This window comes from Solea solea, chromosome 9 (assembly GCF_958295425.1).
Source record: "Solea solea chromosome 9, fSolSol10.1, whole genome shotgun sequence".
NCBI lineage: Eukaryota > Metazoa > Chordata > Actinopteri > Pleuronectiformes > Soleidae > Solea > Solea solea.
This window is the reverse complement of record NC_081142.1, coordinates 5,471,413-5,733,502: the sequence shown is the minus strand read 5'-3', so window position 1 is coordinate 5,733,502 and position 262,090 is coordinate 5,471,413. Positions and strand designations below refer to the sequence as shown.

The window sequence follows — 262,090 nt, the reverse complement described above, 5'->3', positions numbered from 1 at the left end:
ACTTTAAGATATGCACATTTATGTCGTATCTGCTTCTGTCACCATTGTTGTTTGTGCGCTCTCGTCAAGCAGTGTTGTTAGCTGATGAGGTTTCCATGGACACAGATGTTTTGGTGTATTAATTATTTAGTACGTGAAAGTTAAGGCCACAGTCACATAACACAATATGTATGCTTTGACTACTCTAGTGACATGGTGAACTTTGTGAAAGCATGACCCTTGGCTAAAGGTTATGTTTTAAAAGGAACATGCAGATATGTGTGATACTGTAAATGGATTTTCCTTTTAATACATGTTTAAACGTTTGGTTGAAATGTGTGATACAATGGAACGGTTTTAATGGAAACCAGCTTACAGTGAACATGTCAGCTTCGTCTTTATGGACACAGTAGGTGGGTTCAGTTTCAGTAACAGCATATCAGGGATGACGTTTACAAGACATGTGACTGAAATGTTGAGAGACTTAAAACATTAACATTATTAAAACATTCCTCCAAGAGAAGGCGGAGAAGCAAATGTTACTACAACAATAGATGTGAGCTTTGAATGTGTGATAATACTTTTTATCACCATAGTGGACATGCAGGCGTGGAAGGTATGACTCAGGTCAGAGGTTTAGGTGAAAATGAATGAAGTCTATGTGCAAAACTGCAGAGAACAACAAAAGAGGACTCCGCTGCTCACCTCTTCCTTTCCCCAACTGACTGTACACACGGTCACTTCCTGCTTTTAAATAAGCCAGCCGGTCTATTTCTGGTAAGCAGAGATGTTTCTCCAGTCAGTGTCTGCAGAAGAGTATTTAGTGATGCATTATAGAATTTAGCAGAGGCTGTGCAGAGGGATGCAGCAGTGTTGTGCTGTTTTCCCCTCACAACGCTGACCTTTTTCATCTCAGGCCATGTTGAATCCCTCAGGGCTAACTGCTAAAAGACAATGTAAATGTTTTTGATCGATAGCATAAATTTTCCCTTAAGTGACAACTGGCGAGAATTTGACTGGCTGGTTCATTCATTTTAACAGAAGTTGTAAATGAATTGCATTAAGGAACTATAGTGGAATCAGTGTGTTTACATGCATGTTAAAAGTCCGATTTTAGTTGGTTAAGTAGATAGGTTAGTCCGACTAAAATCGAGCTAGTCTCAGTCAGACTAACATACCTGGATAATGTGAATCATAGTCCGATTACTCCTACATGTATATGCTGGAACTACTCGGTGCCAGACTGAATGTATATGCTTAGTCAGACTGGTCTTGGACTTGGGGGTCTGCACAGAATTGACTCCCCGGTCTTTGACCCAGAAGTAGAAGGAGACAGAGTAAACTGCAGTGCTGCTGTCGGAAAAGAACAAACAACATGATGGCGTTGGCAAGAATGAAAGCTACGGAGATGACCCACTTTCAGACTTTTCACAATTAACATGTACAACATACAGAACCACAGCACGATTCATCTCACCGTTCGCTGTTGATTAAACTGATTAACTCTCTCTGTCGTTTCCTCTTTCTTTGTCGGTTCAAACATAGGGTTTATGTGGGCAAAGCTGTTCACCAAAGTAAGTTTGTTCCTCAAATTGCAAGTCTGGGCTGCTGTAGAAACATGTTGGCTCATGATCGAGGCCTCCATCATGCGTTCCCCCTTTTTTGAAAAAGGCTTGTTGTAAGGCTCGGGTCATACTTTTCGCGATCTCTTCTATCCACGGCGAGCTAGTTTGCATTTTTGTATGCTTCTTCATGTCCACTTTTCTGTTCACACTAAAGGAAGGGCCACATTGATATAGAGCCGTGAACAGTTTGGTTCAGTACAGTTTGTATTTTTTTGCGTTTCCTTGGGCAATAGTACCAAAATAACCATTTTTGGGGAACCCTTCCCTTGGGGCACCAGATCAATGGTACGGTAAGCTAGACCGGCTCCACCCACGACAGTCAGCTGATTGAGCGACAAACATCGCTCCCCTGCGATCGTTGTTTCTTCAATGCCTGCAGTCTATTCTCATACAAAGCTTGATGTCTTGTGGAGACAGACACAAAAAACACGAGCTGCTGGATGTCCTCCATTGTTGTCCTGTTGGGTTGCATTCGATGTCATTGTTTGTTATCTTCGCAACGTCACGCTACATATCTTGCTGATGCGGTCATCGAGCACAGCCCACATCCCACCTACCAAGTAAAGGTACTGTTCTCAGCGGAAACGCAAACCTGACCCAAGACCTTAACATTCCAAACCGTATCGTACCTTGATGGAAACACAGCTATAGTATTCTAGGGATGCACACTCCATCTTCCATTCCATTCCAGTAGTGGTGTTTTCTGTCGTTGTACTCTTTCAGTGATGGGTTGAGCATGTGTGGGTACTGGAGGTTAGTCCTTGTGTAATCTCTGTCTACGATTATCTCTTTTTTGCTGGCTCTTTTGAACGAAACGAGCAAAACAACGATGGACAGGAACATGTTTTGCATCAGGGAGTGAGGAAATGGACAGATGATTGAATTAAGTCGCGCGGACACTAGCAACCACTGAGGACACGCACCCAAAATATACAATTTCAAAAAGGATTCTACATTTATGCAAATATCCAATGATTTGAATGTTACACACTGGACTTCACTGCAAACCTAGCGAGTATTTATCTTTCTCTCTTCTGTTTCTTCTTCTTCTCTCCATCTCTTTATCTGATTGAGTGAGTCGCTGTGTTTCACACACATGAAGGGAGACATCCTCTTGTTTGGAGCACTAACTTTTATTTCACTACGACATCTGTCATGAACGTCCGCTGCGCCTGAAACAAAGATTCAATCAGAGCTCTAACAACATGTCAATTCACAATTCCGCGCACATCTCCCCCTCTCTCTCTATCTCTCTCTATCTCTCTCTCCCTTTACAGCCGTACCATCCATGCACGTGCACATGGTGATACAGACATGTACATACAACACGGATGCTACCCGGACTATTAAACTCCAAGCTGCCCGACACGCCACTCTCTCCAAACTAAGCGCACAGGCATGAGCGGCCGGTTTCAAGTTGCCCTCTCTGTGAATTGATTCTACTATGAGCCTACACGAACCTCTCCTCTCAGGCGCGGGGGGGGGGGGGGGGCGGCGGGGAACAGCACGTGCGTCCGCCGCCCGGGTCCAAATATGACTGTGTGTCACACAGTGTACAATGACCTATAATTCAACTTCATGATCCTTGTGAAAAACAATAAAGCGACGCGGTGTTTTTCAAGGTAATCCGCGTTGTCCTCATGGCGGTGTCACCCCCGCGTCGCAAAGTGGAACATTCCACAATTTATTCCAGGGAAAGACTGACAGTTTTTTGGGTCATGAAGCAGCTGTTCAAGTCAGCGGCCGGTCCCCCCTCTGCTGGAATAAGAAATTAGTCCATTTTAAAGTAAATAACTAAAGCCTCTGGCCGATAAGAAGGAATTATAGAATGATGTGCAGGCTCAATTTAACGGAGAGAGAGCCCCCCAAACAGTTAAATCCAATAAATATGACTTTTCTCCCCCTCCTCCCTCCCTCCCTCCATCAAATCATTAAACACATTGGTGTTAGCCCAAGTGTTATCAACATATAGGAAGATGCCGTGCTATAAGCAACTTAACCCGATTATTAAGGAATTCAATTTGCTATGTGGCTGCAGCAATAAGAACAGTAGGTTTTCAAAGTGTTAAAAAAAAAAAAATACATTATCACCAATTAACGCCATTACCAATTATAATATCATGCTTATATTACTGTCATCACTGGTTCCATTTGTGTCAATTATCATTCTGCTTCGACGGAGTCTGACAGTAACTGTATGGAAAGGAAAACAATGTATCACAGTGACACGAGATCTGTGCGTGCTTCAAAAGTAATTCTTCTGCTCGCCGAGTTATTAGACGTCTTTACACAAAATTAATAAAACGTCTGTTTGCCACGGTTTAGTCACTTATCTTTTTGACCTTTCACAGCAGGTTCTATGTAAGGTTTTGTGTGTAATTAATTTCTCACACGTTCAACAAATGCCACGTAACACCTTAAATCTATAAGTTGAACATACTGTAGCTTTGAAAGGACTGCGCTCACAGGCGTTTAGGTAACATCTTAGTATTATGCCAACATATAATTAAGCTTTGTGAACCATAGGACATGTTGCATCACAGTGAATCCTGAACCATGTGTGTGAATGTCTTCTGTTCTCCTTGTTGTGGAACTAATGCTCTACAGTATGTGGTTCGTAAGTTTTACTGCCAGACTTGAACTGTGTTGAGATGTCAAGGAGGAATTCACCTCGCATTTGTTAAAGATTTTGATTTATAATCACTGAATTCTGCATCAGCGAGAGAGTCAGCGCAGTTAAATGAAACTTAATCTATAATCTTTGGGTACTGAAATGCCTTAAAATATGTCATTTTCATTGTGCTAAACGCATCTACAATGTGACTGCTCCAGGAATGGGTGCTGAAGAATGATTTGATTCTTAAATTGGATCTTGAATTAAATATTAATATTATAATAATATTAAATATTCAAATTGATAGACTAAATGACTTATTAAAAATAGTTAAACAAATGAATTAGTGAGTTATTTAAGTTGAAATAAAGGGATAGGCTTACACATCTTTCAGTGGCATGAGACATTTACAAAAAACTAACAAACCTACACACACACAGATGGAACATTATATGATGTATGTGATGGAAGAACAGACACATTTTATTTGAACAGTTATCATTTCCTTAATGTTATTGCTTCTCAAAACACCCTGATGTTAACCCAAACATTCATAATGCATCAGTTATTTATTTTATTTATTTCGTTTTTGAATGAAGTCATATGGGGCATTTTTTAAACATACACTTTTACTTTTGTAAAACAACACACAAAACATAAGGCTTCTCACTTATAACCAATAGTCATAACAATTATTTAATCAATACTGAGATTATGATTATTTATGGGTAACTGTTATTTCAATGTTGCACTACATTGCCGTTTTGGAAGCTCTCGTCTACAGATAAACTGTGTGTTTGTTGTTCTTATGTTAGTCAAATTCTGTGATCATTGGCATTTAGATTGAAAGTTGGCCTTTTATATTATCAATTGTGTGTGTAAATGCTGGTCTTGAATAAACCTGGTTCAATACAGTAGACCTTTTTTGCAGAGTAATATTAATTATGATTCCACTCCAGGGTTAAGAGTCAGGGTCGTGCCATTGTTCAAGTGTGGGGGTGGGTCGCTCTAAATTCTTGACACTTGAATTCCCTCACATCTTGTAGAGTTTATTTCTTCTCTACTTTCTTCATCTACTCTTCTGGACCTGTCCACCTCATCCATTTCTCTCTCTACCTCCACGAACGCTCCCTGCACTCCTCTCCATGTGTTGCTTTACCTCCTCTTCCTCCATTACCCCCTCTCTTTCCTGTCTGCCCAAAGTCACCAGTCATCCACCAGCATGCGTTCCTCCTCTGGTCATAATGGAGATCATATGTTGAAGCCAGCGCTGAAACCCAACACGGGACATCCACATCAAATAAAACCTGCTGTCAGCAGCGGGGCCTGTCTCTGCCAAGAGGAGTGAAACCATATATGCGTCGGCCTCACCAACACACTATAAAATGGGAGCCCAAAAGTCCAACAGACATACAGATAGACAGGCCACACCCCTCCGGGAGACATTCCAGTCTCCCCCTGCGAAACTACAGTTTCGGTCGCATATTGATCGAGAGGTTTTTTTAGCCTTTCTCACCTGCAAAGGCTTGTCGCTGTCGATCACTGCGATGCCGAGTGTGCTGACTGTCGAGTGGTTTGTGTTTGCATGATAATTCAGCGTAGGTCATCATAAAATCTTTGCAATTAGGTCATCACTGTGGCTTTCTCTCTGTCATCTGATACTCATGTTTATTGCATTACCCCGGTTGTCTGAGTACATGGATCTGCAATACTGCACATGCCGCCTAACCTGGGGCACTTTGTTGACTTGTGAAACGTGTTCGTACCTTTCGGGTAAACGAAAAATGGCTCGTTTCAAATGTGTTTCAAACATGACTGCCTTGACCTACATGGGCTGATTATAACCTTGATTTGGACATGACAATGGATTTTCAGACTCTGCACTTGTCTGCAGAAAGTGGGACAGGCCACCCTGGACAGCGGAGACTCAGACCAGTCAAAGCAGTCACATGTAGCCTTATTCAAAGAAGTTTGACCTTTTTTCTTTAAAGTGTACATTAAACCCCAACTCAACATGCAGGAGTTTTAGTATTGATTTATGACCATATTTGGGAAGGCATCCTGTCTAAACTTCCTCCATGAACTACATATTGATTTAAAACACAAAGAAAACCCTTTTAAGGTCCCAGCAATGCTGCAACACAGCTTTGGACAGCTGTGGATAAGGAAGGGCAAGTTGTCTTCCAAACAGGAAAGGTCAGGGTTCGATCCACCAGGTAATTGGCCTCCTTTGTGTTTCCTTGTATTCTGTGTTCACATGTGGATATAGAAGCTATAACCTGGCCCTTAACCCCAAATCCCTCCTAGTGGCTGTATAGGCAGTGTGTGAATATACACAATAGATGTGTGGGAGAATAAACGCTGCACACATATGTGCTGTGTGTATGTTTGTGAGTGGGTGAATGGCAAACTGTAGCATAAAGTGCTTTGAGTGGTCATGAAGGCTAGAGAAGCCCTATATAAATACAGACCATTGTGTTTATTTTGGGTGTAAAATATAATTGAAGCATGTTTATGCTTCTGTAAACTAACTCTAATGACTTGACTTCCATATAAGAGTAGGACCGTGAAGGTCCAGTAACAGTATATGGTCATGCTTGGTGTGGGGACTTCCTGTGTAGTGTTACACACATGTGGCCTCTGGTCAACCACCCCGTGTATAAGGTGTCTGCAGTTTCACCATTTCTCAGCTTATGTGTTGTGCTTCCAGCCCCCACGTGTAAGCAGTGGAGACAGGGATCCAGAGTAAGAGCAGGAAGATGGATGGAGGACTGGCAGTGATGGTACCGCTGCAGGGTGAAGGTGGAAGCTGGAGTGTCCTGTTGTTCGTCAAGTAGCAGAGAGGTCAGATGCTATCGTTGGAGGAGGTGTCTGTTCTATTGGTGCCGTTTTGTGGCCGGCTGAGCGCTGGCGCACAGCAGCTAGTTTGCGTTAAGGATAAACAGTGACCCTGAGGTTGTTATCCACTCGCAGGCTGAGCAAGAGCAGCGTGGACTACTGGAGGCTGATTGTAGCCTCTCCGCTTGTTTTACACCTCAAGAGGATTCTAATTGAGCTAAATCTCATTATTTATGGCCAGCTATGGAGACGGTAATCAGAGTGGCTGGTGTGTCTTTAAACAGATCAGTCAGGAGCTGTGTCTGTTCATGTGTGCATGTGCCCAGCATAAACCCGCACACACACACACACACACACACACACACACACACACAGATTCAGTCTCCAGGTTGCTCACTCGAGGAGACTTTGCAGTGGGAGGAGAAATATTCTGTAGTCATTAAAAGCTCCTGCACACTCATCATAACTGCACTGTACATGAAAGAGAGTATGCGTTAATGTAGAGGTATGACATAAAAGGCTTTTTAGCCGCCAACACAACACCTGCATGAATAATCAACACTGTCATTTAATTACAAAATGCTTGTTTTCACAAAACAATAGTTTAAGACATTTTCTTCTCATGTTTTATTTCCTCTGCCTTAATGAATCCTGCTGATGTAGATCCAGAATATATTAATCGCAGGCACCGACCTAGACCAGCACTTTCCCATGTTATTAAAAGGCAGCGATCGTTGATATGAAGATGTGAAGTTTCATTGGTGGCTGATATGAGGATATTGAACAGCGTCAGAGGGCATGAGCTGGCCCTGTGTGAACGCACCGTGCTGAGGGTTCTGCAGCACCACAGAGAGACAATAGGGAGGAGAAACTCCAAGAGCGATTCACATAAATGTCATGCTTTCTGGGCTGCTCATAAAAAAAGAAACAGGGCTCATGATAAAAGCTGTATTAGAGGAGAAAAGGAAAGGAAAATTAAGCAGGAAGGGAAGAAAAAGAAAGACACGGAAGGGGGAGAAAGAGACAGGAGTGTGTTAATATATTTTAGACAAAAGGCAGAAAAGATACCACAGAAATGGAGAAAAAGATGGTTTGTGTGAGGTGATGTAGAGCTGAATGAAAGAGCGAGAGAAAGAGAGAAGAAGAGAGAAAGATTGTGTTTGAGGAATATGGAAACCTTTCAACCATATGCATCGCTATGTCTGCAATATACATGCAAATGCAGATGTTTTTTCCTCAATGCCACATTACCCTGTATGACGCCAAGCTCCAGCCATCAACACACAGAGAAGCACACAACACTGCACATTTATATTTCAGCATTTTCCCTCCGTTAGTCTGCCCCACAATTTAATGCTCTGCAAACTCCAATCTGCATTCATGAGTGTAGTAAGGCAACATCGCGTCTTCATGTGATCAGAAATTATGACGATAATTGTCATCTTAAAATTAGAATTTTAAGTCAAAGAGAAAATAAACTGGGGTCTGGAAGTGGCTTTAATTTTAATTAAAAAAATAAAAATAAAAATTGTTTGTGAAGATCAGACAACTGGATGGGATAGAATCCATGCATCTGGTGCAGATGTTCTATTTACTGGGTCATATTCAGGTGTATGCTGTTTATTCATTGAAGCCTGTTTCACTATAGTCAAAAAACTCACCAACACCCACTAACATCTGGCTTTTGTCTGCAGAGGGAATGGATACAATCGACATTCAGTCCTGGGTCAAACGGCTGCAATAGTCAGGTTTTTATTGGCTGTGGCTCCAATCAGCAGCGATGGAAACATGACACCCGGGTGAACACACGACTACTTTCTTCCCCCACTTTATTTTGACAATGTGCACATGGACACACAGTGCACCTTTCATCTAAAATCATTCCATTACTGTTTGATTTGGAAAGAGGGACTGACGTAGAACTGGTGCTCTCTTCTGTTTGGTTTCCCCTTCGTCAACAGTTTCTGATGTGTTGTTTTCAGCCACGTTTATTTGTGTCATTGAAAGTAACAGAAAAAAAACAGAAAGGTCAACATTATAACAGCAATAGAAAAAGAGTTCAAGAAAGTTCAAGAAAGAAATATGTCTAAAAGAAACTTTCAGGGTTTCCGTATACTTACTTAAAACATGGAAGGATATGTCAGAAAATAGTTTCATGTCTGAAATCTGGATGTCGTTACAGAGTGTTTGTTCTATGTCTAGCCAGGTGAGGTCTGAGTGATTGGGCTATACTGGAGATGTGGTGCATGTAAGCCACCTTGTTATTTGGGTTTTTGGAGTTTGGTCAGTTTGATCCTGGGTGCTTTATTTTTCCAGGAGAATTTGGCGATTATTGAGTTTAGAGAGTTAAACCAGGTGAGAGTGGGTCTGGTTGGAATCATTGAAAATACATCATTTATGTCAGGAAGTATTGATAATGGGATTCACTCAGCAGTGGACATCAACTTCTCTTGTTTTAAACATAGCTGCAATGAAAATTCAATAGACATGTTCTTTATGTCCTGGCTGTAAGGCTTGTAACACAGTGGTCTCCCATATGAAGCATGTGTAGATGCATGTAGGCTACTGTATCAGACAGGTGTGTACCTGTTCTAGTTCTGGCAAACGTGCAAATTAAGATAAATCGTGGAGTACAAAAAAAAAATCCATTCAGTTTGACCATGATTTTTGTTCATTTTACACCAAAGAATCACGCCATAGTGTGTAAACTACTCCAATCTTTGTGAGTTTCCACACTGACAGAACATCCAGTGTGCCATAATATTTTTAATTAAGTGTATAATCACTTTAAAATAAAAATGGGTTTTGTGTTCATAGCCTAATTTCATATTAGTATATTGTACTAAAGGCAAGGGTCTTGCCATGTTTCTACAGCAGCTCGAATGGACAGACCAGCCAGAGAATGTTTTGTGTTTTAACTACGCAAATAAAGAAGAACATGAACCCATTACATAAACTATCGAAAACGTGAAACAAAGAATGAAAGAGCACAGAGAATGGGAGAGCGAAGTCTCACAAAAATCCATCATGTATTTTTTTCCCCCTCAATTCCTTACAGATAAAAATGAGTTTCCAAGATCCTCTGTTGCTTTACTTTGTGTTTCCATGAACAAAGCAAATTAACTTTCTGTATGTTCATGAAAGCGGTTGACATTGTAAGGACATGAGTACGGCAGTGTGTGATATACTGCAGCTTATATAAAGGTATAATGATAGAATTGAGAGTGTGTGTGTGTGTGTGTGTGTGTTAGCATGACTCTATAAACACAAGGGTGTTAGAACAGGAGTTTAAAAGGGCAGAGAGGTGTGGAAGCAGGGGACTCTAGCTGTAAATGCATTAAGCCTATATGTGTGTGGTGTGTGTGTGTGTGGTCTAAAAGGGTGAGTCAACAGATCCGCTGATATTATCTGTGAGTGAGCATCTCATTTCTTATGTGTGGTAACCTGCATGTTCTGTTGTCTGCATTTGTACTTGCAGTTGTGTAACAGGCAGCAGAGATTTATTCTGTAGCGCGTCTCTCTTCTCCTGCAGTCATCAGAAAGAGTGGAGGCCTGGTATTCTACCTCTCCTAGCCTGTGGTTTGTTCACATACCGTCTCAGTCAAGTGGGTAGGAATGTGTCTGTCTGTCTGTACTTGTATTTGTTACCTCTTTAGGACATTTTCTGGCATAAACACTGACTTTGTCAGGACCACTAGCCCACACAGAGACCAAAACCTGGTCCTAATAAGGTAGAACATGTCATTTCTGAGGAAAATGGGACCAATACTTGAATTGTGGTGAAGTTAAAGTTACTGTTAGGGGTGAACTAGTTATGGTTAAGGTCAGGGATAACATTGCGGTGACCTAAAAAAAATAGCTGTGCAAAAGTGTGTGTGTGTGTGTGTGTGTGTATGTGTGTGTGTGTACCAGGTATTACTAATGTTGTGGGGACCTAAACCTGTTTACACAGTCACATTATGGGGACTTGTCCTCCTTGTGGGGACAAAAAGCAAGTCCCCATAACGTAAATTACTACATTTTAAGGTGAAGATATGTTTCATGGTTAGGTTGAGGTTAGGGTTAGGGTTAGGGTTAGGGTTAGGATTAGGATTAGGCCAGTAGTAATTGTGGTTAAGGTTAGAGTAAGTCTCCAAGAAATGAATGTAAGTCAATGCAATGTCCCCTCAAGTCATGAATGTCGAACGTGTGTGTGTGTGTGTGTGTGTGTGTGTGTGTGTGTGTGTGTGTGTGAGTACGAGTGTGTCTTGTGTTCTCATGTGTCATTGTGTGTCTTTTACGAGTTGTGTGCATTGAAATGTGTTGGTACATCTGTGTGCATGTGTGTGTGTGTCTGTATGCACATCTGTGCGAGTGTGAGAGAGGAAGAGAGAGAAAGATTTGGTGTGTTTGTATGTAGGAAGAGGGGGTGGGGGTTGAAGAGGCCCTGTAAGGGAGAACACAGAAAACCTGAATGTAGTTAAGTGGCCTTTTCCCTGCAGCAAACAGCACATGACACACGTGAATTGAAAAGCACATCGTGGAGACATGATAAACATTTTAATCAAAGTGTGAGGTAGGGGGCTGAATGTTAATATCATCATCAAAATATTGTAAACAGATGCCTGAGAAGGTGAAGCAGACAAACACGACCCTGTGAGGAGTTGTGTGCTGTAGTCAAATTAAAGCATATACACACACACACACACACACACACACTTTCTACTATTGGGTCTATTAATGAATTTCAGCTCCTGGACGAGGCACAACACGTGGTTTATATTACAGCAGCTTGGCTTGATCCCTCAGCTGATATAATCACAATGTGATGAGAGGTTGTGATGACACACGAACAGAGAACATTTGGTGCCTCTTCAAAATATATCACTGTTGCGATAACCCCGTTACCATGATGTTATGAGGACTTTGCAGGGCAGTCATGGCAAAAGTGCTTAGTAGCATGTACTCATGATCAATTATACAGCGTGATTTAAGTACGACAAATACATTAAAAAGTATTTGTGTCATAATGGTGCTGTTTTTTTTTGTTTGAATTATTCTACATCAATGGGAAATGAAGTCTTTAGTATTAAAAGCAGACAATGCTGCAATATGTGATGTTCAAGAAAACTCCAGGAGTTGTTACATCACCTGAGACAAATGTGCCCCGGGCACAGGAGCCAGCTGGGTCCCTTGACCTGGATTTATTATTTGGCACTGTTTTCAAATGTATTATTGCTTGAGGACTAAACGTAACTCAATCAAAAATTGTGAAGTTAGTCCTTACACTTAACCCCACTCCTCTAACTCTAGATGTGTACATACTACGCCTTCATGAAAGCACACACAATGGAGGGGTACAGGGTTAAGTGCTAAAGGGTGAAATGGTATTAAGCCAGAAACTGCATTTGATGTCTTTTGCCATCAAAGCAATGGATAAGAAATAAACTAAGCACCAAGATGATGCAGCAGCTACTCCAGAAAAAGGCCAGTGATTCAGTTTAAACTGCCTTTTTCTGGAGTAAAATTTAGTGTTAATGTTCAGCTAAAGCTTGAAATAACAGAAGGAACCCATGTGGCAGATACACAAGACAGGGTGAGGGTAGTGTGGCAAGCAGAGAGTCAGGGAAGGTAAAAAAGGGGACAGGTTAAGTCCTGGCACCACAGACTAAAATCTAATTCATGCAAAAAAAAACGTACTATCAAGTTGGCTTGAGCATTAGAAATATAGTGCATATGAGGTGGGAACTCTGCTGGTTGAAAAGAACTTTGAATGGAGGTTTATGGGAAAATGACCCTATTTATTCACTCTATTTACATCAGTCTCTCACACACACACACACAGAGAAAGAGACAAGAAAAAGAACAAATTGTGGACCAACTTGAACAGTTAGAACCATCACTGACACGCAGGTGGACGATGACATTTAAGTCACAAATGAATCTGGGGTGAATTTTTGGGTCCACAGTCCATGGTCATTATAATCCGTCCATGTCTGTGACAAAAGGTCAACTGTGATTAAAAGCCAGAGACTGAAGTTCTGGTGATTTAAATGCTTCATCGTCAAAGATTTAAACAATGTCAATGTAGACGGAAGCTGTGAAACAAGCTGCTGATGATATTTACGATTAAATAAATGCAGCACACAATATAGAAATGTCTTTTCTAAAACAAACACACACTGAAATCTTTTTATTAAGCTTAAATGGTTTGTACATTTCCCATCAGTCCCTGTGTTGCAGTCAGTGCTGGTGGTAAAAATGAAATTTAAATTGTATGCAGCTTTTCTGGTGTATTTGATTAGTAAGAGCTCTGAATATAATTTGCTTTAAAAACACAAAGAATTGGAGGTTTGCATTAATCGTCAACAATCAGCCGATCTCGGTGATTCCACTGAGTGACCGAATTCTCCAAGAGTTGAATGTGAAAAATAGCCACGTGTGATGAGTAAAACACTCTCTGCAATTTTCGCTCTCTTGCGTATGTGTATATATAGTGAACATAATTATTGTACAAATGTGTTGCACCCAGTAATTATACACACACAAACACACTTACACACACACACACACAAACAAATCAGCTTGCTGTCTCTGTAATGGGTAATATATAGCAGATTTCACAGGCTGTTATTAAACTGTCAGTGGACAAACTCCTGAGATCTTGATAACATCACAGATTTGCATATTTTCCCATTCTACATTCTTGTAGCCTTCAGAGAGCGTCGATCACTCACGCACACATTTAGGTCGGATTCAAAGATTATCATAGGTAAGGAGTCTTAGTGTCACAGTGTGTGTAGTTTAGTAACAACGCGCGCGACGACAATCCTGCAGAAAAGCTAACACTTCTCATCGCGAGAGTGGAGTGGCAGCAGGTCACGTGGAGCATGATGTCAAATCTGTAATTCACTCTCATGCATGGTTTTCCATTACTGATAAAAATTCATTTAGTTTTTTATTCTTAGTGTCTGAAATCCCCGCTTTGCTGTTTCAAGACTTAAATACAGCGAATGAAAAATGACTTTTCATAGTCAAGTACAGTAAGGATTATTGAATAGATGTTTAAATGCTTTGAAAGACTTTTACTGCAGGAGTGTTCTAATAGGTGACTTTAACTTTAATATCAAAGTCAAGTGTGGTGTAAAAAAAAAGACAGAGCAGTGCCCTTAACACATTGACCTGTCTGTCATTGTAAGACTCACTATTGGCTGCACTGGGAGAAATCCCTCCCACGTTGGTCGCCTGCTAAAACATCCATAACAAATTTGGCGTAAACTCGGTAGATACCACTTCAAGCACACACACACACACACACACACACTGGGGTGAAAGTAATACCCTGTGTAAAGCCGTGCCACAGGGTGATAAATAAATTGACAAAATGGTAGTTGGATTATTTAGCTTTAAGGTAGCAGCACTTCTGCTGCTCTACTGTGATCTATACACTGGCATGTAAAGTGATAGTCAGCACTGATGTTTTTTTTTAAATGATACCTACTACCTAAAGGAAGGTTTTGCAAAGGGCAAAGGTAACATGTTGGACAGGTGAAATGACAGAGGGAGGGGCATCGCGTTTGGAGGCCAAAAGTATATCTGTGGATTCACTGTATTGTTACATCTTGGTGGAAGTCATCCCACAGATGGTAGCTTTGCATCATTGGCTCGTCAGCCAAGTAAATCCACCAGATGTCTGATGAAGTAACTGTTAAGAAAAGTTTCTTTAATGCCTGAACATCAATTCATTATCTATCCTACTTATCGCATGAAGGTCGTTGGCAGAGCTGAAGCCGTTTCTGGCTGACATTGGGTGAGAGGTGGTTTCTCCCTGGACAGGTCATCAGCTCATAGCAAGGGCAGCGTATACTGAACCCAGTTCAGACCTGGTGTTAACATCTGTGCTGAGTTATCATGTGCAGACTGTGCCAAGTACAGGTCTGAACACTCCCATTACCCCTGATACTTACTCTATATTAGAGTGTAATTTTTTTTTTTTTTGTAATTTTCTTACTATATTTTATTTTATTTTATTTTATTTTAAAGTAGAGCGCGCCCTCCTCTGATCTGACCATCGATACTTTCACTCTAACAGGTGAATATACTGTACCTTCATTTATCTGTAGCCTCTGCCACTATAGCAACTCTGATCATCTTTTACTTAAGCTTAAAATCAGCGTGAGTGGCGCTTTGATTCACTCATAGTTCTCCCTTCTCTTTCCGTCTCCCCCTGTCACTCGTGCAGACGCATCTGTACAGTCAGGCTCATTAAAAACATCATTTTTGTTCTTTTGAACAGACATGACATCAGTGTGTATTTGAACACAGGGTGGATTAATGAGATCTGAGCTCATGTGGTCCAGGACAGTGCCAGGTGTGAACAGTCACACAAAGTGCTATCCACACACTGAGGACAGATGTTGATGATATCAGATCTGAATGAGGCCTTACAGAGACACTGACATTCAAACTTAACATCAATTTAGAGTCTCCAATTAACTTGACCCAAATCTGCATGTGTCTGGACTGCGGGAGGAAGCTATACCTGGAGAAAACCCACACAGACATGAGTAAAACAAAGAAAGGTTCATGCTGTGAGGTGTGAGGCGCCGCTGTTCACTATAATAATCGCACTGCAAATGGTTGAAAATGAGCTTCTGAGTATATCTGCTCTGCCCTCCTCCACACACACACACACACACACACACACACACACACACACACGCACACGCATATACAGAGTTGCATACAGTATGTGACTAAAAAGGACAGTTATATACTTCCATCTGTGTCTCTCTCCTCTCTTTGAGCTCATCCTAAGCTGCCCCTCTGTCTAATTCCAGCCTGCATCTCAGCGCTGGAGCAAAAAAAAGGGAAAACACTGAGGCACAAAAACACAAGATTAGGTCAGAGTTGGTTTCATAACTACACCACGACCTCTTTACTCAGTCTCCCTTTCTCTTCCTGCCTGTCTTGCTCTTTTCTGTGTCCACATCCCCCTGCTCTCCACTTTGTGCAGACCAATCTGTCGTCTATTTGGCTGTAGTCTTGTTTTTTCCAGTCGTCTCCCGCTCCACCTTTTTCTTTTTTTTTTATTTGCTCTTCATACTCTTTCTTTTGGCCACATAAGATCCCACAGCACCTCTAAACTTCACAAGCCCCGTACTTATACAGTTTCCCTCTTTTTTGTTTTTCTTCAACCTGCTCACACACAATTTATTTTCATTGTTCCATGCTGCTAACATCTCAGTGACTGACTCACAGCAGTCAGGTGACTAAACATTTCATAACAGCATCTAAAGCCAAGTCGTAATATAGGTGACTTCCCGCAACCATAAAAAAGAGATTGATGATAATAGCATTGCAGTTCTTTATCCAGGACAGTACTTCCACTGGTTTAACACAGCTAACAGGGTTAGCCATAGATTTGTCATTTGGTTTTTAAATCGTGTCTCTTACTTTTTTTTTAATGTTTCTCAAATCTAAATTCCTTAGTCTGAGTAGGATCAGTGTTTGTGGAGTAACAGTGAGGTGGTTGAGTTGAATGGTAACATGGTGACTTTGGTTAAATGTATATTTTTTTAGGATTTGACACTTGGTGCAAATGTCTTTGGTAGTTTCAGACAATTGCTGTTGGCATCCATTAAGCACCGTTGCCCTTCATGACAGTAGATTACACTGTAGCCACTGCAGCTGTGTCATGAGGAGCGCTAATAATCAATCAATTAGTTCATCTTTTAATCAGCAATTAATCAGCCATTTCTTTACATATCCACATTTGTAAACACAGAAAAAAGTACGTTAAGATGGAGATGTGTGTGTTTATATGTCCAGACCTTGATGTTATACAAACTTGAAACGTGACTTAACTTACTTTTTAATGCTTCTTATATTTTATATAAATATATTATATTAATATAATATGAAATAACAATATTTCAAGACTCAGCTCTTTGTTTCAGGCTTTAGGAAGTTGAGTAAATGAAGTACAAACTGTATCATCTATTCTTAAATGTAATGAACTTGAAAAATCATGTTGACACTTAAAGTTTACATAACTCAGTCAAGATTTGACTAAGTTCAAGTTAGCTAACAATTGTTTTTGTCCAGTCTAGTTTAAAGGTTCATTTGTGAACATGTGACGACATTTTAATGTGGCCTGAAATCATATAGAACCATCACATAGGCAACAGACTGTTAGAACAGCTCATTACAGCTCAATACAATATCTCATTGATTAAATGTTTATAAGCATATTTACATAGATTAGGTGAGTCAACCACAAAACAAAGTTTCCTCATTCTCTACAGAGTTGTTATGGTTTAAATATCAATATCGTGGCCTCTGGCTCTAATATAAAACAGATTGATTTCAAAATGTTTGGATTCAATCTGTCACAACTCCCTCAAAATCATGTAACTGATAAATCACCACATCACAGTTCTCACGCCAGTGTGTGGATTACTTTTTGTGTCCAGATGTCCAGATGAAACAATATTTTGACAGCAGCTGTTTTGCGAGACACACCTAAACTGAATTTTAAATTAAATGAGATGTTTTATTTCTGAGGATTACTTTGTGTTGTCTTTGGTTATTTATATCGTTCTCCAGTCCAGATTCAGTGACCTGCACGACGAAGAATCATGTCTGTCGCAGAATATATTTAGATTTTCAACCTTCTGAACCAACCGCCGTGTTTCCCTGAGAGTGGATGACAGATGAAACCATGAGTGCAGTCTAAACTTGAATAAAACAGGTTAACTGCATTCTATATCTGGCCAAAGAACAGTATGTACACTATTAAGCATTTTACAGTAAAAGAGAAACAAACCGCTGTTCACTGTGTAACAATATCTTTGTCATGTAAATGCTGTAGGACATGCTAGAAGATGGATGAGTAATACAGAGAAGTGAAGCAATAGACAGTGTATATTACATATTATCATGAGCATATGTGGAGTTTCTCAATAAAGACCATCTGCATTGCATCATGTGTGTTGGAAAGTTGACGGCACTGTATATTTTACTGTCGAGGAATTTGCGTGTGTATGTTTTTTTAAAACCTTAATCTTTGCTTTAGGAATGGATCTCAAATGATTTATCAGCCATAAAATTCATCGATCACAGCTTTTCAGACACACGTTTTCTAACTGAAGAGTAGAAAACAAACGGCAATCCTGCCGGGCAGGAATATTCTGTAATCTGCTGTGGTGATTTAATTACTCAAGAAAGAATGTGATTAATCAAATCAATTATATTGCACCATGAAACATAAATCATGTTTAACCCAAGCTCATTATCAACCTCGGGGTGGACGGACGCGTGTGTGTGTGTGCGCGCACGTGTGTGTGTGCATGTGTGTGTGCACGTGTGTATATCTCTGCAAACATATATATATATATATATATATATATATATATATATGTACGGTTTAGTGTGACAGCGAGAAAATGTGGATTTATCCTTCAACAGCAACCATTTTATGTGCAGAGGGTGTCAGCCACTGTTTGTGTGTGTGTGTGTGCGTGTGCATGTGTGTGTGTGCGCATGTGTGCATGTTGGCAAGTACAGCAAGTGCTCACTAGAGACGAGCTGGAGAGGAGAAAGAGAGGGATAAGCATTTGCAGGCTGCAATTATGGTTAATTTTCCAACAGCAGCAAAATTAAAGCCCCCAAAACAAAACAAAGAGGGCAAATTTACTCCCTGGACGAGACTGTCACTGATGCACGAGAGAGAGACAGAGAGAGAGACAGAGAGGGAGGGGGGGGGGGGGAGTTAAATATACACAGCTTCAGGCAGCACCTATAATACAAATATTTACAATCGATGTTCGTTATGTTGTTGTGTCAGTTCGGTTCATATAAAGACCCATCTCTTTCCTGTGGGCCCTGAAGAGGAGAATCATTATTTCGTTGCTATGGTACCATGATGGTCATAACCACAAACAACCAAATTCTCCTTTTTGTATAATAAGAGCAAGAGTCTGATCAAATAAACGTTGCTAAAACACATAGAATTCACACATTTAAATAAATAAAATATACATTCCTGTTTGATGTTGTTGTTGTTGTTGTGAGTGAACTCTACATGTTTATATGAGGACATGTAGGATTATTTCTAGTGGCCTATGACCTTTGTTATAAACTCTATGAATCTATTTTGTATGCTAACACAGAAGTCATCGCCAACATCATGTTTGACTTTTGCTGACGATTTTAATGTTACCCTAGGATATGGTTTAGTATCATTTCTCTTATTTTCAGACACCGTTGATTTGTTTTTTTCCAGACCAAGGCTTATACAGGAGGCTGCGCTGATTTACTGAAGTTAATCAGTAAACTAATAAAACCTGACTTTTCAGTAAGGCTGAAAAATATATTGATCATTGGAGCTCCGTATGGGCCGTATGCTAATCCAGAAGTTTGTAGTTAATAGTTAATTCTCCTCAGCGCTGCAGCTCCAGTCTTAAGTTCTCAGGAGTGAGCGCTTACAAAGAAGAATGGTAGAGGATGAAAACTGTTGCTGTGACTCATCCTGTTCTCAGACTCACCAGAGCTAGTATGCATATGAATGAGAAGTGAGCTACCATGACAACTCCAGATGATACGACTCTGTCTCGCAGCACATATACCTTTCTCTCTTGTTTAGTGGCCACACTGTGTTGTTGCGGGGGAAGACAGCATTTTGAAATGTGATCTGTGTTGGCGATCTCACGCCAGTGTTTCCAGCGAAATGTCCCTTTAATGCCGTTATTATGGGTCACCATTGGATTTTTTGTTTTGGCAATGCTATAATGACCATACAGCTTAATTATTAGTCAATCACTTTGTGGGAGCATGTCCAGAAAATACAGAAAATAATATTTTTTTTCTTTTTTCCACACAAAGAGGAAAACAGCTTGTACAGGTTTAAGTTGTCATGGATGTCATGTGATCTAACCTTACATGTAAACAATAGCAAAATGATAACAATAGCGCTCTTAAACCTGGAGTGGAACCCTAATGTTATTCGTAAAAACATAAGGTCTATAACACCATGTTTATTCAAGACATCAGGTTTAAACACTTGTTTTTTATGGAGCTTTTCCACTACACTGTCCCGGCACACCTTGCCTCGGCTCGGCACGGCACGAGTGACCAGTGACTTGTAAAGCAGTTGTTTTCGATGTTCTGGTTCTGGATGATCTGGTGCCAAACCCAGCTGTCACATCATTCCAATCCAAATGCCAATGATCACAGAGTTCGACAGACATGAAAACAACAAAGCTCAACAAAGCCCTAAGACGTGTGTGTGTGTGTGTGTGTAAGAGAGAGAGGGAGAGAGCAAGGTGATGGCAAGTACAGTGCAATACAGAGGTTAATTAAAACACTGCGCAACTTCTTTCCTTTCCTTTCCTTTCCTTTCCTTTCCTTTCCTTTCCTTGTGCTCAGGGTCACTTTTGTAGCTGGTGTTGTTTCCAGTGACATCAGAACAACTATCATTAAAAAGCAGCCAGCATGTATAGCCTTCAGCATAGTAATCCCATCAAAAGGAAACAGGGTAGCAACCTCTGTCTAATCCTTCATTAGCCTGGCTCCTCCCCTCACATCCCAGCTCCCCTTGTCCTCCTCCACCACCAAGCACCACTAATTAGCCGAGTCGCCAGCGGTAGCAATAGTTCATATGAGCTATTACGACTCGCGTTAGAGTTCAAAACACTGTTGGAACCGTGGTATGACTCCTTTACTCGGTAACACATATTCCACAATCTAAACTAAATATCTTCTACACAGCTCTAAACAATACAGGCATAATGTATATGACAAATTACATCAATTATTGTAATTCGTTTGTCAATTATTTGATTTCCAAAGTAAGGACAGATATTTTGAACTGCTTGGAGGGAAACATAACATATAGTTCAGGTATCAGTTAATTATGAAATAATGATTTCCCTTTGTTAAAGGGGCTTTTCCCTCTCTCTCTCTCTCTCTCTCTCTCTCTCTCGCTCTCCTCTAATGCCAAATGGCTGCTCATTAAGTGAACTGTGTTTCTCTTTCTCGCTATAATATCAGGTCTGGGCCTAAAGTGCCTTGAGATAATGTTTGTTTTGATTTGGTGCAAAAATGTATTCGATTGGACAGTTGTTAAAAATGTGTGCTTTTATATTTCTAATGAGTAAATTGCTCATGTTTAGCCATACTGGCACCAGGGAGTACATTACTACCTAACCTACAGTATTGGTTTACCTTTTTTAGTCCAGTTAAAAACAAGAAGATTTCAATGAAATGTTATGCTTGTCTGAATAGATATGAATAGATAGGAATAGTCACAAGAGAATGAATCCAATGGTTGCTTCAAGCACCACCGTGATTATTCTGCCTCTGTCTGGTCATTGAGAACAGAAACAATGTGACTTTATTTTTAGGCTTCATCTGAATATGTGCAGTGTTGCTGTTGCCTCTGCCTGCATGACACTAGAGCTAAACACTGCTCTACTGAGAAACACAGGGAGAGATTGATTTGTGCAGCTGATGGACTTAATCGGCCTCAAATTTGAGTTGGTTTGAATGTAACAAAAACGTGTTTATATTCAAAAGTTATGTACTACAGTTCAAGTTGTTGCGTCCATTGAATTTTGAATCAAATATGGAATGTGATTAAATATTTAATACACTATCTCCATCCATCCATCTTCTACCCCTTTATCCTCCACATGAGGATAAAGGGCCCATCACAGGGACACACAGAGACAAACTCACACTCACAGTCAATTTAGAGTGTCCAATTTACCTAATCCCCAAATCTGCATGGTTTTGGACTGTGGGAGAAAACCGGAGAACCCAGAGAAAACACAGACACACACAAACACACACAGAGAGAACATGCAAACTACCATGTAGAAAGGCCCTTGTTCCCACCGGGTCACGAAACCCAGGTCTTCTTGCAGCAAAGACAAGAGTGCTAAGCACTACACCAACTTTGTGGCCCCCAATAAAGAAAAGTAAGGAAAGGAAAGCATCTTTATTTGTCATTATACAACAACAACAACTGGTATTGCACAACGAAATGTCGAGGTCAGATGGGGGGTTGATCAAATCTGCTGCGACTGAGCGCACCGCCACAAGGGACCAACCTGACCGGAGAACCCGGTGGAAACCCACACAGACATGGGGAGAACATGCAAACTCCACACAGAAAGGTCCCAGACTAGGAATTGAACCCAGCACCTTCTTGCTGTGAGGCAACAGAACTAACCACTGCGTCACCATCCCATCCTAAAGTTTAATATGTTGTTGCAGAATTCATAACCAAGAGTACACACAGTTCATCAGGGCCACAGCCAGTCTGCAGCAGTGGTGATTGCTCTAAGACAGCAAGGGAAGCTCAGCTTCCTCTAAAATGTGGCCAAATATTAAAATATAAAAATTGTATTTACATTTCCATACTAAACTACCGTCCGTTTATCACGGATTACATTAAATTACATTACATTACATTACATGTCATTTAGCAGACGCTTTTATCCAAAGCAACTTTGGTGATTGGATAAAAGGAGGCTCAGCTTCTCTGGGAGTCAATGGAGCATGTGGGTGGGCGTGGACGCTGAGCTTCTGCATGATGATTGGAGGAACTGTCTAAAAGGCGGAACCAATTTTTGACTGACAGCATTGCAGAAACAAACACATAGCTGGTCGTCGTGTGCAGCGGCATAGCCCATTTTCATTTGTGTACATACACTGTAAATGAAAAACAATATTATTATAGTATTATAGAATTTATGTAAGCAACCGCCACTGGTCTGCAGTTAATGTACACACACACACGCACAAACCACACATGGATAGTCACACACACAGACAATGGCAACGGAACAGGTTGGACGTGTAGCGCTTTGTAAGTTAAGCAAATGAAAGTTAACGTCCGTGTAGATCTTGTGAGAGGGACTCAAAGTGACAGCTCTGTCATTAACACGGTCAGAGTCATGCCTGCATAGGAGATACTCTATTGTGCAGCAGTTTGAATTATATTTTCATCTGAATTCATGAATTCAAACTTTTCATTGATGCTTCTTTGTGTTTTCAGTCTTACTGGTTTGCAGCCGTCTGTCTCTCTTTACTAGTGCAATGTTGCTTTTGCTTCCGGCTGTTTTAACATAAAATGAATCATTTCCTGTGTGGGATCTTGAGCTGCACCAAGCAACACAAGATCTTAAAACCCCTAACCTAACACTGCAAAATACATAGAGTTATCTGAGGTTTGTAATTGTTTAGTTGTGTTGAGTGTCACTTGGATGCCTGGTTGCATTCGTTTTTGGTTTTGAAGCTGCAGTATGTAACCTTTGGTGATTATTGTTGATGTTATTATTCCGTCTGACTTTGGTCTAAGTGAACTGAATAGATGTAACATTATTTGTATGCTTTGTCTTTCATCTGGAATCAGGAGATAGATAGATAGATAGATAGATAGATAGATAGATAGATAGATAGATAGATACAGTAGATACAGTAGATACAGTAGATAGATAGATAGATAGATAGATAGATACAGTAGATAGGTAGATAGATAGATACAGTAGATACAGTAGATAGATAGATAGATAGATAGATAGATAGATAGATAGATAGATAGATAGATAGATAGATAGATACAGTAGATAGGTAGATAGATAGATACAGTAGATAGGTAGATAGATAGATACAGTAGATAGGTAGGTAGATAGATAGATAGATAGATAGATAGATAGATAGATAGATAGATAGATAGATAGATAGATAGATAGATAAAGCAGTTCTATTTTAGTGTACTGAATCATTACAATCTATATCACATTTACTGTATCGGACGTTGCACTCAGTCTGTTGACGTCACATTTTAGTATCAGCTCAGCTCACTTGGAACCTCTTCAGATCAGGTACTAGAAAAGCACGAGGTACCATGTAGTGGGAAAGCGCCAATAGAAACACATCACAATGATATGCTGGCAGAGGTCTTACCATCATCTTGGCAGCATGAGTAGACATAGCCTTTCACCCTGCAGATGTTCAGGCTATAAATTACAACTTAGGTAACATACACTTGGATGATCACATCCCTAATAAATCTGTCTCTGTGTGTCTTCCCCTGTGTGTCTCTTTGGCTTTGTCAGGCTGAAGCCAGCTGATCTGTTCAATCACCCAGGAGCACTGAGGCAGGACCCTATTCACTCCATTTCAGCCCCCCATACACCATTTGTCCTTTTCCTCTCACCCTGTCTTCTCTCTGGTCATAGTTGGTCAGCCATTGTTGGCCTAACACTGACATGTGAAAGATCAGTCTTCAAACATGGATAGTGCAATTTCTCTCTAATCTAGATACATCATGCACGGACGGACTTCCCATTTATTTACAAAAGTAAACACACTCAGTTGTGCAACTGTCACTAAAGCAGTTGCAGTCTTGTTTGTTCTAAGACTTTTTCTATCCTATTGCTTTTTTTATTTGACAGTTAGATTGGGCCAACAGCCACAGTCTGTCTGCTCTGCTACGACATCACATTATTGATGAATCCTACAGTTTCCGAACTTCAGTACATGTCATTATCACATGAGGCATTTGACAGACAGAGAGACAGACAGACAGACAGACACATGCAGATACAGGTCACGTACAAGGGGAGTGAGGGTTAAGTAGCAAACAAAACAAAAAAAACAACGACATTATAACATGTTCCCTATTGTTTCAACCACTGACCCGTGAAAGCTGAGAAGTGACTGATGTCTGACTATATTGTGTTGTGGCCCCTCATCTCCACTCAGTGTGGTCGGGAAATGTAGGGGAAGAGGGCAATTATTTCTGATTTATCTACATGGACAAATCCTGGCATACTGAGCCACGCTCCAAAGTCTAGTCTAGGCTTTGTCCTCATTATTAATACTCTCCATACTGTTGGCATACTTCAAGCTTTGCCAAAACATCCAGTTTGTCACTGGGGTTATATAGCGCATGAGTGATTTTTATGGTTTTCAGTCATGCAAATGAGTTCATGGGTGACTAGTTCATTAAAGGCCTGACTTTGTCTTAGAATTAAACATAATTGACCATTGTGGATCAGATGTAATGATGAAATTGATATACTGTGTGGCAGGTGTGTTGGTGCATAAGACAGAAGGAGTATACTCTAAACTGAAAGTAACACTACACTGGATTTATGTCACATCCTCAACTCATTATTATCCTCAGCTCATCTCTTCCTTTCCCAAGCAAGTCAGGAAACTACGGTGGCCTTTACATGGGAGAGGATGTCATTCTTTCTCGCTTGCAAGTAAGCTTCTGCGTCATAATACTCAATGTGCTGTAGAAATTTGGTGGCACAAGATGGTGGAGTCTGAAAAGCAAAACCCTATAAAGGGCTTATTCTTATACTTTTCTAAGAAATGATATACAAACATACTTAAGCAGAGTATTCTCAATTTCTGCTGATAAATCTTCCTAAATGTTCACAACAGAACTTTAAGTGGCCAAAGAGCACATTTACCATATTGATTCACCGGGTCGGGTCCATGGATTCACACCACTAACCCAGGCGATGTTTGTTACCTGTTCTCAATGTAGCTCACAGGGGAAAATCATGGCAAATGTGGACCGTTTTCCTCGTTTTATATTGTACACGTTATTAATTTTTAGGCCTCTTTCACACTAAAATTAGAGTGTATGTCTGGGATTCTTAAATCTAGGCTGTCAAACTCATTTTAGTTCAAGGGGCCACATACAGCGCAATTTGATCTCAGGTAAAATAATACCTAATAATAATAAAACCAGTAAAATAATAGCATTATAACATATAAACAACAAGTACTCCACATGTTTTCCCTTTGTTTTACATTTAATTAAGTAACTTTTTACAAAACACATTATGAACCACCTGATATTTCTTGAGAAGTATAGGTGCAATTTCAACACTATTTTGCCTAAGTTTACCATATTACAACTTACAGATCACAGTGGAACAACAAAGGCACAAAACATTTAGTCACAGGTATCTGGAACTGACAAATATAGTATTTCACAATATGATTAGTGTAGGAGCCAGTATTGGGTTAATCATAATGTGAAACTTTCACAAATTCATCCTGCGGGCCGGATTGGACCCTCTGATGAGCCAGATCTGGCCTGCGGGCCATACGTTTGACACCCTTGGTTTAGATGATCTGATTGATGAAACAGATGATATTGAGCCGTATCATTGGCAAAAATAGAGCAGGTGAAGATGAAATGAGCCTGTTCACCCTCTTATGTTCACACCAATACTGATAAAAACCTGGATGCATTGCAGAGTCTTTTGACCCAGGAGAGAATGTCAATTGAAAAATGTATGAAAAACTAATTTGAATCTGCCTTGAAACTGTTAGTGGTTTGTTTTTGGTAGTTTGTCTATAATAATAAATAAGAAAAATGCATGTACTAACATGAGATGACGCACATTGTGCAACAACAAACCATCAATCAATCACCTCAGACAGCTTTATTTGTAGGCTTTTCATCATCAACAACAACAACAACACAAAACTTTTAAGTTTTTTAGCAACTATTTTCATTGTGGTGTAGATGCAAAGTGTCAAGGAAACTAGTTTGGTCTGAACACTTAATGAATAAAAGATGAGATCATTTGACGTCAGATTTAACTTGTGAATAGGGAAAACAGTGTCTTTTAAACACTGGCAGAATGTAGATCACTATGGTGTTTGGAGGATCATAGAGGATCATGGAGGTAGAGATGACTTATGTTGCTACATTATTATTAAGTTATTATTAAAATTAATAATCTCTCATTAATACATTCATATGTGCTGTATATTCTACACAGTAGCTAAAAAAATGACACTTCAGAAACACCCATGACATCTCGTAAGTTTAGAGATTCAGACACAGGGTTTATTGGCAGAAAATGAATATACCATAACCATAAATTAAGTAATATAATTGCTTTGATATAAAAAAGTCACCTTAGAATAAGCATTTTATACAGTATGTACTTTAAGCAAGGACTTTGCTTTACACAGGCCACCATCTTGTGCCTCTATGTTTCTACGGCAGCTGGTTGGTTTGGATAATCCAGCCAGAGTGTGCATTTCGCATTATGAAGCCGATGCTTACTATGAAATTTAATTTCTGGTATGTTCAGGCCACTCTGACTTTTCATGTTATAAACAAGAAGATCATCTTGCCTCTTCTCCATCATGCTTTGCTTCACCCATCCCCCACCACAGCAGTAAACTGACATGGCCTGTCAGTTTACTGCCCATTCTATTAATTCCCAGGCAGGCAGTTTGTCAGCCAACCAACCAGTGAGCCAGGCAGGCAGCCAGGAAGGAGGCATTCTTCATGAGTGGGCCGCGTTGGCCTGTCACTGGCATAGGTATCTTGTAGCTGTGACTCTGCCTCCCTCATAGCCAACATTGTGGCTCTGATATTTCTCCTTTTATTCTAGTTAAATGCTGATTAGTCATACACTTACACTGATCCAAACCCTGCCATCGTCCCACATCATATGATTCAGTTACCGTATGAACAGCGATGATTACCGTGAGGCAACAAACAAACCAGACCACTATAGAGATTGCCCAGAGAAGTGGGAGCATGTGACACCATCAACCCTACCACTGCACATGCTGCTGGTGCAGTTTACAGTGAGTTCAAAAGAATAAAACTAGAACCCATCCTGCAATGTGCTCACAGTATAGCAGTGATGTCTGTCAACATCCCACCCATGGGTATTATGTAGTCATTACTAATGTATTGTATGAGTATTCAATACTCTTGCATCAAACCGCACCCATCCAAGAAATTGGCCTTCATTTTGATGTCAGCTACACACAAAAGGTTTCGTGACTGCGCTGCTCTGCGGTAACAGAATCTGTCCATAGACCTGTAGTCACCTGCTAAAATTCTCTTAGTTAGTTGCCGCTAACGTAGGTGTTTCATGTCCACGACCAGATCTAGCCACGATAACACAACCACAGTTGAAAACAGTACCACCCACACATGTGGAGACTAGATTTTTCACAGCATTGATTAAACAGGAATAACTGGGTAATCCTGGATTACAGACATCTAAATTGTCTGACAGAAAACACCATAGGATGTGACAGAAACACAGAAAATAACAGTGAAAGCATACGTATAAAATACCTCAGACCTTTTCACCTCATGTGCACAGGTGAAAAGGTAAGAAGAGTTTTAACTTCTCTCTTAGCGCTATGTGCCCCACCGGCATTGAAAAGTGCAAGCAGGTGACATTTTGTTTTTTTACAAGGAACCAAAAGTTCCTGCAGACAGTTATTTGCTTGTATTTAAATTCCGTGTCTGCACTGTAACTAACCCAGCTCTGTGTTTGTGCACAGTATTTTGTTAAACTGCAACTAAAATGATGATGATGTAGCTTCTCTAAATGTTTGTGCTTTGTACCAAAGGGCTTATGTGTATTATTCTCTACAAACACTGACGAGCTGCAACGTTCACCTGCTTTGTGTGTGTGTGTGTTAGTGTGTGTGTGTGTGTGTGTGTGTGTGTTCTTGAATGGGTATCTTTGTGAGGACCAAAGAACTTAGTGAGTGAGGACATTTTGGCTGGTCTTCATGTTCTGTCAACCTTAAAATGGCTTTTTGAGGGTTAAGAATTGGGGGTTACAGTTAGAATTGACTTTAGGTTAGGGTAAGGGGTTAAGGATGCAGTATGTGTTTGAGTGTCCTCACTATGATTGCTGTGCAAACACACACTCAGATTTGACAAGGTGCTTGGTGGCACATTTTCCCATTTAATGCAGAATCTACGCAGGCTTTCATGGGGAATCTGATCATTTAGTTTGCTCATATCAGATCAAACATTAGTGTAATAGTGTAATAATACTGTTAAGTCAGCTGTGGGTGCAACAAAAACTTCGGGAGAGCATCTTCTTAGGTCCCCAGAGTGCACACTTTATAGGATGCAGGAACACAACAAAGGACACATGAACAGAATAAAACATTTATATGAATATAAATTAGATCATTAACACCCTTTCATTTTTTTTCAATTGACCAGAAAAAAAAACCTTCAAAACAGATCTTGTAAAAAAAAAGAAGCCTCTTCTTATGTTTCCCTCTCTTTAAATGAAATGTCCTTATATGAGATTAAAAAGAAATTAATAAATCTCTTTTTACAATAGCTACAACAAGCTGTTCCACAATATTACAGCACTTTAAGCCCTACACCCACAAGTTCCTGTACTATCACAAAACAATAAGCAGGACATTTGTGGGGAGTTCAAATAATTCCACAGGACTCCATTTACATCCTAGTCCCCGAAGAGGAAACGTACTTATGTTTTTCAAAGCATCCTAGTTCCTGAGAAAAGTTCCTGCAGTGGTAATGCAGTCTATCCTCAGCCTCAGGAGTACAGGCCTTGGTGGCATAATAGTGACACATTAACACAAGTCCATAAAATCAGTTTTAAGAGGTGGTTTAAGAGGTGAGGCTGGTTGAGCTAACAAGCACTTCAGGCAGGTTTTTACATAAGTCTGAAGGCACAAAATCGTCATTAATACTCCGTCACTCAACACTTTTGATAATTGTCACTTGACAAAACCCGACATTGCACAACCTTGTTGTCTTATTTTTGGGTAAAAGGATTCCGTCATCGTTGTGTAATTCAGTTGCCAGTTTACATTTCATCATATTTATTGGTACTGTTGACTTATTTATTCGTATATCTGGGGCTCAGTGAAGGGGCCACACAGTTGGTGTAGTGGTTAGCAATCAAAGACCTGGGTTCAGACCTGGTTGGAGCAAGGGCCTTTCTGCATGACTGCATGTTCTCCTCGTGTGTGCATGGGTTTTCTCCAGGTTGGTTCTGCGGTTTCCTCCCACAGTCCAGAAACATGCAGAATGACCGTAGGTGTGAGAGTGGATGGTTGCGACTGGCGACCTGTCCACGGTGTACCCCACCTTTCACCCTATGTCATCTGGGATTGGCCTCATGGATGGATTTGATGGGAGGTAGGAGGTGGTCATTGCATCCACTGAACCAGTGGAGACATATAGTCTAACATATGACGCTCAAATGTCCACATGGAGACAGTGAGGACAGTAATGATCAACACTTCTTTTTCTTTCTTTTTCTTGCTAGACACATTTGCAAGTGTCATGTGACGGTGGATACGTTGGACTTTAACCAGTAGAAGAGTACTTGAAGATGTTACTTGGGAGATAATTATGTGTAATTATACATATTAACACATATTACAAAGTAATCATTGGCATTGTTGCACTTGTATGTATGCAACATATGTGGTACATATATATATTGCTTCATGAATGGCCAATTCACAGTAAAAATAAAAGAGAAAATCATTCAAAGTACATGATGCCACAGACGGCGAATGATTCATATCAATAAGTTCAGGCCTCGTGGGACACATTATTTATAAAGTAGACTCCTATGACTCACTAATGCCTGCAAGTTAAAGTCTTTTTAAGACATCCAATGCCAGCGATGACCACAGTGTTCATTGTGCTACTTAATCATCAGTGGACTGAAAGGAGCTGCAAGGTGCCGTGACACGCACACGCACACACACATACACACACACAGACACACACACACACACACACACACAGTAATACTGAGACACTCAAACACAAGCAGAGGCAAAGATGCAGAGCTGAATATCGGTTCTATTTAAGTCAGGATTCTGCGTCACTGTGGAAGAGGCTGTTTACAGAGGGTGTGTGTGTGTGTGTGCATGTGTGTGCGTGTCTGTAAATGCACAAATGTGTGTGTGTTCCTTTGAGCGACTGCTCTTTTTTTTTCTTTTTAGCAATAAATATGCACAGCGCATCTACAGTTTGTACTTAGGCAAAATAGATGGCACTGCTGGTGAGCAAAACATCTATCATTTCTGGCTCTGATTAATAGTTATCCTGGGGATGGTTGCTCTGCAGAAAGAGAGAGAGAGAGGGAGAGAGAGAGAGAGAGGGAGAGAGAGAGAGGGAGAGAGTGCAAATGACTGAAAAAAGGGGGAGATAGAAGAACTCCTGCCCTAGAGTCTGAAACTGTTAAACAGAGAGCTCAGATTTTTTTTGATGTCTCCTGTTATGTTGCAATTGTGTGTTAAAAAGTATTTACGAAAAAAATCCATCAAGAGGGTGGTGCCATTCTTGGTAAAGTGATGAGTCACAAACCCCAGTGTTGCTAGCCTAACGGGAGGATTCCTTTCCCCAACTTTCCCTTCCATTCTCTCGATCGAGCAGTTCTTAGTGATTAGTTTTGAATTAACCTTGCACGCTCTGTTGTTGTCATAGATTAATGTGCGGTCATAGTCTCACGTTGGTGATCATGTTGGCTGAAACGTAAGCTTCACTGTGCTTTTTATCGATGATGAAATGGCCAACGCACAAAAACGACAACTAGATGAAAATATATACACTACGTCGAGGGTAAAGTGACGGATCTGTTTGAGTAATGCCTACTGTGAAATCTCAGCAATCTTATAAGATCTTTATTAAACACACTGTGCAACACTGATCTAATAAAGTTGGCTGATGCATACAGACTCTGTGATGTTAACATCTCTTGAATAGTGAGCTACAATGCAAGTCCTCAGCTGTGACCCAAGTTAGCGACATCATTAGCGTGTGTCAGTGGTAAACAGCAGAAGAAGATGAATCACACTCTTGTTGTGTATACATTTTCACTGGCTTCTTCGTAGACTGACGCTCTCAAAGAATGTTCACAAGATAGCTGTGGTCACACCAACGACATGTCTTTGAATGTCTCTCACAGTCGTGTGATGGCGCTTTGCCATTAGACGGTTCTAGCGCGACTCGGCTCAGCACAGTTTGGGACCAGGCACGTCAATTCATTATTATAGTACCATTAAAACTGCTGTCAGTGATGTCATCTTCTGGTTAACTTTTGGCTAATTGTTATTTGAAGGAAATGAAAACTGTTGAATAGGCAGGAACTGGTGGAGAGTTATTCATCACATTAAGTGCACATTTAGTGAAGAAAGCATTTTTACTGATTTAACTGCTTAACCTCATGTGCACAGAGGACGGCCTCTCTGTGGAGTTCAGGCTCCTGATTGAATGAAGTGTAATGGGATACGAGACACGTTTCTCTTAAGCTGCTTTCAGACATCCACTGAAATACACACATTTTCTGGAGATTGTCTAGAGGGAATGTGTGAACACAAATCTGCAGACGTCCCTCCATATATTCTCTGGAGATTCTCCTACCAGCTCCCTAATCTAATCTCTGCATAATGTTCAAGTGAGCTCAAGTGAGAACTCAGCAGAGGAATAATCCACAGCAGAGTGGGTGGCTTCAGTCTTGTATCCAGGTGCCACCGCCTTACCCGGATCCTCTGGAGATTCTCCTGCTGTTGTGAGCACTTTCTCTTCCAGACAACATCCTGCTGCATTCATACTGAATGTGAACAGCAACAGCTCATCTGGACAACGCTGGGAGTTCATCTCTGTAAATGGCTTGAGAGAAAGAAACTCTGATTTGCAGCATGAAAATTTGAACATATCCGATCTCTCCAGCCACCTCGGAAACACGTTTTGCTCCATTAAAGCCTGACAGCTATTATACTTATATACTTATATAATATAAAGTGGCCACGTGATGCTCTTATCACCTGTTGTCAACAAAGTTTATGGTTTATCGAGGGCATATCACTTATGACCAACGTTTTCATTTTTCTTGTTTGATATATCTTGTTTTTCTCTCTCATTTCAGCATTGAAAGATTTAACTTTAACATTCTGTTGGCGACAGTTTGAATATTTGAATAATTTTCCCACACATGATCTTTCCGTGTGTATGGTTACACGCAAACAAAGGGCACAAGGCAAATAATGTAAATAACTTTCTTGGCTGTCTCTATAACACAAGTCACTGTAATTTGGACTCTCTCTCTCGTGTGTGTGTGTGTGTGTGTGTGTGTGTACAGGACTGTGTCTGTGCTATGCTAATAAGAAGCCACGTGGATATGTAGGTCACGTCAACCTATTTTCTGCAAGACACCGCTTTCTGTGTTACATACACGTGTATTTAAACACGCAGGCGGACACACACACACACACACACACACATATGGAACATCCTTGCTCACTTCTTAAAACCCAGTTTTTAGTTTGAGCCCCTTTGAGTGAAGCTGAGGTGGAGGGAATAAGAGTGAGAGGAAGGGATGCAACATTCCTGACACACACGCTCACACATTAGACACGTGTGTACAGTCATTAGTGTGTTTTCTCTCATGTAACAAAAGAAAAGCCAAAGGTGACGATGATGAGGCTCCACCTTGATGGCATTCCCTGGGCATCTATTAGCATGGTTTTTGATTTTACACCCTGAGACAAGTGTCGAGCTTGTACATATTTAAATCATAGTGAATTCAACATTCTTACAGTGCAGTGAAAAGAATGAGTCTGTCTGTCCAGATCTTAATTGTACGGAGAATGGGAGGAGAGGAGCGAAAACCAAACAAAACCTCCTTATCCCACTCTCCTGACAACGTAGGCAGCTCTAAATTCATCATCCCACGGTGGATATTCTGGGAGCTCAAAAAAATTAGGCAAACTGCATGCAGAAGTGTCTCCTGCTCTTCTTCTCTCTCCTCTTCCCTCCCTGCCATTCAGCTGGTGTAGGTGTTGAAAAAAAATTAAGAATGACTGCTCACTTTTAGTGTGTTATTATTTGTATGAATGAGCTCTTTGCCGCCACAACCCCCGTTTCGGATCACAATCCGGTCCACCTGCCAACCTCCCTCCAAACACACCTCCAACAATCACGTCAGATTTCCTGTCCCTTCATTGACCCACTATTTGCATCACATGCAATTTAGCCAAGTTAGTCAAATGTACACGTGGAAAACAAATCTATTGGAATAATAGTAGCTGACAACATAACAGTCCCATGCTATTGTCTCCTTCAGTCCGTCACTGCATCCTTCATTTTTGGACTTCTGTACTGTCGTCGTCAATTTGAGATGTTTGAAGATAAAACGTCTTTGTGTGGCAAAATCTGAATTTGCAGGATGCAGCCCTTGCATAGAGACACTTCTGTAATAAAACAAAGATTTTATTGTCTGTTAAAGTTGTAGTTTTCCCTCTCTTCCCTGTGCGACTGTTTAATGAGTAAAGGCGTGTGTTATGAAGCCCAGGTTGTGAATGATGTTCATAATGGCACCAGTTCGCTCTTGTAGGGCACAGACAACCATCTCTCCATGATTCCCTGGTGTGACAACCCCCATTATCCGTCTGCTTAAACCCCATCCCCCCCGCCGTGCACACACACACACACACACAGAGGGAGTCCTCGGGGCAGTGGGAGGTCACAGTACTGGCTGGCAGTGGTGTGCGAGGGAGTGTGGGAGACATGCTGCAGAGACAAACTACTGAGATGCCAAATGTATGCACGCGCTAGTGTGGGCAAGCGTGCTGGCAAGCGTGCCCCTGTGCATGTTTTGGAATAGAGAATTAAAAAAATGTGACAGAGCAGGGGGGAAGTGTGGGGTGGGAGGAGGAGGAGGAGGAGGAGGATGAGGAGGAGGAGGACGACAAGTGACTTGGCACGGAATGTTTTTACGGATTCCACCGAGACATGGCGTGGTGGCTGCCTCCGCGCTGATGATGCAATTTCCTCGGCTGCCTGCCAGTTGCAGGTGGCTCTTGTTCCTCCGCCTCTGCCAGGCTTGGTCTTATCAGAGTGTAACTGTGGTTCACCATGGGCCTGCGGGTCCAGCTTAGGGAATCACGGTATTGCAAAGTGTGTTACGGAAACATCCAGCCACCACTCTCACTTCTCACTCTGGGTCAACGGTGGCGTGTTAGCTTCCTCAGCACACACAGGGTAATTTGACTCGCCATCCAAGGAAAGGAAAGCCAATACATTGCGGTATGGCAGGGTGGAGTAGCAGTGCACAAGAGATAATGGAAGAAGAGAGTGAGCATGCAAAAGATGTAACCACATGTTTCAACGTGGCTCTGTCAGGCTAAGCCTAGTTGTTAGTGGTCCCATTAAAACTAAGCAGGAAGCCACGATGGAAAAATAATGTGGATCTGCTGGTGGTGACATTACAGCCATGTTCCTCTGTTATGTATCAGTACGTACATTTACATGATATTAGAAAATAAAAATCCTGTGTTAAAATACATGTTAGACTGATTGAAATTGTACATCATCAAATTTCTCAAAGTTGGACTAATACACCCAGATAACGCAATTAAGATACACTGCATGTCTAGCTTAAGTCGGACTTGTTGGATCCATGCTGGCTAGCTCAGCTCAAACCCAGAAATAATGGAAGAAAACAGAAACGGCTGGCGGAGTAGAGGCAGACACACTTCATTCAATAAATCCACTCCCCCACTAGTGTTTGAGTACTTGGACAAGGACAGTTGTCCAATTGAACGGCAGAGCTTGACTTGACTTTGCATGGAAATGTGGGGGAATTTCCTCTGGTGAGGGAAATTGCATGTCTTTCCTATTTCTCGATACATCTTTCATTTTGTGATAAACTTACTTCAAAAAAAAAAAGAATCATTTTTTATCTCCTTAACCGCTCTTTAAAGTCGACATTACTGATTCTGTCAAACATCCAAACCAAATAACCGTCCAACTCCTTCTCTGTTTCTCAGTGTCTCACTTCCTACATGTGCCATTCCTTCCTTTTCCGTGTCCAAACAGTATGGGATCACTGCTGTGAAATTTGGTCAGCAAGCTTCTCTCTTCCAAGAATTTCAGAGGATAGGGACCATCACCCACAGCCCCAAATATGTGTAGCCTTCCTGTGTGTGAGAGAACACGGGCAGGCGTGTGTTCATGCATGTGCGTGTTAATGCTGCGGTGGGGCTGTGCCACTTCCCACAGAAAGAAAACACATAAGAGCATTAACACCCCCCACCCTCTCTTTTCTCTCCCTCCCTCTGTTGCTGCACTTCTCCCCAGCCTCACTCACCTCCTCCCCTCACTTCTACTGGCTCTTAAAGGCGACATAGAATGCTTGTATCACACATATATGTTAGTTATGGAGGTCTACTTACATATATTAACTTGTTTTCATGATTAAAAACCTCCTAATCGCTGCAAACGAGCCGATCAAAATATCTCCTCACTGACGCTCTCGTCAGCCGCGCTGTTTCAGACCAAACAGTTGCTGTGATTGGCCAGCCAACGAGAGCTTTCCTACTGTCCTGTGATTGGCCAGGTACCTGGAAGTGACGTAATAGATAGGCCAGCTCTCAGATACACAGCTCCCCCTCTGGCACGGTGGATGCTCTGCATCTCAGCAGCTACAACGAGACTAGTTCTTCTTCTTCTTCTGCGGTTGAATGTACGCAACCGGATGTGCCCGGACTAGTGCCCGCACCGGGAGGCGCTACGGTGGTGAGGATTTCTGATGACGACATCAAATTAAGGAAGTGTCGAACCGCTTCGCAGAGCCCAGGAAAACAATACAACACTATTTTCTCAGCAGTGGCTGAACTGTTTGTTCTGAAACTTTAGGGTTTCATAAACGAGGTAATGACGCAGATACACACTCAAACGCAGCGTTAATTGGAGCTTCCGGTCTATGTCACCTTCAAAGGTACAAAGACGCAGCGATCAGGTAGAGAATGAAAATGAAGAAAGAAAAATACTTGCTACACTTAACAGCTCTTTCCCCACCTAACCATATTTTATTTGATCTGAAAAGCTAGAGGAAAACACATTGTTTATGAACTGTACATGTGGCTAAAGCTGGGCCATGCAATGTATTTTTTTTTTTTTTTATAAGCAATAAGTCCATAATAACATTTCAGTATAATGTAAATCAAGTGATCGCAGATTGAACTAGACTTGTGCACTTCCCCTGGAAGCTCTGTTTCCTGTAGTGGGAAAATCTGGCATGTAATGAGAGAAATTGATCTTTAACAGGGTTAAAAGAGGTTAAAAGAGAGACAGATCTCCTGGTGGCTGTTCTGCAAAGCAGCTGCAAGAACATGCAAATCCCTTTTATGGAAAGGTAGCTATTCCAGCATTGGTCACAACTGCCTATGCTGCAAAGCAACCGAAAAAACTAAATAATAAAGAGAGTGTAATAGAGAGTCAGGCAATACACAATAAAACATTTCAGTATGAACACAGTATTTTTAGAGATTGAAATATTGTTTCTCGTGAAATTGAATCAGTTTTATTTGTAAAGCACAAATTAACAAATCACAGTTTCCCTTGGTAGGCTTTGCCATCTGTGCATTATCCCGTCTGTTACCAATCTTGTCATCGCAACTATGGACCGATGATCTGTCCAGGGTGTGACCCTGACTTTACGGCACAGCATCCCCACGACCCTCATGTGGATGGATTGATTCATGGATGGATGGATATCACAGAGAGCAGAGAAATAGAGCTTTGCGCCCATATACTTGTCATTACGGTAGCCCTCAGGACTTCTGCAGAATGACTGTCCAATCACAGACAACATTCACCAGCGCATCACATGTTTGTGGCGCCTGCTTCTCAATACCATATTCCTAAACGGTGGCATAACTGCCAGATATTGAAAGTGAAAGTTAATTTGTGAAAAAGGGGCAGAAAGAAGCACTCACTCATTGAACATTTTTTTAACAATTCTACAGACATAAAATCTAAATAAATCCAGACGGCCTGATAATCATGATGGTCATAAGAGGGTTAGACAACATCCTTCAAATATGGGACTACTCCTCGAAAACATCCTTTTAATGGGGTAAAAAAAGAAAAAATTTTAAGGAAAAGCCACAAAACTAGGATCGTTCTTTCAGGATTAACAGATGTGCAATAGATAAAAAAAAAAAGACAATAAGGACCAGGACACAGTTTCTGCATCTGCATGTGGGCACAGGTCTGTCACGTATGTTTCGTCATTCGCCCATTTCTGCGCAGACTCTACGTGAACACCATGTGGACCATATGCAACGACTGTGCATGACTAATGTAGCACAAAAATTTCAAGTCCAGATGGCAGTGTGCACTTGTTTTGGTCAAAAAAGACAATAAAGAAGCCGGTAACCATGGAAACTTGGTTAAAGTTGTACAAGTAAATCTGCTGCTACCCACACACGTACAACTCGGTGCTCAAAGAAAACAAGGACATACAAATGAGGGCAAAATCCTGGAGAGAAATTGCTACTACTGGAATGGAATGTGAGATCGAGTACGCATACGATGGAGCGCTAGACTGACACGGACCCTCATTTAAGCGTGAATGGAACAGTGGGTGTGAACGCACATGCGGAAATGTGACGCAGGCTAACTTCACTGTATGTGATGACGTATCACATACAATCATCGTCTACCACTTTATCCTCCACATGAGGGTCGAGGAGGGGGCTGGTGCCAATTACAGCTGACATAGAGCGAATGGCGGGGTCCAGTTTGCCAGTCCATCACAGGGACACATAGAGACAAACAACCATTCACTCTCACACTCACACCTACGGTCAGTTTCAAGTGTCCAAATCTGCAGAGAAAACCCCCTCAAACACATGCAAGAACATGCAAACTGCATGTAGAAAGACCTTTGTTCTGCCCGGGGTCGCTAACCCGGCTCTTGATGTATCACAGTACACAGTACTGCGTCTGTCTACGATCAGCTGGTGGGGGGGGTTTCAGGCCAGAGAGGCTCCTTCCCAAAATATTAGCATTTTTTTAATTACTACAGAATGAAACGCTTGTTCGAGCAATCCTACCTACTACAGCTTTAAGGTCTATTCACTGTTTCTGTGTGAGCGGAGGCACGAGGGTCTGTGTGATGTAAATGTTGTCATCTGCCCAAGTCTGAGGGTCTGTCCTCACAATAAGTTCATTGAAACGTGAACCGCACACACCCTCAGGACGCGTGTGTGGAACTTTCTCTGATGTTGACCATGTCTTTTGTCACTGCAGCTCCGACACAGTGTGATGCAAAACCATTTTAGAACCAAAGATTTGATCGCGTTTCTCTGTCAACAGTGCATATTTGCACGATGTATGTGGAGCGGTAAGCCTGTGTCGATACACACATGAGCAGCTGCTTGTGATTAGCACGGCATGTTGGTTGATTCCCGAGTATAGTTGCTGCATGGACAGTGCAAAGAATGATTGTTGTTTGAAAGCGTGTGTACAATAAGATTTCTCCAGATTCGCTCTCTTAATCAAACCAGCTCCGGTGGATCATCTCACTTTTGCCTGAAACAACAAATCAGACTTTTTTATTTTTTTTTTACACAGTGGTGTTTTGTATCTAAATGCCTTGCAAGGCCTCATCTATCCTGGGCTGAAGGTCCCATTGATGGTACGGTGGCTTTAGCTGCTGGTAAAGCTGGAGTAATGACATATAAGTTAAAAAGAAAAATGGGCAAATGTAACACAGATGCGTTCCAGCCATTAAGGCTTTTTGTGCTGTCAGACGCAATATGTAGTATAGTGTTTTTAAAGTTTGCAATGACTTTGAACATTTTTACGAGGCAGCCAAGACAGATATAGGCGATGGATTTTATTATTATTTCTTTCATGTGTGCCTGCAACCTGTATATCTGCAGAGGAGGGGCACATCGGCGAGTGCCAACGCTTTCCTTCCTACTTTGTCTCTAATTATGGGAGCAGTGAGGAGCTCCGAGTCTTCCTTCATCACAGCAGAGGCCCACAATAGCCGCTGGGTGTCAGATGCATGAAGCGGAGAGTGAAGGGGGTGTGGGGAGCGTTCGGAAAACAGCACAGACGAACCTGGTGACCAAGTGGAATGATGCAAATCAAAGCAGACACACAGACAGGCAGGCAGGCGGACAGACATAACAGCTGGTAGGTAGGCCCACAGACAGACACAGCAGATCAACATAAAAGCATACAAACAGGTTCATATTTGGGGAAACCGAAAGCTTAGTTACATAAACAAGGGTTTTCAGCTTCAGAAATGTTTACCCAGGCTGTTCTGTTTACCCATACGTACAATGCCCTTTGATGCTATGTGTAGTTTTTGTACCTAACAATGTACCTAACAATAATGAAGTGACGAAACAAAGTCCTGTAGCATTAGCATATATGGTTTGTATTTAGTCATCTTAAATTAGTAATAGTTGGGGGAAAAAACTGTTGAGATGCTGTATTTTGGGGGATAATGACGCCTGTAACGTATGAGGTGCTAAATATTTAGTTTCACCCATTTAGATTTAGATTTAATATGTAGACTTAACATTTAGGTGTAACATTTAATATTTAGATTTAACTAATGTGGTAAATGTGGTAAAAGGTTACGCTGAAATATCCACAGCACTTTTTAAAACATTGTTTGAAGCTGTTAGACTTTGTCTTCTACTACTTCTATTATTCTCTCTCTCTATGGGATGGAGGCTCTCTTGTTCTTGGCCCCTCCCTCAAACAGATAACCCAAGGAAAACTCAGGCAGTTGTTACCAAAGCCTGGTTACCGACCTTTCCACCACAGGTCCAGGTACATGCAGCCTCATTGTCAGTCTCCCTCTCTCGGTCTATTAGCTGCCCAGTGATTCTTCAAAGTCTCACCTCTAGGGCCAGATTTCCCCACAGCTCAAAGCAAAACCTATAGGCGGTGAAGAAGTTCAGTTCTCTTACAAAACACTTGATTTACGTTATGCTGAAAAGGTTTTATGGAATTATTGTCGAGTAAGACTAAAATATGTTGCCACCGCCAGCTTTAGGGCGTAAAGAGGGTAAAGAGGCATCTGAGCAAAACCAGCCTCCCCTCAGGAATCCTGTTGACCACAATGTATGTGAAAGGGCAATTTCTCTTCTATGAGTCAGTCATGTCAAGGAGGAGAAGCAGAAGAAAGACAAAGTGAGAAGGAAGAAGAGGTGAATGAAGAGGCCAGCACCAGTCAGGGCTGACTCACGGAGGCTGCAGAACTTCAGTGCTGTCTTGTGTTTGGCTGAGCTGCTGTTGTGTGTTTCCTTTCCTCCTCCAAACATTACCAACAAATGCACACATGCGGCCTCTGGGGACGCCTCATGAGGCAGGTGCAGAGGAATGGACTGAGGAAAGGCGTCCATTCACTTTTGCGATGAATTATTCAATCTGTGATTAATTATAATTTGGCCTCACAAAGGCAGGGGCTGGGGGAATTCCTCTGTTGGTCTGGTCTGCAGCTTATTGTGTTTTTCCTTCCCGTGCAGACCGATGTTCAGGGTGGAGCTGAGACCAAACAGGGCTAGAGGATGCCTGTGAACCTTCACTGCTCATGCCGTTGCATAACATGAAGGGATGGCACGCTCTCTGCAGACTGGAGCAGAACAATTACAGTTTTACACACATTTCATTGTCAAAGAAAAACTATTTAATCTAATCCTGTCTAATCCATAGAGTTTGTTTAGTGTTTCCTTGGCTTTGAGTAAAGAAGACATTGAGCAGGAAGGAACGTGCTTTAGTTTATTTTAAGATTCCTTCGGAAATTGATTTGGGTTGTCGGAATAATAATCGTGTGAGATGCTTTCATATCTGAATCCTTTGTTAATCTGACTCAGTGTAAATAAGCACGTGTGGAGGATATCCTTCTACAAGGTATGCTCCTTGAATTAGATTATCATTGCAGTTATTGCATATCAGCACTATTATTACTTTTAACCTTTGACATCAAACTTGTATTACATTATCTGATGGATTAACCTGTGGCATGAAACCAATCTAAGTGTCTTTGTTAATGGGAGGCCCAGTGGACTGGTGGTTAGCACTTATGCCTCACAGCAAGAACAGTTTTCATCCCAATTCCTTTATGGAGCGCATGCACATTATGCCCTGTGTGTTTCTGTGGGTTGTTTCTGGGTATACAGAGCTTTTTCAATGATTATAAAATAAAAGCCTGGACTGTCTTCTCATTCTGGTGTGCATTCAGGATGTTTTAATTAGCCAAAATTACAGATCCAATCGGCCAGATCAGACCGCTCAAGAAGTACATTTGTGAACGGTCGTAATGCTTGTTGAATGAGTCATCAGATCAGATCACAGAAACCACATTCAGAGGTGGTTTGAGGATGCGTTTGTCCACATTCGTGAGCTGCATGAACACAATCCATCTTCAGGACAGATTAGAGACTGCTTCCCCAGCTGACGTTGTCCATTTACTGTAAAGAGTGCTCATATTTTAATTGATGTTCAACAGTTTGAACTTTTTTTTGAAGAATTCCAGCTCCTCTTGTCTCTCTCTTTCACTGTCACTCATGCACACACGCACACACACACACATCTGTTTATTGAAAACATAACTTTGTTCGTGCAAACAGTCATGACATCAGTGTGTATTTGAATAAAGGGCGGGGTCAGCAGATCCACTCATATGTGGTCACAGGAGATCCAGGATATGTTTTAATGTGAACAGTCGCACTTGATCAGATCAGTAAGAACAAAATGTCAATACCAGGTCTGAATGGGGTCTAAGACTGTACATGGACTGTTTATAATATAATATGAAATGCTTGAATTTTGGGATGTAGCAGGAGGATTTGAAGGGGGCCTGCGTCACATCAAGTTCCTGTTCTGTGCCTCCTTTTAACAGCATCACCATCATATATTGATCTCTTTAATCAGGATGGGAATATACAATGTTGAATGTTAAAGGTCAAAAGCATGTCCTGTGTTTAGGGCCTCGTAAACAAAAAACACCAGTGTAACTTACTTTCCTGCAGCTAATCATATATGCTATTATTACGAACTGGTCACATTCACCAGCGCCCTGCAGCTGTTTTTTGTTTAATTGGAGTCTGAGGTGTGAGACTGGCAGGGAAAGTGGGTTGCCCTAAGGTCGCTGGAGTGTCAGAGTTGGAATGAGTAATAATAACCAATTCCCTCTTAGCGAACAAGAAATAAGCTAAAATGATCTCATAAGGACTGTGGCTTTGTACGGGATGTTAAACATGCAGTCTTAGCTCTGCTGCTTCTGCAAGGCGAGCGCTCTGTGTGTGCAGAGCAGTGAGTATGACTTGGCACTGGAGACTGCTGCTTAAGCCTCCCCCGTGATAACGCCCAAGAACGCCCTTGATTAACTCATCGCTTCTGGTTCCACATTCAACCTCTTCATTTTGGACTGTTTTAATAATCAAACAATCAAAGGTTGTGTGTCCTTTACTGCTCAGAAAGCTGACGGAGTCAAGCAAACCTCGCAGCTGTGTGCTCTGACCAGAATACAACAAGGATTATCATTCAGTTCAAACTGAAATAATAGTGAATAAAAACAGAAGGTGAAGAACAGTGATTATTATGAGACAAACACCCAAATAAAAAAAAAATAGCTGTATTTAAAAACCCATTCCTCATACTAGTTGGGCAGTACAGCCTGAATATACTGTATTTCATCGTTTCAGTTTAACAACAAGCATAAGGGTGTGTCCATGACCTGTGACCTTTACATTGAAGAAAAGACTATATGGGGTGCAACCAGTGGTATCGCCTCCTGGTGGCTCTTCATGAATTGTTACTCTTGGTTTGACTCCCCCTGCAAACCTCAAGACTGTGTCCACATGTTATATACAATCTATGGACCTGTATAAACGTTCCATCAAGATCAGAGTGTAATATGGGATGTCCACTGACCAATAGCAGTGAGTAAAAAAGAAAAACTATACGTCACTTCACCTGAACCCTTGTTACAGTCCCTCATGTCCTGTGCAGGGCTTTGTAGCAGGGGTTCAGGCAAAGAATGACCCTTAGAGGGAAGGTCACAAGGTTTATGCTCACCAAATTATTTAAATACAATACTGAATTAAGTTCTGGATTATTAGAAAGCAAAGAAGGAAGTGATTTTCCACAACAAGCATTCCTTTTTGAGTGAATCACCACATGCTACTCTCCCTCCACAAAGAAAAACACCACAACAGGAAGCAGAGAGGATTTTACTCCAATGTGTGTGTTACAGTTAGTTAAACAAAGTATAAGGTCATGAAACCCTACTGTGCGAGTGCACATGGTTGCTTAAGGTTTCCAGTTGTTTAACATCTGTATCTGCTTTGTTTATATAGGGCAAATGTGATCGTGGAAACAATGCCAGCACAGAAGAAAATAATCTCATTACATTATCTGTGTACTTAAAGCCATGGTCTGTCATTCACATAGAATTAATAAAGTTGAAAAATAGTCGGAAACAAGTCGGAAGAAGTAAAAACTCCACCAGTGACGGTGTTAGGGTGGTTACTATTTATTCATCTATTACTTTGATCCCGCTCTCATTCCGTTGTTTAATTGATGAAATCAAAAAATATTGAGCGCTGTCCCAAGTTGCAAAAATGTGAGGTTTGCCACAAACACTCATAGTTAATGTCTAATCTAAACATTATGCAAACAGCCATGAAATGAATGTGTGTCGTAGCTTTGCACCAAAAATGATACAGAAGGAGAAGGAGATTAAATTAGCATGTTCACTGTTGCAACTGTTTGACCTGGTAGTGAATGCACGTTAACCGCAAAAATCCATTTCAACCCAGGTTTAAACACTGGCAATGGGATACTATAATAACAAGCAATCTTTTATTTTGAACCACAAGGAATGAATGGCTGCTGTACACATCTGTCACTCACTACTATCTGCATGCATAGTGTCCGTGCGCTTGCAGTGCAGTGCGTGACTGGAGTTCAAAACACACTGCTGAAGTAGACCATAGCCAGAAGTTAGCGAGCGAATCATGAAAAAGACAAATACTAATACGGACAATAACATCCTGTGTTTGGGGGCATAACTTTGACAAGAGGGAAGACAGGAGGTTTTTTTTTTTTTTTTATAGTGTACTTTGCTATTTCTCCAGACTTAGTGACTGTCATGATATGGTGAGTGGAAAAAAGTGTCCATCTGTAACCTGTACCTGTAAAACCGCTAACACTCATAACATGAGATTGCAAAGCTGATCCATTCACCTTCCAGACTTTGCTGTAAATGACATGCCACCTCCTACCCTGACTCAACATAATACTACCGGCTGTTTTTCACAGCTGTGAACACATATTATTTCCCATTTCTGTCCTCAAAATGCATACAGGGTGGACAGGTAAGCTTGGTTACGTACAGTACGATATGCAATTTTGAGCAGTACGCAATAATGTGAGACCAAAATAACCCGTCTCTACCATCCCATTATTTGGGTGCCAAGCACTGTGGTCCAGCTCAGAACTAGACACAATACAATGCGTTGATTTATCGTCACAGAGTCATCACAGCGGTGTGTTTCTGTGCAGCCTACATACAGCCTTCTCTTAAACAAAGCTTGTCATCTTCTTGTGATAAGCCGACACTGAGGAAATGCAAGTCGGATAAGACCAAACGTGGCGAGCTGAACTGCACTAATCTAGTGGAAATGAGGCTTAACTGTACCCAAATGGGGCAGCTGTAGACAGAAGCTCATGTGTCCCTGCATTGTATTATGAAAAATATATATATATTTTTTTTATCCAAACAGAAACACCATTTGGGCTCATATAACCAATATGCTGCTTTGTGAAAACAATCATGTCATAGTCTCTCTTGCTCTTCTTGTGTTTGGAGAATGTTTGGTCTCTTTGCTTTGTCTTTCCTTCGTCCCCTTGGCTTGGCTCATTCTGTCTCAGTTTCTGTGACTGTATACAATATAATGTAAGGCTTTATTTTTTTTAAATAAAAACTAGTAGGAAGTTAACTTGCTTAAAAAAAAAAAGAAGCTTTCTACGCTGTGCACTGGGTTTATGTGCCTGCTCAACAGCTCCCTCTCAATTTTTGGTGTATTTCTGTAGCAGCTCAGAGCACCTCATACAGGCCTGGCATATGAACTACAGCAGCTAGTCATTTTGGGGATTTCATGTGGATGAAGACATTTCTTGAAACAATACAAGGTACTATCCATTTGCGATCGTACCAAGTACCTGGTGCTTTTTTTGGTACTTGCTGTGGTCTGGTTCCAATAGTCACTAGTTTGTGTCGCAAATAGAACAACATTACGGCAGTTATGGCAACCTCACTCGCGTCGGAGGTACTGGAGTAATGGAAAATGATGTGCCTGATACCAAACCAAATAGAGTCAAGTCAAGTAGAGCTGAGTAGTGCTAGAACTGTATAATGGAAAAGGAACTAAAATGTCCGCTCTGCAGACATGTCGTTCTGGCCAATTTCAGAATCTCCTAAAAAAGGGGAAACAATCATAAACCCCTGGTGTGCTAGAAACAGGCTTAACGCCATGACAACAGAGAAGTGATGTCTAGCAGTTTTTGTATACATCCAACATGGTGGCCACCGAGGAGTAGTGAAGAGCATTAAACCGTGCGCTAAATTTAAATTTATTTCCATTTTTATTTTATTGCTGCACAGTTGCACAGTGGGGCTTGTTGTTGTAAAGTCATTTCACTGGGGGTGTACTTGTACATCCACATGTGACAAATAAATAACTTGGATCTTGAATCTTAAACAAACTTACTAGATGACCATTGCTCCAACTACAACAAGTACGTTTTTGATACTGTATGTCTTCTGGATCACTGGTCTGAGTGGTTGAAGGTCTATACTATTGCGTACGGAGGTGTTATTATCGACGTCCATTGGTCACGTGGACTCATGCTCAAGATTGAGATGCAGTTTGGTGTTAGCCAGACTCCAGAGTATACCCAGAATTTGTGACTCCCAGGGAACCGTGACCAACACCCTTTGCCAGTGGTTGGTCTGCCCTCCGGTGCCCATGTGAAGTCGCAAATGTGACGGAAACAAAAGAGATGGAGGAAGACGAAATTGACTGTGGATCTCAGTGACGGTGTTGTACTGATTACTGTTGTGCGTCTTTTTTGTCAATCCATCTTTCAGTTAATCTTTCAATACAATACATTGAGTGCTGTCTCAAATTGTAAAAGCTGAGGTTTGCTACAAACATTCATTGCTAAAAGCTAATTGCTAATATAAATGTGAGTCATTTTGGCCAACCCACTGTATAAGAACAATAGGTAAGTTTTTAGAGCGTTAGTGAGGTTAGGGTCAGGTTTAAAAACAAGACAGGGCTAGGCTGGAAGTTACAGACAATGACATAAAAAATGTTGCATGGTGTATAAGTCAAAGCCATGTCAATCACACCAAAGTACAAAGCTTTAACCACTAAGCAAACTGCTGTTGGAAATCCTATTGAAACGACTTTATGACAACACACCCAAGGTACCAGATTGCTGTTATTTATACTACCGCTAGGGGGCGCCTATTTTAAACACGTACCTATGGGTGGTAATTCCTGCATACGAGCCATAGGTACATTTCGTGGGAGGACATGAATACTCATGGATACACATTATGGCCTTGGGCCAATAGGAGCCAAAGCCAATGTAAACCCAGTCTAGTATAAACCCAGTAATTTGACCCAGGAGTGAATTCTGATGGAACACGTTCCCACTGGTAAAAAAAAGAAAAGAAAGGGAAGTATGTGTCAGTACCTCATACATCCACACTTTGAAAAAAAACTATCCCTTTAATATCAAAATAACACTTACTGCTATGTCAAAAAAAACACAGTACAATGTAACCTAATGGGGACAAATTCCAGATAACAGAATGTAACATAGTGTCCTCAGTGTCTCAAAACAAGATAGATTCAAACTCTCTACACATCGATATACACAAGACTCCCAAAAGGAGCAGAGTCTCTACCCACAATGCCTTTCCCCATTTCCCTACTTATATCCTCATGTTTCTGAGGTCAGTAAACAAGAAGCGTGTGTGTATGTGTGTTCCCCTTTAAGGAGCCCCCTCCGTTTGGACAGCGGAGGGAGGAGGAGCAGACCTGTGGAACAGCGGCTGAGGAGGGGAGGGGGAAAAAAAATCCAAGAGCGGACGGTTTCAAGTCGCCCCAATAGAAACTGTGCCTGATTTGTGGCCAATGTTGAGATGTAAAAAAAAAAAAAAAAAAGAGAGAGAGGGAGAGAGGAGAGAAAGAGAGGAAGGGAGGGCAGAGAGAAGGAGGAGGAGGAGGGGAAGAAGGAGGGGGAGGGAGTGAGGGAGGGAGGGGAGGAGGAGGAGGAGGAGGGGGGCAGGAAAAACACTAAAGGGGTAGCTATGGAGATGGAGCGTTTTCCTGGCTGCCTTCTTTGACAGGTGTTGAGTGGGGCAAAAGTCTTAAAACAGAATCCAGCATGTACGCCAAAGGTAAAGGAGCTGTCGTCCCTTCCGATAGCCAAGCGAGAGAAAAGTAAGTGAACCGTGCGCTTTTATTGTAGGAGTTTACCTGCTTATCATGCAGCCGAGGGGGCAGAGGAGGGGAGTCAACTTTCTAAACTAGCTACTGTAATTTAAAAGGAGAGTACAGTAACCAAAGTGCGCTCCTGTTACCCCCTCCTCCTCCTCTCTGACCCACCTTAGAGGTGCCTCTCTTAAACTTTTGTTTCTATCATTTAATGTCATTTGTGCACATGATATTTACTGATACTGTGCGTTTATGCAAACACTTCAGTGGCTCGCGGGAGAGCGACAATGTGTTTTAATATTGTGTGTGTGTGTGTGTGTGTGTGAGAGATACAGTGTGGAGTAAATTGCGCGCTCCTGCCGGGCAAGGAGAAAGAGACACGCGTGTTTTCATTTCATTTCATTTCATTTCGGGTGAAACATGTTTCCTGCGCGGAGACTCGTCTCAGTGCAGACCGCGGGCTGCTCTTCTCGTCTCCGGTAAACTTTAGGGAGATGAAGCCGCTGGAAGAGGCTTGTAAACTGATGATGATGATGGTGGTGGTGGTGGTGGTGGTGGTGGTTCTCTGGTGTTAGACACAGACCAGCGGCAGCAGCAGCTCTTTACTCGGGATGTTCGCTGTTTTATTTCCGAGCCGCGATCAGACCTGACGGTGAAGGGAAAAGTTTTGTACCGTGCAGTTGGCAGTTCTCCTGCAGCGCTGGTAAACTTTGGACGAACACGAAGCTGCAGCCTCCGTATTTACAAAAACGTCAGAAATGACTGAATGGATGTTAACTGCGTATTTCTGAATAAGACGTCTTTATTTGTCTTTATTTGTTGCAAAATCGCCTTTGATCGCGTTTGATTTTCCCAACAATATTACTATGCATTATCAATACTATTATTAAAACCATTAAAAATGATTTTGCAGCACAGCATGTTAGATCAGTACCGGCCTTTATCATCATCATCAGCAGCTATTTTTAAGCATGAAACGGTGTGAGGTTAGAGGAGTGAGCAGGAATCCCTGCTGAGATGAAACTGTAATCTCAAGACACTGTCAGGTCCAGGAAGGCAGTTCTGCTGCTACACATTTATCTGTTATAACACACACACACACACACACACACACAAAAGGAAGATTGTTGTGTTTTGTTTTTAATTTTTCATCTGATACAGCCTCTTAGACATGTGCCTTGCTCATTTGCTCAGGTCTCGAATGGGACTTTGTACATGTTGTGTGGAATGAGCGTTTCATTTCCCTCCCAATTCTCTTCAGTTTATTGGAAGATTGAGCAGATTTCTCTACGTGTGTGTGTGTGTTTGAGGTGGACGAGTGAATCCTAAATGAAAACAGTCCCATGTGGTTTTTAGGAACAGCAGGCAGAGTGACCTTTGAACCGGCATATGATGCTTTAATATTGCATGTTGACAACAAGGACTTGCATCGTGGCTGCTCTTTACTCTCGTGTGTTTTGAACACATTGTGGGAATGGATTTTTTAATTATTATTTCATTTTATTTTATTTCAGACTGTTGTGGGGAAGTGTGGATTCTGTTCTGTGTGTTTCAAATGGTAGTTGTAAGAGGGTTAATATTAATAAATGGAGTTAATTAACTCCTAAGTCTTTTGTGGAGTGGAAATGAGCAACATTGTCCATGCTCTTTTTTTTGCATGTTTCATATTCATGACCTCCTCCAGTCCTTTATCGAAAGCTCTAAAGTAAATATCCTTTTCTATAAACCTGTCTGAATACATTTAGTTTAGCCGGTTTGTATGTGTGTGTCTGTCACAGGATTGTCGTCACAGACATAATGGACACTGTTTGCCCTCGTCCCTCACCTGTCTTGTCTCCCTAACCTGCCCTGCAGGGCCAACACATGTTTCCTTGTAAGCATGGAGTTCACAGCAGCTGCCTCAACGCTTCACTGAATGAGCTCATATTCATATTTACATATTCATACGCTTCTTTATATATTCACGCATTGAAAAAGAAGAAAAATAAAGGGGGGCACCCTGGATGAACTTGTGTCAGATTAAAGCAGACTCGCCGATCACAGCTCAGGGGATTATTAATCGAGCCATATTGATATTATAATTTACTTTCAGTTGGTTTCATTAAGAAAAGTTTGAATCATTTCGGGTTTGTTATGTTGGCAAGAATAATGAAATCACTCAACAATAATAATAATAAAAAAAACAAGGTTAAGATAAGATTGAAGATAAGTGATTATTTTCCCTGGTTTAATTCCAGTAGTGTGAGCATAGTTAATATTATTGTTACACATAAATCCATTCAAACTAGAGAAAAACATCATTTGTAATTGGCAGCAGTGTGTTTCTTCAACACTTAAAAGCATTTAAACAATACATTTTGTGCACTCAACAAGTTAGTAACGCTTGATTTTGAAAAAAAACTTGACTTGTTTTTAAATAACCTTTTGTGGTGCAAATGTTATTTGATAGCACTCTCTCTTTGCATTTCCATTTCAAGAAGGAGACGATCTGCACACGACACCCACACTTATTTGATTTTGTTAACAGCCTGGTGTCACTTTGAGTGACAGCCTGCAGCCGAGGCTTTTTTGGGAAAGTGAATATTAAGGCTACGGGCTGTAAGTCAGGAAGCGCTTGCATTAGCAGGCTCCACGGCCCCTCCCCCAAAACACTGGAATTTTGGATTCAATTATTTGCAGACTCACTTGCTAACTCCTGGCTAATAATGTAGCCTACCTGGGTTGTTGTGAAGACTTTTGGTTCCACTTTATCTACAATTTCTCATGACTGGCTCCGTAACTTTGGGTTATCATTTCTCAGTTACGGTGCTTTTCCAAATCCACAGTTCAGGCACGACTCGTCTCGGTACGGCACGCCTCTACTTGGTTTATGTTGCTTCTCCATTAGCGATAGTACCCGGTTCTTTTTTTAGTACCTGCTCTGGTGAGGTTCTAAGCGAGCTGAGCCGCTACTAAAATGTGACGTCAACAGACTGCCGGTCACTGATTGGTCAGAGAGTGTCGTCACTGGAAGAGTGATGAGCGTCTGACACTGAACAATACCGAACTGTAGATCAGTTAGAAAGACTTAAAAAACATAAAAATATGTGTTAAACTTTTTTAACAAACGTTTAGCAAGAAAATCTCAATATTTAACATATTGGAGCCCGGTGTATTTAGCAAGAGTTCTGCAGAAAACCGGCGATCACGAGCTAAATCACGACCCGTTCAGCCGTGTTTTAGTTCAGTGACTGTGTCAGACGGAGTCCGTGCTCTGGTTACCCAGGAAGCACTGAACTAATCTTTTTAATGATCTGATTCTAATGATTCAGTACACTGAAAACACCACGAGCCCACAAGCGTTGAGCAGGTTATTATGGAGTAATGGGAAACGACGTGCCTGATACCAAACCGTGTGTAGTCGAGCCATGCCGAGCCGAGTAGTGCTAGAAATGCATAGTGGAAAAGTGCCAGTACTGTATACGCCATTCCCACTGTTCAAGAAAACATCCTCCTTAAACCAGTTTTTCACCAGTGGGAATGTGTTTAAACAGGATTCACTTCAAATGACTCTGCAATGCACTCGGGTTTTAATCAACTGCAACAGTGGGAACATAAGACGCTGGTGAACACAACTCATTTCTTCTTCTTTGGCTCTATTTACACCAGAGAGCCACCATATCTTGACACTTGACACTTAACACTATGAACATTCACCTTCTGGCTGTTCTGCATAGTTGTTCACATTAATGTTTGTAGCGATCCTTCATTTCTTTTTTTTTTTTTTAATTGGGACTGTGGTCTTGTTGTTTTCTTTCTTCCCCTAACAAAAACACCACCGCTTCTGGCAATGGGAATGGTGTTTATTTTAGCAGCATCACCTGGGTTTGAAAATCCCAGGTTAACCAGCAAATTTTAGTGTAAATAAGATTTACTGTAAGTGACAGACAGGTGTGACAACCAGGAAACCTGTGATTTTTGTTTTTATTTCAGTATTATGAGGGATACAGGCAAATAGATGTTATTTATTGATGCTATCGGAAATGAAGAGGATTTCAATAATTCCCGAAAATGTTCCAGGGCCACATGGCGGGGTGGTGGCTTACACTGTTGCCTCACAGCAAGATTACCGGTTCAAATCCCAGTTCAAGTGAGGGCCTTTGCATGGTCTCCCTGTGTGTGTGTGTGTGTGTGTGGGTTCTCTCTGGGCACTCCAAAAAGAATTGGACACTCTATAGTGTTCGTCTCTGTGTGTGTTGGCCCTGCGATGGATTGGTGACCTGTCCAGGGTGGTCGGCTGGGATTGGCTCCAGCCCCCACACAATCGGCATGTGGAGGATAGAGTGGTAGACAATGAGTGAGAAAACGTTTTAGAAACAAAATTGGAGAACAAAATGAAATTTACAATCACACTGGAAACAAATAAAGAGAAATACAGACGGGTTTTCATTCCAAAACTGGAAGTAAAGAGTGTTATTCTGTTATATCTGTTGCATTGTTTACAATATTTCAGAATTAGAATTAGTTTTATTTGCACACACACCAGTTAGTGATAGTGAATTTGACCACTGCATGTAAAACCATCCTTTTTTACACTCCAGTAGTGAACACACACACAAATCAGGCGCAGGAGCAGTGGGCAGCACTTATCTGCACCAGGGGAGCGATGGGGATTACCTTGCTCAGGGGCGCCCCAACCCTTGACCTGTCCCAGGATTTGAACCCTGATTTTACAAGCCCAATTCCCTCCCACTTTTCCACGGGCTGCACAAACATTTCAAGCGATAGATGGAATCCTGGCATCGCAATCCACCTCATAATAGCAGAGGAAAGGATGCATACCTTTTTGTCAGGTAGTTTGCATGAGAGCGGGTGTGTGTGTGTGCAGTTGTGCGTAGGTAAAGCCTCTGAATCGCCAGAAATGTAAAAGAAAAGGCAAATAATGTATGATTTGGGGAAAGGTCATGTTGTGGTTTGCAGACCATATTGAGATAATAGTATAGATGACTGATCAGGAATATGTTGCTGGACACATCTGCAGTTTTAACACCACGACTGCGATTGTACAAAACATCCCTGAATGGTCAAAGGACTGAAAACGGTACAAAAGTTGGAAGTCAACTGAACACTAGTACACTGTAGTTTTTCCACATAAAAAGTTCCAATAAACCACTTCAGGTGTACATTTAAGTGCATCGAGTGTATTATCTTCTTTAAGGCCTTGAAACCAAGGCTTGGATCCAACCTGTTTGTTCAGAAAAACAACACAAAACAGCCACACGCGCATTTCATACAACCAAGGCCTCGCCATAAAAGTGGCATTGAGCTGTTTTAAGACTCTAAAGAAGCACTGATGTGCAAGGACATTATGCAAAACATACAAATAACAATTATAAAGACGGAGTGACCAAAGAAATGAATTAGTCTCCACATTTTATTTGATCATTTGAATGTTAATATTAGTATATCGTACAATTTAGTAACAAGGACCTCTTTGAAATGTGCACTGATTAATCTGGCATTTTAATTAAAACATGCCATTCACAGAACTATTTCTGTCACCATCAAACATCTCAGGTCCATAGTTTCCTAAATAATTCCGCTCCCTGTTTGTTTACAGACTTTTTGAGATTTCGAGTATTTCTGGATTTGTTTGGGGGAAAAGAACTTCAAGTGTGACGTTAATCAGGTTTTTTTTGAATGCCGGATTCTTTACATCCTCCACTCCTCCTCTGACTCCTCCCATGTATTTACATGCAGTTTAATGGGGATCTTCAGGCCTGAATGCATGGTTTTGATTTTACACAGATGGCACCGCCATCTGCATTTCAACCCTTTGACAGGAACATAAAGAGCCGTGCACCAACATGGGCTGAAACACTGCACTAAAAGTAAAGAAACCCTTGATTTACCCTCGGCACCCTTTGGCTCGATGTGCTTTCATTCAGATGTGTCAACAGTCAATTAATGCTTCTTTTCGTCTGCTGCTTTGGGTGCATCTGCACACATTTGTTAGTTTTCTCCCTTGAAATGAAAAAGGCAGTATAAATATTGAGACTGCGTGCGCAAAGTTGTTAATCACTTTGGCAAAAGGGCACACAAGTACAGCGTGTGTGCGTCTTCTATTAGAACACAATGAAAAGGATGTGTCTCCATAGTCAACAGACGGAGAGAAAACGTAGTGTGGACACATTTTTCTTGTTAGGTTACATCATGCTGTTGTCCTCGTGAACTGCAATGGGAGGAGAAGGCTCTGGTGATAACACAAGTATGCCCGCTATGTCAACATGATCTCTCGTCACATGTCGTTATGAATCTTTTTATGTTAAGTGTGTTTTTGTGTGAGTGACAATCAGACTTGGCTGAAAATGAACAACATATCTGGTATTTTCAGTGAGGTGAGAGGACAATTAACGGTGCGTGTGTGTTCTTGTATTGGTGTCTTTGTGAGGACCAAAAAACCTAGAAACCTATAGGACATTTTGGGAAAGTGAGGACATTCTGGCCGGTCCTCACTTTCTGTCACCCCTTAAATGGGCTTTTGCAGGGTTAAGACCTGGTTTTAGGGTTAGGGTAAGGGTGAGGCACTTAGTTTTTGATGGTTAAGCTTGAGAATGAATTATGTCAATGAGTGTCCTCACTTCAAATGCTGTGTAAACATGTGTATGATTATATATACTGTATATATACTTGTATGACCTTTTCTGGCATAAACACTGACCTTATCAGGACCAGTAGTCATCATGGAGACCAGAACCTGGTCCTAATGAGGCAGTACCTAATTTCTAAAGATCTGGTTAAATTTAGGGCTAAGATTTGAATTGTGATTAGATTAGGCTTAGTCACTAACTGGTTATGGTTAAGGTTAGGGGTAACTTTGTACACGCTGTTCAAATTTGAACAGAAGTAAGTACAGTGTCCCAAGAGGAATAGCTTGTGTGTGTGTGTGTGTGTGTGTGTGTGTGTGTGTGTGTTAACCCGTGGCTAAAGCAAAGCGTGTCTACTTGCTCATAGAGGCTGATTTGTTTTGACAAAGGAACCGCCATAACAAAGCCAAGCAAATATAAACAATGTGTGCAGTGGGAATAAGCTTCAGTGAAACAGCTTCACTGTATCACAGGCGTCTCAAACAGACACACAACCTTTCTTTCACCTACATTCACACCTGTTCACCACCGCAGCGTCAGTTCTACACTTCTTTTATAAGGTGCCCATTAATATTTAATATTAAGGAAATAACGTTTTCTGTTTTTACTCTGTTACTCTTTGTGCTGCGTTTGAGGACACCACCGAGTCTATAAATTATGCATGTCCTATATTCTCCTCGGAAAGACATGGATTGTGTATGAAGGCAGATGCAGTAACGGGCACTGCCTCATCCTGCCACCATCACTTCCTCCGTGCGTACCTCACCTCCCTCTGCCACCGCTCTCTCTCTCTGCTGAATTATTGAAACGAAGACATGACAGTTAATTTGCTAACTGTCTGCGCTTTAGCTGGCTAAACTCAGCTGAGAGTCCCGAGTCTCTGGAGACGACTGAACGAAAGGGAGGGCAGGGTGGGTCAGCCTCGGGCTAAATGTCAGGTGTGCTTCCTGGGGACAAAGTGATGGGAGAGATCTGCTTGAAGTGTGGACAAGGTGCAAAGTACTAGTTAGGTTCTCAAACTGTGGTACGTGTACCACCACTGGTGCTACTTGGAGGAAAGTCAGCCATACTGTAGGTGAAAACGCATACTTTTTTGTCGGGGAGGCGTTCCGTCCACAAGGAGACGGCATTTTAGAGGACCTGAAGCGGTATTCTTTGAAAACGTCAGCCTCATGTTTCCATGTAGACAGCGAATATGTTACTTTAGAAAAACAATGACGTCATTCATTGACGGAGTTATCAACTACTGTCAATGAAAAGCAACTAAAGTCAGTCTGAAAAGACGCTAGATATCACCAGAACACTCTTTAGAGAGCGGGTGAATGAAGTGTTGAAAGTGTTGTAAAATAAAGAGAGGAGAAAACGAAACGTACTTTTACTTGATGAACAAAACAGAGTGAGCTGCTCTGCACATCCACAGCTCGTTCTTGTCTGTGACTCTGTGTGTGTGTGCTGCGCTCACACAGCTCTTCTCTGTGTGTGTGTGTGTGTGTGTGGATACAGTTAGATGGATCTCACTTGTGGGACAGAATTGTACATTTCCATTTATGAAAGTATTTAGGAAAGTCTGTAGATCTGTCGCTCTTTGCTTTTTTGAAAGAAAAAAAGAAAGTCGCTAAATATGCACACGTAAACGACATGAAACGTAAATGTATACAAACAGACTATATTTCCCTTTTCTTTCCTCTGGCGCGTTTCATTCTGTCTCCTTCTCTGGTTTTATAGCTATTACAGTGTTTCCCCTAGGATGGAGTTGTAGCAGTGGAGGTGAGTGTTCGCCCGCGTGCTAAAGCAAAGTGCAAAGTGCACCCTGCTGGGAGGTTTCTATGTGTCTGCCAGCACCAGAGGGGCTCTTTAGGCTTAAGTACATGACAGTACATTTGTGCACAGTCATGAGCAGGGGAACTGTCTGTCTGGCTTACATATGAGGTGTCAAGCTTTAGGGAAACACACTTTTATTGAACACAATAACATGACAATAATTTATTATATTAACAACCAACTATATACAGTAACTTGAGATTGGAGATCTCAAGTTCCTACTGTCGCGAACGGCCCTCGCGCATAGAAATGCTGCGTTCGTGACAGTAGGAATTTTCTGACCCATTATCTGACGCCACACAACAATGGGAATGACATGCATCTGGACATTTCAACTGGGAAATTCCAACCTCTGATTTTGTCTTTGAACACAGCATAAGGTCATGTGGAATACCTACAATCTTTGTATCAGGGAGAGCAAAGACAGCAAAGAAAAAGATTGTTTTCCTTTTGTGTTGTTTCCGTGTGGATGTGGCCTGTATATACCAGGTGTATGTGATATGAGTGGAGCGGAGGAATTTTGACCAGCGTGCGTAGAAAATGAAACAAATAACAAAAATATCATAATCAATTAAGTAATAAAAAATAAGAGTCACCTTATCTCTCACTCCATCTTAATCTAATTTAACTATACCAGTGTGTGAAGTATATGTGAGGAAGAGGAGGATGATGAGAGAGCAAATGATCTTATTGGGAATAAATCTGCTCAGTCTATTTACTCCACTGTATTTTAACTGTAGCTGCAGTTGGTAATAATGGTGTTGCTTCAAGAGCTCAATATTTTCCCAGGTGGTACTTGGTATAACAAGTTTGAGAACCAATGATTTAGACCTCATGAGATTAGAGTCAGGAAAGAAAAGGAAATCAGAAAACTGATTCTTTTTTTTTTTTCTAAGCCTTCAAACTATGCTGCAAATGATTATGCCGTTTAAAGCTCAAATAGACATTTTGTTTTATAGGTGATTTGTTTAAAATATGTACAAAAGTGAGCTTTAGCTTTTCACTGCAACCCTGTGATTGACAATTTTCTGAAATACAGAAATGCTTATACCTGTCATAACTCTGTCTTCATGCAAATACACACACTCGTTTCTCAACGTGTCATTTCCCGTCTCAATATAATACACTTCTTACACGCAGTATAACCCCGTTAAACAAGACACTTTGGTGTTAAAACTGAGTATTCTTTTAGCCACGGGGATGTAGTTTTGGATGATTTGATTTATGGCACAAAGTAACTGTATTATCTTGCACAACAGTCACTCATAATGTCTTTACACAGGACAACGCCAACTCTTCACCGATGTCTTTCTATTGCTGCTGCTTCATTACGATAGTTAATTAACAGGAAAAGTTACGGACAGGAAAATTGCTTCTTCATTGCCTGTTGTGGCTATTGTCTCTGCCTCAGCTGTGAACGTCTCTCTCAGGCTTGTTGGAAACACTCCCTCCATGTGAGGAGGCGGGTCGGGTAGTAACAGACAGGTACACCAGCTCATCAGTACGCATGGTCCATGTGTTTGCAGGGACACTCGTCTCATTCTGCGTCTCAGAAACAGAGCTTTAAGAAAGGGAGCTATGAGAAACAGACCGGAGATGCTCCTCGAGACCTATTTTAATTTAAACTCACACATACCAGCTTTATTTAATGGGCTTTGATTTGGAGTCAGCAGTCAAACCAAAGGCCAAACATTCATCCTCCCACTCAGGCTCTTCTCGTGCTTCTCCATCACCTCATTTGCTTCACTTTAGATTTTTGTAAAACTTTGTGGACGAGGACGGGGAGAGTGAAATGTGTAGGAGAGGAAACGTGAGATGTGAGGTGGACAGCGTGCGGTTTGCGGTTTGTGTCTCGTAAAGCTTCTCATCTTTTATTCCTGAGTGACACATGTAACTAGCGCCGGGTTCACGGGGAAAGAAATTCATGTTCACAGTGTCCGTGGAGGGGAGCGTTCACACCCTGACATTCAGTTTCACAGCTCTCCATGGACACTGCATTCACCACAATGTCCCCTTTACCTACCTGGCCATCCTTGGGTTCTGCTCTATCAGCTCCTCCTCCCCCGAGTTACACTTAGTGCTTCTGACTGACTAACAAAAGGTGTCTCCTGAAGCCTGGATTGAATGAGTGTTTTTAAATAATGCATTGCAGCTGGGGCAGGTGCCCATCGCTCAGGCATTGAGCCCCTCAGATCACACCAGGCTCTGCCATGAAAATTTCATTGCCGTGGTACTCATGGGAATGTCTGTGCGATGCTGTACGGGCTGGACTGGGTGTATCGGAGCTGATGTCTGCCGCGGGGTATTTCACACTTTTTTTTTTCTTTTCTTTTTTTTTACACCAATGGATTCCCCTTTTTTTTACCCAGAGCCTGGGAAACCTAAATGCCCCTGAACTGTTCAGGATGACGGTGCACAGGCACAGGTAAATGTTTCTGTCAACATGACAGTGATTGACCATAATAACCACCTCAGAAAACAAGGAAAGCTGACACATAAAAGAGTTGGACATCGGTTTGATCAACTCTCAGAAATACAGCTTTCAAAAGGCATGGACACCGCAATTATTACCATGTGCTCTCAGCTTTTGAGGTTTACGAGCTCCAGTGAAATGTATGTGGACGTCTTTTGACCTGGGTTTTGCCCTCAAGCAGGAGGCTGCTGTAACTTATGTCCACAGTCTGTCGGGCCCTGAGAGAAACTGTGCAGCCACGACTTTGAAGTTTAAAAAAACAAATTAAAAAAAAAGACATTCTGCTGTTTTTTTTTATTTTATTCAGGTTAAATTTGTTTCACAAATGACGGTCTGTAAAATGCAAACATTCAAATTGAACGTAATACATCCATAGTCCTTGTTGGGATAAGAGAGATGATTAGAGATGAGAGAATTAATATTTCCTATTATTTTTCTTATTATTATTTATTATATTGTTGCTTTAACTTCCTTCTTTCATAATTTTAATTCTTAATCCGCTCAAGCTAATAGAAAACCAAGATACAAAGAAAAACTTTTTGTGTTTGTTTCAGCGTGTGACTCTTCACTTCTCTGTAAAAGTTTTATATTTGCTCATATTGGAGTATTTTATGTCGTACGGGATGCTCATCTGTGTCGACAAGTTATCTGTAAAAGCTGGAAAAGCTGATAATATTCCATAAGCTGGTTAAGTAATCTTTCATTTTTCAGAAATTAATTACAATTTATTATTTAGCCATATTTTGTCTCCTCCTGTTGCAGGAATAAGCTTCAGTGTGCTAATAACAGGAACCCAGCACACAGCATGTTATTATCCAAAAGGCCAACTTCAGCCACATCTGAGGATGTTTTCCTTTTTGTCGCCTCTTAACATGTTTTTCTGTCTGCGCTGTTTTGTTTTCAGCGTCTGTGCCTCAACAGCAGATTTCCTAAAACCACAGGGAAGTGGCTGAGTGCCACCGAGGCTCTTTAGCTCAGAGCTGCAGAGGTTTACATCACACGTTTACAACCCGTCTGCACTGTGTATAATCTTCATATTGTAAAATCTTGTTTATCCACGCTCCATCTCAGATGACACACTGATGATTTTCTGCCAGTCGCTGATAGGCCACGTGAAATTAAACCAGTGTGACACATTACAGGATGAAGGGAGAGCACCAGCTCATTTTTTAATTGTGAAATAATCTTCCAAATGAGGAATGAAATGGGTACAGATGGAATTTAGAGCTGTGATACTGACGTCTGTCTTTCTCTCTTCTCTTTTCCAGGTTAGCTTTATATGTGTATGAGTATTTGCTGCATGTTGGCGCACAGAAATCAGCACAGACCTTCCTGTCAGAGGTAAGAAGTTATTTCAGTTTGACTCCCTAAACTCCCTTGACCCACCCACCCCCCCACACACACACACACACACACACACCCCTCTCTCTCTATTGTATGACCAGGACTGGAATTCAAATTATAGGTTGTCCTGGGTTCAAGCAGCTCTTGACTGATATCACTACAAGCACGGATACTTTTGTTTTACTGTAGCTGAACAACAACAATGTTCTTTTCATTGTTTATAAATTTGGGACATTGTTAACATGACATCAGTTAATGGGATGACCCGCCCTTCATTATTAGCTCTAATTTGTGATCATAAATTGCTATAATTAGAGCAGTTTGACATATTGTGTGCACGTTGTGTTGCTCACGTTCTGCTGTGACATTTAGAAGATGAAGCTGCTCTCTGGTTAGTTAAATTGAGTGTGGGTTTAATGCTTGACTCCATTCCAAACATTTCCATTTATCCCAGGTCTGCCGGACTTATTAGTCTTGTATTAGAGCACCTGAACCGTCAAAGACGTTCAGACACTAATGTGTTGCATACTCTTCTTTAATGGACATCCTTTCTGCTAATGGTCCCTTTTTCCAGGCTTTCTCCTGTACAGCACGTGTTGTGTCCACCAGCTTCATTCAGCTCCACTCCATTCCCCAACACTAAGAAAGTGCAGGTCTATGTCATTCAACGTAAATATTGAAATCATTTATTGGTCACTGAAATCAGGCGAGCTTGGCATTCAGTCACATATGGTGCTCAGTTGTAGCACAGCTTGGCACGTTTGAACTAGGGATGGGGTGATACCACATTTTTGTGTCCGATACCGATATCACAAACTCAATTATTTACCGTTATTAGTCCGATCAAGTAATTTAAACTCCGTCTGACACAATAACTCAACTAAAATACGGCCAAAGGGGTCGTGATTCGGCTCACAAGCAGTGCTGCACCAGACTCCTCTGTTAAATATTAAGATTTTAGAAATGTCCTTGCTAAATGTTGTAGATTAACGCATGTTTTCAGGATTTTTACATTGTTCAGACGACACTCTCTGACCAATCAGTAGCCGGCAGTCTGTTGACATCACATTTTAATATCTTTCATATTAAAAAAGGACAAAGTACCAGGTACTATCGCTAATGGAAAAGCAAAACAAAACAAAAACAAGAGTACAGTCCAGCTTAGTGGAAAAGTGCCAATAGTAATACGATTGCACCTTTGTGAGCTTACTTACTGTATGTGTCCAACACACATTTGCCCAATTCACACAACACGCAACACATACATGCAGAAGTGAGAGTCTAGTGAGCTTGGTAGTTTTGACAGCTGCTCCGTAAGCTGAGGTGAAGTGGGAACATTAACTTTTACATTTGTTCTATTTGTGAGCGTGCAGAGTAATCACATTCAGATTACACATAAGTAAATAGGCGGATGAATGAGAGGCTAAAATGGCTCGAATGGCTTTTGTTGTGAATGTAGTGTTGCAATTTTTTTTTATAAATGTGTAAAGAGGAATATGTGATTATTCAGAGATAATTTAAATGGTGTAAAGGCTTCAAAATAGTTTAGTTTATTAAAATTTTTAAATTATTTCTTTTTTTTCTCCTACCACACACAAACAGTAGTTTCTCTATTGACTACCAATTGGGCAATTTGTTTAAACACCAATTGCTGTATTTACCCAGGATTTCATGGTCCATCCATGCATCCATCCATCCATCCATCCATGCACCCATGCATCCATCCATCCATCCATTCATCCATCCATCCATCCATCCATTCAGTTTAGATCAAATTAGATCACATAGAAAGGAGGAATATTTGTTAGTTTGTTATTTATATCTTGATTATTCCTTTTAGTTGAGTTGAAAAGGCTTGGGGTTTTTGAAGGAAACAAATTAGAAATTGAACAAAAATAATGCACAAAGAAAACAAACAAACTCACTGCATCAATCAGACAGAAAAGTGCATGGCGGCGGCTGGGGGCTGGCCCAGCTGCCAACATCCATGAGTGGACGTCTAAAATGTGAAGCAGAGATGGAGAGGTGAGATGAAGTAGGGGAGCTGCTGAGAGCCTCACTGATTTCAGATCCTTGCCGGCGAATCTTCTCCCCAGGACTGAGTGCTTCCAGTGAGCTGTTGGAAAGATGTGAGAAGCACTGGGTCGCACACATGCAGATTCACAAGCTGTCTAAAAACAGAAAAACAACATTAAAACAACACACACACACAAAAAACAACACTAATAGACCACATCTGCGAGGCACGCGTACAAACACTGCTTAGTCCATTTAACGCCATGTTGTGTCTGCAACATTATCCTGCGAAAGAACTTAGTTAGTTTATTTTAGTTTTTATGTAGTTATGGTAATATAAAGTCAGACTGAGAGCCTCAGTGGGTACATCCTACCAAACACTGCAGCCTGACCTTTCACCTTCTTACCTTCATGTGGTTCTAGCTGTAGGCTGAAATGAATCACGAGATTAGAAGGAAGGTTGCAAACAGATTAGTTAGACTCATCTTCATCACTCAGCATCCATCCTCATGTTTTGATCTACCTCTGTATCCTCTCTGGTGCCTCCTTTTTTCCCCCTCCTCATTTTCCTCGTCTCTTTATTTCTCTATAGTAACCAAGGCTACAGTCATACTAATACAGTCTGAAATTGTGTTTAAACCTCTGTTCACTCAAGCACTTTAGCTCTGTGTGAGATAGGGCTGCACAATAAATCACAAAATAATCAAAATTGCAATACGAGCAAGTGCAATATCCAAATTAAAAGATAATAAAGACAAAATCTCTGTCAAAACAGTATTATGATGGAATTCTTCAATGCTGCAGGAATTTAACAGCCCTAAACTTTTGCTCTTTGCTCTTTTGCAGATGAGAAATAAAAGCGTATTTGTTTACTGAAACAAATGATTTAGATTTTCTTTTCATGAAAATCAACATTGCTATCACAATATGCCAGATTAATTGCAATAGGATTTTTTGACTTTATCATACTTGTATTCTTCTTTGAAATGCAACTAAAATGCTAAGGATACACAATATCTGATGCGCTCAAGGAAGGAACCAATAGAATATATTTCCAATAAGAACTATTTTTATTGTCCATGTACAACACTGTTAAAAAAAGATAGTGTATAATTTTTAAACATACACCAATTTCTGTTACATTGAAACAATTGTCAATGCCATGCTGATTTAGCCTTTCAGCACCACATGACACTCTGTGTTTCTATAAAGTATAGTGATGGTCATGGCGTGTGGAACGGTTTGGTTCTGTATGGTACGTATTTTTTGATGCATTCCCATTCCCAGAGTACCAAATAAACCAGCCCCAACCGTTCCATGTTTAAGTACCATTCCCTTGGGCTACCAGAGTAATGGTACGATATGGTATGATATGGTAAACAAGACAAATGCTTCTTGTCCCCGCCTGCCCCTGCACTGCTGTTGTATACAAACCAACGCTCCCTCAGTCAGGTCTGATAATATTGCTCTACAGGGCCTATTTTCAGATATAGGACACAGCAAACAAATAATAAAAGATCATTCTTGATCACAAAGACAAAAATACCCCAGAAGAAGAGTTGTATGATGGTATGAACATAATTCACTTCTTTTGTAGGTTTTTTTTTCTTCTTCTGTATTTGCAGTGAGCTATAGTATGTATTGTTTAATGCTTGACTTTGAGCTGTTTCTAAAGCTACAGCACTGACAGCTCGCTCATCATCCACGCCATATCTCAATCTTTGTCTGCACACACACACGCACAAGTGTTTCAGTAGAAGAGGGACTTCTATCCTCGCAGGTAGACTGATTGCACACATGCACCTGCTCAGTGCCATCTAATGAGAGCGCTATCACCTGGACTCTCCTGCTTCAATTAGCCTCTGTGTCTCTGTCAGTGAGAAGCACATACTCACACACTCACACACTTACAGTATACACAATACACTGGTGTCCCCATGAGGACTGCCACTCTATGCTCTCCTGCACAGTGCAGCACTCAGCTCTTTAGCTGCATTAAATCAACAGGCCCACGCCCACATATGGCAGGCACATCACATCACTATAAACTGCACTGGGGAAATCTATAGAATAGACACTTTAATAGAAATCTGAAGCTTGAAGCATTTTTTCTTTTTTTCTTTTTTTAGAAATAGAGAAATCTTGCTGCTCTCATGCTGTCCTCATCAGACTCTGGTGAATCCTCTCTGTGTCTCACTGCACTGAATCTGTGTGTGTGTGTGTGTTAGTGTGCAGAGTCACGCCAGCAGTGTGTAAAGCAAGGAGCAGGTCTGATATCGCTCACTGGATCTTATCTCAGTGTCCAGATACAGGCCGGTGCTCTGCTGGTTTGTGAGGGCAATGGAGACGGCTTCTGCTTGAAGACACACTGCTCTGCTCTGCTCTGCACTGCCCATCAGACTATTTTTCTGTCTGACTATTGCTCCATCTCTCGAACGTTGGGAGGACAGTTGAGCAAAATGATTACATTATGCATAAAACATGCTGCGGTGTCTAATTCTTAAACCCCCCCCCCCCTTCTTCTCTCCTCAACCCTTTTCCTCTCTTCTCTCAGATCCGATGGGAGAAGAACATCACACTTGGGGAACCTCCAGGATTTTTACACTCATGGTGGTGGTATGTACAGTACATGTTGATCCTCTCCCCTGTTTCCTCCTCATGACCACACACAGGCACACAGGTTTTTTTTTTTTACAGCTCACATTCATACTGTAGAAGCACTCTTGATGGTCTGAAGGAATGTGAAGGGGTGGAGAGGCTCTGTAATTGCAGGGAATGCTAAGTGCATCATCTCACACATGTTTTAATGCTGTATTGCTGGCGTCCCTCTGATTGACAAGTGAGCAAACTCCCTTTGCTCTTTTATTTAAACTGAAGGGTGTAAAAAAAAAAAGAGAGACTCGCGTTGACATTGTGCGTTGCCACATCGTATATAAATGACTTTTGTTTGACCTTGATGCTGCTTTTAACAAAGCGGTGCTGGAAGACTGTGGTCAACACACTGTTTTTCTCCATGTCTCAGTCAGTGGGAATGGCAACTTCCAAATGAAGGATCCCCCTTACCATTTGTCAGACCAAGAAATAGAAAAGTTTAAAGTTACCGTTCAAGTTTGCTGAAGTGTGCTTATGAGTTACTGACACATCAACTCACCATTTTACACAAACAGCAAAAAGGAGTTGTGGATCCACTGCTGCATCCATCAACAAGTTCAAATGTCTCTCTTTTTATTTTTGTGCTTAAAATCCTTCATTATGATTTACCTAAGGGCCACAAACTAACCTAAGGAGGCAGCAGCACAGCAGCTCCTGCTTCCCTGTCAGCTAAAAACACTGTTTTTCCCTATGAAATCTGGTGCAGGAGAGTGAGCTGTTTACAGTCTTAGTTTTTAGTTAGAATAAGCATGAAATGACAAACATATTCTTAAGATACTGTAGACGTAAGCAGGTAAGTATTTTATTAGAAAACCCTTTTTTCAGCTAAAAATCTGTTCTTTCTTGTATCCCTGCTGGCAGCCCCGTCCCAGGCTAGGTCTTGGCGATGCACTTGGCGAAGTCAGTGCTGACACTGTGCCAATACCTCATACAACATTTTGAATCAAAGAGGGAAGGCAGTAAGGCAGTAAGGAGGAAGCCGGGGCAACTGGGAAGGATGCAGAGAAAGAGACAAGTGGGTAGACAGACAGGGAGGATGAGACGCTGAATCCTCAGTAAGGCAAAGCAGAGAGGGGATGAGAGCCAGGATAAGAGGTTTGACAGGGCCCACTTTGTTTGTCATTCATGCTATCCTGCTCATCCGCAAAGCCCCCTGGCTGGCCCTGTGTAATAAACCCGGATGTACGGCTTCATTCATTCATCCTCTGTGGCCTCAGCATGTGTTGTAATTGTGCAGCCTGTTGACACAGCTCATAATGGCCCTTAAAGAGCCTGGCTTCTCTCAACCTGACAGCTCTCAATTGGATATAGCTACCAGTAATACTGACTGAATGACATACACTAACATACACCACAGTGTTAAGTTCGCTCCTGCCTCTGCTCAAACCTCCAGTAGAATGCTCTATTGTGTGTGTGTGTACTTTCATTTTCAAACACACCTGAAAAAAGGTAAAAAAATGTTTGAATCTGATTGAATTTGTGATATTTAGAAATACGCCAAAGTTTGCTTGGCTCGTTTTAATGAACAAAAATAAAAGAAAACCTATTTTTTGGAATTTTGCACAATTATCGCTACTTCCGTTTTTTTTTTTGTTTTTTTTAAATGTGATATAAAATTACGCACTCAGCAGCACATAAGAAGAACAAAAGAAGCATTTTGTAAAGCCTGAAGATGTGACCTATAAAAACACACAGCCCAGGATGTCCATATAAGGAGTTTTGTAATTTGCACCTGCGGCACTGATCTGTGCCACGTGAGCACTACTGAACCTCGTTTCTGAGGAACTGGTTAAGTTTGAACTGTGGTTAGGTTAAGGTTAAGGTTGGACATTAACTGGTTATGGGTAAGAATAACATTTAGTTTAGGCTGTCCAAATGAAAGGGAGTCATTACAGTGTCCGAAGAAGAATAGCCATGCTAACCCATGCATGTGTTACAATTAAGTCAAGCTAGTGAGGAATCGATGTGGTGAATGAAGTGTGTCTGCTTCCACAATACGCCCTCCTTCAGCTTGTTAGTATTAGGTGGTTTCTGGTTTAGGTGGCAACTTGTTGTTAGGATGTCGAGGGCCTTTCTGAGTCTTCTTACAACCTATGAACTGTAAAATAAACTTAAATGTCAACAGTCCAAAACATTACCAGCTTGGATTTTGCCATGATTTTCCTCACTTTTTCTTCTTCTGTGTCTGGGTGAGGGGGGTGAGTCTGACTTTGGTCTGACTGAAGGTACATGCACTCGTAATTTGACTCCCATTTGCATTGTCTGGGTGTGTTAGTCTGACTCAAATTTACGTGAATTTCAAAATGCTACTTTTTAGTTGGACTAACAAAACAATCTGATATTTTTATCTCATGTTGTGAACATGGTATGTGTCTGTAAGACCTTTTCTTGCATTAACATTGACTTTGTCATGACCAGTTATCCTCATGGAGACCAAAACCAGATCCTAATGAGTCAGAACCTCATTTCTGAGGAACTGGTATGCCTAGGGCTAAGATTTGAACTGGGGTTAGATTAAGGTTTGGCGTTATGGTTGTTTTAGGAATAACACTTTTGTTAAAGCTTCTAAAGATGTCAGTGCAGTGTTCTACAGAGAGTAGTGTGTGTGTGTGTGCGTGTGTGTGTGTTTGTGTGCGTGTGTCAGAGAGAAGTTGGAGTAGGCTGTTGATTAGCCAGCATGAGCAGGGCAGGACTCCAGTGTAGTAAGACATAGCTGAGGGGCGTCTGTCTGGGCCACGGAGGGAGCACGTGGAGGGGAAGACTCACTGACTCACTGGGGGTGGGGTCCGGTGGTCGGCTCGGAAAAGAGAGAGAGGCAAAGTCCTCTGTCCACCCCTATGCCACTCAGCAACCCCCCCCAACCTCTAGCCTCCCCCAAAACAAAAGCTCCAGATGGTAGGAAAGCCACCAACCTCCCTCATCCCTCACCCTTCACTCCCCCTCCCTCAACCTTTGTCTGGAGGCCTGTCCCTTTGTTTGCGGAAGAGAGACCCCCGAATGGATTAACTCTTTGCATTCCTGGCTCTTTTGTGTTAAACAGCCAAATCTAAGACTCTGACCCCACCACCACCCCAGCCCCAACACTGTTGTCCCCTCCTCAGCACCTCACTGGGGTTTTCTTCCCTCCAGTCTTTGCCTCTGTGGCTGTTTCCTGTAGGATGGCGTTGTTTGGGGGGAGTGGTGGTTTCAGACCATGGCTGTAATGGGGAGGGGGATTGCGGCTGCCGGTGGGGGTCACTCATCCACATCTGTTGTTATGGGTGGAAGGATAAAGAAAAGGCTCAGTGAGGACTGCAGGTGTTGATTGTGTCATTAGCTCCTTCTCTATTGGCTGCCGCTAGTTGTCTCCTCCTTATCCCAAAATCGATTGCTTTAATCAGTTTTCACTGCATGGCCACTGACTCCTAAGCACACCCGCCACCCCCACCCCAGAAAACATTAACACACACATGAAAACCTCAGCACAACAACTGTACGGGGAGAATTCCTCTATGTGATCTCCTCTAGCCCAATGTCTTGTTTGTGAGGGGCAGAGAAAACAGTGAGAGTTCAGCCACTCCACATAAATATCTGAAATACTCTTCACAAACACAGGTATCAGATATTCCCTCACTTCTTTTACGTCCTTTCCTCTCTCCGTGTCCAATTTTTCTTCCCTCTTCTCTTGTTATTTTGTCCAGAGTCATAAATACGAGCAGCTGAGTTGGAAAAAAAACATTCACATCAGCCTCCTGGTTGTAAATCAGAGACATTTGGCTGCGATTGGGCTTGGTGAGAAGAAGCAACAATAGACAGAGTGGCTGGAAAATCTCCATTACTTGGAAATACGCTTCAAAAACACAAATATAATCTAGCTTTAATTGGCATATTCATGCTCAACTATAATTCATCAAACCAATTTATCCTCCACATGATGGCTGTGGGGCAAATATAGGTACGTTTCTTACTTATTGTTCACTTCATTCATGTTTGGGCACATCTTCTGAAGGCTAATGGATATGGACAAAATAGCAAAATGGTGCACTTTCAGCAGTTATTATAAGGAGGCAGTGTTGCCATTACCTTGAGTGAGAAGACCATCAGACATTTTGAGAATAAACGTTAGTAAGAACACCAGCAACACTTTATCACAACCGTCTCTGGGTCACTTCACCTTGTGCTGCTCTCGAGTGGATGAATAGTTTGACATAAAAGGAAAAATAAAGAATGCATGGAGGTATGTAGAAAATGACAGTGGGATTGTTTTAACCGATTCAACGATAGAAAAGCTCCCAGTGTTGAATAAAAAAGTGCTGTTGACACTTCCTGTCCCTAACAGTCTTGTCGGTCCAATTAAGAGAATCCCTGCTTCTATTTTACGTAACAGTTCCTCTGCCACAGTGAACCAACTGCACTGTATGTAGATAATCTGCTGGTAAAATGGTAAAATGTGTTTCTGTGTGTTTGTATGGATGGCAATGACTTCTAATATGGAGATAACATGTTTGCCAGGGATGTTTCTGTGCACACGTCGTTTTATATTCTCTACGTTCTGTAGGGATGTGACATGGTTTACAGTTAACTTACTCTCAAGTTGCCATGGATCATACCCGGGATTTTTTAATCCACAGCTTGATTTGTTTTTCCTCGTGATCTGTTCATCTTCTTACTGTACAATGACAGTTGTTGTGTTTATTAGCAACAGTCCAAAGGGAGAGTTCCTGATTTTACATGGCACAGTGACGTTGTTGTCTCCTCCTGCTCGCTGAATGCTCTGCGGCTACCAGGAGAATAGCTGCTGCTTTAGTCAAGGTAATAAAGACAACTGGAAGGGTTGTTTCTCTCCGCCTCCGCTCTTTGATTGCAGCATTTTTTCCCATTAAGGAGAGTCTGTTCTAATAACAGGAGTAGAGGGCATGGTCGTCTGTGGGATTTTCACTGATGCTTTGTCAGGTGTCTTGTCCACATCTGCGTCCATCCCCGTCTCCTTCTCTCTGGCTGACTTGCTAGATGACAAACAGACAAACACAGAATTATCCCGCGGACCTGCCATCAGCAGATTGTCTTACTGCCTCTTTGTTTACTCCCCGTATTATAATAGAAAAGCACACTGAAACCACTGGCTTTGTCACACCACAGTTAATTGCAAATAATTATCATGATGACATTTGAATTTAGTAATTGTCTTCTTCTGGACGGCCAAACGCTAATCCTTCCCTCTTCTGCTCTCTCTGTACTGGTTACAATATGTGTGTGCGTGTGTCCTTTAGCTTTGTTTCTCATTTGAATGAATAAAAAAAGGTTTTGCTTTACTCTCGATCTGTAATTTAAATCTCTCCCGTGACCATTCCCAGTAAGAGCAGTTGAAAGTTCCTCTCTTTATAGTTGTCAGGCTCAAATGGCACCAGTTACTACTCGTCAGACCATAAAGAGCCTCCCATGATGAGGAGATTAGATTTAAATGATAAGATAATTGGATAGAAAATGTACTATCACAAGAATGTCAGAGAACAAGATTTCTTGTAGATTGCTGCTGCTAATGGACGACGTATGTTGACTTCTCAGATTTATTATGAAGTTTATTCAGAAACAGGAATCAACAGAAACTCTGTCTGGGGCTTCCCCCTCAGAAAGTGTGTGAGACATTTTGCCACGAGGTGCTACAGCAGCTCTGATTGTTCACCCTCAGAATGAACCCAGAACAAACCCATGCTACTACATTTTCATTTTAAAAAAACCATGTCACGATGGGCATTTTAGCTCTATTTCAGAATCCATCTGCATCCAAATTGTCATTCAGCAACACTGGGCATACACATGTGTAAACAGGAAGCTGATCCTCTCATCTGCAGTTGTTTGCTCAGGGACGCACAGTATTGGCCGATATCCGATATGCTGATATATCAGGACACTTGGGCCAATAACCGATAGTTTGTCTCTTCTGTCGTGAAATTAACATAATATTTCTCCTACTTATCCCCCAGCAGATGTTGCATTTTGAGCCAAATAAATAAACTTAAGAAAAAAGAACAGTTGTAGAGGGTGCCAGCATAGACATCAAGGATGTAGCAGCCTTTTTAGCCTATTGTTGTTGTCATTAGCCATATTGAAAGATTGTGGTGTGTTTGCCAATATCAGATAATCCATTTTAAAGCCAATATCAATACCGATATTGTGCCGATACTACTGAGAAACAACAATGGTGAAACATGAGAAGGATTTCTTTTATCTGACCGTCAACGAGGTGAAACTGAAAGTGAAAATATGTGTAAATGGAGCTTTTTGTTCACAGCTGATAAGAACCAATCAGGAAGTGAATGTGGGCAACAAAGTCATCTCGTCCAAAGGTCTCCGTTTTTGCCCGTCTTTAATAAAATGCAAATGAAAACAGAGCCAGCAGCTTTTCTTAATGTTCTGCTTTTGGAGCTCGACAAGACCAGGTTAATGTGGACACCAGGTGTCTACGGAGCAGAATGTATAAGCAATTTTAAACAAACATTTAAACAAGAAGTGGTACAGATTTACTGAATGTTTTGGTAAATTCTGTCATTTTGCTTTTGAATGTAACACCCTTGCAATGCATAATGGCCCCTCTCATTTCCTTTCCTTTTCTTTCCGTTCTAACTCTATGCAGAAAAATGAAGCATGTCAACCACCTAAAATAATATCAGGATAATGAAAGTCTTACACAATCCCCACACATCAGCAATGCTGCTTCAGATTATGCAGAGAGACAGAGAATGAGATTTCCCTGCGTGGCTCAGAGACACAGGTCAGCTGTTCAAATTGCAATATATTTTAGACAGCACAGACCAGGAGATGTTAGATCACCTTGCTCTCACCCCTGCGCCTGTACTCGCTTGTTGTCTTTTTGGTGACAAACTGGAACCTGCGTCTCGTTTCATTTCCCTGAGAGCTGATTGGATTTGCGATGGTTGCGCCTTCTCACCACAGGCTTGTCTGACGGAGCAGCGATCTCCTTAACGGCAGCCGATAGATATGATAATGTACACTGGCTTTATTGTCAAGTGACAGAAGGGCAGCACAAAAAAACACACACACACCATATTTATTCACCGCCGATCTTGTCTACATGGAACCCCAGTGCTCGACATAGGCCTTGGCCCTTGGGGCACCAACTCTGTCTTTTAACCTTTAAATACTTTCATTTTTTTTGGTTTTAATTTATATTCTGTCAGATTGAGCTACAGGGTTTATATGCATTGTTCTTTTTATTTTAAGGACAGCTATTTTTGTCTTTTCTTTAGGATTATAATGTCGTTTTTAAAAGGTTGGGAAATTACCAGCATGTGACAGGGAACTCCTGAACTACTCTCTGACAGTTCTGGGCAATCAGCTAATATTTTCTGCTCCATTTTGCAGTCTGTCATATCAAGTGTCATGGCTGTTCCTAACATCAGCACAAAGACTGCATGTAACCGTTTATTTGCACTTAAAAATGACAGCAATAATTTCTTCAGCGGGTTCGGGGTTGTTTTTTTTTAGTATGCTGTCCATGAAGTCAATATCAGGAAGAAGGAGAACTCTTTAATGTGCATTGGCTTCCCAAGTACTTAATTTCAGCACAGTAATTAAGGGCCGATTTGTAGTGGGACCTGGTGGCCCCTGCTGCCCTGGAGGAGTTGGGGTGGTTTAATTAACCAGTATGAGTGTGGCTGATTGGGCAGTAAGTAACATAATCACAGCTGATTGGTCAGTAACCTGCAGGTCAGCAGGGCAGGCAGAGAAGAGCGTTTAGATACTGCAGGCGTTGGACTGAACTGAGCAGGTGCTTAAGTGGAGTTTGTGATGATAAATGAAGAAAAGGTTCTGGTTCTTACGCTGCTTCTTGAAACAACTAGAAGTATACTTTGTATTTCATTTTAAAAGAAAATGCTGCGTGTTGTGTGCCCTGAAGAAGGTCATTAAAAAAGATTTTTGCACAGATTAAGCGTGGGATGCTTTTTTTTTCCAGCACCTCAGCTAAGTGAGCAGTGTTTTTCTCCTTAAAGAAAAAAAGTTAGTGGTTTTATCTGTTGAGTCTTTGATAAACTCGATGACTTAGTGTTATTTGCCTGTTTTATTAGGGCCTTGAGTTCATGTATGTTGTGATTTGACATGATACAAATAAATTGTAATTTTATGCATCATTTTTAATGATGATAATGTTACATTAGTTTCTCTATAAATTATATGTAAAACAACATTGATTTGCAAGGTTTTTTTTGTACATGTTTTATGAAACATTTATGATTTATGTGATAGGTTTTTCTATCGTGTTTTATTTAGTGAGAAAACGCATGTTATTCTTAAGCCATGGTCAAAATGTCTGATGTTTTTGTCTCAACACACTATATGAAGTAGCTAATAAATGTATCACTTAGAATAAGTATGAAACAAATAGATTAGTAAATAGCACATCTGACTAGTTTATTATGAATAAAAAAACAAGTAAAGATATTGTCAATAGAATTAGCTGAGTTCACAAGAGTACACTGTGAGTGGATTGTAAAGAAACAGACCAGGCCAAGTTTGGTTTGACCCACAACACTTACCTAATATCATCTGGTGAAGGGGATTTGATCTGCTGGTGGTGATCCTTGTCACCTGCTAATGGTTTGCATGTTTTATTTATACCAGTACTAAAGCATTGGTAGATTTATTGAACCTCCACCAGCTCACTTTAACACATGCACTCACAACATACACAAGTTTGTTTTCATAAGAGCAAAAAAGAGTAAAAAAAATGCAGTAACTTGGAACATGATGTGTCTCTGGTTCACACAGAGAAGTGTCTAACCACTGTCCCTCTCTTGTCCCTGTGTGCAGTGTATTCTGGGATCTGTACTGCGCTGCCCCCGACCGGAGGGAGACGTGCGAACATTCCAGCGAGGCCAAGGCTTTCCATGACTATGTGAGTGAACTAAAGCAACCCCTCAGGTTGTGTACAAGGAGCACACACACACATACACACACAAACAGCGCTTTGGCTCATGGTTATGTGCATGTACAAGCATATGAGGAGTGTGTGTATAAAACAAGAGGGACATTTCTGACTGATAATGCTGCTGTTGCTTGTTTCGACATGTTTGTCTTTGTCTGCCGCGTGCGCTGCACGGGACCGTCTCAGAGTTGGAAATCAACAATAATCTTTCAACAGCCAGTTCTATATGTTATGGCAAAATTCTCTATCTTCATAATTACAGAGTCTCTGTTTGGGCTTTGGTTCCATTCAGAGCCGTGGTGCTCTCAGTGAACCAGCCTGAGTCCACACTAGTTAAGCAGGACTGAAGTTCCACCTGGGTGTGGGAACTGGAACCATGATGGTGTGAAAGCCATAACTGACTGTTCTTCCTCGCTTCATCCACCTCGATCCGTTTGCCCAACACTGAGTCCGAGCTGCTGGCCGCACTTCCTCAAACGCTGACCTCGTAACCCCTCAGGCCTTAGCGAGATTGTCAGTCAGAGGTGAAAGGTCACGGCACTGCCTGGGTATTTATTGGTCCTGCTCATTGTTTTCTGTAAAGGTCAAAGCACATAAAGCTGCTGACCGATCACACAAGCACATTAACGCACACATTCACACATTTAGGGCTGGACAAGCTTGTAGATATGGTTTGAGGAGCAAGACGTGGTGATAGAGGGTCGAGGTCTTGAGTTGCTACTCCAGTTTCATCTTACATTTCATAAGATAAGATATAAGATAAGATAATTGTACATTGTGGGTTCCTGGAATGATTGGAAAGATGCAGGCTCCCCCCATATGGCACATGGAAATAAATCTCTAGGACTGTATGTTGGCAAGCCAGACAGCATTTCCAGGTCACTCCCATAAAATATTAACAAGTCCTCACACGATCCAGATAATGGAAATTCAAAATGAACTTATTGTGAGCACTTTTTTACGATGATGTGCAATAAATTTGTTTATTGTTCCATCTCTAGTTTGTGGTCTTGGAGATTTCAAATGAAAACAGTGTTTTCAGGCTTGAGCATTGCAGTGTAATGTGGATGACAGAGTCATGTAAATGTGAGTGTGAACCCAGCAATGGACTGGAGTTCTGGATGGAGTTTTCCCTGCTAGCGCTGCCCGATTCATTGCAAATGAATTTAAATGGCTATATGACCAAGTGCAGTATCCAAAGTTGTTGACACAGTTGTTATTTTACATAAAATGTGTGTTGTGAAGATGTGCAGCACAGCAGACATTCACTGGCCAAAAGAAAATCTGAAACAAATCTTTATTAATGGACTTTATTAATGACCGTAATCACAAACTCTTTAAAAAATAAAGGCAATATGATTTTTTTTGACCATGTTTTCCCTCGCATCACCTCATGTCAGCTGGGATCGGCTCCCGCTCCTCCATGACCCTCAGAGGAAGAATAGGTTATTGATGGCCGGACCTTGAATGTCTTCCTATACTTTATTAAACACTGGATTATATGTTGCTTGAGTGATATTTGTATACGGGTTACTTGGACAGACCCGTTTTAGGATGTCGCCTCAGCTACTGGATCACTGTGTGGAGGTGAACCCTGAAATGAATTAGCTGTTGCTATTCTTACCGTTCACATTTCATTCCAGCTGTTTTAGCCTGTAGCCACTTACCCATTTAGTTGAACCCTCTTATGAGGTCTGACAGCAAAAGTGTGAGTGCTTGTCAGCTGAACAGAATACATTTGTTGTGCATATACTATGCATATGTGTGTGTGTGTAGGCACACACTGGTGTGTGTGTGTGTGTGTCTCTGTGTGTGAGTGCGTCGGACACCCATAAGATTAATTACATGGTTAATTAAACCTAGTAGTTAATTAAATCCGACAACTGTGTCTAATTAATCTAAATGCCATATAATTTCCTACACCTTTCTCCAGAGGAAGGCCAGCTGGATACCTGCATGTCAGCTCTTTAACAGCTCTGCTTTGACAGGTCTGGTCAATGTAAGGCTGAGCTTTCAAGCTCCATGTTCTGCCACCGGGAAAAAGTTGCTTTTATAAAGTCCATATTTTTCTGTCTGCGGCTACGTTAATCAATCGGGATCACTCACACTGTTTTGTGTCTGACCATAGAGCGACTTGATTAAACAGAGCTGTTTTTTTCACAGACAAACACAACCCTTTTTTTCTAGTTCAGTGATTCAGACGCTGGTTGACCTCTGAGTCGGCTCAAGTTCAGGAGGTCAGAGTGAGCGAGCTGTCAGACGGATGATTTGCTGCATCAGAGACGAAACATTTGTCACTCTGGATTTGTTCTCAACCTCCTCGAGATTTTTCAGTTCTCCCTTTTTGAACTTCACGCCAGATGCTGTAAATCATCTCCTACCTTGTTTTAACTCCTCACTGAAGCTTGATTGTGTTTACACTGAATAAGTTATTCAAATCCAAGACTTGATGATGTCATGATGAGGTGTCTCTCAATCAGAAGAATACCAAAATAGCTCTGCAGAAACAAACACTGGCCAACTATTAGGATCGAGACTCAATGTCTGTTACGTTGAATACAAATACGTATTATACGTATGTGTTGGTACACTACTAAAAACTACTCAAATAACATCTTTTTACCTTTAAGAATCTTCAAATAGTGTTTGACTAAACAGCAGGAGATGGTTTCTGTAATGTTTTTTTTTACACTAAAGGAATAGTATATATAATTGTATTTTATTTGATTTGGTCTGATGCTGATTATAAGTCAGACAATTAAATGTGTTTTTGTACACTGAGAGTAGCCAAGGATTAAGACAAGGTAAAAAAGAGTTGGCGTGAATGAGCACATGTGCTTTCTCGACTGTTACTGTGTGTGTGTGTGTGTGTGTGTGAGAGAGAGAGTGTCAGGGTCAAAGCGTGTGAATCCCCAGGGTGATGAGGGGTCTGTCTGTCTCTGATTAACTCTGGCTGCTCAGTCCCCGCAGACCGACGGCCTGATCAAGTCTCTATCACGGCCCCTTGCTGATAACGGCTCCCTCATTCCCCCGAGTCGCCCCGGATCACAGAGTGAAAAACAACACGGCTCCCAGGAGTCGCACACACTCCGCTCTGTGTGTCGCTCAGCACGAAATAGTGAGAGAGCAAAACTGTGAGAGATAAACCTGGACTGTTTTATATTTATGTTATTTTTGGGTTGTTGGTTTTCTTTTACATAATGTAAGGCCTTTTCTGGTCGCCATGCTGAGATAAGGGTTGTACATTTCCTGCTAATAACAATACATTAACGAAACGCACATTTTTAAAGATTGAACATAAGTTAAGTGAGGCTGTTAAAACAATGAGGCTGTTGTTGGTAACTGAAGCTGCAGGGAAGCTCTCTTGACACTTGTGATTGTTAGATTAACAGATATTATCTGACAAATCTGAGGAAAAGTCGTGCGTTAACGGGAATTACGATCCAGATTTTAGTTTTTTAACCTCAGTTTGCTGCACTGTCCTGCATGGCCAAAAGGCAGCTCAGGAATCGCTGAAACTCGCTTCCCTTCTTCTCGGCATTTTGACTTCTTCTACTGCTAATTATGATGTGTATGATGAGTGATGTGCGCCCTCTGCTGGCGAAAATCGTACCTACACTGCATGTGAGGTCCAGAAATGACACACAGGCGATAGCAAACCGATGTTATCGTTTAATTTATTCATCCTTAATCGCTTAAATTCTTAACAGCAATTAATCAACTGATCGTTAATCATTAACATACCTATTAGAGATACTTATTTCCTTGTTTGTTTCCTGCAGCTAATTGGTCTGCTAGGCAACATAGACTTAGAGTCTTAGTTACAGATTTAGTTTGGATCAGCCCAGTTTGGCCCAGTTTGAAGGCACCACTTACTCAGCCATGTCCCACTGGCCCTCTTTAAGAGTGATGATGCAGACTTTATGGATTCTCCATTCTGGGAAAGATAATGGAATATAATGTACTAATCCTAAAATCTGGGGACTGGCTGACAGCTAATCCAGGGGAATGTGGTGGGACTGGAGCCCTGGCATCACTCCCAGAACTGCAGGCCTCTGACTAGCTGGATCGCTGGTTGGTTTCAACCCTGGATGGTTAAATCTGTTATCATAGCCACTCGCTCCCACATGCAGGCACGTGTGTGTGTGTGTGTGTGTGTGTGTAGGGCACACCCACACTCGTATGCAAATGACTGCACGCTCTCAAAGAACAGCGAGAAGATACCGTATCACAGAGCTGAGTCTCGTGCCACTGTGAAATAATTTAAGTTGTCTCTCTTTCCGTGTCGATTGTTGCCGTTGTGTTACTGACTGTCCTCTTCAAGTCGCCTTTTAATCACGTTGGTTTCCTGAAAGAGTCGTCTCTTCCGCCGGGATGTGGATGTTCCTCAGAAGAGCACTTTGCTGCAGGAACGTGTTTGATTATAAGAGCGTGGCACATCTTCAGTAACGCCATATGAATGATTAAAAGACTGCAGCCTTGTGATGAAGAAAGCATACATATTGACAACAGCAGACACTCGTGCCTGTTTGCTCACAGTGAAGCAGACAGAAGAATGAAACTTCTGTCACACACACACACACACACACACACAAACAGTCTTTCAAGAAATGATACACTTGGCCGACATTTTGCTTTGCCCCAGCCAGAGGTCGCAACCCTGAACATCTGCGATTCATGCCAATCTGGGTTCACTGCCTGCGGAAAGTCACAGATTTAGTGTCACAAATGCGTCATTGACGTTGCAGCGCTCCACTGACTCCACTCTGCTCTCTGCTCACTGATGAGAACTGTCATGATGATGGTTCAGATGGAGGAGTCATACACGGGCATCTGGCGTTTTCTTGTTTGACCAAAATCACACCTTATCAAAAAATACTGTAGGTCTCATTAAGAAAAAGAAACTAGTAAATGTATTAGTGAAATCGTTGTTTCAGTTTCCCTGAGGGTTACCCAAAATCATATGATATTAAAGTTAATTTCATGTAAATTCCAAATCCTCAAATTAGCATTTGGCCCCATCTGGCCCCAGAGACTTGAATCAAAAATAGATTAATTAGATTTATAAAAAAACACAATAAAAACAGTTTAAAGTAAATAATTTGAGCTGTTATTCAATATTTCACATACTGTAAACATGTCATGAAAATCAGTGATCTGATGTGTTCCCACAGACTGTAGCTGGATGGAAGAGCATGATTGTTGGCTGTTGCCTGGGGTTTCTTTGAGAGGGTTAAACATTTGTTCGGCTGGATCACAGTAACAGGTGGCACAAGGGGAGGAGCCACACTCTGTAAACAAGCGCTGATGGCCAAGCCTTTGTCTGGACTGTTGCGTGTCATTTCTGTGTGTTTTCCATCTCCACTGCTCCCTGCGTTGCCACACCAGGTGCTCCTTCTCCTAATGTAGAGCCACATGTCTGCTGAATCCTACGTTTTCATCTTTGTCTCTGTCCTTTTTTCTTTCTTTTTTTTTTACACATCCAGTTTCTCCCGCTTCAATTCTTCTCAGGTCTTTTTCACCCCCCCCCCCCTTTATCCGCCTCCCCTTGCTGCTCTTTCTTCCCTTTCCTCGCCTCTCCTCCATGCTCTCTTTCTTACTCCTCCCCCTCTCGCCGTTTGCCTCCATGCCTCCCTCCCTCCCTCCTCCTCTCAGAAGAGATTGATTGGGTAATCTGGCTGGGTGCCAGCAGTGCCCGCTTTCTTGCTCGGGGGAAGGAGAGAAGCGGGGGCGACATGACGACATGGAGGAATAATAATAACATCCATAAAATAGGCAGAGTAGGTATGGAAGGAGGGATGAGGAGAGAGAGAGAGCCGGGGAATGGAGTTGGCGTTGGCACAGCAATATGTTCTCCATACAGCTTCTCCTGGCCTTTTTAAATACAGCCTACACACAAACAGCGTGCCACAACATTGTGTCTCCACGTCTGTCTGTCTCTATCTGTCGTGCCCCTCCTCCCCTCCCTCCCCTCCCTCCCTCCCTCGCCTCATGCCACCTCCGTTTGCGCTGGTGTCGTCTTTTTATATCAAACAGTGTGTGGAGTGCAGACTGCAGGCAGATGGGCGTTGAGTGAGATTATACTGTCTTTGTGTGCTGTTGTTTAACGTTGTTGCTGTCTAAATGAAAAAGGCCAGTAGGCTTCTCGGTCTGTGTATACCTTCTTCTTTCTGAGGGAAGTAACAAAGCCTGAAAAGTGCTGCCCTCAAGCTGTGTGTGTGTGTGTGTGTGTGTGCGTGTTCATGTGTGTGTTTGACTGGATGTCTGGAAGTGACAGAAGCAGGAGATCAAATATTGTTTATGATTCTCTGGCAGGTTCATTCTGGTGCAAGCTTAAACTGTGCTGTGTTGGTTGTTGTTGTTTTTTTTTTGTTTTTTTTTTGTTAGCATTTGATCTCATGAGCATGAGCTCCCAGACCTGTGTTTGACAGAGACAGACATGGAGACGGACAGATGGAGACAACAAACAAGTGACAGTGGGAAGAAGAGAAGCGGCGGAGGGGGAGGGGGGGGGACAAAAAGTAAGAGGGAGAAGAGGAAGGAAGGAAGGAATGAGATGTGTCACAGTGTTGCTGCAGGACAGCATTTCCTGAAGACACTGTGGACACTTTTTCAGTTTACCTGTGTGTCCTGCTACAGCCACTGCAGAGTAAATGCCATGAATCCGCCTGTGCAAAGTTATTGTAGGAGCAAGAACCCTGCAGCGCTCACTTTTGCATGCAGATTTCCATCCCAGTCCCATTTAATTTCCCTAACCTAGTTACCCATGAATGCCCTCTTTGCAACATCACCATCCATAAAATTTAAACAAATACTTTAAAATGAATACATCCTGGGGAATAGTGGCGACTCCTCGGGGGGAATTTGTTAATCTCTCACAGTGAAATTCTCTTATTTCAGTTCAGTCATTTTCATGAAATAAATTACGGTTCAAAAATGTAAAAAAAAGACAACGTTTATCACTAGTTTGCCTCGACTGTAACCAGGTTACTGTGGAGAATTAAAGTGAGCAATTTGTCAGGGGGTATTCGAGGGCGACCTTTCATGCCTGAGGTGTTTATGTCTGTGGCATCTTGTCTGTGGAGTTTCTCCTGCCAACGTGTGCTTCTCCTGACAGAGCTCACACACACACACACACACATTTACTCTCTCTCTCCATCTTTGAAGTTCTCCCAAACCACATCCACTTATCCATTTATCCATTGTGTAAAAAGACGCTGTCCTGCACAACATGGCATAAATTGCTGCAATTATGATAGTTCTTCTCCTGTGTTTGCTTTTGCTTTTGTTTGAACTTTCCTTTGGCAACCTGCGCTGACTTGACTCCTAAGTTTGGAAGGTGAGGCCAGAACAACTGGGAATACGGCTTCAACACTGTCAAGTAACTCAGTGAATCTTTCTCTGTTTAACTAATCTTTGAGGAAGTTTTTGTCTTCAAAGTCAAGTGATGCTGCTCATCTCCATTTGACTTCTGCAGCTGCGATGCTCCCTGTTCTCTCTTCCCTGAGCAAAGCTTGGAGCGGCACTCCATTACTGCCGTTCCTCATTAGGTCTAAAACTCAAGACGATGGTTACAGAGTTTGTCAGACAAGTCCCAGGCAGTTAAATGTATCTTTAAACACACAACACTGCTGTTGGTTAACTCTGGTGTGTTTCCTTTCTTTCTTTCCTGCCAAGTCTGTAAATGAAATCAGGGAAGTTTGATTTGTAAGTCAAACTAGATTGCATCGCTGTTGTGCAGGTCCACTCTCTGCTGAGGATTTAAGGATTTAAGTTGTGTGAGGCTGTAACGTGAACGGTGCTAAATGTGATTCATGACATATGGAAACACTGCATTTTACGGTACATGATGTTTTTAGTATTACATGCTGTTTATGTGAGGAATATTACAGTATAATAACAATTTACTCAGGATACATCTGCAGGTGTTATTGAAAATGAGTTCACGCATTCATTACTGTGAATACACAGTAATAACTGGAAGCATCGTCCTTCAATAAGTGAAAACAAACACTGTAAGTGTGAGTAGCAAAAGTAAAGTCTGGGTAAAGTCTTTGTGAATTTCACAGCATCCACTCACAGCTCTTTGTGCTGCGTACAATAAAAATGACACATTTCCCATATAAACTAACAAACTTTTTAGAAGGTTTCCCTGTCACCATCACTACTAATGACATGCACATGCTTATCAACACATGACGCTTGTATAATTCCACATGGTTTTATTCCTATGTGTCAATATGACGAGTCTCATCAAATATAAATGTCATTGGTTTGATATAAAAAGGAATGTTGACCTCAAAGGCTCATAAGTTTTTAAGGAAACCGACACATGCACTCACTGTCCTGCCATTTCCCAGTCGCTCCTACCTCTCTCTCTCTCTCTCTCTCTCTCTCTCTCTCTCTCCCTCTCTCTCTCTCTCTCCCGCTCTCTCTCTCTCTCTCTCTCCCGCTCTCTCTCTTTGTGGCACCACCAGTTGGGCTGAAAACTGGCAGACATTGCAGCCTGGCACAGTTTGTCCTGGCACAGCGTGTGTGTCTCAGTCAGTGTGTGTGTGTGTGTGTGTGTGTGTGTGTGTGTGTGTGTGTGTGTCTGCTGTAAAACTCTGCCAGTCCACAAGTCTGTAGCACCAGCTGGGCACCCAAACTTACGACCAAAATAAACTGGCTTCGCTACCACTGAACCCGTGGGTGGACGAGTGTGTTTGCTTGTGTTTGTGCTCACACACACACACACACACACGCGCGCACACGTCTGCGTGTGTGTGTGTGTTGTTGCAGATCGGACAGCCTGCTTATTAAGTCCCATTGAAGTGAGTGGCGAAACAAACACAGTGCTTCTTTAGATGAATGCCTGACATTTGCGCCTTTCTCAACTCTGAATCAGCCCTCCCTGCTAAGATTAAAAACCAAAACAATTACAAAGATCTATTTGCAATTTAAATTCTCCTAAATACAGACTTAATCCCTGTTTCCCAAAGACAGCAATACTGTGTGGCAGAGAAACTGTGTGTGAGAGGGAGATCCATTTCAAGCCCCTGCCCAGGTTTCTGTTGCTAAAACAACACTCAAAGTTCTCTGAGGATAATGGATGTGCTCTGAGTTGGTTGAGTTATATTTGGAGAACAGTTTATTTCTTGTGTTTGTAACGATGAATGCACAGAATCAACAGGGGAGTTCAGACAGAGTCTCCACAGAGTCCCGTCTGTGGAGATATTTGTATTTTATATTATTTGCATCGGAGTGTATTTACATATTCACACGTGTGTGCGTTAAGGTGCCCTGGTGGCGGGGGCCACGCTGAGCATGCTTTACGGCTGCCCAGGGTATATTTACCGACAGTGACTTTAATGCGGTGTAATGATTATTTTTATTCCAGGTACTCTGGCAGCCCGTTCGCTCTGAGTGGAATGACTCCCCATTGGCTCACTGATTACCTCTGTGACTCCTGCCACACCTGTTATCCAACATTACACTCTCAGAACCCCACCCCCCCTCCACTATCACCACCCTTTTATTATTACACCTTGATCAGTTCCTCTGAGTCTCTCTCCGTTTACCCATCTTCTAAATTCAGCAATGGGTTACACCTTGTCTTTATTTGGTCTTACTTCATCTCCTCATCTCTTCCTTGCTCCTCAACCATCCCCTGGTTTACTGCTTTGACATGAGCCCGTTCACTGTATCTTCATTTATAAGCCTCCTTTAGCATGGCCTGATTCATTTGAGAATGTTGCACTTGTATGTGTCTGCCTCACTGTTCCATAATATATAAAAGCAAGGAACATGTTCAGCCATCGTCATGCTGGCAGTGAAGATGACAATCACACACGGTGTCAACAGCACTACATCGTGTTCAGTTCAGTGTAAACACGCAAACAAGAATCCTAACAAGGGATCTTCTCGAAGACGCAGTAGGCGGAACAGCTAGAAAGATAGTTGACATTGGCATTAAATAGTAACATTTTGGGATATTGGTCCTGTCATTCAAGCGTCTGTCAGATGACCCAGGACCACATCTCCATTTCTAAAATGCTCTGCCATTATTGAAACGTTATTGCATTTATTGTCTTTGAAAAGTTGTCAAAGTCTCCCTTCATGGACCCAGAGGCTAGAGTAGTGGTTCCCAAACACTGGAATGGGACAATGTGTTATTTATATATATATATATGTATATATATATATATATATATATATATATATATATATATATATATATATATATAAATAACACATACTGTATACCTCTGTGTAACCATATATCACATCCTGAAATGCATAAAATAAACCTTCTAATTATGAAGATTAAAGAGGTTCTTAAATGATCAGAATCATATTAAGCATATTTATTTGTAAACTTGTAAGAGTTACCCTTACATTTGCACTTAAAACTAGCGTTTGATGAGTCTTGGTAAAATGTAAGCATCAGCTTCACAGAACTTTCACTTTCGCGAGAGGAAAATACCGCCGTGCCCTTCACATTATGGGCAATAAATGGCACTAAAGCCGAGGAACATGTAAATGCATCTTTTGTTGCCTCCCAGTTGGATTCTAATGTTTCAAGTCCACCTGTTTAGATTTTATGCCTTTCAAGATCTGGCAAGTTTTATGATAAGCCTCATATAAAATGGTGTCATCCTCTAATGCGCTGTGTTGTACATGATTTCTCTCAAGGTTCTCCTCCTGCTCCTTTGGTTCCTGTGTGATCCACCAATCAAATGTTTTATTTTACACAATATGCCAACTGCAGCAGCTAACGTCAGTCTAAACTCCTACTATTGCTGTGTTTCTGTCATGGTAAGGTTCAGTTTGGTACAGTATGGTACAGTTTGGAATGTTTGGCTTGCGCTTCACCCTGACCACAACGTACCATTTTACTGTGTTACCAAAGAAGGGAACAGTTGGCACGGGTTATTTTGGTAATATTCCTAATGGAAACGCAGAAAACGATGTACCGGAACGATGCATGGAAACATGTCTTTTGATTGCAAGTTCAAAGTGTGATTTTTGGGCTTAATTAACAGTGCCTCTAATGAGGCCAGCCATTTATAGTAACCTTCTGAAGCTACCCCTAAATTGCTGACTGTCGATTATTGTAAATTAGTAACAGATTTAGCTGATTTAGCTTTTCTCTGACATATATAAAAATAAGCAGCGTTACACCTTTTTTTTGTTGCATGCCCCAAAAGTTTTATGCTGTCCACCAAAGCAGTAGGTTAACAGTTCAATTTCCAGCTCCTCTGGTCCATATTCTGATGGTGCTCCTGATGGCTTGGTTGGTGGTTGCCATGGTGGTTAAGACAAGAAAAGAGCTACATAAAGTACATGTATGTGTAAGCCATGCTAGTTAGAGCTGTAAGAAAATATTGATATCCTAATATTATGGTGTGATACTGTATTGATTCTTTCAAGAAGTGTTGGATCAATACATCAGACATAATACTTGACATTGGGTTTGTGTTGCATTTAAGCCTCCAAACACTAGTTGGCAGCAGACTTTCTCTTATTACATGTTCCACTCTTCTCACTTGACTATTTTGGTTGGGAAAAAAATCTCGCCTTGCTCATTGTTTCTCAGTATATTGTGATCTATTGTTTTGTCACCTTTGCATTAGGATTCAGATCATATCACCAGATTCTTGCCTAACATTATCTTTCCTGCATTCTCTTTAAATATGCATGTATCAGTGAGCTGCTCAGTTATAAAGGAACTGTTTTATACCAACACTTACATACATCTCTCACTTTTTCAACCTACACTAGAAAGACAAATATATCTTTATGAAGAAAGGGTTCTCTGAAGAGTTTATCTTTTGCACAGTAAAGACAATAGAGCTTTAAATAGATTATGTTTTACTGTATCTGTGACTGAGCTGCTGCTGCTAAGGGTTCATCATCGCTTGGAACATCCAGAAATCCACATTTTGTGCTTATCACAACTATTATGTTTCAACTTTCTGTATCATTCGGTCTGAATATTTGTTCATACTTTGGTTTTTAGTGTAAAAGCAAATGCACACAAGTGTGTGCAGATGCTATACAGTCGTACTCTTCTGTGTCCATATCTGCACGGGCAAATCTGTTTTCATTTCATCAGATCTTCTCGGTAAAATTGACATTTGGAATAGAGAGATCCACTACACTGCGCTGCACTCTGCTGCTCTCTGAAAAGGTCAGCTTTCATTGGAGGACCGTGTGCGACCAGCCGTCACTCTGCCAGTGCGAGACATAAGAGAGAGGTTTCTTCTGAGCAGCTGGACCAGTTCAGTTTGGTTACATATGCTATAGAATCCTGCTTTGTTGACGTGGTTTCAGATGATAGCTGGAGTTCCTTCCGCTCCCTGAGAGAAGCAGTTCTTCTCTTCGCCGATCTTGCCGGGAGTAGTTCTCTTCTGTGTAGCTGAATTGTTCTGCTGGATGCTGTAATCTCTTCAGTGCATGTCCAGATTACTGTCTGTTCCACGTTGTCTGGTGGCCGGCTGTGGGAGATGATGGAGAGATGGCAGGAGGAGGTTGTGCTCTGATCTGCTGCTACATAAGGAAGATTACTTTTTTATTAATGTATCCATCTGGACGTTCGGTTGTTTATTCAGTCTGTTTGTGTTTATGAACATACTTTATAAACCCCTTGAGATTTCAATCTAAATCAAAGCCTAGATTAGACATATGTGTTATTTCCCAAGAGTTGCCATTCAATTAATTAAATCATACCATACAGTAATCTGCATATACAGCTCTATACTCTCATCGTTAGTGATATGACGGTAGTGATTTACTACCTCATGACTATATTAGTCGGTTGTTTCCTTGATTTATCGAGCACTTGTTTGATCAGAAAATGTTTAAAAATGTCGATTGATGATGTTCTCAAATGTCTTGTTTTGTCCACAAACCAAAATGATGTCTTTGTTACATGGAGCAAAGCAACCAGAAACAAAGAGAGAACTTGTTTTAATCATTGAAAAAAAAAAACACTCAAACCAATGAATCGATTACCGAAGTAGCTGACGATTGATTTAGTAATCGATAAATAATCAATTCATCGAATAATCGCTTCAGCCCTAGTGGGTATCCGACACGGATGTTGCGTACTTTTGTGTAGAACCGTAACTTGCCAAGTTCCGTCTTCTCAGCCATGACTTGCCCACAGTTTTCAAACACAACAGCGATTAACTGACGACAGTCCGCCTCCAGGTCTGTTTATATTCTCAAGTCACGTGAAATCACGCGTGTTTCTGTGAGATTTCCCAATTCCCTGGAGTCTCCTCCCTGAAACTGTTTGATTGAACGCCAAGTGTGTGGTCCTGTGTCTCGACTGGATCGTCTCGTCTGCGCTTTCTCAGGATTCAAATATTGAAAATCAGTTACATCAGTGTGTTGTGTCTGTGGACTCCCACGTTTTTGTAACATCAAGTCAGATTTGAAAATCCTCTTGTGTGGGCCAGGCTTTATAGTCTGACTTTGAGAAATTCGATTTAATACAATTGAGTCTGGTTGAGTCCTAACACTGTCATTTTCCTTTCCACCCTCTTGTAAACACACTGAGTTATCATAGTATTGTTGTATCATGATATTACGTCAGTGTGGGCCTTGTATCGTATAGTATCATAAGTTACCCTGTGAATCCCGTTGGAAATATATCATTTGATTTAATCTTTATTATTGAATTGTGACTAATCGTGCTATTTATCCTGAACATTATATTATTTTAAATATTGGTTATTTCGTTTTTGAAGAAAAGAAAAATGGAGAAATTTGAGTATTCATTGTGCCCCCCCCCCCCAACCGCCGCCCCTCCACGCGTCTTCCTCTCCATCTCGTTCTGTCTCCTGTGCACTCCGTGCAGAAATGATTTCCATTCCTGCTGAATTAATGAGGTTCTGCTGAACTGAGAAAAGCAAGCACTCACACACACACACGCACACACACTCTTTCTCACACTCACACACACACACACACTGCAAACACTGGCACATTCTACTATAGCCATATTTAAGTCTGTATTCACGTTCACATTTGCACACAGCAACTCATTGATGCTTGGCCACCGTCTGCCGTCTCAGAGCGCTAACACTTTTCTGCTCGAAAGCAAATTTTAGAAAATGTCCACAAAGATAACGAGCGGAGGAAAATAATCACAAATGTGGTCGAACCGAATCTGAGGCTCAACAAAATTCACACGCAACTGGTTTCTTATCAGGTGACAGAAATGCACACACACACGCACACACACACACACACACACACACCTTCATACATACAAACGTAAACATGCAGCCTCATGAGTCAAGCCCTGTAACTGGGCACAGTCACCATGGTAACACGCTGCCGTGTCTATTAAACACTACAGTGGTTTGGGACTTTTGAAGGTTGTTAAACACATCCCAAGCCCCATCACAAACCTCATACGAACACACAGCTATTCTTTGTAGGACACTGCATTGATTTTCATTCATTTAGACTAGAACTATCCCTAACCTTAACCATAACCAGGAGATGCCTAACTCTAACCTAAACCTAACCATAATTCAAATAAACTTAACCAGTACCTCAGAAATGAGCTTCTACCTCATTAGGACCTTAAGAGATGACGCATACAAACATTTTTATGCACACACACACTTGCACGCGTAATTGTGAGTGAAACTTGAAGACATTATTCGCCACTGGCTCCGACTGAAGTCGACGTCGAAGGAGAAAAAACCCGACTCATTTTCATTAACTAATTAACTCGCACATTAATCAGCTGAACAGCCAAACAGACACGAGGCTCAGCAGGTGGCTCAAGTCTAGTGCGCGGATTGTAAACACCAGACAGTAGAAACGCACAAGAAGGAGCGCGCTGTCAAAGGGACGTAATTGCGTTGCAAGCGGCTGTTGTTATGCGCCAACTTGCACGGCCACTTGAAAGCTCCATCAAGGATCGACCGAATAAAGAGGAGCAGGAAGCGATGGCTGATTCTCGTCCTTGTTGAGCTGATTTTTTCCCCCTAAAGCGCCGTTAATGTGGGGAGTTTTCAGGTGTGAAGGCGACGAGGCGCCGACACAGAGGAGTCACCCTGAGATGCATACAAATGAGAGCCTTGAGATAACATTTAATGTAAATAATTTCAGATGTTTCCTTATTATTATTATTATTATTGTTATTATTGTGATCGTGTTTGTGTCTGTCTTGTTTTCATTTCTTCATTAAATGCACATGATCAAGCACAGCGAGGTGCGCACACCAAAAAATGCGACCGCTCTCCTTCCTTATCCCTGCTCTCTGCTGTCTCAGTGTTTTTCTTTCCCATTTATCATCACTGAAGCAAAGGAAGCAATTCCAATTTCATGTGTTTTCATTCCATTCCTCTATTTGCTTATTTCTTCACCACCCACCCCCACTCTCTATTTTGATCTCAGGCAACCAGTCAGCAGTCAATAATCTGTTAAATAGCATTGATCGCCGCCATTTAGTTTCCTGGCCGGCTACTTAGGTTGTAAAGCTGATCAATGGCTTTGAATGGGAACCACCTAGATAGCAGATTGACTGCTGGGACACGCGCTGCAATCATATCATTTGTCTTCATTTGCTGTTCAATTATTTGTTGTAATAGCTGCTGTCAGAAACAGCCTCATGCTGGCCCACAATGGCACACGGAGCCTAAAATTGTAGAGTGCACACTGCACGCACATGCCCGACTCACTCCGCTCACCTTGACTCTGTGCAACCCCCCCTCACTCCCTCACTCCCTCACTCCCTCACTCCTGCTGCTGTGTAGGAAAGGCATTACGTAGTAAACAGCCACGAGAGGAAGAGTATCACATGTGGAAATAAGTAGTCGTGTGTGTTCCTGTGTTTGTATGAGCTCGTGCTTGTGCTCGGACTTAAAGTGAGTGCATGCAGATGGTGCCCATGCCTGGACGTGTAGCTGGAGTCTGACCCAGACTGGACTTCCTGCGCCCGAGAGCACCTTCCTGAAATCATCAATCACTTTGTGTGGGACACGGGACACAGCTGTGCGGGGTCTCCACGTGTGTTTGAGGACAAAAACGCTCAGTTGTGGAAAATAAGCTGCTTTTGCGGCCAGTGGTTAAGGTTAGAGTAAAGGTGAGGGTCAGGCATGAAGTGATTGTGGTCGGGGTGATGCTGAGTGTTCAGGAAATGGATGCAAATCCATGATGTCCGTGAAAAAAAGTATTTTCTCTTCACTTCCTGTCACCAGAAGAATCTCTGAGATTTGACCGCACAAAGCTACCACATTTTATTGTGAACTCAAATTATTCTTTATTAGAAAAGAACAGATTAGTTAGTGTTTTTCTAATCATGTAAAACAAGGATATGCAAATTCCAGGACCAAACCGTTTGACAACTGCAGTCAAAAATGACTTTCAGACAGTTGTCCTCACTTTTTCCTTTTTCTCATTCAATGCAAATCTCATTTTCCTGTGCGTTTTTGTCGTTAACTCAGTCAACCACGTCTTCTTTTAGGTGGCGTGACATGGAGGGGTTGGGGGGGGGGGGGGCATACCATTCTCATTTCGACACATCCACTCTTGACTTATCAGGCAACAACTTCCCTCCAACTTTTCTCTTCTCTACAGTATCTCTTTGAATCTCCTTCTATCTGCGTCTTGTCCCCCTTCTACCTCCTCTGGTTTTATTGGAGTAGCAGTGTCTCCCCTCCTCCCCCTGCTTGTTTGAAGCGGCCTGCTCATATATCATAGTCTTTCCTCACAGGATATCCTCTCTCTTCCTGTCTCTCCCTTTTCTTTCTCCCTCAATCTCTCCCTGTCTCATCACCCCCTCCCTGTCAGCTGCACTGGTGGTGGAGGGGTATGGGGGAGTAGAGGGTGTGGAGGAGAGGAATACCTGTTAACTCTATTTCTTTTCAGCACTTTAACACTGGTCCCAGAGGACACACTCCCACACAAACGGATGTAAATGTGAGATGTGTTCACATTACAGCTCAGAGAAGCTCCACATGATTTAGAACTTCTACGGTTAATTAGATATTGGCGGCCATGTTGGGAGTGAAATTGGGGTTGAATGTGACCTGAGTCACCTTTTTACACTACTTTACTAAACTTAGTAGAGGGATGTGAAACTTAAAGGTGACGTAAGTGATTCTGGAGAAAGTCGACATAGGTGGAAGGATGCAAAGATGAGTTTATTCAAAACTATCTGATTATAAAACAATTATTGTCTCAGTTCATAATTTTCATAGAATGTCAGAAAAAGCGTATTCTCAAACCTCAAAATAAATGGACCAGAAATATTTAAATATTTACGTGTAAGAAGCTGGAGAATCAGAGATCTTGTTTTCATTATTAAAGAAAACACACTCAGGCCAGTCATCGATTATCAAAACAATTGTCGATTAATTTAGTTGTGGATTAATAACCAATGAATTATTGTAGCCCCACTTAAAACACTGAATTTCCCCCGACATATTAAATATAAATAAGTATTCTTAGTTTCAAGTATATTTAATGAACATACTAAATGCACTTAATCTTGAAGCTGTGTGTTAATCCTCCAGATTCTGTGTGTTTGCATGATATTGGGCTGTAATTGTGATTATTGAGTCATATACACACACTGACTTGTTGGTCTTGTTTGCATTGGGGTGATAATTAAACTTTAACTTGATGAACATGGCAGATGTGCTCACTGAGACGCTCATCAGGGTTTCACATCACTCGTGGCGTGTGGAGAGCTTTGTTGGTTTTCTGTTGTCGCTTTAATTCTGCAGTAACTCCACAGTTTGGAAAATGGGACTGAAGGATGAAAAAAAAAAAGTCTATGGGAAACATCAGCCGATTCTCACTTGATTTATAATGTTAATAAACAGGTCTTCTTTACTAGAACGTGATGATTAAACTATGTTACCAACGTACCAATCAGTGCTCAGTAGTAGAGCGAGTCGTCTTTCACCTCAAAGGCTGTGGGGTTCAATTCCCGGCTCCGCCAGTGACCGTTAATCCCACGTTGCTCCTGTGCCGTCAGCGTGTGAATGAGTATGAGTGATAGAAGATGTGCTGTCACAAAGATGCACAGTATGAAAGTGTGAATGAATGGGTGAATGGCAAGTGGTGTATAAATACAGACCATGACTGTGGGATGCTGCTGGTATCGTCCAGGTGCAGTTTTTGGTGCAGGTTAAATTGCAAATCTCAATCTCTATATCTCTAAATCTCTTATTTACAGTTTATGTCACTGAGGAGCAGTGAGTGAGGGGTCGTCTGGTCTGAACAACATGGTTGATTAGCTCTTAGTGTTCCATGTTCATCACAAGCATATGGTATAAGCTATAATTCGACATATTTTATTTTTGTTGTTCAGTTATTTCTATTCTCCGTAGAACTGTCCTTCATCACTGTCGTTTGTCCTTAATGAGATTCATTCTTCCGCCTTTAATACTACCTCACTCTCTCCTCCTGTCTTTCCTTTTTTCCTCTACACCTTGATTTTCCCTCTCCATGCCCTTGTTGTCATAGCTTACATCACCCGGCTCTGCCCTCCCTCTCTTCACTCTCTCACCTCTCCCTCTGTCTCTGCTTCTTCTTCTTTTACTGTCTTAATTTTTCTCTCCCCATTCCTTTCTCTCTGCATCCATCTACCCTTTAAATGATGCAGCCATCCATCCATCCATCCATCTCTCTCTCTCTCTCTCTCTCTCTCTCTCCTTTTCTCTTCGGTTGAGGACAAGGAGGTGAAAGCCAAGCGGATTACAGTGGCAGTTTAATCTGGCTGACCCACCAAGGGATTGCTCTCTGCAGAGCTGGAGGGCAGCAGGAGTGGGTGGGAGGGTGAACTGGTGTGTGCTGAGGGGAAGAGAGGAGAGAAAGGGGAAGGGCCTCCATGTTGTGGAGGGGGTTAGGGGTTTAGATGAGGTGGTGTTGGGGCGGGGGTCAGTAAAAGAAGGGGAGGGAGAGGAAGAGCAGGAAGAGGGAGGAGAATGGGAGTGGTTGGATTTGGAGAATTTGTTCCTGTTTGTTTCGGGCTGAGCTGAAATGCTCAGTGTGTGTGTGCGCACTTGATGTCCACACACGCATGTGTGTGTGTGTGCGTGCGTCTGGGTGTGACTGTGTGAAGCCAGAGGTGGGGGAAGGGCTGTGGTTGTTATTAAGAGATGGAATATTAATGCTACTTTGCCTCTAAATTCTTTCCATCTGTCATCAAGTTGCCCCCCCCCCCCCTCTGTGTGTGTGTGTGTGTGTGTGTGTGTGTGTGTGTGTGTGTGCGTGTGTCTAACCACTCACTATGAATAGAATTTCCTCAGATATTAACAGACAATTAGTCTGTTCCATGTTTCAAAGACATATTTAAAAACAAATGTCCTTGGTTTGATTTTCATTTTCTTTCTTCTGAAAACATCAAAATGCCAGTTCACTCCATCTTTTCAAAGTCCTTTTTATCCACAGTTAATGCAGCGACTGAGGCCTCGCCAGATTTATCAGCTCAACAAGCATTGTTCCAGACTCTGTCTCCCTTGGCTGTGGGTCATTTGTTGTTGGGTTTTTTTTTTGGTCTTTAACTACTATTTTTTAATCGGCTTCACATGTGAACATGAAGAGCATTGGATGATGTGGTGATTAATTGTAAGGGTGCCAAGCAAGGACTTTGATTTGACTTCAGTTGCCCAGTGGTATAAAATAAATAAATAAATAAATAAACACATAATAAACAATGTTTTTTTGTTTCAGTCGTGTACAACGTGTGATGAAATTGGGCGTCAGGCTTGTTAAATTAAGAGCATTGTAAATAAAGGGATTCAATTGTCATTGTGAGACACTACTGAGAATATAAATCACAAAAATGCAACTTAAATAAATCATTTTGTTTGCATCTTACTAAATTGTCCTTTACAGTCATATCTTTATCTGACTTTTATGATTAATAAATAAACTGGTACAGTAGCCTCCATTTTGGGCATTTGACCCAAATGTTCCTCTACTCTCTTCACTGTATTTGAGAACACATTGTAAAATATTAGTGAATGAACTACTCAAGCCAAAACCCCACACCCACACCCACATCCACATCTCACAAGCACACACACGTCCTTTTCAAGACACTTTTTTTTTACGACTGAAGATTTGAATGACGTTTCTGTGAAATTATTGATTGTTCTGAATAATCAGGCTGTGACACAAAGAAGGGACTTGTAACAAATGGGAAATGGGACATTAGCCCGCTCTGTCATGTTATGATTCATAGATAAAAAGGTTAAACATGAGTAAAGAAGTGGAGACACACTTTAAGACAAAGGCCTCAGTGCATAAACTCCTGAGTGTGCAGACATGCTTTGTCCACAGTTCAATCGAGAGTTATGCACTTCAACTAATACCTCATTTTAACTTTTAGCTCGCCCAGTCGTGCTAAAAATATTTTTGGATGGCTTCAAGGTTTTTCCCTCATTTAGATTTTAGACTGTGAGCAAAATGCAATGCTCAGTTCAAGAGGGTTGGCCTTGAGCAAACAGGATGTTGATTGTCATTAGAGAGGTGTGTGGACTCAGTTTAGACATGAAGTGTCTTAACCTGTGCATCAGAGTAGGACCGTCCACTTTGAATAAAGTTGGATGCCAGCCTCATAAGCTCCAATAAGCGGACAGCTTGGACTGTGTTGTGCCGTTTGAAAGTCCTAAATGACTTGTTGTACAGTGCTGAACGCAGCAGGGGGGTCTGAGGCAGGCTGTGTCTGTGGCTCTGTTTGCCTCGACAATGTCTTTCATGTCCCTCGTATCAGCCGTCCTTTCATCAGTCCACCCCCGCTGTGCTGTTCCGGAGGAGGGGTCCAGTCGGTGAGCCAGATCAGCGTCCTACTGGTGCTTGTCCACGATCTGATTCTGAAGGGGGGGGGGCTTAACGAACAGGAGGGAGGTAGGACAGGAGAGAGGAGGAGGAGGAAAGGGACTCCTGTGGGCTCCTCTTTAGTTGTTTACCTTGGAATGAATGTGCGGGTTTGTCCTATGACAAGAAGGAGCAAATCAAGTGTGTGGAGCAATAGACCACCACTGATGCAGATACAGGAGCTGAGAGGGTCCGTTTGTAGGGGTGGCCATGGGGGGGGGGGCTGCTCGTACACACATAGCACAGCATAGCGTATGTATATAAGCAACCCCCCATGCTGAGTGAGTGTCATGGACACGACAATGGCATCAACCAATCAGCAACAGATTCACCCTGGAGGTAAACGATCTAGACTGTGTGTGTGTGTGTGTGTGTGTGAGGGTAGTTTAGTGGCACGGTGGTTAATATAGACTGTAGGCGCTGCTGTCATCATTGCGCCACCCTCTGACATGGCTGCCTAAGGACCTTTTTTTAGGCCACACCAGGTGCAAGTGTGTTTTGGGCTGGTTACATGATCTTGATAAATGTGAATGTGTGTGCGCGTGTGTACGGAGATAGCCCGTGTGTGTGTCTGCGTGCTGGAGTCCACCAAAGGTCAGATATTGGGTGGAGGTGCCAGGAATAGGGGTGTGAGATGCCTTGGTGTCTACAGGGCCATGTGACACACAAACGCACACACACACGCACACACACACACACACGCACACACGCAAGGCTTTCAAACCTGAAGACACAGCAAAACAAAAGCTGTTGTCAAAGTGGGGAATTTTTTTTTCTTCCTCCTTCATCTCTTTCTCTTCCACCTCTCTGTTTCTATCTTCCCTCTCCTCTCCTCTCCTCTCCTCTCCTCTCCTCTCCTCTCCTCTCCTCTCCTCTCCTCTCCTCTCCTTTCCTCTCCTCACGTAAACACAATGCTGTTTTCTGGATCTGGGATGCCTGAGGGATAGAGCACAGACAGGAGCCCCATCACCATGACAACAGCTTCTCTGAGCTGCCTGACACCCAGACACCATTGGCTGAGGGCTGTTGGGGGTGGGGGAAGTGGAGAGAGAGGGAGAGAGAGAGAAAGAAAGCGAAAGAGAAAGAAGAATGATAAAGAAAGAAGTGGGAGCAAGTTAAGTGAGGGGTAGAAAAAGAAGAGGGGGCACTGCACAGAGAAAAGGAGATAACGGAGGCAAATGACTCCATTTCTCCTCGTGGGGTTGAACAGCCCGTTCATTTTAGCATGTGGGTTTGATACAAATAAGGAGAAAGCAGTGGAGGGGGTGGGGGCAAAGAGGAGAGGGAGGGGTGAGGAGGAGCACAGGGCCAGTATATTTTAAAGGCTGTGGAAGTATGAGTATAAATGATCTTCTCTAGGTTGTATAATTATGCTGATGGCCCAGGTTGTGTGTAAATGCTTGTACACAAGCACAATGCTTTGTGCGCTCTCTGCATTTCTGACCTGTGTGTGATTATGTGAGACTGTGAGCTTCTGTCTTCCCTTCCTGTGCATATCCTCGGACTAATTCCACTTCATACTGAATTTCCATGTCTGAAGCGTATGGCTTTGTTAGCTACATGGTCTTTAAGTAAAGAGCAGTGGGGGGAAAAGGTTGCAGCTGGAGCCCTAAAGAGTTCACAACTAATATGATAACAATATTAGGCCAAATATCTCATGTTAATATGGCACTAATGAGAGTGCAAAGCAGCATAGCATCTTAGTCTGAGTGTATATAAAATAAAAGATGATTCTTTTGTGAATGCTCGTTTTATGGTCAGTTAAGTTCTTACAACAAATCGTGAAAGAAACGTTCATGTGCATAGCAACTATCAATGCATTATAATCAAATAATCAAAATCAAATAACCGCTAAAACATTAAAAAAAAAAAACTAAACCTTCCCATCCACAACTTTAACTTAACTTTGCAACTTAACCTAAACCCCACAACATTCTCTTTTCCCTACAAGATAAACCTAACCACACCTGCGTCATACTTCTGTGCAACGTAAATCTTGGCATCCACCTATTTCTCTGGTGGTCCTCATGGACCCTTTCTGGAACCTTCACAGATGTTGGTGAGCTCACCTCCAGTAATAATTGACATTAAAGTCTGCAGAAGTGTTTCTTTCCTGAAAAACTGGTTCATTTTAAAACAGCATATTTTCTGGATGTGTTTCAATAACACGATTAAGACATAATGACACTGTATGCACAAAAACAAAGTAATCGAAACAAAGCCATTACTATATAACGGTGGCTTTTAATGTAAATTCAGTGGAATCCCCATTGTTTTAAGGTAAATTCAAAATTTCACGACACTTTTTTACGTGAAAGAAATTCATTGAGTAACTGTTATAACTGAAATAGCTGCAGTTAGTTTACACTGACAACTTGTTTTTTATCAGGTGAAAAAGCACGGAGAGGATGCAGATTTTCATTGACGTCACTGCCTCTGCTACGGAAGTCACGTTAACCTGTAGACTCTCTGTCCTCTGCCTTCACAGGCTGAAAGTCACATGACATGTTTGGCATTTAAATCACAAGACATGGTTACAAAATCTGAATCAGTTCAAAAACTCATCGTTACTGTTTGGTGTCTTCATTGGAGAGGATTTCCTCAAGCATTTTCTTTCATGTGCATGCAAACAAACCAAATAGTAGAAAACAATATAAAGCATTTTTTTCCCAGAACTGATCTGCTGATGTGGTGTGATGTTAAATATTATCCACTCTTTGCATCACTGTGTTAGTGTACCTGCAGAAAGCCTGTGCAATGCAATGCGCCATGTTTATGTGTAGTTTAGCAGCCTGCCGGCACCGTTCAGACGGGATACAGCGAGCGAACAGTGTGTGAGAGAGACACGTGGCTCTGTGTGACTCCGTGTGCACCTTCCTGCCGTTCTGTGATCACTGACATATTTAGACTCATCATTGAAGAGGTTGTCTCAGATGCTGCATGCTGTCTAAGTGTGTGTGTGTGTGTGTGTGTGTGTGTTTGTAACACTGTCGTTGTGAGGAGCTGATCGAAACCTCTTTGTCATTTTAGGAGGGTTAAGACATTTGGACCTGGTCTTTGAGCATTGAGACGTGGTGTTAGGGTTTGGTGTTTTTACTTGTAATGGTTAGATATTAAGTCAGTGGCTTGTGTCTGTGTGTGTGTGTGCAAAAGAGAGGGAGAGGGACAAAAACTCCCGTCTCCCGCAAAATGGATACACTAACACGTGTGCAAGCACAGCCTGAGACATTTATGCCCCCTGTGTGAGTTGTGGTTACACACACACACACACACACACCACACACACACAGAAGAGTGAGAGAGATGTAGGCTATTGGAGAGAAGAAGGGGAGAGCAGTGAATGAGAGGAGGAGGTTGTTTCTAAATCAGAACCAGAAGTTGAGACAGAGTGACTGTGTGTGTGTGTGTGTGTGTGTGTGTGTAGGAGTGTTTCAGGAGGTAAGGGGAGAGAAGAAGTAGCCTGAGTTGCCAGGGGTGGGGGCAGAGAGGGATGTGGTGTGTTCACTGTGCCTGAAAACAGGAGTGAACAGTAAGCATATTCTTCACCACTATTAATCCTTTCTCCTGATGTGAGACCTGGACCAAACATTATCTTCTTTCTCTTTCCTTAAATTTCCCAATTCACCCTCTCTCTGTTTTCTCTTTACTTCTCGTCCTTCACGTCCTCTTCTCTATGTTGCTATCTTTCACAGCCTTTATCTTCATGTCTCAGTGTGTGTGTGTGTGTGTCGTCCCTTCTCTGCTTCTCTTTCTCTCCGAGTGCCAGTGCTGTGCTACGCTGGCTGAGATGATGCTGGGGATATTTCTGTCAGCCTCTCTTTATTTATTGATGGCGTTGCTGGTGAGACTCCGCCTGCCCACATGTGTGCTAAGAGAAAGAAAGGTGTTCTCTGGGAATGTTTACCTCCTCATTACCTTCCTCAGAGTCAACATTTGTCAACCTCCACCCCAAAGAGAGTGCAGGGATGACCCAGGAAGTGTTGGCTCTTTGACCCCTGAATAGGCGGATATTGAACCTGCTGCTCCAACCTTGTCTCTTGTAGATGATGAAAGGCCAGTGTCACTGAAATGGAAGTTTTAATCATCTCTGAAAAGAGCACCTCCCCAGCACTGCTGCCACTGACAAAGACCTATGGCAGACAGTCAGCCACGCTGTCTGGCTACCTGGAATCAAATAGCGTGAAATAATGTCAGATCTCATTGATTGTCAGGAGCCATGTTGACCTGTGGCTCAGAGGTCAGCAGGTTGGTACCAGGGCCAGTTACTGTATCTATCAGTGTGTCTCCAAGGTCAGACAGGGGGAGGAGCCAGGTGAGATGACAATAAGGCCTGTATCGTTGTTAGCTGGCTGTCCTGACTCTTCTTTTGTCACCTTTGGTTGTGAAGCCTAGAGATTTGCAATGTTGCTGGTGCAGAAATTCACAGAAGTCATCTGTGTCCAGGCACTTACTCAGTGATACTACCTGTCAATCTAAATTAGGAGTGCCTAAAAGGTACAATATGAATCTCTGTTGAAGAGGAGCTGATGCTAGCAATTAAGACCATTCACTCCTCAAGGAAATGTTTACTGCTATTATAAATCAAGCAAGAATTAGGTTAATTTCCCCATATACTCACCTTTATCAGGTATACCTGTTCAACTGCTTGTTGATGGAAATATCTAATCAGCAAATGAGTGCATCTGGACACATGGTTGTTTTATTTATCCAGGTTAGTCTCACTGAGATTAAAATCTCTTTTACAAGAGAGACCTGGCCAAGATGGAAAAAGATGAAAAATAAAAAAACCTTAGAGATGAAAACCATCTCTATCCAGTCACTGTGTTTGCATCAGTTCTGGATCATCAGATTACAGATTGACAAGTGTCTTATCAACTATCTTCAACAGCCTCCATCAGAAACTAGGCAGAGTAAACACAAGTGGACAGCCACAGTTCTTCCCTACATGGTGTCTCCTCAGCTGCAGCGGCCCTGAGGATACATTTTTGAAGAGGTGCCTGTCAGCTATAGTGTAGCCTACAGCACTGCGGATGCCAAAACTTCCGCGCAGCTATAAATCAATCCTGTGGAGAAAACAGATTGTAAGGAAAGATTTTGACGTAACAGACATTATTCGAAGATTAACCACCTTTTGCTCACACTGTAATTACAGCAGACGAAAGGAAACATAGTCTAAATGAGCCACTTTCAGATGCTCACGTACAAATTAAACCAAGTAATTTATGTTAAATTAAGTGGCTGATTAGTGTTTTTATTGCTGGATGGTATTTTACACACACTTTGCACCCATCCTAACAGTCATTTTCACAAAGTGAGCGATATTACATAGCTGTCACAAATATTTCATACCTCCTACTTGTAATAACAACTCCACTGAAAAAGAGACAACCTTCACTAATGATGATACAAAGCTGATGCACTTTTATGGCACAAAACATGAACCTTCAGGTGGAAAAGAGCAGTGGTCTCATATTTCAACAGTGTGGCTCTTAAGGGTGTCAATTTAACAAAACAAAGAGCACGCATTAGAAACTGAGTGCCTTTACTGCCTCTTAAACAGTTTCCTGGGGGAAACCCTGTGAGTTGGACGACGACACAAATGTTTTTTGCCACCGCGCTGCTCATATTTACGGTTCATGTGATGTGACATGAAGGCAGCATGAGTTCCTATGAATTGCACTGAAAAGCCATCGTTACAGCAGTCGAACAGGTTTTGAACACTTTCTCCATCTTGCTTTTCTACACGTGTTATTGAACACACACCCCATCCCATTTTCTTCTTATCAGCAGCCTACAACAGTACCAGCACTCCCTTATTTGGCCTCTTCTCTCTCTCTCTCCCTTCTTTCTGAATCCCTTTTTTTACTCTGCTTAATATGTTCCCCTCTTTCTTTTCTGCCTCTCTCTTAATTTTCACTCCTTCTCCTCATTGTGCCCCAGGGCCATCAGAGTCTCAGCAAGTCCCACAGACCGTTCATTGTCTTGGGAATGCGGTTTGCTGTCTCCCCTCACCTCCTCCTCCTCCTCCTCCTCCTCCTCCTCCTCCTCCTCCACCTCCACCTCCTCCTGTCTGGCAGGAGACCGGGTTAGGTGGTGTTTGGCTCCTGGGTCCTCAAGACCACTGGGTTTGAACACTCAAACCTAACTAACCCCAGAACCAGATGAAAAGGCTGAACTTGCTATTAGACTTCGTGGAAAAACGCTGTCTTGAGAAGACAGATGTGTGGTTGTATGCTGTGGTTTGTCAAGTCTCAAGTCTCGTGGTTTTAAATACGGGGTTTTTAAAGGACATACATGTGGTGTATATTTGGTGAAGCTCATCATCGATACTCACCTGATACGCACAGAAACTCTTATGGTTAAAAGTTGTTGTGTTAGTTCATTGACTGTTTCAACGCGTTTGGTCCTGAAATGAAAGTAATTGTTAAAACACATTATTTTTTCAGGAGTTATGAGGTAGTCCAACTTCTTCAACTTCTTCAACGTCTTCAACGTCTTCAACTTCTTCAACTTCTTTGACCTCTTTGCCCAGTGTTGCCCACCACACAGCAACATCAAGACACTGGAAGAATCTCGATTTTTGCGACATCAAGCAAAGCAGCACAAGATTTGTGTAAATGTGTTTTGACAGTGACTCTGTGTGTAATCTCATAGATTTAGTTTAAGGTCAGGGTATATGAGTTGGGTTATAGACATAGGAAAACATGCAAATGTGTGTGTGTGTGCCTCTCTCTCTCTCTCTCTCTCTCTCTCTCTCTCTCTCCCTCTCTCTCTCTCTCCGTGTGTGTGCGTGTGTGTGTGTGTGTGTGTTTGTTTGTGTTCATGTCCGCATACCCAACCCCCTATGTCTGGCTCTCAGAAGGACTGCTCCTATGGGAATGCCTGTCTCTATACGCACTCACATGCACACACACACACACTCTTTTAAAATAGAATTGGGATGAGTGGATGAGACTGGCGTGATATGGTTTTAAATGTCTGGTCTGTTGCTTTTGTTTGCTGAACACAAGTGTCAGACACACAAACTGAGCTCAGAGTGACAGAGTGACGAGTTCGGGCTGAATGCCAGACGCACAGACGTGTGTCTTTTGTCACAGCAGAACAGAGTGAGACTCACTCGAAGGCTCACATTTGACTTTTCACTTCCCTCAGCTCAGTGTTTACTCCTGATTAGCACATTATGCACTGTCATTTAAGGTAGTATTATAACTTTTGAGCTGAGCTTGTCTGGATTCGGCTTTGTGGTCCACCTTGTTGCTCAGGCATTATGGAATGTGTACATCCCGTCTGAAACTCGGCTGGCTGCTCTCTCACCCCCCTTTTTTATGTTCACACTATATGGTACCACCACTTCCCGCTCTCTTTTATCCTGCGCCAGAAATAAAATCCAGTTGTGTGAGTGCAACATGAGGGAAAGAGGAAAAAGAAGAAGTGAGCAGGAGAATATGAAAGAATGCCAAAGTATAAGGAGGAGGTAGATATTGCTAACAAGGTTGCTAGAGACTCTTTTCATTTTTAATAGTCCCGTAGGAGGCCTGGCTGATAAAGTGTTATATTATATTATTATATCTTGGCAAAGTTTGAGTTGCAGCAAATTCCAACAGTAGCAAGTGTGAAAGTGAATCTGTAGGTTTGACAAACGGCAGCAAAATCTCTGGACAGTATCTTCCAGTCTCAACAGATTCTTTGTGTAGGTGATATGTTTGTTAAGTTATCGGTTAGAATTAATCATAAATAACTGAGGCTGAGGTTTAGTGTGGGCATCTCACCCGATTGGCAAAATGTGACTTGTCTCTTGGTGGGTTATAGAACCTGGGCCGAAGTTTTCCTTGCTGTTTTTGTAATGTACTCCCCGCCTATATGGCCACTATAAGAAGAAATAACTACATTTTACATGGTAACATTTCTGTTAAAATACCGAAAAACAACTGGTCTAATGTTGTATATTTTATGCATGTTTACGTCAAATCTGTTTACCTTGTAGTTACGCTGTAAACCTCTTGAGTCATATGGGGTTAAACCCTCTTTGCCAACAATGTAGTTTCAACAGTGTTGTCATTGTACTGGTCCCACAATATAGCATCATGTTTTTATCATCCAATCATCTGACGATTATTTCATGGACCTAGATTTAATCAAATCTGTTACAGAACATTGATTTATTGTATTTAACCTTTATTTAACCAGGCATTTCCTTGAGATAGGAATCTGTTTTATGAAGTTACAGTTACCAGTTACAGTTCAGTTAATACAGTGCAGAATATAAAACAAAGAAAAACATTTAACATTATAACATTTCTGTTAAAATACTGAAAACTATAAGCTATAACGTGGGGGAAACTATTTGGTACCATTAGTTCTGTGTATTCTCTTGTCTTTTCATTTTATTGCGTGTATTTATCACTTGTGGATCACAAATACTTATTGCATTTGCTGCTGCTGAAGTGCTCCCTGTAAAGCTCAGGTGGAAACAGAACAACGATTCCCATGATCCCTTGCTGCTTCCAATTTTAATCAGACTTTTGCTATTGTTTTGATTGAGAGACTCTTAGAAGCAGAAATGACACACTGTGTGTTTAATGTGTCCAAACAGGCAACACAATACACACACAATATACACAGCTTGCCAAAAGTGTGTGTGTGCGTGCCTATGTGTGTGTGTGTGTGTGTGTGTGTGTGCCATCACCTGTGAAGTGGCCTTTTAGAGGATGATCTTGCTGCTCTGCTGCTGCTGATCCTCAGACCTCCTCCTCTGACCTGTAGAGCAGCACGGAGACTGAAGCCCTTTCGCACACTGACTCCTCCACAGTGAATTAAGAGCTGGCGTAGGTAGCATGACACCAGTTATTGCAGAAGATAAGAGGGGGGGTGACAAAATCTTTCTTCATGTAATGCTTTCCCTCTGAATTGTTCAACCCCCCCACCACCACCACCTAGAAAATCACTTACCTTTTACTGCATTTGTCCCAATTTGTTTTCTCTCCAAGCTCTTAGCATTCTACTATTAATTAGCATCATTTATAATCTTCAATTAGGCATATGGCTTCGAGTGTATGTGTGTGTGTGTGTGTGTGTGTGTGTGTGTGCGTGCATGTGTGTACTTTTATCTTTTATTCCTTGCACAAACTCTGACCTTGACAGGATCAGTAGTCCTCATGGCAACCAAAACCGGGTCCTAATGAGGCAGAGCCCCATTCATTTCTAAATCAATTTTAGGGCAAAGATACGAATCATTGTTAGGTAAAGGTTAGGGTTAGGCATTATTAAGGTAAGGGATAAGGCTTTGTTTAGGCTGTGCAAATGAATGGAAGTCAATGCAGTCTCCCTTCTGTTTGTGCGTGTTCACGCGCGTGTGTGTGTGTGTGTGTTTGAGTGTGTGAGGAAGAGCACCTCCACTGTGATGCTCTGTCCTCTGGTTCCCTTATGGCTTTCCACCCCACACCAACTGCCTAATGAGGGAGTGAAAGGCCACGGGCAGAGAGGGCGGGGGCTGCATATCTGTGTGTATGTGCACTTGTGGTTGTGTGTGTGATTAAAGAGCAGTGCCAGCGGGGGGGGGGGGGGACTCAGTTAGAAAGGGTCACCAGAGTGAGCAGCAGGCCATCGCCAACCTGCGGTCATTAACTACAGACACCGCCAATAAAGGTTCTGGGTGTGTGTACTTCTGTCCCTGTGAGTGTGTGTGTGCGTGTACGTGAGTCAGGAGACCAGCTTCCACATCACTTAACATCATTTTGTAATTAACTCAGTTTATGCATGTTTACGTCACATCTGTTTACCTTGTAATTAAGCTGTAAACCTCCGAGTCATATGGGGTTAAACCCTCTGTGCCAACAATGCACTTTCAACAGTCTTGTCATTGTACTGGGCCTGCAATATGACATCTTTTTTTTTTTTTAATCATCAAATCCTCTAATGATTCATGAATAATCAACTCTATTACATTTGATTTCTTGTATTTAACCTTTATTTAACCAGGAATTTTCTTGGTTAAATCTTTTACCTGGCCAAAAGAGCTCCCCATTTACAGTTCAGTTTAAAGAATACATAACATATAAACAATACAGAATATAAAACAACAGTCACAACCAATTTAGTTAAAACAGCTGCATTTTTCTATCACAACACCTTTTAACTTAGATTTAAAATCAATGTCTAAAGTGCTCTACAAATAAATGGAATTAATAGACAGCAGTTGCACATTTTCTTCGTCTCAAACCCAAACTTACAATCTTGGGAGACAGCAAAAACATATTGAGTTAGTTCTGGTTCTTGGTCCTAGTCTGGATTCTAGTTCAGCTGTGTGGAGCCTGCATGTTCTCCTCATGTCAGTGTGTTCTCTGACTTGCAAAGACATATTAGGTTCAGGCCAACTGCCCATGGGTATGAACGTGAGTGTGAATGATTGTTTTTTTGGTCGTGTGACAGTGACCTGTCCAGGTTGTGCTCTATCTCCTCAGTGACCCTTACAGTATCAACAGTGCAGATGATGAATGGATGAGACAAGCCAAGAAGTCTTTACTTGCACTTTGTTGTTTGTCTCGACATAAAACAAATCTCGTCGCCAGACACCACAAGATCTAAACACAACAACACTGAGAAACGTACAGTTGTCGCAGTGCTTAATCAGCATTATGTGAACAGTAGGTTGAATGTAACAGACTTGTTGTGATTTAAAAGCTTCACACGAGTTTTGATTACTGTTAAATCTACTCTTGGGGTTTTAAGTGAAATCTGACATTAAATCATTCTAAAGCTGCTTTTCAGTCTGCCTTTTATCTGGCGTTGAGTTATTTCAGGTTGTTTTGTTTGCCATGTGTTGTGGATTCTGTCAGCCTCTGTTCAGCCCACAGAGAAACACCACGTCCAATATCGTGTTTACAGGAGTTAGGGAATGACGTGCAGGATCGTCTGTGTTTCTGCATTTGTTTGCTTCATCTCAGAGTGCATATACATATATATACATATATATATATGTATATATATATCTACTGTATATATATATATATCTACTGTATATATATATATATATATATATATATATATATATATATATACCTGTATGTGTCTTTTCCCCATCTGCACTCATAACGTGTTTTTGTGAACTGCCATAGGTTGGTGGCTCAGCCTGAGAGGCAGCAGCGGGAGTTGAGGCAGGTGCTCTGGGGCTGCAGTAGAATAGCCTGGGCGACATCCCCCAGCCACAGTGACTTTCCCCTTTTGGCTTGCAGCTCGGAGCGATGCCTTCGCCGCTGAGAGGCAGCTCTGGGCTCCAGGGGCTCTGATGCTGTTAAGGAGATGAGGGAAATGAGTGTGTGTGTGTTTGTTTGGGTTTGGGGATCCCAAGCAGATTTGTTTACAGGTAATTAATTCACCTGATTGACATAGCAGCTGCCAGAGCGGCATTATGTGTGTGTTTGTGTGAAATGCGTACTACAGTGTGTGCGTGTGTGTGTGTGTGTATATGTGTGTGTACACATGCCTGCACAGGGACTGGCTCCTGCCATTGAGGGCATTTCCATGTCACAGGTTTGGGACTCTCTGTTCTCCATCGATTAGACCTTGTCTGTTGGCTTGCATGCCCGCTTATACACTCCTATGTCACTGCTAATCTTTATAGAGCTGACACAGTTATTGGAGGGGAGAAGGGAGAGCTGCAGACCTGAGACCAGATTCCATCCATCCGTCCATTATCTACCAGTTTTATCAACTTCCTTTAATAAAACAACACTCAAAAAGTTGATTGTCTTGATTGAATTGAGTAGAATTGAGTATGAAATCACATTACTGCACATAGGTTTATTAACGTCATGGCTGGTGCAACCTTTGTGAGCTTTCACACAGCTGTTGGTGCATCTCGTGTCATGGTTTTGTTTGTGGTTAACATGTTGAGCCTTGTCCATTTTCTTCTGGAGGAAATTCACTTTTCCTGAGCCTGTTTGGATGGAATAGTTGGCTCAGCATACTCAGAGTCACCAGCTTAGTCCTCCACTCGCTCCAGCAGAGACTTGAGTTGCACTGTATCCATGACGTCCTCCATGTCAGCCTCGGGGTCCGAGGCTGCTACACAAACACAAACCCTTGCAAGAAGAGTGTTTTTCAGCCCATGCAGTTTCATTCATTCATTCATTCATTCAGTTCCTTGTCCAAATAAACAGACCCCAGTAAGCACAGAAGGAGCATCATACAGTGCAAGATCATGGCTGCTGCGAGCAGTGGCTCCTTCTAAGGGTAGCAGATGTTTATTTCCTTCCAGAAGTTGTTAATGATAAGAAAAACCTTAGTATGTTCATATTCTAGACTCGTGCAAAGCTTGCTTAAGTAGATAAAACCCGAGGCAAGTGGCCTCGTCCACAGCTGTTGGCTTTGACTCCTACAAATGCCTACACAGGTGTTCCCTCTTAATTTCCTCTTCATCACATGGTCCATCAGATGATTGATAGGCCTCCAGCATCACCGACCTTCAAGACGCATTCACTGACCTCTAGAAGACTGACTTTCTAAAGAGATTGGAGGAGAGGTTGATGGTGATGACAGTCAGAGGAGGAGTGTTGGGTGTTATACACTCATGGGCCACTTTATTAGGTACACAGGACAGTTAATACAGTGGATGGAGTGGCCCCTGGTGTGATCCTCTGCAACTGTGGCTCACCTGCTTCAGTGTTGGCCATATCCATCAGAGATGGTCTTCTGCATCTTCTGTTTGTTGTAAAAAGTGGTTGAGTCACTGTTTCCGTCAATCATCTTGAACCAGTCTGGTCATTTTCCTCTGTCCTCGGACATCATCAGGGCATTTTTGCTCAGAAAACCTCCGCTCTTTTCTTAGTAAACCCAAGAAATGTGTGTGTGTGTGTGTGTTTGTGAAAATCTCAATAGAGTTCTGTTTCTTCTTCTTAGTTTCTGAAATACTAACAACAGTGCCATTCAAAGTCATTTACACCACCTTTCCTCTGATACTTGGTTTGAACTTGCCATTATATATTGAGTTGCAGCTATGTGACGGTTAGTCACCTCAAATCAAAATCACAGTTTGAAACAAGACAATCTGCAAATTACAAAGGCTGCAATTTAATCATACACTTAATTTAAGTTCTATGTTTGATACCAATTTTCTTTTTTAAATGCAATACATAAATGTTTGAAACAGTTCATATCCTTTACATTAGATCATCCTTAATGTTTTGACGGTAGCTCATGTGGTGTCTTCTTTAAAACCTATGACACAGTAAATGTTGAACTGAAGCTGAAAATGAAAATTACAATTGCAATAAATATGTAAAATTCGATAATTTACAGAAACCATGCAGTTGAACAGGTGTACCTAATAAAAGGGCCAGTGGGTGTAAATGAGTCCATGGTAACAAAGCACACAGTGGAACTTTCGTTCCTGCACAGACGCACATGTATACCCATATTTTGTGTCACATGCGCTTCACTCTTTCTGTGCAGCCATTGTGCATCAAGGACAAGGTCTTTACATGAACAGTTTCAACCTGTTTGCTTTTTCAGCAGTAATCACAAGTTGTGCTTTGTTGTGTCGGTGCAAACAAGTCTAGCGCGAAGAGCTCATGAAAGAGAGAGAAAGTGTGTGTGTGTGTGTACTTGCATTTATGTCTTTGTGAGGTCCAATAACCATTTTTGCCTGGGCTTTTCTTCAGGGTTAAGACCTGGTTTTAGGCTAAGGGTTAGAATTGGGTTTAGGTTAGGGCCAGGGTAAGGGTGAAGGTTAGGGTAAGGGGCTAGGGAATGCATTAGTTACCAAAATGATTCACTTTTAATGATTTCTTTGTTATCCAGAGCAAAGAAATGAAGAAAATATGCACATTTAAGAAGCTTAAACAGTCGAAAATCTTGTTTTAATCATGAAAAAACTTCAAACCGATGAATCGATTATCAAAATACTTCTCGATTGATTTAGTTATCGATTCATAATCGAATACAGCTCTACTAAGATGTAAAAAAAACAAATGTGTGTGTGAGCCCTTCCGCGTGTACTCACACTCACACTACCATCTCAATATCAGTGTTGTTGTGGGCAGCAGGTAGCTGTGTGTTGGCCGGCTTGTCTGTACCCAGATAACAGCAGATCCATTACCCCCTGGAAGCCGAGGTCTGATCACTGAGCAGATAGAGCCTCTCACTCACTGTCTGTGGGCCGGCCAGCAAAACCAGCCTCTGCCGTAGAGCTAAAGAGGATCAGCAGCAGGGGTCAAAGGAGCGCAGACCCCTTCTGCTATAGGGAAATGATTGAGGAAAAAAGCTATTGGTATTGTGTATTTTCTCATCCTCATATTTTGTTTGCATTTAAATTAGGAGAAACAAGCAAATGAAAAAGTGGGGCTGTGTGGACACAGAAAACTGTTTTCTGTTTGGTATGAATGTGAACTGTCAAATCTGATCTGTACTGAAGAACACTCACTTCTTTGGCTCGTAATGTGAATGTAGCCTTGGTACATCTGCCTCAGTAGGAACATTTTCAGTAAATAAAAGATTCCAGAAGATGTAGGTGATGTTCATAACATCTGTTTATTTAAAAATCTATTCCATATATTTAATATAACTAATAATTATCAGGGAACAATTATCAATATGAGTGAAACTTTTTAAACACTAGATATTTTTCCTGTTAAACAATAAAACTAAAAACTCTAGACTCTAGAAACAAACACCAGACTCTTGCAAGAATGGGTGAATGTCGTTTAGTGCAGCCTTGGACTCAAAATATTAGAATTTCAGTAAGAAGTACTCAAGGTCATGTTAAACTTTTATTTTCCACAAAATATTCTCCACAGAAATTTGCCTTGAAAATGGATGGATGGATGATTTGAAGGATGAAGGGTGATGATCCTGCAAAGGCGGCAAAAGACGTCAGCGAGATGATAGGTTAACAGGGACGATGAGCCGCTGTGCTTTTGGATAGATGAGACCAGCTGATGAGCAGCTGACAGGCCCAGGAAATGACAGCAACAATTGAGTGTGCATGTGTGAGAGGAGTGCAGGATAAACACCACAACCAACCCTTCATTAAACATTAAACTCTGCATATGGTTTGATTCTGCAGACTTCATCTTCAGAATTGTGAATCAAAATTTAAAAATACTGGTTTTTGACCTCGCAAAGTGCTGTGAAGCTGCTGTGGGCAACACATTGTTGGTGGGTTATTTTTGTCTGTCTTTATCAATAAGTCCACAATAACCTTTCAGCATAGTGTACATTTGTGAGAGAATTAGACCTCTGCACCAAGGCTCTGTTTCCATCCTTGGAGAAATCTGTTCAGTTCAAGCAGTTCAGAGAGAGACGGTGCTCTTATTCACTGTTCAAAAAATTCAAAAGATTCAAGAGGATTTATTTGTCATACATGCATTTACAGTACAAGTGAAACGAACTGAACCTTTTGAACGTGTTCTCCTCCTCGCCTGAGGGGGCGCTGCGTCCAGAAATACTGAAAGAGAAGTCAAGACAAACATCTGTTGGTTAATGCAGGGCAACGTCTGTTAGTTGCTGTTGGCAAAAACGGCCTATGCTGCAAAGCAACCTAAAAAAAAATTAAAGTTGTCCCCAAAATCTTAGTATTAAAAACCTGAGGGTGAGACTCAAGAATCAACAATGTTTCTATAGCCACCCTGCAAAGCCATTACTGCAGCTTTAAGGCTGAAGACGTTTTATTGTGAACAGTATGAGGGAAAATGAGATGCTAAATGAAAATGAAACCCAGTGAATAATGGTGACGTCATGAAATGTATCCCTGATTTCTGTGGTTTAGTGGCAGAGGAGAGGGAGGAGTGTGTGTTATGTGTGTGAGGAGTCAGCACTGTGCGGGTATTGTGTGTGTGTGTGTGTGTGTGTGCGTGGAAAAGGAAAAAGAGGGCGATAGCAGCAGCAAACAGGGCAGCTATCAAAAGCCACAGGCTGCTTAAAACTCCATCTCTTTTCTTTTTGTCTCGTCTTTTCTTTTTCATCTCTCTCTCTCTCTCTCTCTCCCTCTCTCCCTGTCCCTCCCTCTCTCTCTCTCTCTCCTGCTCTCACGCTGCTCCCTGGCCATGCTGATGATTGACGGCCTGAGGGTTTTAATGGGCACTGGAGAGCAGGAGCTGAGGTCGGGGTTGTCATGGCAACTATGAGAAGGGGCCTTTTGCTGCTGCTTCACCTGAGTACTGTGGAGCCTGGTTGGCTGGCTGAGGCAGCCACACACACACACACACACACACACACGTACATGCCAGTTCCATCCACTGTTCCTCCTTTACCTGCGACATCCCACTGTTCATCCCGTCGTCTTGTGCTTCCTCACCCTCCTTATTCTCTTTCTTTCTCTCTGATTCACCACAGCTGGTTAACTCGGAGCGTGTGTTTATTTGTGCACTTGCATGTGTGTAAAATGGGAAATGGTTGCCCTCGTGATTCTACAGCTCTACACCCAACAAGGTCAAAGTTGTGCTGAATATTAGGATGTTCAATTATGATTTGTCCGTGAAGCTAGTCTCACACTGTTCTTAGATCTTAGTCCAAAATCTTTACACAATCTAGGTCTGACCTCTGAAAGACAAAGCCTGACGTGTCAAAACAAATATTCAAGGAAAGTGATATAATAACAACTAACAAGCTTTTTTCCCTGTTGTTAATGTTAATTAAAAATAAAATACAAGGATTTTAGATCTATAATTAACTATAATTGACAGGGTCTGACTCAGGCGCGGCTTGAGGTCATTTAGCTGCGATGTTTCTTTTAAAAAAAGATGTTTTTACCTGATACATAAAAAATAAATATAAAAACAGGGGTTTAGATGAAACAGTGGAATAGAAACCACTGAAATGGATGTATCCTCTTATATCTCTTTCACATTCAGATCCACTTTTCATTTTCAATAATAACGTGCAAAATGTTTGACTTTCTGTCTCGTCACCTCTGTGTCCCCTTTCTGCTCATGTTTGACTCTAGTGGATGTTCATGTCCACACTCTTTGATGCTCAGAGAGTCCCACAGATTCACAACCTCTTACCACTGTGTGTGTGTGAGTGTGTGTGTGTGTGTGTGTGTGTGTGGGTGTGTGTGCTTGTCCAGCCTCATGGCCCCCGGGGCCTGTTAGTTAGTGTCTGGGTCTTACTGGTCAGCTGAGGGATGGAGGGATTGTTTGCTCTGGACGGAAGTGGAGCTCTAGTTACAATGGGGGAGGGGCAGAGTGTGTGTGTGTGTGTGTGTGTTTGATAAAAGTAAAACAGAGATTTGAAGGAGTCTTTATGTCCCTCTGTGATGGTGCTTTTTCTTTTTCTTTACAATTCTCTGCATTAAGTTTTTTTTTTTTAGCCTGTTATGATGTATCAGGTACTTTTATGCTGATGTCACTATCAGGCTGCTGGAGGTTGAGAGAGTAAACTGTGATCATGGTTAAAAGAAAAGATCGCTAACTGTTGTAAGAGTCAGATCGAAAACCACAGTGTGACGCCGATCTCGCTGACAATGGCTTGGCAACAATATTTCCACCTTCGTCGTACAAAGTCAGTCTCCTCATCAGAGCTCCATGTCTAAGTGACGTCACTGGACGAGTCTGACACAAGAGTCCAAAAACCAAGAAAGAGTGTTACAGCGAGCATGAGCACGTGGACGCTGTGGTTCCTGTGAGAGCATAAAACGCCACGTCACAGCAGGTTCACGTAGCAGGAGGTGAAGTAATGAGAAAACCACGCGCCTCATACCCATACCGAGTAGAGTCGAGTCGTGCTAGAACTGTATCATGGAAAAAGCTCCATTAGTGAGAGAAAGATGCACTGGTAAATCATTCCGTCTGGGTAAAATGAACGGTTGTGTTTTTTACGTCTTAAATGATCGACTCAAAAAAAAATTGTGTTACAGAAACAAATGACCAAACCGAGCTTTAAGTGTTTGACAATGAACCAGTGCTGTTTTAATTCCTACTGACAATTAAACTATACAGACAAGAGCTGTTTGTACCTTTATAATCCCTCTACCTCCCGTGTCGGGAACATCCTGTTACATGTTGCTTTATTCCACCAGCTGCCAAAACGTGTCCTCACTGTAACCTTCTTGTCTCTGTCTCTCATCACTCACTGGTCCTCTGTGTGTATATCAGACTCTTGACAAAGAATTCATGACCAAACGCTAAGTGTCAGACTCTCCGCCTCAGAAGAAAAACATCGGTCTTCTCCTGTGATGGAAGTCATTATAATTGAGAGCAAAGATGAGCGGAATATAGAAACTCATTTGGAGGCCAAATTCAAACAGTGTTTCGGGCAGGAATAAATCAAAGATCCTAATATTGATTTACTAGGTGATGTGGCACCAAAACGCTGCTTGAAACTTACCAAAATCTGGATGACACTCAGCAAAATGCCAAGGGCTTAAAATTCCCACGTCTGGCTAGCTGTTAAAAAAATTAAACCAAAATGGAGAAGTCTAATAATCTGCAACAAAAAAAAAAAAAAAAAATGCAGAAGTTCGATGCAATTTGGCCCATTGGTGATATTATAAGTTTATTTATTGAGTCTTTATTTTTTTGACACTGAGGACTAATAAGTGAGTGTGTGTTTGTCTATAGACAAAAAATGACCTATTTAACAGCTCATCCAAGGGCAAAAATGAGCATTCATGGAAAAAAAACCATCTTTTTTTTATGCAGAATTTGTGGTTATATGGGTTATATGAGTTTTTATGAAGAACAAAAATGTGATTGACACCTTTAGTGAGTGTTTTATGAAAAGGTGCTGCAGAGAAATGTGCATTTCTGTCTCTTTCTGTTTGTAACTGTGTGCAGAGAGAGTGACAGTGTTTTGCTCTGTTTTATTGACCTAAAAAAAAAGGTGTGACCAAGTGGATGCCTTACATTTGTTTTCACAAGATAGTTTCATGTCATTCATAATATAATAATAGTCTTCTCCTGACTAAACAATTACACTTTCATCAGTTACCAATAAATGTGTTCAGAAATGTAGTGGCAAGTATGATATTAACACCTTGCTGATTGCTGTTTTCAACTGAGTTCTGCTCCACAATTACTGAAAATATTCTCTTCTATTATTCTTTTCTTTTTTCCCAGAGTGCAGCCGCTGCCCCCAGTCCAGTGATGGGCAACATGCCACCCAATGATGGCATGCCAGGGGGACCCATGCCCCCAGGATTCTTTCAAGTAAGAAAAAGATCTCTCTCTCTGACTTTATCCCTCATCCACTCCCACCTCCATCCATCGCACCCCTCCCACAGCCATTACTAAGCTCATCCTTCTGTCTCCTCCTCCTTTTTTAGCCTCTTTAGCTGTCCTAATCCCTGTCCAGATGTGTTCCCTTCTCTGTCTCTCTGCCTCCGTCCCATATGTCCATGCTCAGATTGTTAACTCACCGTCCTCTGCCTGATGCTGCGGATGCACCGACAGTCGTCCGAGAGTGTTGTTGTCTGTTTTTTTCTGATACAGTGTGTTTACTCGAAATATAAAAGGTTGTGTTAGGGTGAGGAGAGGAGAGGAGAGGAGAGGAGAGGAGAGGAGAGGAGAGGAGAGGAGAGGCGAGGAGAGGCGAGGAGAGGAGGCTATTTTCTCTGGTTTGTGTTGCTCCACTAATTCCTCCTGTCATCACTGTTCTCTGAAGGCTGTCTCAGATGCTGACGAGGTCACACACACTTTCTCTCCCCCCTTCTCTCTCGCTGTCTCTCTGTTTCCATTACACACTCTTTTCTTTCTTGTACGCAAACATGCACACAAGCCTCATTTGACTTTAATACACATTAAACTAATCTCACTCCCCCCCCCCATATGTTCTTGTCACTGCTTATAGTAAGAGAACTGGACAATGATACTATAATAGTTTACTTTAAGTACATACTGAAACCATTGTTAAATTATAGTCATTGAAATTATGAAAACGTGGAAACAAAAGCTAAATGTTTGCTTTGATACTTTGTAGCATTGCTAGCCTTAGGTTTGGGAGTGGTTGCATTTCTTTATGAATTTAAAGGTACAGTTTAGTTTAGCCTGTGTTAAATACTGCATCCTCTATGCTATATTGTAAATATGAGGCTGTACTCAATCAGCACTTAAGCTTTACTTTTAAAACTATAGCAAACACCTGGCTCTGTCTTAAGGTAAAATAAATCTCTTATTAGCATCTCTTAAACTGTGACGATAACAGGCTAAGCTAAGCTAACCTGCATCTGTACTAGTGTTCTCATTTACAGAGAAATACGGTTATTATAACTGTTATAATAACTGTTATTGTGTCTCCTAAATTAGAGATGAATGGCGTAGTGCTGGAGGGAGGAGTCACATCGGGAAAAATAAGATGAATTTTGAGAAATGTGCAGAATTGATCGATAATAAGTCACTGAATTCATCGAGCAAAATTGTGCAACATTTGTCACGTCTTGCTGTCTTAATTATGAGGATTTGCAGCGTCTCAGTGACATCACTGTGGTAACATCTCTGTGATGGATTTGTCACAAATTTCACTCATCTGTGAATCCACATGAAATTGATTTGGCAGATTAATTGATAAGTATCCATTAGTTACAACTCTTATCACTGTATAACTCCATAACTGGTTATTCTGTCACAGAATTTTACACCTAAATGACATGATTTACATATTACTGGGAATATAAGCTGTGTTTGATGTATGTGTATATACAGTGTGTGTGTGTGTGTTGGGGTTGTGGAGAATGTTAATGATATATGAGCAGTAAGCAGGGGGGAGAAACTATCTGGTGGTGTTGAGTGAGTGACATTGCTTTGCTTTCTATAAATAGACCCTTTGCATGGCAGATAGATTATACAGACAGACACTTGGAAAATAAAGAGGGAGTAGTTTATTGTCACAAATGCAGTCCTCTCTTCTCTTTTTCTTATTCTCTTGGATTATTTAATGGCCTGTATGATATTCACTATAGACATTGCACCAACACCAGCATCTGAGACCAAAATAAATGCTTTGTCAGCCACACCTTCCCGAATTTCATCCTGTTCTCAGGAAGGTGTTGTGAAGTCCAGTGAAAGCCGCTAAACACAGAACAGGAAAGATAACTGAATATAGTTGCCCCGGGCACTGGAGTGCCAATTAAACAATCGTGGTTGCTGCTGCCATGTAGACTTGTGAAAAGGATGTGTTGCCTTTTACCCATAGATCGTGGTCCTGTAATGTCCGGCAAACTTTGGCTGGAGTTTTTCAAACTGATTTCAGGCCTGCATCCGCTCCCGCAACCCCATACGAGCGGGCATCATGCTGTTTAGCACGTCTAGCGCTGTGAGTGTTGCAGTGCGCTGTGTGAGGCCGATACGAATAAAGATGTAGCCAGAGTGTTTCTGCTTTAACGGGAGTGACAGTAGTGTTCACAGTATTTTTGCTCTGTAAAAGACATCGCAGCACAGGAAATTAGCATTCACGAAGGTCGAGGTGAAGATGTTTACATCTGCCAGCCTGAGCTGCAGATCCAGGACAATTACAGGCACTCAAATCCACTCACGGCGGAGGCTTCAATTTAAACACTGCTCATTCACTTTGAACGGGGAGGCGTCACGCGTTACTGAACTGCGTCGTGGGGGCATGTTGTTCCTCTTTCAGCTGGAGTTGACAAATTTCCAAGTGGCAGCGCGAGCACATGCCAATCACATCATGTGATACAAATATTCCAGCACAGGTACCAGCTGGAATAATTACATTTAGGTATTTAAAGCTTAAATGGTAACAGAATACAAACAACAAGGCTGTTCCTTCTGTTGCTGACATACCTAAAAACCACATCACACCCCAGCCACACATCACCTCATCACGACAGACATGTCCACCATTAAGCATTAAATCATCTCATTATCTTCTGTGAACATAAAGTGACATAAAGTGACCTCAGTCCTCACTGCATCTGCAAAGAAAATATTTAGGATTTCAGTTGCATCTCTTGTACAACCTTTAAAGCAACACTGTGTAACTTTAGCTGGACGCAAACACGTCATGATGACTTCTACATTGGACCTTTTCCACTAGTTAGCTCTATCTCTACTCAGTTTAGGTCTCAGGCACGTTGTTTTCCATCACTCCATAGTGGGTGGAGTCATCATAGCACGGCTGCACCGAACTGCCGTTCTTTTCACTACTGAATCATTACAGTTGATTAGTTCAGTACTTCCTACATGACTGTGTCTGACACAGTCCCTGAATTGAAATACTTTTTTAGCTGATCTGCAGTTCAGCATTGTTCAGTTAGATTCCAGTGTGGGACGTCGCGCTCATGACGACAATCTCTGACCAATCAGTGGCCGACAGTCTGTCAACGTCACATTTTAGTGTCGGCTCAGCTCACCTCGCCAGAGCAGGTACTAAAAAAACTACCAGATACCAGGTACTATGATAATGAATACACATCAAAATGATTATGACGCAGTTATTTTGAAGTTACAATGTTACATAGCGTTGCCTTAACTCATTCGATCACTGCTCTGAAAATGGCTGGCAGCCAATACCTTTAGTGGTCCACACACACTCCTGTACTATATCTGACATCCACTCCAGTGTGAAGTAATGTTTGCAATACACAGTGAAAATACAGACCTCTGAGTTCATTGTTGTTCATTTCTACAGTCGGTTGAAATGGGTTTGGAATCTTTTTTTTTTTTTTACCCTTCAGTAACATACTGATGTGACTTTACTGATAATATCATCTCCAGTTATACACGACAGTGACTTTGACAGGGTGAAGTTTCCACGTTTATGAACATAAACAATGTTGTGGAGGTAGAATTGTGAATGGATTGTATCTAATAAAGCAGAATTCGCTTCATTCTTTCATCATTTCTCATCTGTAGGTCAGCTTTCACCACCTTTTCCTTTCTCTTATTGTGTGCGAGGCATTCTTCTCAGTAACATTTCCTCACTCTCTCCATTTCCCTTGTCTTTGAAACTATTCTTTTCTCACACACACACACACACACACACTGCTTCAGTTACACATGCTCACATGGTTTGCGTGTGTTTCTGTTGCAGAAATGTTTGTCAGTTGCAGTAGTGCTGTAATTAACATAGGTGACCCCAGCACTGTCACTGGCTACAGTCTTGGGAGAGAGAAATGAGGAGGGAAATAAAGGTGAAGGTAGGAGGGGATTGTCTGCTTCCACGCTCACAGGACGAGCCTGGCATCAGACTCCTCGGGCGAATGAGGAGAAAGATAAAGACAGAGACAAGAATTAGGTATGGAAATAATAAGAAAATAGAGAAAGTTCATCACTGCTGCATCATGGCCCTCTGGGGAGGGCAAATGTGTGTGTGTGTGTGGGGGGGGGTGTTGGAGCAGGGAGTAAATGAGAGAGTAAATGGCAGCGGAGGGTTGAGGAGAAGAGGGAGGCACTGATTTGACAGAAAAGTCGTCCAAAAATATTTTCCCCCGACTTTCAGAGACAAAAAAATGACAGTCGACAACAAAACCTCCCATACTGTGCCTGTGAAGTTTTATTTACATTCTGCATAAACAGTAGATAACAGGACAGTATTGTGAGAGAAGGAGAGAAACCTGGGAGAAAGCAGCATAAATAAGAGAATTATAGGAAAATATACTTAAACATGAAATGCTCCTTAGAGATTTATATGGTCCATCTGTCAAATAATGCCCTTAAGAACCCTCTGTGACGACTTTACTCACCGATCTACTCGTGTACGTCAAGTGCACCATTGTCTATAAACCAGTTAAGGTGGGGCTACGTCTTTCAACTAAACTGGAATCGCTCCCCCTGCCAAAATAAATTAATAAATAAATACAAAATAAATGTCAAGGGCAGTGTGTTTTACTGCAGGTAATTGAGGCTCTTCAGAGACAACACCAAAATGCACAACAAGAGGATTAGGTTTGATTACACATTTAAGAACAAGCAACCGAGGTATCAAAGACAAATTTAAGAGCCTGTTCAGAGCTGACACGTGGCAGCCGCACACAGAGAATTACGCAGACATCTGCTCCTGGTAATTTATTTATCAAAGTTCAGACTGATCTTAGGTCAGTGCAGATTAAGAAGGTGAAGTGTTTTAGAAAGTGAAAGGCTGGGTGTAAAACATGCTGAGGCGTCTGGTATCCAATGTCATCTCTCAGTGTTTGACTGTGGTCAGAGCTGGTGCTTCTGTGGAGCCCAGGTTTAGATCCTGGGTGACGGAAAGATAATCACAAGGTTGTCATGTGGCTTTTGGACACGAGTGTCACAGAAGTGAGACGCAACTGTTTGACTGTTTTTGCCCAGTGGACAAAAGACACCTTTTATAAAAACCTTGTGTAAAACATCTTTTTCTACCGTATCTGAAACTGACCATGTGAGTCAAGGACACGAACTTCTGCCTCTTCTGAATCCATTGAAGGGAGGAGCGTTTGATTGCTTTCGTCCCTGCTTGTCCTCGAGAGGACAGTGACAATAAACAGATAATCTCTTTGAATGACAACTTAAAAATTGAGAGGCCGTCCCCTGCAAATGTCTCACCTGTCCATTGTCTGCCTGTTGCTACTATTACACCTAGGGCGCGCACGCTGATAACAGCACAGTTAAACAGTGTTTTGACTGTAGCCTTTGTCTCCTGCTGTGCACGCTTCAGTCCTATCAGCAGCACATTTCAGATACAGCGTCTTTTATCTGCTTCAGAGGCAGACGTGAGAACTCCCCGTGAACTGTGGAAACTTCAGGTGAACGTTCCCTCTTAGCCGTAAACATGTTCAATCATATTTATGTGTGTGTCATCGTATATGTCTAAATGGCTGTTAGGAATTCATGGCGGTTCCTCAGGGAGAGAAAACACCCCGCATAGCGTGTTCCCATCTCCTGAGTGAACGTGTGGCCATTCTACATACAGAGAGAGCAGGAGACGCACTGCTGCCACTGCCACTGCCACTCTCTGTGGAATGTGAGCAAGGAATGACAATGAGTGTGCATGTGTGTGTGTGTGTGTGGTGCTGTGCCTGCTGGCTTTGTTTGTTGTGTTCAGTGATGCAGGCTGCTTTGTGTTCTTGCTCTCTGTTTGTGTGTGTGTGTGTGTGTGTGTGTGTGTGTGTGTCCTGTAGTTTCATGGTAGTTACACACTGCCCTCTAGTGTTTGCAGCTGTAAATAAGTGAGGTCAGATGACCGATACTCAACCTCCCCCCTCTTTCTTTCTTTCTTTCTTTCTTTCTTTCTTTCTTCCTTCCTTCCTTCTCTCTTTCCTTCCTTCTCTCCTTGCTTCCTTCTTGTTTTTAGTGGCCCATCAGGGGCAACAGTGTGGGTCTTCCTTAAGCTGAACTGAGTGGTGGGGGGTTGGGTTGATGGCTTTGTGGTACTGTGCCAAGCTGTTATCTCCTTAGCCGGGTAGAAAATGATTTTATTAATTGCTTCATTTAACGCTCCCCGTGTTCCCCTCCTTCCTTTGCCTCTCCGACACAAATACCCAAACACCCAAACACCCAAACAACACTGCACTTGCCCGTGCACACACTCTCCAACCAGGCTACTTTTCAAACTGGCCCTGTGCGCGTACCTCTGTGACAGTTGAAATGTTCTGTCTCTCTGTGTCTCTGCAGGGACCCGTAGAGAGAACAGCACAGTCATAAAGGCCATATGCTGGCCCATTCAGATATAATAGCAGGAAGGCCCAGAGAGGCCCGGATCGAGGGGCTGTGCTCCATTATGGCACATTATAGAAAAGAACAAGAGTGTCTGTGTGTGTGTGCTTGTATTTATATCTTTGTGAGGTCCAAAAAACGTGCAAACCTATCTCAAGGCTCCATAACTTTAAATGTGCCTTTTCACGGTTGAGACCCTAAACTGTGATGGTTAAGGTTAGGGTAAGGGGGCCACCAGGGTAAGGCGCTCAGGAATGCTATATAATGTTGTGTCCTCACTAAGATATATAAACAAGTTTGTGTGTGTGTGTTTGTGTGTGTGTGTGTGTGTGTGTGTGTTACCTACACTGGGAAAAAAAATGTGTTCACATTATTTATGAGGACTCAACTGCCGTCTGGGGACACAAAGCTGGTCCCCACGATTTACTGGTTTTAGAGTTATAGGACGTAAAGGCTGGGTTTAGTCATGTTCTGATCATAGTCACAGTGAGTGAAGGTTGGCAGAAGTTTGCATGTTCTCCCCGTGTCTGCGTGGGTTTCCACCGGGCTCTCCGGTTTCCTCCCACCATCAAAACATGTTCGAATGTTAGACACAGGTTGGTTCCAGGTTGGAGCGCTCAGTCGCTGCGGCTCTGAGCAACACAACTCCATCTGACCTCGAAATTTCATTGTCTAGTTTCGGTTGTATAATGACAATAAAGATGATTTCCTTTCCTTAGAACATGATTAAAATCCGTCGCACGGACATATAAAGTCAAAGCAAAGGCACGTAGACGGGTGTCAAGGTACCAGTCCATCAGTTAAGGGATTTCCACACTTCCCATGCGTTGTCCGTGTAAACAGCCACACAGGGCATTGTGGTGGTGAAGTGTTGGGTGTCAAGATACAGTTTGAACCATTTAGTCACAAAAGGGAAAAGGTTTAATTTGATATTGGAACAGACGGACCACAACTGACAGCATTTGTCCAATCAGGTGCAGCGTGTGTTTTAGTGTTTGTAGGCGGGTCTTGTCAAAGGCAACAGAAAACTTTTGGCAGTGCAGTGTCCTTCTTACTGACAACTGGGCTGTGTGTGTGTGTGTGTAGAGGAGAAGCAGACTGCAGCTGGGTCAGTGCAGCCAGACCCTGCAGGGATGTCTTGTTAGAGACACACATCCCCACACACACACACACACACACACACACTGACTGGCTTGGCAACAACAATAACCTCTGGGGTCAGACAGAGCTGGTGCTGCATTAGCCTCAGTGTGAACCTGCTGAGAGTCGGAGCGAGCCAGTACAGCTGGTGTTAACCACCCAAAACATACACACAGAGAGTGGCAGAACAACCACAGTGGCTCTGCTGCAAATGTCAAACATCAACTGTGCCAACACGTTCGCACAACTTTGTGTGCGCGACTAAACAAACATTTACAGACAGTTGAATAGATTATTGACCAGCTGCATGTTAGGCGGCCAACCCGGTCACTATAGGATCATATGATGGATGTGAACGTTTCTGCAAACCACAGACACATGTTAGCTCACACCTCTGAGTCAAAATTACACGTCTGGTGATCTGCATGTGAAGATGATAGTGATTGGCAGAAATGAGGATGATGATTTCCTGCTTATGAATGTGGTTATAGGTTTAGGAACAAAAGGCTCTCCTGTTACAAGTCACTATTATTAAACTACAGTTATGTCATCTTAATCTGATATCATCATTATTATTATTATTATTATTATTATTATTATTGTTATTATTATTATTATTATTATTATTGTTATTAGTATCTGTTATTGGCACATAGATCTGCTACTTTTAAACTGTCATTATCCCATTAATTTGCTATGTGCCTTAAAGATATCTTATTTATTAAATGATTTATCACTTATTTATATAGATTATATTTATTTATGTAGATTATATACATAATTGACAACAAAGCAAACCTTAACTTAACTTAACTTAACTTAACATTACATACCCCTCCACCTTGGGAACTACATAACTTTACAAATGTTGACACACATATGAAACAATTTGTTCAAAACCTTTAAATGAAGTGCAGTTTTTTTCCTTGTACAGAATGTACAAATGTAAAACTTTGCAGAAAACTAAAATAGCAACTACTTTCTTGGAGACCAGTCTTGAGTGTCACGAGTTATTCTACTGCTTTACTGAAGACGTTCAACGGTCTGTCATTACATCAATGCAGCAGAGACATAAACTGTTCTAAAAGGATGCAGCATATGAATCACCTGTTTTGAGAACCAGTTTTGAGACAGCGCTCAACACCCGTGTTGTTTTAGTAAAGGGTTATGAGTCTGTGCATAATAAGCACTCTGCTTGATGTATTATATGTGTAACATGTACGTACACGCTCACCTCTCCTGCCAAATTGTGTGCTTTTATTCAGTGGACCTGACAGTTGCAGCAGCACTGTATCAGATCCTGTGGGAACGCACTTGTTTCAAGCTGTCAGTCAGGCATGTTTATTTTCCCACTGTAGCAGCGCCCACAGGTTCCTGGTGCTCAGTGTCTGTCAGCGCTCCACCATCCCAGCCATGCCAGCAGAGAACTCACACAGGGAAGGCAGCACAGTAGGCAGGGTGGGAAAATGAGGGAGAGACAGAAGGGGGATGGGGGGTGTTGGGGGGGGGGAAGAGAGAGATGTTGACATTTTTTTTGCGAGGCAACAAAGACGCATATATATCTGTGCAGCTAATGATGCACGCGCTCGTAAGACATGTGTTGTTTGTGTGTTAAAATATAAAGTCAGAAAAGTTCCTCTGCGTTAAGTCAATCAATTATTTAAAGTAATTTTGATAGTTTTGTTCTTTAAAAAAAACAACGCATCTTTGGCACATCTCAATCGATTCAACCTGTCAGATGACAGATACAGTATCTATATATTATAAATGTAGCATATCACCTGGAAACACAAGAAATATCCGGCTCTCTCAACCTGAATCATTTGAAATCAGCTTTAATTACATACAAATGCTACAATAAAGTATTATTATATTAAAATGTATAAAGCCAATACCTATATATTTGGAATTTTTGCTAAACAAGCTGTGTACCAGATATATTTTTAACATTATGGATATGTCTTTAATTAATAGCACTGTTACCTGCATTAAAAGACCTTTCTGGGCCTTTCTGCATGGAGTTTGCATGTTCTCCCTGTGTGTGTGTGTGTGTGTGTGTGTGTGTGTTCTCCAGGTTCTCATGGTTTCCTCCCACAGTCCAAAAACATGCAGAGTTAATTGGACACTTTAATTTGGCGATGAAGTAGACGATGAATGAAAATCCCATAAATTACATACTAGGAATGAATAGATTGATCATTTCTATTCAATATAAATTGTAAAAGTCGTGTAGATTAATGTTGACAAGAAGGTCTGTATACTTGTTTTGTTTTTTAATGCCAGTATTGGCTCAAACCCACATTTTTTTGGGATGCATATTATTTCACTTTGTTCATGGCAGTGACTACCAGCTATTCCTCTTAGCATATTACATATGTGTAATATGTAATAACTTAACATATATATACCTGGATTCAGGTAGAATCATCTAGCATGGATGTATCCAAGGGCAACCTAATCACCCCTCCAGCACATTGGTCAGTATTAGTATCAGAACATGAGCTTCATCTCATCTCATCACCAAAAAACTTATAAAATGCACATGAGGAATGATGCAAACTGCAGAGTGACATGGAAAAGACTAAAGGTGAAAATGGAAAAAAAAAAAACTTTGATTAAATCATGTTTTAAAAATGTGAAAAATATTTACTATGATTTTTTTTCAGTTCATCTCTTTCAGTCCACATTAAAGTCCTTTTATAGTTGCTTGGCAACTCTGACACAATCAACAACAACATTCTCTGTAACTTTTAAAAACGTATTAGGTTTATGTTTTTTTCATGTTGCATTAGAGCTAAAGCTGAACATGCAGCAGAAACAGAGGTCACTGTAAGATATTGTGCAGTATTGCATGAGACTACTCTTGACTACATACTTTTGTTAATTATTTTGGATATTTGTGTTTTGTCATTAATGAAGCTAATGAAACATTAATGAAAAGGAGCTAAAACTATAAGATGTGTTGTTTATTTCTTATTTTAAAAGAGCTGTTGGAGGGTTACACTTGGGTTGTAGGGTTAGGTTTGGTTAGGGGGATATGTCTTTCAAGCTTGGTGTTACATTTCCACAGGCACAGATTATATACATTTGTTTCCTTCTGTGATGCTTAAAAAAAGGTTAAGGTTAATGTTAGTGGTAATTATTAGTCTGCAGGGGTTTAGGACCTGGGAATAGTTAGTTTCCTATGTGCAATCTGAATCGTTTAGTTTCAGGTTAAGTGATAGAATCAGGATCAATGTTGGAGTAATTGTTAGTCATTTTCTTTTTTTACATGTTTATGGTGTGTATGTGTGTGTGTATCAGGGTATAGTGTGCATGTATAATCTCCTAATCCCTCAGCCTTTCAGTGAAATCTTAGACACACACCTGTAAATGCAGAACACGCCTTCAATACATTCACTGAACATGGAACCACACACACACACACACACACAAACACCTTTACTGTTCCATGATAGCTGAGTGCTTGGCTGAGGCTCCGGCAGACTCTCGATAGGCCTGATCTGGCAGTGGGTGGTCCTCTTGCTCCATACTGATGTTCAGGCAGATCTCTGCTGCAGCGGCTGCTGCTGGAATCAGATGAGATTACTGCAAGAGGTCAGAGTTCACACAGTCCTCTGATAGTATTGACTTTAATATACTCCACACAGTGGAGACTCGGACTCAGACTCAGGAAAAGTCACTCACTCCCATAAAACTAAAACTGCAGTTCACATACCAGTGACTGAATCTAAGGGCATTTAATGATTTCAACCTGGGACTCATTTCTCTGTTTTTCCATAATGATATTTGATTGGGTTCAAATATTTGGCTCTCTTCTGAGGAGGGAAGGGGAGCATCCGTGTTCTAAACTGCGGCGCGTCTGGAAAATTGGATCATCCTCCTTGTAAAAATATAAAGAAATAATACCACTGTTTGAATAATACCTACAGACAGTTTGAAAATAACCTGAATTATTCTTTGGCAAAAAAACATTGTAAGTGAGCATCGATGTAAGTCCACCTCCTGAATTGATCTGACCCTCTGTGGAAAATCAACATTTCCTGCACATGAAAATCAATGTGGCCGTCTGCAAATGTTCCGTAACAGAACAAAAATACAGAGTTGTGCTGTAACTCAGACTTGACGTGCTGCATTTACTCTCAGTGACAATTAAAGTGTAGAGAAAAACTCTTTAAAGTTTTCTATTGTGTAGTTGCCTAAAGTTGTTGTCAACGGTAATAGTTGTGTTAAAATATCACATCATAATAATCATAATAATAAATGGGAAAATGAATGATAATTATTGGAAGCATTTAAAGATACAATTAATAGCATAATTAAGTTTAACATATATATTCTCTCCTTGAACAGATAGAACTTATGCATTACACATATGCATTCACAGTGAAGAGCCATTGTAGCTATTAAAGTATGTAGAAAAATGATTTCTTATGTGAACTCATATATTATTAGTGCTGCGCCTCTGTTTCATTGGCTGCAACTCCTGAGATGAATGTTCCTTCTCTCCAGGCAGCCACATGTCCATGTATAATCATTACATACAGAGCATTTATCATTTTACACATACGGAACATAATCATTGTTGTTTCATTAATGTCAGAAATGTGTATGAATGCAGGTTTATAAACTCTGGAACGTGTTCAAATGTCCGTCATTCATTTGGTTGGTTGTGGTGTTTAGCAGCAGCAGGCATCTGGAATTAGCACCTTCTCATTTCTTTGGGAAAATTAGGAAATTCCCTCAAATGTCATACTTGTAATGAATAACTCCTGTGCTTTTACATTTGTCTTATGTCTTGTAAGTGGCTCTGATCACCAGTATCGAAGCACTGTTGTTGAGAACTTTCTGTCTTTTCTTCTCCAGGGTCCACCAGGATCTCAGCCGTCCCCTCACACGCAGCCTCCCCCACACAACCCCAGTAATCCCATGATGGGACCTCACGGACAGGTGAGATGGAAACACTGACTCACGTTAACTTCTCAGGATTCATCTCCTTCTCCAAACCTCAGTCAATCAGTCAGTGACTCGCTTTTTTGCTTTTTATGCTTTATTGACAAAGCATAACTACACCAACAATTCAAATAAATAAACAGAATAACCAAACAGAGTGAAAAAAAAATGTGTAATATAAGCCAGTTGTTCTTAAATCCATTTAAACTATCGCGATATAGAGTATAAGTATGGGTCTTTATTTTTACTGGAGTTCAGCAGATTGTAAAGTATTTTCATTTTGTAATATGAAATAGTTCATAGATTTTATTTCAGCACTTTATTATACAACTATATATAACTTATTCCAGGAGGAACACACAACACATTTTCTGTTTCATCCAATTTTAAAGGAAATGACAAATTGTGTTGTGATATCACTTTGAAAACAAATGTTTTTTTCAGAACGTTAACAACTTAACAATATGGATGGGGTGTACCAAAATGTAATAACATGGGCAACTGCACAATGGTGTTGTATAGTTGGTAGAACTTCTCGCCCAGCTCTCACCAGAGGTGGAAAGAGTACTGAAATGTTCTACTCAAGTACTTAAGTAAAAGTAAAAATGACCTAGTACTAGTACACAAAAAACCTACTCAATTACAGTAACGCGAGTAAATGTAATTAATTACTTTTCACCTCTGCCTTAGGTAATAATAACAATAATTAATAATGTTTTGATCTCGGCACTGACCTGTAGGCCCGACGTGTGTGGCTTTGTTAGGCCATTGGCAACAAATTGTATCATACCACATGTAAATGAAATCAAATATACAATATAAGCAATATAAGTCAAATAAAATAAAGAAAATAACTCACTAACATACATAACAGTAGTGTACAAACAGCACACAGGTCCTTGTTGTGCTTACGGACAGGACAGGCAGCATCATCCGTGATGGTAGGTCAGATGAATAATTTAGCTGTGTTGGCCCAGCTGTAAGGAGCGGAGGTGCATTTGGAGGGCCTCCTCTCTCCCTGAGCCCAGCACTCACCATCCCATAGTCCATCAATACACCATTAATATTGCAGCACCGCCTGACACGGCACAGCCTTTTTGTGCATAAACCCGCCGTAACGTGGAGAGGAGAGGAGAGGAGAGGAGAGGAGAGGAGAGGAGAGGAGAGGAGAGGAGAGGAGAGGAGAGGAGAGGAGAGGAGAGGGCACAAAAGAAAATAGTAGTGAGTCAGTCTCCTCCCATTCTCCCCCTTGAGGGCTAACTGGGATTATATAACTTGAAAATGTACACACACGTGTCACCTTTGGTCTCTCCATAGACTCACACTATAATGACTCCAAACCGTACCTTAAATATACAGTATATATACATTAATTACCATTGGGAAAAAAACAGGCCTTTGTTATATTATTTGTCATGTTTATCACTGAGAGAAGACGACAATCCAAGCCCTGTTGTGCTGTTCACGCTGTACGACTAAAACACACAACATCAGCATGTTTCCCCCCCTTGATACTTAAATATTTGCATTGAGTTTGGGGCTAATTCCTCTCGCCAGTGACTGAAATCTGGCTCGTGGACAGATGCAGGTATTTGTAGTTGCAGCAGTAGACTCTCAAAGGTAAATCTGAAAAACATCTGTCACTCACTGTGCACTGGTTCTCTGTGTGTGTGTGTGTCGCCTCCTCCCTGCTGACACATGTGTCAGTCCCGGCTGTATTTTTGATGTGCTACTGCTGTCTGGTGGTCCACACAGAACACAAACCTTTATGTCACTACATCTCCTGCCCACCCCTCTCTCTCTCTCTCTGTCTCTCTCCATGCAGCATGTATTCTCTCTCTCCTTCTCCTTTATCTACACATCCTCCTTTACCTTTATCCTAATGGATTTTATCACCTGAGGTCTTACTTTCCCAAACTTAACAACAGTTTCCTCCTTCTGAGGAAATGTGTCAAAACTACAACACAGCACATTATTCTCCAACACAATAGCTCCCCCTGTTGACCATGATATGATATGACATCACAAAAGTGCTCAGGTTAGATGTGGAAAGGTTTTTTTATTTACGCAACTCTACCTGGAAGAAAGAGGGATATACAATATCTAAAGGAACACTTTTATTTATGTTTTTCTTTAAGGTGTTAGTTAAAGGTACTGTATCTTGATTAATAAATATCAAATTAATCAAAATTCTAACATTATAATCTCTGTTATTGATGGAATTGAGTTTACCTTCTGTTTTATGTTAGTTTTTTTAATTAGTATAGTATATAATGATGATAAAGTATAGTATATAGGTTTAAAAGCTTAGTGAAATGTAAGATCTTTTTTATGCTATATGCTATTTTAGTATATAGCTATATCATGTATCGTGATAACGTATATATTAGTGCATAATATGCTTAGAGCTATGGTTCACAAACCTTTAATATGGGGACCCACTTTTTAAACATGACAAACTATTGTGACCCAATTCACAAAATAAAATGTGAAAAGAACAGATTTGTGCTAAAATATTGCTTCTGTCATCTTTGGCTACTTCCACATTCTCTTACACCTGTTATTATGTTTGAATTACTCATTCTAGACTATTTCAAGAGATATATGTTTTAAGAAATCAGCCAAATGTGTTACAATGTATGCGTGTTATTTGATAAATCTTAGTACAAAGCAGATTGCTAATTTATTCAGCTGCCCTAAGTAGATCACCCACAACCCATCTGTGGGTCTGACCCAGTTTCTGAGAATGACTGGCGAGAAGAGTTTGTCATTTCAGGTGATTCAAACAAGGTCACAACAAAAAAATATGCTGGCGGCGTTTTACGTGGTGTTTTGTCGAGAATTATAAGAAGTATTTCACACTGAAAAACAAATCTGTATATAAATGTAAATCATGATCATTCTGTGCCTTTCTTTCCTGCAGCCATTCATGTCCCCACGGTATCCAGGTGGCCCAAGGCCCGCCCTTCGAATGCCAAATCAGCCTCCTGGGAGCATCCCCGGGTCACAGCCTCTCCTGCCAAACAGCCTGGACCCCACCAGGGCTCAAGGTAATGTTCAAATACTTTATGTGTTATATCAGAGAAGCTACACATTCTACTTATTCTCCTACTGAGTCCTCTCTGTGTCTCACCACAGGACATCCAAACATGGGAGGTCCAATGAGAATGAATCCCCCCAGAGGCATGGGAGGCATGGGTCCACAGGTACGAACCAGTGACATCATACAGAATATAAAACCAACTGCGTTCACATTATCGCTGTTCTCTGCTGATAGACTAAAGTCTAAAGTTTGCCTTTAAATTGTCAGACACACTTTGATGATTTAATGACAGAGGCTAAATATGAATAAATAAGATACTACTGACTGAATTTCATTCCTATTCCTGATTACATGTTAAAGAGTACAGTCTTATTATGACTATACGGTGTCCACAAGTGTGAAAACTCCAATCAGACCTTATAATGTTCCTTATAGTCTACATAATCTGACTAAAATCATAAAACTCTACAGTCTTGATCTGTGGAGATTAGCAGAATATTGCTTATTGTGAGGATGACCTAATTCACAAGGTCAAGAATAGAGACAAAAACAACTTAAATCTAAAAACAACAAGACTTCTTAGCCAGTTTTTACGTTTCATTCTCGTCACCATTTGCTGCATATTCTTGCCAAACCTTTCCCCGCAAACGCAGCGAACATGAAGACGATTTCCCATGATCCCACGCTGCTGCATGACGTCATCTAATCCGGTCTTTTGTCATTGTTTTGGTTGAGGGACCTCTACTGGCAAAAGAACATACTGTACATGTATCAATTCATGAAGATAACTGTCTAAATCAAACATACAAAAGACCCTTAAAAGGACCAATTATCCTGCTGTCACCATATTTGAATGAAGAAGAATCCTGACGTAGTGTTGTAGTAGTGTCAAAGTGGTGGGAAATGCCTTTTTCTTTTTAATTAAAATATTGATATTTAGTGCCCGCATATTGATGAAAGTATTTTACAATGAAAGTCTTGCTATTTCATCCCGTCCCTAATCCTGACCAAAAAGGTGTACACTGTTTGTTTCCTGTTATGAAATGATTTATATTTTGTCGATGTGATTCAGTGTAATAGATTAAAAGATAGATTAAAAGAACACATCCCCTTTGAAGAACCATTACCATCACCAGCTGCTTTATTCTGCACCCAGCCACCTCCCGCTCTAGCATCACCTCGTACAAAGACACACACGCGCTCTCTGTGCCCCTCAGCCACTCTCGGTGCCACACTGGCACGGTGACTTTGGCAGTTAGTGCACCAGCAGCTGGTGTGGCATCTGCTCGACAAGTGTAATCGTCTGCTGAACAAAACTCTTCCTCCGAGTGGAGCTGCTCTCTGGCCTGCCCCCCTGCTATCTGTCTCTGTGACTTAGTCACACACACACACACACACACGTCCAAGTACAGGCATGTCGTGGCAGCCAGACCTGCCTGCTGGGCAGCCATGAAAACATACAGATTAGAGCATGGACACAAGTCATAGACACACACACACACACACACACACACAGCTGTCCACTTTTACACACACAGTCCACTCCAGCCAGCCCACACACAGCTCATACAAGCACATAATTAAACACTAGTTAGTGGGAGACATGATCTTCCTTCATTAAGATTCAAGCCTTTTAAACGGAGCAGGTGTGAGACACCATGTTCACTGTGTGTGTGTGTGTGTGTGTTTATCTCTTTGTGCAGAACTACGGCGGAGGAATGAGGCCTCCTCCAAACTCCATGGGTCCAGGGATGCCTGGCATGAACATGTAAGTACACTGAAAAACTTAACTCACAAGTATTACTTCCACTGATAGGACTCATTTATGCAAATAATTGGATTATTTTATATGATAAATCTTAGTGTGGGTATAATATATACATATATACATGTATATATACATGTATATATATATATATATATATGTATGTATATACATATATATGAAATCATTTTTGGATCAAATTGTTATCTTTATTTTAATAAAATACCAATATAGTGATATTAAACACAGATGTTAAGAAATCACATTCCCGATAATGGACTTGTTCAAAACGGGCCACAGACATTCACTGATGAGCTACAACAGAAACACTAGTAACCAGTTTCGTTAAAGTTTGGCTGATTGTTGAAGAAGGTCAATTTAAAATACATCACAGCACATTTCTGTGTAGTTTCTCATTCATCCAATTCATAAAAGACATTAAGTCAGTAGCAATTGGGACTATATAATGATTTGAAAAAAGGAAATAAATGTTTTGTTCTCATCATCGTTTAAATCTCTGGACTCTTAAACTATACAACAGAATTCGTGGGACTTTTCTGTGAATCTCCCACAAATTGGGTGCTGTGTCGCACTTAACCCTTTAACACCGGGCGTATCGCAGACGACACGTTGGCACAAGTGCACTTTGCGTTACATTAAGTACACAACGTTTGTGCTATCGCTTTCTGAAAACTGAGAAGTTGTACGTCAGAGCGAACATGTGGATATTACGGTAATTTCACTCATGCTGTTGCAGGAAGCCGGCAAATCAGCGTCTTTGTCACCGGAGAGGAGAGAGTGCACAAATGATTACAGTTTTTGGGCCTGTTTTTGGAAATTGAGACAAAGACTTAAAAAGGAAATAGAAATTTTGTTATTTAACGTGCAAAATCTGGTGTTCTTCATTATAAATTGGTAATACACCATTTTAACGTGCAGTAAATTGTAAATAACTGCAGGATATTGAAAGTTATTCTGGAAGCAATGGGCAAAAGCACTTACTCGCTGGACCTTTTATGGTTAAAATAAGCAAACAAGTCCAGATGAACATTTTGAGGCTTAGGTGTTGAAAGCTTTGGATGAATAAAATTTTTATGTCACATATTTCAATTGTTTCCAAGAAGTCAGAATTACTCAACAAACACAATTTTTATATTTGAAATCATGTGTCATAAATTGTGATATTTGAGGAGATGATGCCTTGTTCCTCATTGTTCTCTGTGTTTGTGTTTGCAGGGGTCCTGGTGGAAGAGGTCCATGGCCAAACCCTAACTCAAATTCAGTGAGTCGCATTCCCTCACATCTGTATGACTGAATGTGTTTACAATGACCTCATGTCTCATGTTGTGCTTCATATCTTGTGTCTCCTCCTTCCATAGATAGCGTATTCGTCTTCATCTCCAGGCAACTATGTGGTAAGTGTCCCGTCATAAATACCTGTCAGTGCAGCGATATCTAACAGGCTCGCTAATGTCGAGATGCACTCAACACTCGTTTCTCTCACTTCTTCACCCCCTCAGGGTCCTCCAGGGGGAGGCGGCCCGCCAGGAACTCCCATCATGCCTAGCCCCGGAGGTGAGTTATACACTTCATGTTTCCCTTCTGATCTCTTCTTCTATCCAGTGTTCACTGAAGGAGAGCTCTGTCTCAGAAACATCAGACCTGTTCTCTGTGAGAGACGTGTGTCTCTCTCTGGGAGACACACGGCAGAAATAGTCCTTCAAATTCTTCAGGAATTGAGCCTTTTGTAAGAATAAAACATTGAAAATGGTAGAGCATTGCACAATTTTAAAGTCAAAGTACGACATAAATGTTTTATTTTTTATTTTTTGGCCATTGTTTCCAACTTAAGAGACGTTGTGCAAAACATTGTGAGCTGTGCTTTCTCATGACAGTTGTACAAAAGGGAAGCAGAGACATGTCAGTCTGTGATCCAGCTCAGCTTTGACCCATCAGTCTTGTATCTCTGTGGAGGATTAGCAGTCAAAACAAAACACTGTGGGCAGATATCCTGTCGACGTCCTCCTTCTGTGGGCCTGTGGCGAGGTTCTTTTTTGTGCCCACTATTTATTATTGATATATGTACCTCTATTGTGAGTCGTTGCCAGGGCAACCTTTTTACACTGAATGCTCCTGCTCACACGTACACTGGGAGAGGAGGGAAAACATATTTCCACTGCAGTTGCCAAGCCTGCACACACACACACATTAGCACAGCTATCCTTATAAAGACTCTTCACTGATTTCTATTCATTTGGACAGCCTAAACAACAGGGAACCTTAATCACAACCAGTTAATGCCTAACCCTAACCTGAACCAGTTCCTCAGAAACAAGGTTTTGCTTCATTAGTCCCCATGAGGACAGAAAAGGTCCTATAGAGGTAACAAATACAAGTATATACACACTTTCCAATCAGTATTGCCCCCCAGTCCAGTCACGACATAACAAGATATATTCAGTGAGTCTCACAGGCATGATCTTGACACCTTCCTGTCTTTCAAGTTGTTATCCTTTTTTTTTCTTTCCCTCACAACTTTCTGCCCACGTTCTTCAGATCAAGGACAACTCATCCTCCTGGACATTTTCAGGGCAGACACAATAAAGTTGGCTGTTGCTAAGTTGCCATTTAATCATGTGGTCTAATCTATGTATGAGCACTGGGGTCCCTTTTGTTCTAAACTCCAGAAATAATTGTTTGTGACAGATGCACAACATACAGCACAATTATTATATTTTCTGGCTTGTGGCTGAATGAAAAATAAACAAAAGGCCAAAATTAAACTGCAACAAGGTCAAATTCAGTGACAGACAGTGTCACTCCAGTCGCCTCAGTGTCACTGTGGCCATTATTACTCATTAATTACCTCATTCCATTCCCCATATTTCTTGACAGTTCTTCACCAATCAAGAACGGGCAGCATATTTCTGTCAGACTCAGAGGAAGAACTTGCCTGACTTCTCATTTTAAACAGCCAACTATCTTCTTCTTCTTCTTCTCCTTCATAGATTCAACAAACTCAAGTGAAAACATCTACACAATGATGAACCCCATTGGCCCTGGTGGAAATAGACCTAATGTAGGTCAAATTGCCCTGCACATGTTTGATTTACAATGAATGGCTTCAGTGTTCATGATATCATTTTGTTTCTGTTATATTCCTTTAGTTTCCAATGGGACCAGGTCCTGACGGGCCAATGGGTGGAATGGGAGCGATGGAGCAGCATCATATGAACGGGTCTCTAGGTGAGCAGCTTAACATCATGTTCACTGTGAACAAGGTGTTTACAGCAAGTACTTTATTTGAGCTCCCCGATGTTAATAGATGTTAAACTCTGCCCCCCTATGGCTGGTACAGGAAGTGTTTTTTCTCACACTCAGTATTGATCAAAACCTTAAACCAGATTAGTGGGGCAGTGAGTCGGGCAATTAATCCTTTAAATGGGTGAGACGTGATGAGTGAAGCCAGTGAAGTTGCTGCTCATCTGTATCTGAAACAAATGGCTTAATTACAGGCTGTTAACTGTGAGAGGACTTCCTGAAGTGATTTTGGATTTCAATGAACTCTTACTTTATAATTATTCAGCTGTCTCTTTTCCTTAATAATCACAGGCTCTGGTGACATGGATGGGTTGCCAAAGGTAAGACTCACTCACTGTCTGTCCATCTGTCTGTCTGTATGACTCCTGTATTTTTACCTTTTTTTTTGTATCCTGCCTATGTTGTAGAATTCTCCCAACAACATGGGGGGTATGAACAATCCCCCCGGCACCCCACGAGATGACGGCGAGATGGCAGGCAACTTTTTAAACCCATTCCAAAGTGAAAGTGTGAGTTTCGGTGCACTTTTTAAGCTGGGAACAAATAAGACTCAAACAAAGACCATATCTGTCACAAGGCTTAGACTCACATATACTGTAGTGTCATTTATTTATGCACATGTTCTGGTAACAAACTGCACATTCAGGTTTTTACAGTTACAAGAAAATCAATACACTCGACACAGTCAGAAAATCCAGACCTCCGCACACACAAGTCCAGTTTCACTAAAAGTCAAAGGTTTTGACTGTGTCTTCTAACAGTCATTCTAAAAGGCTAACAAACATTTAAGCTCTAAATGTATCTGTTGCACCGAGCTTTGTGTTTTTGGGTAAATTAAGAGATATTTCAAATGAAAAAACACATGAAACCACTACATTTTCTTTTTTCTCTGAAAACACCTACAAGGTCATCTAGTTATATATAGTATAGTATAGTATAGTAATATATAGTATAGTAGAGCATAGTAATATATAGTATAGTATAGTATAGTATAGTAATATATAGTATCGTAGAGTATAGTAATATATAGTATAGTAATATATAGTACAGTATAGTATAGTAATATATAGTATAGTATAGTATAGTAATATATAGTATAGCACAGTATAGTATAGTAATATATAGTATAGTACAGTATAGTATAGTAATATATAGTATAGTAGAGTATAGTAATATATAGTATAGTCTAGTATAGTATAGTATAGTACAGTACAGTATAGTATAGTAATATATAGATAGTACAGTATAGTATTATATAGTACAGTATAGTATAGTAATATATAGTATAGTATAGTATAGTACAGTACAGTATAGTATAGTAATATATAGTATAGTATAGTATAGTACAGTATAGTATAGTATAGTAATATATAGTATAGTATAGTATAATAATATCAGAAAAGGTAGTTCTGGTCAATTAGTATGTAAAAATCCACACTTCCAAATTAAATAAGCACTAGTCAGATGTGACAAAAGCCAGGAAATAAGGAATGATTCGCACAGCTTTGTTACCTGGAGATAATCAAAAGAAATGGTGGCACCTTCAACTGATGTGCGCACATTCCTTATTTCTCTTTATGAAATGGTTTTAGACTAGTCTAGGAGACTGGCCTTACATACTGGTCTAGGATGATGTATTTGTGAAACTGGTCCCTGCTCTTTTTTGCTCACGTGATCCTGAAAGCAGCTACTGTAGTTTCCTCATCAGTCCTGTTGTACTGAGCACTGTGTTCCCAGCTCTACCAGTATCTCCTCCTGAAACACAGCATGCACTGCACAAATGCATGGAAGAGAGCCACATAATATGCTTTCTCTGATGCATGGAGAGATTGTCATATAGTGATTAATGTGAGATTGACATTCTGCTCCTTTATTTTCACTGTGACCTGAAATTCCCTAACATTTTCTTCTTGGGCCGGACTCTCTGCTCTGCTTGCTGCTGATGTACTGACATAGACAGTGTTGGTGTTTCGTGTAATGTTAGATGGAAAAGGCTGGTGAACTGGACATGGCATTTAGTTTATTTCATTGTATTGCTTTCATCTTGAACTGGGTAGTCTGAGCAGTTTTATATAGTTATGGCTTATCTTTTCTCCCCTCCTTCTGTTTTTCTCTCTTTACAGTATTCACCCAACATGACGATGAGTGTGTGATTTTTTTTTTATTTTATATTTTTATTTTATTTCTTTTCATCTCCCCTTATCCCATTCTCCCTCTCCCAACCCACCCCGGTGCGTCTTGCATTACCCTCTATCCTCCATCCCACATTCTCCCCCCCACCTCCTTGTGGATGGTGTGCTGTGCCGCACAGCCCCTGAGGATACCCATGGAAAGCAGGACTCCCCTCAAGGCCCCTCATCCCAACGCCTGTAAAATGGGTGTGAGAGCATGAAACGGCCTCCAAGCAACACGAAGAGGCTCCGTGCCGGTCCTCCTCGCCTGCCAGGCCCTGACAGGGGCCCTCGGACAGTGACAGCTCAACCTGTCTCCCAAATTCAAAGTCTGCCCCTGTGGGTGACATCTCAGCCCAATCAAGATGTCCTTCTGCATCAACCACTCCATCACATCATGGTGAGGGCAAGTTGACTGATGAGGGGGAAGGGCATCAACCTTCTTTCAAAAGCTCCTGTGGCAGGAATTCTATATGTATATGTATATTAACATATATACATATATATATATATACGTATATATGTAAACAATCATATGAACTGATGATGTTATGTTAGGGCAAGTATGGTTTTCATTAAATATTTGTATTTGTTTTATGTTGCTGATGATGATATATTGTTATCATTTTCATAATTGATATTATTCAACTATTGTAGTTATGATTTTCTGTAAAGGGCACATTTTATCGCAGCAGCAGCAGCAGCAGCGGCGTCAACAGAGACAGAATGAGCACACGCTCAAGACAATGCACAATGATTTTCTGTTTACATGACTTTAGGTTGTTTGTCGTTTGTTTGTGTTACAGCCTCATTTCACGCACCCCTCGCAGCTCGCATCTTTGCCCTCTACGTGTTTTTGTAGCACCATTTCCGCAACTTTCAAATCAAACTTTGGAAGAATTCATATATATTCCCCTGAGCGTGTAGTTTGTGCCCAGGTTTAAGCACCTTGCTGTTTCCTGGTACGAGGTGTCGAGGTGTTGATGCACGTCCAGCTGTCTTCATAAGCATGTTTTGTTTATCTGCTCTTACACTGATGAAATCATGAGATCATCGTCAGGTTCTGGACAGATTTGTGTCCTCTCTGGATTTGGTCTTGTTCGTACAACATACTTACAGCAGCTTGTAATGGGATTGTTTTGTTGTTTTTATCATCATTTACAACATTGTCTGTAGATTTGGAAAATGTGGTCCCTTCCCCTTCATCACTTTGTTTGGTTTCAGCTTTGTTGTGGACTCCTCTGTGGCACTGTTCTCTTCCCAGCCTGGTCTGTCCTCTGTGTCTCCTATATTTTTTGAACTTTAGAAGACTGTGGGACATCCAATACACTTGTGAAGTTGATCCTTTATGATACACTTTCTCAACCCAGGCCAGTCAGGTTAACAAACTGTGTTCTTGGAATTCCCATTGACCAGCTCCCACAGCAAGTCCCTTATGTGTGGGATTAAGGATCCAGGGTATTGAACGGCTGTAGTAGCACTGATGATGGAGCATTGTGGTGTACCTCGGGGTTAACTAACCATGCAGCCACGTCAGTGTAAAGACAAGGAACAGATACTTTCAGAATGGATTTCTGTTTTTGTGGATTGTTTTCATTTTTAAATGTATTCAACAGAGGAAAAAAAAAATAAGAATCAAAGCCCATGAAATCTACACAGCATATTACACTATTTAATTTGATTTCTTCTCTGTATGTTATGTACTCTTGTCCTGATTAACTCACAGTTTCATAGAGGTAAACTGTTCTTAATGGCGTCACATTGCAGCACATGTGTCATGTTCAAACCAACAATAACAACCATTGTAGCCTCTATGGGTGATTGTGATGTATGTCACAAATCCCTGCTATTAGTGTGAAGAGATTACCCAGAGTTTGACTGGAACATCTCCAGGATTTAGCTGTCAATGGCCTGGGATGTCAACGTAGTGACATACAACTCCCTTTGTTCCTTTAATCCCATCCTACACAGCCCAAAACCTCTCCCCTATTCTCTTTAATTTCCTTTTTTTGTGTGTGTGTAAATACTGTATAATGCATTTTGATATCATTGACATGTTTTGATATGTCAGTCACTACCAATGAATACAGCTGAAAGTAAATTATAAATAAAATTGACCATGTTTTTCATAGAGAGAGGATGTGCTGACTATGTGGCTCACGTTGCAAAATTTCTGTGAAAATGTATAGATCACAGTGACACAATAAATGCAGACTGTATGCTAGAGACTTGTTTGGTGGGGAGGATAGGACAGAGAGAGGACAGGACACAGAGAGAAGCAAATGAGCTGTGGCGTCCTCACTCTGCCCTTGTTCTCCATATGCTTCAGTTTAATGCGACTATTGGCTGTGAATAATCTGTGTCTGATTTGTTTTTCTAAAGGGCATCTTCTCACAAAAAACATGTGACCTCATATTGCAGTTTTTAATATGAAGGATTTTTATCAATTTAAGAACTTTTAAACAGGGAAAAAAAATACTTAAGAGAACTTCATATTAAATTAAGATGAAATGAAAAAGTAATACTTATGGGGGAGGGGAAACTGTGTCATTTGCTATTTGCTCCTGTGACATCTTTGTATAGATTGAAGCTCTCTCACTGATCCTCTCTCAGTCCTCTGTGTATATCGATTGTTGACCATCTCTGTACTTCTATTGTGATGTATAATACTGTACCATTAGGAAGATTTGCTGGTGGGGTGGTTATGTTGAGTCGGGTGGGTTGGGGGATTCAAGGGAAGGGTATATAAATGATTCTCATGTACCGTTCATGGTCCTTTCTGATGACACGGCAGTATTCAATATGAAGCAGTCTGTCTCTTAGGTTTGCTTTGTATTTTCATGGTAGGATAGTCCAGAATCTTGTCTTAGGGACTTAGGTGTCTTGTGTAGTTAATAAAGATGTTCTTTGTATGTTTCTTTATATTGTAAAGTTTCTTTAGACTGAAAGAAAACCAGATAATTTGCTTATCTAAAAAGAAACAATGCATCAATAATAAATGTCATTTGATTTTTTCTCTTTGTTTTCCTGAGTTCTCATTTAGCTTTCAACATTATCTAATGCAGTGCACAAGGATAAGTTGTGTAAGACATCACTTAAATAAAGGTTATTTCTGGAAATGTTAAAAACCTTTAGCAAATAGGGATACGTACAATTAATATTCAAATCAAATATTATTATTATTGTTGTTATTATTACTAAGGATGCATACTTTATTATTACTAGGGATTACTATAAGCAAATAGTCTAATATTGAGCATCCCTAATTATCACTATATGTCATCAGTTGCAGCACTTAAACTTGTAATAGTGTATTAACACCGGTGCCAGTTAAGTTCAGCTCAGTTTGGTACAGTTTTTTTGGCCAGACTGAAGGTCCAAATAGTTAAGACTGAACTATATAAACTTGATGCTGTTCTTAATATTGTATTATATGTAAGATATGCAACTTCAGTTTGAAAATGGTTACTGCGATCCAAAATTGTTAGAATGAGCATCAGGAGGCTTTGCTGACTGCACACATGTTTGACTTGTGAAGATATTAGAGAGTGTGAAAATTCAAATGGCTGCGATGTGGCAGATAATGATGGCAGTCAGGGGGTAGAAGGGGAAGATTGATTTACATTCGGACAATACAACATAACATACAATCACAACGGTATTAAAACAACCACAAGGAAAGACTCACTGACACTGAGTCTTTCAAATACAGAAATTCTGTATTTTGAAAGACTGATGACATCACCTCAGTCTTCTCATTAAGAGAAGATTGATTAAAAACACTCCAGAAGGCTGGGTTTTCATCATTTTTACTACCACTCCCCCATTCATTACTATAGGATATTTCTTGTGAAACGTTTACAAAAGTCATTGCAAACCATTCCTGGCTTAACCGCACATGTTTTCCTGATTTCTGATTAGTTACAATAGAAATATGAAAGGTAAAATGATGGAAAGATGAAGGGACAATTAATTATGTCATACAGGTTTTAAATGATTAAAGGGGGGTGGAGGGCAGCATGACATGACACCTTTTATTGTACGCCCCGCTGGACATTATTATTAATAATTGAAAAGGAAGAAGACAAAGGGCAAAACACGCATACAAAAGTCAAGCAAACAAGAAATTATTTGGAGAGTCCACTGAATCTGTGGACTCTTTTCTGACTAGGTCACAAAGTCTTAGTCCTGTCTGGGTTTTGGTACATCTTATTTTGTTAAACGTTTTAAACTAAAACTGTAGCGTAAAATAGTATTAATCTAAAAGAAAAGGTCAGAAAGAGGTCTATCACCTCAAGGTTAACAGGAAGCAGCTTGCTGTGTCGAGAGACTGCCACGAAGTCAGTTTGACGTTGGCATAAGCAAAACGTAACACCTCATATTAGTCCTGTGTCCTTCAACCAGAAGCGAACTTCATCACTGTAAACTGGATGGTAGATGGAGTAGATTTGCACGGGACCAAAATCAACCTCTGTGTTAGTATAACTCGTGTTTGAAGGTAATATTGTTTGTTTTCTTTCATTAGAACAGTTAATGACATGCAGCCGTTGTCAGTGGGAATGTATAACAACACAGCCACTGCGTAATTATCAACATTAGCTGGCGAGATACCAAGCTAATGCTAGTTTGTTATTGTCAAGTCTGTTAGCAGCAGCCTGTTAGCCACTTGGAGAGAAACTTCCAGAAACGCGTGGTAAGCTTGTGTTTGTGTTAATAACGACTCGGGAGACAATGTCAGCTTCTGCTCTGCTGATTAGAATATAAACACTTACAGTCAAACACTGACTGAAGGAGCAATAATTGTTGTCAGGCTGTAAATATGGAGGCTGGGGCATGGTAATGCTATCTCTCTCTGTCTGATACCTCAAGCAATAAGACGACACATTTTTACATTCTTGGTGTTTTAAGTTTGTATTTCAGTATGAATTGTCATTTTTGTGGCTATGATCATATTTTTATTTGCATGAACGAGGGCGCAAGCTTTGAAATGTCTGTCCTCTCATGTATGAATTGAATGAATGTTTTACGGCAGTTGGTTTCTGTAATGTTTTATCACTTCTTTCCTTGTTTTCATCACTTATCAGTTTAATATCAGCCAAGTTTTATTTAGACTTCTTTGGTGTTTTACTGCAGATAATGCGATATTATGTATACCACCTGACTTTAAACACCACCTAAATGTTCCTTTTTTTCCTTTTTTTTAAGATAGACATGTAAACATGCTTTATTGATCCTAAAGACTGGAAATTCTCTTTGTAAATTACTAACCCTTTATTCCTATCCCTAATGGCATACAGTCTTCTGACTCAAATGAATCAAACCTGACTGAAATTGTATTATACGATGTTATTAGTTGATTTATTTATTTATTTATTTAGATGAATCAATTCAGTGTTTGGTGCATAAAATGTTGATTGTTGTTGACCAAAACTCGACATTCTTAGAGGTCCTGTGTTACCACACACTAAAATTATTCTGTTTTAATGATTTCTTTGTTATATGGAGAAACAAAACCAGCTGAAAAATCTCCTTCTAATAAGTTTGAAATATTAAAAAACACCTCAACCTATTAATCAATTATCAAAATAATCGTCAATTCATTTAGTCATCGATTAATAATCGATTAGTTGTTGCAGCCCTATATGGGATGATGGCAGATTTTGTTTGCAGATGTTTTGTTAACTGCAGCAATAATGTTTGTTTCTGTTCTTTCTCACAGTTTGTCACAGCGAGTGACAAAGAGGAGACCATGAATGACAGCATGCTATCTCAGAAGAAGGATGAACAAACCTCATTGCTGGACAGCTGGGAGGACGTTGGATCTTTAGAAGACTTAGACGATGATTCCACTGTCGCTATTGACTCTGTAAAAAGCAGTGCAGACACAGACCCAGATCCTGTTGGTCAAGTCGAGGAATGGTTGGATGTTTTAGGTATGTTTTTAAAGCACCCAACATACAGCACAATTTATGCATATGGAAGGAAGTACTTAGTATTAATACCTCAGTTTCATAATTTTTCAGTAAATTTGTTTTATATCATCCCGATTTAAGACAGGTTACATCCTCACTACATTTTAACTTTGTAAACAGTGTTGTCAAACAAAAATCATCATTCCAGCTACTTTCCAGATTTTCAGAGAGTACAACTGATGAGAGATTACAATGGTAAAAAGTCAGAGCAAGGAAACCAACCGCAACATTCAAGATTCAAGATTCAAGATTCAACATAAACATAACATTACATAAAACTGATTGAAAATTGAATAGTGACCTATAGGCTGTATAAGCAAATTTTGAGCCAGTGGGCCCCTGGAGACCGACCTGAAAAGGGGCTCTATGACGACATCACACAATAACCAATGTTATTTGGCTTCCGGGCCCGATTAAAATATTGAGATGAATAACGAAGTATCAATGATATTGGGATAATAGCGCAGAGGCTTGGGCTTCAGGGCCTCCTGAGTCCTTGGGCCCTTGGTCAGTAATCTATTTTTGCCTATAAGAACCACTCAGGTAGCAAGTGCAAGTATCTGCAATCAACATTAACAAAAGTCTTCATCACTGATCAGACTAGAATGCCACAAAAAAGCAGAATTTTTGTGTTTGTAAATGAAAACAGATTTGTGTGGATATAGCCACGATATCACAGCACTGAAGACCCAACTCCCTTTAGAGAAGTAACACATATTCTTGTCTGAACCATTATAGGCATGTACAACAATCACTTGATAGAAATTAGAGCTGGATTAGTTATCTGATTTAGATTATTATCATAATCTGTCCTCAGGTAATGACCAACTAAAGAAAAAAGTCTTGGAGGCAGGGCAAGGGCGAGAGAGTCGGCCACAGAAAGGACAGAATGTCGTGATTAATCTTAAAACCTGCCAGAAGGATGGGACACTGATAGAGCAGCAAACAAATGTTGCATTCACTTTGGGAGACGGTGATATCATCCAGGTAAAAAAAAAAAAGCAAAACCAAACCTAAAAAGTTTAATATTTCTCTTGAAACTTTATGCACAATATGTGCTCATTTATGTTGATTATAGAGGTCATGCATGTACTGGTTTCCTACTGTAATCCTCTTTCAGGCTCTGGATCTCACAGTGCAACTCATGGAAATGGGAGAGAAGGCTTTCATCCAGACAAATGCAAAATATGCATATGGAATCCATGGCAGGTAGGCAGGTTGTCTTAAAGTAAATTTGATTTTAAGGCTTTATTTTTTTAACTATACTTTTATTGACTTTTAACCAGTCAATTATTAATTAATTAATTTGCCTTCTTGAAATGAGGAAAAACAACATATAGCTTTACGTGCTTTGTTGTTTGTGTTCGGGAATCATAACTTATTTCCTGAACTCATTGGTTTGAACATGTTTTCTCCCCTTTGCCAGTCATGATCCTGAGATCCCCCCCAATACTGACTTGTCCCTAGAAGTTGAACTGCTGGAAGCCACTGATGCTCAGGACCTGGAGCTGCTGCCTCCCATTGAAAAGATAGCACTTGCCAATCTGAAGAGAGAAAGGGGAAACATTCACTATCAGCGTGGAGACTATGCTTTTGCTGTGAACTCTTATAGCATTGCGCTGCAGATAACAGAGTCTAGTTCCAAAGGTAAGACAAGGGTCTGGAGATCAAGAGTCACTGAAAGGTTCTATTAGTTTTATTGTTAAATACATAGCATATCTAAATGTATACTAATATTCAAACTTTCCTAATTATGATTCGATAGAAAGTGTCGTCATTAATTTGTCTGTTTTTTTAATGTTATTTTCTTCTGAATGCTTCTGCTGCAGTTGACATTAGTCCCGAGGAGGAGAATGAGCTAATGGATGTGAAAGTAAAGTGCTTAAACAACATGGCCGCTTGTCAGCTGAAACTGGACCACCATGATGCAGCTCTTAAATCTTGCGTCTCAGTTTTAGCCCACCAGCCAGAGAATGTAAAAGCACTTTTCCGCATGGGCAAGGTGCACATTCACTTTCTCTCATAAATGGTTTCACTCTTAGAAATATAAATTGTTCTTTTCGCTGATTTATTTACCTTTACTGTATGCTTTTTCTCAAGGTATTAGCCCTCCAAGGTGAATACACTGAAGCCATTCAAAGTTTGAGGAGGGCACTGAGGTTGGAAGCAAAAAACAAGGTACACTGAGCACAGTTTTGGCAAAAACTAGTATTGAGAGTGTAAGTTCTTTATTTTGACCAATAGATGGTGCTATAGGTTAAAATGTCTCCTTGTAGTGGAAGGTCAGCTGGACTCCTGATTCAGCATTTCACAGGATCTGTTTTCATGCTGTTGCTTTAAATAGGCTTTGCACTTCAACTCTGCCATATCTTAATCTTAGCTATTCCTTCTGTTCTGATTATAGACTTTGTAAAATGCAGTTATTTTGCAGAATGTGACACAGCTCAGTGTGTGGGCTACTTGGATCATCTGTAAGCTGCTGCAGCAGCTTGGTACATGCCTAGTATTTAATCCTAGAATCCCCCACGTCAGTCCTACACCAATCTGTCAAACCACTCATAGCTTGTCATCCAACACATGTTGCATAAAAATGTAATGTAGTATTGCATTTCATAATAGTCCATCTTAGCTGGAATGTTGAATGAAGGAACTTGTGTATAGTTAAGAATATTTGGCATATCGGGTGCAATTTCATACCTGTCAAGAAAATTATATTGTGAAGAATGATAGTTTTTGAATTGTTGACCAGCCCTAGCAAAATGATCCTGAACCATGTTTAAACTAAATCTCCTCTGACGTGCTAGAGCATCATAATGAAAAAGATTGATGTGTTAAATGTCCCCTTATCTCGCTCGCTCTCTCACTCACTCTCTTTCTGTGTCACACACAGTCACATTGACAACCTACTGTATCTGTCAGCAGCATAAATTGGTCTTTGCAAACAGAAGTTACGTATGTGTTTATTTGTATTTCTAAAGCCAGGTGTGAACTGACGCACTCAGAGCTGTCCACTTGTGCTCCAGTGACTCTGAACAGGAAGTGTGTTGGCAGTTGTGTCAACACATATCCAATTTGCTGTAAGATTTGTTGTTCTGAAGTTAAAATGTACTCACATTTTAGGGCTGTAATAATGAAAAGACTCCCTAAATAACCCTGTGTTCTGACAGCAAGTACAGTGGGTGTACCTTAGTGACAATACAAGAGCTCTCCCATTATAATCAAAGAGGCGGTCTCTAACATGCGCAGGAATCATAGATTGACATGATGACATCCTAACTCTGTCTTCACCAATCACTGAGAGACGTGCTGTTTCCGTTTTTACACTGGTGTCAGCTTTTCACACCCTCTGTCTTCAACTTGGATGAATTTGAGGAGATTTATTATATCTGTAGTTTATTTTCTTTTTGACATGGTGTACAGAGTTGACATTGTAGATAACCACAGTCTTCCTCAGCACTGTACATGGACCCACAGATGCTGTTAGGACAATGTATTATGTTCTGTAACATACTTAACTCTTGTCTCAGGGACAAGTCAGTGTTGTCATGTTTGTTGCAATATATTTCGTAATATTGGTACCAACTTGCCATGACTGCCCTTACTTTACTCTGAGCAGAAAGTAGGAATGAATGAATCCTCTCTTGTTGCTTTGAACAGACATTCACACTGACTCCACTTTTATTTTAATTTTTTTAAATTACTCGATTTATACTCTATGCTACTATGCAGTGGTGCTCCATCTGTCTTCCTGAGACACATTGCTAAAGCATAAACATCTCTCACGCCTCTCATGGCAGTGGTTTACTTAGTCACTCAGGTTTTTGAGCAGTGAAGTGACTCAGATCTGAGAAAATGCTCGAACAATAACCCAGGAATGATTGTCTGGACATGTCGGCTAAATGGCTGGCTAATTCTGTGATGCAGGTCTGGGATTTCTTGTAAGAGAACAAACACAAACATGTTTTTTTCCAGCAGTTATTTCTGTCAGTGTCTAAATATAACTTCATTCATCAACTTCAGCCATCTTCATTGTAGAAAAATTAAAAGCTTTGTGTCTTTTTTTCTCAGGCAACCAAGGCCACTCCATCCTGACATATTTCCTTTTAAGAAGGAAATCACTTTTGTGTGTTGTTGTTCTTGTACAGTAGCAGAATGTTATTTCCTTCATCCTAGGATAATGTGGTTGGTAGAGTGTATAAGTTTTATGTATTAACCCTGCTATTTGTCTTGTCTCTCTTGTCTAGACTATCCACGCAGAGCTCTCCAAGCTTGTGAAAAAGCACTCTGATCAGAGAGGAGCCGAGCAGGCCATGTATAAGAAGATGCTGGGTAACCCCACGAGTAGCACCAGCAGCACACGCAAAGATCCAGAAAAATCCTCATGGGTGAGACACTTATTTGATGAGAAAACACATGTGAAGTGTGTTTAGAATACACTTTGAATCTTTAGCTGTTATCTGATGATACTTGTTTTCTTTATATTTCCTGCTGGGTGAAGATAATGTAATATAAATGTATATGTGTGTGTGTGACAAAGAGAATTGAGCGCATGCACACTCGGTTTGAAAGTGGTGGTGATGCAACTGTAAATGATAACAAATAGTCAAATGGAAATGCTTTAATGTCTGTCTGACAAAAGCCTGTTTTCACTGTCATTACTCAACCTGCTTAACATTCACTTCTCCTTTGTCTCTTTATCTCTCTAGACTATCAGCTGGAAGTGGCTGTTCGGTGCCACAGCAATAGCCATCGGCGGCGTAGCATTTTCTGTTTACATAGCTGCTAGAAACTGAACCAAGCCTGTAGTGAAAGCCTGACCCCTGCTAAGTGAGAGCCTGAACTCAGAAGCACAACTGGCAGTGACTTCTTACCGTTGGTGAAATGGGGGTAGAAATGCCAGTAGGGTCAGTCGCCTACTCACTGTCACCCTCATTTCTCTACTATGTTTGAGAAGTTTATGTAACAAATTTCAAAACATCAATATTTGCATATGGGAAATGTTATTCCAATCTCATGAATGTGAAAGCATATGTGTCATGTTTCCAGACCAGTTTATGTTGCTGCCATTGTTTCTGTCTTTACCAGTTGATGTTGAAAATTGAAGGATGATTGAAAATGAAGAATGGATTATCCTAGATTCATGTATAAGATATTTATGAAATGTTAACACAAATTCATTGCGATATGGTCCTACAAGTTGTAGTTAAATTAACAAAGCCTCAGAGAGTATCATGGGACCGCACCATCAGAATCATTTAAAAACTGTTGGCTGATAAATATAAATTAATATTGCACTGGTTTGCAACATAATGCTTTTATACTCATGTGTACAAGCATCAGCTATACGTCCAGCATTCCAAAATAACTTGTTTTATGTCAACAGAGGTGCAGTTGCCTATTAAAACAAGAATGTTCCTGGTTTTTCATAGTGATGTGTCTGGGAAAAATGCTGAGGGGTAGTTAATTTTTTGAATCCAGCCAGTTACACAACAATTGTTGATAAAGAAGACCAAATGCTAATGAATCACCCTTCAAGTATAATGTTGGTTTGTTAAATGTCACACTATTTCCTCTTTGCTTTTTTTTTTATGTTAGATCAAATGTGACGAATGCTTTTTTAGTCTAGTTGTCAATCTGAGACAAAACTGTAAATGACAAATGAAGTGATCCTGGCATTCCCTGTATTTGTTAATTTTATATTTATTACAACAATAAAATTTAGTCTATCAACATTTGCCTTGTTGTATCATGTTATGTGTTCAGATCTGGAATGGTTTTAAAATTGTATTCTCTGTTGTTAAACTGACCTTGCAGGTTTAAGATGGATTGATGTCCATTGGTAATGTCTGAAGCACACTTCCCCCATTATAATTACAGGTTCATAGGTTTTGTTGGGTTTCTCCAATCTTTAGAAATCAGGGCAGCCTATGGCTGATATTTTTGACCATTTTGTATGATAAAATAGTTTAATAATAACAAATGATACACAACATTGGTTACTTTAAACATTTATTAAACAGTCCTTATTATTTGGCTCCCCCCAATCCCCATATTATTGACTGCACTCCAGGTTTAAAAAAATAAAAATAAAAAAAATAAACCTATGAATGACAATTAAAAATCAGAGCATTTAGCAGCTTTTGTAAAGTTTCTGAAAACAATAATCTGTACATTTGAAGACTTAATAATCAGCAGCTGAGTAACTATATAATAATCAGTCGACGGCGATTGTTTTACATATACGCCTACTTTTCTGTTTTATTCAGTCAAGAGTCGTACATTCCCGAGTTTTCTGGATATTCCCTCTCTGGTTTTCTTCCCCCAGACACTGACGTATGGTTGACGTAATGAGATGACCTGTCGTTTCCCTCTTCCTACGCATCATCTCTGATGTGCAGTGCTCATTTGTAGATGCAGTGAGAAATCTTTTCAATCATTAGTAACCATATAACATATAATTATGGAATATAAATTGACTAAGGGGTTGTCAGCGACTTAGTTGTAAATGTATTTATGTATTTATTATGTACTTAATGTTTAAGTGTGTATGGAGGATTATGGGGCCACGTGTGAAACATATTTTTGGAATTCTGACTTTACTCTTAGAATTGTGAGAAGAACCAAGATTAAAGTCACAATTGGGACTTCACTCTCAGAATATTGACTTCGCAGATTCGGTATTGTAATATATATATATATGTATATTAAAAAAATATGGCCTTACTTATTATTATATTTTTTTATTATAGTTTTGTTGTTGTTATTTCATTTTTTATTTTTTCCAAAAAATGTTCACATTTGGTCCTAATCCTTTTCCGTTATGCAGGGCGTCATTGCTGCTCGGTTACTTCATCATCAGTGAGCGGTCATTGAATATTCATTGAAAAGCGAAGGGAGTTCTCAGTTTACAACAGTGTGCGTCCGTGCGCGTGGTGGGAACGGTAGCAAGATGGCGGCGCTGAAGGAGGAGCAGTGCTACGGACTGTCCTGTGGAAGAGTGAGCAACGGCAGCAATGTCTCCGTCTTTCACGTTAAACTCACTGACAGCTCACTGAGAGCGTTTGAAGGCTATCGGAGCAGCAAGGTAAACGGCTCCTTTTCTGTATTACGGCGTCTTGGTTAGAATTTAAAGAGAAGGGTCCGGGCGGCTGTGTGACAGGCAGAGTGAGGTCAGTCCCTCCTGCTGCTGCTGCTGCTGCGGCGGCGGCGGCTGCCTTCATGATTCAGCCACAGTAGGCTGCTCACTGCTGTCTAGTTTGGCTTGATTAAGTGTCCAGTCAAGCGGCCATAAGCTCTCGCCTGGCCCGGTGACTTGTTGGATTGTTGGGTCGCTGTTACAGCAGTTTGTAGCTACACCCAGACTCGCTTTACACCGACCACTGAACACGACTCTTGTCATTTAACAAGCTCGGTGCCATTGGATACTGAGCCCCACCACTTACTTAATTATATTATGTTATTTTCTTTAAGTCCCTACAGCCATTTAAACTCGGTGTTGTTCTTTCTGGGAATGTCCAGGTCGTTTGTGACAATTGTGAATGGGAATTGAAAACTTGATGATTCCAGAAAGTTTAAAGCTGTCAAAAGCCTTAGCTAGCTGGAGTAGCAGTACACATTATAACAGACTTCTTTTGATATCTGAGCTTTGTCTATTACCTAAACATAATCACACCCACACAGCTATTTTTGTTAGTACACTGCGTAGACTTTATGCATTTGGATAGCTTAACCAAAGCCTTACTCTTATCCTTAGCCCTAAACAGCAAGCAAGTGTAACTCTAAACTTATCCAAATGACAACTGACATATTCACCCTAACACCAAGTAGAATCACATGAATGGGGTTCTGCTTCATAAAACCAAGTGTTTGGTCCCCAAAACGACCTAAAAGGTAACAAAAACACGTGCCTCTATAATTGTGAGGACACTCGTAGACATAAAACATACCCTAACCCCTTAATCATCTCAGCAAAATGACTATCCTTACCATAATAACCCTTTTAACCCAACCTACCTAAATCAAATTCTACCCTTAATCCTAAAACCAAGTTGTAACTCTCAAAAGCTCCTTGAAATTGTGAAGACTGGCAAAAATGTGCTCACAATGAAGGTTTTGTACCAAAATCTGACCTCACAACCTGACACACATGCTAAGTCTAGAAAAGGGTTTCCTTGGCTAAGTATCTAATGACAACGTGGTGAATAATTTGGAAAAGTACCCAGTATTATTCATCTGAAAGACGAACGTCTCCTTTCCCAACCCACTCACTGCCACCAAAGGCTCATGTTCACCTCCCAGCTTTATAAGGTGATTTAACAGCACATTTACTTGTGAGTAGAAAAGTAAAACTCATGCTCTGATCTGTGGCTGTGCTATTGGTGCTGTCTGTCTGGCTTCTTGTGTGGAGAACTGTAGTCTGATGATGGCCATCTAACATTTCAGCTTCTATAAATATTTGACAGGGGAAAACCTGGCAGGCCGAGAGGAAAGGACCTTATCTCCAGCTTCTGTGGCTGTGTACAGCACAACTGCAGCTATAAACCAGAACAATATAACTGTGATGTGTAATTGGGGAACTAGTTGTTGTAGGAAGAGTGTTAATTTGATGTGTGACAAATCAAAATAAATTGTCAATATAGGGCAATCACTCAACTCTTAAAGATAGTGTCATTCTAGATACGGTGATTATGTTGGCAATAATTTAATACCGGAATATTTTCAGAGGGCCTCTGCGATTTAGAGAATGAAATGTGAACAGATATCACAATTGGTGAATTCTGGGCTTGTGAATGATAAAAATGGTGTTTAGATATTTCTTTTACTAAGTCGTGAAGCTTGCAACTACCTTCAACTAGCTCTGTTGATGACGTAGCATAGCTTTGGGCTCATAAATCTGTTTTCAGACTTGGTCTCCCAAATGTACCCAACCACTTTCATATTGCCTGATACAAACTTTGGTACAAGGATTTGTACCAATGTCTGCATTTATAGTGTGTGTAATTCAGCATAGGATATTCTTTCTCATTATAAGCAAAGAGGAAAATAAATGTATGCCACCAACATCTGTCTGTGAGGAGTTGATATTAGAACCAGGGCCTTCTTTGAAGGGTCAAATGCTGCCTAACCTTGTGTACTATTGTTTTACTGGTACATGGTCATGATAAATTACTACCTTATGCAACTTTATATCCAATGAATAAGAAAAAAAATTATGATTTCATTATAAACCAGATATACTTTATTATATTATATTTTTATTTGAGCTCTTTGTGCAGATTAATGGTCATTTATTCTGTTTTTATCTATTTAAAAGGGAAAAACAAGCTGCAACCATGGTAACAGTAACATAAACTCAGTACGTCTTAGATTAGCTGTATCGGGCTTGTGTTGGGATCGGACAGAAAAACCAAATGCCTCTGTGTTCAGGGTTTGGCTTTGAGACTCACAGATACACGGTGGAGGCATCAAGTTAAACACTTCTTATTCACTTTGAACTGGATGGTGTCACGCATTGCTGGGCTGCATTGTGTTTCCATTGTGGCAGTTTGCCAATCAAATCATGTTTATGTCTTAAGCGTAAACGGCACACTTCCTAGAGCTCTTGGACAACCGGGTGTTTTTTGCCAGGCAAAGGCTGACCGACATACCATCGCTATCCTGTTAGCAACATTAGCAGCTCTTGCTATAAAGTCTGCAATGATAGACAATGCTCTGCTAACCTCTGATTGCCAACTCCAACACCAGGCACCAGGCCTGCCACCTCTGTGTAGCGTTAAAGTGATGCATACTTGTTCCCCATTACTACTTTCTCTGGTTGGGGATGCATTCAAACTGAAAAGTGAGGGCCTTGCAGTTTCAAACATTAGGGACTGAAGTAGCAAGTTTTTAAAATCATGTTAATATCTGCCATTATATAACGTTATCTCATTGTTTTTTAATTCAGTTTGCTTGGCGCATAACATTTGACCTGCCATTTAAGTTCAAACTTTAAAAAACTAATTAAGAATACTGCATGTTTGGCATAGAAGCAAGTGCTTATTTCATAGTGAGTTTCCAAAAGCAGTAGATTTATTCACACATGCTGTATTATTTTGGGTATGTTGCACCTTACTTTGTACCATTGTTCAGATGACATTTTGGGGTAGCGAGCAGGATCTGTGGTCAGTGGGATATCTGTTCTCAAATGTGGTGGTTTGAACTGGTTTGGCTATTGTTTGCTGAAATCACTGGAACAGAAAGTCTAATTGGTGATATGACAGTATTTTCTTTCCTGAATTATGTGCATTAAGCCACTGTGGTGGAGGAACAGCTTTTGTTGTGCCTCAGTAACATTAATGACAGATGATGAGCAGCATACATTAAACTCACCATGTGGCATTGGTCTCATTTATATTTTAATGTGACAAAAATGTAAGGAAAAGTCAAATATTTCTCAATCTATTAATTATAAAATAATAACATTTGGGCAGAGATTATTGGATTTCCCCCCTTAAATCTAGACTAAGACAGGCCACATTTCTTTCAAACACAGATTGACAAAAGATATCTCTCAAAATCTAGTGAGATACTAGTATTAGTGTTTTTCTCTTTTCACATAAGGTCATGAATTATATAAGCCAACTGACAAACTCGGTCATCAGAAGGATTCTATCTGTGATGTTCTCACCTTTCAAGTTCAGACCAATTTAGCAACTAGGTAAATTGCGTAACATACATCAATCACATTAATTACTTATCATAGCTCATATGCCACCACCCCAAACTTGCATCGCTTTCAATTGTGGTATGGGTATGTTTTAGGGGAGCCAGACTCTGGCTGGCACCCAACAATAGAGATGAGCTGGAAATTCAGAAAAGGAAGAGGAAGAGAGCTACAGAATGACGCATGCCTTCTAATGTAAAAGTTGTGCTGTGGTGGTCTTAGGCAAAGTTGGTAATGTTTAATGACCTTGGTTTTGATGCTGTGTGAGAAAGTATGGAGATTCCCTGGATCACTTACTTTCATCGAGGCTGTTCCAGGCCAGTGTGCTATACAGTATAGTAGCTTTGATAAATTGCAGACTCCAGCAAGCAACAAAATATGTATACACCAAAAACAGCACATTTGTAATTGTCAATAGACTCATTGTAAAGTTATGTTGCATTGCAGATCAAAAACATGACCTCATTTAATATAAGCGTCCCAAAAACTATATAATGCTACTCCGCCAATGTTCTGCACTAACGTTGTTATTAAAAACAGAAAACACTTTCATTGTGTTTTTGTCGTACAACAGTCATCAAGTGGTAGTGAGCTTCCTGTATGAGACGTGACTGTCAGCTGGTTCCTCTCTTGGTCGTCTGAGGACAGAGTGAACCAGAGCCACTGCTGTAGGACTAGCAGCCCTTTTTTGGTCTGTGACATCAGCAAGGAAATAAGTAAAGGTACTTGAGCATCATCAAACTGGAAGTTACAGAGTGCTGATAAAAGTTTTTTTTAAAAGTGTTATCGGAAAACACGTTATTATTCAGAAGTTCTCTCACACATTTCCTTTTCTGTATTATAAGAACAGTCACAATGTACTAGGGTTCTCACACCACGGTGTGTGCTGGACACAAAATATAAACTGCATTGCTGAAATAAAAATTGGATCTATGTCTCAAGTATAAAAATAACATTGATGGGCAACCCAAGAAAGCATGCGTAAGAGGTGACAAAAAATCTCTCATGTGCTGACACTGCAGTATTATACGAGATGAGTAGTTCCATTTGAATGTGAAATGTTTCTGTTGGCCCAAATCACTGTTTTTGTCTTGTGGTGGTCTGATGGATTGGTGATTGTAGCCCAGAAGTAGGAATGTTACATTCTTAAAGACCTACATCACAGTTGTGGCACGCATTTTGTGGTGAGCACTTTATTATGTGTTGCAATCACATTCTAAACTGTGGAATGTAAAAAAAATAGTTTGAGCGATATGATGCATTCTACAGCATGTTAAATGATGCCAAAACCAGCCAAACAAAGTCTTATGTGTTAAAGCTGTGCAGTCTTTTATACCTGAGATAATTGAAAATGGCATTCTCAAGTTTGGAAAGTGCTTGTGCACAGAAATTAACACATGCATTAATTCATGCTCACATGCCAAGTCAGCATGTTGTGCAGCATTTTATAGGGGCGGTTTTCACTGCTGAATTCCTGAATCGATTAGACTCTGATTCACGAGGTCCTGATTCGATTTAATTCTGTATCAGGTTTTTTTTTTCATACCAGTTTTGCTTGGATACGAAACTGATTTTCACAGAACTAATGCTGTAAATTGTGCAAATTTTAGATCTCTCTTTCCATCATTTTTAAAATATTAATGTTTACATAAAAATGTAGTCCAGTAGTTGCATTAATGCACTTTTATTTAATATGACCACACAGTGCAACTCTGCAATACAGTCTTAGATGATAATTCAAACTCAAACATTTAAAACCTGTTCATGTTGATTTACTGGGTATACTGCGATCCAACGTAACTTCAAATAATTCACACACAACACCCCCACAAAACCACATGCAGATCTTCTGTAACAGTGGCGCCAGCAATTAAACATACTGCCACAGGTAAACGCACAGGGCTTTTCCATTTCGTGCATCATGCAGATAACTACATCTATCAAAAGCCGCTATCCGTATGCTGATCACTTATTGAAGAGCTACAGCCTGGAGGCCTTGGAGCAAGTCTGTGATGCTGCAGTTTGCTGCTGGTACAGAAGCAGCGGATGCTGCCAAATGTCCTCCCAATGAAGCAAGTGCTTGCAGGATCGGAAAATCCCACATTCAGATAATCTTGCCGACTTGTGATCACTTCCCTTGGAGAAATATTCCCTGACTTTAAAACTCTAGTTGAAGTGGCGATGGTGATTCCAGTCTAAAGTGTGGCAGCAGAGCGCGGTTTCAGCCTTCAGCCCACAGCTTTAAAACGTTCCCAAGAGAACGACACCAAACGGCATTCACCTCTGCGGCAAGTTCAAGTCCCTGTAGATTCAGTTTAATTTCTTGTAAATAGTTTGCTCACATTTAAATTGTGATTGTTTTATTCTATGTATTTGCATCGTTCATATTTGCCGAGACATCACGCTGCGGTGCTCTGTCACAAAATTAAAGCATTGAATAAAATGACATGCCTGAAAACTTTAAGCCCTATGATTGGTATTGTAGTTGAAAATGAAATACTATTAGAGAATCAGACTTGCTTTAAATTCAGCAGACTCTTAGGCCTGCTCAGTGGCAGGAATAACAGTTCAAACGTTAAAGTTGATGTTAAAAAAATGAGTGGTTGCACTGATTTCTTGGGTGAGATCGGCTCTCTGTGCTTCAGCAACAGTACAAACCCTGTATTTACAACGCCATGTCGGATTAACAGAGAAAACTGTCCAGTAAGTAAATGTCTTTTGTAAGAAATTAAATTCATATGAAATTGTATTGAGCTCAATCAGACTGCACATAAACCATTTTGGTGGGAGAGATCAGTGTCCTCTCTGTTAAATACTGTCCAAATAAATCAACAAACCCTTATGGTGCATCCATAGACATAAACATTGTTTTTCTGTGACATGGACCCTCATAAGTATACTTACCACGTTTCAGGAACACGGTAAGTATATTTATGAGGGTCCACGTCAGTGTAGCGTTCCACACGTGTATACGCGATGTCGCATTCCTTTCCAGTAGCGCACATTTCTCACTAGGGGTTCGCCCTCATTTGTGTGTCCTTGTGTGTCCTTGTAATCTTTGAGCTCCGAATTGTACATCTCTTGTGTACAAGCAGACTACTTCACATAATCTCAAGGAAGTTAAAGGAGATAAAAAAGGAAGGAAGTAACCATCAGATTTACCGGTAGCTTGCGCAGTTGGCGAGTATGATCCGCACAGACTCAAACTTGAGATGTGGGTTGTTTTTGTTTTGTTTTGTACATTTGTCCCAAAATGGGTGGATGATAAAATGAATGTCACGCGGACCTCTGTGGAGGTGGAGTATGATCTGGGGCCTCATTTGTAAAGCTTGCGTAAGCACAAAAGATGTTAGTGATGAGGACACTGTCCACCAAATAAAAGTTTTTCTGTGCCTTGATTTCTCAATATGTGAAATTCCTCTTCTTCCCTCTGCATTTGCCATGTCTTACCCATCACTCACAATCAATGAATATTAAAGTGGGGCATTCGTTTGCCTATACTGTATATGGGCAACTATGGCTACAGCTTGCAAATGCTGTGCTGAATTGTGAGTTGATTGTGTGTGGACGTAACTTTTCAGGTGTGCCAACGCACAGTTTTATAAATGAGGCCCCTGGCCCCAAGTCATTTATTGTTGTACATCCGACGTGTGCATGGAAGCACGAAATGGAGAGTTGTGGGAATGTTTGCATATTTACTGTTGATAGTAGGCCCCTGGCGTGTTGTTGAGTGGCTGAAAAATACTTAAATGAGTTGTTTATAATTGACTTAGGTCTCGCTTGGAATGTACGGTATTGTTGGATGACTGTTGGGATGATGAAAGGACACTGATTCCATTATGATAAGTGTGGTGCACTGATCCACTCAGCTTGCACTTTGGAAGCTTTTGATTATTGGTATTTATCTTATCTAATAGATGAAACATTGACATCCCTTTCCAGAGTCTAGTATCTAAGAGCTATCCAGGTTTTAAATAATGGGGTTATTTTGTTTTTGGTGAAATATAAGAGATTGTTTGTGTAGCTGATGATCAATCCTGAGTTTAGTACTTGTGGCGATGGAGTATGGGTTTCATTAGGAGGTCAGTTTACATTGAGGCAGTTTTGTTTTTCCCCTGGCTCCCAGCTTACCCCTCTGTCTTAACCCCTATGGGAATGGTATGGGAAGTAATAGAGACTGGGTGGGGATTTTGTTGCTTGAAGCTGGTCACCCTGTTCCAGTGCCATGGTTATTTAAGGAATGCTGACTCCCCAGTTTCAACAGATCACGGGGCACTGCAAGGGATGACCATCACCACTAAGGCCAAATATGACTTTAAATGTCATAGTGTTCCTCTGTCCTGTTGCAGTGTTGCCACAAATGACTATGTCATCCTTGTCATGACACACGGCTGACTCCGTGACCTGCTGTGTCATTTGCAAGAGATCAATCAGAGCATAGGTCATGAATTGGTCTTTGGTCAACAAACACAGTTGCTGGTGTCTGTGCTTTTTGACCAATATTGGAGCAATTTGATGCTTGTAAACAGGATCAAGTGTACAAGAGGTAGAGGAAATGGTTGCATATAGCTGTTTTAATACATGTTACTGAAATTATGTTGGGTTACTCACTGGATAGTGACAAATCAGTGGCCTCTTACTTAATCAACTCTGATTTAATACCTGAAAGGTACTGCAGTAATTAAAACTTTGTTGAAAGAACCTCATCTCAGTCTTCGAAGATTTCTGTTTTTGCTTCTGTACTCGAATCATGCAACCAATTATTGTTTTCTTTCCGAATTTGCCAGTGTTGTCTGCGCAGTGATGGTAATTTTGCATGGTCATAAACTAAGGTACTAGGAAAACACAACTTTCTATATACATTGACCTGTTTTTGAACTGAGTTTCAAACAACTGTGAGAATACATACACTTTTGTATGACAGTATTGCAAAACCGGTTTAAGTTATGTAGCACTGAACTATTCTGGCAGCACGACTAAGGTCATGACCCAGAGGTAGTATTGCAAGATTAACTGAAGCCACTGGTCACACATTTACACATTTTCCTCACTGGAGATGTATAGAACATGGCACTTATATCTACTTAACCTAATATCAACCTATTGCATAAGTGTTTTATCATGTTACTGGGTGAAAGATTTTATACTAGGTTTAGTTGGCCACTGATGAAAATATGATGACCTCAAAACGGGCAGTTTTAGAGCAACCATACCTAGCGTCTGTCTGTATTTTCTGTTGTTCAAAGCCTATCATAATGCCAGAAAATGTCCACCTAAGCTAAGATGTTTTTATATATGTAGTACAAAATAGTAAAGCCTTTGAACATATCTAGCAAACTACAACTCTGCTACAAATGCATACTGAGTCATCACTTTCACATCACTTTTTGTTAAGGTCCCTGATTACAAGAAGTCTGAAAGGAGTGTTGTTCAAGTTTTGAAAAGTGATACAGTTAGATTTCCTGTGTCTCAGTGCACACTCACTTTTAAGACTGAAGCACAGTGTCCCTGTTGCATTGTTGAAAACCTGTTAGTTCTTGAAACACAAGTTGGATATTATCATTCAATATAATAATTAATAATAATTGTAATGCATAACCACCCAAACACCCTTTCCAACAAAGGCATGATGCATAAAAAGAGAAGTGTGTGCATGAAATGGCAGCATGTGATCAATGGTAGCACGGTGCTCATCAGATGGTAAACAATTTTATGAGTGTGCACCACATACACCACCCAGTAGGTTCAATTAAGCCTAAAATTGTCACCTGACACTCTTCTGCCAGGGCTATTTTTAAGAAGAAGTGTATTAATCAACATTTCATGCACGGGCCAGTCTCAGCAATGATGCATGCACGCTGAGTATTGAGTGTAGGGACACTACGTACTATTTCACCCTTGCACAGTGCATGGCACAAAGTGATCTTTGCACCTCTGTAATACTAGACAGGTGGAACATCTCATCAGTGTGACAGTTATGTAACTTAACACCTGACAATTTGGGTGCCATACCCATAGGGATTTGGACATGGCTATTTCTGAATGCATCCAAAGCAAAGAAATCCTTTGGCAATGCAACATGGGCAACACTGTATGAGAATATAAGTTCACGTTGGTCATTTTTAATGACTAAACTCAGACAACAAGAAATTCAGGTTGATTTAACCATGAATAGATAACTTACCACATTAATTTGTTGTTCATACCGCTGTGATATTAACTGCCATGGAGCCGCACTTAGTTTATTTCTGAAGCGCTGTTGCTTGGTCACTGCTCGTTTTCCCAGACGTGCAGTGTAACTGACCCTCTGAATGCATCATGTTTCTTAAGACCCATGTGGTCTTGAACTAAGAAAACACACATGAAACAATTGTAGCTGAGCAGAATTAAATTGATGCAGACTTCAGGACAGAGACAGAGATATGACAGAGCACTCCCTCCTGTCATATCAAACCACTGTCCTCTTGGCTGACAACAGAAATTGACAGGGCAAATAATAAAAAAAGTGTGGCTCTGCAGTAGGTTTGACAAGACCGCATAAATGTGCTACCGTAATAACCACAGCCGCCCTAATTATGACCACTAATAAGTTAAAGATTGTATGTTACATCAATTTATGTTAAACAAAATTGTGCCCAAATATCATGTGGGTCCATATTGGTTTAGTCTTACTTCCATTTGCTCAATAGTTGCTTAATACTGCAGGGCAGCCTGCAGTCGAAGGTAAGGTTTTATGTACTAGGAAGCACTTGGAAAAGCATTTTCATCAGGTCCATTTTATCACTGGCTACTTGGCTACAAGTTCATACTGTGTCAAGTCAATGCCCATTCTCTTTCTGTAAGGCAATGTGTGAGGACATCCATAGCTTTGTCATCGACCCATGGCCAGGACCCGTACTGTGTCCCTAAGGTTTGCTCTGTGGAACATTCTGGGCTCAGGTCCCAGAAAATAGTGACATGTCAGCAGCCCATTCAAATGAACAGGCTGAGGGTAGCACTATGTTGGCAGTGCTGGAATGGGGGAGGGGGAGGGTGCAGGGTGGGAGTGCTAAAACCGGTACTGTATTCAACACTGCAGGGTTAAACCAGGGAGTGTGGCTCCATGAAAGGTCTGGGGATCCTGGATGGGCTTTGACTCTTCAGAGCTTAGGTTAAACCCAAACCATCTTTGGCTGTAGTAAAAATAATTCAGATGGTGGCCTTTAAATCATGACCGTCATGTCTTAGCAGAAGACCTAGGAAGATGAATGTCTGCCCTAATTTCTGTGACGGTCCATCCTGTTTTCAAACCTGGTGTCCTCTTCAGATCTGATCTAGACCCTATTTTAGTGGTGGGTCAGACAGGGGGATGCATGTGGTCACTTGCTCTTTGCATGTATGGATGCGAAAAGGTTGACCTGGTAGCACTAAAAGACCACCCATTAAGCTAATGTCCTCAGACAGTATTTTTACACTCTGTTGGGCTCATACTTTGATTTATTAATGCTGATCTCTGCACTTGTTCTCTTTGAATTGTTGAATTCTCATTCCATATGTGTGTAGTGCACCAATTCCCTCTTCTTCTCTCTCACGCACACAAACTCACTGACAACATAGACGTCTTCAAAGTGTATAGTTCCTTCGTAAACACAAATGACGTCTGTGTGTGGGGTGTCAAAGTGATATCAGATTAAAATTGGTGACAGGAGACGCGTCAAGGGCCCATTTTAATGTCCGGTGTAACCAGATAGAGTTGGATCTTAACATCAGATTAAAGGATGTTAATACTAGTTTTGAGCCAAGCTGTGCAGGGCATACATTTAATTTATTATCAAAGAAGACTTGATAATGGCTTAACTTGTCCTAAACCTGGTGAAACAAGTTTACAAACACTAAAAGCCTCATATTTGCTTTTCACAAAACAGCATTACTTAAAATAGTTGATAAATTTGCCTGATGTCAGTGTTTTTTTTAATGACCCAATGGCCCCAATTACATCATCTGCTGACCCTGTATGTATGGGTGCCATTTTATCAGAAATAGGTGGCTGCTAAATATATTTGCTGAGTTTAGGTATTAGGGTATTCTGATGTTTCATTTATGCCACTTGACTCACAATCACTGATGGTAATCTGGCTATAATCTGATCATTTATTTGGACGCAGGATTATTTTTCTTGAAACATTACTACACAGGGCAATTTTAACCATTAACTTAAATATCTCAGGGAAATTATCCAGATGTCACACATTCAAATCACACTTAAAGATTGCTAATGTACAGGAACAGGTGAAAGTAGCTGCAGATCCAGATTTTAATCTTTGCCGGGGATGTTTGTGCTCTCATTGCACTTTATATAATGTTTAATTGCCCCTCGCACCTAGTTAAGATCCTGAAAACTCATAATCTGTAGGATTTCATGTGGGGTATTAAATAAAGGGGAAAGAGTAGGAAAAAAGGTCTGCATTATCCACAATACAACAATGGCCATTGTAGTGAAGTGTATATAAAGCTCATACTTTAAAGCTTTACTTGCATAAAGCCTCTGTTGGTCTGTTATTCTTTGATCAGCTATGACGTTGAAACCAGGTATCCATTTTTAATGATGTGGCTCAGCACTATAAATTCCTTTTCAAATATTTTTTTTCAGTTCATATATCACTGTTTCAGGTGATTTCTTGCTACATTTTAAATTTCATATTTTAAGCCAGATATCAACCTTATTCACAGAGTTGCCACTGGAGAAATGATGAGCGAGGTCTGCAAATGCCATTGATCACAGAATGTAAAAGACCTGGTGAGGCCCTGAGCTGTTTGCACTGTACTGTACAACATTAAAACACCCTTTTTATGTTTTGATTGTTGCAAGTGGCCAAACTTTTGAGGGAGGGTTTTAAGATTGTTGGTAAAATCACACGGAGAACAGAAGCTCACCAGTCTTTGAGGCATGCTGCATATCTTGGGCTCAGGACCAAGCAAGAATACAAAGCACTTGTGTCTTTTAATAGGATTGTCCTCTTTTGAACTTTTGTCACTCACTTGATCCCATTTGATCCGTTAAAGCAGCATTAAGGAGGAAAAACTAATGACTTCCCATTTGATATCCATAAATGTTAAGTTCCCACAGTTGGTGAAATGTTAGTCGGTTGATCCAGTTGAAGGAGAATTGAACCACTATGAAGCTGCTCTTCCCTCAACTGGAAATACATTAAACTTTGTTTTTCCCTTAGTCACTTCCCCTCTGCACAATTTTTCACTTAGGGGAATGAAACTGCTGCCGTGCCATTCATTCATTGTCTACCGCTTTATCCTCCACATGAGGGTCGCGGGGAGCTGGAGTCATTTCCAGCTGACACGGGACAAAGGCCGGGGTCACACCCTGGACAGGTCACCAGTCCATCGCAGGGCCAACATACAAAGACGAACAACCATTCACTCTCACGCTCACACCTATGGGAAAATTAGAGTGTTCAATTAACCTGTGCAAGTTTTTGGACCGTGGGAGGAAACCGGAGAAAACCCATACACACATGGGGAGAACATGCAAACTCCATGGAGTTTCCATGCAAATGTGAAAACTGAAAACAAATGTGGCAAATGTTATAGCTATAAACTGATGGCAGCTCTAGACAAATGAAAATAAAATAAATAATGAAATGAATAATGAATGCAACAGAACAGGACTTAAAGTAGTTTCATTGAAGGTAGTGGCCCTGTGTCAAGGACCTTTGATATTTAGATGATTCATTTGAAGGCAAAGTCAAAATTGACCCTAGATATAAAATGTGGTATGCGATTGACAATGTTTTGACCATGCCTGTGTTTGTGTGTAAACCTTACCAAATGTAAAGATACAAATGTATCTTCATTTTTCATGAGCCTTTCTCGTAGATGTATACCGTTTGTAAGTGGATTTTGTTAAATGACAGAAGTAAATAATAGTTATTCATTGTCTGCTTTAACTTTTAACCTTTACCTTTGTCTTTTACAGGTGCTGTCATTACAACCGTTGATCAGATTTAATGGAAATCAAGGGGTAAGATCCTTACTATCTTCTCCAAATATATGTGAACGTTTCATTTACTGTGTAAAAAAATAGGATTTGTATTGGGTAACACGGTGAACTGCAAGCAATGTTGTTCCCCCAAATGCCATGAGATAGTGTCTGATTAAGGGAGTGACAAGTGATGTGCTGGTGCAGCTGTTCTGAATTGACTATTAGCATGGTCACTTCCTGGTTTTCAATAATCCAGCCTGAGTATTTCCGGTAAGCTGTCTGCCAGAGATGCAGAGAAGGTCTGCAGTCGGTGTCTGCAGAAGTTACCAAGAGTTTTTATCGACAAATTATTTAATTTAGCAGAGGCTGTGCACAGAGGGGATGCAGCAGTGCTCATAACGCTGAAATTGAAATGCCTTTTTAATTTTAGGCCATTTCCCTAGTGCTAACTACTAAAACAACCTGTCTTGTACTGTCACCAGTGCCTGATGTCAGTGCAGTATATTCACAGAGAGATGTTCAGGCAAATGGTGTTCTGCTATCTGCTGTGAGATCTGCTTTATTTAGTTCTAACTGCATCACATGCAGTCTGTGGGCTCTACATGTTGTATTACTGGACATGTAGGAAACAGGACTGATGGTCTTTGCTCTTAAAGCATTAATCCTCTTCATCCACTCTAGAACTAGTACTGTAATGTAACTTCAGATATCTTAACTGTTGCCCTGTTGATAGATGATTTGATATTTTTTGCTGGATCATATGGGTACAAGCTTGATATTGCTGATAGGAAGGAAACAATTCTCTTTCAGCAGTATGAACTTCAGCAAGTCAAGTGAATGCTGCAGTTAGTTGTCAAGCTTAGGTTAGCCTACCTGTTACATTTTCAAGATGGACTAAATTAACTAACTATCAACTTGGATGTACAGTACACACTTTTGTGTCTAAAATTTTGACTGGTACTTTATTTCATTGAACGCAAGTAGCTGTGTCTCTGGCTGGTAGCTGGTATGTGCTTGTTTATGACAAAATTCTACAAGAGTTCCACAGTTAACTCTACACATTCAAATAAAATAAACATTCTCATGCTCACAAGATTTTTTTTATGTAAGCAGATGCTTCCTCCCTGGGCAAAATAGGGAGCCTTCAAGTGTGAGCCTGCCCAGTCTGACATGCATATTTGCTCATCTGTACTTCACGGTTGAGTTGGACAAGACGTCCAGTGGCCTGCGTCATGTAGTGTAGTATTGTGCTGGTTATCCATCAATGTCTAAAATGTTGTCATGCTAAGCTGTTTGTGTAAATGTTGGTCCCAAACCACTGTTACCACTGAGATGCACACACACACCTTTGCGCAGCTTAGACAGCCTAAACAAAACATTATCCCTAACCTTAACTATAACCAGTTAACCAGTTAGTTAAGGGTGCTTACGTGTGTCAACAAAAACATGTTTTTAATCCATTGAGAATACTTATACAGTGCTTCCCATTGCAATTTTTAAGTTTTTATAATGAGGATGATAATGAGCACTACAATAACTATTGAGATTTAGAAATGTCCTTACTAAATGTTGGAGATTAATGATTGTCTTCAGGATTTTTAACTGATCTAGAGTTTGGCATTGTTCCGTGTTCCGATTCTTGTCGGACATCGTGCTCATGAAAAAAAGTACCAGGTACTATCAATAATGGAAAAGCAAAAAAACCTAGTTGATCCAAGTCATACTATTCTATGCATTTTTATTAGCATAGCGCTGAATTACAACATACATTATCTCAAGGCACTGTACAAAGACAACATCATAGAGAAACCCAACAATTCACACAATGACCAAGCACTAGAACTGTATAATGGAAAAGTGATGTAAGAGAGAACCCAAGCCCTTTGCAAGATGGTGCTAGATTTGGCTGCCTGTGAGGACAGTTGACATAAACCTCAGAGTTTAATGGCTCACCAACACCTCACACATTTTTATATTTGTTTACCTATAAATGAAATGTATTTGTATGGTTGTTGTGTCACTGCATAATTCAGATAGTTGAACTGATGTTTCTTATCTTATCAGTCGTAAAATAATGCATTTTACTGATGCGGCAAAGGAAAATCTTTTGCTGTTGCTCAGAAAGATGGACAGAAGTGCAAAAGTGTCTTAATTACAGAGCAGATGGCCTGGCTGTCAATGACAATGACATTCCATATTCATTCATTTATTTATTCATTCATATTCAGTCATCTGGTGCAGCTCTCTGTCTGTCTCTTTCTCTCTCTTTCTCTCTCTCCCTCCCTTAACTATAACTACTAATGGCCTAACCATAACCTATTCCTCACCACACCTTAACCATACATACAACATGTCTTTACCTTAATATGTATAATATGTAATAATTTACATTTTGGGGACTTGCTTTTTGTCCCCATAAGAAGGACGAGTCCCCATAATGTGACTGTCAACAGATTTATGTCCCCACAACATGAGTAATACCTGGAACACACACACACACACAAATGTGTCTTTTGAAAGGAAGGAATTCAAAGAGAAAAACAGACGGAAGTTGCAAGGTATTTTTCCAGTCAGGTTTTGGTTCAGATTTTAAGTGGCCAATAAACACACATACATGGGCTCCATTAACTGTATGTCATGCCGAAAAACCTGTGCCCACACTAGTATTCTTTCTCCTGAAAATGTCCCGCTGGCCATTACCATGGCTTTAAGCACTCGTATGTAATGTGTGTCAGTGATTGTGGAAAACTCCTGCTTCTTTCCTTTATTAATGTTGCACAACTTGCCTGTGGCTGTGAGTGAATAAAGTTGGCCTAAACTTGTTGTTCTCGCTGGTACTCTCTCTGACATGCTCCCCATCCGTCATTCTTAGATAAAGTATAGATTATGCGGTGTATCTGGTGTTTCTGAGCCACGACACCAGCAGATGTTGGCAGAGCATGGTGAACTCTTTGTAAGATAGGTTTAGTTTGGTTTCTCCCTATTTTGTATGATTTACCTTACCCTAGTTTGTTGTCCTTCCACAGTGTTAGTGGAATTAACCAATTTATTAACTCTGATGTAGGAGCAAATCACTAATGCATGTTAAAGGTCAGCTGGTTGTTTGCGTAAGGCAAAACATTTAATTTATTCTTTTTTTTCTTTCTTTTCTTTTCTTACATTTACACATCTATTTGCTCTTTCTTTGCTTCTCTGGCCTTGGACAGAAGACTAGACGAAGTGTGTGGGGGTTGGTCCTCTTCAGCAAGCCTAACCTGAAAAGAGGCATTATTTGCCTACAGCTGCAAGTAAAACACAGAGGGGTTGGTGGGACAACACATCCACCCTTGGAAAAAGCCATACAAAGAAGATTATTACTTGTAGAGATGATGCGTTTCATTGTCACTCCCTGCCCTTCATGCAGTTTTCAAGAAATTTCTACATGCCCTTTAATTTCTGCTCTTATTCTTTTTTTCTTTTCTTTTTTCCATTGCTCTATTTTGTTAAGGTTTTGTGGTTACAGTTACGTTTACTTTGAGTAACTCTGTCTAAAGCTTTGGGCTGGGCAGAAATTCAATAACAATAATTAACTCCACCATAAGGTTTTGTTTTTGGCAGTGTTTGTCGGGTCTGTTTGTCTATGAGCAGAAAAACAAGAAATTAATAGATGGATTTGGATGAAATTTTCTAGGGATTTAGGTTATAGATTTTGCTGGTGATAGATATGGAAATGGAGCAGTCTTTGTGGATGTTTGCACTCTCTCAATGCTTTCTTTAGTTACAGATTTTTTTTTTTAAGCCAATATGACAAAAGCTCAAAACCACAATTAGCAGGTTCTTTACATTTTCACATTCAAGGAAAAAAAAAAGCAATCTTTAATTATCTGACTTTTTGGCTATATCTCCCCCAACCTCACAAAGCTACATTACCCTCATTGAATCACTGTGTTTAAGGAGTGCAGTTCTTGCCAAATTTGCTAGAAAATCAAAAGTTGTCAGCTTTCATCTTCATGATTGACCCATTTTCTGTAAAAACCGTTGTCTTCAATGAAAGAGTAAACTCTTGTATATGCACGGCACACTGTGGTTTCAACACTTTCAAGTCTGAGCTCATACCATTTGGTGTGGAGGAGCCTCTTTCATCCTCTACACTGTGAGTCAGCTGAGTCACTCCGCTGTGCCATGCCTTTCAGTCAGTTCCTCTGCTTCTTAATCATCTCTGGGTTTATGTACTTAACCCATCGCCTTTGTTCCTCTGTACTTTTGTATTCACTCAATGCAAGTGTTTTCATGTTTCAACACCACAGCCTTGTTCCTCTTCCCATGGATACATACTTTATATGTGATCGTGTTTGTGATGTAGTTCAGACGAGACAGAGCTGCTGACTTCATTGTTTTTACAGCCTTATGAACAACAGCCTGACTGCAGAGGGATAAATGAGTTAAATACAAATCTGGAGTCACTTGTCTTTTTTTTTCATAGCAGAAATGCTATATTGTTTTTGCCAGGACTTAACTGGGTTAAACACACCTTGCTGCTGGTTGATCTCTTTTGCTTAGGCTTAGCTGGAGTGAGAAATGTGAGGTAGGACCACAGGGATAAAGCAGCAGTGAATGTAAAATGCAGTTTACATTTGGAATGTACAGTGTGATGTTGATGTATTTTGTTGTCCTGAGGCAGGTCGGCTAGAAACATTGAGTAGGAACATTCATTTTTTTCTAACTGCAGATAGAAAGTTGTTCTTTTTGAGAGGATGAGAGGCTGTGTGGGTATGTGTGAGTGTATATATGCACTATATATATATTTATACAGTATGTGTTAAAGTCTCACCAGCTTTGTTGCTTTTTATGTCTGTAAAATGATGTGATCTTTGGCATTTGGATTGAAATATTGTGACAGTTGGTCTTATATAAGTCAGGATACAACATGTGTATGTAAATGCTCAAACATGTCTTGAATAAACCTGGTGTAACCGACCTTTTTAAAAGCAGACATTTGTTGACATGAAATAGTAGGACTAACGCATTTGAAACAAGTGAGCCGCATAACCCCTTTCTGGGAATAGTCCTCTATTTTGTCCACATGAGTTTCATTGCAAATTAGGTAGTGGAAATAATCTTTCACCACACTGTCAATGTCTATTTCTGTCGCACATGTCACACAACATGTCCTGTTCCTCTTCCAAAGTAAAACCACAACTGTTAGATGTATTTAGAAGATTTTAAAGTATACTTTTATGTTATTTTGAAATGGCAAACCTTGTGTAAATTATAGCAGCAGGTCCACAGCAGATGAGCTCCCTGTGTGAACAACAGATCAGCAATGCAGCTTGCATGCTTGTAAACATGTTCAGTGTGGCCTTGGCCTAACATGCCTGAAAACACATATTCCACCACCATTCACGGGTCATGTGCGTGCTGGTGTAAACAGGGAACAGATTATCCATACTCAAGCTGTTTGTTTACTTTGAGAAAATATTACGGATAAAACATTTATTTTCTTGAACTGTCAAAGAGGTGGAACTGTTACTGACAGCATGTCTTGGCAGTGTTTTACATTCACCACTTGAAATAGAGTCGTGACTTTAAAGAAGCAATCCTGAATGGATAGCATTTCCTAAGTTCTTCAGTTTTGGGGCTGCTTAAATGGTGTCAAACGAACAGGTCTTCCTAAGGCAAATTAAGGGCATTGTATTTATTTATAGTTGGTCACCTGCAGCCTGTACACATGTGGAGGCCTCTGGTAAACAGAGCTGAGCTGCCTGCACTCTGACCACAGGTCAGTTTGATACCCTACCTCTGTGTAATTTTCAGGTCTTGGCTGTGACGCCACTAGCATTAATATTCACTCGGAGCTTTCTCGGCTTCACCTTTCACATTGCTCACTAAGAAGATTACACATACACCTTTCTGCTCCATTAAAATGTGAGGTGTTTTCTGCCTCCACTGAACAATCAATAGTTTAAAGTGCATTGTAAAATAGGAAAGGCAAAATCATCCCTTACCCAGTAGTCACTCCTCAAAATATTTCCTCCATTTAAAAATTGTCACACAGCTTGATATCGATAAGTAGTTTGTGGAGTTTGGCAGACAGTTGACAGTGATTAATTCCACTTTATTTCAAGTCTCTTGGAAGCAGCACCTTTAGTTTGGGAGGGAGGGAGGTAATTATGGGGGAGGAAATGCAGACTGCAGAAATACCCAGTTCTTGTGCTCCAGGAATTTACGCATGGTGGTGTAGCACAGTGGCTATCCTAGTATGCAGTATATAATAAGCTGGAGTTGGAGAAAGCAGTGAATTCTGAATTCAGCATTTTTGATGCCAGCTAGAAAATTCCTTTACCCACTGTTTTGCCTACAAATAATATTTAGGAGTAAAGTAAGATGTCCTATTCTGTTCTTGTGTGTGTCTGTGTGTGAATAATATACAGTATTAAAAAGAAAGGTGTTCATGAATGCCTGAAAATGTTTTTTTTGTGCTCTTCAGTGTTCCTTTGACAACATGTTTTCATTTGGTTGTGTTTCTTTGTGTGTCTTCAACAGAAAATTTCAATACCACGGTCAGAAAATTCCAGTGAACTGCAAACGTTTACTTTCTACCTGTCAAATGTGGGCAGAGATAACCCCCAGGGCAGCTTTGACTGCATCCAGCAGTACATCACCAGGTGAAAACAAACACTGATTCTCACTCACTTTCACTCTAATGTTGGGTCTGTGCAACCAAATCTTTTTCAAAAACACAGTAGTAGAAGTAAAGTAGAAGCCATTGCGTTACATATAGTAAAAGATGTACCTGTAAACTATTTATTTTCAATAAAACAAGTGTGGAAAGCTCTTTACAGGATGGTTGGGTATTGATATTGATATGCAGACTTATGTACCATCTCCTGAATATGCTTTTTTTTATACCAGTTGTCTATAAATTAATTTTAACAAACATTTAACTTCAGTGATATCAAATGAAAACACATTTTTAATTTAAAGGGATACAGAAGACGTTCTGTACCCAGTCAATACCATGTAGGTATTGAAGTTCAATACCCAATCAGAAGTTTGGTCCGTGCCACAAAAGTTCAATACCCAGCCTTAATAATTAGGTGGTTTGGAGTGAGGGCGTTTCTGTTGACTCCTCTGTTGGCAGTTGCACACATATACACTTCCTGGCCCAAAAAAGTCACATACTCTAATAATGAAACAATATATTTAGTGCCTCCCCTACGAGTCATGTTCTGAGGTTTTTCTTCTGTTCAGCAACGCCCATAAATTCATCAGGATTCATCAGGCTCAAATTGTGAAAGAACCATTAGACATCATTTTTACACATGGATTGGCCACCACAGACTCCACACTTTCACCTGTGAGAGTCTTTGCGATGTGCTGGAGAAGACTTTACACACTTGTCCAACTCTCCACTCATAACTGCAAGACCTCAACAAACAATGATGCATCTGTGGAATGAAATAAATGTTGTGACATTGCTTCAGCTTATCAAAGTGATGCCTCTGCAAGTGCATGTCATAATAAAAGCTGAAGGCGGTCCAACAAAATTGGAGTGTGTGACTTTTTGACTGGGCAGTGTACATCCCGTCTGTGGAACGATTGCTATTCCATGAATACTAACAACTGTCTACATTGCAAAGCAGCCCAAATGAAGGGGAAAAACTCTGAAAGAGAGTCAGACGAGCAATAAAATGTCAATATTAGTCAAGCATTTGATTTCAGAGATGGAGACCACGGGTCACATGAAGCATGCTTATCTGATGGGAGGGGCTCCGGACAGAAAACCTCTATCCCACGACATTAGTTTTTAACTATCTTTGGGATTAGGCTCACTAACTAACTGCCTAACCCCAACTTTAATCAAAATCATTTTCCCAGTATTGTTTCGAAACTGCATCATTAAATGAAATAAGTTAGTCCACTGTTTTATTTTCAGTTTTCAACTTTAGTTTCTCAAGCACTGCTTGTGTACTGTCTTTCCCTTCCACACATCAAGCCCATTAACCTAATTCTTCACATTTTCTGCAGCCTAACATGAGCAAACTGCTCTCTCAAACACAAACTCTCTCTCTAACGCCACAGCTTCTCTGACTGTCATCGTTCTGTCCCCGTCGCTCTGAAAATATTTTTAACAAGTGGGTCAGGTGGAGTTCATCCGCATCTGTGACTGGATCCTAATCAGCCTTGAGTACCAAAGTGAAACCCAAATGACAGAGCTCAGCTTCCAGTTACTGCACCAGCAGCAGCTCATTTTCTGCCAAATCCTCATCAAAGTGGTGGAGAATCAAAGCAAGCCGGAAAGAATGGGAATTGATGTGGCAGTAAGTCGTACTGTGGGGACCCACAGTTGTATAGAAATTGAAGAAATAATAGTTGTGCCCTTAGGCTGTGGAATTAAAGTCACCTAGGCATTAATGCTCATTGGAGGAATGAGTTTTTGCAAATAGGGAGATATTTAAAGCTAACACTGAGAATTAAATATACCAATAGTGGTGGATCTATCTTCATTATCTTAAAATAGTATCCTCTAACATATACTGTAACATGGTATTGGCTTGTTTCCTGTCTGCTTCAAATCACTGACCATCTAATCATGCAGCACCTTTAAAGTTTCTCATCCCTCAATCTCTATTTCCCTCTCTCAACGTCACCTCTTTGCCTCTTTGTGTTTTGGCAGTGAAGGGAGCATTCAGTTGGATTGTTTGGGTGGGATCCAGGACAAGATTACAGTATGTGCTACAGACGACTCGTACCAGAAGGCCAGGGAAAGCATGGCCCAGGTTGAGGAGGAGACGCGCAGTAGGAGTGCCATTGTCATCAAACCAGGGGGAAGATATGTAGGTGAGGAGACGTGATACTGGCACGTAAAGACGACATGTCAGTCACAGGCTACCGGCAGGAGGAGCAGAGCTGAGGTCAAGCACTCTGCCTGCATGCCTCATCTGTTACCAGGACGTTATTAAAAACATGTGATGCACCACGTACGCATGGATCCTCTTTCTGTCCTCAGGCAGAACACCTCAACTTCCTGACTTTTTTATGTTTTTGTCCCTGAGCTGCATTAAAAATCATGTTGAGTTGCAACAGAAAACCACAGCAGCCCTGCCTTACTGTATGCTTCGAATGAAATCCACTCTAAGCCCATTCCCTGTACAGCAATGAGGCAAAAAAAAAATTTAAGTTGATAGTGAACAGTGAAGAATTTTGATGCTCGTTATAGCAGTCAGGGAAAAGTTGACTCATTACTCAACTCTAAAAAAGGTTCTTTAAGAATGCAGCTAAAAATAACTGGATTTGTTTTACTGGTAGGTAGTAGTGTATTTAACAAAACAGGAAATTCTCCTTTCAACTTGTCAGTTAACTCTAGAGTAAACATTACTAACTAGTTTTCCACTTCAGAAGTATTTATGGAATCTGGGCGCAATCTCAGCCCAATCCTTTTTCTCTTTTGCTCATTGTTGTCTTCACTTTGATTCTTACACCACAAAGTGATAGCTTATATGATGTAGTGTAATATAAAATATATAATACAAAACTTAGTTCAATGTCACCACAGTGTAACAGTGTTGGCATTATTATTCTACCAATAATGATATAACTAATGGTACTCTGTTGTTTCTCTCAGGCAAAAAGGTTCAGATACGGAAACCAGCACCTGGCCTCTCAGACATCGCTCCATTGCGGCGAACATCTCGGCCCGTCATCATCTCTAGCAATTCCCTAAAGAAAGGTGCGACTCAGAACCGGCCGCTGCGAGAGCGCCTCATACACTTGCTGGCCCTTAAGCCGTACAAGAAGGCTGAGCTGATCCTACGGTTGCAGAAAGACGGCCTCACACCATTAGACAAAGACTCCCTGGACAGCCACCTGCAACAGGTCTCGCACACAAACACACTCTACACAGCATAGACTGTTCATAATACACACCTTGAACTTAATACACAAAATTAACTTATTCCTCTATCAAACGACTGCAGAAGAGAGAATGAAGTTCCTGTTTACACCTCATTATTCCCATACACAGAGGTCAGTAGACTGAATTGTGGCTCTTTTGCATTTCCTAGGTGGCAAACCTCAGTGGGAGAGACGGCACCTTCACATTGAAGGATTTTTTATACAAGGAAATTCAGAAGGAATGGCCTGGCTACACAGAAGGAGACCAGCAGCTTCTCAAGAGAATCTTGTTTAGGTAAGTTAGATATATGGCTACAACTACCGATTCTTTTCATAATCAAATCTGTTAAATATTGTCTTGGTTAATTAGTTATCTCGTCAAAATGATGTTCTCAAATGTCTTGCTTTGTCCACAAACCCAAAGTATTCAGTTTTAATGATTTCTTTGTTATATGGAGAAAAGAAACCACTCAACCCCAATTAATCTACTATCAAAATTGTTGGCAGTTGATTTAGTAACTGATTAATAATCGATGAATTGTTACAGCCCTAATCAGTTGTTGTAAAGGACACATTTGCATTGCAATTGTTTTTGATGGTTTCATTCTTATACTGAAACAGCAGCAGCTACACATTCATACTGTGCTGCTGTGATGGCTGCTTTTGTCAATCACCCATATGTGTCATTCATATACTGTCAGCACCACAGTCAGGCATAATTAGGCAGTTTGATGTCTTGCTCAGGGACTCTTGGACCTGTGTCCTGGAGGAACTGGGAATTAAAATGCAGACATTCTGATTTGTGGATGACCAGCGTTACCTCCTGAAGCACATACCAGCGAAACATTAGCAGATACTGTGAAAGTGGATTGCATTTTTAAAGTAACAGGGTTTTTTTTAGGTCTTTTGTTGTATCTGCTCTTTTCCTTTTATTTGCTTAAAATAAGTAGACTGTTCTTAAGGTTTGATTCAGGCCACTGTGGAGTAAGTTTGTGACTTTGTTTTGTTGTTTGTGGTGAGTGTAGGCCACAGAGTGATGACGCTGGTATGTCAGGAATGTCAGGAAAGGAACACATGTAAGATGTTTGCCTTTTAAATATCTTGGTATGTAAAAATTTCAGATTACAGTAAATGAGATGCGGTTGAGTTTCTCTTGAATAGAAGTCTGTGGAGGTTACATTATCTCCATTGTGTCCTCATAGTGTATTTCTGTGAGTCAAGTTGTCCACTTGTTTTGGTCAAAGTGTTGTATTTGTTGACAGCATGAGCTGCTGGCTTTCTTCCCAGTAGGAAAAATCATGCCTCTGAGGATCTGGGACACTAAGGAAAATCAAGCTTCCAGGTGGCTAAATATAGACCAGGCTGCATTTCTCTGTGTTGACATTTTGTTTGCATAGTGGAGTCAAAAATGGCTCCTTGACATGGATTTGGACGACTCGGAAGTTGAAGATGAGATTTTGATAATAGCCTATACTTATTCATCCATTCATTCTACAGTATGTTGAAATACTGATGTTGAAATGTTGCCACAGTAAAGCTGTAGGATAGCTACAAAAATGGTTGAATCTCATCCCCAGGTTGTTTAATACTAATGTGGCTCCCTGTCCTTAGCCCATCCCACCAGATGAGCACAGACAAATAACTACTAATAACTAAGAAGATGGATGATCTGAGGGAATCTCTCTCACCATCAATACTGATGTTTATTACATTGGTTATCAGACTCTTTCTTCTTTTTTACAATTCTGGTGAATTCTAAATGGTGACCTTTCCTTTGAATGGATGTGGTTAGAACAGCCGATATGAGATGCCCTCTCTCTCTCTCTCTCTCTTAACTGCCCTGTGATTGGGCAAAGTCATCTATCACAGGCCAGATTTTGTTATGGCTAGAAACCGAGATTAGTGGAGGCACAAAGGTCACATTCTCTCTCAGATCTCATGATTTACATTATGCTGAAAGGTAATTGATGAAATAATGCTCCATATATACACAAATATGTTCGCTGCCCGAGCTTTAATGTTGCTATAATGCTGCAGTTAGAGCTGCAACTAACGATTATTTTCATAATCGATTAATTGGTCGATTATTTTCTCCATTCATCGTTTGGTCCATCAAATGTCAGAAAACGTTAAAAAATGTCCATCAGTGTTTGTCAAACCTGGGAATGATGATGTTCTCGAATGTCTTGTTTTGTCCACAAACCATAATTATTCACTTTCAGTGATTTCTTTGTTTCTTTGCAAAGTCACATTTAAGAAGCTGAAACAATCTGAAATGTTGTTTTAATAATGAAAAAAAGCATTAGTTGTAGTTGTATTTCATCATGAGCTCCTGGTCACACAGTGTGTTCTGTATTTAGTTGTTACGTGTGTGTGTGTGTGTGTACGTGTGTGTGTGTACGTGTGTGTACGTGTGTGTGTGTGTGTGTGTGTGTGTACGTGTTGTATTGTGTTTGTAAAGGCATGCATGTCCAGAAGCCACTCGTGTGCCTGTGTTTTTACTGTACTTTGAGCTCTGTTTGTGAGTTTATCAGCTGACTAATGATCACAGCCTCCCACCTAATTCCCCCTCCCTCCCCGGCTCCCCTAGAGTTTTGAGCCAATACAGTCAGTCGTGCAGTAGCACAGCAACATGATTGAAATGCACATGATGCAACAGCGTTCCAGCACATGCTGATCTGTGTGTGAGGAAGGCAACAGTCCAGGATTTACACATATCGGTTTGGCCCGCTGTCTCACTTTGAGGCTTCCACCTGTCTATGTGGCTGGTCCCACCGCAGACACACAGACACACTGGTTGAACTAGGGTGGGGCTTTGACGAGACTTGGCGTTTCAACTGTCCCCGACTGAAAATGACAGCAGCATCCCTGTCTGTGTGCTTTAACATTTTAAAATTAAATGTCATCCTTGTTCTAATGGCTTTATCCGTTTACATCAGTGAGTTAACCCAGAGCTAGAAGCGGACAGTAATCATTTTTCCACTTGTGAATCTCATTGAATGTTCTGTGTTGATTGTTGTGCTGAGAGTTAACTTTGTCCTGGCAATGCTGGTTAAATGCTGGTTAATTTGATAGCAGTTTATTGGCAAAGGTTTTAGTTTTGACACTGGTGCCATTTGACAGATTAATGTGGCACATATTAGTTCCATGTATCATAATGAATGTGAGGCTCTGTTCACACATGGCTCTGAAATAGTCAATAGACAGGTTCAAATACAGGTGTGAAAATAAAACTGTAAACAAGAAAAATCAAGATCCCATTTAAGAAAAAAAAAAAAAAAAAAAAAAAAAAACATTTAGCCAGCTTTGTGGGGTATTGTCTTCAAAACCTCCCAAACATCATCTACACCAAAATCTGCAAGAGCTGCTGTGCTATATTCTGTCTCACTCACTGGTGAGGGTTGTTCCACTTTCTCATGTGTCTTGCACTCGCTGCTAAGATTGTTCAAATATAAAGGACATATGCAACAGTCTGTTCAAATTAGTGAGATTTTAAAATTTCTTCTTTGGTGAAAGGAAAATACCAGAATCAAATGCATTAAACTGGTTGAAAATGTGTACAGGTTTGAAAATTATTAAAGTGTCCCATCCATGCATGTGTGTGAAGTGTTTTGATAAAATGCTGCTCTGTCAAGTAGCTCCTCCTTCACTCAGTTGTCATAGAGACCATCTCAGTCTAACAAAGAGTGTGTGTTTGTGTGTGTGTTCAATGCTGTAGAATTAGCTCAATGAAAATAAGAGTTTGGATCTTTTGCTTGAGTGTCATTTGCAGTATAAATCACTGAAAATAAAAATAATATATATACAGAAATAAACAAGAAGTGTTGCTGCATTAGTGCTAATGTAATGCTGTGATATTTGGGTAATTATAAAGACAATTATAAATACAATCCCTGCCACCAGATATACAAATATCATATTGTGCAGAAATAATATCAAACATTTTTCTTCTGTGTTTGTGTGTGTGTGTATTGTCTCGCGCAGGAAGCAATGCCAGACCCAGAACAGCTCTGCGCCTCCACCAGAGAGCCCCCCCAAAGAGCTGCCCAGCAGCTCACCCTCTCAGGTGAGCTCACTGTTCCTACAGTCATAGAGTTGGATCATTTTTCTTTCATCATGATTTTTCCCTTTTTCCCTTCAGAAACTGCTTGATGGTCCTTCACAACAGTTTTAACGCAGTCAGTACCTTTACATGGCATTAGAAAACGTAGTGATGGTGTTAGTCTGACTAAAGCCAGACTTTTAAAATACATATGCCATGAATATGATAGTCCAACTTAGAGAAATTTGATTTTGTACAATTTCAGTCGGACGAACATACTCAGATAATCCAATTGTCTACAACTGCATTTACACCTTTAGTCGGACTCAAGCTCAAGCCTGGGAGCTCTGTGCATGCACCACAGTTCCAACCCCTGACTTGTATTCTGGGATGAGGGCAGTTGTCCAACTCAACAGCATAGTGGAGCTACAATTGTAGTTTAACTGAACTGTGCATGGAAATGTACTGAGTGTTTACAAAGGTAATCCTTGACTAAAGCATGCCTTTGGAAATACACACATGGTATTCATCCAATACATATTTTTTCACTGTGTATTTGTGTACACAGTGAACCTGCTGACTGGGTTGTCACTGTTGTCTGGTAATTCCCTGGTGTTTCCCATAGAGGGTTCTTCTAAATTCCTGTGAATTTCAGATTCAGTTCATGGATCCAGTGGTCATTCCTAATGTTTGTAAAGAAGAACCTTTGCACATGTATACATGGATTGCTCGAGTATTTTTTTTCCTAAACAGAAGTTCAAACTTCCTCCTTCTCTGTTCACTTGATGTTAGTTTCATTTTTTTTTTATTTCTCATCCTGTTTCTCTCTTTTTAGGCCTGTCCAGATTCTTGTGTTTATGTTTACACTTCCATTAGGTTGAGGGAGCTGCTATGTTGTATTAATAGCTCCTTCCTCTCAGGTTGTTCTCCCTCAGACACCTACTGAAAGCCCCTTTCCTCTCTGTTCACTCCCTCAGTAAACACAGTGCAGAAACACATAAGCAAACATTACCTGAAGCTCTTCTTTTAGTGTCAGTGGTGAAAGAAAATCAGCAGATACAAGTAGAGCTGAAACAATTGATCGATTCATCGATTACTTAATTAATTGACAACTATTTTGATAATCGATTCATTGGTTTGAAGCTTTTTTCATGATTAAAACAAGATTTCCGATTGTTTAAGCTTCTTAAATGTGAATATTTTTTAAGAAATCATTAAAAGTTAATCATTTTGGTTTGTGGACAAAACCAGACATTTGAGAACATCATCATTTCCAGGTTTGACGAACACAGATCAACATTTTTTAAGGTTTTATGGACCCACAAGATTTATTGATTAATTGAGAAAATAATCGACAGATTAATCGATTATGAAAATAATCGTTAGTTGCAGCTCTAGATACAAGCTGTATACAAACCACACGTCAATATTAAGGTGGATAAAAAATGACTTCTGCCCCTGCCATCTTTTAATCTTGTTACTTTCCACACACACTTGTGTTTTCATTACTTCTGTCACCTGCAGGGAGACTTGTGATCTGGATATTGGCCCAAAATGAAGACACATATTCCAATAACTGCTTCCCAGGCTCAAATGGTGCTCCTCCCTGGTTCTTCTGTCAGGGCACACAGTGACTGGGTCAGCCACTCCCAAAGACATTAGTGCTGGCTGGGTCAAACAGGGCCAGTCTGTAATGTTATCCCTGGTGTTGTTTAGAAGTCACATTTATCACAAAGAGAGAGATAATACTCTTCCTCTCTTTCTGTTTCTGTGTATATGCAGGTTTTCTCAATTGTGCGTGAACCCACTGTAAAAACAGACGGACTCCTAATCAATTACGCGTAAAATAGTTTGCCTTCCACTCTTCACTGCCAATAGATCCAATAAAAACCTGTCTATTATAGAGTCATTTCATTTGGGAGTGAACCCCAACTATATCCCTTCCCTGCTGCAGACAGGACAGTTGCCAGCTTGTACTGAACTCAGTTGTAGGTCTGTTACTAAAACTGCTCTTTCTCTGACAGAAACGACCTGCTGCTGACTTCATTGACCCTCTTGTCAACAAAAAGCCCAGAATATCACACCTCGCCAGCAAGGCTGCAACAGCCCCAGTTAATGGCAAGTTCAGCTCCTCCGACGGGAAAGCAGAGGCAGGAGGAGCACATGCAGAGGTGGTTTCGATGTCAGACAGCAGCGTGACTTCCAGCTCCCAGCAGCTATCTGTGCTGGACATCCCTCGTCCTTTTGAAGCACTGTCAGATGTCAGCAATGACTCCAGCCACAATGGGAGAGACTGTGACTCTCAGGAAACAGCAGTATCTGACAGGCTCAGCCAACCCCCTTCACTCTTTTCTGTGTCAGCGGTGCTCACTGCACCCAGCATCAGCACATCATCTCCTGGACACTCGCTCCTGGACGGTCCCCGGGATAAGGGTCTTTCGTCCTCAAACAGCAAATCCAAGAAGAAGTCGAAAAAGCATAAAGAGAAGGAAAAGAGCAAAGGCAAGGAGAGGGTAAAAGAAAAGGAGCAAGAGAAGGGGAAGGAGAAGAGTCATGCGGAATGTTTGCCTGAGCCTAATAAAGCCTGTGAGATAAGCCCTGGAAACCTCAAAAGCAACAGTATTCCACAGAAAAGCACAGGTGAGAGCAACACACACATAGATCAGTAATCTTCAGCACATCTACATTTACTAAAAATCACTTCTGTATCTCTATAGTACATCAGATGAGAGATTTCTGAATAATCATTCACATGCAGGTGGGAACTACAGTAGCATCAGTAGGCATCACTGTGTCGGTGATCCACCATGTGACCAGTATGTGACTCACTGATTAGACGGAGACCCCTGCTGTTCAGCGTTGTGCACTCACTCGCCTCGAATAGACAGACACCTGTGACTCCACCCAGCAGTGTCTCACATTTAAGAGATTATTAATGAAAACGGTAGATAGATCTAATGATAGAACGATTGTTGGTGTTGCATTACAGCCGCTTTCACACGGCAAAGATGACATTCAGGTTCAAGCCATTCTCTGTGTGTGACCTTGTTTCAGATCTGAATGGAATGTGCAACAATATCAGTATCTCTTCATCATCACCTGAGGTGGCAGACTACTCATTGTGAGTATTTTAAAATGGTTTTAAGTCTCAGTAGATGAACAAATGCTGCTTTCATAGATTTGCTGAAGACCAGGCATTTTCCTTAAATCATCAAAAGGTTGTGTGCCGTTGTGAACGACATCTGACCCAGACAATCCAACCAGCTGTGTTCGACTCCACAAAATGTCTGGACTTGTTTTACAGCAGAGGAGTACAGCGGCTTAAGAGTTTGGAATATCCTCAAATGTATCGTTCAATCAAAAGCCGTAAAGGTCAATGCCACTTTTCCACAGTTCTAGCACGACTTGGCTCGGTGTGGTATCAGGCACGTCGTTTTCCGTTACTATAGTACCTCCTCAGCGTAGGCGGGGTTGTCATGGCACGGCTGCACGAAACTGCTCGGCGCAAACTAGTGACGAGCAGTTTCAGTGAATCACTGAATCATCAGAATCAGTTAATTAAGAGATTAGTCCAGTACTTCCTGCATGACTGGAACACACACTCTGTCCGACACAGTCACTGGACAGGTTGTGATGCAGCTCACGATCGCCGGCTTTCGACAGTGCTGTCGCTAAATACACCACACTCCTCTGTGAAATATTGAGATTTGAGACATTTCTTTGCTAAATGTTGGTGATCAATAACAGTCTGACGTCACATTTCAGTACCTGGAACCTCGCCAGAGGAGGTACTAAAAAAAGCACCAGGTACTATCCCTAATGGAAAAGCCAAAAAAAAGTCGTGCTTGAACTGTATAGCGCCATAAGACTGCAGAACACAGGACTCCTCCACTCACCCCTCCCTTTCCTAAGTGTGTCAGTGAACTACGGTGACCTTTGTATACCACAAAGGGGTGGCTTTCTTCTTTGTTTGAGTGGGAAGCTTATGCCTCACAAAAAAAAAAGCTCTGGCTGGTTTGTTCCCCTGCTGTTGAAACATGGTGTTGCAGGATGGCAGCCTCCGTAAAGCAAGGCCTTGCTGTGTAAAAGCTTTTTTTCAAAGATTTTTAATTTAAAGCAATTAAACACTTCAGCAAACATACTTGTGGTCAGTATGTTTCGTTTCTGCCAGTAAACCCTCATTAATGTTCCGCACTGACTGGAACTAGGGACTAGTGTAGGCTCTAAAAAAATAAATAAATAGAGCCTACACTGAACATGATGGCATGACTAAGAGTGCATCTGCTTCACTGTGACATTACAAAATCATGGACGTCCTCGTGGTTCATTTCTGTAGGTGGGTTGTGTGCAATTCTCTGCCAATGAAACACTCATCTAAATATCATAATTTGAAATAATGTGTGTGTGTGTATCTCTTCTATCTTTGTGCTTTATTCCTAAAACAATGGGATAATTCATCTTAAATATTCTCTTATTTCCCCCTCCTAGGAATTACACAGTAATTGGCTCTCCAGAGCAGCGCCAGAGGTATAAAAACGATTTCAACGCCGAGTACAGTGAGTACCGGGGTCTGCATGCTCGGATAGAGGGCATCACTCGGCAGTTCACTGTGCTGGACAATGAGCTCAAACAACTACAACACGGCACAGACAAGTATAAGGTAGATTTGTTGTTGTACAACACTTGTGCTTTGTCAGAAAATGTCTCCTTCATTCACACCAGTTGACCTTTGTGTGTCTCTCTGTGCAGACAATCCACAATCAGATTCTCCAAGAGTATCATAAAATAAAAAAGGTAAGCTCACCTGCTACGATTGATTTTCCGAGCGTGACGCGAGTATTTGAGTGCATTAGCCAACTGTGACGGTGCTTTTTTTTCTTTCTTTTTTTTTTAAATCCCTTGCAGACTAATCCAAACTATAGCCAAGAGAAGAACCGCTGTGAATATCTACACAACAAACTGGCACATATAAAGAGACTTATCGCTGAGTACGATCAACAGCAACTCGAAAAGTAGTCGTTGGACATTGTTTCCCTGTTATCTCTGGAAACCATGCAGATAAAGGAAAACTCTGGATTCCACTTGTGCTAAAGAAATGTTCTCATGAAAGATGCCATGAAAGGAGCGTTTCCCTCATTGCAACCAAAGGCTTCAGTGAGGACTGAGCAGGACACATGATCTGTTTCTCGTTCCTTTTATTTGTTTCTCCTCCTCCTTTTGGAAACATGGGACTGGACCCAGCGTGGCCAGGTCCATAAGTGTAGTTGCAATGCATTCAGAAAGAAAGGTTTTGTGGTTTTGTGGCTTTGTCTTTCTCAACAGCCCATCCTGCTTTAAGTGCACGGTGGTTTGAAAGAGTCAGTATCTTGGAAATAAACCGTTCCTACTTTTGAAACTGGAAGGAAGGGGACACTGAGATGAATACTGCTGATTTTAAGCCAAGAGCAACTCATTTTGTTTTTGTGAAAAGAAAAATTAAGTTATCATGCATCTGTTTTCCCCCATATACTGAAACTAATATTGTGATGTTCTGTTTAGTTTTCTGTCTTCCTTTCTTTTTATTTATTTTGACACTTAACTGTGGGGAATGAATCCTGTTTTACACTCCTCAATACCAGTACCTAAAAGCTGTCTCTTATCTTTGAGTCTTGATTGTCGGACAGTATTTTATTCAGAAGCTGCCTTGCCCATGTAGTCGTCAGATCCGTTGGCATTCATAATTATGTCTCTTTTAAAGAGATGCAGATATCACTCTTGGTGAAATCATAACCAATGCCTCTTAATGCACATGGTCAGTTGCACATTTGTGCACCTGGCTATTCTTTTCTAAAACCATGTGCAGATGTCTTAATAATGGGGACGTGTTTTCATTCACGATAAGCTGCGTTCGTTCTGCACTTACAGCAGTTTTCATCATAGCTTATCTCGATTAAGATCTTAATTGGTTGTCAATTTCACGATCATTTGTGATGCTTTTTGTAGCAAAAGAGTAATTCAAAGATATCTAGAGAGATAATTGACCGCTCTACACTTCATCACCAACTATGGGAGATCCTCTAATTGTAAGATGATGCAGATGGGAGATTCAGATCTGTGTTGTTGTTTTTTTCTTTCATCTTCTAAGTGTTTAAAAAAAAAAGTCTAGGTTCATCCACAGATCTGATATCTCTTTTGTTATTATTGTTATTATTATTATTATTATTGCTAGTTTTAGTTATGTTTAAAACAACAGTGTTTTGGGTTTTTTTGTCTGCTCATCGCCCCTTATGGTAGAACATTCAAGACGACTGTTAAGATGAAGCCATGGTTGATCGTTCTCTGAGTGGAGAGCAGTGGACCCTCAGCTCAGAAGACTTGTGACCACTTTTTGCCTTTTCAAATGTGATGTCAGATATTAAGCGGAGGGAGATGCGGAAACGGCATCACCCCGAAGTGTCGCGTCATGACGGATTTAATCGACGTAGCCGCAGACAAATTAGAAATGCTGTACCAGAAGTTGAGCGCAGTCACCTTAAGTATTTCTTATATCGATCTTTTTATGTGAACATGAAAAATCAGCACTTTTTTGTCTAAATGACACTTTTCTCTTTGTCCATCAGAGTGCATGCTTTATGAATGTGTTACAATGAACAGTCTTTGTGTCTTTACTTGAAAACAAATACAAGAGAAACTGCCCAAGGAGATCACAGTCCAAGCAAAGTTAACATGTAATCATTTGACATGGATCTGACCTGCAGATTTACCAAAGTGTTGACCAAGACGAAGATGAAATGTGACGCTCAACCAAATTCTCTAGTTTGTGTTCTCACTTCTTTTGTCTGTTTTCTTGTAAGAAGTTTACTTCAGACAGGATTTGCATGACTGGGCTCAAGTGTTGTTCACATTATGTCAGGCTTTAAAGTGATATCACTGTCCCATTTCAAACACTACATGCAGGCCAGTGCTCTGAGGCTCGGCACACGCCGACTACGTTGTTCGAGACCAAGACTGGATCTGGGACTTGATGAAATGACACTCGCCCAGTACTGCAACCTTGATTCTCACTGTCATTATTTACTGTAAACACTCAGACATAATTACTGCATTACACCCCTTTTATGGTCACAATCCATGGTGAGTGAGTTCATTAGTAAACACATTTTTGCTGTGATGGAGAACAAACTGTTGGAAAGTCATGAAATGCCAGCACAGGAGTACAGTTGTATGAATTGTGCCAAAATGATGTGTTGTATAGGTTTTTTTTTGTTTTTTTTTTTCCTTTTCTTTTCTCTGAGTATATACATGCTGCTGTATTAGCAAAGAGGGCGTTGGAGAAGAGTCATGAAATGTTGATGCTAATACCCAAAGCATGCTTTTTGAAAACCATAAGGGAACGGGACTGAAATTGTTTCAATAAAATTCTTTAAAATCCTTATTTGTGAAATTGTTAAACTCTTGTTGTTCATTATTGTGCGCTTGCCTTTGTACGTTGAACAGGGATGGAATTTGACTCACAAATGTAATTTGCCTGTTTTGTGAGGATATAGATTTTGGGGGCGTATGTTGACGTTTTGGGCGATTTTGGATTTACACCGGGGGTCATTTCCTGAATATGTTATGTAATGTTTGGTTGCACCTTAATGTGTTTTCCTCTGATGAATGGCTCTGACTTTCCTTTGCCTGGTTGTGGTTTGTAGTGATGGTGACGTCCTGTAGATGGCAGCAGTTTCTAGCTTACACTTACAAAGTCGCTCCACATCACTGGCAAACCTTGTTTTTGTTCAAGAAAGCTGCACATAAAGAAGACGCATTCTGCATTCTGCATTCTGCCCCCCCATTACCAACAGGGGTTGGTCAGTGACACATTCAGGACGCTGTGTGATATGTGTTGCTTTCTAATGTGTGTCCTCTACTAACCTACATTTGTATGCTTACTGCCAAATATGTACTTAAGCCTGAAACATGGATCCAAAAAAGGACATGGCATGGCAGTGTGAGCAGAAGATGCAGCAACGAGGCAACAGAGAGGACAGAGCCCGGTGTAATCTGACACAGTGTGAAAGATTCCACAAATCTACATAGCGACTGTGTTCCAGTTGGTTGTGCTGAGCTTATGCCTGAGCCTCACTGTGCTGCTACTGGCTCTTATCCCAAAGTTGGCCTCAGCAGCGCTGCTCGGGGAGCTGGAGGGGGCCCGGTCAGCGAGTTCACCGTGGCCAACAGCCTCCTCTCTCTCTCTCCACTCAACATACAGCAGCATATATACCATATGCACTGACATGTGTACACACATAGCTGTGGAACGACATGCTTTCCTCCCCCCCTGTGTCTTTAAAGGCTTGTTGTCCTCTAGTCGGACAAGGTTTGAATTGTGTGGGTTTTGAAATGAAGAGAGAGCTGAGTCTAGGTTGTGTCTAGATTATGTGCTGCAAAGCAGATCAGTGCTCTAATATGAAAATGTAGGCCATGGTTGAGTAAAAGGTCAGTCTGTTCCTTCAGTTGTGTGGTTGTTGTATTAGACGCGAGGACATTAGTGTTCAGTTTGCATTTGGTTATGGGGAAAGCTCATACTGGCCATGTAGGATGCTGAGACTGAAATATTTGCAACTCCTTGGGCCAAAAACCATGATCAATAAAATATGCCAAGACTGAAATAAAAAAAAATGAACAGCATTACAGTGTACAGAAGACGGTGACAGTCACATGGTGCAATTCTGCTGTAGGATTCTAGAAGTGTAACGTTTGCTGTTTCTAGCATTTTCTGAGATGTTTTCATTTGGCGGAGTGCGTGAGCAATGTGAGAATAACCAGGTCCATTTGGGGTTTTTAGGTCCTAGATTTTCACTCTTGCGTGATTCAGGCGTCCACATGCAGTTCTTTCTCTGTAACTGAGTTGTGCTGTAACATTTGGTTTCATCATGTTGATGATCTCTGCAGCAGAGTCTCTGTGACTCGCTGCCTGCTGTCTCACCCTCCTGTGTCCCAGTGTCTCAGCGGATGATTCTTCAGTGTCAGCTCACAGTTATTAGCATTTCAGTGTCATACTGACTGCCGTGACCTTCAGTGTTTCCTCTAACAGAAGTAGGATTGTTTTCTCTCGCTGCTGATCTTGTGCCTGACACCACACCATTGTCTCTTCTTCTTCTTTTTTAATCTGCAGCATCTACTTAAAGACGGATACTGTATTTTTGTGGCATGTTTAAATGTTAAATGATGCATTTATTTCCATAGCTGCTAGGGCTGAACAATTAATGGAAATTGTATCAAAATCACATATTTTCAAATCATAGGAGGCGCAATATTTCTTTAAGCCAAAATGTGTCATATTACCATTTTAGATTAAATGACCTGTACACATCATATTCTACAGACTGACAAAAACATCTTTGTTTCTCATGGATCTGCACAAATATCACACTTTAAATATTATTCAAATTAAAAATGAGAATAATGATGTAAAATTAACCTCTCATATCGCAATTTCAGACAAAATCAGCTCAGCTTGTACTTATTTGTGTGTGTGATTCTCACATGTTTAATAAAAAAATGTTTTGAATTCTCTTTTGGGGTTGAGAATTGACCTTTTGAAATATAATCGGGTCAAATTCATTAAGCCTCCTCAGCACAGCTGGCTCACTTTTTCTGTGAGGGAGCTGAGGATGTTTCTACTCCAGTTATATACAGGAGCTCTTATTATTTCATCAAAGGTACAATCCACAACCAACCACACTCAAAAACAAGCTGTTGTTTGCTGCGTAATTGTTTTGCGAGAAACATGTTATTATACTGGGAGGCAGAATAGACAGACAGAAGACGTAAATATCAAAAATAGCATTGTGACTCGGCCACATGGTAACCCATCTTTAACCCCCAACCACAAATTGCAGCATAAATCATCATTCAATGTTGATTAGCTTGGACTTCACTGTCTATTTTGAATGTCCTGCACAACACACTGCATTGTTTCGTGCAAACTATGGGCTCATTTGTTAATGTATTTAATTTTATTCAAAGATCTATTGCAACCCTGATTCTTCATGTGTATGTGTTAATGTATGGGTCTATGTTACAAAATGAATGCATTCATTCTGCATTGGGTCGTGATTACTATAAAATCAGACTATTACTAAAAAGCCCTTCCACAAAGCGCAGCATCTGGGATTGAACTGAGCCACTGTGCAGCTCATTCTTACACCGTTCTTTTTTCTTGTCACACAGGTGTGTGTGCATTCCTTATAGGTGAACCAGAGGCTTTGCACATACTGGCAGACTGACACACCTGAGATACAACAACCAGGTGTCAGATTTCAGTTTATGCATGTGTTATTTGAACAAGTAAATGTGCGGAAAATGTCAGCAAATAAGGTACCATCATTGTCACATCTTAACAAAATACAAGATCTTGATACTTAGTTTACTTAGTATACTTTTATATTATATGGGCTGCAACTATCGATTACTTTTATAATTGATTAATTTGTTGATTATTTTCTCGATTAATCGAGTAATCGTTTGGTCCATGAAATGTCAGAAAATGTAGAAAAGTGCTGGTCATTGTTTCCAAAACCTGGAAAAGGAATGTCTCGTTTTGATTTCTTTATTATATACAGCAAAGAAACCACAAAATACAATATAATATATAAAATTGTTTTAATTCTTTAAAAAACAACAACACCCAAACCAATTAATCGATGACCAACATAGTTGACGATTAATTTAGTATTAGTTAGTATTAGTATTATTATTAGTTTAGTATTAATCAATATATATAACCGATATATTATCTCCATCTACATAATGTCATAAAATGTCATAATGTCTTCTTTGGAAGAGTTGCAAATTAGCATCTGCTATAACACTATGATTTATATGTTACCGTATCTGTCCATATAAAAATACATACAAAATAAATAAATAAATAAAAAAATAAAAAAATAAAAAAATAAAAAAATAAAAAAATAAGGTGACACCCGGCCTAATCTTGTATTTATTATCATTGTTACTGTTATTATTATTAATAATGATAATGTTGAGTCAATGTTATTGTCTTCACAGGGTAAATATTTCTGTAAAAGACGTGTTTTAATAAAGACTCTGATGTTCAGTGTATATACCTAAGAATGGTGATGTTATTCTGTCACGTGCCGCTCGTACTCTGACGCTGGCGCACGCGCTACGATCACGGTCCCCCTGGTGACGTCAGTGTCCCCGCTGCTACCAGTGGCCCCCTGCCATATTTATCCATGCCGGGCAAGATGGCGGCGATATGGACGAGGTGTTATTGGCAGTGGACATAAAAAGGAATTTTATTCACAAAACAACGCCGAGTCGGATACATTTTTACACTCGGTTGTTTTGTGTGTGTCTCTGCCACGCAACGGGCGTCGACATCTTTTTTTATTTCACGCATTTCAACGTTTTTGTCTCACAAAATGTTCACGTTGTAGTTCGCTCGCTAACCGTCCAGCTGGCTAACAGAGAGCAGCCACTAGCTAGCTAGCCGAACATCACAGGCAAGCCGCCGCCGTGAAGTGTAGAATGGGAGAAAAGCTGGAGCTCAAGCTCAAATCGCCGGTTGGAGCAGAACCCGCTGGCTACCCGTGGCCGTTACCAGTATACGTAAGTGTTAAACTTCAAAAACACTCCCGTCACACATGTCGATTTTGTCCATGTTTTGGTCTTTGTTAGCTAGCTCACTGCTAGTGTTGCTAGCAGACGGAGCCACGGCACGGTCGTCTGAGGACTCGGGTCACTCTGGTGACTCTGGTGACACTTACCGTGTTTTACAACAAGCGGCAGTGAACGACCTAATATTTCAGTAGCTTCTTATGCTTGTTAGTGCACATCCGTCTTGGTGTGTCTTATTCATTCCTGTGGTGCATGCGACCTGTAGTCACATCTTGCTGCTGCTGCTTAATGCTCTGTTGCTTGTTGGTTTATGTAAATATCTCTACTCGTGCATTTACTTAGTGCATCGTGCTAAATGTCTGTTCATGTTGACTGCCTTTTGCTTTTTATGATTCAGCTCGTTGTGCTGTCCCACTGCTTGTGATTGTCTTTGCTGTTGTCCAACTGCTTCTCAGTTGTTCTGTTATTTTAGCTGTGTCATGTTAACATGGCAATTACAATAATATTTCTACCTGTGTTTTATTCTTACCTCGATTTTTAGGGAATCTGTTGTAACATGTTGCCATGGACAACAAATGAAAAGAAGCCTCTTGGCAAACTGACATATTTAATGTTTTATAATATGCACTGTTCATGTCAATTAAAACAATAAGTGAGATAGAAACGTTTGAGCAGAGCTGCATTACTGACAGACATTGACACTTGGTAAAAATAATCTTGAAACTGCAGCCACTTAAACAGGGTGTCTCACAACCTGCATTATGCCAATGTTTTCACACAAATTGTTATTAAGGGTCTATCATGTTCATGCAGTAGCACATGGCATTTTCTCTGCACGTATGCACTATCTGATGCCTGTAAATAACACAAGAGTCTTGTATATTGTATAGAGAAATATAGGCGTGTACATAATGGGTGTGGGTGTGTATGAACTCGGTGAAGCCCGCTACTCAGTGCTGCTCGTGTGAATAGTAGTGCTATATTCCTGGAGTGCTTTCAGAGTTTATAATCTCATGACACCCTGGTGATTGAGACCAGCTGGGTGTGTCTGGTAGTTTGAACTCTGGACATACACAGAGCCCCTTATCTAGCAGTGCTCAAGCCAGTAATAGTCATGTTGGTTGTTTTGTTACTTTTATTTCCATGCAGCATGCTGTCAGCAGCACGTCAGTGTCTGACTGCAGTTGACTCACTGGAGTTGAGAGGAAAGGGAAGCGGTTGCAAACTATGTGGTCTTTTAGTGACATAAAACTAACTCTCTCATTTAAAGTAATTGCGGTAAAACAATGGGTGCTGACTAAAAAACCTGAATTTCTCAGAATGTCTGGGAGGTATTTCTGCATATCTCCTCTCCACCCACACTGTACCTTGTTTGGCAGTGTCTGTTTTCTTTCTGTTTTCCTCCCGGTGAATAATTTTTATCATGAACTGAAAGGGTTTTTAATTGAGTCTGGGCGACTAATTTATGTCATCTAAAACCCCTTCTGCTCTGGCTGATATTTGTTGCTCATGTCTTCACACCAGTGCATTGGTTCTGATAACATGGAGTCACGAGCCTTCCCATTGTAGCCTCGCCCATTTTCTCATGTTGTGGGTGTGTGAGTATAAACAGGAGAGAAAGTATGTCAGGAATTTAACATACTTTTTATGTGCATGATGCTATTATACTGGGACACACTGAATTAGAAACAGCTGATGGCCGTCCATGTGGAGATCTGCAATATGGAGCATATTTGTTTAGTGCCGTCCTCCTGTTTTCAAAGAAAAAAGACTTCCTTTCCTTTCTCCCTTCCTCTCAAGTCCATATGGCCAGCTCTACAGGGAAGAGGATAGCTCCTTTTTAGCAATGCTATATTAATAGAATTCAGAAACACGTGCCAATATGTGGCTTTTAATGGTTTTCCACTTCCAGTCACGTTTAAATGATCACTTATAACCTTATGTGAACTGCTTGCTGGCAGCAGCAGATCCCACTCCATGTAGATTCATTCTTCACTCCCACAGAGCATTAAGATTGCTTATCTCACCCACGGAGCATGAAAAAAATGCTGCCTGTGTTTTAATACACACAACATGGCTGTTGTACAGGCTGTTGCAGTATAGGACATGCTGTCAGAATCAAATCCTTTAAGTCTTTTTTTTCTCTGTTTGGTGCTGGGTTTCATTCCGATTCTTTGTCTGTGTTTTTCCCCTGTCTCACTAAATGCCCACATCTGTGCATCTGTAAATGCTTTTATATGAGGAGCACCTCTGGAGTGGTGCCGTCCTTGTACATTTGGTTGTGTGTGTGAATACACCTAGTTCTCCAAACCATTTCAAAAATACAAGAACTTAAGTACTGTTGAGTGAATTTGTTGTAATGCTTGCTTAAATATTTATTGATTTTATTGATAGACTCAGTGCATATTAATAAACCTCAGTATTAAGTACAAGATGTAAACATGCCAGATAATATAAGCTTACTTATACCCACCTGTTATTTACAAGGATGCAATTAGCTCTTGCAAATAAATGGAATTGTCAAGACATCGCCTCTGGATAGCAGTATGTTTGTATTCATCAGGTGCTAAACACATCATTTGCCATTAACCTCTTATTTGAGATATAGAACAAATGATGACTTGAATGTTTGTTTTAGTTGTTAGCTGTATTTCATGTTAACAGTAATACAATGTGTAGGTGGCATGTCTGCATCAGTCATTTGTTCTCGTGGGCTAAGGTATATGTAGTGGAGCACTGTGTGGTGTGAAACCCCAACGCCCCCGGTGATGTGGTTTTCAGAGTCATGCATGCATGCATCACTTGTACCCATAGTGAAGGGAAAGAGGATGGTTGGTCTTCCTTGTTCTTTTTGCCTGACTCTCATTTTTAGACGGTTTATTTTTAGCAGCAGTTGCAGTGTGTGCTGGTGTTCGCTGTGTGCCTCTTTGTGTGAGCAGGTGACCTCCTCCCATCGCAATCTCATTTGCTCACTTTCAGTCTTTTTCATCCGCCTTGTAAGCCTTCTCCATTTACTAGAAAATTGAGTGGTAAAGCTGTTGTGTCTGCTGTATCTGCTGTATGTTTCTGAAGATTTGTAACTCATTTAGCTTATTAGCAGAGTTAGCGTGGTACAAATATGGTTAGAACCGGAACTTGGCTTTGACAGAAATAGTAGAAGATTTCCTGTGTTATTATGCCTATTTGAGTGTGCGCACACTCATGTTTGAGCTTTGGCGGAAGTTTGTGTAGTAGTGGCGGGCTGTATTGAGCGGGAAGCTGGGAGGCAGTGAGCTGTTAGCTGTGGCTGCTGTGCCAGGCCTCAAACAGCTGACAAATACCAAGCTTTCCCTCCTTTCTCTGGCCTCTCTCTCTTCTCACTTTCACTTTCTTTCCTTTTACCCTCTGCTTTCTCCCCCACTCTTGCTTTCCCTCTTTTTTCCCTCCACCAGAGGCTCTCCTTGGCAGTGCAATGAGGAAGGAGACAGAAAGTGGGTCAGTGGGTCAGCTCAGGCAACTGGCTCAGGCTGGCTGCACTCTGGGTGTAACCTGAGTCGTCTTACTCTCATAGAGCTGCTCAGCACACTCCAGCTAGTATTGCTAACTGTAGGTTCTCTACATGTGATTAATTAACATAATCTTATTTCATTTTGTGGAGCTTTGTTCTAGATGAAAGGGCAGTTTAAATCACTGCAACTTTAGTTTTCTTAGACGTTTCTTGAATTAATTGAAGGTGAAATACAATTTGATTTAAAATTGCAACGACAAAGGTTTTGACTTGTAATACATCGGCACTGAAAGACAGACAAAGATTACTGAACACTTGTTATCGTTTTGTTTCTAAAAGTGTTTTAATGAAAGGCAAGTTAACTATTGGCTCAAGGAAAAAAGCCGATACTCCTCACCCCACCCCTTCCCTAAGTCAAAGTTTTTGTTTAGTCTTTTTCTGTTCAGTTGCTGATTTTTTTATTTTATTTACATTTTTACACTATGTGCATAGTGAAGCATGCTTTATGTAGGATTTTTGTATCGCATTGTATTTTTTAATTTTTTCTGTCCAATATCAAATCCAGGGATTTTGACCAGTATCATATTGGCTCATCCCTAGCCTTGTCCTGCCTGTCCCTGCACTGTTGCTGTATACACACAAATGCTTCCTAAGCAGGGTCTGATATTATTGCTGGACAAGTACGCAGCATACTAATGTTACATAATTTATGTTCATGGAGATCAAACGGAGGCATAATAATCACCAGTAAACATCAAGAGCAATAAATATTATCATATGTTTTGCATTGCTGCTTTAAAAAGTGACTTATTCTGATTGTGAGATGTGTCTAACAAAACTTTTGATGCTGTGTTGGCTGGGTCAGTAATTTCAGGTTTATCAAACTGTGTCAGCACGACCTTTGATACCTTTGCTTTGATAGAGACTGACTCTGTGAACACACCTTGTGTAATAGGCTGCATCATTCAGCCACAAAATAGCCCTCAGTGACAATGGTGGTGGCTACAGTTGTGTCTGCAGTGGATGTTATATCTCGCAGATACTACTGAAACACAGTTGGGTTTTCTTTGGTCCCTTGCTGGTAACTAAGTGATTATTTATATTGTTATGAAAGGTCTGAGGGCAACCAAATGGAGATGCTGTTGAACAAGCTTAAAACAAGTGTTCAAATAGAAATCCTGGACAAAACAGTTCTGTTGAATGTTTGAATTTCCTCCTAAATATTGTGCAAGTAAGATGCAGGGACTGTAACCATGTTGGATGTAATTACTGTTACCATCATAGGAGATTAAATAAAGTTAAAGTTCACCTTAACCACCAGCATTACAATTGCTTATGTGTTATTAGTTTAAGCACATTGTATTTAGCTGCCCTTTTCACATAGATAAAGTTTAATTCCCATCATGATAATAACATATCATGATTTACTCATATTGGCTTCAAAAACAGTGTTTGCAAAGTACTTGTACAACAAAGCAAAATCAAAAGAAAACGAATGTATCAATTTATCCTGAAAACAAAGTGGTTTTTTTGCATCCTTTTTTCTGCTACTGCAACAATTAATGAGAATTTGAAGTAGATTGACTGAAGTATGTTCTAATTTCTGGTGTCATGCTGTTCTATGTTTTTTTGTTAACTGTTTTCTGGCCTATAGAATATCTGCCCTTTGTGTATTGTTTTTTTCATCCATTACTAAATATGGTGAAATACCACCATTTGGAGGGGGGGTCAATCAAACGTTGAGCTCAACAAAATATGGTTTCAGAAAACACATTTTCCAAAATATCTCCACAAATAATGAGACTTGAGAACCTAGAAAACCTAGAACATGTAAGGCCTACATTGGTTAAAAAAGAAAAAAAGTTAATCTAGCATTTAACATGACTCCTCTTTGTTTTCAGGATAAACATCATGATGCTGCTCATGAAATCATTGAGACCATTCGGTAAGTGACCTTTCCATTTAATTTCTGAGTCAGCTCATGTGCATGCCCACATTCACGCAGACAGTAAGTGACTGAGTCAGGTGCATGATGAAGTGTTGATTTTATGTGTATATTGCTGTAGGTGGGTGTGTGAGGAGATTCCAGACCTCAAACTTGCAATGGAAAACTATGTACTCATTGACTATGACACAAAAAGGTGAGTCGTGGTTCAAATCTTTACACTGAAATCAAAATATGTCCAAGAACAATGATTAGGAGGCTGTGCAATAGTGTCTATGAAATCTAAGGGATTTGAGCAAAAGTATGGCAACAGTTTTGTTTGTTGTTCTCACAGCTTCGAGAGCATGCAGAGACTTTGTGACAAGTACAACAGGGCCATTGACAGCATTCACCAGCTAGTAAGTGCATTATGGGGAATGTTTTTCAGGGTTGTGTTGGTGAAAAGAAAGTAAAAAACGCATCGCTGAAAATGGAAAACACTGTTTGCGTTACATCACTGTGTTCTTTGAATTTTTGCCAGGTGTGGCCTTTGAACTAGAGGTCGACCAGTATGGGTTTTTCTATGGGTGATGCTATAGCCACTTTTTAGTCATCAGGGCAGCCCACTGGTAATTCATGCCAATTGTTTTGGCCCATATATTTAGTGGAATTTCTTTTTTTCGCCTCCTGATTAATTATAACAGTTTAATAATAACAGATAATACAAAAAACTGCTGAACTTCAGTCACTTCAGATCATTGACAAGTAGTTTAACTATGTCAAACGGGTCATCGAAAAATAAAAAAGGCTCTGTTGACTTGGCAACACATGGATTATTAAATAACAATCGGCCAGTGTTGATTGTTAAATAATGGCCACTATTAGCCTCTACTTTGAACTAGTTGATAATACAGTCTTAACAGTGTTTTTTGAAGAGTGAATGACAATGCCTTCCTTTTTATGTTTGTGTATATTTGTATTTTTGTGAATAAATCAAAAGAACGTAAATCCTATCTTACAGTGGAAGGGGACCACCCAACCCATGAAACTGAACAAACGTCCGTCTAATGGGCTGCTGAGACACATCCTACAGCAGGTGTACAACCACTCAGTGACTGACCCTGAGAAGCTGAACAACTATGAGCCCTTCTCCCCAGAGGTGTATGGAGAGACATCGTTTGACCTGGTGGCTCAGATCATTGACGAGATGGAAATGATGGAAGACGATACCTTTGTTGACCTTGGCAGTGGTGAGTCTGCTGTTATTGTGGGACGCCAATGTTTTCGAAAGAATAAAAGTTTGATTAGGTTTATAGTGCAGACAAAACACAGTTTGGTTTTTAAAAAAAACCAAAACCCAAATGTACCAGTTTTAACTACCTGAGTCCCTTTACAAAGCTATAATTACCCTTTTTATTTGTTTCTGTTTGCAGGAGTGGGACAGGTGGTGCTGCAGGTTGCAGCAGCCACCAACTGTAAACACTACTATGGTGTAGAGAAAGCAGACATTCCAGCCACCTATGCAGAGGTAACTATATATCTATCTCAGAGTGTCAGAGGGTTTGACAGAAAGGATGTGACACTAAAGTTGCTTTCTTTCCAATTAGGGTTGCAATAATTATTAGATTACTAAATTAGTCAACTATTTTGATAATTCATTCATTGGTTTTAGTTATGTGATTTTTCAGCTGGTTTTCTTGCTCCATATAACAAGGAAATAATTGAAACTGAATAATTTTGTTTTGTGGACAAAAGACATTTGAGAACATATTTATTTTGAGGTTTGGGAAACACAGATCTGCATTTTTCAACTGCATTTGTAGTTAAAACTAATGATTATTTTCATCATCAATTTTAAACCCAAACCTCAATATGATTAACGATTATCAAAATAGATGGTGACCTATTCAGTAACTTTCGAATTCAGATGAACTATTGATTAATTGTTGCCGCACTACACTTGCTGTGATCCAGCAAGTCCTCGGGATCTTTGGTGATCCGTTAAAATGATCTCTTGTTAGCCTGGTGCACAACAACTAACCACCATCTTCATTTTTTCTGAAAATAAGAAATAAGTTACCTGACATATTGCCTGGTATATATGCTATCATTAGGCCCATGAATATAAATGGTACTGCAACCAATGGCATTGCTTCGGTTGTGTGAGGCCAGCTACTGTGGTGTGCCTGTTTTTCATCAGCCTTCATACTGGTTTACTATGTCATTTTCTTCCCATTTAACTGCAAACCCTTGCCAGCATGGAATAAGCATGTCTAAGAATAGCACCTTGCCAAAACAGTACAAGTTATTCTTAGTCTGAATGTTTCCATATATTGCAAGGAGCCTAACTTTAGCTAACCAGCTAAACAGCTGCTAGTACAATCAAAATCTCCGCAAAACAAAATTCCCTACAGCTGGTGTTAAGTTTCAAATCCTTTTTTCTGGAACATATACAGCTGAGCATGTTTTTGCTTATACTGTTTTGTTATTGATATGTGACTTTCTTTGTTTCAGAGCATGGATAAAGAATTTAAGAAGTGGATGAAATGGTATGGGAAAAAACATGGGGAGTACACAGTAAGTTGAGTCAGCGTGGCATTTACTTTGTGCAATGCGTATAACACATCCTCAAGTACTGCTAAGTAGGTCTGTGGGTATTCAGAGTTTTTTTTGTACGATTTTTAGCTGGAGAGAGGTGATTTTCTCTCTGAGGAATGGAAAGAAAGGATCGCCAATACAAGGTGGGAGACCACACTTGGTTGTTTGGACTGTTGATACAGAGCATACTAAGCTTTTGAAAAAAGTTTAACTCTGGTCGTCCAAAGCATCCTGTGCAGGACTTCAATATGAAATTTAAGGAGCTGATTTTAAATGTATCCACCTTTTCGTTGTGATAAACAATTTCTCTTGCAAAACATTATACTTGCTTGGTAAATATTTTTACTGCCCACAGTAGATCTGAAATTGTCCCTCTCTGTCTTCCAGTATTATTTTTGTGAATAACTTTGCCTTTGGTCCAGAGGTAGATCACCAGCTGAAGGAACGCTTTGCTAACATGAAGGAAGGTTAGTATTTCACAACTAACCACTGTATTACCTTTGACTTGCACAGGTTTACTTGTAAAGACCTGTAATATTTGACTATATGACGTATAAGAACTACTGTGTTTGTCCCCATTTGGAAAGAAAGCATATGTTTATCTGTCTTTCTGTGTTTTTCCCCCTTCCCTTTATTTTGCAGGGGGGAAAATTGTGTCCTCTAAACCTTTTGCACCTTTAAATTTTAGAATAAATAGTCGAAACTTGAGTGGTAAGTACCATAACTAGAGAAAAAGTGAATCATTTTCTATTTAAAGCTCCTGTTGGTTTGTTGATGACATGCTTGATTCTGTCTTTAATGCAGATATTGGCACAATAATGCGTGTGGTGGAGCTTTCTCCACTGAGAGGCTCAGTGTCCTGGACTGGAAAACCAGTTTCCTACTACCTGCATACCATAGACCGCACCATAGTAAGTCTGACAATTCATCACTGTTCCTGTAACTAGTGATTATAGGATGATGGGAAACAACAATAAAACGTGTAACTGCTACAGTGGCACAAACAAACTGTATATTAGACACTGAACAGTTACCTCAACTCTAGAGGTTGGCTGCCATAGCACTAGCTGTTATTATCTTAATGAGCAGTCCGTCTCTGGAGGAGAAAGCAATCTGAGGAAAGAACACACAGGGTTATACAAGGTAACACAAGCTCAGTAAATAACACTGAAGTTTGTGTCACTCTTGCAATTCAGAAAAAGTAATCCCTGGTCACCAGTGGGAATCCCACTGAGAAAGCTGACAAGCTGTTAGTGGTTTGTATCCTTTACTTATAAAAAATTCTTTATGAGTATGACAAATTTATTTTACAAATATATTGAGATTTGATCCATGATCCAAAATGACGCATGTAAATTGCCTAACCCTAACCTAGCCTTTTTCAAAATGTGGGGCGGGCCCCCCTGGGGGGTTGTGGAGACTTTCCAGGGGGGGAGCGATTTCTGTTTTTTCTAACTAAAGTCCTAACTAAAGTTTAGCAGGTGGAACTTTTGGTCTCGCTGTGACACGGACTCATTTAAGTGACGTACCACAACAAAATCTACCCTGGTGACAAGTTTTGGATAATAGAGAATAGAGATAATAAAGAAAACTCTGCAATGTTTCGGAAACTAAAAACAAGCTAACGTCAACCGAACGAAACAGTGATTCACGATGACCAAAACCCAAGACGAGAAAATGCCACCTGTGTGATGTCTCTGAAAACATTGGCAGGGGATGGCATTTGTATTGCTAATACAAAAAAATTTTTATTTGAACAGCAAATTATTGATATTGGTAAAGTATTCTTTGTTATCCAAATGTATTTATTGTTTTAAAAAATGACACTATTGTAGTTATAATTGCACATTTCATATTTTTTCTCACAAAGCAATATTGAGGTTATTCGTTTTGCTAAACCAAAAATGTTATTTGCACAACAAATTATTGAAAGAAAAGTGAAATGTTTGTTCTAATATAGATTCAATAAATGTTATACTTGACACATTGTTACAATTTCGTGAGAGTTGCGGGTCCCTGGGAAATTTCTTCCTCCAAAGGGGTGCCCCAACAAAAAAAGTTTGAGAACCACTAACCCTTAAGTGAAATAACACACACGGTTTGCATTATGTGTATGACTCACGATTCATGATATGATCCAAACAGTGAGTTCTTTCATCTGTGATACTGTTATCTTTTAAATAATAATCCATTAATAACAATTGAAAGATAATCAAATTTATCAAAATAAATGTAATGTAAATATTAAATTGTCTGGTCTTTTTCAGCTTGAAAACTATTTTGCTAGTCTCAAAAATCCTAAACTCAGGGTAAGTATTCTTCTTTCACAGTGTATAGATTGTGTCATTGTATTTATCAAAGTAAACACAAAAGCCTAAAATGGTTAATCTTATATTAGGAGGAGCAAGAGGCAGCTAGGCGGCGTCAGCAGAAGGATACAAAGGAGAGTAAAAGCAATAATACCACACCCACAAAACCGAAAGAACAAAACAAGGTAGGATCTCCCCAGATTTACCAGATTTTAAGTATGTAAAATTTTCCAGCGCTTTGTGTAAATATACTGTATGTGTGTGTCCATTTATATTACAGCAGGACTCTTGTGGAGAGGAAGAGCATCCTAGCTTGGTGACAGTGGTCAAGCCGACTGCCAAACCAAGAAGAGCTCGACTCTTGCCCAAAGGTCGAAAGTTGAACAACAAGAAGCGAGGTCGACCTAAAAAAGCCGCCCCGGCTGCTGAGAAGAAAAACAAGAAGAATCAGAGCGCACTCGACTTGCTGCATGCTAAGACCCTTTCTGCAGCGCCCCCTCAGGGTCAGAGTGCACATTTACACCTTCATGTACACACGTACTGTAGACAAAGAAGTCACCCTGGAATATTTTGTTGGAAAGCATCACACATTGATTTTAGTTTGCATTTACAGCCTTATTTCAATTATCGTATGCAGTGTCACAACATTTAATTTAATCCACAGCTGAATTAACTTGTCCTCAAAATTTGGATGGGTTTCTTTGGGCACATAATGTTGCTGATTATAGAGCTGGAAGCAACCCTAGATCATAACACTGCCCCCACAGGCATGCACAGGCGCTATGGGAAATATTGAAGTTTGTGACTTTTTTGTTTTGGTCAGGCAATATCTATCGGTTTCCTACTTCTCAATAGGAATGCAACACCACACATGGAAATCTTGAGCTGTCTAATATTACAGATATACATATTTCCTCTTTACGTCAACAGAGTATGGCTTATTTAACTTGTAATTATTCGTATTTATTCTCTGTGCAGATGCATACAGGCCACCTCAGAGTCCCTTCTACCAGCTACCTCCCAAGGTCCAGCACTATCCCTCTAGTCAACTGCTGCTGAGCCCGACTCCACCGGGTCTGCAACAACTTCTAGGTGAGCTCATGATGTGTGTTTTGTCTGTTCATAATTTAAAGTTTATCAGATAATATATGAAGGCACACATGTCCAAAGTCCAAATGCTAGGACAGAGGAGATTAAATCTGGAAAATACTAAACACAAGTCAGTTGTAGCTGCCACAAACCTTTTTAATTCTCTCCTATGGAACATTCAGGCCACCAGCCCCTTTTTAGACCTTTGTATGACAAATTGTATTTTTTTGTAATTTAAGTCAGATATTGTACCAGACCATCTATTTACAAAATAAAGCATGGTGTGCACCGCCCCTGAACACACACATTCCCACTGGTAGAGATAAACCCAATTGTGGCATGACTTTTTGTTTACTCTTTCTGTCCTCCATCACCAATATCTCCTCCTTCAGTGTGACATTGTGGAACAGTGGTTTTAGGTTGTTTGCCATTCAGCTTTATGCTTGTGTTTGGCTTCACTGACACATAAGTGACACGGAGAATGAGTAACCATTGCTGCTAAGCTAACTACTAGGCCAGGATAACCACCATATGTGAATTTAAGTGAAACAAAGTGAGTCAGCAAGAGTATCGCTAAAAGAGGGTGAGGGCTATTATGAATAAACACAATTAGTATATGTCAAGGGGCTTGATAGCCACAATTAGTGCTGGTTGGTATACCGGTTCCTAACAAAAGCCGGTGTTTTTTATTATTATTTTATTAGGATTTTTCATATATCGCAATATATATGAAAAACAGAACGTGGTGCAGCAAAACACTGTTTGATGGGGAACACTGCTGCACCATACATGCTAAGGGCTTAGCTGAAAGAAGTAACTGTGGTAGCAATAGCTTATTATTTCACAACCTTAGCAGAAAACATGTCTGAGAGTAGCAAGAATGTATTCAGTTACGTTAAAACACGCGCTGTACCACTCCCTCTCTCACTCGATATGATTGCACACACACTCAGTAGCACCTCCTACACCGAAAAAGAGGTGTTTGTAGCATGTGTTGTGGTGATGAATAAAAATACTGATGTTTACCGTGAAACAGTTGAGATTATGAAAGATACAGTGATATAGATTTTTGGTCATATGCCCAGCACTAGCCACAATAGTTACAAATAGCAGAATTTATGGAGTTGTAGTGAACAGTAGTAAACAGCACCGGTTTAGCCAGAAGTTCGATTGCCATCGTTCTGTCTGAACCTGTCTTAACACAAGATGATGTGATATGCGGCTGTGGTGGTGGCGGCTGTTGTCCTCTGCAGTAGTCTGATTCTTACTGAGGTGTTTCATTTTTTACCATCAGCATGGGAATTTAACTGAACCGTTTACAATTATTTTAGATAAGAATGACATGATAACATGGAAGAATACGTTGTTTATCACTCAACCAGGCAGCAGTCATGTGTTTCTGCATCATATTTTCCAAAATTGTTGTGTCTGTCTCAATTAAAACACAAACCTCAAGCTTTCGCACAAATACAAAGTCAGTGTTGTCAAAAACTCGGCAGTAGGTTGTACATTAGGATTAAACATAGAAAAATTAATGTATGTTAAAACTAAAATGTATTAGTTTGGATTTGGTTTAAAACTCCTCAGACTAAGAATTAATCATCCATTCCTTGTTTCCCCGTTCCCCTTGTGTGCTTTTACAGATAACATCAAACTTCAATACCTCCAATTTATGACCTACATGAAGACTCCTCAGTACCGGTCCAACCTGCAGCAGCTTTTAGAAAAGGAGAAGGTATTTCATAATGTCATCAGATACCTGTATATTACAGATATGCTACTGCTCCTTGCATACATTCAGTTATATTTTATCTAACTAACAAAGTAACTTTAATGTTATTGCTTTTTTCCCCTCGTAACATTTTTGTTTCAGCAAAAGCACATGGACCTGTCAGGGCAGGCAGAGCAGCTTCAGTCTGTGTGCGAGTCTCACAAGGACAGGATCAAAGGTCTTTTTCAGACAAAGCTAGATGAGGTAAGACCTTCTTTAATGTCTTCCATATCCATATTTATGTTGTCCATGTTTGTAGCAGGAGTGGGATTATTTTATCTGTGACAGTTATGCGAGTGATGTAGAGCTGAAATCAGGGTTTAATCAATGTAACTGAAACACTGAAGTTATGTAACTGCAATGCATTGGTATGTTTCTGCATTGGGGGTAACAGTTTTAGCCACTGGAGGCCAGCAAAGACTGGACTAGTTAATGTGGTCTTGATATCTTTCTTCCTGATGTATTCAAACTGTGTGTGTGTGTCTGTTTGTTAACAAGTTGGGAGTGAAAGCCTTGACTGTGGAGGATCTGCTGCAGGCCCAGAAGGAGATATCGGCTCACAACCTTCAGCTGAAAGAGCAGACTAAACAGCTGGAGAGAGACATGGCCTTGCTCAGAGACCACAGTCTACTACTGGTGAATCATCAGAGCCACAAACCCCATCATTCAGACCTGACATTAACATCCGTTCTCAAAGCCCTAGATATGTCTCCTGTTACCTGTTTGCTTTCCACCTCTGATTTTCAAGCAAATGCATACCAATGCTATGTTGTACAGATATGTCCATTGCCAATGTGTACATCTCTGTTTGTGTGTGTTGCTGTTTGTGACAGACACACACACACACAGACTTCCTGAGGTCTGATCTTAAGTGGAGAGTGTTAGAGCTTGGGGACCTAATTTTTTTAGAGAACACTTCATCATGACATTTGTTAACATCTGGATAGAGTAAATGTAGTGTAGTATTGTTTGTCCACAAATAAAACATGTGGTCACTGGAAGTATAAAATGCTTTCAGTTGAAAGCATTTCATCCTCTGGATGTATTGGCATTCACACATGTTAAAGAATGTGTTCACGTGCGTCCTAGACCATCTCAAAATGTGGTCTGACACTTTTTGGTGCATTCATACCTGGATCTGATCTGGATCTTGTGATCGGATCCTTATGCACAGATGTCAATGCCAGGTCTGGATGGTGTAAACGTTTCTGTTGTCCACTTTTATATTACCAGTATTTCACAGCTTGCATCTTTATCTGCTGAAATATTTGTTAAGCTCTGGGTTTTATGTATAGGTATAATAGTGTTTTTTTTTTTTTTATTTCTAGCTGAAGGCCCGATGTGAGGAGCTGAAGCTTGATTGGGGTTCTTTGTGTTTGGAAAGTTTGTTGAAGGAGAAGCAAGCACTACGCAGACAAATCTCTGAGAAACAAAGACACTGCTTAGAGCTACAGGTACACAGTCCACTTCTTCATTTTTTGGATCCATTTCTATATGATTGAATTTCCCTTTCCTTCTTATTGTTGTACTCCTCCATGCCTTTGTGTTTTCATCCTATTACCTGCCTCCACCCTCCTCCCTTTCATCTGTCCTTCTGACTCTACCAGAGACATTTATGGGGATTAAACTTGTCACCCATACACACTTATGACAACTTGATGAATTCCTGTCTTGTATTTTTTCAGCATGTCTGTTTTATTTTGTAATGGCTCCCCCTGGTGTCTGTTTGTAGATTAGTATCGTGGAGCTGGAGAAAAGTCAAAGACAGCAGGAGTTGCTTCAGCTCAAATCCTACAGCCCCTGTGATGGCTCCCCATACAGAAAAAACTTGGACATGCGCTCTTCCACAGACATGGACTCCTCAAAGCTTGGCCTGTCTTCAGCCCCAGCCCTCAATGGCATCAGTCCAGAGCTTTCTATTAATGGCACCAGCTCACCAGGTTTTGAGCGGACCAGCACAAAGGGAGAGCTTCTTTCTCGCTACCTGCCCATCTCTCCTGACCATGAAATTGTTTCTGCCACCCCTGACGCTCGGCAGAGGCAACATATCTCTTCCCACACTCTTCCTGACTACACACGCTTCTCCCCTGCCAAAATTGCATTGCGGAGGCACCTAAACCAGGACTCCAATGCTCACTTGAGGGGTCCGGGATTGACCACACACAGGTTGGTATGCGCTAAAATCTCCCAGTTTCTAACAGTTGGCTTTTTATTTATAAGGTCTCCAAGTTCATTCCTTAACAAACCACTGTATAATTTAAGTTTGTTAAACTTTTCTTCTTTTTTTAAAGGGAATTTGGTAACGTTAACTCTTCACTCGGAGCCAAACAAAACTACCCCTCCCCAAATGCATCTGACGCACAGAAAGGTTCAGAGAGGGTAAATAAGAATGTTTTTTTTACTGTCTATGAAACTTGAAATGTTGAGTATCTCTTCTTCAATTTTGGATTTCCCACTATTAACACATTGCCTTTGCTGTCTTTTAAAGGGTGGTAAGGAGAAAAGTCCGTCTGTTCAGGGTGACAGTAGCATTACGAGTCTGCCTATCAGCATCCCTCTGAGCACTGTCCACCCAAGTAAACTACCAGTCAGCATTCCATTGGCCAGTGTTGTGCTGCCCAGTCGAGCTGAGAGACTGGTGAGCATCCTCACAAAACTTTTATTCTATATTTACAGCGTCTTATGATTTGATGATTCTTGTATTTGTTGTACCATGTAATTACTGTTTTATTTTAGGGCACATTTACACAGGATGTCTAATCTTCCTTTTGCTTTAAATTTCAGAGAAGTACTCCAAGTCCTGTTTCTCAGGCAGGCCAGACCAATGGTAATTTAAATAAATGAACAATCCAATATTACAGTGTCATTACCTTAGATGGATACAGATGATTTTTCATCTAATTCAGTGCATTGAATCTGTTTTTTAGTTGCATGTGCTTTCTTCATGTGCATCTGTGTCATGAATTGGTTTGTCTTTAGGATATTCATCCAGCTCAGGGCTGATGAATGGAGGTCCCCACTCTGAGGATCACAATGGTGCTTTATCATCACCTCTTCCACATAGCAACAATCCAGTGACTGGACAAATAGGTCGTGCAGGTCCCATTCAGAGCCCCCCAATCAGTACTGGAGGGGTGCTCCAGTATGCAGATGGACCACCAAGAATTCTGCCAGAGGATGGACAAGACCACCAGGCGGGTGAATCTGACACTGAGCCCCAGGACAATGAACTGCAAAGGAGAATCTTCTTCTCTTCCTCTTCATCCTCATCTTCCTCTTCGTCAGGCAGTGGAGGCAGTTCAGCCGGAGGATCACGCTTCCACCATCACACTGGCAACTCAGCCAAGCAGGGATACCACAGTAACCATGGAAACCACCACCACCACCACCACCATCATCACCAGTCTCCCGGCACACAGCACACACCCACACACGCGTTGTCATCACATTCCTCTCACAGCTTTGGCTCTCAAGAGGGACGCAAGCGGGGGAGAAGGAAACGCAGCTCTGCAGGGGCTGTGACAGCCAGTGGATCCCCAAAGAGGAGGTCATTCCCTGGACTCAGCTCTTCCAACCACTCCTCAGGATCACCACTCAACATTAACTCCATGGTGAGTTATTTCAAATATTATAAACTAGCAGGGCAATAATACAGGGCTTAAAGTATTCATGCACTGTGCAGAAATTCTGGCGTATGGATGTCAGGAACAACAGTTAATACATATTCGAACCTGTGGATGCGGTTCTTCATGTTCGAGTCCGCCCGGAGTCTCCAGCCAATGATATGAGAGAAATGCCGCTCTCACTCTCAACCTTACCTTCGTTAGTAGCCAATCAGAAGTACAGTAAGTCGGGTCTTAGCATTGCGGCTAGTGTTTATTTATTATCTACGTTGTCGGCGCAGAAAAAAAATAGAGAACAAATGTATTAAGCTTGGAGAAGATGTACAGATTGTTGATAAAACAATAAAAACTAATGGAGTTGTGACCGTTGCCGGCAATGGCCGTCCATGCACTCCATTATACAGTACAACCACACTGCCTGGTGCAACAACTGACACACTGTTGTCAATGACCATATCTGTGTGACTTGGAAATATGTGCATACATGTTTATCATGGAGCACAATCTATCATTGCATTGGCTCAGCCAAATTTGATATCCTGACACTGATGAAGTAACGAGTCAGAATATGAATGAAATTCTTAATATCCTTGTTTTTGTTTTGTTCGTTTGGTGAGTGTGATGTAAAGCAATGTAAAAATCAGTCATACTTGAATTTGTACTGTCATTAGATTAGCCTAAACCAGCAATATGAGATAATAACTGGAGCTCACACAGCTTAAGGTTTCATGAGGTTTGCTCTCCTTAACACGAACCTCATAATCCCCACATTTTAGAGATGGGATATAGGACTGGCAGTAGTGCAAGAAATGGTACTATTAAAAGTGCAGGAAAAGTTTGTGTGTTGTAAAATATTTTTTCCTGTGTTGAGAAGGAAAACACCTAAGTTGCACTATTACAGTTTTGTACTATCGTTCACAGTTATGTTGAAAGCTGTCACTGTGATAATGTTAAGTATTTCTAGTTGCACATTTCACACAGTGAAAAGTGAATCTGTGTATTGCTGCGAACCAAATTTCCCCAGCCAAACGCTCTCCAGTTCTTTGAACTAGTGGATGAATGCTGTGCATTCCACACTGAACACCAATCCTCCTGTGATGTGTCTATATTGAGTTCCTGCTCCCATTTTGCTTTATTATACCCTGTGTTTTTGCATTCTGTTTTTTAAGGCCCCGATATGTTTTGGAAATAGTTTTCTTGTTTGTCTTTTTATAAGCTTCGATCATTATGTAGATATTTCTCGTTAAAGTTTTGTCATAGTAATCCCTTATTTGTAGGTATTTGAAAAAGTATTTTGGTTCCAGTCCAAATTACTTTTGCTAATTAGACTTTTAAATGGTTATGCCATTCAGATTTTTGTCCATCTACACTTTTAAGTGGTTAGTCTATCCATAAGTATATTGTCTAACTACTTATAGCCAAACTCCACTTTCTCTCTTGAATGTTTGTGTAAAATAAGTATGGAAACATGCTGTGACCTTTACAGTTACTAGATCTGAACCAGATATTTACATTTTTGAAGAGGGAAACCAAAGGATATGTTACCCTTATCTGATAACAAGGAGAATTACTTCATTAATTTGACTGTCCTTGTTCCAATAGGTTAACAACATCAACCAGCCTCTGGAGATCTCTGCCATCTCCTCACCAGAACAATCAAGTCGTAGCCCCATTGGACCTGACCTAGACCAGCCTCCTGTCTTGAAGAGAGAGCGCCCCCTGGAGCTCAATGGTACAGGTCATTACTCCTCGGCCCCCAGCTCTGACGACGAGGACTCAGGATACCCCGCTGACAGCTCTAGTTCGCGGTAATTCAGATGTAATATGACAACAATTTTCCTGCTTTCTTTTTTCTAAGGTTTCTACTATAAATAAAGGCTGCTTTTTAATCTGATGTTTGTAATTAAAAAAATATGACTTTATCTCATTTAATTGCACCAGCTATTGTATTTTTAAGAGGGCTCACACACATTTTGTGACTGATACTCATTGGTGGTCTTTTTCCCTAGAATTGAAAGAAAAATAGCCACTATATCATTGGAGAGCAGAGATGGACCAAGCAGATTAGGGGATAGTGAAAGAGGTATGGTCATATAATTAAACAAATTAAGTCAAAATGAAAATTCTTGCATTTCTGCTTCATGATGATTATTGCTGTTTTTATCCTCCAACCTCCAGGAAGAAAATCTGGAAGCAGCAGTGGAAACAGCACGGGTAGTGATGCTTGCTCTTCATCTTCCATGTCCTCTACCAGCAAGTGGAAATCTACTTTCTCACCTATTTCCGACCCTAAGCAACCTAACTCCGATCCGAGACAGGGGGGCTCTCCATTTGGAATGGGGGGTTCTAGCCGGGGAACAGACTCCGACTCTGACCACAAACAGCAGCATCAGCATGTGAGAAAAACAAGCGATGGAGAGTCATCCAGCTACATGACCCCTAATCCCTTCCTCAGTCAGGAGGCAGGGCCCCGAGGAGGAGGCAGCAGTGGTGGTGCTGGAGCTCAGGGAGGCAACGGCTCAGACCAACGTCAGGCCCTCCAGAAACAGAAGACTACTCGTGACTGGGAACTGAAGACAAGCAGCAGCCTGGCCAGTCAGAATCTCTTCATTTCAGCTGCTGTCAGCAGTGGAGGTGGGATTCTGAGTGGGAAGGTGGGTGGTAGTCCTGTAGCAGTTTCTTCAACTACGGGCTCATCTGTAGGACAATATCTGGGCTCTCAGTTCCCACTCAGTGGGACGTCAGTCTTACAACCCTTGTTTGGGGCTCAGACAGGCGGATCCACAGTGGGTGGGACCGCACGGCTCGTCAATGGACACTCTGCCCTGGGAAGCTTCTCCAGTGCAGGACTGGCAGGGGGAGCAGCTGGAGGTGAGTGTTACTCATTAAGTAATCATGCAGTTTTACCTTGTAATTCCTGAAAAGTCAGAATGAGGTCTTAGTTTTAACCTGGGGTCATCCTGATAAACAATAGTCTGCGGTCATTGATTTTAGCATCAGGCAAGTGGAGACTCAGCGCTGCTGTCGTTCTGTCTGTCTCAGTCTCATAGCTTAACTGACTGCTTCCTGTGCTGCCACGCTTTGACACAGACTGGCTGCTTCGATGCTGCAGTTAGAAACACCCTTGGAAAATGTTTATTTTTAATTTAGACAATTTAATATATATATATTTAATTATTAAATTTGATCATTTAACACAAATGGTGAAAAAGAACCAATTACATTTATGATTGACCATGAATTAATATTGAAGCATAATTATTGCATTAGTCCTTTGTCATTTTCTGTGGGTGTATCTGTTGGGGTTGTATGTTAGAGTCACTTCACTTTTAAGAAAAAAAATTATCCAGAAAATTTAGTTCTTGTAAAGACTTCAGTATAATGCGATCTCATATTGGCCACATGGATTTGGTTTGACCACAGTGACAGTGAACTGACTCAATTGCTTTTTGTGTGCTTGACTAGGACTTGCTTGGCACTATGCACAACCTGGCTCAGTCCTTGCTTCTCTCTTTGTCCCCCTCACTCTCTTTGCTTCTATTATCTGCCCCCCACTCTCCACTCTCTCGCTCTGCCCCTTCCTCCATTTTCTACTGTATGATTTGCAGGTATATTTCACCACGTGGTTCCCTCAGTGTCCTCCCATCAGTTTGGGGTGACGTTACCCACCTCAGGAGGCCTCAGCTCTCTGCTCAGTCTCTCCTCTTCTTCCTCTACCTCTCAAACTCAGCACACCTCCCCCCAACCAGCCTCCACACGCCTGGCCTCAGTGTCCTCACCTCTCCCACTCTCTCAGGCTCAGCACAGCCGCACTCAGTCGGTCCTGCACAGCCCGTCTCCTCCCACGCTCTCCCTGCCCCCTCCACCTCCCCTCCACAGCGTCCCCTCCACCTCTGCACCCACACACTCTGATGCACCACCGTCGTCTCGATCAGACTCCCACTTCTCCTCCCGCCTGTCTCATTCTTCTCTCCATCACCAGAGAGCGCAGTCATCCCTCTCTCACTCTAACGCCTCCTCCGCCTCCTCTGCTTCTGTCACCGCTACCACCTCTGCTACTGCCTCCCTCTCCTCCTCGTCTCTGTCAGCCTCCTCCTCGTCCCGTCCATTTGCAGTGCACTACTCCCCTCGGTTGCCCCCTCCGCCAGCCACCACAAGTTCAGGTGGTAGTGGAAGCATGTGGAGGAGTCAGGGCATGCATGGCACCTATATCACCTCCCAGCTCCCCAACACCCGACCTAGATAGGTTTTTGGGGAGGGGGAGGTGGAGGTGGGGGAAAGATGATGAGGGGAAGGGAAAAGGGCAATCAGAAGGTGGAGAGGGAGAGAATGAAAGAGAGAAAGAGAGAGGCTGGTAGAGAGTGAGACAGACAGATTTTCCTGTGCTCCCACATGCTGTTCTGATTGAACAAGGTAAGTCATTTAATGGGTTTGGATTTAAACTGTGAAAACAGTGCTGCATGATGAAGTTGTATTTTGACAGTAGCCATGTTTCCATTAATGTGTAGCACATTTTAACCACATATTCAAAGATTTGGCTGGAGAAAATGAGCATTCAATACTGTATGTGTTTCTATCAACTGCTGTGAAACAAATATTGGGACTTGGCTTGCTGAGTTAAGCAGTAGGTGGCGCAAAAATCCATGTCACAAAAATAGAAGGCACAACCATAAGAATCTGAGCTCCTGTTTTCAAACCATGTGATTTGACCATCGCTGGTTTGAGTTTTGTCACAGCGTTCACAAACGTCACCTGCAACCACACACCTGTTGGAAGATACTAGATATCAATCACACAGGTGTTATCTGATATGTGCTTTGATTTATCAAATCATTTCCTCGAAATGGGAACATAATATACAAAAATCCTCAGGAAAATGTATGCTCAATTTATGGCAGTAAACATTTTTGTGAGGTTTTTCCCCCTTAGATTTCCATTCAAACAGAGTTATTTTTGCAACCAGTGGAGTTGGCCCCCTGGTGGCCAACAATCCTTGGTATACTTCCTCGGACATGCCGAAGTGCAAAACTCTGGCAGCGTATCACGTTGGGTCCGTAAGCACTGTGCGCAGAAGTATCCCAGGGCCTTAAGACTACATTCACTTTGTTTATTGTCTATGAGTGCAACTTGATAAAAACCACCAATAACTGTTGATATATGGTCATGTTTCATTGCTGCTTCAGTTCATAATTATAATATTCGCTTCTAGCTGAGGAAAGCTGTGGTTTCCTGATCGGTCCACTCATACCTCCTCTTACCCGCTGTGTCCACAGTTTCCTTAATTTTAATGTCTGAAACCCGCAGTCATGATTTGTAAACACTGTCTTTTATTCACTTAAACCCGATATTTTAGGTCTTTGAAAATTTCACGTAAAACAGGCTGATGGAAGCACAACTATAATTTAATACTTGCTTTGGCTTGTGTATTTCCTTGAGTGTTGAATCCATTAGCGACAGAATCACTTATGTGTTGATGTTTTCTTCTCTCTTTTTGCTTTGATCCACCAGGTAATTGATGAAAACTACCTCAAGATGAAATCAACTATGCAAATGTCCAGGTGCAGACCAAGGCACTGTCTTCACTCGCTGGTGCTTCAAAATGTCTGCACTACCCAACCCAAGTGGGGTCTCTGACACACACACACACACACACACACACACACAGACACTCACCAGCACCACCACTATGGTTACCTTAAACAGAATTCCTAGGTACTGGTTGTTCTCATGTGAGGACTGTTGTCATATAATTACGTTTGAAGGTTTTACATGATGAAGAACAGTTCTGGCTGCTGCCCAGCACTGGCTTAACTGAGTATTCATGTCTGGTGGTTTAACATTAAGGTGCTCAATAGTCTTGATATTTTTTCATTTACTTGTCTTAGTCACTATTACAGCAACTATTGTTCTGCAAAATAAACCGTTTTTTTGAGTGGCTTGAGGGAACGTTTAACAAAACAGTCCACCTTTTTGTGCTGAATCTGATCAGGTGTCCCATGACTTCCTTCCAAAATTTCTATCTGTGTGTGTGTGTGTGCACGTATGGACTCAAACACACACCCACAGGCCAGTTCAGTGAACTCTGCTTAGATGTCATGCAGCTTTTTAATTCTGCATGATTCCTCTTCCTTCAGTGAAATTCAGTGTTTGTTGCAGCATATTTGACTATTAAGATGAGGAACTTAATATTTTGGTCTAAACCTCACACTGGATAGTAAGATGTAAGTTAGACTCATGTAGCAAAAATGTTCTGGCTGACGTGTTGACATCCCATTAACTTTGGTTATGTTGATAATTGACCATATATTTATATTAGGGATGGGAGGATTCCACTTTTTTCTGTCCGATACCAATATCACAAACTCAAGTATCTACCGATTTTATTTTATTCCGATACAGTCATTTTAGGCCATTTATGAACTATGAAGCTGTTACCAACTCGTTTGTACCGAGTCATTTCAAAGACATAATTCTCCAACTGTGTGACAAATATTGAAGAAATAAACAGCCCACACATGACTCAGCTAAAATGCTTTTGCTGATTTTTATTTACATTTTTGCATTCTGTGCATAGTGAAGCATGCGATATATATGATTTTTGGATCGTATCAGATCTTACATTTTTATCTGTCCGATGTCTGATCCAATGATTTTGACCAGGTTCGGACCGATACTGATTCCCATTCCTAACTTATATTGACAAATTTAAAACTGTGGCTTATTCATTTGGCATAGTGGTACTGTGGTTAGCAGTGGTGCCTCACAGCAAGAAGGTACTCTGTTTGAATCCCAGTACAACCACAGCCTGTCTGTGTGGAATTGACACATTCTTCTTTGTTCTTCAGCTTCCTCCCAAGGTCCAAAGACATGCAGATTGGGGTTAGAATTCAGGTGATGGAATGGTTATCAACCCATGATGAATTCTGCCTCTTACTCAGTGGGATTGTGGATGGATACAATTAATTCTCTTTACCCAAAAGCAAAATGGTGCCAAAATGATAAAACTCTGCCCTATGTTGAGCAAAACCTGTTAAAGTCGCGGTGTGTCGTCTTTATTTGTTACTGTCCGAGGCGGCTGTAAAAACATGGTGGCTAAAGATGACAGTCTAAATGTGATGTAAATGCTTCACTAAGCACAAGTGACATGCTGTAGAGACACAGACCACCACTGTCATGTGACCAGGGTGTGCGTGAGGGCTGCACATAACTGCCACACTGATGAAGGGTTTAGTTTTTGAAATGGCTGGTTGGAGCAAGGTGGTTATGATCGGCTTTGTTGATGTAGAAGAGGTAAAAAGCTGTATCTCAATTCAAGGTTAATAATGGTATCCAGCCACCCCCCTGCATGATTCCTATTTTAAAGTGATGACACACACTTATACATAGTTAAAGGTAATATGTATTATTTCTCCCATTAAACCTTTCTAAACATAAGAAGAAAATAAACTTTAAGTTCACACGCTGAGTGCTTCAGTGTTTGTCTTCTAATATCAGGTATTCAAACGTATCAGTAAAAGTATCTTTGGAATATTACATACATTCCACATTTCTCCAAATAAAGGAAGACCTGTGTATACTTTAAGTTGTTTCGTATAAAAGGAATAAATATGGTGAATTATCAACATTTCTATGGGTGTCACTCACGCCGAGCCGAACACATTAGCACAGTACATACATTTTAATGTTTTTCTTCTTTAAAAAAAATAAAATAAAAAATAATAATAAAAAAAGACCCAATGAAATTGATTAAATGAAATGGTGCTCAGTGTTTTGTGTATTGTTAGCCACTCTTGTAGAAACCCTCTGTTAGTGTCAGGGGGACGTGGCTGCACTGTTGTTAAGTGAAACTTAATCCAGGTGTAAAATGAATAACAGTAAAACCACAGGAGATTTAATCATTTCTCTATTTATTAATGTTTTTGCCTTTTGGACATTTTGCTAAATCACACTACTCTGTAGAGCCACAGCAGGAATTTTTTAACTCTTCTTATGCTGAATTTAGTCATATTTATCTCTGCTGTGGGAACGATGCAGCTTTAAGCAAAATGTGTAAGGACATTTATCTGTGGAGCTATTTTCCATTTGGTTAATACAACAACACACACATACACACGCATGCATGCAAACCCTCACACACACACACACACACACACACACACTGGGAAAACACAATTAACCAAGACCACGACAAACTACTGGACTCTTTCTACAACTTTTATTTTTTTGCTTTTTTTTGTAAACATTGTTTGTACTGTGAATGTGATCCATTCTCCAACTGTATAGTTGTGTATAATTTAGATTATTATATTTATGCTGTCAGTCTCTCCATTTGCCTTGGTATTTGTTTTCCTCTTTTTTTTATTTTTAAATCCTTAATTGTTTGGACATTGTAGAATGCAAGTGTGTGTATATGTGTGTACTTGACTCACAGTCTGAAAATGATGGTGCTACGTTTGGACTGTGCCTGAACTTATTTATTCTACAGTGAAAACAAATGGAACACTTGGTGCTGTACACAGAGACATTTGTAAAGCCTTTTTATTTTTTTGGCATTTTCTTTCTCATATTTAATGTGCTATTGTCTGGTTCTTTGAATGGTTCGTGTACAGCTGCTGACACCGTCTTTTCCATAAATGCTACTCTGCATCAGGTGGCTCAGAGTAAACAGGTATAAATAAGGGGCCTCGCTTCATGTTTCTCACGCAGCTGTCCTGTCAACAGCAAGTTGATTATCTATACGTGAACAAGACACACTGTTTTTGTACATACGCTTTTGTTTTTCCATGGATGTCTCCATTATAAACCGAAAGGTATATAAAATGTTTATATATATATATAGTCTCTTAAAATATATGAGGATATATAGATAAATATATATATATATATATAAGTCAATAGGGTTCTTTGAATCTGGCATTGTGACCCATAAATTCAACCTGTTAAACAGGAGGCTGGAAGCCCGGGAGAGTGAAGCGTTGCCACCGCACGACCTTAACAGACGGCGTCCAACAATATGACGACACAACAGCGTTTGTGTCTTAGTGCTGCAATTCACAAACTGTGTGTTTTTGACACGCAGCGGTGCTGTGACTCCAAACTCTACTGTTCCAGCTCTAGAACTGTTACCATTTCTATTATCAGATGTTTTCACGTCTGCTTCTGAGGTTATTTTTTTCATAGCCAACCTTCTAGTTCAGAGTACTAGACTAAAAATGGTGCTTCTGTTTCTGTACATCAAGTTATACCAACTCGGTCTCTACTGGTGCATACAGACCTAAGTGTCCGACTGTTCACACACACACACACACACACAGTCTGTGGACGTCTTACTGACGAGGCCCTCCCGTGTAGTGTAAGCATACTGTGAGACGTGATGTGAAACACTTGTGTTAGCGTGTATGTGTGCATCACTCGGCCAAGAGTGAGAGTAGCCAAGCTTCTTTCTTCTTCTCTCATTATGGGAATTCACTTAAGCTCAAGCTTTGTGTGTGTGTGTGTGTGTGGTTTTCTTTTCCCACTTGACGGTGCATATCACAGAGAAGATTAGAGTAAAAATCAAAGCTTTATAGTGAACTGTCCTGTGCACTCACTTTGTAAACACAAATGTGTTTGAGAGAAAAGAAGAGAGTTGTTTTAGAACCTATTTAGAGACGATTAGAGTCCATTTCTTACCAGCACTGAGGTCCTTTGTAATTATTGTCAATGCTGTTATGATTTTCTTATTCTTGATGTTTGATACAATTGCAGTTCAATGTTATGCTTCAGATTCCTGTCAGTTTTTTAATACTACTAGTCAACACGGTGCTCTCCTTCACTTAAATCCAGGAAATTGCAGCTATTGATACTCAAATATTGCTCTTCTGTCTTGCAGGGCTTTATCAGTAATAATCATCAACACAACAAAAAACATTCTGTCGGCTTTCTGGATGATCTAGTCCAGTGTAAGGAAGTGTTTCTAACTTGGCAGCAGAGCGTTGTGGTGTGTGTGAAAGTGAGAATAGTCTATGGAAACACTCGTTTTACATCTATTACAGCTTTTCTTTTTTTCTTTTTCATTTTTACAATCGGTGAAAGGGATTCGGTGTTGTTATCAAAGTACTTTGGTGCAATAGCATGATTTGAATTTCCGTCTTCTCTGCGGTTCTCCATCCTGGTACATAATCCTGCAGGTAATCTGTGAGAGCTTTCGCAGTCGACGCTGTTTACTCTAAATCCCGCCAAAGGTCTAAACTCAGGAACTTTCCAGGTTGCTTGAAACAATGCAAATTATTCTCTTTCAACTACTGCATGTCTTGAACCTGTTCACCATCAGGTGGCACGATGAAGTCCCTCTGTATCCCAACTCAGGACCAGTAAAAGCTTTTTAGTAAATGAGGTGAAATTATCCAGCTGCCTTGTCAGATTTCCTCAGACTGATTCTCACCGTCACATGCATCAGCCTCTGCAGTGAAATGCAGCTTTATAAAGCTCCATCAGAGCCGCTTTGGTCTTTAAAAGCTGTGAAATGGCTCCGACTTTCGGCATCTTCCTCATCTCACAAATGCCTCTGTCTAGATTCGTCAATCTAAGGAGGTTCACTGTCCTTTTGTTGGGATTCCTCTCATTAGGTGATTTTTAAGGAGGGGAGTAATCTGACTATAAAGGACAGACATGAACTGAAGTATGTGTCTTCTAAGGCCATGACAGGTTTGAGGTGCAATAACAACAAACCTAATTTCCAAAAGACCCTGGGTTTTCATGGAAAATGTTGTTACTGTTTGGTGTTGGTGCTTTTATCCTAAGATGTTATAATGGAACATGGAATAAATGTTTTTTCCCTGCGTTTTATAATTATTAATAAAATGTTTCATATAATATTTGAATTAGTTTTTTTGTGCTGTGGCATTGTATGTCTTTGAGTCTGTTTAATTTCATGTAAGGCAATAACTGTTTACCTGGGGACTATTGTGATGTTTACATGTGTCTGATTATAGCAACACTCCAGTGAAAACCTAAATAGGATGTTACAATCAGTTTCAAATGTATACCCTTCTAATGCACTCTGAGGTGTATATGTGGGTCTTTTGAAGTGGAGAAATATTAAACTTTTAAAGCATTAGCTTGAGTGTCAGCCAATCAAATCACATTGTATAAATATCCTAGCACAGGCATTAGCCAATAAAGTTGTTTGACACATTTAAATCAAATACCACACAGCCCAAATGGAGCTCTTGAAGGTGTCGTTTTCCCCATGACGGGTGTTTCTTTGTCGGACGAAGGACTCAAGCAACATTAGAAACACTTGCTCCAGACGGTCATAACATACATTGATTGCTCTGTTCACGTCCACTAGCAACCTCCAAGCATCACACCCACCTACTGTCGAGCGTTGACATGACACGTGTTACACCGCGTGTTACATACACAACTTAAAACGTTTCTCTTTCACTTTATGTGGAGCGATATCAAGTGTTGTCAAACTGCATTGTGGGTCCCTTGCTTTGCTTTGGTGTTTGGTGCAGAGGTTGGGAAACGTCCAGGTTTCCAATTGTCAACTCAAGTCAAAACACGTCACTGCAAACATAGCAACACGGGTGCAGAGCCAATCATTCGGAGAACACTGTCCGACTGATTGCTGTCCACGTAAATATGTCCCCAGAATCCGTTGACACGCCCCTACAAATGACGCCCGTCTCAGAGAAGACCTCACAACAAGCTTTCCTCCTGTTCTCATCAGGAAATACTTTTCGATGTAGTCATAAACACTGATGGGGTCCAGGTGTCCAGCACAGAGGCCGTCAGCGTGAACATGCATTTCTCGGGTGAACACATGCTTTGATTCCCACACTCGCACGTGGAAGCTGCAATAGAATGTTCTCCATTCAGTGTTGAAAACAGGATATGGAATAATTCTTCTCATTCCTCGCAGAAGATTTGTAATGTGGCAAGAGTGAACCTTGGCTTTATCTGTTGGGATGCATGTCCACTAATCAGTACTGAGACCTTGACCGTCTGCAAAACAAGGCTGCAGCTGTGAGACCAGTGATGGGAGGAACATTTCTATGAAAGGAGTCCGAGCTCACGTCTCCATTCCTCAGTCTTCCCACCCCCCAAACTGCAGGAACTACAGATAAAACAGGACAGGAAATAACTGATGTGTGATGCTCTATCATCACCTTGTTGCAACTATGTTCCGTATCTGTATCTATGTTTCTCTTTTATATTATGTTTCTCTAGTTCTCTGCTGGTCTGACATGTTTTTAAGTCTGTGACCAATAAAACATACACACACCTCAACTAGTTGTGGGGACATTTAAAGGCAATGCGTCCTCTACCATTAACCGTCTTAAATAACCCTTAATAACCCTCAAAAAGCCCTTCAAGTGTGTGAGGCCCACTTAAAATGTCCTCACGACAATGTGTTTTAACAAAATGTCCCCACAGCCTGATAAAGACATGGACACACAAACACAGTGATGGACCTCCATCCCTAACTTTAAATTATAACCAGTTAATGCCGCCAAAACGCTGACCTTAATTCAAATCAAAGCCTTAAATGTAACCAGTTCATCTGAAATTATGTTCTGCCTCATTAGGACCAGGTTCTGGTCTCCTCGAGGACTACTGGTTTAGTATTTATGGCAGAGAAGGTGTAACAAATACACACACACACAGATGTATTCCAGTGCAACACACTTGACCCCTGGCAGTGTGTGAGTGCAGCCTACAAGCACTTCAGACTGTGTGAAGTCATTACTAAGTTGTCCAGCAGAGGGCGCGGCGAGCCCAGCTTGGCCATGTCCACTTTTGTCATTTTAAAGGAGACTACAGAGATGTTATGTTGTTTTGCAAAAATAATAAGCTTAAATGTCCTGGTGAGCAGACAATCAGGAGTTCAAGTTATAATGAGTCATTTCTGTATGATTTTTAAAATGTATATATATATCTATATATATATAGATATATATATATATATATATATATATATATAAATTAAAAAATAAATATATATACATGTATATTGTTGCATATTAAAAAAATCAATTGTTGATTTGACCAAATCATGGTAACAATTGTTACCATGTTCCTGTTCAAGAGGAACAAACAGCGGGAGAATAACATCAACAAACACCAGAAGTTATGCACTGCAGCTTTAAATAGAGCTCTATGGTGCTTACTGTTTTTCTTCTCATCTTCCCGCCTGTTTTAGCAATAGAAATTAAATCATGTGTTTGTTTTTATGAGTCCCTTTCAATAGCTGAGGTGATCCCTCACCCTGAAGGTGAAGAAGCACTTTTCTGTGTAGCAAACACCTCACACTGACACCACGGTCTAAATAATCAAGGGCACGCACGTGATTTTCCTACATGGGCAGTGTGTTAGTGAGAGGAGAAGGTGGGACTACATAACTCCCATTCTCTGGAGTTTCACCCATTCAAATGAGAGCAGTTGAGGAACTGTGTGACAACACAGACACACATCAGCATGTTGTTTGTGACACTGTGCTGGACCTGGCTCTGTGTGGCCCCGGATGTCTCACATGGACAGCAGCGGATCCAGGACCACAATCCCACAATGAAAGGTGAGCACACTCCACACAGTTGAAAGTATTTTAGTAGCCATACACTGTTAAGTGTACAGCTGATTACAATTGGTGTAGAGCAATTATTAAACTCTTCTTTGTCTTATTCAATCAAAGGAGACACAGTGTCTCCTCCCGGCCCCCTGGATTCACCGTGCTACGTGGACGACGTATTTGCAGCGCTGCGTGAAGCCGCGGGGAACGACGGTGAACTCTTGCACAACAGTTTTACTCTGTTTGGGATCTGCACACCATCTGACAACTCATTAGAGTCAGTCTTGCAGGAGCTTGCCAAGGCAGCGAGCAGAAACCAGAGAATTGGATTAGAGGTTTTGCATCCAACTGGAGGTAAGAGATCTCCCTGACCACAATCTTTTTTTGTTAGTTTCAGATGTTTTAATTGTTTTTCTTCATCAGTTCTTGTAGGGGAAAATGACAGAGGGACACTCATGTTGACATTTGACCTCCCACAGTCTCCTTTGCTCAGGCTGAGCCCTGTACTGCTGTTGACATTTGAAAGTCTGCTCAAAGCAGAAGACCTGGACGCCACTTTCACCAGTCAGTCTCTGCAGCCTAACACACAGGTACGATTGATTTGTTTTACACATAGAAATATTTGGTGAGATATTTGTAGGTGATTTCACACTGTTGTTCTTTCCAGTCTGTGTGCATTTCAGGAGAGACACGGCACATCCTGCTGTCAGGAAAAGCATCGGAGGGCAACGACAGTCAGAGATGGACCATTTCTGTTGAGACAAAATCCCCTCATATGAGTAAGGTCCCATCTTCTCATGATTTCATCCTCTTGTTTCATGTGACCTCACCTCACATTTACTGTCATTGTAGAGCAGAACTTAAAAGACGTCCTTATTGGCGAAAAATCCGGAAGTAACGCCAACATAACTCCACTTCTGCTCTTGACTGTGAGAAACGATGCAAGGTTATTTTATTTCCCCTGTTCTATGTTGAAGTTCTTATCACAGACTACTGTCAGAGTGTTGCTCATGAGTGTTTGTCTTTTTCCATCTAGACATGTTTCCGCTTCGTCCTCTGCATCCTCGCAGACCTTCACTTTCCTCTGTGAACTGAAGCGGTTCCTGGTGGACGTCCTGCCTCAGGACAAACCTTTGTCCCCTCAGCTCATGCTGGGCTCTTTACAGTCCTTGCCTCCTCTGTCACTGGGCTTATCCTCCAGTGAGACACTGTTGGCTGAACTGATCAACTCCTCATCCCCCACCATCTTCTCCTTCAGGAAATTGGGCTCCACGCCTCAGCTGCCTCATGGACAGTTGGCCCTGTCTCCTGCTCTATTGGAGGAGATCGGGCAGAGGTTGGATCAGAGTGGGTTGCAGGTTATGGAGTTAATAAGAGAAGAGGAGGTGGGTCCCAGGGCCACAGCAAGGCTGGGGAGACTCAAGGAACTTGGTGCATTAGAGAAGAAGGAACCTACGGCAGGTAAGAGATGATTGTCCTACAGTAGTTTGCCCAGCATTTCTTACTTAGATGCCTTCTCTTTGCCCTGTAAGGTACGGTCAGACTTGTCACGTCCACGTGTCCATGCACACCAAACACAGACTCAAGTGTTTGTCAGTTTGAGTCTGCATGGACTGTGCACATGCACTCCCTGTAGCATCACACGTTCTAGTCCAGCTGGTGGTGCACTCTTTAACCATGGAAACTTGCTTGAGGTCTGCAGGTACCTACACATGTACAACTCCTGGTGAGAAATCTAATCCTATCAATATCCAAGATTTAGAGAGCAAGTGAGGGAACAATGGCAGAGAAAGTGCAGCCACACTTCAGTACAGTTCCAGTACAGGCGACTTCCGTGGACCTTGATGAGAAGGTCCACGGAAGGTGGTAGAATGTATTGGTTGTGATTTTTCTCAAGTGTAGCCTCCTCCTGAAGTGATTCTGGAGAATTAAAATTTCTTTCATTTGTCAGCATCACGAGGAAAATCAAAGAGCGTTAAAGCAGTTACAGAGAATTATCATGTGATGAGATGACAAAGTGACTGCAAAAACATTATATACATTAAATATCCATGGGCAAAGTGTATGAGAAGATATCTGTCAACTTCCTCTCTGTTTTCAGACTTCACTGTTTGTAGTGAGGCTCTTGCCATGTGTTGAAGTGCTGTGTGTTATGTTGACCAAATCATGAACCGCTTGTGAATATTCACAAGCTGCAGCGTTATTGTTAGCGACGCCAGTATTTCAGTTCAACATGTTTCCTTTATCTCTGATGATCCTTTTATGTTTTTAATATGATGCATTTCTTACATAGATATCAGCAGAGTCATCTGTTTGCCTCCCTGATGAAGGCTCGTGTCTATTTTTAAAATAATTAAAAAACAGCAACATATTTCTCTGTGTGGATGGTTGTTTGTCTCTGTGTCCCTGTGATGGACATGCGACCTGTCCCCCCGGCCTTTCGCCCTATGTCAGCTAGGACTGGCACCAGCGCCTCACACGTCCCTCATGTATAGGATAAAGTGGTAGAAGATGGATGGATTATAATAATAAAACAGCTTTGAGAGCCCATGTTGCCACTTTTTAACTGACGTTTTCTTGTCCTGTGCCGTTAACAGGAGAGAGCCAGTACCGCGCCTTTCTTCTGCTGAAAGCCCTGCGGACAGTGGCACAGGCATATGAGCTGCGAGTAGGTCAGCGCACCACCAGAGCAGACTCCGATAACCCAGTGAGGGCCAACGTCTGTGGGCTGAGGAGCCTCACGGTCTCCCTTGAAAGGTTCGTTCTTGGTCCAAACACAGCTGTCATTAACAACTGCCGCGGCTCTTGTGCGTTCCCCATGGTCAACACCATCAACCACGCCGTCCTGCTCAACTCCCACATCGAGAACGTGAACGCAGATGAGCGTGCGCCATGCTGTGTGCCTGTGGCCTATGAAGCCCTTGAGGTGGTGGATTTGAATGAACATGGCACTTATCTCTCCATTAAACCCAGTGTGATCGCAAAAGAGTGTGGATGCCGCTAAAGCTTTAGCAGGTGGAACAGGTGTCAGTCATTATTCAAATGTTGTTAATGCACGTGCACATGCTTATTTTAGCCACATGCACACAGCTAATGTTAGTAGATAGTTGATATTGTACTTTAAGTATGTGTATCACCGTCTTCCATCGTTTGTATAATAAAGAGTCGACGTTAAATCAGGGTAAAAGATGTCTCCTTTATTTAGTCTTTATTCATTATCCTAGACGAGCAACTATTTCACCTTAAAACAACAGCTTTATAAGGATTTTGACATTTGGCAGTGACTTGTAATGAAAGTCTGTTTTCTTTGTGTAACTTTGAATGTGTATGTTCACTGAGTGATGGCTAGTGGCTTAAACTGAGGCCCAGAAAGTAAAAGAGTAAATGAGTTTAAAAAAGTCAAATGTTATTAAAAACAAAGGTTCATCTGAAATGAGAAAGATATCAGTAATTAAACGTAGAGTTGGTTTCCTGTCTGTTTGGACAGTTAAATGAAACAGAATTAATTACCACTTGTGCCTACAGAGGGCGCTCCTGTTCAGCAGAACTACATAGGGTTGCTTTAAGACCACATCTGACTTTATTCCCATACCTTTGAAATGACACAGAACATTTTAACAAGTTTCACATAATCCTTGTGTTAATAAATGCAAACTATAGAAAAATGTTTCTTCAGAAACCTGCTGTTGATCACTGCTCTTACATACAAACATACAGGGTGACCTTTCACCCTGTATGTTTGTTACTCTTTGGGTTTGGGTTTCAGGATTGCTTTTTTGCCGATCGGCTTCTTTCTTCTTCTTATCACTCCAACTTCTTCAGATTTCCACCACCACATCAAACTATCCCATAAGTTGATCTGGAGGCAGACGACAGGAGACAACACACATATTTATTTAGAAATATCTTCGGTAATCCACATGCTGATCATACTGTGCTTTCGGGGATTAGATTTTCCTTTTTTTTTTTTTTTAATCTCGCAGGTATAACTCAATAGTATAATTATCTTGCTCTTAAAAGGAAATTGTGAATTGCTTCAAGTTTGACCTTTAACTTAAAACAATCAAATCCTGCAGCAGCTCCACATGCAGACGTGCACAGTGAAGAAACATGATAGAAACTGAACTGCTGAATGGAGTCTCAAGACCACAAGTTTTCCATTAAAACTATAATATAGACATCTATATTTGCATGTTAACACACTAAAGAATATTTAGAAAATGCAAAGAGTTGATTTCAGGGCACAAGCGCAGCTCAACAACAGCTTTATCTGAGACAACAAACATCTGTAAACTGTCATCTTTCAGTTCAGTTTTGTTTTCTAAATGTTTTGCTTGAGATTTTCTTAAGATCACTGTAAAAATATGAATTAACTAAAAGATTTAACCACTTTGTAAACCACCGACACAGTATTCAGTGTATATAATGTCTGTATTATAAAGTCATCGGATATTACATGTGCACAGACACCTTTCTGTTGTATATTCTGCATTATCGTACATATTTTGTCATATACATTATTTATACACATACATTGTATTAAAATGCACATTTATAACAAACCTTCACTCATCTCTATTCCCATTTCTATTTATTGTAATTTCTTGATCTGTACTTGTTTTTATTCGAGGCTGAAGTGACTCACAAAAACACTGCAACAAAACAAAAATTTCAAAGTGTTCAAACTATTTCTGATTCTACTGTTCCTGAAGAAGTTGGCTTTATGAGAGCGTGACGACTGTGGGCGTACAGTATACCTGAGTTATTGATCCGTCCTGCAGACTTCCAAAGAAAGACCTAATACCTGTGCTCTCAACAAAAGAATCCATAGCATCTACAAACACAAATAAAAAAAAGACACTGAAAGGGAGAAAGAAGCCATGTGGTGTAACATACATGCAGTTTATCACCGCTATCATCCATAAAAACAGCTGAAAATGTTTGTTTTTAATAGCATGTTTTAGAAGTGTGTCCGTGGTAAGGGAAAATGCACATTTAGAGAGGGAGTTAGTTACTGAGATAAACATAAGGTGGCGCCAAAGTCTGTGTCCCCACAGACGGAGAAGAAAAACAGAATGGTACAGACACACTGCATGGCTACTTTCTACATCAGCGTATGATCTGAGCACTTTCAGAGCAGCACACAGCAGTACATTTATCGTGTAGTAATATTGTGATCGTCCACAAATACAGAATATCAGGAATAAAATATTAGAACGCAACTGAATCCCTTGTGTTTTCTTTTAGTGTGTTTGCTTAGAGGACTCACCGTGCACCTCAGTCACCCCTGAGGTCACAAACAGAACGACCAGTGTCAGCACCAAGCAGCGGTTCATTGTGAATCCCCTCCATGGGTTTGGGACATCACTCAGACTTGTTATGGAGAGAATACGTTCGTAAGACACTGATGGAAGACAGAAAAAGGTCAGATACATTTTAATCCCTGTAAAATTCACTTGTTTGGTTGAACATTTGTCTTACTTTTGATGTTTTCAGAGGTTCCAGCCCAGTCAAAGTGAAGCTGTAAATTAAAATGAAGAATTAGGATTTTTACTTTTGCAAAGTGCATGCACTTGCACTGCCGCGCACACACAGGCGTTCACACTGTAGCCACTGGAGCTCAAACGGCTTAAAATAGGCCCTTGCAGCTTCAGTTGCAGTATGATTCAAGGAGAGCTCAGGGTTTAGTTTTAAAATAACACTCTGAACAGAGAGAGCGAGAACAAACTCACCTGTGCTGACCCTTCAGTCGTGCCTCACCACTGCAGTGAAGGTTAGAACAGATGTATTGATGGTGGTTTCTGAAGTGCAAACACCAGTGACGGTGTATTACACAGCCGGCACCATGTTCTTCTGCTCCTTGATTGACAGGCACAGATGAGAGGTGTTGAAAAAAAGAAAATGACACTTGTCGTTTGCTCCAGTACTGTTAACACTAAAAGCATGCACTGTGGGTTGTGATCGGTTTAGTGATAACAGCAGTAGGTTGTATTCTGGTGATAACAAAGATTAGATGACAGGTGAGAGAATATAATGACTAATGATGATAATGATAATGACTCTGACTAATATTACTAATAATCTGACAGAGAAGAATAAAATAAAGCACGAGAAGTTGTAACAAGTGTCATTATAGGATCTGTAGAGATATAACCCCACTACATTTTTTTATTTATTAAATATTATACTTTTAGTGCCTGGACCACAAATTCACTATATTTTGCACACAGAAACAATAAGGTGCTGGTTGATCGCAAGAACAGAAATGTTCCTCGACCTGAGTTTGAGAGCATGACGTTTATAAACCTGCATTAGAGGAATAACAAAATGTTCTCCACTATCATGGGCTTGATTTTAAACATGTAATCATTTATTTTATTCAGTATATACAAGGCTTGGGACTATATGAAAAAAATTCTGTAATAAAAGTTACAAAAACATACTTCTTAGGACAAATGTTATGTCATGGACATTTTAAAGTGAAATAAAGGAATCTTAAATAAATAAATGAATAAATCAAGGTCCTAATATGACTGCAAAAGACTCCCTCATGTGAGTCAAGTCACTCGTGTGAAATATCAAGTCGAATTGCAACCCACCCCAAGGCATTGTGTTTTGTCTGTCTTTTTTTGTTAGCAAATCTTTATTTAAAATTAAGTTGAGGATTTGAGGAGTTGCCTGTAATTTAATTCTGAGAACAAATCTTTATTTTAACCCGGAAAGGGCACTTTAAACTGATAATTATTTTTATACGCACATATGTTTCTGTATATTTAAGTGAATTGTTTCTTTTGTGAACAGATTTTTTTTTGGTGTTTTCATTTCTAAGTTGTTCAAGAGCGATAAATGCACAGCAGCGTTTTGCAGATATTTTTAAATACATTTAATAAAGCACTGATGGCACTACACTGTGTTTTGCCTTTTTTCCCCCAACCAAAAGTGCTAGTTAAGGGGTACACAGGGGGTACATTACTGAAAGAAGTTTGAGAAGCACTGCCCTAATGGACAAAAAAAACCCTAATGGACAAAAATGCCCCCTTGAGGCACATAATGCATGCTAAAGTACTATCTAGAGTGGTAAAAACATGAGGAAGTAACATTTTGGGACGGGGTTCTGAGGATCATGGGGGAAATTTTTGGATATAATATTCCTGATGACCCCAGGTATATGTACCTGGGACTGGTACCAGATGGGGTAATAGCTAAAGACGACGTGTATCTGTTCAAGATCCTATCCCTTGCGGCTAAGAAAGCCATTACAAGAAGTTGGCTGAAAACTGTTCTTGTTTTCAACAGCTCATTTCTTAACTGAGCTGTTGTGAATGTGTGAATGTGGAGGAATAAAGTCATTCAATCTCCAATCAATCAATCTTTTATTGAATGAAAAATAAAGTTAAAAAAGAAAAGAAAAAAAAACAAAAACATGAGGAAGTGCCCTACTGGCTGCCTTTTATGTGTGGCCTCTAAAGCAAAGTATACATTTAAAAAATGTATTGTTTCTAAAGGAGTGTCTTTCTAGTGGACAAAAGTGATGCAGTGCCCTATAAGATGCCCTTGCATCTTTGTTTCCTGTGGGTGTCCTTGCTGTTATGAAGTTCCCTACTGTCCCTACTGTGTATCAGGGTTTCTCGATCCTGGTCCCGGGGACCCACTGCCCTGCATGTTGTAGATGTTGCCCTGCTCCAACACACCTGATCCAAATAATGGCTCATTGTCAGGCTTCTGCAGTACTTGCTGATGAGCTGACTATTTGAATCAGGTGTGTTATTTTTGCCCCTGCCCTTCCAAATGTCTGTGCACGCCACTGATTCACAACACTAAGGAATCGACATATTGTGATTTTATGTATTGCAATGCATGGTAACATTGTGTCATCCCTTGTAAATACTGTTAAAATAAACGCATTCAAACATTTTAAACATTTAAGGCATTTAAGGGTGTTCAGCTGTTCAGCTGCGTGATATTTTGTTTACAGTTGCGCGTAAGAATGAGGACACTCCCATAACAAATACCGCAGCCTGTGTCAGCTCTCAGCCCCACAGTAGGAGACGAGGAGAGGGCAGAGAGAGCAGCTGGTGTGGACGCAGGCCGGATGGTTAAATCCAACCTACAGACGATTTTGAATAGTCATTGTTTTGTGAGAGAAAAAGAAAGAAACTTAACCGAGATGCCTGTTATTGAGCAGTCAAGTAATAAAACTGAAAGCGGGAGGTACGTTGATGTCGTAGATGTAAATATCTGCATGCTACCTTAACACGCTAAGCTAAGCTACGTTTAAAACCGCGGCCTAGCAGTTAGAAACGATTTCTTGTTTACATAACATGACACATTTTCCACAGTCGATGGTTTAAATCACATTGTTATGCCACATTAAGCTAAAGGTGTTTATCCAGCCTGTATGAAGTTTCCCGGACATGAGTGTCAAGCGAGAACGACAACAACTGCTGCTAATAAACATGCTCTAGCTAGCTAAGCTAAAGATGACGCTTAAGCTAATATGCTAAAGTTACATAATTGATTATTTGCTCTGTAACTCGCTGCTGTTAAAAGGGCTGTGAGCCGGACCCGGCCCGTTTTTTTTGTATTTTCTGTTTAAAGTGTCTCGGTTTGAAGTGTATTTGCCTGTTTATTTGCGTTTACTGGGTTAAATAACACTCGATTTTCAACGCAGAGAAATTGCTTATTGCAGTAAGGTAACATAGCTCAGTTAATGATGATTGATGATTTTTACTCTACTCTTGACCGAACAGGGCAAATAAATACATTTGTGGAAGCTAGCAATTAGCTCGAACCTGGTTAAAGACTAATGAAATGATTGAACCTGTATCATCTCCCATAAGAAATGCTCCAGTGCTGTTTTGTTGTGGACCAGTAATGTTTAACCATCTGCTAAACATAACCTTTACGTTGTGCCTTAACCAAACTCGGTGTTAACATTGTGGAGAAATTTGGCAGCACTGGCGACTCATTGTTTGCTTGTTTATATTTCCTTTTGTAAATATGCTGTAGATTAGACTGGAGGTGGTTGGGGAATTAAGACTCTGGATCTTAAAACCTTAGCACAGGCGGTGTTCTGTTCGCCTTCGTCGTGTCACAGCAGGTGATTTTGGTCGAGGCTGTTTGTCTGGTTCCTACAGTATTGTGAAGCACTCGTTGGAAATTTCCACTGCACTGCGAAGGAGGGGGTGTTGTGGTACGATGGGGGATTTTGAATCCTGTTATGACATACTGTACACATTATATTCCTTGTAAGTATAGATTGGTTTCAACCCTTTTCTGTTTTTGGAGTGACTTAATCTAATGCAATCTATTTTATTTGTATAGCCCATATTCACAAATCATGTTTGTCTCAGTGGGCTTTACATTATGTACATTTTTTGTACTAAGAACCTGATTTTGGGTTAAGAACAACTCCCCCAAAAAAATATTGTAAGAGGGAAAAAGCCATGGAGGGTAGATTTCTCTTGTAGGACAGACAGACATGAATTGGGTGCAAATATGCACTAATGATGGGTTATAATGATGTTCAAAGGTGCAGTATGTGAAATCCAGCTACATTTATTGGTGACGTTGCATGTTGCAACTGAACGTCAGTCTCCTCGCTCCTCGTTTGAGAACCAATGTACCCTACAGTTGGCATCAAAAGTAAAAATATGTTTGAAACAATTGTACAAGCAGGGTCCTGTAAAATGTGTAAAAATTGAAGTATTATTAAGTGATCAAATCAGATTTGTAAGCCCAGACCTGACTAACCTGTATTCATGGGTTGCTTTGGTAAAGATGAAGGTGGACCCATGTTTGTGGTGCAGCTTTCAAAAAAAAAGGATACATGAAAAATAGAGGTGCAGTATCATCATCTCTCTCCACACTGTCACCCTGTCAAGTCTTGGTGCAGAAGGATTCAATGACATTGGAGACTGGTATATTTTTCAGTGCTCAATGCTGTAGGCAAGGCTGGTTTGGCCATGCTGTGTCATATGTTTGAACACATCTGGCCGTTTTGTGTCTCGTTACAAAATTTGCAAAAGACGAAGCAACCAGGGTGTTTAGACTGAGACCTATTTGTAGAAATCTGTTTTAAAAATAACATACCTACGTCTATGTGGTTTGAATCAGATTTGAATTATCTGGATATGCAAAAATTGTTATATTTCAGGTCTGAACACTGCCAATGATAGACTTAAAATAAAAATAATGTGTTATTCAGTTATAAATAAGAAAATGTAAATCAAATGCATCCTGATGATAAATAAATAAGCATAATGATAATTAAGCAGAATTGTCATAGTAACAAGCATCATTAAAATAGTGGCTAAGTCTGTCATTAAACATCAATACTGTGTTCTATATTGACATAAGGCTTTATGCACATCCAAACCACCAGCACTTTCCTAGAACAATACATACTCAATGACATCCTGGGGCCTGGTTCAGAAAGCGGGTTCAACAAACTCTGAGTTATAACCTTAACTCTAGGTTGACCAACTCTGAGCTGTCAAGCTCTGAGTTTTCAGTTCCAGAACAGCTGATCAGCAATAGATCACTCAACTCTGAGTATGTTCACTCTGACTTAAGCGTGTGTGTTGGGAATAAAAAAAAGTCAATGGTGCTCTGATACTGCGATTCACCATGGCAACGGGTAAACAAAGAGCACAGCCTCCATTTTAATCCAGTTGAGCAGAAATGTATGTGGCGATATGTGCTGACTTAAGGTAAGCAGACATACAGGCTTGTTATAATGGATGTGTGGAGTTGAGGAACCTTTTTTTTGTAGTGGAGATGCAACCTTAACTGTGTCATGCCGTGCCGAGGCGAGTAGAGCCGGTGGAAATACCTCGCTCTGAGGCACTCGCAAGTGTCTGGCTTTGTGAACCCAAAAAACTAGTGTTACCCTCATCTCAGGGTTAACTAACTCAGAGTTTCACTTAACCTGCTTTCTGAAACGGGCCCCTGGTGATGAGTAGTTGTTTGCGTCATGTTATCATATGTATGCAATTATGCTCTTGCACAAGCACAGGCTCCTTCATGTGACTAGGGCAGCTGTATTTTATAGAACAACCCATTATTGTGTATGTATTTGTTTCTGTCTGCTGTAGACATAAGGGTTTCAGAGGTTGATGAATAGAAAACCATACACTGTTATGTGTCACTGGAGGTTTTATGTAACAATGATAATTTGTGTTACTACATTATCTATGAAAGGAATGTAGGTCACATCTGTATAATTGTGCAACATTTGCTTTGCATTAAGCAGTAGGTGGGGCACTGCAGATTCACATGTTTGGGCTGAACTACTGGAGTGATGATGCTTCTCATTTGCGTTTCACTCATTTTCTCCACATATAGCACAGCAGTGACAAAGAGATAATCTGTGGTTGTTTGAGAGCAGTTGAGCTGCTGTTGCTGATGGGTTTTGTTTCCGATTTGCGTTTTGAAAATTAGTCTAATCTAAACATGCAGACATCTGCACCAGCATGTATTATTAATTCTATCGAGCCTTTGGATTTAAATGGCTGATCTCGTCTGATAAACTAGGGATTGTCGATGCTATTAACAGTTACTGTTGAAGATGAATAGAACCTGTTTCTGCTGTAATCCTCCCCCAGGAACCATGTGACAGGCTTTAAGTTGGTTCCCAGAAACTCTGGTACACAACTCAACCTCATTTTAGGAAGTGAAATGTTTCTCTTCGACGAGAACAATTAGATTTTCCACAGGAACCATGGTTTGTTTGTAATAAGTATAGGATGTGGTCATGTCACATGAACCTCTCTTGCTTCCTGCTTCATGAATGTACACACGTCAAATGTCCCTTATCAGTAATTGTGTATAAAAAACCCCGCCTGTGGCCAAGACCTGGGTCATATTATTTGTGTTCAGTATCCAGGGAGAGCTGCTTTGCATTTCTGTTCATGCTTAACCAGGGTCCACTACAGCCTAGTCTATGTACTTGCTCTCATTCCATTTCACTAGATATGATGTCTCTTCAGGAGTTCATGCTCTTTTGTATAGCTGTGTATTCTTTGAGCGATGAGTTATATGTGTGGAGACCAGCAGACCTACTCTCATAATCTCAAGAGTTTCCATGGTTATTGTCTTCTTCGTTTCAGTCCAAAATGGTTCATACTGTCCTGGTAATATACTTGAGCTGAAGTTTTGTTCAGTAAGATAGAAAACGGAGCTTGGCATGTTTCGACGTCTTCCTGTGGTCTTCCACAGAAGGGTCCCGTGATGAAACGTGATGTTTCTTACTTCCTGTCCTGCAAGACGCCTTCTGTGTGACTTAAGCTCAAGTCCACTCCGAAAGGACTCAAACTGTTGGGGTGCTCTGGGTTATTCTCGCAGGTTCAACATGGACCACTATGGAAATAGGAAAAATGAGGACATTTACATCCATTGGATGTCTGTGTGGACGTGGAAAGTATGACCCAGGCCTGAAATGGGAACAGTTACTGATTTAACTTGTATCCGGTGTTGAAAGACTTGGTCAACTTTAGCAAATGATTTAATATTTCACAGATAAATCACTGAGCAGTGTAATGTGTTCCAGGCCTGCTGTTTATATTCAGAGTGTGTTGAGGAGTTAGTTTTGTACAATCTCTTGTGAATGTTCCACTTATAATGGCTCCATCTGTGTTTGTTTCACCCTCCAGTATCTCCAGTCCTAGGAGGTGCTCCCACTGTTGCAGTAACCCGTGTCCGGGGCCTCTGTGGTGCTCCTGATGCCCCTCACCCACCCCTGAAGATCCCAGGTGGGCGAGGGAATGACCAGCGGGATCGCAATCTTTCAGCTAAGCTATTCTACTCTGTATGTTTAACCACTTTTAAAATACTTTTACCGCTGTTTGACATCTGTTGTTTTGCAGTATGTTTTCGATTTTTGCACAATTTTAGATATTTTAACTTGAGTGACTGACAAGATGCAGAGATACTGATCATATCGTGTTTGATAACAATCTGGATGTCCCAGATGTCGTAGGAATTTAAAATCATTTTCTACAGTTCATTGGCACTTTTATGGCTACCTTCTTTTTTGCCATCTTAATTAGTTTTTCCTTATTTATAATGATAATAAGCATGAATATTCAGTATAAAGGACATCAAAGATTTCCAGGAAATGCTCTGTCATTCTGCTCTGTAATACAAATACAATAAAGTGGAATACATTTTGCGTTTGGCAAAATTAATTTAATTCTAGAGCTCTGCTCCAAAGCACACAACCTGTCACTTTTATGTTTGCTCTTTTATTTAATTGGATGTTCCTTTTACACGTTCAAGTGTTTAAAAAAAGCATAAAAGCACAGTTGGTATTTTAATGACATTTTCTGTCTGTATCTGTAAACTGTAATTTTAAATAAAGGTCTCACATTTGTGTCCCTGTGCTCCTGTAGGATGCTCAGTTGCTGGTTCTTGAGGAGCCTCCCCCTGCCAATGGCAGAGTGCGCTTCTTGCTCTTTGAGCCTCGTCGCCCTGAAGGCAAGCACTGTGTCTGGAGGGCGGCACTGAAAGGGGGGAACCTTTACGTTGAAATCCCTCCTGGAGCTTTGCCCGAGGGCAGCAAAGATGGGTGAGAAGGCAGCAAAACATTTTTGTTGGCAATGAAACGTTTGTTATGTTAAATTAAAAAGAGAAATCAAGTTATATCACCTCTGTAATACATTAACACGTTTGTGTTGTCTTTGCCTCTTCACAGGTTAGCTCTCCTGCTGGAATTTGCAGAGGAACAGCTGCAGGCTGATCACGTGTTCATTTGCTTTCACAAGAACCGTGATGACAGAGGTAAGACTTTTTATTTTTTTTACGTCTACAGCAACTTTATGTTGTATTAATAACCTCCGTACAACAGGAAACTCGATGTAATTTTATAGGGTATTTGTTTTTAAAAATTAAATCCATACACCTTTGTAAGTATTGTATAAATCTTATCCTCAATAACTAATTAAACAGCCACATGTACAGTACTGTGCAAAGCTCTCTTACCCACCATTAGATTTGCTGTTTTATCTACGCTATAAGGACCATACAGTCTAATTATTTCTCTGTCCCTGACACACGTCCAGAACATACAGGAAACATGTATGTGGTTTTAAGCAACACATCTTTCAGGGGGAAAAAACCTCTACTGGTTAAAGTGTTAAGTATTTAGTGTGAGCTCCCCTGGATCTCTTAAACCTTGAGTGGAACCCATATTAATGTTACTGCTAAAACCCGCGTAGGTCCTACTATTTCATGTTGAAAAGTATCTGCTGTGAAATAATGTCTATTATAGACATGCTTGATCGTTCCATACAACATGTTGTGTGAGACATAAAAAGCTGGTGGAGACCTAAGACTTGTGCACAGTGCTGTATATGTAATTTGTTTAGATCTGACGTAGCTCCTCACCCTGAGGTCCCTATAAATGAAGTTAAAAGAGATGTACTGTATAATAAATAAGTTACGGACATCTTTTTAGAAAAATAAATTAAAAAAAAACTTCAATATTAAATCTGTATACATTTTTTGGTCCTCCTCAGCATCTCTGTTGCGTACATTCAGTTTCCTGGGCTTTGAGATTGTGAGACCGGGTCATCCCCTCGTCCCTTCCCGCCCTGATGCTGTCTTCATGGCTTACAGCATCGAGCGAGACTCCTCCGATGATGATTAAAAAAAGAAAAAACGCTGAGCAGTTACAAATGTTTGTTGTACTTATTTTGATTCCTACCCACACATCTCTTTAGTTTTTCTTTGGAAAATGAGTCTAGTGTTGATGTTTCAGTATGGTTGAGGTTTCCTGTCACAGTCTCTTGTTTTGTTTTTGTTTTACCTCCCATGTGTCATTGATATTTGCACTAGGGTAAGATGTTAATTTACCAGGAATGTAAAGCAAGCGCCCACATAATATCAGGGCATTGTGTCCTCACCACTGTATTGCCCTTCATTGTGTGTAGACTTCCTATTAACCCGATCATCTCTACAGTGTAATATTTATGATAGATTTAAATTCAACATACTCGTGTAAGTAGATGTTTTCAGAGTAATTTTTGGTTGATTCTCAAGTTTGATTTTTTTTTGTGTGCATGATTTTCATTTGTTTTAATTCACTTGAGAAAAAATCTGCATGTTTTAACTGTACTTAATAAAAAGTGCTCACCTAGACCGTTTCCTCTGTGGTGTTTCTGAGGTCAAACCGATCTATGGCCTTTTGGAGGTGCATTCTGTGGCTTCCTACAAACTATTTAATACTTATTTATTCTGTTCTCTGCTGTAAAAGGCTGTTTACAGGAAGTTTCTTCAGGCATTTGGTGAGTCAACCACGCCCTGAAACATCTCGGTGATTGTTTTTATTTAAGCAGGCATGGGTACGTTTAAAGAAGTATTGTGTTAATTATAATTATTCATTTGAATAGATAGTGACACTAGGCAACTTGTGTCTTTTAATAATTGACTTTTCCCCAGTTGCATAAAAAATATAAAATACACACACTCAAAGCAGCATGAGTGGCCAGACCAGCAGAGCAACAACCTACAAGTATGCAAGTGATGAAGTTTATTATTTTAAATTAGTGTTTGAATATAAACAACAGTCATCTCCATTTGCTAAAATAAATTTGAGTGCAGTGTCTGTCAAAAAATGGAGTTGATGCGTATCAATGCACCATTTTTAAGTAGTTACTTGGAAGTGGTTTTTGTTGTGGGTATATGACGTATACCTGCATATCACGTAGACTCAACCACTGACCTGAACCTTTGTCCTTAATCTCTGTACGCCTGACAAGGAAGTTATTCTTAGTGTTGTTGAATAAGTTGAAATGCCAATAAAAGGCCAAGCAAGTTCTACTACTGGTTGCTTTAAATAATAAATGTTTTATTTATTTAGGGTAGAAGTTATTGAAACAAAAATAGAAAGCACAAATATAGTGCTATAACCATACCACAACAAATAATTTCAATACTATGATGGCATTATATGGAAATGTGTCTTTGATTAATGCACATAATGCTCTACTACTGGACAGTCATTGACGGACGTCCTGTAGATGTAGGTCTGTCTTCAAACAGCTGTCTGGTCACACTCACCACTGTCTCTGGGTCTGTGGATGACAGGTACTGCAGGCACATGCAGTCATCCCAGTCCACAGCAGCCTGATTTCCCATCAGCCCTCTCTCTGCCAGCTTCATCACCAGCAGAGCGCGTTTGACTATCAGCCAGCTGTTCACTGCCGCTGTCACCGACCTCTCAGCATTAAAGAGTGTGACACTGGGGCCCCAGAGGAGCACCTGAAGCATGGCCACCATGTCCACAATCTGGAGACTGCTGCTCTCATTCTGGAGCAGTGAGGACAGGTGAAGAAGACCTCTTTGGTACGAGGACTTGGATGGACTTGGATCTGAGTCCAGAGATGAGATCAAGCGCTCTTGTGGGGCCAAGCAGTATTGAAGCAGGGCCCCAATCTGGGACTTAATGGAGGGAAGGGGATGAGATGCAGACAGACTCAAAGACTGCGGGTTTAACACAACACGAGGAGAACCGTGTGTCCTCCATAACATCTGGGTCCTCCCTTTACTCGCCGTCTCTTCCCACTCCATGTCTTCTTTCAATCTGCCGATCTTGAACCCTTCCCCCTCGCTCCTTTCTCTGCAGGACCACACTAGAAAGATCTCCCAGGGTCTGAGCTCAGATGCGGTAGCACTGGTGTTGTACAAATGTTGTGAAGCCATTAATATCTGCAGCAACAAAACACACACCTGTCTGTCCCAAAGCAAACAGTCTGCACTCTGCAGGGAGCTGCTGTCCTGAACAAAGTCCTCCAGAGTGGCATGAGGCAGGTCTCTCTCAACACTCACAGTGATGCCTTTGTCAAGTAAAGACTCCACTGTGGTCACATTGCTGATGGCAGGATCTGTAGAATACTCTGTGCTGCCTCCGTCTGGTGGATTAGCGGCAGTGCATCCCGGTTTGAAAGGAGTCGTGGGAACGCTCCTCTTCAGTTTGTTGCTGGGTGTGAAAACAGCAACCACATTTTGCACATTGACATGTGACAGCTGGTGTTTGGTTGGATTCTCATTGGTCTGCTTGTGCACCTGCAGAGACAAGAGAAACTCATGACCCATGCAATGCAAAACCTTTTTAAAGATTCCTCGATGATCTCGCACCAAACCACCCCTCCATTAGCCATTCGCAAGAGGCATTTATCCCATCAAGCCGCTCAAAGTGGATATGTAATAATACTGTAATAACTGTAATAATAAAAGCCATCTTGCTTTACTAACACGATGTTGCTGTTGTGCTTCTGGTTTGCCTTCGTCATTGTTTCTGTAAAACAAATCACTTCCTGTGCAAAACACATTTATGTCACCAGGCAACATATGATTTAAAACACTTCCGTAATGAGGGATACAGATAGAGAGAGATAGAGAGTGGTGTGAAACACACACAAATACATTATTATTAGTGGAGAGGCAAGTCAGACACGCACACAAACATGTGTGCGAAAGTTGAGAGAAAGAGAAAACGGGCGCTTTATTTTGCATCGTCTTTGTTTTAACCCAAAGACAATGAATTGTGTTATGTTGTTATGTTAGGAATTAATTCAGTGAGGATGCAGCAGCTTGAGTTGTCTCGGCAGCTCCCAGGTTTTGGTTGCTTAGTAACGATGAAGCAGCGTCCTCACAGACTCCAGTCACAGCCTGTGCAGCAGATCTGTCATATTCAGCTATTATTTTAGTTGGCTTTTTATTTATTTACGTTTGTAAATCAGTTTTACATATTTATTTATTCATTGAGTTCCTTGTTTATCTTTTTTAAATGTATCTGTGTTTTAATCAAAAGCCATGCTCGTAATGTTGTTCTGCTTTTTTGTTTTACTGAACGACAAAGAAGCGACTCTTGAATGTTGAGCGTGACAGAGGCCCAACCACACCAGTGTATTGGTTAAAAAGACATGACTTCCAGGTATTATTTAAGCATCTTTTAGAAGCCGCATGTGAGCTCATTTTGGCAATGTATTTGCATTTAAAAGTTATGCAGCTAACAGCTTTAGTGTACACAATCGTTTTTGGGTTTTTTTGTGGCCTTTCTGCTGCACTTTTGAAACCTGATGGCAGTTAAGAGGAAGTGTCTTTGGTATTGCAACTCATTCGCTAATGCTGATAAAGATCTTGTGTGTTCTAGTGCTCATTGCACACTATGTGAAACAAACAAACTTCATACAAATGTTTGCACACATGGTCAAGAGCAATATGACTGCAGGGAAACTCATGCAAAAGAGAATATGTGCAGAATACTGACTGCAACAAAGAGCTGTAACAATACCTTTAAGCCAAGCAGCCTCCCTGGGAACTTGGGGCTCTGCAGGCTGTAGTAGAAACTGTTACCAATCTGCTTTGGCTGACTGCCCTCATTCAGTAGGAAATCCTGAGGCTGGTATGACCTGGCATGATTGTCTGTGGCTTCATCTTGCAGCAGGATCCCAGCCTCCATGTTCTGCACCACCCTTCTCAGGAAGAGTACATGGCAATGCTGAATCCCCTGAGAAACAACCGTCTGGTCATCAAAGCTGTCGAAGAGTTGTGGCAGATGTTCGTCTGAGGTGTCAAAAGACAGTTGGGAGAGGGACAGCGAGGGGACAGGACTCTTTCTTGCTGTTTTAACTTCTTTCCCACATTGATGGAAATAGCTGCCAGCTACCGGTGCCAGCATGTACAGAGGGTTGTCGTAGTTCTGAGGGTGCTTCTGCACAAGAGACAGGGGAGACCAGGGACACTGTGGAGACGCACTGGTGGCAGGAAAAGAGAGGGTGCGAAGAAACCTCTTCTTTGGAACAGGCGGTGGTGTCCCGTCTGAGAAAAATCTCTCCTGGTGTCGAGACGGATCTGAGCAACACAGTGAAACGGACATGGGTCAAAGTTTGGAACACAGCATCTCTAGGAGGTCGGGTAAGGTTAAACTAACCCTTTGTCTCTACATTAAACAAGATCAATTACAAACAGCAAAAACTACAGAGCTCAAAGTTGAAATTCAGTTAAATCATTTCATAACTTAAGCATTAACAATTTAATTGTACTTGGTACAATTTTTGTGGATTTTGTGATTGATAGAAATGTAGTCATGGTGGCCTCGCTGAGCATCCCATGCCCTTTATTAAAGGTCCAATGTGTAACATTTAGAAGGGTTTATTGGCAGACATTGAACATACTACCCATACTTATGTTTGTATATAACTGCACAAGAATAAAAAAGTGTAGGTTTTTGCAGCCTTAAACCTGGTACTTATTTTAGTACCTGCTCTGGCGAGGTCGAGGTTGACACGTGATGTCGTCAGACTGCCGTGCACTGATTGGTGCCGTCACAGGAAGAGTCACAAGAATCAAACCATACAATACTGAACTGTAGATCAGTTAAAAGAATCCTGAAAACTTCCTGAAAATCTTATCAGAGGAGTCTGGTGTATTTAGTCATGGAGGAAGAACTGAACTAATCTTTTTAATGATTGATTCTAATGATTCAGTACATCGAAAATAACTGCTTTTCTAGTCACTACTTTGTGTGTGTGTGTGTGTGAAAAACTAAGTCACGGCAGTTTCATGCATCCGTGCTGTGATGACTCCGCCCACGTTTGAGGAGTTACTACCAAACTGTGAGTCGAGGCGGTACCATGTAGTGGAAAAGCACCATATGTAACTTTTGCTGGACATGCTCTCTGTGATGGATCATTTATAGGTGGATTAATACACACACTCACACACACACACACACAGATTATCTCAGCAAAGAAATGATTAGATTTTGGTGTTGGCGATAGGGAATCTGTCTCAAAAGTAAGCTTTACAGATGTTACTTCCTCTCTTTCAGTTCTCATTAGTGAAGTCTGGACTGAGAGGCCTGAACCACACACAGAACACTATATCATGTTTTGACTTGGGAACACAAAGCAACTTTAACAGGATGTAACTAATATACGTGACAGCTATGGATTATACTGTAATTCTGTAAACCTACCGTAGCGCTGGTGTATCGGGCACTGGGCTGCATGACAATCTGTAGGTTCAATGAAGACGTCACTGAATGCGTCGTTTTGAGCCTGGAGTTCCACAGGACTGAGTCTAACACACTCAGCCTCCACGCTGGAACGACTTCTGAGAAACAAAACACACAGAATAACAAACCACATAAGCCTCAAAATGTCTGTCTGGACCATAAAAGGGTGGGAAAATGTCCTGTGAGTAAGTGCTTTTGCAGTTAGTTATATATTTAAATTGAAGAAAAACAAAAGGTTTTATTGCGGTAAAACACAGCAGTTTTGCGTGTTAAATTTGAACAGTATAAAACATTTTCTCGAGTCTTTGTTACTCAGTGTGTAAAAACAGGCCAAAAAATGCAAACTATGTACAGGTGTTTCTCAAAACCTCTCCTCTCAGGTTTCCTGAAACAGCGGGAGTGAAATTGTGGTAATAACCACACGTTGGCTTTGACGTAACAACGTCTCATCTTTCAGAAACCGTTGGAATTTTTTCCGATAGCACAAACCATCACATGATTTTGGTAATGCAAAGTGTTGTCTGCGAAAAGCTCAGTGTTACCCCTTTACAATGAAATACTCAGTTGCAGGATTGGTTTGTTCGAGGATATAGAACAAAATGGGTTATTTTCATATAGAAAATCAAGGTCCATGAAGGTACCATATATGGTTCCTTCCCCCTGAAAATAGTATATATGAGAATATTCAAGAAGAACCCAAGTAAAGTGAAAGGAACATTATTTTAGAACAGCATTCCCCAATCCTGCTGGTCCTTGGGGACCTCTTTCCTGCATGTTTCAGATGTTTCCCTGCTGCAACACACCTGACTGATTTCTGAGATATTACCAGGAGAAGACAGAGTCACATGACCATACTGTTTGCCTTTTCGGAACTGCTTTGGAACTGTTTTGGATTTCCAAGTTACCAAATATAGCTCTTTGCCCGGTAAAGTGTTAAAGCCAGGAACATATCTGCATAACACAGCATAACTGTGCATAACACAGCAACTACTCCCAAAATAACACTTGTCTTATGTCTGGTGCATCCACTCCTGGTCAGCTGACACCAATAATCAACCTGTATTATTGTTAATAAGGATTTCATGTCGATCTCCTACCTCAGACGGGTTAAAGCTGCTGTCGGTTGGTTTTACCTGTGCTGTTTGAGAGGCAGTGCTGGTGGCAGGTCGTCCTCTCTGCTGACCGAACCAGACGCCATCGGGGACCTGCAGAGTAACAACAGTGAACTGTCACTGAATAGTGTTCATGTGCAGCTCACAGGTGGCAAAGTGGCAGACTTCCTGTTCCTCCCTCTGCTTCTACCTCTCACGCTCTCCCCTGCATGTGTCGTGAGTTGACTTTTTCATGAGACTGCGCTGCTTCTGCTGGTTTTCCTTTTTCTTTTCTTTTTTTTAACTCTTATCATTTTTAGCCTGTTTGAGGTTGCACCGGAAAAGAAGTGCCTGTTGCGAGGGCAACACTGTTCTGTGAGTTAACCTCAGCGAAGAACAGTTAGAGCAGTGACACTTGGTTTTTTTCTCTCTCTCTCTCTCTCTCTCTCTGTCACAGTTGATCTACTTTCAGCGTGTGAAACCACGGCATGAACGTTTCCCCGGTGGATGATGCAGTTTTGGCCTTTACATATGCAACAGCTCCAACTAGGAGCTTTTCATCTCCCATGACTTTAAAGAAACACAAAAATAATATATACAATTTGGACCAATAGTTAATCAACTTCATTTGGTATTTGAAATGTGATTCCTCTTTTTATTGAGAAAGGTACAAAGGTTTTTATTTTGTATTAATTTCCTTGGTTTCTGGATAATTAAACCCCACAAAATGAGCTTGACATGAAGCTACTTTTGCCAGTTTATGACACATACCCATGGTGCAATAGTGATCTTTTGATTATGTTCAATTTGTCTTTATATTTGAAGTGAATAGTACAACTTTACAATTAAGGTTCATGTGTGATTTGTCATTGATTTATTAATTTTTATTCTCATTAGCAATCATAGACAAGTTCTAACAGTTTTCACACATGATCCAATCTCACTATTTTACTGCTTTTTGCAATAATCTTACAAATGACACGTCACCATTTATAGGAGTTGCTGCAATTGATAATTATGGGAAGTTTTTCCCCATGGAAGTTATGGGGAAAAAAGACTGTCTGTAATTACATTTGAGAACTGGGTCTAATAATTCAGATTATGTTTTTAGACCTCTTTAAGAGGGATTTTTTCTTTTTTTTAATTCATGTGGTCACAATGTTATTAGGTCAAAATCTAAGAATATTATCCCACAGGAGAATTTAGAGGAACTCAGAGTCAGTAGGATGTGTTCTCTGGGTACCATACATGGTTTCTACAAAATATGATGTTTGATTGTTATGTTGATAAAGCCTAAACCTATTCAGGTCATGTTCTGGGTGATGATATTCATTTCAAGTGGCATTAATATTTATAATCAAGAGCACGCCGTGATTCCATTTATAGACAAACAATGTGAATAAGACCCAGATTTAAAGAGCTTAATAATATGAGACAAGTGCAACAGCAGCGGTGTGATGTCTGCATCCTCCGTGACACAGAAAACATGTGTAATATTGTGTCCACATGCTGTGGTAGCGTCATGCTACCTTAAGTGTATTCCTGAGTGTGTGCTGCTGATGTGCTTCTGCCCACAGTGACTCACACGTCCACTGTGTTAAAAGGCTGTTGTTTTCTTTCAGTGTTATATTCACACCATTACACCCCGATCTCATTGAATATCTAGAAACAACCCAATATGGAGCTGCAGGGGGGGATATTGAAAATGGGAATTTTACACACAATGTCTATGGCCTTTTGCACAGGATAAACTTCCTCCTTTTACTTCCACCTGAGAACAGAAACAAAGAAAGGTTCACATGTCAGAGGATGGTCACACGCTCTCCACACACTGACCCACAAGTGTCACATGATATTTAAGTGACTGCTGTCTTTCTGACATTTTGAAACATTCTGGCATTTCTCCTCTTGCACCAACAAGGTTTGTTTTTTTTGCCCAGAGAACTGCTGCTCACAGACCCATCTCTGTAAACTCTACAGCTGTTACTGTGTGAGAAACCCTGTAGATCAGCAGTTTCTCGCCCATCATGGCACCAACAACTACAAAACATATAAGGTCATTTAAATCCCCTTTCTTGCACATTCTGATGCTCAGTTTGAACTTCGGCAGGTCATCTTCACCATGTTCACATGCTTAAATACGCTTAGTTGTTTCCACGTGATTGGCTGATTCGATTTTTGTGTTAATAAATAGTTGAGCAGGTGAACTTAAAGAAGCGGACAGTAAGTGTATGAGTGTATGTTATGAGGGTTTATGAGAGCCCTTTAACCAGAAGGTCAGTGTGCTGACACTCTACTTCTCCACATACACACACATCACTTGTTGCCGGGTTTCATTTTTTTTCACTTTTACATTTTTTGATTTAGATAGGAAAACGAGATATAGATTTATTTATCTTGGAACTAGGGTCTTTCCAAAAATTGGACACTCTAAATTGGCCGTAGGTGTGTGAGTGTGCGTGAGAGTGAATGGTTGTTTTTCTCTATGTGTCCCTGTGATGGACTGGCGATCTATCCAGGGTGTACCCCGCCTATCAACCTATGTCAGCTGGGATTGGCACAGCTCCTCCCGCGACCCTCCTGTGGAGGATAAAGTGGTAGAAGATGGATAAATGGATGGATGTTTTAAAATAAAACAGTTTTTATGGACAGGATTTTTCAGGGGCGTTCATTTAGGGGCCACAGAACTTTTTTACTATTTATAGCTTTGTTGGTTTCCTCTGAACATCCGTCACAACCTTCATTGCTCACTGAGGTGGTTTGTAGTAGTTGAGTGTGAAGCAGATGGACCAAGGGTTGGCACCACCAAGTCTGAGGCCGTGTTTTCTGCCAGAAACATCATGAACTTTGAGTCACAAATGCCAATAAATAATGATGGAAATTCTGAAAAGCCTCTCTTGCGTTTAAATTCTCTTGGGAACCCTTTCATGTCTGAGGGCTTTTTCCATATTATTATTACGTACTGCAATCTAAAATAAATGCAGCTTCTATAAATCGGTCCTCGTGCTAATTAAAAACGCTCTGATTGTCGAAACTACTCTTGAACAGTTTAATTTGTGGTGCTGTATGTGAATTTTATTGCATCATAATGACACGTATACAAGGATGGGATATAGCACCTCTCTGGATTACACAATCATTTTAATGGATGCTAATGACCTTTGAGTCTCATTTGCCTGAAAGTATTAATGTAAGATACACCCTGCACATAAATAAACAACATAGGGACTGGTTATAAATGTATTATTTTCGCTTTCATCTACTCTTGTGTTATCACATCGCCCACCACTACGAGTGGTGCACTTTGCGTCATGAGCCCCTCTTGAGTTTCCTTCCAGAAGGAGACATTAACACACTGAGAGGGAGTGACATTTAAGACCATGAAAGCAGTGGAGGAATTAATTAACCTCAATTACACGGGAGATGTGAGACGTTCGTCCTTGAATGTTCCTCCTTTGATTTAATTGCCAAACAAACTGCTTTTGTTCGATGAGAATAAGGAGCTGTGAGTAAAAATGTGACAATAAATTAACACACAACACTTCTGTGGTTGGTTTTTGTTGTTTTATTTTTTGATGCAACAACAGCTGCCATATTTTTTTTTCATTATGACATTTTCTTTACATTTTCTACAACAGTAGAGACAAAATGAAGTCATCCAATCTAACACATCTCCAGTCCCATGGTTTCCTCCTAATGGCAGGAGGGGAAGTGCTTCTTTATAACGTTGTAGAAGCGCTTTTTCAGCTTGCTATCTGGCTGTCTGGTTGCAGGAACAAGCGAGACGGTTGTGCTGGTGGAAGAGGCGGAAGAGGCAGAAGAAACTTTTATTCCTGACTTTACTGATCTCCCGTGACTCTGTGAGTCTGCTGAGCCTTTGAAAAGTCTGTTTTTGACTCCAGGCCTGTGAGAGGAGTCGTGTGTGATGTCCACTGTCCTTGTGTCTGGGGCTTTCCAGTGGCAGCACGCACACTCCTCATCCTTAGTTAAGCGTCGTATCCCAGTCTGGCAGAGCAGCGCCTCCTCGCTCACCATCTGAGGACTCTGGCTCAAGGTGATGAAGCCATACGGGGTGGTGACTTTGGTCAGGTGGGGCAGGGAGAGGGCTGCTTTGCTGGCGGGGTCCAGGCAGTGCTGGGCCTTGGGGCATGGATACGAGCCCTCCCTCTTCAGAGGAGACCTCCTATGCATCGTAGGGTCAGAGACGCTCCGCTCAGCTCTGCGATCTGACACAACCAAACCTAAACTGGAAGACAATGAGATGTTTGAGCGGGCTGGAGAGACAGAGACAAATGACTTTGCTGTCTTAGAACTCCTCAGGTCTTCCTCTGACCCTGCATCCTCTTGCTCTTTTGCCTTGTTCAACAATTTTAAGCCACTTTGCAGAGACATCCTTGGTATGGTGAACTGTGGGATGCTGTCAGGTGTCAGGATATTTGGACAAATGTTGTCCCAGCTTGTCTGTGAGTCCGATCCCAGAGAACAACCAAAGGACTTTGCGCTGCTCGTAGCCCACAAGAGTGCACGGATCCCTGCGCTGCTGTGCCTGCGGGCTGTGGAGAAATCATCAGGAGCATCGGTTCCATTGCTTATTGCTCCAAAGCTTAACGTCCTTGTGACCGTGTCCTTGTACATGTTTCAGTGTCTTCCACAGTCTTTGCTCACGGGTTTGGATGTAGATTTGGGAGAGGTTGATGAAAGGCAGCTTTTATACATCTCTGCTTCCCACATGTTGTGCTCCACCAAACCCAGCACATACGTAAATGTGACGAAAGCCAGAGCCGGAAGTGGTTTCCAATTAGAGAGCTGGACAAGTGGAGGCATAATAATAATGGGGCCTCCGCAATAAACCTCTTCATATGCTAAAGAGCAGAGAGAGCAGCAGCAGCAGTAGTTCAGTTCCACTCAAAGACTCTGACGCCTCTGTGAGTAATACGATGTAACATGCTCCTTATTTTTAGCCACTAACACTTTCACACTGTTTTTGATCAACAGAATGGATGCAACCATTAACTACAATTACAAGCAGGTATAATCAGGGTCTAAGCGGATGGGCAGAGAAAAGGAAATAGAATTAGCTGGAATTGCAGGGAAGAGGCACTGCAGTTGGATTTAAATTAATATGCTAAGATTAATCAACATTAACTTGTTAAACTTGTTTTCAGAATATTGTTACTATTTATTTATTCATTTATTTCAACAGTCCAGGAAGTAATTAGGGAAGAGCCGATATGATACAAAAATATTTGACGACTAATTTAGTAATCGATTAATAATCGAATAGCGGTAAGATATGTTTGTATTTACATATCTTACCACTAGAGTACATGTTTATCAGGTGTTCAAACACTTCATTAAGGTTTGTTCTGAATGCACTTGTCAGACTTTGGAACAGATGGACCTGTAGATACTGGTTCCAGTGTGTGTACCTAATAAACTGACAAATGAAGTGCTCAAACGAGTCACGTGACCACCCTCTCTGTAGGTTAATTGGTGGGAGTTGCTCATTAGTAACACGTGCTTATGCTGGCACTGATTGGCTCGACCGTTGGGAAGTCAGGGTACATTTCCCGCTCACTGAGGTTCAGTCTGTGCAGCCCGGCAGCTCCACGTTCTCCACCAGGCCTCAGACCAGACCAGACCAGCAGAGCAGCAGGGCAGCAGGATGACTGTTGAAATTCACAGAGACACCGTGGAGCTGGAGCAGCAAAACACGGAGGTAGAGATGGAGTTTAGCTTGTTTGGAGAAGTTTGGTGTTATGTTTTTCTGCTTCACCTGTGTTTTCTTCTCACCTGTAGGACCGAGTGGAGAGGAGAGACGGCGTACTTCGCTCCTTGCTCCGCGGCCTCTTCTGGCCTTTTGGCATCGTGGTGCGTGCAGTGTATATTTTAAATGTTCACGTGTTTTTAAATGTGACTGCGTGTCTCCTTTTTAACCTGAACACTCGCCTGCAGGTGCGTGCCTACCACGGGTTCTGGTGGGTCATCGGCTTCCGGCAGCCAAAGCCGAGTGTCGCCGTTAACCCCGAGGTTACCAGTCCCGCACGTCAGAGCCTCGCCGGCCGCAAGCGCCTGCACCGGGTCACACGCCTGCTGCTGTCGGTTCTGCCCCGCTGGGTGCAGGGCGCACTGGGTTACCCGGTCTCCAACAGCATCGGGCTCTCCCTCTCCCCAGGTACTGTTCCCCTAAAGTCAGTGTAGTTTTTAAACGTGTGTGTGACATGACGTCACGGCTAAAAAAAAAAACTTAATATGGATGATTTCTGGGTCCTAATGTGAGACTATTGTGATTCTTTGAGTTGCTGGTGAACAAACTATGACTCTTAATGGTTTACTTTAAAGTTGTGTCACCAAAAACTACACAATAGACTTGGGATTTTCTTTTGGAAAGTGTAGCCCACTATGTAGTACTGTAGTTGGACTGATGGTCTATGGGGAAAATTAGGAGTTCAGGGTTTAATCACTAGTTTGAAGGAATGTTCAGTGTAACTTATTTTTTTTGGAGTTGATATCCATGTGATTTGACAACTGGTAACATCCAATAAGTTCATGGTTACAGCTCAATTTAAAGATGCTATTCGGCGACTATGCTTAATTTTAATGGTTCTACATGATGTCATGGTATTAAAGTTTTACATTTTTAGTGGCCTTAAACCAGTCTATGAGAACTCTGGGTGGGAAATGAGGTAAACATACCTCAGAATTGTCGTCTTTTTAGATTTGCTGGTTTTCTTTTATAGAAATGTACAATTAAAAAAAAATAAAAAAAAAAAAAAAGTTTGATTTTAGTGATGTAGTCTTCCTGAACTTTCTAAACTGATACTAACACTGGGCTCCAGCTGAACAGAAACATGACTTGTGCTATACTGGATGTGACTTGTCACCAATGATCTATCGATCTATACTGAATCATTTAATCAGGATTAACCTTTTAAGATCTGATCTCCAACAGAAATCAGAGTCTCTCCTACCAAACCATGTGGAAAGGGCAGCAAGAGGAAGCAGGATGAGTTGGATGAGGACGAGGAAGAAGAGCATCAGACCTGGGTGGAGGCACTAAATCAGGAGCTTGCTGATGATGAGGACCCTGAGGAGGATCCAGACTATGAGGTTGGTGCCATCTGCTGGCGGACTTCATATCAACCATTTGGTTCATACAGTTTGACTTGCATAATCTCATAGTTGGTAGACTCTGGCCCTTTCTCAATATCCATACTAATGTCCTAAGCCTCAGTCCAAGTTCTGTTCCAATTCTCAAGTATGGTTCTCATACCCAAAAGTCTTCTCCCTCTGCCTGTTTTACCAAGTATGCATCCAGTGGTGACTTGAGAAAGCCATGTATCCCAGAATGCATTATGTCAACAGATAATACAAATGTATAAACGTGAAAAATATTTTTCTCTGTCTTGGCATGCAGTTTTAAGATCATATGAGTCATTAGAATTAAAACGTGGTTTGTGTATTAAGATGTATTAATAGTTTGGCAGCGACATTGTCGGAGGTGATCAGCTCCGCCTCTGCAGGTGCTCACAGTGGCCGCCACAGAGCAGCGTTCCCACGGCCTGTCCTGATGAAATGATCCACTGGTTCAGTCATCTCTCTCATTGGCTGCTTGGTGTGATCGATTTTTGACACGTTTTATGTAAACGTTTTGACCTGATGGTTTGAAAATTTGTCTAGTATGTTGCTTTTGAGTCCCATGGGTATGGTACTGTATTTTAATTTGAGTTAAATATATATAAAATTTGAAAATAACAAATTTATTGGAAGTGTTATGTTCATTTATCAACACTCTGTAGGTAGCGGTAATGGGGCTTAAGCAGTAGAACAAGGAAGTAGCTGCTCTTTCAATTGAAGAGATCGTTGTGTACTGCTGTACTTGGCGAGTATGTACTTCTCACATACACAAGTGTGTACTTGGGTATTGAAAAAGGACCTCTGGCTTCAGTTTCTAAATGTGTCCTGTGAAATTGCACAAAAATGCAGCAGCTAAGGAAACGCATGTCTTTCTTTCTCAGCCCAGTAGTGTAGAGACGGAGAGTGAAGAGTACCGCTCGCACAATAATACAGAGAGTGACATTGAAGTTCAAGAGAAGGGAGTGGTCATTATTCAAGATGTAAACGTGGTAAGATAATGGCACTTTGATTTAATAAATAAATTGCTCAACATGAAGCACTAACTTGACTCTTGTGTTTACAGGATATTGACCCTTCAGCTCCTGTTCAAGTTGCTTGTCCTGCTGTTTAATGTTTGACTGTTATATATTTGGAGTGTTTTGTATGTTTATGTTAACAATAAAACAATTTGCCTTGCCATTGCTGTAGCCTCCCACTAGATGGCAGTAAAGATGCATCTACTAAAGAGCTGGGACATGTAATGTAGTTAATGGGGGAAACTATGTCTCCTTAGGTTTTAAATGTTGTATAGCAGGATTCAGGCTTTGAAATGTGCTCACCTCTGCCACAAAGAATAAAGTGGGTCACACAGCCCTTAATGTAAATGTGTCTGATTCTGCGGGTTTTTTAACGGTACTGTGAATTTCAGGGACCTTGGTGTTAATCGCATAGTGTTAAAATACAGATGTTTATGCATTTCAGTTTGACCTAATTTAGACGGAATAAGCTGCATGGCAAGGGCTGGAGTGTAAGCTTTTCTATAACATGGTTGCATCTTAATGACATGTGCTTAATGCCTTGGTAATTATGGAAAAATTGAAAATACGTTAGTGTTTTGTGACGCTGTGTCCGTGGCTCTATACTTTAATGACTTGTATGAGCTGCTTAATACTTCAACTATTTGACTGCAGTTGATCTATGCAGAATGAGCCCCCTCACGTGTGCTTGGGTCTCTACTGCATGTGTTACCCAAGTCCCAACACAAATAGACTTGTGCTGCCCATAGAGTTGCCCCTCTTGTGTTCATGTTCCCATACATGCTTGAACTGTATTGTATGAACATAAGTGGCAGCATTACATCCTCTTGAACACAACTAAACAACACTTATCCAGCCATCAGCACCCACTCTTAAGATGATGACATGCTTTACCTCTTACGCTGTTCTCCTTCTGAATAGATCATATTATATGGTAATGTTTTTCTTTACAATTTAGAGGCTTTAATAGAGGACTTGGTGTTCTGCACTGGATGAAGTATTAACCAGAATGAGTTGAGCTGTAATTATTCATGTTTAAAGGGACACTCCTTTGTTCATGAAGGTCACTTTATGCTCAGCCTGGGGAAACTGGTGCTTTTCCACTATGTAAATTACCCATGAGAGAAATCTCAGATGAACCACAGCAGAATCCAAAACACTTAACCCTCTAAGTTCTGTTTATTTCATGTCTCTTTTCCACCTCTAATGATCCAAACAACTCATGGTTTGAAAGACAGCAAGTGTATCATCGAGCTACTTTCATTTAATTCCTGAAAAACACTGTTTTGACTTCCCTTTTTCTTTTCCCCTCAAATGTTTTTCACCTCAAGCTTGGGTGCAAAGCCAGCTGACACCTCACTGATATGAATTAAATAGTTGATGTGTATTTGTGAGAAGGGCTGGATACAGAAGAGGAACTGATCTCTCTGGGGCCTCTTGCCTCTGTCTGAAGAGTAGACTGCTCAATGGAGGCAGAGTTAAAGAGCAACGACCTCTGTCTGTGGTGTTTGAAACCAGCTGGAGCCTCAGGCTCTGTCTTTGCCTTTCAACTTAAAGGTGAAAAACAGTGGTGTATGGAACAGGTATATTTCATTTGCAGTCCCAGACTGTGCTTCTGAACACAAAGCAGCCTTTCTCATGCTGTGGCTGCAGTGGATGGTTGTGTGCGTGATTTGCTGAGATGATCAGTTGATGAGCACGGTGGTCCTGACATTTTTGTCTCGTGTCACAACCTTATTTTCTGTTTTATAGATATAGTTACTTTTTTGACCCTTAAACTGGGAACTTCTAGTGTTGCAGTGGCAAAGGTACACCATGTCAATTTTGGAGAAGAATTTTGGAGAATGTGCTCTCCTGTCTGTCCCCGTATTTATTTGGAGAACACGTCACTTTTTGTTGGACTTTTGTGGTTCTTGAATTTTATATGAGATATATAAGAGCAAGCAGCAGTTTTTCAATGGCTTCCAAGTCATGCCAGTAATATGAATCACAACTCTGAATAAAACACACAAGAATAGGATAAATAATTCCCGTAATAATGTTGCAAAAAATGTTCATGTGAACGTGAGGATACAAAAAATCAGATGAATAATAAACAGTCGACTTCACTGCATGTGGTTGTTACAGCTGGGCTCCATGTAGCCTCATATTTGAACAGTTTTGCTGCAAGTGCTCATTCTCAAAATGCACAATTAATAATACATTTACAAAAAAATTAAAAAAAACATTGTGGCTTGTATGGTTACCAGTCGACACTGGATACTTACACATAAAATGTCATAATATTGCTACACACAGTACCTTTCACACAGTTACCTGTTGTACTATATAGCAATTTACATTACAAAACACAGCCCACATTTCGGGAGTCACTGGTATAAGATGACAATAACAGAGGCAACGATTTGTGAACTTGGATGAGTCTTTTTTTGGTTCTAATTAAAAAATGTCTTTATTTATGCCCTGCAGAATGCTCTCAGTCACATTTCTTCCTGATTGTAGCTGAGTGCGTATACACAAACAAGTTTATTTTAAGTGTCCTCATGTTGTTTTCTTTCTGGAATTATATTACACAGTCCACCTGTCCTGGCAAAAACCTTATTGCAATCTGGCTGTAAATATGTTTGCCAGCAATGTTTCGTCACTGTTTGATCTGAATTTAATGAATGAGGGTTTATGACATAACATTACATCAGCGTGTTGCAAACAGGTTTTAACATGAGCTCACACACCATGCAGTGGGATGTGACGGCAAACCAATGCTTAATTGTTTTACCAGTCATGGTCTTCATATACCTTTGAATATTCATATTCAGTAGTGATTCAAGATGAAGACACACGTCTTTATAACTGATTGAGGTGTTTCATGCACAGAGTGTGGTGAGAGTTACTCTTCTTCATTGTCGTCCACCACCCTTTTATGTCTCATGCTCACAAGCTGTTCAGAAAACCTGTTTTATGTGAGGAACTTTAGTGTTGATTCAACACAGATTGGTATAGAACACACACACACACACACACCCAGAGGCTGTGCACACTGCAGAGCGTCCTCATGTAGGTCTTGGTGACATTGGCCAATTGTCACCTTGAATGAATGGCAGCAGGTGCTGGCTGTTCCCCAGACACCTCGGTCCATCCTGCAGGCTATTATCCACAGCATTACAATGCGACTCTCTAATGTCAGCTGACAAAAGTCCTCAAACTCACTCCCCTGCCTCTTACTTTTCCACTGTAACCTTCTCTGCAGCACAGGCATGCAGTGTATTTAGCTTTACTCGCAGTCTAATCACCAGCTGTCCCTGCAGGTTTCAAGAGCATCTATCATCTTCAGCGAGGAAGAGCAGCAAAAACATAAAATAAATGAAGAAGACAGGTGGTGAGGTTTCATAAACACTAAAGTGAAACTACATGAAAGCTGCTTCCTCAGGGACACAATTTGAGCAAAAAGCTTTAGAGATAATTTGACCTGCTGGGGTTTTTTTTTGTTAGTTTTATCATGGACGGATAGTTTTACTGTCTGTATCATCGTCTCATCTGCATAAGTGTATTTTCTTGTATGACTTTGCTGTTATCTGATTGTCCTCGTCTGTCCGCAGGTTCCGTAACACCTCTGACTCGTGGCTGAGACGACCAATAACCTGAGCAAGGCCCTCGACGTGTGCACAGTCAGCGCCCGCTGATGCCGGTAAGCAAATCCGTTCACACGTTTAAGATGCTATTCTGAGCTGCAGCCCAAAGAACGCTGAGATACGACCTGCAGACACACACTCAGAGGGAGACATGGCGAGTGAGTGCTGAGCGGGTTTTATTTTTCAGGTCAGGATTAAATCTTTAAATCCGGATTCAGGAGTCGCAGCACAGCTTTCCCTCTTCTTCTTTTTATTTTAAATTAATGACACCAGCTGGAGGACTTATGTCACCTCCCTTTAACAACAATTCAGTCTGAGTGGGGTTGAATTTATCAGGTCTAATATCAAACATCTTGATCTAGTGTTCACATATGTGGGTGCACTGTGGTTCAGTGTTGGTATGACTGTTGCTGTATATATATATATATATATATATATACATATATACAGTAGATACATTCTAAAATACTTAAAAAAAAGGCAAAGGGAACTCATTCCTCAAGTGATGATGGGAAGGCATCTGCTTCTAACGCTGCCAACAGCGCGGGCACCTGTTCACATGCGGTGCAGACAGTCACATTTAACAGACACTTTCAGGGTTGATTTATGAGACGAATGGGATCTTTTCCACCTTCCCCAAAAGAAAACACACTGCAGGATACAGTTATTGTATGTTTATGTGGGGGATTGTGTAGTTTAAGGTTTTAAATTGATGGAGTTATACATGTTAGAACTGTAGCTGTGGAACTAGAGAAATATCAACAAGATGTCAACCTGGAAAAGACTATTTGTGTCCATGGATTTAATTTCTACATGTCCAAAAGGTTTTGTAGCTGTAGGAAACAATGAATTATTCAACCAGCTCTTATCTTGGCTGAACTAAACCAAACTTTGAAGTGAACACACAGTTGTTTATATAATTCATAGTCACGTGTGCTTATCTTCCTTAATAACCATAGCCTGTAATTAACCAGCATTAGGCATCAGCCGACTTTACAGTTTATTGTGTTTTCTGTTGTTCAGTGCAGTCAATGATAGTTTCTGTGTAAGGCAGGTTATTGCAATAGATTTTCCAAACTGATCCAGTTTTCATGCACAAAGTCTAAATAAGATTTTTTTGTTTCTGATACGATTTGCTTTGCTTGTATTAAATATTGATTTGGTTAAGGAGAGTTCAGTGACTGGGTTTGTTTTGGGATATTAAACATTTTTCATATACCTCACCCTGCAAACTGTATTAATGTGTATATCAAGAATTGAACCCAAAGCAGTTGCAGTCGTGTATTTTTCTTTTCACTTGACCATCAAGGGGAAACACTGTGTGGTTTGCTGTACTATTGGAAGAAGTTTGTTGTTGTAAATCACTTTATGCGTGGGAACATGTTCTTCTCAGCTTCCTCTCATGGATTCAAAGATTGAGTTTAGGTGAATCGGAGACTTTAAACTGACTGTAGGAGTGAATAAGTGTTGATGGTTGGGAATAGTCTCTGAATGGCAGGGGACGCTAGAAAAGCTGATAGTAAACCACTACTGATGTCATGTTAAGATACAGCTTTAATAAACACTGACAATGTGGTCATAGCATGTTTCTATGTGTCTGGAGCCTCTTTCACATTAAAATTACCTGAGACAATTAACACAACTTATATAATCAGTGCTTTTTCTGCCCTGTGGTGTTTTTTTCATCCCTGCTCCTGACTTGTGTGAACTGTGATGACCTGGAAAACAACAACAACAACAAAGCTCCATAGCTCTCACTGGTGAAGTTATGGTGGTTACATTACTATATTTTAGGGCTCATAGATACTGTATCTCATGACATGAGACAAGATCCCGTCTTAGATTTTGGATATTGTCATATTTTTATGACTTTTCCTGTTTTTAAAGGCTGTTGCATTGATAATCATCATGTTTATTATACTGAAATACTGTTTTTTTTAGTCTTCAGTCTCATTGTGCTCTAATAACTTCATATGACTATACGATTCCTTGCCTATTTATCAAGTACGAGTGTTGTTATGAAGTTGTTAGAGTCGTTTCAGCACCACAGTGACAGTGAACAGCTCCTCTGCTCTGGCTCACATGGTTTTCAGCTCCCTGACCAAGAGCAGTCCATGGTTTTGATCGCTTCCCCTTTGACCTCTCCTCTCGACTTTCTCCAAATTGTTGTTTGATATATATTGTGTACAGTGTGTTTGTGTGTGTGTGTGTTTGTTGTTAGTAACTCACATGTACAAGGGCCCGTTGTTACTGTTATGCCACTGTTTGGGATGTACACAAAATAAATACTGTATAGTGGGTCTCAGAAGATGTTATGTGTGTGCAGGGTTTGTGTTTATTTGCTTATCTGCTCACAGGGTTGGGATCATCACTGGAGTGTGGTTCTAGTGTGTTAATGAGGCGTTGGAAGCCATTTTCTACAGAGCTGTCCGTAGGGTATTGTAACACACTTAGTTATATTTCCTTTTTCTTTTTTTGTTTAGTTTTAACTTTAATTGAATATCCGATCCGATGTCTTGTGAAATGGCTCCAGAGATCTGCGATAATGCCACACTGTTTGCCTCCGTTTTGCACTTCTCACACTTGTTTGTTTGCTTTTATCCGTCTCTGTGTTTATAGTTCTCTGATATCTGAAATGCAACCACCGCTCTGCCTGGAGGCTTCCGGTGGTGCAGCAGCTCCTGCCAAGTCTTCTGTCACTCATAGTGAATGTTTGTGTATTTGAAGGTCAATCTTAACAGATAAAAAAATACATTCATTTAACGCTAAGCCCCTTAAAAAACAGATGTAAAAATGATGTTCTAACCTTTTAAGTAATGTTGCAATCTGTTCACACATGCAGCAGTTATGGATCTTTTCTCCAGGGAAACATCTGCCTCACTCACTTTTAAATGTTCCAGAGTGATTACCAGCTGAGAGAACATGCTTCACTCCCTGGGGTAACAAACAACATCCATGTCTCTGCCTCTCATCTCTACAGTTTAAATCGCTTCAAAGGAATTTTTTTTTTTTTGTTATGTATTAATATTATGGCATCGCATATTTATTTTTCTTATTGTTTTTAATCTATCAGCATTATGGGATTCTCTCATATCTCCCACTTGTGTATTTCTCTTGAAACCTGAGGCAACCAAGAGTGTTTATGCTCCAGTTACTAACTGTGCACAATTTGTTTATTTTGTTGTTGTTGTGCTCGGGTTTTTCTTTGGTCTTCAGTGGAATAAAGTGGAAGTTTGTGGATTCACTCCCTGACTCCTCCAGTCTGCATGTCGATATATAACTGGGAAAGATGCTTACCCCATGTTGCTCCTGACAGCTGTGCCTGCAGTGTGTGAATGGGTACGATACATGCTGCCCATAGACGCACTGTATGAACGTGTGAATAGTAGTGTAAAGCAGCTTTGTGTGGTCATCAGGACTAGAAAAGCTCTATATATATATATATATACCATTCACCATAACACAAAGAATGGAGAGCTGCAGTATATGATGTTGAACTCGCTGGGGCCTGGATGTCACAAATCACAAACATTTTGTGCTGCGTGTCTGTGAGATGTCAGGTTTGTTTTGGGACGTTGTTCCCTGTGGTTCGCTGTCTGCTCTTGTTTTGTTTGTCATTACATTTTCCCTGCAGCGCCGTGTAGTCCTGCACTTTTTGAGAATGTGCCAGGCACAGATAAGTGACAATACTGGTAATATGCAGTGTGAATGTTAAGTCACAAACACACACACACACACACACACACACACACACACACACACACACACACACACAGGTTTGATGAGTCCCATGACATAAAGGCTAACGGAAAATTGGTATTATTGGTAAAATAATAAAAAAGGAAAAGCATATTCTAAATAAAATATTAGATTCACTTTAGTATTATAAAAAAAGTTGTGTTTTTTGTGTGTGTGTGTGTGACAGAGGGTTAGTGTAGGTAACCACAGGAGTTCCCCCTGCAGTCTATAGGCCTATGTTTCCCTGAGCCAGCTCTAACTATAGATTTTATCAAAAATGGATGTTTTAAGTCTGACTTTGAATACAGAGAGGGTTTCTGCCTTCCAAACCCACACATGGGAGCTGGTTCCACAGAAGAGAAACCTGGTAACTGAAGGCTCCGCCTCTCATTCTACTCTTAGGCCTGCATTTTGGGAGTAAAGCGATGTATAGGGATGATGAGGTACAACTAGCTCTAAGCACTAAGATATGATGGAGCCTGATCATGAAGTGCTTTTAGATGGTGAGATGTCAACAGGAAGGTGTGTATGTGTGTGTGTGTGCGTGTGCGTGCGTGCGCACATTAACGTTCCCCTCAGACTCCCTCAGGCTCTTCTCTGAAGAGGTGTAGATGATATATGTGATTGGTAAGTGAACAGGAAATGAAATGAGCAACACCTCATAGACGCACCAGTGCCTCAAGGTGAACGTGACACAAACGATCTCAGGTAGAAAATAACATTTTCACGCACGTGTGCTGGTTTTTGTGACATATTTCCCTGGAAACTCGATGTCTGCATTTAATAAGTTTTAATTTATCTGTCTCACTACTGGTCATTAGCCAGAGAGAGTTTAAACCACAGATCTTTCACAAGGTTTTCCAGGCAGTGACTCATTTGGCCTCTCCTTTCCCTGTGCACTCGTACACATAGAGCTTTTAGAAAAGAGCTTCAGTCTTTCATCTGCATTTATCTTTGAATATTTTGTGATGGAAATGAGTTCAAACTAAAGACAAAAGCATTCAGGCTGAACAGGGATTTGTTAGGGCGAGTGTGTGCTCTTAAAAACTGGCCCATATATATATATATATACATATATAGATATAGTATATATAGAGAGAGCAAGAGATGGAGAGTTGCATCAGAGTAGCTTTGTAGCTTTAGTAGCAGGAAGGGAACCTGGCAACTGTGGATGTGCTGCCTCGCTTTCAGCCTCCTTACATAATATAAACAGCATGAGGAGAGTAGCCAGAGGCATGAGAGCAGGACTGATGAACTGCTGGGCACCGAGTGCTCCTCTAAAATCCCGAGGCAGCAAAGCAGAGGCCATTTGACAGCTCTAAAAATAAGCAGCAAACGGCAACAATGTGGTGACACAGTCGGGGAGTGGGAGTACAATGGGAACACTTTTTTGTCTTTTCTCTCATGTCTGATGTGTATCCAGGGGATAACTCTGGCCATTGTGTGGCTCTGATGGTAGCTGGAAATAATCTCCGGCCAAAACACGTCACAGTGAATCATTCAGCTTAGTTTGTTGGCATTTGTTTCCTTTGATGTGGGTGGGTTATTCCTCGTCTTTTTCCACTCTGTAATCTACCTGAGGAAAATATCTAATTGTAATTTTTCAGACATATTTTGATATGATCATTTAAAGTCACACCTCAGTCCAAAATCCAAATATAATGCATTATTGTCTAATGTAATGATAAGAAAGTAAAGATATGAATCACTTACAATATCTCTGTATTTTATTTTAATGGGAATGGAACAGAGTCACAAGTATAACAAACTAAATCATCCCACTAAAACAGTAAAACAACAACAACTTTTTTCTGTATAATAATACAATAGTAATGAGATAAATTGATCTGGGTGTGTAGTCTGACTTTCCACCGAATAGTGTGTTACATGTATTTTAAATGTCAGTTTTAGCCAAATTAACATGATAATTACATGTTTGTAACATCATGTAAAAGTATTGATTGACACTAAAAGTACAAACTTTGGGTCAAATTCACCAACAGATATTCATAATTTCAGTATCTGCCCCACAAACAGTGATTTCAGTTTATAAAGGGTTGTTCAATTGCTCAGCTCTACTGTGAATTCTCTATCTCTCCCTGGTGTTTTTAGTGATGTTGATGTGAACTGTGAGGATTACAGCAGTCAACTGGCCACCCACCCCATAATCAGCTCCTTTGGCCTGAGCACTAACTAACAAGCCTATAGAGGAGAAATGGAACAGTGGTTAACAGCAGCTCGTCATACATCCTCTCTGCACTTAACTGCTGGTGTAACACATTAGTTTTGTTCTGCATAAAAAAGGCTTGTGGACTCAACCAAATATTATGAATAAGACATGCTGCATATAGATAAGGCCGCATACAGATATGAGCTGCAGAAATGTGTTGTGTAAATGAGGAATAAAAAAAAAAAGCAGAGGCCAGTGGGAAAACACCATCCCTCTTGTTTCCTGGAAGTAATTTAAAAAATCCAATTTCTGAAATGTACACTTGCTGATAGCATTTTCTTTATTCACGGTGTCAAAGCCTGAGCTTGGGAAATGTGTCCTTTTGTGTCCATTTAATTGGTTTGTATAGTCTCGTCCCCCGGTTCATTCACCCTATCATCTGCACTGATTTGGATTCCACTGAAAACCACAGGAAAGAGAAACATCACCCCAGAGCTTTTCTAATCCGCCCACAATCCTTTGCTCTGCCTCCATCTGCATACAATGTGGGTGGCTATTGTATGAACTCATTGATCTGATGCTACAATAAATATAATAACACACACAATGAGGAAAAAACATTGTTGAACTTCATTGTTCTCCAGGTGAATGTGAGACGTTAACATATGTTTTCTAAGGAAAGTGAAACTATCTGTTGTTGTTGCATATGTAAAGCACATATGAGCAGAGGCTTAACATAATCGAGGGATGTTGTTATTCTGTTTAGTTTGGGGGATAATATTTTAACTTTTTTGTGTAGCTTTATTGATATTTAAACAGCTCAGCACACATAGTACCCCAGACATACAGATACATCATTTATCAAGATTAGATCATAATAAAACGGGGGAAAAAAACCCTGTAACCCTTAAACAAACAGAAGCACAACATTAAATGTAAATAAACATCACATTATTAATTAATTACATACGAACAAACGGACAATTAAAGCTATGGTAGGCAACCCATTTTGGCATGGGGATTAGGTACATTTTTTATCTTTGCTGAGAAGTTGCAGAACCTGACAACAAATCACATCTGGATGATTCTCAGAAAGAGGAAAACACAGATTTAAGCTTTAAAATTGAACCCACATGTTTTCTTTTTTTATCACGATGCACTGGCAGTTGTATGTACACGACCTCTATATTTGTGGTGGCTCATCCTCCCTCCTGCTGGCATTAAGCAGTTTAAAGTCTCTCACTCAGGCTTTTTTTTGTACTAAAGGTGGAAAATAGCTGCAGCAGAGAGTCAGCCTCAGTAATCCTGCCCTCTGCCTTCCAGCCACATACTCCTTATTTACTCCTGACAGCTTCAAATTGAAACTGTGATCACATTTTCCACTCTGCTCCTCAGCTACACTTACTTTCAGAGCCAGCCGGTTTTACACAGTGAAGTTTTTTTCTTCCCTTGTTTCTCTTCCTCCAGATATCGCTCTTTGCCACCATCTCTCTGCAGTCCTGTAGCTCGCCGGCTGCCTTCTGGGATTCATCAATATCTGACCCTGACATTGTTTGGTTGCCTTTCTTTTGCAAGCTCTCCAGCCTCTCTCTCCCTCTGTCTCTGTGGATCGGACAGTTCATTTGTTAGGATTGAAGGGGGGGGGGGGGGGGGGGAGACAGAGTGGAGTTGAGATTGGATTAGGAGAACAGAGGAGAAAAGTGGTGGATTAATCAAGGCCAGCATGTCTCACTGGGTGACAGCTACAGACATTTCTGTCATTACCATCTGATGAGATGGGAGCAAAGGCTCCTGCCTGCTGAGTAAATACGGTATAAAATCCTGTTTATACACCGAGGGTAAAGTGATGTAGATTTATCCATGGAACGCCTCAGGACACACGTACAGATTTTTAGTTATTCTGTTTGGCTGACATCAATACATATATTCTATTACGTCAACTTAAAATTCATTAAGTTCGTTTTACTGGTACAGTTGCGCATAATTTAACTGTGGATAAGACAGTGGGAGTGGATGATATATCAAATCTATAGACTAGAACAGATGGCTCTGTCTGAGGACACACACACACACACACACACGTACACGTAAAGGGGACCAATAGTAAAAGAGCTTCAAATTTAATCTGTTTACCTCTCCAGTTTATTTCCCTTATATGTACAACAGATTGTCTCAGCACACAAACACACAGTTTTAACTGTCTTAACACACCATTCAATGTTGGTCCCTCCCCTCAGGCATGATGTGTGTACAGTCAGTAATGGTGGAGCTTATGGCAAGCGGTTTTAACATTCATCAGTACACAGGATATTCACTATCGATATCTGCAACGTCATTCTTACGAGTCACACCTACAGTTACATTTATTATCTGCAGTTCAGGTTTTACTATCGTCAGAATGACGTCCCTTTTGCCATTCATGTGTGTGGGGTTTGTCATTAGAGAAACAGTATCTACAATTCCACAACTGAATATCTCCAATTCCAGTTTCAGATATCTACAACGCCAATATGTCATAATTCAAATTCAAGATATGTTTAATTATCCTCCATTGATGATATCTAGCTTGTCCTTTTTACATATCTTGAATTAAGTTTCAGATAATCAGAATGAAGTCGAAGATCGATTCAGTTGCAGATATCTGCGATGTAATGACGAACCCCATACACATGAATGGCAAAAGTGACGAGTAAAATTGAATTGCAAATGTCTGAAACTTTAGTTTTGACTCGTAAGAATGACGCCACAGATAATATATGTGATGGTAACTCCAGATAGTCAAACTTGTGTGGGATGAGCAGGATTGAGGCCCAATTTTGTGTGCTGTTATAGGCTAGTGGTCGACAAACCCCCTGCCCAAAACCTGGAGCCCTAATTCATCCTAAAACACATGGATCGTCATGGTTTTGTATAAACCTTATACTTACCACAGCAGCACCTGCGGTGATGCAGTGTCTTTTTAACCAGATGCAGACTAACTATCTGGAAAATTAACCAAACATGTCAAATGAATGTGGAGGGATGAGAGTTTTTAGCACTTTGGTGTTGTTTTTATGCCCCAAACTCACTGAAATAATAACGACTCTACAGCCAGTTTGAGCTTAGTGTGTGGCACATTGACCTTGTACTGCACTATTAAACAAAACACTATCCAACATGGATGACTCCCATGCTTATTCACATACATGGTCTTCAAGAGATAACAGCCCACCTGCACTCAGGTGTCCATGACACGCAGACACTTTGTCTGAGTCTTGGGTTTGTGCCCAGACTTGCTCTTCTGTGATGGTGTGGGCAGCAGGTGGAGCCGCTGATCGGGCTTCACGTTGCTCATGAGCTGCCCCATGTGGCACAGGGGTAGGAAACCAGAGATGAATAAGGGAACTCATGTTCAGACCAAAATGAACATGACATGTGAAGGTGTGATTTTGAATCCCCTTCAAGTCCAGTGGCAGTTGCTGGTCTTTGAAGCTCATTTCAGGCCCAGTTATTTATACATAAATTCTCACATAAATTCCGCAGCCGAACAACTAGAACGCTCCATGGACTCACAGAGAAGCTGAGCTTCTCTTGAAGTGACGCTTTTGCCGCATTTGTCCAATCACCGTTGAGCTCACCACAGTGAAAAAAGAACCTATTCTTTGCCATCCCATAGAGAACAGTCGTAGCTGAGCTTCAAGTGGTTTTAATGCGGAGGCTGCTACGGGAATACGAAAACCACTTACGATGATCCATCATCAGTGATAAACAGCTGATTTCCAACAAACTAGTGACACGCTCTAATCTCGTTCAAGCACAAGTTTAGTATTGAAATGTAATGTAAATACAACACAGAACATATTTGATGACATTTTAGAGGAAGCTGAGCTTCCCTTGCTGTCTTAGAGCAATCGCCACTGTTCAGCTCTTACTGGACAAATTTACTTCTAAATAGATGTT

At 40.8% G+C, this 262,090-nt stretch overlaps 8 protein-coding genes across 13 annotated transcripts; 7 read left to right on the top strand and 1 right to left on the bottom strand.

Moving 5' to 3' along the window:
* The first annotated feature begins 48,030 nt into the window (after positions 1-48,030).
* On the top strand, positions 48,031-139,836 carry ssbp4 (single stranded DNA binding protein 4). 2 transcript variants are annotated; one of them, XM_058638287.1, is made up of 17 exons: positions 48,031-48,180; positions 60,363-60,435; positions 65,009-65,070; positions 73,915-73,999; positions 113,920-114,009; positions 126,436-126,519; positions 129,446-129,572; positions 129,661-129,728; positions 131,269-131,333; positions 132,567-132,612; positions 132,710-132,745; positions 132,851-132,905; positions 134,339-134,409; positions 134,498-134,576; positions 134,943-134,971; positions 135,059-135,160; positions 136,963-139,836. In XM_058638287.1, exons 1-17 carry the CDS (start codon positions 48,125-48,127, stop codon positions 137,041-137,043), a joined length of 1,209 nt encoding a protein of 402 aa, XP_058494270.1. In that variant the 5' UTR covers positions 48,031-48,124; the 3' UTR covers positions 137,044-139,836. The 2 variants fall into 2 exon arrangements, with proteins under 2 accessions (XP_058494270.1, XP_058494271.1); XM_058638288.1 differs by having other exon boundaries at positions 136,775-139,836.
* A 1,345-nt stretch (positions 139,837-141,181) lies between these two features.
* Positions 141,182-148,526, top strand: fkbp8 (FKBP prolyl isomerase 8). Of its 3 annotated transcripts, none has more exons than XM_058639448.1 (9): positions 141,182-141,320; positions 142,542-142,755; positions 143,612-143,781; positions 143,915-144,003; positions 144,221-144,441; positions 144,624-144,796; positions 144,895-144,972; positions 147,039-147,179; positions 147,501-148,526. In XM_058639448.1, exons 2-9 carry the CDS (start codon positions 142,572-142,574, stop codon positions 147,585-147,587), a joined length of 1,143 nt encoding a protein of 380 aa, XP_058495431.1. In that variant the 5' UTR covers positions 141,182-141,320; positions 142,542-142,571; the 3' UTR covers positions 147,588-148,526. The 3 variants fall into 3 exon arrangements, with proteins under 3 accessions (XP_058495431.1, XP_058495432.1, XP_058495430.1); XM_058639449.1 differs by lacking the exon at positions 141,182-141,320 and adding an exon at positions 141,359-141,515; XM_058639447.1 differs by lacking the exon at positions 141,182-141,320 and adding an exon at positions 141,570-141,658.
* Positions 148,527-149,694: 1,168 nt separating this feature from the next.
* Positions 149,695-184,801, top strand: ell (elongation factor RNA polymerase II). The gene is made up of 12 exons (XM_058638853.1): positions 149,695-149,878; positions 163,467-163,511; positions 169,995-170,116; positions 172,129-172,292; positions 173,077-173,327; positions 173,516-173,640; positions 177,330-177,411; positions 179,412-180,027; positions 180,442-180,508; positions 181,876-182,047; positions 182,137-182,181; positions 182,293-184,801. Exons 1-12 carry the CDS (start codon positions 149,744-149,746, stop codon positions 182,401-182,403), a joined length of 1,935 nt encoding a protein of 644 aa, XP_058494836.1. The 5' UTR covers positions 149,695-149,743; the 3' UTR covers positions 182,404-184,801.
* A 3,796-nt stretch (positions 184,802-188,597) lies between these two features.
* Positions 188,598-216,657, top strand: dot1l (DOT1-like histone H3K79 methyltransferase). Of its 3 annotated transcripts, XM_058637800.1 has the most exons (30): positions 188,598-188,985; positions 194,383-194,426; positions 194,548-194,622; positions 194,761-194,824; positions 195,427-195,655; positions 195,839-195,933; positions 196,920-196,982; positions 197,091-197,146; positions 197,391-197,470; positions 197,646-197,714; positions 197,808-197,914; positions 199,271-199,312; positions 199,402-199,497; positions 199,593-199,815; positions 200,291-200,404; positions 202,045-202,136; positions 202,275-202,376; positions 202,671-202,808; positions 203,501-203,626; positions 203,905-204,338; positions 204,464-204,551; positions 204,661-204,810; positions 204,957-204,999; positions 205,152-205,783; positions 207,398-207,603; positions 207,805-207,878; positions 207,974-208,449; positions 208,567-208,666; positions 209,404-210,208; positions 211,304-216,657. In XM_058637800.1, exons 1-29 carry the CDS (start codon positions 188,905-188,907, stop codon positions 210,039-210,041), a joined length of 4,737 nt encoding a protein of 1,578 aa, XP_058493783.1. In that variant the 5' UTR covers positions 188,598-188,904; the 3' UTR covers positions 210,042-210,208; positions 211,304-216,657. The 3 variants fall into 3 exon arrangements, with proteins under 3 accessions (XP_058493783.1, XP_058493782.1, XP_058493784.1); XM_058637799.1 differs by having other exon boundaries at positions 207,974-208,666; XM_058637801.1 differs by lacking the exon at positions 209,404-210,208 and having other exon boundaries at positions 207,974-208,666.
* A 2,533-nt stretch (positions 216,658-219,190) lies between these two features.
* On the top strand, positions 219,191-222,672 carry amh (anti-Mullerian hormone). The gene is made up of 7 exons (XM_058637421.1): positions 219,191-219,356; positions 219,474-219,704; positions 219,774-219,940; positions 220,018-220,129; positions 220,203-220,296; positions 220,387-220,811; positions 221,948-222,672. Exons 1-7 carry the CDS (start codon positions 219,260-219,262, stop codon positions 222,352-222,354), a joined length of 1,533 nt encoding a protein of 510 aa, XP_058493404.1. The 5' UTR covers positions 219,191-219,259; the 3' UTR covers positions 222,355-222,672.
* A 4,699-nt stretch (positions 222,673-227,371) lies between these two features.
* On the top strand, positions 227,372-234,486 carry oaz1a (ornithine decarboxylase antizyme 1a). The gene is given in 6 exon segments (XM_058639193.1): positions 227,372-227,561; positions 232,004-232,070; positions 232,072-232,158; positions 232,742-232,917; positions 233,044-233,129; positions 233,867-234,486. Coding segments are annotated over 6 exon segments (666 nt in total). The 5' UTR covers positions 227,372-227,442; the 3' UTR covers positions 233,998-234,486.
* An 851-nt stretch (positions 234,487-235,337) lies between these two features.
* peak3 (PEAK family member 3) lies at positions 235,338-240,948 on the bottom strand. Its single transcript, XM_058638518.1, has 4 exons — positions 240,504-240,948; positions 239,332-239,468; positions 237,646-238,205; positions 235,338-236,414 (listed from the first exon to the last, which is right to left on the bottom strand). Exons 1-4 carry the CDS (start codon positions 240,566-240,568, stop codon positions 235,338-235,340), a joined length of 1,839 nt encoding a protein of 612 aa, XP_058494501.1. The 5' UTR covers positions 240,569-240,948.
* Positions 240,949-246,020: 5,072 nt separating this feature from the next.
* Positions 246,021-248,962, top strand: org (oogenesis-related gene). The gene is made up of 6 exons (XM_058638865.1): positions 246,021-246,180; positions 246,261-246,332; positions 246,417-246,636; positions 247,414-247,571; positions 248,480-248,587; positions 248,662-248,962. The coding sequence occupies exons 1-6, from the start codon at positions 246,127-246,129 to the stop codon at positions 248,707-248,709; spliced, it is 660 nt and encodes a 219-aa protein (XP_058494848.1). The 5' UTR covers positions 246,021-246,126; the 3' UTR covers positions 248,710-248,962.
* The last annotated feature ends 13,128 nt before the right edge of the window (positions 248,963-262,090 follow it).

Coding starts and splice junctions, on each gene's coding strand:
- ssbp4 (XM_058638287.1), top strand. CDS start 48,125: ATGTACGCCAAAGGTAAAGGAGCTGTCGTCCCTTCCGATAGCCAAGCG. Junction 65,071..73,914: donor TTTTTACACTCATGGTGGTG/GTATGTACAGTA, acceptor CCCTGTGTGCAG/TGTATTCTGGGATCTGTACT. Junction 134,577..134,942: donor TCATATGAACGGGTCTCTAG/GTGAGCAGCTTA, acceptor TAATAATCACAG/GCTCTGGTGACATGGATGGG.
- fkbp8 (XM_058639447.1), top strand. Junction 144,797..144,894: donor CACTTTTCCGCATGGGCAAG/GTGCACATTCAC, acceptor CTTTTTCTCAAG/GTATTAGCCCTCCAAGGTGA. Junction 144,973..147,038: donor GGTTGGAAGCAAAAAACAAG/GTACACTGAGCA, acceptor TCTCTTGTCTAG/ACTATCCACGCAGAGCTCTC.
- ell (XM_058638853.1), top strand. CDS start 149,744: ATGGCGGCGCTGAAGGAGGAGCAGTGCTACGGACTGTCCTGTGGAAGA. Junction 170,117..172,128: donor ATCCAGCAGTACATCACCAG/GTGAAAACAAAC, acceptor GTGTTTTGGCAG/TGAAGGGAGCATTCAGTTGG. Junction 172,293..173,076: donor ACCAGGGGGAAGATATGTAG/GTGAGGAGACGT, acceptor TGTTTCTCTCAG/GCAAAAAGGTTCAGATACGG.
- dot1l (XM_058637799.1), top strand. CDS start 188,905: ATGGGAGAAAAGCTGGAGCTCAAGCTCAAATCGCCGGTTGGAGCAGAA. Junction 197,915..199,270: donor ATACCATAGACCGCACCATA/GTAAGTCTGACA, acceptor GGTCTTTTTCAG/CTTGAAAACTATTTTGCTAG. Junction 200,405..202,044: donor GGGTCTGCAACAACTTCTAG/GTGAGCTCATGA, acceptor GTGCTTTTACAG/ATAACATCAAACTTCAATAC.
- amh (XM_058637421.1), top strand. CDS start 219,260: ATGTTGTTTGTGACACTGTGCTGGACCTGGCTCTGTGTGGCCCCGGAT. Junction 219,705..219,773: donor GGTTTTGCATCCAACTGGAG/GTAAGAGATCTC, acceptor TTTCTTCATCAG/TTCTTGTAGGGGAAAATGAC. Junction 220,130..220,202: donor GACAAAATCCCCTCATATGA/GTAAGGTCCCAT, acceptor CTGTCATTGTAG/AGCAGAACTTAAAAGACGTC.
- peak3 (XM_058638518.1), bottom strand. CDS start 240,568: ATGGCGTCTGGTTCGGTCAGCAGAGAGGACGACCTGCCACCAGCACTG. Junction 238,206..239,331: donor CCCGATACACCAGCGCTACG/GTAGGTTTACAG, acceptor TGTGTTGCTCAG/ATCCGTCTCGACACCAGGAG. Junction 236,415..237,645: donor GGAGGCTGCTTGGCTTAAAG/GTATTGTTACAG, acceptor TTGTCTCTGCAG/GTGCACAAGCAGACCAATGA.
- org (XM_058638865.1), top strand. CDS start 246,127: ATGACTGTTGAAATTCACAGAGACACCGTGGAGCTGGAGCAGCAAAAC. Junction 246,181..246,260: donor TGGAGCAGCAAAACACGGAG/GTAGAGATGGAG, acceptor TCTCACCTGTAG/GACCGAGTGGAGAGGAGAGA. Junction 248,588..248,661: donor TTATTCAAGATGTAAACGTG/GTAAGATAATGG, acceptor TTGTGTTTACAG/GATATTGACCCTTCAGCTCC.